The 265,652-nt window shown below is 33.9% G+C and overlaps 10 protein-coding genes and 1 long non-coding RNA gene across 59 annotated transcripts; 7 read left to right on the plus strand and 4 right to left on the minus strand.

Annotated features, from left to right (window-relative positions):
• The first annotated feature begins 875 nt into the window (after positions 1-875).
• Positions 876-19,949, plus strand: LOC129922662 (uncharacterized). Of its 2 annotated transcripts, XM_056009367.1 has the most exons (6): positions 876-1,003; positions 4,609-4,733; positions 6,862-7,031; positions 8,126-8,204; positions 11,268-11,414; positions 18,029-19,949. In XM_056009367.1, exons 2-6 carry the CDS (start codon positions 4,634-4,636, stop codon positions 18,091-18,093), a joined length of 561 nt encoding a protein of 186 aa, XP_055865342.1. In that variant the 5' UTR covers positions 876-1,003; positions 4,609-4,633; the 3' UTR covers positions 18,094-19,949. The 2 variants fall into 2 exon arrangements, with proteins under 2 accessions (XP_055865342.1, XP_055865343.1); XM_056009368.1 differs by lacking the exon at positions 4,609-4,733 and having other exon boundaries at positions 887-1,003.
• A 1,157-nt stretch (positions 19,950-21,106) lies between these two features.
• On the minus strand, positions 21,107-56,258 carry LOC106079936 (uncharacterized). 2 transcript variants are annotated; one of them, XM_056010790.1, is made up of 14 exons: positions 55,486-56,256; positions 55,204-55,329; positions 46,260-46,583; positions 41,950-42,071; positions 39,690-39,903; positions 39,539-39,595; positions 39,199-39,258; positions 28,634-28,729; positions 28,472-28,505; positions 27,152-27,180; positions 26,094-26,153; positions 25,048-25,131; positions 23,674-23,784; positions 21,522-22,577 (listed from the first exon to the last, which is right to left on the minus strand). In XM_056010790.1, the coding sequence occupies exons 2-14, from the start codon at positions 55,271-55,273 to the stop codon at positions 22,492-22,494; spliced, it is 1,347 nt and encodes a 448-aa protein (XP_055866765.1). In that variant the 5' UTR covers positions 55,274-55,329; positions 55,486-56,256; the 3' UTR covers positions 21,522-22,491. The 2 variants fall into 2 exon arrangements, with proteins under 2 accessions (XP_055866766.1, XP_055866765.1); XM_056010791.1 differs by lacking the exon at positions 39,199-39,258 and having other exon boundaries at positions 21,107-22,577; positions 55,204-56,258.
• Positions 56,259-57,037: 779 nt separating this feature from the next.
• On the plus strand, positions 57,038-86,745 carry LOC129922869 (uncharacterized). 3 transcript variants are annotated; one of them, XM_056010792.1, is made up of 10 exons: positions 57,038-57,176; positions 57,754-57,841; positions 69,097-69,278; positions 70,626-70,827; positions 70,933-71,226; positions 76,879-76,984; positions 79,287-79,331; positions 80,036-80,083; positions 83,244-83,286; positions 84,928-86,745. In XM_056010792.1, exons 2-10 carry the CDS (start codon positions 57,760-57,762, stop codon positions 84,943-84,945), a joined length of 1,020 nt encoding a protein of 339 aa, XP_055866767.1. In that variant the 5' UTR covers positions 57,038-57,176; positions 57,754-57,759; the 3' UTR covers positions 84,946-86,745. The 3 variants fall into 3 exon arrangements, with proteins under 3 accessions (XP_055866767.1, XP_055866770.1, XP_055866769.1); XM_056010794.1 differs by lacking the exon at positions 57,038-57,176 and adding an exon at positions 57,322-57,527; XM_056010795.1 differs by lacking the exons at positions 83,244-83,286; positions 84,928-86,745 and adding an exon at positions 82,991-83,177.
• A 2,960-nt stretch (positions 86,746-89,705) lies between these two features.
• On the plus strand, positions 89,706-136,736 carry LOC129922870 (uncharacterized). Of its 13 annotated transcripts, XR_008774821.1 has the most exons (9): positions 118,883-119,067; positions 124,275-124,334; positions 125,301-125,503; positions 126,490-126,691; positions 129,436-129,512; positions 129,770-130,066; positions 132,083-132,200; positions 133,279-133,330; positions 133,436-136,736. XR_008774821.1 is itself a non-coding variant. In XM_056010798.1 (8 exons), the coding sequence occupies exons 2-8, from the start codon at positions 124,301-124,303 to the stop codon at positions 133,502-133,504; spliced, it is 1,005 nt and encodes a 334-aa protein (XP_055866773.1). In that variant the 5' UTR covers positions 89,706-90,024; positions 124,275-124,300; the 3' UTR covers positions 133,505-136,736. The 13 variants fall into 13 exon arrangements, 12 of the variants coding, with proteins under 12 accessions (XP_055866773.1, XP_055866772.1, XP_055866775.1 ...); XM_056010798.1 differs by lacking the exons at positions 118,883-119,067; positions 129,436-129,512 and adding an exon at positions 89,706-90,024 and having other exon boundaries at positions 126,490-126,700; positions 133,415-136,736; XM_056010797.1 differs by lacking the exons at positions 118,883-119,067; positions 129,436-129,512 and adding an exon at positions 89,706-89,948 and having other exon boundaries at positions 126,490-126,700; positions 133,415-136,736.
• LOC106058223 (uncharacterized) lies at positions 93,699-123,576 on the minus strand. 10 transcript variants are annotated; one of them, XM_056010779.1, is made up of 12 exons: positions 123,418-123,566; positions 122,574-122,921; positions 117,567-117,682; positions 117,270-117,447; positions 115,169-115,225; positions 114,514-114,828; positions 113,032-113,121; positions 112,638-112,712; positions 109,690-109,735; positions 106,440-106,468; positions 95,905-95,967; positions 93,701-94,073 (listed from the first exon to the last, which is right to left on the minus strand). In XM_056010779.1, the coding sequence occupies exons 1-12, from the start codon at positions 123,464-123,466 to the stop codon at positions 94,012-94,014; spliced, it is 1,428 nt and encodes a 475-aa protein (XP_055866754.1). In that variant the 5' UTR covers positions 123,467-123,566; the 3' UTR covers positions 93,701-94,011. The 10 variants fall into 10 exon arrangements, with proteins under 10 accessions (XP_055866759.1, XP_055866760.1, XP_055866754.1 ...); XM_056010784.1 differs by lacking the exon at positions 114,514-114,828 and having other exon boundaries at positions 93,699-94,073; positions 123,418-123,576; XM_056010781.1 differs by lacking the exon at positions 106,440-106,468.
• LOC106064736 (uncharacterized) lies at positions 134,962-149,610 on the minus strand. 2 transcript variants are annotated; one of them, XM_056010809.1, is made up of 7 exons: positions 149,331-149,610; positions 148,666-148,998; positions 148,036-148,160; positions 147,630-147,840; positions 139,588-139,641; positions 137,257-137,427; positions 134,962-135,239 (listed from the first exon to the last, which is right to left on the minus strand). In XM_056010809.1, the coding sequence occupies exons 1-6, from the start codon at positions 149,395-149,397 to the stop codon at positions 137,279-137,281; spliced, it is 939 nt and encodes a 312-aa protein (XP_055866784.1). In that variant the 5' UTR covers positions 149,398-149,610; the 3' UTR covers positions 134,962-135,239; positions 137,257-137,278. The 2 variants fall into 2 exon arrangements, with proteins under 2 accessions (XP_055866784.1, XP_055866785.1); XM_056010810.1 differs by lacking the exon at positions 134,962-135,239 and having other exon boundaries at positions 136,866-137,499.
• A 2,183-nt stretch (positions 149,611-151,793) lies between these two features.
• On the plus strand, positions 151,794-181,416 carry LOC106051507 (uncharacterized). Of its 6 annotated transcripts, XR_008774807.1 has the most exons (10): positions 151,794-151,999; positions 153,093-153,148; positions 162,891-163,087; positions 165,472-165,553; positions 167,236-167,437; positions 168,087-168,380; positions 168,714-168,822; positions 172,063-172,105; positions 173,306-173,400; positions 179,562-181,416. XR_008774807.1 is itself a non-coding variant. In XM_056010665.1 (9 exons), exons 2-8 carry the CDS (start codon positions 153,100-153,102, stop codon positions 173,390-173,392), a joined length of 981 nt encoding a protein of 326 aa, XP_055866640.1. In that variant the 5' UTR covers positions 151,797-152,003; positions 153,093-153,099; the 3' UTR covers positions 173,393-173,400; positions 179,562-181,416. The 6 variants fall into 6 exon arrangements, 3 of the variants coding, with proteins under 3 accessions (XP_055866640.1, XP_055866639.1, XP_055866641.1); XM_056010665.1 differs by lacking the exon at positions 165,472-165,553 and having other exon boundaries at positions 151,797-152,003; XM_056010664.1 differs by lacking the exon at positions 165,472-165,553 and having other exon boundaries at positions 151,797-151,999.
• Positions 181,417-184,203: 2,787 nt separating this feature from the next.
• Positions 184,204-211,640, minus strand: LOC106051505 (uncharacterized). Of its 13 annotated transcripts, none has more exons than XM_056010055.1 (16): positions 211,554-211,590; positions 211,269-211,357; positions 210,513-210,702; positions 202,080-202,403; positions 196,968-197,089; positions 191,419-191,626; positions 191,217-191,273; positions 189,768-189,848; positions 189,582-189,674; positions 188,908-188,953; positions 188,757-188,785; positions 187,228-187,287; positions 187,066-187,131; positions 186,846-186,929; positions 184,839-184,952; positions 184,204-184,522 (listed from the first exon to the last, which is right to left on the minus strand). In XM_056010055.1, exons 4-16 carry the CDS (start codon positions 202,309-202,311, stop codon positions 184,443-184,445), a joined length of 1,272 nt encoding a protein of 423 aa, XP_055866030.1. In that variant the 5' UTR covers positions 202,312-202,403; positions 210,513-210,702; positions 211,269-211,357; positions 211,554-211,590; the 3' UTR covers positions 184,204-184,442. The 13 variants fall into 13 exon arrangements, 12 of the variants coding, with proteins under 12 accessions (XP_055866030.1, XP_055866029.1, XP_055866025.1 ...); XM_056010054.1 differs by having other exon boundaries at positions 210,513-210,826; positions 211,554-211,584; XM_056010050.1 differs by lacking the exons at positions 210,513-210,702; positions 211,554-211,590 and adding an exon at positions 211,623-211,640.
• A 1,352-nt stretch (positions 211,641-212,992) lies between these two features.
• LOC106064814 (uncharacterized) lies at positions 212,993-234,697 on the plus strand. Of its 6 annotated transcripts, none has more exons than XR_008774648.1 (9): positions 212,993-213,129; positions 214,681-214,753; positions 218,971-219,152; positions 221,426-221,627; positions 221,798-222,079; positions 223,531-228,948; positions 229,082-229,202; positions 229,618-229,654; positions 231,624-234,697. XR_008774648.1 is itself a non-coding variant. In XM_056010066.1 (9 exons), the coding sequence occupies exons 4-9, from the start codon at positions 219,150-219,152 to the stop codon at positions 231,711-231,713; spliced, it is 735 nt and encodes a 244-aa protein (XP_055866041.1). In that variant the 5' UTR covers positions 212,993-213,129; positions 214,681-214,753; positions 215,634-215,703; positions 218,971-219,149; the 3' UTR covers positions 231,714-234,697. The 6 variants fall into 6 exon arrangements, 5 of the variants coding, with proteins under 5 accessions (XP_055866041.1, XP_055866036.1, XP_055866038.1 ...); XM_056010066.1 differs by lacking the exon at positions 223,531-228,948 and adding an exon at positions 215,634-215,703; XM_056010061.1 differs by lacking the exon at positions 223,531-228,948.
• A 4,151-nt stretch (positions 234,698-238,848) lies between these two features.
• LOC106052913 (uncharacterized) lies at positions 238,849-249,941 on the plus strand. Its single transcript, XM_056011111.1, has 6 exons — positions 238,849-239,372; positions 240,613-240,945; positions 242,669-242,775; positions 244,521-244,763; positions 249,210-249,408; positions 249,880-249,941. Exons 1-6 carry the CDS (start codon positions 239,312-239,314, stop codon positions 249,939-249,941), a joined length of 1,005 nt encoding a protein of 334 aa, XP_055867086.1. The 5' UTR covers positions 238,849-239,311.
• A 345-nt stretch (positions 249,942-250,286) lies between these two features.
• On the plus strand, positions 250,287-258,047 carry LOC129922786 (uncharacterized). Its single transcript, XR_008774645.1, has 3 exons — positions 250,287-252,715; positions 255,229-255,537; positions 257,810-258,047. It is a non-coding gene; the product is annotated as an uncharacterized LOC129922786 (long non-coding RNA).
• The last annotated feature ends 7,605 nt before the right edge of the window (positions 258,048-265,652 follow it).

Genomic DNA, 265,652 nt, shown 5'->3' on the forward strand with positions numbered 1-265,652 from the left:
AGAACGGCAGACTTTGCCACAATTCGTACATGTGTATGCCTCTGATTTAGGGCTAGCAGACAGGGCAGCTTTCTTTTTTTCCCTCTTTATTAAAGCCGCTTCAATTCTTTTGTTCTCAGCAAGGGTTGTCCCAGCACGCACAGTCTGTCTCCATGCACTCCGGTCTTTGGCTATGTTTTCCCACATACTTTCACTGATGCCTGAGGCTCTCATGTCTCGCTTGCAGACATCTCTATATGTTAGTCTTGGGCGGCCCTTGGGTCTGACTCCTTCCACAAGCTCAGCATATAAGATATCTTTCGGGATTCTACCATCTGGCATGCGGGTGACATGTCCGAGCCAGCGTAATCTTCTTTGTGTCAGGAGAGAATACATGCTGTTCATATTGGCCAATCTCAAAACTTCCTGATTGGAGACATGGTCCCTCCAAGAGATGCCATTATGCGTCTCAGGCAGCGCAAGTGGAAACTATTCAATCTGTGCTCTTGGTACATGTTTGTTGACCAGCTTTCACTGCCATAAAGGAGAGTGCTCACAACACAGGCGTTGTAGACTAGGATTTTGGTCGCTGTGGTCAATTTACCATTTTCCCAGACGCGCTTGGAGAGTTTTGCCAATGCTGTGGTAGCTTTTCCTATCCTTTTTGTCAGCTCGATGTCTAAGTCTAGGTTTCTGACAATTGTTGAACCCAAGTAGGTAAATTCCTGCACCACTGACGGTAAGGAATACGTGCCACTTTTTACGAGTAGGCCTACCTTAGGAATGTTATGTTTTGTAAATCGAATGTATTAGTATTTTGGGGTTTTGTCACATCGACAAAATTTAGGCCATGTCGTATTAATCGAGCGCATAATCAATAAATCCAACACAGTAACCTTTAAGTCAAGATACACTTAAGCCGTTAAGGTTGACTTCAGTCAAAGAATGACTACAGGCTTGTATTCATTTAATCTTTATCTTTATTTCGGAAGTTAGGTCTACGACTGCAACACATTGAAAGGAGGTAGAATAAGTCTATTATTTTTAATGTTAATATTTAAAAAATATGTATACATTTTCACTGATATTTTAGATTCGTTTGTTGTGTTTGGTGTGCGTGTACGTGTTCAAATTTGTTTTTTTTTATTTTCTTAGCATTTTAATGACATTTGTTTTGTTTAACATGATTTGGGCCCTCTACATCTAATGATAATTACGTCCAATACAATCCTACAAGCAAAGAGACATGGTATGGGTGGTGTAGCCCTAACCTAACTTGTTCACTCTATGCTAGGTGAAGTGCGTGGTTCCACCTGAATTCGAGATTCCATAATCATATCTTAATACAAAATGAGTGACAAGTCTAACTGCTGCAACTATCGAGGAATTATACACAGTAGCAGGAAAGATCTTTGCTAGAGTGTTGTTCGACTGACTAACCCACTCATAGTGGATGAGGTTTTATCTGAGAGCCAATGTGGTTTCAGAACCGGAAGATTTAAAACTGACATATTTGTTCTGCGACAATTACAAGAAAAATGCAAAGAGCAGAACCTAAACCTATATGCTGCCTTTGTGGACCTCACCAAGGCTTTCGACATGGTCAGTTGCTATGGTCTGTGGAGGAGTTTGGCCAGGCTTGGATGCCCAACTACGTTCCTATCCATTCGCAAGCAGTTAAACGTGGGACAAAAATGCCAGTTCAGGCACAAAGTTGACCTGTCTAATCACTTCCCAATAGAAAATTGACTGAAGCAGAGCTGTGTACTTGCTCCTACTTTATTCACTATCTTCTTTGGATTAATACTGAACCAAATGAGGCAGTGATTGCGCGAAGACATCTACATCAGTTTTCGTTAGGACGTTAATGTGTTCAAAATTTGTGATCTACTATCCGATACAAAAATAAAGGAGATCATCATTACGGAACTTCTCTGTGCCGATGATTGCGCACTGCTAGCTTACAATGAACATAATCTACAGAAAGCGGTCACCGAATATGCATACGCTGCCGCCTCTTTCGGTTTATCTAAAAACCTCAGGAAATTAGAAGTCATATTTCATAATTCACCCAATAAAACCTACTTAGCCCCAAATATCATCATAAACGGGCAGCCCCTTAACGTGGTAGACCTCTTCACATATATAGTTAGTATAGTATCAAATGAAGCCTCGCTTTCAAGGGAAGTTGATAGCGCTTTTGGACGCCTTCAGACGAGAGTTTGGCGAATAAATCGCTCCGCTTTACTACAAAGAAGTGGTTGTCTCAACCCTTGTATATGGATCTGAGACATGCGTTCTATACATAAAAGAATTAATACTACTTGAGAGCTTTCACCAAAGATGCTTGCGCTCCATCATGGACATACGGTGGCAAGACCGCACTAAAAACTGCAATGTCCTTGCGAACGCCGGTATGGACAGTATAGAGGGACTTCTTATGGTCCGACAGTTACGCTGGGCAGGACTCGTATCCCGTATGAGAGGCAACCATATGCCAAAGGGAGTCTTTTTTGGTGAGCTAAAAGTGGTCTATGTAACATAGGTGCCCCACGGAAACGCTTAAAAGACCAGCTTAGGCGCCAACTTTCCTTAGCTGACACCTGGTTGCATGCGGCTTCAGAACTTGACAGCTGGAAATCCGTCATAAAAGCCGCGGGATACACATTTGAGACCAAAAGAAAATCCGCTACCGAAGACAGACGCAGAAAAATCTAAATCGAACTCCTGTGGACAATGGTTATGCTTACCCTTGATGTAGCAAAACATGTAGGTCACATCTACGGTAAATACTGAATTCCTCACTAATCTTCGGACTTGAAGACAAGCCTTATTATTATTATTTAAACTGAAATTTAGAGGTAAGCCTTGTCAGTTTGAGTGAGAGCAGGATTGTATTTTATATTTCAAATGATAAAATTTTACATGAAAGTGCGCAGCGACACTATATACAAACGGGTTAGCTTATCGATTAGAAGCATATATTTATCATATTTTATATTTATATTTATATATTCCATATGTAGACAAATTTTGTTCACAAATTGCTATATTTGCGCAAAAATTAAGCCATCCCGCACCACAGGGGTTAGAATATGGGATCGACGTCTTTAGATGCTAAAGCCTCCCCCCCCCCAACACAAAGAATCAACCAACATACCAGAATTGTTTGACATCATATAGAATTGTTAGAATATGAATAATTAGTATTACAAACAAGATAAGCAAATAATCTAGCACACAAAGTGTTTGATTTATCTATTTTATTAGCTCACCCTCTCCAATACGTGAATGGTGGGTGGTAGCGAGGGGGGGGGGGTGGCGATCGCTTCTATTATGTAATAGTCCGCCAGTAGGTACAACCGGACACTCTTTATAATATTAATTAATGTAATACAATTAAGACTTTGAATTGGAATATGTACGTAATACAATAAGAACATAAAAAGGCGTATCAAGACATCTCAGGTGCCCTGCAATTCTTTTTACTTGTTGAATATCTTTATAACGTTAACATTTGATAACAAACTTAAACGTAATCCATTAACACATGTTTTTGGTAATACGTTTCTTTTCTTTGAATAACTATATACCCTATTTTCGTGCATATAACCCGCGAGTTATACAAATTTTTGTAAACGAATGATACCATTGCGGGGTATATAAAGTGCAGGGTTTACAAAATAGATTTTACTCATAAATAAAACATAACGTAAACTATGGACATACTGGTAGATCTTTTTACGTTCGCTGTGTGGTTGTGAAATGTACAATGGAAACTTTATGAACATTTCATTCTAAACCTTAAAAAAAAAAAAAAGTACTTATGACAGTACTTAATGTGTAATAGTTTACGGCAAATCACGGGTCGCACATACATGGTATATATAAAGGTGCTTGTTATACGATTTGGGGGGGGTATTTTGCCTTTTGTGAGGGGTATGGGAGCATTTTCCAAGGCTGCAGCCTATCTAGACAAGACAAGCCATTAGACTTGAGACAAAAATACACGTTCTTAACATCCGAACAGCAGCGTATGCATGCGAGACATGGAAGTCTAAATTGAGAAAAGACTAAATGTGGCTGAGACAGATTTTGGGAGTCAGTTACACAGATTGGGTCTCAAACCCCCAAAAAATCATATTCCGAACTGGGAGGCGAACAATGTGACAGAGCGTCGCATGAGGTTTGCGGGACATGAACTACGCACACCAAGAGTTGCGATAACATTAAGGTCAAGAACAGGAAAGTGCAAACAGGGACGTGCTAGTATAACTTGGCGCCACACTTTCATGGAGGACATCAGAGCAGTGGACACCAGGTGGCAGGAGGATTCAGACATTGCCAGCGACAGATCTATGTGGAGACAGCTGGCCGCCCAATACGCAGAACGGCGCGAGAAGACTTAACTGTAAGTCTAAAAATTGGTATACAAATTTGATGGTTATAAGGGACGCGAGGTAAACGCGCGAAAATACGGTAATCAGCTTTTCTGTGGTATTTCGATAATTTAATTGCAAAAGTAAAAATCAGGAGCTCAAAAATCAAAATTTTGTATATTTATACTTTTTTTCAATTAACAATCAACATTTAATGTATGTTTAACTTGGTTTTTCTCTCTATCCTTAGAGTGAAATTAGTTGGAAACACTATAATGAAAACGTTTAATATCGTAAAATGCAACATAGGTTTCTGTCTGTCACTAAGATTGAAAATTATTCTAATAATAAGCTTCATAGCAGTGTTTTCTGTTTGTAAGTAACACTCGATTTTTCATCTTTATAGTAAGACTTGTTTGATTATTATAACATGATCTTTTCTAATTAAATAATGCCTATAAAGCAAATAATTTAAGAGAGAATAAATTAAAAAGATAACAAGTAATATAATTAACGTTTTTACTTTTTAAAAAAAAATCGGTTTAGATGAGTTGAATCCAATAGTGAGAATAGATATAATTTCAAATAAGCACGTTCCTTCTAACTACATACGGATAAAATAAGCTCAGACAACCAGTCCATCTCCTGGGCCTCATGCGCGACTCAGAGATCAGATACGATGAAACTCCTATCACTAAGAAAAGAAAGGTTAAAGGCGAGCACATGCCATCTAAACAAGTAAGTTTCGGACACGAGGGTCTTGTTAGCTTTGACTGGCTACTATCATGAAAAAAGGAATCTAAATTTTAACCTCTGATGCCTTGTAGCTATACCCAAACATGGGAAAGACAAAAGAGTCAACGAAGAGAAAAAATCAGAAACCGGCGACTCTTGGCAAGACTCCACGGTAGACCCTGTTGCGCTTCTTACGTCAAACTGTGTTGGCTTTAATATATTTCGTCCATCGTGGTTCGATGATGACAACTTGGTCATCCAGGGGGCTGTCATCCATTGGCTCTTAACCTTCTTTTGTTGTACATATAAGCGGTGTAGAGAAGTTATGATACTATATGACCGAAATCCTTCCTAATTGTGACGAGATGTTTAATTTGTTAATAATTGGCTAGTTTAGTTAAGTCTAGGGGAAATTTTATTAATTTTATCCCGCTCACATATAAGATTTTGTACAGGCACACCGCAACTAACAGTAAGAACAGACCAATATTATGCGTTTATAAATAAAGATAATTTAATAAATGAAAGTTTACAAAAGATAAATGATCAAATAAAATTATAATCGAGAAATTAAATGAAGGTGCTAATATCTAACATAACTGCTCATCATGGATTGTTAATTGGTGAGTGATTGGAAGAGAAGAGTGTTCCTATGTCTGCTACTTATTTTGTTAGCTGCTAGCCCGTGGTTCGTCTTTTGGTGGTCGTAGGACTGGCACTCAGAAGGATGAGTCATCCGGCTCTGTCTTAGGTCGTCGGCTCGGGATATTCTCTATGCTGTAGACAAGCTGGCTCTAGGGTGAGGCCGCTGCCTGTTTAGCAGTAGAGAGGGTTGGTGCTGCAGACTAAGTTGTAGTGGGACGATCTCTCAGCTGTGATCTCTAGCTGGTAGAGAGCTGTGCTAACTCAACACCAGTTTAGCTTCTGCAGCGAAGGTTGCTCTAATCAGTCGGCATTAGGCAGTAGCTATTGGGCAGTGGACAGTTTGGGCCGGGTACTGGGCAAATGATACTGGGCAGTATAAGGCACTGTGGACACTGGGCAATATTTTAAGGCCAAGGACAATGCCTTCTTGCTAACAGGTATGCAATTGGGGGGGGGATATCTGGTGTGGCCTGTCCGGTTACAGCTTTAAGTGGAGATATGGCCGTTACAGGATACAGTTACTGAAGCCTCAATCAGGTACAGCAATCAGTACAGCAATCGGGGGGTAGCAATCGTGTGTAGCAACCAGGCCGTTTGTCCCTAATGAAACCTCACTACTAAACTTCCTAACAGAGCAGACTGTATGAATCCTAGCGGGCCTAACTTATAATGCTCTGGTCTCTCTCTATATATAGTTGGGGCATTTTGTTTAACGGGTGGGGAAGAAAGCCAGCTGATTTTCTCACATGTATCGGTGTACTGGACATGTCAGGCGTCAGGTCAGATTTATGGCCTGTACCGTGAGAGTAGGGACTAAGGTGAATATGCATTTGTCCAGCCCTAGTGCAACGCTATTCTTAGAGCGATGTGTATCCTGCGGGGGGGGGGGGGGACAAATGTGAGAAGTTATTAAGCCGCTGCGTGTAGCGCTGGTGCCGCGACCCGTGTGTGCTAGTCACCTGTACAGCGGTCAAAACAAAAATTAAAAGTTAGCCCTAGAGAAGCTAGTTAATGTCCCACTAATACCCCGATATTCTTTTTCTATGAGGTGTTTATAGTCGCTATATAAATATAATAAATATAATATATAATATAAAGAATTAGCTGTATTTTATTTAATTAGGTTTTCTGCATCAATACAATGAAACCAATGAAGACTGTGAAATGTACATGCAAAACCCTGATATTTTTAAAGGAACCATCTGTGACTCATTATTCACAAGGATAAAGAGACGTTATCTATTTGGCTCTCTTGATGATATTGAGAATATAGATTTTGACACTAACGCATGCGTAAGTTATTACTTTAAGTTAATATTTTTTTACCCAAATTCACATAGTACAAATGGTATATTTTTTAAAATAAACCTTTAGTACCTTTTAAAGATGAACAGTAAACGAAGTGCCACTCTAAATGAATAGTACATTTTTTACACATGGACTTTCGAAGAAAAATTCATCTTACAATATTAAAGAAGCTAAAGTGATATTGATCAATATAAACTTAATTGTTATAACAAACGAAATTTGTGTCATTGTGGACGACTATTTAATCATTTTGATTATTAATCATCTTTAGCTTTATCACTTGTTGCTAGGTGGAAATTTTTAACCCACTGAATAAAATATTATATCAATTCCTTTTAAAGATCTATGTAATAAGTAATTCATTTTTTCTGTTCCTCCTTGAGTTGACGGTGGACTTTGCTTTCATTACCAAAAATTTGAGATAATAGAACTATATGCTAGGACAAATTTGTACAAGTGCTCCTTCTTCCCTTGTGCTATTAGAGCATGGAATGGGCTGCCTGAGGTCGCCAGAAAAAAAATGACTTGGCAGAATTTATTTGGTTAACAGGCATGAATAGATGCATGACGAGTAGGAAATAATCATCTTCCTTTTTGAAGTAACGTCTGTATTATATAATATACGATATTCCAACTTGCCTCATACAAGTTAAAACAGAAAACAAAATAGTGATATATTTTCTTGTCAATGATTTTTGGATTGTGAATTGTTGAAATTAAATTACGTTTTCTATTAAACCTCCAGGCTATCTTAATTGCTATTTATATTCCCACACTTTAAAAAGTCGAATATGTCATTAGCGTTAATACATCTTCTGGTTGACATTTGTAACTTTTAATCACATTTTTCACATAAACACCTCGGGACAGTCATGAAAATTCCTTCCTTGCATATGTTTTCTAATCATTAAGCGGTAGTAATGAAATATTTGTATTTTCTAAAAAAAGTTACTAAGATACTTTTATTTACATAGAGAAACTATTTATATCACAAAGAAAAGTCTTCATTTTATGTTAAGTGCAAATTAAAATGTATCATTGATGCTTTTTTTAATCTCTGTATGTAATTATGGATTTAGACAGCAAATGACTCTTTATACAAAGACAATTACAAAACAACATATACCTCAAAGCAAGATAACCTGAATATCAATAAAGGTGAGAGAATTGTGTCGTCTTCTGTTTTATCACATACATACTTTGAGACTTTGAGGAGTTCGTTATATATTATTACATTTTAAACAATCTCTCATCTCTAATCATGTTACGCAAGATAGAAAGATACAGGGATGAAAGTATAAATAAAAAACAGTCTTATAAGAATTATTTTCACCTTAATCATAAATAATTAGAAGACCCCAAGATTTATAACAGCAGTAACACTAAAAATTTTAGTAATATAAGAAATAAAATGGATTCACCCTAAGCATTAGATTCATATGTGTAACCTCCACAAAATAAATTATATAATTTTGTGTGAGATTTGTTGATGTCCAATTTTTAGACGCAGAAAATGAGAAATGTGTTATTATCTATAGTGTATATAATTATTCTAATAATATTTTTAGTATACTAGGGGTTATCTTTATAATGCTCATGGATTTTTTTAGAGTGGATTTCCTTCTAGAGTATGGTAATGCAAAATATAAAATATTAAAGGCTTGACAATATTGAAAACTAATCATTCCATTTAAGATCCTACATCATCATCTAATTATTTAAAGTCCTGTATTAGTTTTGCAGCATTTGTTAGTAATTATGGTTACCTTTTTTTTGAAAGAGGGTTAGATAATATTTTGACGTTAGAAGTTATAATATTGTAAGATGAATTTTATTACTACTGATTACACTTCATTACCCAACCACGAGATACCATCTGTTTACGTAAATAGCCAAAGGTTTACAAACCAAAGGAAGTAAATGACTTGTCAAGGTTGTTTTCTTCTCCAATATACGTATGTGTACTTTAATGCTGATTACTAAATGTAACCAAGTCCTGGGCAATACCGTAACAACACATATAACGAGAGAATAAAGATTGAGAATGCCAATTCACAGACATATAACATGTTTATTACATACGCTGTACTATATTACAGGCTCAGTTCTGACATTTGAAATATCCAGTATCAATTAAAATATAACAGCTCAATATCCCAGAGACTGAATAATGACTATACAGAAAATAATTAGAGTCTATACTTTAACTATATTTTTAACCAAAAGTGTAACTGTACTGGACTAGAAAAAAAAAACCACACTACTTTATTAAGAGCTACATTCCATTAAAAAAAAAACATCTCACAAAGTGAAACAAAGATGGCTGCATGGTCGTGCGGTTTGCACGCTGGACTGTCGTTCAGACTTATCGATGGTCCCGGGTTCAAACCCTGCCCGCTCCCATCCCCCGCCGTCCTGCGGGAGGTTTGGACTAGGAAGTAATTATCTTCAACTCTGAAGGAACATCCGAAATAAGTAAAACATTTTTTTTACAACAATCCAAAACAAAAACAGTTTTGAAGACAACAACCTGAATTGCCTCCCTTCTCTACAGTTGACCCAGGCTGACTAGAACTCAGTCCCGACTACTTTGATTGTGTCTAAATGTTTAGAAAACCTGGTTAAAATGTTTCTTTTTAATGACTTTTGTACTCAGACACTTTATAACATTTCGTTTACCAAAGAATAAAAGTGTTGACAATGACATCTCAAATATTTAAAATTGTATCTACAAACATCTAGACTTACCTAACACTGATATATGATTGTTCTTTTCTGATTGCTCGTCAGTTTTCATTACCATACAACATCATTTACTTTTTGAAAAAATGAAAGTGATGAAGATAACTAAGGGTTTATGAATTTTCGACACAGAAACCTAGGGTAAATATTTAATATCAAATGCACATATAATTAACGCAGGGGCGCACAAGGCGGCTGTGACATCGCCATTGTGGTTCATTTTGTATAGTAATTAATTTTCAATCAGGTTGTCCTTCTTTTGCATTCATAAAATTAGCTGATAATGCCGCTCCACTTGCCTTGGTCTCAGTGAGCTCAGACGTAAATGATATTATTTCAGAGATCTAAAACGCATTGAAAAATACTGTAATTATAATAGTGTAATATAAAATTTGAAATTAACAAATTATAATAGATAGTTTTCGAAAGGTAAAGTAGGAAAATAATATTGTTTCTGTAGCTGGAGAGAACATTAAAATAGTGTAATCTTATAAATTAGTACTATCTTAGGCAATTTATTAAATTTTACACAAATACTGATTATATCAGCAAAAAAGAGCAAAAAGATTACGATTACTTCAAAAATATCCTTTTTAGTGTTGGCGAAAAGCCCTTGCAAATTTCTATCATGCTTACATCTGCAGTATTTTAAGTTTCAATATCACTGACTGGTATGACCATCTGAACATTAAAAATAAAAATAAACTATATAAAATCCTAAATGTTGCTGGAAATGGCCATTGGTGAAAACCAAACTCCATTTTAGACAGCTTTTTTGAGAAAAACATTCAAAAGGAAAGATATAATGATATAAAAATCACCCTTTGGTTCAAGATGTGATTTTAACATCCCCAAGACACCCATAAAAAATAAACAGACAAAAACACTTTTTTTTTCCTATGGCAATCAGTAAATTAAATACATATTAATATTGATATAAACATTTCAGGTGTAAATGCATCTGGTGTGAATGCATAGTCTGTTTGCTATAATTAGATTCATTGCGGGAAAACTATAAATAGTAGCGTTTTGGTGTATCCGCTGTACAAATTAAATTGAAGCGTTCATAAGCTTTGCAACGTTAAGGTCAATTTAGCGCTCTTTTTTAGCTGAACTTGAAAATCTCAAATAATGCACAATCGTAAGACTAATTTCTTTAGGTATGATAGAGATTAGTATTATCTCTCTCTCTCTCTCTCTCTCTCTCTCTCTCTCTCTCTCGGTGAAAAAGTCATGGAAAGATAACTATTGTGTTTATGCAAGTCGGACGAGAGTTACCCCAAATTTTGCGATGACGTAGAGCGAGGCTCAGAAAAATAAAAGGGGGTGGAGGCGTATGCTACGCCGCGGATCGGCTCGTTATTATTAAAACTCAATATCTCATAAAGAAAAGTATTTAACTGAACAATGTTAAAACTGATAACTGATAGACATGTTTTAATTGTATTGTTCAGTACACCTTGTTTAACTATGTTTTAGAAACAGAAGAGGAACGCACAACGTACAATATTGTATATAAAGACAGTCCAGTCACCACGATTTTGCTAGTTATTATAACTGCATTGCTGGTTATGAAATTTTTCGGAAAAAAAATAATGCAACGTTGCAGCCATAATAAGAAAACAGGTAGGCTATTCACTTAGTAAAATTGTACCATTTCATGATAAATATACGTAAAGTAATCGAAAGTTTATAGTTGATATTTTTATTGGAATAGTACTTTTTTTTTATTGAGGAATTAATTTCTTCATGTACACCATTTATATAAAAAGTACTTATAATATACTGATCAATGTATAATGTAAGTACAGAACAACAATTAGATCATTAATGTGTAAGTTAAAATCAACTGTATGCTACACAGGAATTATTACGATTTTAACGAAATAATAGTTACTATTAATTTTAAAATGATTCAAATTTAGAAGAAAGTCCTTGTTTTAAAACTGAAGAGTATATATATATAAATATATATATATATATACACAATCAGAAGCAATTGCAATAATCTTAGAGTCCTTTTGTGATAGCATGATAGCTTTTCATTTATTAAAACAACTATGTATTGTGTTTTTTTTTAATCATTTAAAACAGAATTTTGAAATATCAGTATTTAGTTACCTTACCAAAATTACAAGCTACAATTTTAACATCACAGTTGAAGTCCACTTAGAGAACCAAGAAAGATCAGAAGTTGAGATAATGATACAAAAAAAAAACTTTTACCTAAAAATAAAATATCGAGCCGAACGGCGCTGGAGGGTCTAAGTCAGTAAGAATATCATATTAGGTCTTTGAAATAAAACTTTTTAATAGCAGGAAAATGCAATGTAGATACCCCAGGATATGGATTTTGTTGGCTTTCAATACCAGAAATAGTGCTTGGCGGGGGGGGGGGGGGGGGCTCCGCCCCGCGCTGGGGGAGCTCCTACCGCTCCCCCAGGCCCCTGCTGGCAGTAGGTGGGAGTCAACAATTTTTCCACTAACTCATGGCCCAGATTAGACTTTCTTTAGAATTTTTGCATAAATTGCATTGCCCCAACATGTCAATTATTTTGAATCTGTGGATCGAGTAAAGGCTTGTATTTTTGTTTTCTTAAGAATTTATGTACTTCTAAGACATTGTCGTTGTAACTTGTGTCACAACGACAATACACTAAATGAAAACTAAATGAAAGGTTATTGCATACAAAAGTTAAAACTAACATTCACTATGCAATGAATTACTTTCCGTCAGTAATTGTTTCAACTTCTTCAATGTACTCCTTGTTTACACCTTCAGTCTTTCATGTCTGTATGCCAAGCTTGTTGAAGTTAAGTAATTAGTAGGCCTATCATTTTTAACGGCCCCCGAAAGGGGAATAGACGCTATTATTTTTGTGTGGTCTGTCTGTCCGTTCGTCCCGTTTAGATCTCGTAAACTAGAAAAGATATTGAAAATCCGACATATGATATTTTAGACAATTAAAAGTTCTGATGCAACAGTTACTTTTTTCTTTTCTGATAGCAATAAATTTAATTTTGAAAATCAACTATGCAATCAATTTTGTCATAAAAATGCACCATACAACTATTCGCTAGTAATGGCAACAAACACGAGAGGCTACTTATTATGCGAGATAGCTATTTACCATATTTCTAACACATATATGCAAATGATTTTAGAATTCTTTTTTTTGTTTTTTAACAAATGTATAACGAAGTTAAGTAAGTTCTGTCATACTAACAACTGCATTTACAAAAAATGTTTCCTTTTATTTAATGAGAACAAAATCTATTTAATATGCATATTAGTGGAACATAATTTAAAGCAACAATTAATAAGTAGTTATTCACATTATTGTGTGAACTGCAGTGTAGACCATTAACTTATAACACATAACTAAAGAAATTTATTTTTTTCCTAAAAAAAAAAATAAATTTTACGGAGACTTTCTTTTTTTCTTGTGGCTTTGAATAAGAGATAGACTCTTTACAAAACAATTAAATTATTAGATAATCATTATATGACATCAGTTAAGGCTGGTTCACATTTAACTTCACTTTCAGTACACATACCAGACGACAAAGCAGCTATTTTAAGTGAAAGACACTATTCCATGATAAATGTAATTATCGCTCTATCTTAAAAACAAATGCATAACCTCCTCTCCCAACTGATTGACTTTAAGTAGCTAAAACGTCAACATCTTTAACGTTTCCGTAATTAATTAACAAACCGAACATGTTTCTTTTTCTTATTTAATATCTAATTTTAAATCTAAATCTAGAAGTCTGGTAATAGGAAAAGAAAAAAAAAACAACGATGCTTACTTAAAAAAAAAAGGATATCAACGGTTTAATAGTGAAAAAAAAAAAAGAAAGAATGGGAGTATGGGACCCAAAAGTCACCACTAACGCACAGTCACCACAGTACAATAAAACTGATGAAAGCAATTCCTTATAATAAATCTAGGTTAAAACACGGGTTAATGTTTTAAAGTGAATATAAAGTTTGATATGACGTGCAGGAACTTTAAGGAACTTTAAGGAAACTTTTAAATTTCTTAACCATATTTTAAAAAAAATTGCAGTGTAAGGCAGGCCACATTTGGTCATTATAGTCATGGGACCAGGCGCAATGAAGCTCCTACGTGCAATGCAATACCTAATTTAGGTCGAAAAGGCCTTAAGATATTTGATTTGGGGGCCCATATAAGTCCAGATATTGTATGTAATGTAACTACTAAATATTTCTTGGAGGACCTAAACTAGAGCTTATGTTGCATACAGGTAAATCCTCCTTTGGCCCCATGGTTGGTACACCATCGGGTGTGGGCCCCTAAATGGTCGTAAGCCCGGGTTCATTGAACCCGTTTGCGCCATAGATGCTACGCCACTGGTTGTTACACGTATGTATTCCAATTGTATTGAATCTGGATAGATGCCTTGTCTCAGAGGCAAATCATAAACTTTTAAGTGGAGGGTGTCAGGTGGGTTTATAGATTTTTTTAGGCAGTGATACCCAAAATACGTCCTGCGGGCCACATTCGGCCCGCGACCTGGTTTCATCCGGCCCGCCAAAGCGTCGGGGCAAAAAATTAAGTGGTTGAAAAGTTTATCTTTACGTACGCTAGGACTCAATTTTGTTTCTCTAATGGATTGGTACCATGGCTTTAAACTTTGTGCGTTTATGAGAAGGAACTCTGAATGTAGAATCTACAAAGAAAAGTGAACGGATCTTTACTTGCTTCCGGAACATTATTAAAAAAATTCAACAATTTGTTCCATAAAGAAAGTGTAGCTGTTAAAAAAAAATATATAATAGACATTCTTGGTTTGAGCCACGAATAAAAGATTGTTATACTACGGGTACTAGATCCACAGGTTTTTACTTTCCAAAAGTTTCAGATTAATTTCATTTTGTGTTTCTATTTTTTTTTTTGTTAATGTGGCCTCGACACGAGGCTCAGATATTAAAATGGCCCGCAGGATAAGCAAGAGGGGCATCACTGATTTAGGGTATGATCTAGTTTCCCGGGCGCCCCACCATACGCTGCTTATTAATTTCCTGCAGCGCTTGTAATTGGGCCGTGGCTCGTTTGCCCTAGTACCCCTGATAGTTTATTTCTTAATAGGTGGTTCATTATGCAGACAAACAAAAACGATAATTTAAGTTACATTAGATAACAACAAAAGTGTAAGTTCATCAATTTAATAAATAAATAAAGTATTATGACATGACTGATTAAAAGCATCAATTTTATTTACAACATCAAGTAAACATAATCAAGTTATTCTAAATAGATATAGCACACCTTAAGCTCAGTGCCACAATTCAATCAGGGCTCGTGAAGTCCACAACCCAATAACATGGATCTAAGGAGTACTAAGGACCATACCATAACATATCAGGCTTGACTCCAAAAGAGTCCCAAACCTGCTAAACAAGAAAAATACGCATTCCTTGAGACCGTCATTCAAAAGATTATAGTAATAACGACTTTAAAACTACAACGCGAAGAGTAAAGTAATATAAACTAATTACCCATCACTGGGTAAGTTCACTCTTTCCTATTCCTCTTATCAACTTCTAAATTCTTAATCGGTTTAAATAATAAACAAATAAAAACAAGGTAAAGACAGTTTGTGTGGAAAAAGCTTAAACTCAACCCCGATGTGGTCCACCCAGGCAGGTAAATAGGTATGTCTTTGAGATTTCAAAAAAGAATATCAGAATAAAATTATATCACAGTGAAATGACAGAAAAATGTGAAAGAATGTTGACATATATTGTGTGGTGCCCCAACGGGCCAGCAGACCAAGAATAGGTAAAATTAAATGTGAATTTTGATGTGAACCTGGCCTAACTGATGGCGTATAATGATTATCTAATTCCGTGATGCCCAAAATACGGCCAGTGGGCAAGATTCGGCCCGCGACGTCGTTCTATCAGGCACAAAGTGAAGAAAATACCTCTTCCAGAAAAAGGTTTAAAAATGTATTTATACCTACGGTAGAGAACTAACTAGTTCTCTGATCGATTGATTCCATGATATTTATAATTTGTGTCCTTATGAAATAGGACTCTGAATGCAAAAGCGAACGGATCTTTACTTTTTTTTTAATACGTCAGCATGTTTGTTTTACAAAGAAAGTCTGGCTGTTTACAAAAAAGCTAGAATATAAACGTATTATGAAACATCCATGACGGCAGTCTTGGTTTGAGACGGGAATAAAAAATGAGCTTTAGATCGCAGTATTGATGAGAATATTTGACAATATTTGAGATTACCAAAAAGAGACAAGAAAATGAGTAGGCAGTGAAGCTAGCTACAATGTCGCTTATATTTTAAAGTGTAGAAAAGAAGTCATTTTTTACGAATACAAAAAAAAAGATAGACTTCAAAGATTCCATTAATTAATGTAAATTCAAGACCCATGGGGTTCTAATAACAGTATTTTAAGGTCAATTTCCTTTTTGTATCTTTTCATTGATGTGGTCCGCGGCATGATTGTTGGAAATTAAAATGACCCGTAGGTTACATTAGGTTTGAGCATCACTTATGTAATTGATCTAATTGTTTTGTAATGGGTCAATCTATTATTCAAAACCTCAAGGAAAAAAAAAACAACACAATTTCTCTTAACAAAATATTTAAAAATATATTTAGCTCAGTGTTAAGTGTTCCATAATTATGATGCAGGGCTGCAGTTCACGAGATAATATGAAATACTACTTATTAATTGTTGTTTAAAATTATGTTCCTTTTACATGCCTATTATATAGTGTCACGGATGAATGTGTGTATGTATGTATAATCTATTTTTACAATCCGCGCGAATGACCGGAAGTGTGTTTTGTTGTCAGACAGACACCAGCGTGTGTGATATGCAGTAAAGCTGATTAAAAGTTTATGTGTTTGATCTAGTGGTTTCATTGTTTTATTTCGTTAACTAGAACTGAACCAGGGACACCTACACGTATCGAGACCTAAGGTAGATTCTATCGAGGTATAAGTAGATAGAGTTATATAATAGGAAAGTTGTGACATATAGATTATTTCTCCTTAAAAAAGTAAACATTGTTTTTTGTAAATGTAGTAGTTAGTATGACTTACATAACTTAGCAATACAATTGTAAAAAAAAAATAACAAAAAATCTAGAACGGTTTGCATAATTGTGTTAATTACTAAATAGCCTCCCGTATTCGTTACTATTAATAGTAAATAGTTGTATACTTGCAAAGTTGATTTAAAAAAATTGATTTTTGCTTTCAGAAAAGAAATAAGTAGCAATTGCATCAGAACTTTGAATGGTCTAAAATATTATGATGTCGGATTTTTACTATCTTTTCTAGTTTAAGAGATCTAAACAGGCGGACGGACGGACAGACAGACAGACCGCACAAAAGTAATATCGTCTATTCCCCTTTCGGGGACCGCTAAATGTCTATATAAAACACTGCTCTTTCCAACGTGTCAGACTCGGGAAGTACGGACTAGGATACATGGCCGAAGGTCGAATACACCGGGAATCCCGCCCTTTTCCTATAGTTCGCAAAGCTAACCGTGCAGGACTCGGCATTAATGTAACGCATCTATTGAGGAACGGCGCCTGGATTATCAACTGTGTCCTGTAAGCTCTTTTACAACTACGCACCGTGAAAGCTCTCGCGTTCTCTTAGACTTTAGAGACTAATGTGAAATGTCTTAACAAAAATAAAATAACTTGCCCTCCATACAAAGAAGTTGGCAAAGGACGATCCATTGATGCCCCCGACAGTGTTACGTTTACCTTTTTTTTTTTTATCACAGAGACGATCCCTCGGGAATTAATAAAAAATATATTAGTTAAAATGTTAAATTAATAATTTTCTTTACTAATAGTGTTAATATAATACAGAGAAATTCCCGAGCTTCTGTGGCGGAGAGACGCGATTGAAAAAAGGGGAGCAATCGCACCTACAACCAATCTTCTTGTTTCTTATTAGCCATTCTCCAACCAACGCCATGCTACGGGTGGTTCGGGCTAAGATGTATTAACGTATAATTCTGAAAGTATATCCTGAAGATATATAACCAAACTAAATAAAATAATGCATACACTAATTGTATTTATATACTTAACAGCTTTTGAAAGCTATATTCTGTACAGCTTTTGAAAGCTATTATAACATTAGTAACATAGTTATTAGCATTAACACCGTATTTATTGAATTTTTTTTTCTAATATGTAGATATTGAATTTTGTTGAACAGGTACTAACGTTGAGATGACTCAAAGTGACGAAGAAACTGCTGTAGGGACAAGACATGAAGTTTAGCAAGTTTGACCAGCAGAGAATTAAATTCAAAACTTAAGATTTTGTAATTGTTAGTTGTTGTTTTTTTTATTACATACGTTGAAACGAAAACTGTAGTGATAAATAATTCTAGTATATACACATGACTAATTTTCGTTAAAGTCTAATAATTTGTCTATTCTACTTTAAAAAAAATGGACTTCAATTCCAACCCGTTATACAATATAAACATATGTTCGTATTGTAGATATACTTAGATTATATTTTTTAAATGAGAATTGTGGCCAAAAAAATTAAAATAACTATCATTTTTGTTAAATATCATTATCTTTATAGTAAACTCTCTTTGGCACTTCAATTAACAAAACAAAAAAAATGTATTAGCTCGTTTGTTTATGGCGCAAAAATTATTTCAATTAATAGGAAACATTAGACGTCCACTCTATGACCTATACTTATTTAACAACTTAATAGCGTGTAATAAAGTAAGTTTTATACTGAGATCCACACATAGATTATTAGATATTTTTTATTCTTAAGATGAAAACAGTTGAAATTCTTGTCTTTGACATGGTTTATTTTTTCGTGAAAACTCCAGTAAAGAAATACTGCCTGAACAGTTCCGTACGTTCTTAGCAGTAGGCCTGCAGGGCCCCAAGATGCTATGAAATAGAAGTGGAAGATTATATTCTATTATTATCTATTAGAATCCCCGTCCAAATTCTATAGATATGCTAATGTTTTCATATCTGTTTGAAGTACAAAAATAAACTTAAAGTACGCATATGTATTGTGTACACATGTGTTGTTATTAAATATGTATACGCTTTTGCTATTATTGCTTTCTTTAAAATATATATATATATTGAATATTGGACACAGCCCGCAATGTAATGTGTAGTAAAATTTAAGTTTACAAAGGGAGGGGGGATTGAGGTCGCCTACCAAGTGAATATCATGTGTGTTGTAGATTAAAAGATAATACGGAGATCTTTTTATTTATAACAAAGATTATAGCAACTCTGTCTGTCTGTCTGGGTAAAACCTTAGTACACATTAATATTCCATCTCCCAATCAAGGATCAAGTTGAAACTTTGCACAATCATTTCTTATTACTGACACACACAAAAATAATCAAGTTAATTAACTCTAGTTAATTATTTATTTTGTCTGATATTTAAAAAAAAAAAAGAATAGAAATTGATATAATGTGGTATAATTTGAATTATCCCCCTTTATGCATTGTGCAGTGGGGTGTTTCAATCGAACAAAAGTTAACAATAAAACTTTTTTTTTTCAATAACACTTTCTTGGTTTAGTGGTTCATGTATTGGCTAAAGGAGGCTGATGAAGCTTTCGTCATCGATTTCGAATTCAGGCACCATTTTTATATAAATGATTTTAAAAGCGATTATCTAAATATCCCCATCTATCTTCCCTCACCCCTTTCCATCCTGGTCCAGACCTAGTATTGAGAAAGCTAAAACCTTGAAATTGCGCTAAACAAAAACAATGGGTAAAAATATTTCGAATATCACAGATATAGTATTGTTATTCTGGATCAGCAGTTCTCAATCTTTTAAGCTTTTACCGTCCGCCACACTGCGCAACACGCCCCGCACCCCCAAACAGCAATAAAAGAATAGACAAAAACAATCCATAATTTCGATGGTCTTAGGAGACCCCTGGCAAATAATCAATCGACCCGCCATGAGGGTTGAGAACCCCTATTCTAAATCTATGACAAATTTAATTACATGACTGATCCTAACTAAATAATAAATGTACGCTTAACAGGAACATCGTTTTTATGTTTTTTGTTTTTCTTGTTTTTATTACAGTTTAATGTGACTTTAAATATTGTTTTAAAAGTCTCACGTGGTTGTGTTTGATAGAAGAATTTTAATCAAACTTGCAATGCCTCTGTAGTTCTAGGATTTAGCATAAATGATAATGCATGTTCTATATCAATTTATCAAAGTGTACCCAATTATATCTATTTCGAAGAGATGCAAAATTTAATTATTAAAAAATGCTTTTACTAGGCAACAAGAATTCCTGTCGTTCCTGTAATTCCTTTCTCAGTTCCATTTTCTGTCATTACTGCGACCTCCAGAACTTTTGCTCCATTTTCTGAATTTCTGTTAGTCCAATCATCTCTGTGATTGACAGCTAAACCTGCGTATATAAACTATACGAAGGAAAACCCATCCTTAACGCCGTGGTTGGAGGAAGGAACTCTACTTTAGCAAACACTTTGCGATAAGTTCTATATCTGGAATCAATTCTCAGACCTCGAGCCTACCTCTTCGTTCAACATTGACCTGGCTACCTAAATTTCAATTAGAGCTCAGCTGAAGCTTGCACCTCCCAAACCTTATACGCACAGACTTTGACAGTCTACAGCACAAAGGCAGAGGGGTAAGAACTTGAGAAGACATTAAATTAAGACATTAGAGATAATTTTTATTGGTAATCGGGCACTCATATTAGAACCATTAGCAGTCAATTTGATAATTTCACTTATCTTTATTTCTAGACAAATTGGTTTAGAATTTATAACTATGCCCCTCACCATTATTATTTATTTCCCTTTCAGCCTTTTTTGAATTCAATAGTATTTCTAGTTTAAAATAGAGTAATTCTATTTGTATTCTACATTCCCTGTATGCTCTGGTTCCAAGCCCAGCCTGCAGTGCGCTCTGCTCCGTGGTGTTGATAGAAACCCCTAGACCTAACGATACTAAAAGTAAACCTCTCAATTAATCAAAATACTTTTAATTAAATTGCCCCAGGTGCGCTTGAGACCTCCACTTTTTTTTCACTACGATAAAACAACCCGCATTTCAAAAACCATCCATCTGGCAAATGAATTCTAAAATATGTTACTTTTAATCGGAACGGCCTGCTTTAAATTGACCTTCCGTACACACTCACCTCTAACCTATGAATTCTATATCATTTTTGTTCGCTTAGTGGCTTATAAAATAATTTTTAAACAAAGGTACAGCCTGACAGAGCCTGCTGCGCTACTGATCCCAAACTTTATCGGGTATTCCGTTCCTTTGGTCACATCACTTGCGCGGAGAGGGGGGAACTGCTGTGTGAGCGACATCGTTCCGACCATAGACAATAACCAGACTTTCATCTCCGTTCTACGACTGAAGGAGGCCAGTAAAAGTGCCTTAGGGGCCTATAGTTAACTTATCTGTCCTATTTCCTGTTCATGGTTTGTCTTTTTTGTTTCTTTTATAGCTGATGAAGGCTTCGTGACCCAAACTTCCTTTATTTTTTATTGGTCCAGTAGTGTTTCCTATATGTATTCCGATTGTATTTGCTTTACATTCGTTCACCCCTGCAGCAGTAAATCATTGTTACTGTCATTACGACAGGCTAAAACGTTCATATATCTAATTTAATCACAAAAATACACACCCATTATAGAACTGTGTAAAATTTGTATACAACATTTATTATCTAATGGAAAAAGATGCCATAGTAAACATTTACACATTGTTGTAGAACAGTGTGTTGCAATAAATAATTTGATTATGACTAAAGACTAAACAAATAAAAAAAATAATGTTTAAGTTTATTTTAAATAAATCGTGAGGGAAACCTACAATAAATTAAATGACGAATATCTAAAATATTAAAAGCGTCCAGTCAAATTAAACCTACAACCCATACTAATACTGAATCAGGTAGAATTGAAGCATTGGAAAAAATGTACTGAAAAAAATGTCACATACATCTGCCTATCAGCTTACTTCTGTAAACAGAATAGTGAGAACCAAGGTTATGTGCTGGCTTCAACAGGTTACAATGTTCTGTTTGGAAATGCTAAATAAAATGATAAAATCATAGCTACTGAGCTTATTTGTACGGATTATTGCACCTTTCTTACATACATCTAGAGCTTCAACCTGACCCAATAATTTAATGAGGTATTGATCTGTTTGGTCCGTAGGCCCCCATATCAACCTTTAAAAAGCAGGTCACGTTCCAGAAATCCTAATACGAAACCAAGTCAATTCCACAAATATAACAAAAATGACTTCCTCTTTGTGGTTGACTTCTTCGCGTACCTGGAATTGCAGTGTCTAGCGATGCGTCACTCTCTAGAGAAAGAGACAACCGTCTCGCCATGACAACATCGCTTTCGATGTCCAGTGATAGAAAAATATGGCTGAATGGGTCTCTTTGCTTACCGACAGACAACAATGTTTACAATACAGTGGTTCTAAATAATCTTTTGTATGACTCATTGATCTTGAGACTCCTCAAACTCTTTCGCTACATAATGTGCATACGCTAGCAAGACTATCTTATAAATATCCATGTTCTCCCGGAGAACGGTATAAACAGTATAGGAACACTACAAATAATAACTAAATAGAAACAAATTAATGCTAGAATCAGGCAATGCTTTCGTATATATTTCCATCTCTGTGACGTTTTGAAACAAGTTTTGTAGGCAAGTCATCTTTTGATCTGTCTTTAACTAAAAAAAAAAAATCTTTATTAGCATTCACGGCGTTAAGAAAGTTAAAAAAAAATATATAAAAACAATATAATAATTGCCGCTAAATATGAACATAAAGTTCCCCTTTCAGACTTGCTGTTTATAGGGCAGATGATGCAACAGTCATCTGTTTCTGTGGCCCACGGTTAACGAGAGTGTAGTGTGACAAGTGCAACGACCAATCGCCTTTACTAATATCAGAGACTCAGACTCAGAGACGCCCTAAAGATCCAGAATTCTAAAAATACCAGTCTTCAACAGGATTCGAAACCGGAAGCCAAGCGTGTTACCATTCAGCCACCGCGCATTCCCCGCTTAATATACGTAAGAAAAAAACAGTTTCTGACCTTGTAGTCTATAGGGAAGATGGTGTAAAGGTCACGTGTTTTTGTGTCCTACGGTTAACGAGGTAAAGTACTGTTATGACTCAGTAATCAGACGTGTAGAAGTTAAATTGCGTATTTCTTTAGTAAAGCAACGGAAATAGTTTAGAGACACATTAACGGACGAACAGAGACCTCTTGTAGTAGCTAATAGCTGTAAAAAACTTTTATGTTTTAAAAGACCAGCACATCAACCAACCGCCTTTACTTTAGACCTGGTTAGACACAGAGGCACCTAAAGATCCCGAAACTAAAAATTCCAGTCTTCACCGGGATTCGAACCCGAGACCTGGTTTGGAAGCCAATCGCCTTACCGCTCAGCCACCGCGCCTCCATATCACACATGTAATATCACACAAAATTTTACATTTAAATATTTATATATAAAGAACTCCATTAAAATTTAATTAAATATTTATATATAAAGAACTCCATTAAAATTTAAGTTAAGTAAGCTCTGATAGGCCTACGTTTGTTTGTTGTTTGCTTTTTTTAACATGTTTAGAGAGTTTGTCAATCAGGCTACATTTGTCAGAAAATCTGTAGGAATTTACTCATTTTTTATGATACTAACCTGGTATTCTAATAATAGATGTAATAGCATGCTTTTTTAACATGTTTAGATAGTTTTGCAATCAGGCTACATTTGTCAGAAAATCTGTGAGAATTTTCTCATTTTCTGTGATACTAACCTGGTGTTCTAATAATAGATGTAATAGTATTCTCGTGATTTCCATATTCATATGCAAGTAGAGTATCAATTTCCTTGTCAAGTAAACATTCCTCAATAGTTGAGTACGGATCTTAAACATACATACATACATCTTAAAAGTACATTCATATCTTAAATGTACTGAGAGATTTAATACACCTAAGTTAACACACATTTCTAGACGATTATTATTTCTGTTCTACATTTCGCTAATGGGATGATATTAGAAAGTATTTTCTACTGCATTTACTTCGTACATTAACTTGGGCCTATGCCTCAACACGTTTTGTATTATTTGTTACGTCGCGAGCATGCTCAATTTCACCTATTTCCTTAGTCCAGTGTTTCCCAAACTGTGCTCCGCGGAACTCTAGTGTCCAGCGAGGCATGACTATGTGCTCTACGAACTAGTGAAATAATTAACTAGTAGGCCACCGCGTGAGTTAATCTCTCAAAAAATGGGCAAAGCGTATGGCTAAATACTCAGGATTTGCGAAGGGTTCCTTTAAGAAAAAAGATGGGAAACACTGCCATAGACTGTTGAACCGTTGGTACACCACTGACGATCTGTCAAGCTCCTTTTTCCATGCATGTCTGAATTTTGCATTGGATAGAGTATGTTTTTAATATATTTACAAATTCGTGTTAATTTCTAGAATAAGGCTTCGATTTATTATATAGGAGTTTATTTATATTTATAAGAATTTATAATTTATAATAATTTATAAGAATGTTAACAAAAAAACAATTGACTGCTAAGAATTAGTACTGAAGTTAAAGTTTTAATGTTTTTTAAAATTATTTATTAGAGATGATTTGTGATTAACCTGACATCTTAAAATGTCTTATCTTATCTTATCTTAAGTAATACTGGCGTTTTTTTTTTCAAAAAAAGAAGATAATGTATTGTAATCAAAATATATTTCCAAGAAGAGTCAATCAAAAAGTCTTTGTATTTAAATACAATAAATTGAAGAAAACAATACTTTAAATTCTGGAAAAATAGGAACTGAGTCGTCCAACAACAAAAATGAAAACTATTTTTTTAACTTACTATATTTTTTAACTTAATATATAACTTATTAAAAATTATTTACATTGCTGGAGCATTATTATATTATATCTTTTATATAGCGCTACTTTCATGCGTATAGCATGCTCAGAGCACTTTTGGTCCAATCTCATTTGTGGACCAGTGGGGGGGGGGGGAGGGGGGGGTATCTAGGAGTTGGTTTTCCGTGCTGCTTTTAGGCGCTCAGTAAACACAACTCTGCCCGTGTTCAAGCGCACCTAGCCTCTCGACCACGCTCCCCACCATATATTTAAACTTAACAAAATAGAAATGCTACTCTACCAAAGTCTAATGCAGTTCTGGTTGATTGTTTCGATGCTGTTAAATTCTTGCAGTATGATAATCTGTCTATCGTGCAGTAATCATCTTATATAAATAAAGGAAAACAGATTTTCTTTTTCAATAAATATGGTTATGTTAAATTCAATTTTGGAAAGTTGCTAATGTCTTAACACATTCATAGATAGACTAAAATATTTTTAAAAAAATACAATTCATATCAAAATTGTTTCGTTTAACATAAATGGATCCTAATGTATCTCTATTAGTTTTGACATTTTTATGTTCACAATCAGTTTCACTTCTAGAATAAAGGGGAATGCCTACAAAAAGAAAAAAAAACAAAAACCTAAAAATACTTTTTAAAAAATAAAGTTTATATTAAGCGTACTAGTTTCAATTAGTTGGATCATTCATATATATAAATATATGAATATATATATATATATATCAATCTTTAATAGATTTACACTAACAGTAAATAATTCATAAAAATTTTAAAATAAATAAATAAAAAGCAAGAACGATCCGAATTCGGTAACCACTCTACTGGCGAAGGTCCACGAACAGGGAGGATTGTCTAGTTATGTGTTGTTTGTGTTCAGTAAAGTGGACTAATTCAGCTTATACCAACACTTCCGTCAAGTACTATTTCATTCCCTTGTTTGCGATAGCAAAAAAAAAATTATTTTCAAAATTAATTAACAGATATTTTTTGTAAATTATTCGTGTGTTGTCATGTGAAAGAAATAATTGTGCAACATTTTATCTCAATCCGATATTGTTTGTCGGCGAAATAACGTGTGCAAACCTTAGGCTAGTGAGACGGACACACAGAAAGACAGAGTAGGTTGATATAAGCATTGTAAAAAAAATAATAATTACATTTAACTCTTTCTCTTCTAACTGACGATAGCAGCGTTGATTCCACCAGAATAATGTAAATAATTACGGAGAGAAAGAGTGTAAAGGATTCTATTTTAAATGCTTCACATTATCGTTTCTTAACGAATATAACGAATTGTCTAAGTGATGACATGTAAACATACCTTTTGGTTTCCTATGTTGTAATATGTTGAATGAATAAATGTCACTGTTGTCAAGATCTTCTGGAAATAATAAACGATACGTAATGTTTCTGTGTTTATTAAAATAAAAAGAATAAAGATAAAGAATAAGTAAAGATCTCCTTCTCTCCTTGCGATCTATACGGGCGGGCGATGTAAAGCTCATCTGTTTCTGTGGCCCATGGTTAGCGATGGTGTCATGTAGCCAGCACAACGACCAACCGCCTTTACTTTTCACCAACTTATGTCATGTCATTAGAGCTGGGTGGGCTCAGAGGCACCTTAAAGATATCTGGGATCCACGGCTTTACCATTCAGCTACCGCACCTGCATTGATTGATTTATAAAAGATGATTCTAAAGAATCTTAAGCCATGAGAAAGGCTCTACTCGAATTGTCTTATCACTACAAACATAATAATTAGGATAATACTAAAATAATAATTTTGATAAATGCCATAGAAAGTTAAAAGCGATGTTATTTAAGTCATTTGATCTACGAGGAACTAAAATCTACATGAAAAGACGATTTTTTTTCAAATCAATTTTTTGAAAGACAAATATGATAAGCTCTCATTAAAAGTACATAGAAGACTAATTATAACATCAGATTACTTTAAAAACTTCTACACAGAATCAATTAATAATTCAGAACATTTAAAAGTGAAAAAGTAAAAAAAAAATACATCTACAAAATATATATATAAATATATATATATATATATATATATATATATATATATATATATATATATATATATATATATATATATGTATATATAAGTGTGTGTCTGTGTGTGTGTGTTTGTGTGTGTGTGTTTGTGTGTGTGTGTAGTTGTATGTGTAGGTGTGTAGGTATGTATTGTATTAACTTGTAATTCTAACTGCTTATATAACTCATAATAATGGGTAGGAGAAAATAAAAGTAAACACATGCTCAGATGTTCAAACTAAAAAAAAACAAACACTTTATATGTTCTCAGTTTGTGTCAAACCCCACATTAAGAATAGAAATATTATTCAAAATTTCAATTTCGTTACCTGTTTGTATAGTATGTTTTGAGCTAATTCTGAAATCAAAATCACAAACATGTAATTTTTAAGAAAAAACGTTACCATGTAACATACAATATTTTGTAAATAAAGACAAATATAGTTGTACTTCTATTTAAAAACATTTAAAAAGATGTGTCCAAAAAATGGTCTGAATATAAATAGCTGCCTCTATACGGCCATGGCAATCATTACTTAACTTCTTATATGTAGAAAAGAATTTAATGATACTGGTGTGTTGCAGGGCCAGCCTTACAAATTAAGAGAACAATTTATTGGATGCTCGAGAAACCCTCCTATACTTTCTTTTTATAATAACCACTTTATTATATAATTATATCCCCAATTAGTATACAACATGCATAGGAAGCAACTCAAACGCAATAGGCGCTAGTGGGTTAAATTAAGTAACGTCAATCGTACGATACACTAAATATGTTAATACTTTAAGTCTTGCACCTTTAAAAGCCTGTGACTAGAGCTATGATTGATAGCATTATTGTTAATATAAATTGCTGGACGCGGGGCCCCGATCTGTAACACCAGCTTATGACCGGCCCTCGGTGTGTATATAACGTTTTTAAATAACGCAACAATCAATAAAATGTTGTTTCGTGTAATCAAACAGGTGGCAACATTCAGCCATCATCTTTGTTCGCTCTTGGAAACGTTCATTTGAACGTTCATTTGAATGAAAACCGATACCTTATGAGAGAGCATCCAAAGTATCGTGTGGATTGCAAGTGTTAAGGAAGAAGGAATGGCCCACTAGTACATTTCATTTCCGCACGCGGTTTCTTTGGAGTATCGAACGCTGATGTGGAGGCATTATAAAGGTTAGTTAGAAAATAAAACGGTAGTATGAAGAAAAACTTTTGTTTTGTAAAATGTTTTAAATGTTTCAGAGTTTCCCTTAAACATGAAGAAAATTTACTGACTAGTCCTAACCTCCCGCAGGACGAGGGGTGAATTCAGCGAGCTGGGTATGAACCCGGGGCCGTCGAGACGACTGAACGGCAGTCCAGCGCGCATACCGCACGACCAGGCACTCACTATTTCCTCTGCACTTAGTCTTCGGTCAATCCACGGCCGGGGCCAATCGGAAAATAGTTTAAGGCCCGTGGGACACTTTGGGGCACTGGGTTTGGCATATCTAGGCTCTCAAAGAAATTGTAGCTTTTGTTCATATGTTTCCAGACGTTTCGCATGATTTTCTAAGAATGAAGACCCCTGCACAACTTATAAGCTAGAAATAGCACTAACCATAGATATACATTTAATTTATTTATTTTACAAATTATAACTTACAATTTATGTTTCAAATTTACTTGTGCTTGTAAATCTAAATAAAAACAATTTTTACCATTTTTAATAGAATCAAAATATAAACGTTTTAAGTAGGTTAATTTAACAAACTTTTCTTTACAATATATTAATGTAAAAACAACCATTTATTGCATTACAACATACTTCTCTTGAAACAATGAATAAATAAATATAAAGTCAGAAAACTGCTGACAATGGACAACACTATGATGGTTGTATAATGAATGCTATGGTCATCGTCTGTGTAAGAAACAAGAAATTAAATACTATTTAAGAATTATTATATACTGTTAGACACCTTATTTATATAGGTTAGTTATTTTAGTTATTTAGCGACGCACCATAGTAGACACATATTGAACGGGACTAGTGACGTTTGGGATATGTTGGGTTAGAGACCGGAAAATCAGTTAGCGATAGAACACTCCAGGGTAACGACGTGTTTAGTGACAGAGACTTCTACTGTGGCCTTTTATCAGAATAAATCCATATGTACAATTGTTCATCAGAGTCGACTACATCTCTTCACTAGTTAAAATAGATGTTTGTCTCGTTCTATCTGGATTGTTGTTCAACTATACGTAATACACCCGAACAATTACACCCAAACGCCTGCAGAGTAATTGGCTGAAATCCAACAGTTCCATAGTTGACTTCAAGACAGCCTGAATAAGCAACATCACAGTGGCGACCCCCGACGCCCGAAGTCTGAACATCGAACCGGACCTCGAAGCAGAACGTTTACTCAGGTGAGGGTCGTGCACTCGAAGATAAGATTTCATCGGAGTACGGCTGAACACAGCAGCATCGCAGAGTGACTTTGTTTTAGATCTACATGCAGTCGTCGCCTGTTTGATCGCACGTTCAACGAGCCGTTAACTCAGGGTGACCTTCGTCAGGACCGTAATCATCGCAACGCCTGATCTTCATATGCTGAATCGACCTACAACCAGAGAAACCGTTCATTCATAACGGGTGAGAGATCGTTAGTGAACCTGTTGGACATATTTTTTCTTCGTCATAGGAGCCACATCGAGTATCAAGTTTTACCTCGTCAGTTTCGAGAAGGACAGTTTGCCCGCTGTCAGAAGTATTGTGAGTACTACAAGTTTGGTAGCTAACTAAATCGAAATCGCTCTGTCGTCTTACCCTTGGAGAGATTCTTGTGGAGCAGTTTGCTCATTGAACCGGTTGCTTGCCACGTTTATAACGGTCACTGTGTTTAACCTTTGGAAGGTTAGTAAAGTAATCTTTATCAGTACTGAACATTGATATATCTAGTATTCGTCGGTCTAGACCATACCTAGACTTGTTAGCAGTGAAGTTGTGGAAACAGCTACATCCACTTAATTTCGTTGAAAACCGTTAATCGTATAACGGAACGTCGTCGGAGGTGACCTTGGTCTCACCTAGTCTACATTAGACAGTTTGGTCTATTGAAGCAGAGTACAACAGCAAACTTCGTCGTACTACCAGAGTAGCAGCAGAAGCAGTGAACTATTTTGGAGAACCGTTATTCGTCAGCCCAGATCAAGTCATCGTCAAGAAAGTCGTTATTCGTCAGCCCAGATCAAGTCATCGTCAAGAAAGCCGTTATTCGTCAGCCCAGATCAAGTCATCGTCAAGAAATTCGTTATTCGTTTATTCGTCAGTCGTCCAGATCAAGTTGCCGTCAAGAGACTGTTATTTGTCAGTAGTCATCTACACAAGTCAAGTCGTCGCCAGAAGAACCGTTAACCTATTCGTCAGTAACTGTGTACACAAAGTCGTCGGAACTACACATACGGTCATCAACAGTCGCCGAAAGAACTGAAACATTTTGCTGTGGCATATCAGGACATCTGTGGCATTACGTGGGATACTGGTAGCACCGGAGAACAGAGTCAGAACTGGAAGAGAGGCAGTGGAATTTGTTGTGATCTAGCATATTCGGGAGTCCGAACAAAGGGATCTTTCTTATCAAAAGCTAAGTGCCATTTTTCTTATTAGTATATGTTTAGATTGCCCTTAGAAATAGATTTTGTCTAAATTTGGTACGTTAGCCTGAGTAAAATCAGGTGGTGCGCCTTAAAACCCGTCGGGGTAGAAGACGTAATTTAGATGAAAAGCTATATTATACGTTTAGGATTGTAATTTGTTTTGTTTGTATAAACGTCATATCCGTTGTTGCCTGGTTACTTCGTGACGTCATCATTGTGTGCCATATTGTCATATCCCAACCCATAGCGATAGTCTCATTTTAATTATTTCATTTGTTTATATTATTTTAAATTATTTAATTTTATTAATTTAATTAGATCTGTATTTTTTTTTCACTTAATGATAGAAAGTGCGGGTAGGATTCTTTTACTGTGAATCAGACTAAAATAATTTTAGTTTGAGCGGTTAAAATCAAATATGATTTTGCCATGAGAATAATGCCGAAACTGGCTATGTAGTCAAACACTGTCGTCTGGCTAAATATAGATCTACAAATTTTGTACATCTCTTTGGTACATTTGATTATCTAGACTCGAATTTGGAATATTATCATTAATTGAAAAATGAATGAAGGTAGTACATTCTAGATATATATATCTTGTTGAAGATATATTTGACATTGTATACATATATTTGTTTCATATGGTTGAATAGAACCATAATCTACTCTAGATCTAGACTCTAGACAGTCTTTGAATTTACTCTACTCTCTAGTGTCTCTAGACACTTCAGTCACATCAAATTTTAAAATTAATCATAGTTATTCATACTAGATCTAAAAGTCATAGTGCTCTTGATAACTATAGATCTAAATAGTATTATTATACATACTATACTATACTAGATTTAAATTTGTGTGATACTAGATCTAATATACAGATCTGAATATAACTCAGACTAGACTTACTCATTTACTAAATCTATAGATAGAGACATAACACTTAAAACTGGTATAAAAGTGTGTAAAAACCTAAATATAAAATAAATTTAAAGTATAGCCATAACCAATATAGGCTAAGTAAAAATATATATAAAATATAAAATACAATGGCTACATCATCATATGTGGACCTTAAGGAGGTTAAGGAAACAGCTATGCAGGATGGAAAGGCCATGGAGTTAAAAGGAAAAGACTTAGCAGCTTATGTACAGCAAGTTGTGAGGGAAGAAACAGAACGTCAAAGACAGAAAGAAGAGATAGAAAGGCAAGACAAAGAAAGAGAAAAAATTAGAGAACATGAAGCTAAAATGGAGAAGATGAGATTGGATGCAGCACAAGCCAGAGCTCAAACTGAACAAGGAAATAACACAAATAACTCAAATAATTATACCACACAAAGAGACAACCATAATTCACAAACATGGCTAAAGAGAAAGATACAAAGTTTTGATGAACAGAAGGATGACATTGGTGATTTTTTGAAAAGATATGAGGCAAAAATGTCTACATTTAATATGCCTGAAGAAGAATGGTCTGAAATACTGATAGACTTTGTTCATGGTCAAGCTCTAACAATATGCCAAAATCATGACCATCATATTGATGATAGCTATCAGGTTTTAAAAAGAGAGTTATTGAATGCCTATGGTCATAATGCTACAACTTTTAGAAAGAAATACTTTGACAATATACCATCATTAGGAATAGAACCCCAAACTACCATTAATATGGAAAAGGATTTTTTCAATAAGTGGGTAAAATTAGAAAAAGTGACAAACTCTTATGAAGGATTAAAAAATTTTATTTTAGTGGACAACTTTGTAAATAAATGTGATCCTCAATTACAATCTTTTATTAGAGAAAGAAACCCAAAAACTATAGATGAAATAACAGAGATAATGAGAGTATACAAAAATGCCTATCCAAATAAACCATTTTCTGATAGGGATAAGAGCAAAGTAGATTTAATAGGATACACCAAAGAAAATGTTGATAGAAGTAGAAATAGAAACAGATCAAATAGTGGAAATAGAAAATATAGTGAAATAACCTGTTTTAAATGTCAAGGAAAAGGTCATATAGCAGCTAACTGTAGAAGAGGGAATAGTAGGTCTGGAAGTAGAAATAGATACAATGAACAAAATAACAGTAGATATAGGAGTAGAGATAGGAATGATAGGGGAAATTATAGAAATAGGAGTTACAGTAGGGAATACAAAAATAAAGGTACAGATAGGATATATTTCATGGAAGGAAATAGGAACAATTTTACAGTGTACCCAGGGTTTGTAGATAGAATTCCAGTAGAATTAATCAGGGATTCAGGTTGTAACACTTTGGCAGTAAAAACTAAATTTGTCAAACCTCATTGGTATAAAGGGTTTACTAAGAAAGTAGAATTAGCAGATGGCACTGTAAGGGAATTTAAAGCTATAAGAGTATACATTGAAACTCCATTTTTCACTGGTTATTGTGATGGCATTGCAATACCAGAAATGAGATATGATATGTTAGTAGGAAACATAAAAGGAGTTAAAGAATGTTCAAGAAAAGAATTAGAAGACTGGCAAAACAAATACAAAAACATAAGACAAAATCATGAAAACATAGAAACACAAAATATAACAAGTATGATAATAACAAGATCAATGGATAAACAAGATGAGAAACAGGAAAATACAATAAATGTAATAAGTAATGATAAAGAAAAAGAAACCAGTAATGTAATACAAATAGAAAATACAGATGTTAAGGAAAGAGAGATAGAAAATGAAACACAAAATAGTCTTGAAACACAAATATCTCAAAGTGAAAAAGAAACAACACCCACATTTGCATTAGAACAAATGAATGATAATATTATTGGGAAAATTTATTCAAGAATATCAGATAAAAACAATAATAATCCAATGGAGAAATTTTGTATAGAGAATAAAATATTGTTTAGACAAACAAGTAATGATAACAAGAAAATAAAACAACTTGTCTTACCACAAAAATATTGGAAAGATGTTTTAATCATGACACATGATAATAATTTAGCAGCACATAGGGGAGTAAAGAAATGTTATAGGAATTTGTCAAAACAAGTATTTTGGCCCAAAATGAAAGCAACAATCAACAAATACATAAACTCATGTGACATATGTCAAAAGAGATCTAACAAAAGCCTAGTGAATAAAGCACCTATTCAAGAAATGGATGAACCTACAGCACCATTTCAGAAAGTATCTATTGATTTAATAGGTCCTTTAATTCAAACAGAAAATAATAACAAATACATTCTAACAGTAATAGACATGTTTAGTAGATATCCAGAGGCAATTCCATTATCAAATACAAGTGCAGAGAATATCATTAATGCCATAACTCAAAAAGTAATTACAAGACATGGTATACCTAAAATTATATTGAGTGATCAGGGATCTCAGTTTAAGTCAGAACAATTTAAGAAATGGACTAAACAATACAATATACAACACATATACTCTTCGGTTTATCACCCGGAGAGTAATGGTTTATGTGAACGATATGGTGGTTCATTAAAAAGATCACTAACAAAGATAATTCAGAATAATCAGAACAAGTGGGATCATTACATTAACTATGTACTATTTGCTCATAGAAACAACATCCATGAAGCAACACAATTTTCACCATATGAAATAATACATGGAAGAAAACCTAGAGATGAATTAGATGTTTTCAAAGAAAATCTAATAGACAATGAGAATAAATTAAATAATGACAGTGAAACAACAATCACAACAGAATTGAAAGAAATATGGACTCAAGCATATAACAACAATAAGAAGTACAAACAAGGTGCTCATGAGAATCTAAATAAGAAAAGACAATTGAAAACACTAGAAGTAGGAAACAATGTATTAATATTAATAAATGACCTGAAAAATAAAATTGGTAAACAATGGAAAGGTCCATTTAAAGTGATAAAACAAATTAATGATGTGAATTATCAAATTGAAATAAATGGGAAAATTAAAACATATCACATAAATAATTTGAAACTATATCATGATAGAGAAGATGAGTTAATACAAAACATTCAGGAGAAAATAGAAAATAAATTTTCAGAAAGAGAAGAATGCTTGATGATAATAACAAATGAAAATCATAATGAAAATGATATTAAGGAAATACCTGTAATAGAAACAAAAGAGAATCAAACTTGGCAAAAGATTAATCTTAATAATTTAACTAAGGAAAAGTCAAAAGATATAACTAAAATAATACAGGAATACAAAGAAATTTTTTCCAGCATACCAGGAAAAACTAATATTATTAAACATGACATTAAAGTAACAGATCCAAAACCTATCAAGCTTAAGCCATATAGAATACCGCTACATTTACAAGACAAAGTAAAGAAAGAAATAGACAATTTACTAGAATCAGGTATAATTGAACCATCAACATCTCCTTATGCTTCACCAATTGTGATAGCCAAAAAGAAGAATGGAGATATAAGGTTATGTATTGATTATAGGAAACTTAACAACATCACAGAATTTGACCCATATCCAATGCCAAATATAGAGGATATTTTACATAAATTAAATGGAGCAAAATTTTTTACTAAATTAGATTTAACTAAAGGTTATTGGCAAATACCTTTAACAGAAAATGCAAAACCTTACACAGCATTTGTAACACCATATGGTATTTTTCAATGGAATTATATGAGTTTTGGATTAGTAAATGCACCTGCCACATTTAATAGAATGATGAACATGATAATTGGAAACAAAGAAAATGTTATTTGCTATTTGGATGACATATGTATTTTTAATAATAGTTGGGAGGAACATTTGGTAGATGTAAAAGAAGTATTCAAAATAATAAAAGAAAGTGGACTTACAATTCAAGCAGAAAAAGTAGAAATAGGATTGGAGGAAATAATTTTCTTAGGACATAAAGTAAATAACAACATGATTAGCCCTATTGAAGATAACATAAAGAAAGTACTTAATATTGAAATACCTACAACAAAAAGACAAATTAAAAGCATATTGGGAATAGTAAATTATTACAGAAAGTTTATAAAGAACTTAGCAGAAATAGTGAATCCATTAAATGACTTACTTAAAAAAGGAAAACCTCAAAAAGTAGTTTGTAATGAGGAATGTGTGAAAGCTATTGACAGAATTAAAGATGTTTTTAGTCATGAATTAATATTAAGACTACCTGATAAAGACAAAATATTTTATGTCACAACTGATGCATCTGGTAATGCTATTGGTGGTTGTTTAATGCAGAACTATGATAACTTACATCCTATATTATATGTAAGCAGAAAATTGTCAGAGGCAGAGAAAAAATATAGTGTCATTGAAAGAGAAGCCTTAGCTGTAATATGGGTAATTACTAAGCTAGAGAGCTATTTAATAGGAAGGAAATTCATATTATTAACTGATCATAAACCTATTCAGTATATACAGCAAAAGAGCATGAAAAACAGTCGTGTTTATAGATGGTTCTTAGCACTACAGGAGTATAAATTTGAAGTGAAAGCTATTAGTGGATCTGTGAATATTGTAGCTGATCTATTGTCTAGAATGACATTGAAATGAAATAATTTTGTAAATAAACTATGATTATATTGAGTATGTAATATATATTAATATATTGACACCATTTATATGTTATGGAAAAGGGAGATAAGTAAAGTTGATATTAAGCATTTAAAAGTAAGTATGGATATTTTTTTTTTGTGTGAATCATTTCATATATCATTGACGAAAGTTAGTTCTATGGAAAAGGGTGAGTATAAAAGAAAAATGGACAAAAGCGTATAAAAGGGTGGTAAGAAAAAATGTATTGAATGTGTAAATAAAGTCTATAATTGTTTTTTTGAAATATTGTATTTTATCAGATTACTGCCAGTGAAGAACATTTGTGATGTGTGACGTGCCCATAAGATGCCACATTTTCTTTTATGATGAACTGTGTACTAATGAAGATGATTTTGGAATGTTATGAACTGTTATGAACATTGACATGACTATGAGGAACTGTCAAGATGAAGATGTCAAGATGAAGAGATCAAGATTTTATGTTTGTGGTCTTCCCCTTAAATTGAAAATGCCCTTGTAAGACTTGACAGTAGTGGAAAAATATTGACATATTTTTTTTTCAAGGGGGGGAGGAATCTGTTAGACACCTTATTTATATAGGTTAGTTATTTTAGTTATTTAGCGACGCACCATAGTAGACACATATTGAACGGGACTAGTGACGTTTGGGATATGTTGGGTTAGAGACCGGAAAATCAGTTAGCGATAGAACACTCCAGGGTAACGACGTGTTTAGTGACAGAGACTTCTACTGTGGCCTTTTATCAGAATAAATCCATATGTACAATTGTTCATCAGAGTCGACTACATCTCTTCACTAGTTAAAATAGATGTTTGTCTCGTTCTATCTGGATTGTTGTTCAACTATACGTAATACACCCGAACAATTACACCCAAACGCCTGCAGAGTAATTGGCTGAAATCCAACAGTTCCATAGTTGACTTCAAGACAGCCTGAATAAGCAACATCACAATACGTAAAGCTACTATTTCTTACAATACTATTATTAAAATTGGTTTATGTTTATAACATGCATAAAACAAAATTGATTTAAATGTGAATAAATGTTTATGTAAAAAAAATATTTAAAAACAAGGTTACAAAGGACAGTTTGTGTGGAAACACAAACTCAAAATCGGCCCCCGAAGTGGTCCACCCAGGCAGGCTTCAATATTTTCAGAAAGAACATCCAAATGAAATTATTTCAAAGAGTGAGATAAGAATAGAGAAAGAAGGTTAACAGATCTTGTGTAGTGCCCCAACAGTCCCGCGGATCAAAGAATATGTGAAAGTGAATGTAAATTTAGATTTGAACCTGGCCTAACTAGTTCCCCTTTTAGACCTTGTGGCAGATGATGTAAAGTTCATCTGTTTTTGTGGCCTACGGTTAACGAGGGTGTCATGTAGCCAGCACAACGACCAACCGCATTTACTTTTCCCCAACTAATGTCAGGTACCCATTAGAGCTGAGTGGACTCAGAGGCTTCCAAAGTTGAAAATCCCAGTCTTCACCGGGATCCGAACCCAGGACCCCCGGCTCGGAAGCCAAGCGCTTTGCCGCTCAGCCACCGCGACTCCCCTGGCCTAACTGATGTCTTATAATTGATCTAATTGTTTACTTATTCGAATCCTCAAAATGTTATGTGCCAATATGCTGACGTAAAAAAAAAAAAAGAAAATTAATTTTACAAGATTACTATTCATTTTAAATTAGGTCTAACTTATAATGCATACTAATTATCTTTTTCTCTTTAAAAAACTGCTTACCTAACTGATTTTAAAAATTAGATTTTTCGTTTTCAGAAAAAAAAGTAGCGTTGCATCAGAACTTTGAATGGTCTAAAATATTGTGATGTCGGATTTCTAGTTTACGAGATCTAAACGGGACGGACGGACAGACGACAGATATTTCGCACAAAACCAATAGCGTCGTTTCCCCTTTCGGGGGAAGCTAAAAATATAAATAAAATATCACTCAGCCACCTCGCCTTCGAGAACATGGAAGGTTATGGAATTTTTAGCACACTCTGCTTCAACTTAAGTATACGACAGAAGTAAGAGACAAGAAAAACTGTAACTAGAACAATGGCTGGCAAAAAATGTCTCTACTTCAACTTTGGAAACTAGCGTGAGAATTCTATTCCTTACGTAGATAAATGACGAGGAGATCCTCGAAATCTGTAGCAGTTGTTATGAATGAAACTTAAGTCGTTTTTTTTTAAAATTCAGAATAGCATAATGAATTTCAAACCAAGATCGCGGTATAGTGTTTGTAGCTTGCACTTTGTTGAAAATTTTCCTGACAAGGCAATACCTGTTGCTGCAGCTCAGTCTATTGGAAGCGGTCAGGTTTTCTTAGATTTATATGCACACAAAAGTGATGAATTAACTAATGCTTTTGAGTTAAAAGGCAAATAAAATGAAATTCGAAATGTGTAGTAAATACCAGGATATGTCTTATTCATTTGTACTACTAGTATATAACTAATGTTTTTTTTGTTTCCTTTGATTTATAGATTTCCGTGAGCCTTCCACTGCATACACTTTGGTAAATGTATTAATCATTTTATTTTTGCTTCTTTTAAACTTTAAACTTTGGTTTTAAAATAAATAAACAAATCGATTTGTAGTCTACAGATATTTAGTTTGTCAATCATAGAACGGTTTTGACCAATTTTAATATCCAGGAATCTGAGAGCTTTGCACTGCGGTTTTGTGCCTCTTTATTTGGCTGGTGAGACCTAGACCTATGTGAGCCCAGAACGTTCGACTTCACACTGGGCAGGTTATTCTAGCTAGAGATTGGGTCATTGGCCTTGCTTTTTTTCTGTGACACTTTTTTCTGCAGTGCTCTTGTCCTTTGCAATTTAGGAGAGACTTTTCACAGTGCTACGCCATAATCCTCAATCATGTGCTTCCTTCTCCCAATTAATATTTGTAAAATAACTTGAATAACTTCTTTTGTGATCTAATTTTAACAAAACTTTTATTACAAAAAAGAGACGGTGACCAAGAAAGCTACGAACAGCGAGAAAACATGAACACCTAGAAGGCTAGAAACAAATTCTAATACATATTGTATGTGTATCTTTTCAAAATTTAAATTTCATAGAATTAAGAAAATTAATTAATTAATTACAAAAATAAAAAAAAATACTCTCTATTAAGTGTTACAAGGAAAATTTATACTAACGTATCTTAGAGGGCGGTACGTCTCTGGTTGTAATATTATTTGTATTAGTTGTTGTTAAAACTGAAGATTGAAAAAGGAAACAAAACATATAATCTAAATGCATTAATACTATATACTAGTAACTTCCATTAGGAATTATAATGTGCAATTTGTATTGGGAATTATACATTAAAAAATCAAATCTTTGATATTTAAATTTTTCTATTCATTTTTCTATTCTTTTATCGGAATTTTTACTACTTTTTAAATTATGCTATTATCTTTGAATACGCTTAAATTTGGCGTCGCTAAACCTAATTGCTTTTATCTATATAATGTATATCTTTATTATGCTCTACACCTTTATTTGTTGATAATAGTATTTCCTTCTGAGTCAGTCCATATTGGCAAAGTGTATCTGTAAAGATAGAAGACAATTAAAGTTGCATCGATCTATTTCCAACTCTGTAACAAGTGTCGTATTTAAAGATAATTTTGTTTCTATAACAAACCAGACATGTTGACGGGAACCGTATTTTCAGCATTTATTTGTGTATTGTTATCCTTAGAATCACTGATGTTTGGAGATACAGCTACTTTAAGTGAGCACTTCGTGTGGTCATTTGGAATGTCGGTCCTTTTAATGTTAATGAAACAATCGGTGCTGTAATAAGGAACTTCTCCATCTAGAAGTGTATGATTATACGTAACATTTGTCTGTGGCATCTGTAAATGAAAATTAGATGTATTTAAAGTGCAACATAAAAATCCCAGACCTATGTATATTATAACTAGGCTGGACAACGGAAACAAATGCTTATTTGATAATGATCCGATCGTTATGTACGTAGTTCTTGTTCAAGCTGTAAGGAAAGTCACCTTGAATCTTGGAACGTAGTACTTTTCTGTCTTAATAAATGTAAGGATCTAGCTTTCAAAGTTTAAAAATCATGCAATACCATTTTGTCGATTTTAAATAGAAGGGTTATTAAGCACATAGCAATATATATACATAAATCTATGATATAAAGCCATTTTCTATTAGTTTTCATTGATTTAGAAAATGTAACGAAAAACGTAGATGAAATAATTCATGTTTTTTTGTTGTTTTTTTTTATTTAAATCATCATTTAATTAGATTGATTATATATATTTTTCTAGATCTAGATTATGTCTCTAAGAATTTCAAAATAATAATTATAAGACGAAAGTGCTTTTTTTTTAGATGTTCAACGACTCGAACCTCTAGGTCTAGATCTTGATCTAAAAATTAAATTATATGTTACATAGATTAATTTTAAAAAATACTTCTTATAGCTATTTTACGAAAAAACGTCTTGTTTCAGTTTTTTGAAATTTCTCACATTTTGTGCAGTGTTAATCGATCTTCGTGTCCAGTCTATGTATACTATATGTAGGTCTGTGATAAAACGTAACTCTTTTCGTTAATATAATCATCGAAACCAAATTTTCGCTGCGACAGAGAACAAGTAATATTTCTCTTTATACATTCTAAATAGCGGCGTATACTACGCCGCGGATCGACTACTTTCAACTTTGTAGTAAATGTACAGCATATATTTAGGTGTTTTTTTTCCTATATTTTAAAAAATCAAACACTATTTTCGAAACGAAATACACACACACATAAATTATTATTATTATTTTTATTTTTATACCTTTTATGCTATTTATTTACACGTAAGTTATTTTCTGAATCGTATCGTCTTTCTATTATTTCAATAATATTTACTCAGTAAACTGAATATAGGAATAATAGATAGAAAATACCGCACCGATTAAGCCGTTTTTATTACTGCTAGTAAACTATAAAGAATGTTGTGTAACAGATACTAGGAAAAGAAGACAAATTAGTTTGGACTTTCACAAATCTACATCAAAAAGGGAGGAACTCCTCAATACTGTAAAGAGACGAAAGCTGTGCTGGTTTGGCCACATTGTAAAACACAACTCACTGTCAAAAGTCATTATTCAAGGTACAGTAGAGGGAGCACCAAGAAAGAGTTGTCAAAAAGGCTTAACTGTCCGATTCTGTTTTCTATCGAGGCAGAAAATTAATAAGCTGCACTGGTGTAGAAGCGCGGGAAATTGGGAGGGGGCAGTGATGTCTGACAAAGATATATGCGGAAAGTGTAGATTGTTAGCTCCCATTTTTTTTGAGAAAATTTTGTTAGTTGTTGATCTCCTGGAGGGGGGAGGGCCCCTGACAATATTTTTTTTTTATTTAGGATTTCTTTCCACCGATGAAACATCCGGTCTCAGTGTAAAACATAAATTTGTTCCTCTTTAACCATAGCACAACAATTACCAAGTTATGCAAAATACAAACCGATTTTTTTTCGATAATTTATGTTCAGATACAACTTTACTGGTTCTATTAGCGAAACACAGATCTAGACGACGAACTCGAAGCTCTATTAAAAGACATTTTTAAACAAAAACTCTAATTGGACTGCCCCCCGTCCCAAAATCTAAATCCTCTCAATTCTTGGATCTTTATATAAAAAATACAGTGCACATGAACCATTTAACATCCTCCACTAAAGCAATTAAACATAACCAGCTCTGAAAGACGAGCACTCTATCAACTCCGTAAACTTGTTTTTGAAGGATTTTCTGTAGTTTATGGGTTAAAATAACAAATGTTTCTGTATCTTTAATTTTTTTCTAAAATTTAGACATGTAAGAAAAACTAAATATTTTTACTAAAACTGCGTACTATTATATTTCAATACAATTCGCTTTATTTACCTCTTCTTTTGAAATCCAAAACCTACAAACTGCTTCCGGGTATATTTTCTCAATATTGCAAGCTACTGAAATACTTGAACAGTGCCCTTCTTGTACAGTACAATTGATATATTTATCTTTAGCTGTTCAGAAATAATCATGTAAAGTATTAAAATCATTTCAGAGTGCGATATAGCGTTAGAAAGTTGTATTTAGTGAGAAAAAGACATATGAACAATAGTAAAAGTTGTATTTTGAGAGACTAAACAAGACATATGGCAAAAAGAAAGACACAGAAGGAAAAATCGACGAACTATATATATATATATATATATATCATAGATCGATAGAGATAAGTGATTTTAAGAGTTCTTGTGTCCAATGTTCATTTTGAAAAAAAAATTGTATATAGTTTGTTGTCTACTTAATAATTGGCCATAGAATATATCATCAATAAAGGAATGGCCCGTCTGGAAAAAGCCCTAACTACTACTGCTTCAGATATCTGCTTTTTGCAAAGTATTCTAAAAAAACAAACAAAAAAAACCTTCACCTTCTTTGCAAAGGCTCTAAAAAATGTTTGTCTCAGCATCAATTAAAAAAAAAAAGACAGAAGTGCTACATTACCTTCATCTGAATTTTTAAAAATGTAACGAAACTAGACATTCTCATATATAATTAAAAACTATAAAATGTATAAAAAAAATGTTTGTGAATTTATTGAGTACCATGTTAATAAATATCAACCTAGATCATGAAGTAGACGGTCTTTTTGCACTTAATAATGTCACATCAGACAGAATTCAACAACATGTATGGTCACGGCAATATTGAAAATCTACATTTCAGTAACTGAATTTAATCATGTGCTGAAAAGCGCTCTGAGGAAGGTCAACACACGCGATATATAAACACCATTAAGATCTACCTTACAAATGTAAGATTGTGGGAAAAGATAGCACATGATCGCTCCTTATTGTCGAGCTTCAAGATACGAGGCAAGGAGACCAGCCAATAGTACAGAGCGCAGATCACAAAAAAAAGGAGAGAAAAGAAGCAGGCATATCTGTAACAGACCCAACCCACCCACGCGCTATATGCGTCGGATTTTTCAAAGAGTAAGCCTTGAGTTCTGAGGAAATGAGAAATGTTCTTTTTGTCTGTATAATTGATATTGCCCATGCAAGCTCTATTAATGGTAAATTTATTTTATTATTTTATGTTGTATATGTAATACCAACAAGAACAAGTGGTGACTTAAAACTTTAAATATTAAATAACATTGAAAAGAAATAGTCCAGTGTCTCTAAGTCAACGGAAAAAAAAGAGTATCCTCAATGTAGTGTCAAGCATCTATTATCCGTTAGTTCTATCTCCTAGCTATCCAGTGTAATGTTTTACTACTTTCACGTCTATACAGAAAATCCCGAATGTGCTAAATTCTAAGCGTCATACTTTTATCATTATAGGATTTGACATCTAAATTTAACAATGGAATGGTGTAATTACAGGATACTAGCTGTCAACAATGAAACAAAAACAAACAAAAAAAAAAACAACATTTTCCTACCGTATACAACTTAAAATATAATAAAATATATAGAAAAAAAAATTGGTTTAAACAGGGCATCAATCCCGTGATTTTGACATATTTGTAAACGTATGTATTTATCACTTCAGCCACCGAAAATGTTACTTTTCGAGGTTATTTATCAATATTATAATTATATGTACATTTGCGTACAATACTAGACCTAGACTTCTGATATAAAATCTAGATGTAATATATAGTAGAATTACGTAAAAAAATAGTAAAGCTTAGATATTCCTTTAATAAGAATTACATATGGCAATAAAAAAAATCCTCTTTCAGACCTTGTGATGTAAAGGTCATCTTTTTCTGTGGCCTCCTATGGTTAACAAAAGTGTCTTTCGCCATTAAACGACCTACCGCCTTTACGTTTCCCCTAATGTATTTAGAAATAGGTGGACTCAGAGGCACCAGAAGATCCCGAAATTATAAATCCCATACTTCACCAGGAATTGAACCCGGGACTCCGGTTCGGAAGCCAAGCGTTCTACCGCTCAGCCACCGCGATAAATTTACCCTGTTATCGAATAATTTCGGAACACGTCTAGTCTAGTCAAGTCAAATTTACATTTATTAATTTTTTACTTTGAAAAAAAATTATAATGGTCTAACTAGTGTTTTCCCCATGTGACCAACGAGCTAGTAATTCTTTTCTCAGCGATATACATCAACTGTTACATTTGTAAGGAAGTCGTTAGAGTCGTCTTTTGAGATCAGCTGTCCAAGTTCCTGGTTCCAGGATTAATGATTCCATGTTCCATGATGGAGTGACTTGAACAGAGGTATTGCAATATAAGGACAATGCAACGATAGAATGAAGCCTTATGACAAGAACATTTAGTACAGCGTTGTTCTGAACTCGCTGCAAAGTAGTTTAATGTTACACAAAAAACACATTAAATCAGTATTTTTTTAAAGCGAATTAATTAGCTCTTTCTCGCCGTAGTTATTTACCACATTCTGGTGGAATCAACGCTGATATTGTCAGTTAGTAGAGAAAGAGTAAACAAACTGCTCAAAAATATCATAAAAATATTTAAACATTTTATCTTGGTAAAATAATCAGGATGTTTTACTGACTGATTCCTGAAATCCATCTAAACCATTTTTTGTTGAGCCACATTTAGTATTTTCTAGATTTTGACAGATGACTTCCAGGTCTCACATGCATAAGTCGCTGTTGGGATGACTATGAACTATAAACAAATTTGGGCCAATATTATTTTCGTTAAACAACACACATATATCAGTATGTATGCAGATCTAGAAAGCCTAAAATATAGAACCATGGATAGAGAAATATAAAAGAAAGTATATTTTCTACAAAGGCTCGAAAACGTAGTTAATATGAACGTATTGTTATAAACCTGGTGGTGGCACAAATGGGGGTAGTGGTGTCTGTGTAGTCAGCCGAAGCAAGTTGCCCCAGGCCAGCGCTAGACAAGCGGTCAACTGTGACGAGTTACGACGGTCGGCCGAGACGAGTGTCAACATGATGGTTCGGGAAGGATCGACGTCGTGAACAGAGCTCAGGAGCGTCACGAGGTTTGTAGTCATCTGACCACCCAGAATGGTCGGGCGACGTTCTGCCCGGTTCTAAAAGGCCAGTAGGGACCCTATATAAAGAGTGGAGGTGACACAGTCAAAAAGGTTCACGACAAAGGTTTACGGCAGGGGTTCAGAACACGGTCGACTACAGCACAGTTCAGCGGTGTGGTTCTGTACGGAGCATTACGACGGTTCAGTGCGGAGTACTGTAAAGTACAGTTGAGACGACTGGCGTCTTGATCTTGGTCTGTGATCGAGTCCGACACAACAAGCCTAGTGTGTGAAGTCAGTCCTGAACTGTTGAACCCAGTGCAAGCCCGGACCGAGACGGAGAGGCCAGTGCAAGAGTTGATACGGCGGTACGGTGTTATCGGAGAGATATTTGTACAGTGTACGTGTTGCCAATTGTACAGTATTGGCTGTTATTTATTCAACTATTAAAGTGTTTGGAGCTCTGAGTTGTCAAGCTCTTTACGTTGGTGGTGTATGGTGTAGTTTGCAGAGAGCCTGCATAGTGAGATTCGTAACAGTATGAAAAAGTCAAGTTAAAGATAGCGCTGAAAAAATGATTTTGACAACATTGATAGCAAAAGAATTATTAATAATTCTAATAAGTTATACAATTCACACAGAGATATATTTTAGACTAACAGTTTAAAGTAAAGGACATAGATCAAGCATACAATATATAACTCACCTAAATATGTCTGCACTGCTAAATTGCATTAAAGTACCCATTTTAGACGTATGGGCAGATGATGTAAAGGTCTTCAGTTTCCTTGGCCCACGTTTAACGATGTTGTCATGTGGCCAGCTCAACGACCTACCAATTATACTTTTTCCCCAACTAATTTCAGGTACCCATTAGAACTGGATAGTATCAGAGGCGTCCATAAAATCCTAAACTTCAAAATCCGAGTCTTCATCAGATTTCAATATCGTACACTCAGGCCCGCGCATATAAAACTTTAAAATATTTAAAAAAAAAATGACTCAAAAGTAGTCATAGATGCATAAATAAAATAAATAAAAGTTTTTTTAAGAAATAAAAATGTATTGAAAAAGTTTTTTCAGTTTAATGTATGTATTGGTGAATAAAAAATACCTTTTGTGTAATTTCAACCCTTTGTAAACCTAATCTTCTATTTGTATTATTATTATTACTAAACAAGCAACAATAAAAACTCTTTACCGTACATATATAAATAGCAATGACTTTCTTTCAAGAAGACTCTGTTTTTATCTGCGACTTCCAGTTCCCATTTTCCAAATGGTGTAAAATATGTATTTCTTTGTAAAATTGTAATACTTATTTCATATTTGTTTCTTGCCAAATCACAATCACTCCGAGTGATGTTTTTATAATCCGCAGGAAAGCTACAATTGTTTCCTTCGTAACTCACAATTACTTGCTTATCTTTTTTAATAACATAGGCAAATCCCGTGTAGTTTACAATTAATTTCACAGTTTTTGTTTCAACATTTATCTCACAAGTAATTGAATTTGTTAAAGAATCTGAAATGAAATGTTATTTCAAGTAATACAAATTTAAAAAAATAAATTTTTGTGAGTCAATCGAATGTTTATTTTAGATATACTGTAGTAAATTTCTAGGTTTGCACCCAGGGCCGGTCCTAGCCGGATTGCGCGGGGCCTATTCTGGGTAGGGATAAGGATAATAAGTGAAAATTAAGATTTTGTATTAAAAAATAAATTCGTCTTTGCATTTTATACATTTCTAACTAAGTACAAAATCACGATCAAATTAACTTTACCTTACGAGCCTTGTGAGTAGCGAAGTCATACAGTAGATTATCAAAATTCTGTTTCCTACATAGATCACGCTCAATAGCAAGAATTGCCACATTGTTCAATCTCTCTTCGTGAATTGTTGACCTGAAGTAATTCTTGATTAGTTTAAGACGCGAGAAACTTCTTTCACAAGATGCCACAGTTACAGTTCAAATCTCAGCTGGAAGGAGTAAATTGCAGTGTTCACAATTCAGTCGAAGCATTTTATCCTGTAGCCATCTTCAGCTTTTCGATGTGTGAAGTTTTCCACAGATGTATCATATTGCCTTTTCCTTTGACTTTTGGCTGGAAAGATTGCAACAACATCCATGTTTCCAGCCAACTTCTTTTCGCTGTCACAAGAAGAAACAACAGGAAGAAACTTAAAACGTTCATACACAACCACAAGCTCTTTCACATTAACACTTATCGTTGTGACTTAAGTCTGGAGTACAATCCAATATCACTGCATTCTTGATGTCTCGAATGATAGTATTCACAAAAGCATCAGCTACTACAATAATAAGTTCGTTTTGAATCTTCTTACCCAGGTAACGATCATGAATTTCTGCATTGGTAACACGTCGAAGTTGTTCCCCCATTACTGGATCAAACTTTGAGAGTAATTCTACTAGACCAGGAAATTCCCATTACTTGCCTCTTTTGGTCTTTCAATGGTCCCTCTGAAAGCTAAATTGCGCTTCGCTAGAAATCGTACAATTGCAACTAGTCCAACGTTTTGTTTCAGAATAAAGCATCTCCTGGTGAACTTTGTCAATGCCTGTTTTTTTTTTTTACTTAGTCTTGCTCCAGCTTCACAGCAGCTGGTCATGGCGTCTAAATGCTATTGTGATTTTTCATGCTCTGCTAGCCTTGTAGTACAGCTTTGCCACTGGTCAAATCCTTTATTTAAAAAGGAACTTTTTTGTTTTTCCAGTAGACGACAGTAGAAACAATAAATCTTGTCTGCTGACACAGAATATATCAGCAAAAAACTTTCACCATTACTCAGGTTTGGTTTGCAATGCACTTAAGAGAAATGTCTACCATTCTTATTTTTCGGAAAATTCTCCAAAGTAATCTCAGGTGGACCTTTTTGTAATAAAGTCAATACGAGACCTTTCCATTTTTTCTAGACACTTGGCAGGATAAACCAGATTTCTCAATGAATCGACCACATTTAGCTCATTATCTATAACTACACGTTGATCAGTTATTACATTATTGCCTTCATTTCTTACGACATGTTGATCAGTTGTTAGTGTTACATCATTTTCTTCTTCCCTTACGACATTCACCACTGCAGTTTTTGCATTCTTCATAGAATCTGTTTCAGCTGTCTCACTAGAAGTGATTATGTTCTCATTTTCGGGTTTTGATCGTTTTAAAAACGTATTCTAGTTCTATTGGAACTTTTGTTTCGGTTAAAATTCGCACTATTATTATATTTTTAATTAAATATGAAAGCTGACAATGCTTTTTTTATTCGCCTAAGATTTGTGTTTTCTATATAATAATTTTGTCTAATTTTCAGGAGATTTTAAAAATAATTTCCATGACTTTTTCTTATATTTATCATCATTATGCAATTACAGATATACTTAGCGCGGGGCCTATGAAAGCGCGGGGCCCACTGCGGCCGCATAGGTTGCAATGGCTTAAGACCGGCCCTGTTTGCACCATAGAATTATATATTATACTAGACTAGAAATCACGGGAAACAAATACCTATCAGCGATTGATCGATTCACAGACATATATATATATATATAGAGAGATAGATAGATAGATAGATAGATAGATAGATAGATAGATAGATAGATAGATAGATAGATAGATAGATAGATAGATAGATAGATAGATAGATAGATAGATAGATAGATAGATAGATAGATATGAATGTTTTTTGTACGTAAACTCTTTTTAAAGCTCTAAGGGAAGTCCATGAAGTCGCCTCAATCTTTTCTGTCTTAGAAAAGTAACGATCTTTATTTTTAAAAGTTTAGAAATAATACAAAATCATTTCTCGGATTTTTCTTTAGAATGGGCTAATAATCACAGAACTATATATACACGCTAAAATATGAAACAAAGCTATTTACAGTTAGTTTTCGTTAAGATAATGTTTCAAAATCGTAGATAGAAATAATTTATGTCTGTTGATTTTAATCATCGTATGTACATTTAAATAGATTGATTACCTAGATCTTTCTAGATTATGTATCTAAAATTGAAAAATAATAATTATGAGACGAGAGTACTCTTATTTTCGATGTTCAATTACTAGATCTAGATCTAAAAATTAAATTATATGTTACATAGGTTAGGGTTGAAAACACAACAACTTTACTTTTTATAACTACTTTACAAAACAACGCCTTGTTTCAACTTTTCACGACCTTTTTTGTTGTGTTAAAAATCTCCATGCCTAGTCTAGATACAGTATATATAAGTATATGGGTTGCACAAGATACTATTTTGTAATATCTTGTTTGAGCAGGATATGACCGGATAGTAAAATATATTTCTAAATAGCTAATGTTACAGAACATTTTGCTTAGCTTCTACATACCATACCTATATTCAAATATATTTTTAAAAATATTTTCTAAACCCTATTGTTTTATCTTTATTACTAATCAATGAATTTAAGTTGAGTAGCATTTTTTTTTTACAAATTAAACTATAGCAGTGATGCCCAAACTAATTCAAACTGCGGGCCAAATTAAATTCCGACACTCGTGTCACGGGCCACAAGACTGGAAAGGTACAAAAACCAAAAAAAATGGACCTAAAACAATGTTAATAGAAATCATTTGATCTAGTAGTTACTACTTACTGTGCTTACATTAAGTAATAAGATATCTGAAAGATAATCATTTTTCTTTTTGTGCGTTGGAAACTGGTTTCATTTCTCTACTTAAAATGCGAGCAAAATTATAGCTAGCTAGCCAACGATTCATTAAAAATCTTTTTATTCGCGCACAAACTTAGAATGGTTTAATATTTTATATGTTTTATAATGCCGTTTATCTGTTGTTAAAAAAAAAAATATAACGGCTACACTTTCTATACAAATCAAATATGTTGGCTTATTATCGTTTCAAAAAAAAATTAGATTCTAAATTCCACTTGAACTCTCCCATTTCATCAACGTATAAATGTTAAAGGTCATGGTGCCAATCCATCAGAGGGCCCTAACGTTATAGGTAAAATACATTTCTTTCGGAAAAGAGGGGGATTTTTTACTCTTTGTGCCGACATTTCGGCGGGCCGGATGGAACCAAGTCTCGGGCCGGATCTGGCTCGCGGGCCGTATTTTGGGCATCACTGAACTATAGCAATCAAATCTTTGTAAAGCATGAGGGTGTGTGTATGTACGAGGCCATAAACTGTAAGGGGATATTCTATTAGCGGCAGGAACATCAAGTACATCTATATATAGCTTCAACTTAGAATGGTGCCATAGCATATATTAAATTTTAGTCTGTAGGCCTGTCATTGAGATGAATCTACAGTTCTATAGATCTAAGAGTATTAGGAAAACAAATCTAGAAACAAAAAAATAATAAAAAAAACGATAGTCCTTTCTAAGTCTAGTTCTCAAGCAAAATTTATAATTCTCAATTTTTTACTTTAAAAAATTATAGCAGTCATACTAGAGTTTTGTCCAATGGAGACAACGAGCTAATAATTCTTTTCTCAGTGTTATAAATCAGCTGTTAAATTTCTAGGGAAAATCGTTAATCGTTAAATCAGCGTCCATGCAAGTTTCAGCTTTTCGGTTTTAGGTTCCATGTCGTTTTGACTTAAAGGTTTATTTTTAGATCAGTAAAAAATATTTTTTTTTAAAGGACAAAACCTCCATTTAACAACTTAAAAAAAGAATATTTAAAAAATATTTTATTTTAAATGTTTGCTCATAGCGGATGTTGACCTGTGATTTTGACACCGTCAGCTGTGTGACGTAGTTCGGACAAGTGTCCTTGCTTTCTCCCAATTCTTGTTTTTTTTTTCCTCTACTCGTATTACTTGTACGGGGCGAGAGTGCCTTGTATATTTGTTTTGAATTGTTTTTGCTACGTCACAAAGTCCGGTGATGTGTATTGGTCATGCGTTGTCCTGACCCAGTTTACCCTCTGAATTGGTTGAAACGGACGGTGTGGTAGTCCGTAAAAGATGTTAGTATGTACTAGTTTTTTTGGACTTATATTATTCAGTAGGATTTTTGGGGACCCTGTTTTAGGGTGAGTTACTTCGTTGTGATATCTCTTATTTTATGGTATATATAAGGTTGTTGCTGTTTCTAGTTTTGAAATACAGGTTGAATTTTGTGTTATTTTGTTGATAGGGTGCCAGTGTTGGAGTTGTATGTACTTATCTCGATTCTATGCCAGTGTGGACGTCGCTTGTCGTCTCAGAAATATCTAGTACAGTCTTTAGTGTCATTGTCAGATTGGCGATCATCGACGGCGTTGAGTGTCAGGGCCGTTACACATCAGTTGGTACCAGTTGGGATCAGCTGAGGTCTAACTTTATTATTGCCGATGTTGGCAGTATTGTGATGTCTTTCGGTCAGCGTCTGGTTGACTACGAAATCATGGTGACAAGTGTTAGCAGTAGCAATATGCTTATGTGAATTAGTGAATAATATCTATCTATATATTGTTACAAATGACAGTGATAGGTAGAGGTCAACGTATGACCCCGGCGAGATAACACAGCATCGGGTGTTCTCTGGAATGTACATGTATCAACAAAGACAGGATGTGACGTGTCCTTACGTGTTATTCCAGAAGGTACTAGCAATGTCCAGTGACAGATAGAGGTCACAACTTGTGACCCCGGCAAGATGACACTGCAGCCGATGTTTTCTGGAATCTACATGTATAAACAAAGACAGGATGTGACGTTTCCTCACGTGTTATTCCAGAGGATACTAGCCGTGTTTGTGCAACTTTGGACAAGCGATTAGGGACTCTATATAAGCCAGAGAGTTAATGTGAAAGTCAGTCGTATGGAGTCGTGAGTGAGCCGTTACAGTCGATACAGACGATGTAAGACGTGTGCGGCCCTAGTGGAAGAGAAATGTGTACGACTCGATGCAAGTTAACTAGGGTAGAGTTAACTGGAGTGGACTACTGTCGTTAAAGTCTATACAGCAACTACAGTGGACTTGAGCCGTCGATGTAAGACGTGTGCGGCTCTGATTCGGTAAACTTGAGGACGACTTGGTTCAGCTTCGGGAGACCTGGAGCGACACTGGGAAGTGTGTCGTTGGTCTGTTCTGTGGAATACGACTCGGTGCAAGTTGAGAAGAGATGAATTGCAACGAAGTGAAGAGATGAATTGCAACGAATTATAGCTAACTGTAAACTGACAGATATTGTACTGTCTTCTACGCTACATGTTACAGTAACAAATTGTTAGAGTTAATAGTCAATAAAGTTATATGAAACTGAAAGTTTAGTCGTCAAGTTCTTTGCAGTGTTTTTATTTGTGTGCCAACTAATACATCTAGCCAGAAGATACAGAAATACGTAACAATATGTTATATATATTATCTATTCATCATCCTATCATTCTCATTGTACATATACATATTATATAAGTATTATACAATTAAATTCTTTATTTTTTTGTTATTTAAACCATCCACATAGTTGGTTACTCTATGTAAGACTGTGTGTGAATGATGTTCTTATTAGGTTGAACCTCGGGACCTTAATTGTGTAGAACTATTTAACAACACAAATAATTTCGAAACCTGACAAGCTGCGTGCAGAAATTTTTTCTTCTTCTTTCTCGTTCTCATTTTTATGTTGGAACCTTCAAATGACTAGACCAATACATGAGATGAACTGCGCAGTTGTTTCGAAATCAGGGAGCTCTTCATATAGTTTTCTTTCTATTCGGGTGTATTGGGGCCAGTGTCTTGTTCGGGCCTCTTCATAAAAAATGCTATTTTGAAGGACGTCGTCTGCATTCTCTAGTGACACTTCACGTGGTCAGATTTCGCAAGCTACAATTTTGAGCTTCCGGAACATATGTTGTCTAATACTGTTGTTTCTAGTTCTGAGTCGAAAGATTAGACAGTGATCTTGTCTGGAAAGCTTTTGAAAGGCATCGTCTTTCTTGTGATTTGGATGAGAACTTGTCCATTTCTCGATTATTGTATTCACTATTAGCCTCTTCTCTTCAACTAGATATAGTGCAGGAGTTCTCAACCTGTGAGTCGCGACCCCCTTGGGGGTCAATTGACCATTTACCAGGGGTCGCCTAAGACCATCGAAAATATGGATTGTTATTGTCTATTCTTCTATTGCTGTATGTGTGTGTGTGTGGGGGGGGGGGGGGTCGCGGCAGAGTGGGGGATTGTAAAAAGGGGTCGCCGAACTTAAAAGGTTGAGAACCGCTGATATAGTGCAATGTTGAAATGTTTTTGTTCTCCCACACTTGGAACTTGCGTCAGCCTTACTCTTGATCTACTACACTTTTAATTACAAGACTAATCCAAACTAATTGATACAACTACTCATAATATGAGCTTTTTTTATTATTATTATTTTATGTTTTCCTTGAGCTATTTTTTGCGCATTATGAAAATCTTTTAGAGTGTAAAATTTTTTTAGTTTAACTATTTTTTTTTTGTTATTGGTGATTAACTCCTAGTTCAACCACTTTATTTTAGTTAAAAATTATTCATGGCCAATTGTTAAGAAATTTGGTCCAGTTACCATATCACTAATTAAATATAGTTATATACTTGAAGTATCTGTAACAAATCGTCTAATTGTGATTTATCTCTAATTGAGCAAAATCAGTTTGAAGACAGACGTTGTGGCGCAGCCTTTTTTGCACAAGTAACGTGTTGGCGTGGAATATTTTTTTTAATTTACATTTATTGCATTATTTCTTGAAAAAGAATGAGACATATCTATGGTGTTGTTTTTTTATAATTGTTTGTATTCGAACGAATTTTTCATATTAGGACAAGAGATAGTTTTACTTTTTTTGTATTTAAGTTTGTTATTTAGTTAATGTTAAATCAGTAACATTATAACGAGACCAGGCAGCCACCTATAGTTCACAGTAAGCGTGTATGAAATTGTCTAATTTATTAAGACTTTTATTCTTATTCGTGTTCTATGTTAGATATGTATGCAAAACATTTTGGTATAAGGTTGTGAAAAAAAAAACATCAATGTTTATTATTATTTTTAAGAAAAAAAAAGTATTTTTTATCCATTATAGTTAAAATAAGCTATTATTAATTATGTCAGCCTAACATAATTTTATGTGAATTGTAACAATGTCCATTAATTAATGTGACTTATCATTTATTGCATGTTTATGTGTGTTTGTGTTCCTCATCATTTTCTTAAATAAACACATATGCTTGTAAATTTTTTATTAAGAGGCACATTTTTTTTTTTTTTTTATTATTTGTTGAAGGCAGAGTTTCCTAAACTTTTAAAATAACAAAACACTTCGCACATTCTGAGTATTTAGCGGGAAATGTCCTTTTTAAGAGAGATTAAGTAACGTGTGTAGACCAGCTAGTTTATTATTCAAGTAATTCGTTGAACACACATTCAGGCCTCGCGAAACTCAAGGTTTGGGGTACACTACTGGTTTAAGATTGCAAACAAAAACAAAGTGAAACAATATTATAAAATAATCGATGAAAAATTGTATTATGTAATGTATGATTTTAGATAGATATTAAAATATGCTATTAATATAAACTTGAGGGTTTTTTTTCCTAAGTAGTTGGAATTAAAGGGGGAGAGGAGAAGTCTAAGGTAAAAAATTCGACTTATTATTTATTCATAAAATAACAAAATCATTTATCAAAAAAACTATTCGGTAGATGGGAGTAGAATTCATACTATACATACAATAAATATATTTTAGTGAAAAACAATTTATTATAAGTACTATATTTTTCCTTATTTGAAGTCACAATATATCGCGTCAAATATCTCGAAGCAAAACGGCTTGCGCCAAAACGGCAGCGACTAAACGCGACTTACTCTGGTCCCCATTAGATGTGACCTCTTTGCTATGTCAATAAGTTGTCTTAAAGTTGTTTTATGTCTACCTATAAACTTAATGTAATGGACTAAACAAATAAGGGATTCTACAATGAACTGTTTACGTCAGTGATATCCGACCGAGGCCGAAAAAGGCAAAAATGTTTAAAATAACTGGTATTTAATGTAATCCAGAGTTAAAGTTACTATTTTGTCCATCCCTAGTAAGTAATAGCATTCGTAAAAAAAAACTTAAAAAAAATAACATTTTTGTGTGTTATTCTTGAAACTAGAGGTAAAAGACTTACTCGTGAAATCCATAATCAACATTTGCATGAGGACTAAATGTAGAAAAATCACAGTAAGTCGTAGAAACATTCTAAAAAGCAGTCTAAAGGTGTTTCAGATTTTTAAAATCAGTTTGCTAATGTTCACTTTATATTAAATAACAAATAATAAAGTATTAAGCTTCATCAAAACAATCCACAGGAGAGCTCATTAAACTGGAGGTTAAGCTATTTGTTTTAGTATAAAATAATAGCGTGTACATTTTATAGTAGTGTATAATCAAATTGATTATATATCATTACGTGGCAACAGCGATCTTTCAAATAAATCTTCCTTTTGTCTATTTATCTCAGAATCACTCCCAAGTTTCTTTGTTTTGTTTTTTTTTATAATTTAGTTTGTTTTACATTTCTTGTATATCGTCACTAGACATTTTTTTGGTCTTCTTTTTGTCATTTATTTTATTTCTAAGAGAATGTACACCGGATTCTAAAAAGTCAGAAGGTAACCAAACAGCAGATTTTCTATGTAATATCTAGTATGAAAATCCTTAATATGTAATCCAAATGCTAGGTATGAACTTTCGTATATCATTATTTTTCGATTACTTTTACTAGAAATGATGCATTTAATAACATAACCAACAGCCTGTACGGCAGTGCTTAACAACTAAAGAAAACAGCACACTTTTTTTCCTTGGCACAGTCTGCAAAAGAGCTCACAGCTCAGCAGCAATAAAGCTGGCTAGAAGAAGAAGAAGAATGCATTTAATAAAAAAGATTAAAAGCATACATCCCTAATTTTTTAAATGAACAGAATGAACTACACTTTAGAATCATCGGTCACGTTGTAATTAATAAATAGCGTTGTAAGCTGTTTTAAAAAGTAAGGGAAGTTAAATGATATAATTCTTTTTGTCTAGATATTATCAGTGTTGTGTGAGACAATGAAGAGCTCTTACATGATGAATCACCTCAATTGACTAACTGAGAAATTATTTCAAACTTTGGTAAATTCACTTGGTAGTTTCAGAAAGCCTTTCTGTCAAAAGCAACTATCTGAATTTTAGTTTTGGTTTTAAGATTAAAATAAAATTAAAAAAAAAACAAGGAACTTTTTAATTACCTATTGTAGAGATAAGTTTCCATTTTTTGTTTTACAAAACAGATTGTAAAACATATAACATATTTAAGACAGCTTGTGTATAAGAGAGTAATCTTGAATATAACATAAGCGGATTTTTAAGAGGGCGGTTAACCTATTTTTGGTGTAAGAATAAACCAATATACTTTAAAAATACTAATCTAAAATGTATGATATATATTGATAACCCATTATAATATTATAAACACTCCCATCCAAGGTTTTATGTAAAATTTAGTCATTATGGTTAGGGACGATGTGCCTTTTATGCATATGCCTTCATTGCAATTAATTTCAAGACTAAAAAATGGTGGGTAGCGACGCTGGTAGTTTAAGTTTCGTTAACTAATTATTTGTTGAATTACAGATGACACTATATTATTAAGTCTAGATGGTTGTGGACCTACGAGCGATCATGGTTGGGAAACATACACACATATAACATACAATTAGGGTGTGTTCCAGAATCCAGTTTGTCATCTCAAAAAAGGGACCTTCTATGAAGGTGGCCTATAGGCTGGCCTAGATTAGATTTAGGGCATCAATGGACACTGCCTTATGCTATACTTTGGCTATCAACGGCGTTTGCCAATGTTTCTTAGCTGATTAGTTTAATCTTATAATTATAAGTTATAAAAACTAAATTATGTAAAGCTCAAACACATTTTAATACATTATTATTATTATTATTATTATTATTATTATTATTATTATTATTTTGCAGGAATAACAAGTTAAAGGAAATACGATTTTAGAAATCGGGATTTTCCGAAATTATTTGTTGGAAAAAATGAAAAACAAATTGAACATTAACCTTAATACTCTAGATTAAAGATTTGACAAAATAAAGGTAACTATTATTTTCTTTCTTTTATTTTATACATATTAAATTATTATTTGTCATCTTTTAGTGTCATTAATTTATTATTTCTTCCTCGCTTTCTTTCAGCTTGTTTAGTTTCCTTAAAATAAAGGTTTGCATTTTCAAGATTATTTGTTAGCTTTTAATATTAAAATGTAACGATTGTCTTTTCTTATTCTTCGGTCAGATCTTTTATTTATTAGATCTACATGTATTTTTTATCACCTTAATGTCATACTATCTACTAACTAAAGTATTTTAGTTAATTACAAAGTTAGAGAAGTAGCAGCTGTTGTGTTTTAACAAGTGAAGCGATTATGAGATCCATATGTCCTGCATGTATGTGTAGTAATTAACTATACTAATGGTTTACACGTTGGACTTTGATATTTATTTTTATTTAATTCAAACATATTTTTATATACGTCGTGTGAATGAAAATTCATGTAAATCAACTAAGTAATAGAAACTATGATTTGGCGAAGAATATGTCAAATGCTCATTTTTAATTAAAAAAAACAACAAACAATTACATCGTTGTATTTGCAATGTTATTCTAATACAGAGAATCATGAAGGAAAAATGGATCCAACACTGTATAGAGCGATGGACAACTGAATGGGGTATTTTCATACTATTATTAATAGTTCTAGGTAAGAAACATGTTTCAATATTGACATTTATTGGCTTTAGTATACTAAGATTTTTTTTTGATTTTTTTTTGGGGGGGGGGGGGGGGGGTTTCGGTTAAACACACAAAAAAACAACAACTTTTTTCCATTTAGAATGATGAAACATATTATTTAATGACAGTTCTCTTAGAAAGAGAAACTCGACACTTAAATAACCCTTTTTAGTGTTGCTTTTGTTTTTATTTTTTTTTTTAACTAGTTCTTCTCACGTGTACAAACACGTGCTGAGAAAAATCCAACTCAGGTAGAGCGTTTAGATATAATGTTAGCCTGTCATTAGAGTCAAGACTCTTAGCTTCTTGAGACGAGAGCATAGCTGGCTGGTCGTGTACTATACACTTTAATTGTCATCACGATGATAAAGTTCGAATCCATCCCGCTGCCATCCCTTACCGGAAGTTTGAGCTAGGGTGTTATAATAATCTTAAGTGAAATAACATCTTCAACGTGTAAAACAATAACAACATTAATACCTTTGCTCCTCCCCCCTTCCTTTTTGTTTCCTTCACAGCCCATGATAAAAATAATGTGTCTCACGAAGAAAGCTCCAAGCAGGGACTTTTTTTCCCCCCAAAGCTGTTAACCTTTTGAACCCGCCAGCCCGACATATCGGTCTCGCGCACCTTACTTTAAACCTAATGTCCGTAATTTCAACACTAGGAGCTAGAGGGCGAGGTAGATGGCCAAGCACTCCCTGACAATTCTCCAATTTTCATTCGCTTAACCACTTGGATGAGTTGTAAAGTGCTCGGCTTCCGAAGCGAGCGGGTAAAAATTCTACCTTTAACGCAATGAGGGCGTCCGCCTATGAGAAAACGGCGCCCTTGAAAAACGTGTTTTGAACGTGACAAATTGCTAAGGCTCTTTAATCCATTAAGTACATTAATCTTTGTTCTATATCATACTCCCTACCGCGTGTTAATTATTATCATTATTTACCTACTCACTTCGTTTTATGAACTTACAAATCTTTGTGTCGTTAATACAGAAGTTTGTTGTTCGTGGTCAATCTGACTATTGGTATTGAAGGGGATTATTAAATATATGAAATACTTATTCCATTATTATCTAATGTAGTAGAACTCAATGTGATTGATTAGTTTTCTTATGTGAAGGCGTGACTGGTGCTGACTTCTATCTATTTTTATAATATGAACAAGTTTAAAATAGTTTGAATAGTCGCCCACTCTGGCCACTAGCGGATCCAGAACTTTGGAGTGGGGGGGGGGGCGATTTTTTTCCAAACCCTAACCCTAACGCCCAGTAAACCCTAACCCTACGCATAAACGTGCATACTGCGCGCGCGCGCACGCACACACACATACACACGCACGCACACACACACACACATATATATGTATATATATATATATATATATATATATATAAATGAGAATAAAAAAAGCAGCATTTCTACACCTTCGGCGAAAAACAAAACAACTGGGGCAGCGCTATAAGGTTCTCTGTTGAAGTTCGGGGCGAAGCCCCGACGCCATAAGCGTTTTCATGCTTTTTTCACTGCAGAAACGCATTCTCCTGACAAGTACAGCTCATTATTCATCAATGGAGTTCGGGGCGAAGCCCCGACGCCATAAGCGTTTTCTTGCTTTTTTGACTGCAGATACGCATTCTCCTGACAAGTACAGCTCATTCTTCACAATGTAGTTCGGGGCGAAGCCCCGACGCCAAAAGCGTTTCCTTGCTTTTTTTCACTGCAGAAACGCATTCTCCTAACAAGTACAGCTCATTATTCATCAATGGAGTTCGGGGCGAAGCCCCGACGCCAAAAGCGTTTTCTTGCATTCTTCTCTGCAGAAACGCATTCTCCTGACATCTACAACTCATTACTCATAAATGGAGTTCGGGGCGAAGCCCCGACGCCAAACGCGTTTTCTTGCATTCTTCACTGCTGAAACGCATTCTCCTGACCTGAAGCTCATTATTCATACTATTAAAAAACGACCTTTCGAATAATGTTGTACTTGAAAAATATTCTAATTTGAATTTATAGGCCCATAATACATTGCAAATAAAACTGATTTGTTCCTTGAAAAGATAGGATACCCCACGTATTTAGATTTTTGCTTTGAGGATCGCTGCCGAAGAAAAACTTATTCGATAAATAGTATTCAAGAAAACTCTAGTATAAATTGTGAGTAATAGTCCCAAATTTATTTAGCTAGAAAAATATCAGATTGAGTAAAGGTTGGGAAAAGGCGACTATGAAAATGTTATTTGAGTTTAGAACTCATCTCAATCATGACTCTTATACTGAAAAATTTCGTTTGAATTCTAACTTTTCCAATGCAAAGTCTTTCTTAAAATAATTATGATAACTTCATGTGAAATTACAAAAACTCTGTCTGGAAATGGGAATGGCGGTAGAGTGAAAACGATTAATCCTCGCTCCTTTACTAATTTCTGCTAAAGATTGCATTTGTCATTAAAGAATAGGTATGGGGCGACTCGATATAAGAATTTAATTTATAGTATATATAAATTATATTAGTGACAGATTTTTTTTATTTTGTAATTTCTTAACTATAATACAAAAAGAAAAAGTATTGATTTGTCCGATGGGGGAAATGCGATTGCATGTATCGCCCCTCCCACCTGGTACAACCCTTTTTCATTTAAATTTACTAATGATACAATTTGAGTGTGGTACGACATATTTACAATGGGTCACATATCAATACGTAGTTTATATTATATAGATATTCAACTAATTTTATTCACAAACTATGATTCTCCACAAAAATAGGACCGCCCCCCCCAGCACTCAGAGGGCGAGAGTGGGGAGGGCAGTACATGCAATCGCCCCCCCCTCACCTCACCGAATCGGCCAAAATACCAGAAAGGGAGCGACATAATATAAAATGTATATATTAATTCAACTAATTTTGTTCACAAACTATGATTTCTCCATAAAAACGGACCGCCCCCCCCACTCAAAGGGTTTAGGTGGGAAGGTGGGAAGGGCAGAAGAGGTATTCGTCCCCCCCCCCCCCACCAATCGGCAAACAGGGAACGACATAATATAAAGATCGGTTAAAATATCAATAACAAATTACAAGGATATAGATATTTAATTGATTTTGTTAGCAGGCTGTGATTTCTACCAATAAATTGGACAGCCCCCCCCCACTCGAAAGTGTAGGGAGAGGGCGGGATTGATACCATAGCCCCCTCCCGACCCCACCAAATCGGCCAACATACTAGAGGGGGGGGGCGAAATAATCTAAAAATAGGTTGAAATATAAATAATTAGTATATATTTTTAACATAAGTAATAAATTCGTATACAAATTGTGTGAATCCTATATTAAAGTTCGTCCGCTCCCCCCCCCCCCGAAAGGGGGGGGTGGGGTCGGCCGAGTGGGGGGGGGGTGATCGCCCCTACCGCCCCCCCCCTGGATCCGCCAGTGACTCTGGCTAAGAGGAAAGTAGCTGTCAGCAGATGGCCTCTGAAAGAGACAGTTGGAAAGCTCTAGTGAAGGCCGCAGGGCACACATTTGAGGCTCAGAGGAATGCCCTTATTGAGAACAGGAGCACGAGACGTAAGGAAAACTTAACTTCACGAAAAGTTTATCCGATCGCATAAATATAATAATAATCATCTAGCCCATAACTAATGTTTCATATGTCTATTACGTACTATTCTATGACCACCTATATCTAAGATTTGATGGCATGTTATATTTAGATATTCCTAACTGGGTATTCAACTCTTTTGCGAGTGGACAGATGAGCTAGATTTTTATCACTGATGAGTTCATACTAATACACGAACAGCTTTTCGAAACCTCCTCAAACAAGGAACTTTGAACCAATAATAGATTAAGGATAACACCAATTCATGTTTTAAAAAAAGATTACAATTTGATGACAATATTTGTCATTGGACAGAAGTTACTTCCTGTCGTCCTAATTTCTACATCGTTTATTCATTGAGGCGAGGTAACTGAGTGCTTGACGTCTGAACCGGGTCCCCTGATTCGAATCCTGGTAAAGACTGGGGCTTTTTTATTTTCGGGATATTTGGGCGCCTCTGACTCCATAAAGCTCTAATGAGTACCTGGCATTAGTTGCGGAAAGCGTAAAGGCGATTGGTCGTTGTGCTGGCCACATAACATCCTCGTAAATCATGGGCCACAGAAACAGATGGCCATCATCAGCTTTTTAGATCAAAATAAAAAGAAAATCCAATTTCTGCTCATATAGATTTTCAATTACTATTTACAAGCAAGAGTCGGTCGTAAATTAACTTTAATTTTTAAAATTGTATTTTAAACACAAACTTATGATCTCAATGGAAAACCCTTTTTTGTTTCGCATTTAAAAAACCTAATTGCTATGCATTAATGAAGTTATTTCCCTTCAGGGATCTTGTTTTCACTATAGGAAGAGGCACGCCAGGTAAAATAAATGTGTGATCCACCGATGTAAAAATATGATCATATTTAAGCTTTAAATATTTATTTATTGTAACTAACAAAACATGAACCAGTTTTAAAAATTAATCAATTTGCTATTAATTAGTATGTTCGATATCGAAAAATAGAAATAACTATGCTAATTATTTTCAAATAAGTATAGCATAGGCGCACAATGTAATACCGCAGATTAAACTTTTACTTCTTGCTTGCATTTCTAAAGTTTAGCTGGCAAAATTAAGCGTTCCACTCATTTCCTTATGTTTTTTATTCGGTGCCAATATATCGTCCTTTTTCTTTTTTTCCTATATTTTATTACTTAAAATTAAATAAATAATTATTAAATTAAGACAGAGATCATTTTCATTTTCAAATTTCTAAAAAGACTAGTAATCTAACTCTCTTAAAATAACAAGATGAAAAAACAGATGAAGCAGAAATATTTAAAAAAAAAAATAAAAATTTTCAAATAGCATACTACTGAAGCCAGAACTGTTTTTCAATTCCCCAAATTCTATTTACCCTGAAAATAAAAGTGCAGCTCTATAAATACTCTTTGTTTAAGAAAGGTAAATGCTTTATTACTTTTTTTTATATTTGAATTTTTGTAAAATGATAAATAAGTCCAAAAAGAGATTAGGAACTTCTCGTATCAAAGATTTATTCTGGAATGATTGCAGCTAAAGGATGTCATTGCCTTTAAAGAATAAACATCTGGTACAAACACATTTTTTTATAAGCTGACATAAATGATATTACCTTTATCTCCTAATATTCTAACCTTACACTTAAGTCACTTAAAGTGCTTGACTTTATCTTCTAAGCGTGTTATTTCAATTGGAAACTTCCGGTCTTTCTTCCCATGACCTCATTAGTTGTCTATTCAATTTTGTTTAGTGACTATATGTCTCTTCATTCAATTTCCTAAACTGTTCAAAGTAAATATTTCTGTATCTTTAATCAAACTATAAAGTACTATAAAGGAAACATTTATTATTATTATTATTATTATTATTTATATTATTATTTTAATATTACTATTATAATTATTATTTTATTAAATCTATGCCAAGAAAACTATGAAGTTCAAATGTGTCTTGAAATGAAGGGAAAAAAAGAAAACAAAGCTTATGCGAAGTGTAATTGTATCAATTTGTTTAGATCAGTCATGTAATTAGATTTGTAATAGATCTAGATCAGCGGTTCTCAACCTTTTCAGCTCCGCTACCCCGCAATACAATTTTCCACTAGGCGTCTACCCCCAACCATACATTTTTTTTCGTTGATAGGCCTAGGTAAATATGATTTAGCTAATGTTGTATTATAGTTATCAAAATGTATATATCTGATCAGGTATCTATGATGTTGTTAAAAACTAAATATATACATATTTATTTAGAATGAATTAAATTTGCGCTTAAATTTAAAAAAAAAATGTATCTTTAAGACTTTCATTTATTTACTTTGTTATTACGTAATTATAATATTCATGTTGCATACACAACTGGCAATTTTTAAAATATCGCTAAGCTTGGAAAACATATAGTGTTTGATACAGTAAACTACATTGCTTCAAAATTGTTCCAACAGTATTTTGTAACACACCAAAGTTATTGAGAAAGTTGAAGGTGTTTTTATTTATTTAGATTGGGAAGTCACAGGCTGAAAAAAAAAACAGGTTTTGGAAAGGTATGTTGTTGGAAAATGGTGACGTTAAAAAAAAGTGTGAAATAGAACGACTGCAAACAATTGATCTGAAATGTGTGTAATTAACATTGAAGAGAAATATTTTGTATCTGCATTGTTATTGGTGTAATGCTTGTGGCAGTGTCTTAGTTGCTAATATGACTATGAATTATACAGTGAGTTACGAAGAAATCTTATGGTGACTCATTTTGTTAAAATTATATATGGAAATGGCCATAAATTTATGAATGAATTTGGCTCCAATTAAAACTTCAACAATGTCTTTGACAATAACTCTTTGATAATGTTGAGAGGTTTCATAGCAGTGGCAATTCTGAGAGCCCCCCAAAAAGAAGCTTCAATTTTAATTATAGTACTTGAACTGTACTTGCCACCTGAGTGAAGTATGAATCTCTTGACTCTATCAGACTTCAAAACTAAAATACTTGATGTCATTATCAACAAAGCCCGGACGTTAGTACGGCTTCAAACGTTCGGCAGACAAAAGTTCAGCCTAGTACAGGGGTCGGCAACCTTTTGAGTCGGAAGAGCCAAAAATTAAGATTTACAAAATCTTAAAGTTTTTAAAGAGCCACAACATTTTTTTCTTGCCAACAATAGAGTACTCACACAATTTTTTTAATGAAAAAAAACAACAAACAAATCTATTTATTCATATATAAATAGTGTTTTTCACAACAAATTAGATAATATGGCATTATTACATAATTATTATTTTTATTTTTGTAACAATTAAAGCTAAACATTTACTTACAACACTAACCTGTATTTCAATAACTAACTATTGGGCAAACAAATTCAGTGGGAGCATTGGTTTGCATGGTTGTAGAAAGTTTTGATAAATTTGGCTCATAATTTATTGTTATTAGTTTCAAATAAGAATCTTAATTTTCATTTGTTAGTTGACTTCTTGCTTTACTTTTAATTATATTCATGCAAGCGAACGCTTGCTCGCACGAATATGTCAATTTAAAGATACGCAGCACTGCAAAGGCCAACTTTGTCACCTAACTGTAGCAATCTGGAAGACTATTCCATGGGCCGAATTAACTCGAGGCATTTCTTTAAAAGCTGTCCACTTTTGTTGCGTTACATACATTTCTGGACCTTCAACTCTTTTAACTTGCTTTTCAACTCAGTAAATTTTCCACTTTACAAAGCTTTACTTTTTAAATCGATCAATTGCATTTCTAGAGATCCAGTATCAATTCAAAATGGATCAATGTGGATTTCGTTACTATTTGTGTTGAAAGAATTTACTAGGAATGCTAGAATGGTTTTGTTGGTTTTGAACAGCTCAAATCTATCTAGAAATTCATCTTTGATTTTACTTTTTATAATTGTGCTGAAGTAATTCGTGTCAAAAGTTTCACTGATTTTATTCAGGCAACCCATTCCATTCTATACTAGCACTAGGTAAGGAGCACATGTACGAATTTGTTCTAAATTACAAGTAATGCAATGTGGCGCAGTGACTTTACAGTTAAGCACTTGGCTTTTAAACAAGGTTTCCTGGTTCCAATCCTAGTGAAGACTGGGATTTTTTAGTTATATCTCACTTTATTGGGAAGAAGGAGCTCGGAATACTGAGTCTCCATTTCGTTTAAAGTTCAAACTTATGATGGAAGAGTGCTTTTGACAAGATGCTGTTAACAATCTTATTATGAAATTTATGACCTCAACTATTTCGGTTGGAAACGTTTTGGATACAAACCACTTCTTGGTGTATTATTCAACGAAACGTAAGAATTTCGTGGTTTATTTTGTTCCGAACAAGCGTAGTTGCCTCCCTTATTTTCCCTGTCATATTTCTAGCTCCAAACGATCCTCAAGGCGTTTTTTGCACTGAGTGTGGCTCTATTTTCACCTCTAGTTTGTCAGGAGAGCGGTAGCAATTCTAGAAGTTCTTCTTTTAAACCTTAGGAAGACTTATACATAACAACCTGTGCCGTGTCTTTATGTCACAAGACTCATCTATAGTTTATCCACTAAATCCGAGAAGAACAATAAACGTCTTCTGAAAGAATGAAGGGTCAAAGAGTCAGAATGTGATAAGACAGAAGAAAGTTCAATATCTTCCACCTGCAAATATATTACATTTGAAGACATTTTGGCTATTCTATCGTGTATTGTTTTAGCGGATAGTTTTGTTTTGTTTTTTTCCAAGATTTCTGGTTTGTTTTTTAAATGAATAAAAAGTTCTTCAGATGCATGTAGGAAGCAGTAATTGACATGTAAATGATTTGCCTTTTTGTGCAATTTTTAGTAGTACCGCAAAGCTTGCCAGATTAGCATTACTTGTAGTTTGAGAAGATAATCGCTTTTAACTCATTTACTTGAAACGACAAACTAAACGTCACAGCCAAAGCTCTGTGGTGAAGATGCCAATTTGTCTTGCGTCAAAAGCGAATTAAAACCTACATAGAAACACCCGACGAACTGACAACAGTGACGAGGCGTGTAATGGGGGAGGGGTATGGTGAAAAGCGAGTACAAGTGGCTGAGAGATAGACTCGGTGCCGAATCCTCGTCAAACGATTCATAACTATATTTTAAAATGTTTCGATAAAATAAATAATATTTACCTATGGAACTAAAGAGCCGCAGTTTCACATCCAAAGAGCCGCATGTGGCTCGCGATCTGCAGGTTGCCGACCCCGGGCCTAGTATCCTCTGGCAATGTGTCCGTGTTCTTGAATCTATATTTGACACCCCCACACACACATTTTTTAATTTATTTAATTGATACTTGACAATGATTTCATATGTATTTGATAGTAATGTAATCTTAGTAATAGGCATTTTATTTACCATTCCAAATTTAAATGTCTATCAAATCTGGTACAAATATGCTTGTTACAGCACGTTAGAACAAAAAAAAATGAAAATAATAATTTTCATATGATGTTAGACGACCCATGGCAAATGATCATTCGACGCCAAAAGAGGTCGCGATATACAGGCTAAGAACCCCTGATCTAGATAAAAAAAACAATAACTCTAGCTACTTTCTTCTTCTTCTTAAACTGTCAGGTAGAGTTGAGCCTTCGGCTCTTGGAACTCTAGGCCAGCAAAAGTGAACAAGAGCTCCCTCTCACCGGCCTGAATGAGAACAGTGTACACTGTTCTGTCTGACGGGTGGGTCAGATTCGCTAAAGACTACAAGTCTCTTTTTCTACTCCTGGACTCGTACAGCTACATTTTCGAGGACTCACTTTCTACAGCACAGTCCTTACTGCCTTTCAGTCCTAGACTACTCAACTGCCCTTTCTCGTTCGTGAAGGCTTTCGATCACATGGCCGTAACACGGGTCATGTTTGCGTGTACTAGCAGTACTGTCCCTTGTCTATCGAGAGCCGTCACCTGTGTGATTGGCCTGGGTCGCGTGTGTCAGTAGGCCGCACACACATTAATCCTATCAGTCCGCCACTGGAGTTACAATAATATTAATCACTCTGCTAGTGGAGGTCATATACAAATAAAAGAGTCTATAGTTATGTATTATTTGTTTCTAACTTACTTTAGAGTGGCGACCAAAAAAAGGGAATAATTCAGCTTATACCACTTCTTTAGTCAATTAAAATTTTTCCCCTTCGGAGATACCCAAAAATAAAAATTAATTCCTATTAGTTAATTAACTAATTGTTTATTTTTAAATTGATTCTTATTTTGTCAGGTAAAGGAATAAGTGTTCAAATTTTCTGCTTGTTCTGATATTGGGTGTCGGAAAAAAAAACGTGTACAATCTTTTAACCTGTCAGACAGACAGTGAGGAGCTGATTACATGAATGCCTTAGACTTTAACAATCAATAACATCACACACTAAATATATTATCCATTATGAACGTAAAACATACCAATGATTTATGTATCAATCAGCAGATCTCTTAAGCTAGCTAAAGGATTCGTATAAAATTGTATAAATAGGTTCTTTTACCACATAGTTGTTGGTAAGATGCCATTTCGAGAGACTCATAACGTGAACACCTTTAATTAGGAAATATCGCAAATTTCCTTTTTTTTAAATTGTGTTATTTGTTATATATATCTATCTATATCTATCTATATCTATCTATATCTATCTATATCTATCTATATCTATCTATATCTATCTATATCTATCTATATCTATCTATATCTATATCTATATCTATATCAATATATATATATATATATATCAAGGACAAGTGTGGCAACGGAGAGGACTCAGCATATCCACAAAACTGAAAGTCTACAGTATTGAAGTTCTCCCGTCACTTTTATATGCGTCAGAGTCCTGGACGCTATATTCCCGTCACACCAAAAACGTTTAACTCCTTCCACCTACGTTGTCTAAGGAGTATCCATAAGGTGCGTTGGTCCGACCACATACCAAACACATAACTCTTTAACCTATCCAACATGATGAACAGTATAAACGCGATAGTTAAAAGCTCCCAACTTCAATGGGTGGGACATGTAGCCCGCATGCCAGGCAAATCCCCTTCCCAAACTACTTCTGTACGGGAAGATGTGTGCAGCAAAGTGCTCCGGGGGGAGGGGGGATTAATACAAGCGCTATAAAGATACTCTCAAGAGTTTCTTCAAGGAATGTGATATTGATATTCACGGCTGGTAAGTACTAGCTCTCGATCACTCCTCATGGGGTAAAGCTGTGAGTCTCGGAGTCTCAAAATTTGAAGCAAGAAGAGTGGCCAGGGCGAAAGAGCACCGAACCAACAAAAAGCTGAGAGAAGAAGCAGCCCTATCTGCAACTGAACTAACCCTCTCATGCCACGTATGCGGCCGGCTTTTTAAAGTGAGCATTGGACTTTAAAGTCATCTTCGAAATGAGAAATGAGCTCATCTTCGATCACGAAGTAGGAACTATATATAGCAAGTTGATACTTTTAACAATTATTTATTGAACTAACAAAACATGTACCAATTAATAAAACACAAAAAAAAAACTTCGTCAATTAATTATTAGTTTTTTGTTTGTTTTTTGTTTTGTATGATATTGAATAATGGAATTAAATTGTATATTATTGATAGATATAGTTTTAATGCGGAGTGTTTTGTTTTATTTCCAGGGTTTAACTGTGAAAAGTCAATTACTTTGACAAGAGTGAATCTTTACGACGTCAATCAAACACTTTTGGACAATGAACATTATTTTGTTTTTCAAATTCGTGTAAATGTCACAGAAGACATTACCTCTTTAAGTGAAATACGTTTTGAAATAAAATCAAAGAGCTACCTCGACTTTAAAGTGGTAATATTATGCATTGTTTGCTTGTCATTCCTAAATATTTTTTTTTTTGTAATTTCTATTTTTTAAAAGCAATTGTAGAATTGTCTAAGGTCATTGTAACGATGGAGGTTTTACTTATTTCATGATCCCGATCTCGTCATTGTACATTCCATTCGACCAGTGTTTCCCAAACTTTTGACCTTTGCGTACCACTTCTAGAATTTTCATAGCGCTGAGTACACCTCGTCCCCCCCCCCTTTTCCCCCAAAAAGATTTATTTAAATAACAACATAATTTATTTAATCTTTCTTTTGTAGACCTACATACACAAAATAATAATGACTCAATCACACTTAATTATGTGTTTAGTGAGTTTATTTGTGTATGCTTCAGAGATACATCAAATACATTCAAAAAAAATAAATAAATAAAATAATGGAAACATAAATATTACATTGAAAAAAAAGTGGGAGTGTCGATGGAAGTTGTAATATCCTTATCCATTTCCAGATCTATGTAAAAAGTCGTCTTAAAATATAAAACATCACCGTATCTGAGTTTGTAAAAACTTAAGTAAATAATAAAAAGAATTTAAAACAAATGAAATTTTATCCTAATGTATAAGCTAAATGGGTATTTTTAAAAAATCAGCATATTTAACTATGTGCAACGCGTAGTGGCGTACCCACTTCAAACTCTTCCCGTTCACCTGAGGTGCATGTACCCCACTTTGGAAAACACTGCGTCAGACGAATTAAGTCTTAGCTAGTAAGAAATGAGTATTTTTAAAAATGAATAACAGTCAAAAACGTACTTTTGATTGTACCTTCAATTATGCACCTAAATAGTCCACAGTCTGTCTCGTCCTTCCTATTGTAAGTGAAAAGAAATAAGTTACTGGATGGGAGGGGGAGGGGGTAAATGGTAATAGTAAAACATATACACATATTTCATAACTTCATATTTTTGTTGTAAAAGGTTAAAGATAGTTGTTGTTGTTTTTTAATGAAAAACATCTAGTGGCAATGAACAGGAGATTAAGTCTGTTTATTTAACCTCTCTAGGTAACACCTACTCTATCAGTTGTTATTGGAATAGTTAAGATATATCAAATCACGACTTGGTAAATTAAGAACTATACTTTCCAACATAAAATGTGTATGCTACTGTAGTTTTATAAGCTATTCAAAACCATATGTTTATAGCTTTTTTCCTTTTTGTTGATATTATTTTATGCTTTTTAAAAAATAAAATACTCATGTAAACATGTAAAAGGCCTTAATTAAATGTGTGTGTGTGTGTGTGTTTCTACAAAATCAGCGTTAGATAACATATACAATAAATTTACCTTTTTTTTATAATTTACAGATATGCTACATCCTCGTTGAAGCTTGTCAGCGCAAAATTGATGAAACTTGCCGTTGTCAATACAATAACAAAGATAATATATATTTGGTCACTATTAACATAACAGCTAAAGTAGCATTTAGTTCAGGAACTGTGCGAGGAGTGCTGATTTTTAAAAAATACCCCGTCTATAGCAACGAGCTAGGACTGCCAATGATCTTCGGTAAGATAATAATTCGTTTTTCTTTTTTTTTCTTTCTTATAGTAAATTTCGCTTAGATAATTTTATTGTTTCAGAAAAGTTTGAATTTTCATTTTTTTTCCTAAGAGAATCCAGAGACGGTTTGTCTTTTTATAAATGACACAAAAATAGCGAACCTGGAGGAATGCAATGTGACGACAGACAAAGACTTTGCCGTGATTATTTTCTTCTGTTCCTCGGCATCATCTTATAAATTGGAGATTGAAGACGGTTCCAAGATAATTTCCAACACTTCTAACGTTCTGGTACACACAGTGAACACGACAACTCAAAAAGATATAAGACTTTACCAGAGAGACCTAAAATCAAACGTAGTGCTTAGACATTATCAATGTCGCCTCCAATGTCGCCTCCAAGCAGGTAACTAAATGTGCTATTTGCTACAAGGATATGGGAAGACCAATGCTAAGGAAACCACAGAGTAATTTTTTTTTCTTTAATAAGCCCCCCCCCCCCGAAAAAAAAATGGCGATGGGTATTCCAGAAAATATATTGCGAGGGGACGTCCCTTTAATCCTAACCTTTAAAATATGGATGGCTGTCTTTATGTGGTATTTGCGGTTTTGTCTGGTGGTGTTGGATTCAAACACTGATCACTGCCACCCTTTTGTCCTGCGGGAGGCTTGGGATCTAATGCGATAATCCACATCCAACATAAAAAAAAAGGAATACAAGCCGTATAAAACCAATTTCTTTGTATATCACTTATGAAAATGCCTTTTACTTTTTATTACATTATTGAGTGTTTCGTTTTCCGATAGTCAGCTCTTTCATAGTAATGAAAACAAGAACTCACAAATCAAAAAATCAAAATCCATATATTTATTTTGTCAGGTTTTGTTGATCCTATCTTACAGAAACTTATAAAACTTACAGAAAGATCACTTTGTTTATTACGAACCAAATAACAACCAAAATCTTAAAATTGTTTACTTATGTTGATCGATTAAAAAAAAATGACAGTCATGTTATTTTTGACTAAATCTTAATTTTATGTACATTTCTTTCGATCTATATAGTGAAGCGCATGTAAGGGAGACAACTCATCGAGGAATTAAGGTGAAGAGAGGATTGATGTTTTATCAATTTAATAACAGATATAAAACACTGACAACAGACAAAAGTACTTCTATCTATCTATCAGGTCCTCTAGCTCTGGTAAATAGATTTTACTTTCGCCGCCACTGTCTTCACTTTAATGCAAGTTTACTGTAGCCATACACTCGATTGCCTTAGTAACATCAATGATCGAAAATGATTTTAAAGTCGAAGACTAAATAACGCATACTGGCGTACCATAGCACAGAATAAATTAACATAAAATAAAACAATGCGTGTTTTAAAAATCAAGAAAAGCTAGAAAATAAAACAAGAAAATTAAAAAAAAAATGTGAATGTCATATTTAAAAAACTTTTGTTAAATTTTACTTACATTTTGCTTATTTTAATCCCTTTCATCTGAATTTAGTTTTTAGTCTACTTCTGAAACGTAAGTAATAGTGGATAGAACGGGAAACTTTGAAAAACAATATCTACTAACTTCTTTTTTTTCTTTATTTATCAAACAGTCTATTCTTAATGATGTAGATGTTGATTCACATGTTATATTGCAGTTTTTAGCTATTTATTTTTTTTTCTCATAGTCGATTTAATGAATTTTTTTTAATTAAAAATTTTTAAAATTAATTTTTATTTATAAAATTTAAAAATTATATGTGAACTGAAAGAAAGAATACTTCAAAGATTAATATTTTATATCAGTTGGTAACTGTATTAAAGTTCTAAGGAACTAATAGAGAGTATCAATATTAACAAATATTTATTAATATTTTTTGTTGCATATATCATATTCCACAGCATTCTAAATACACTGCTTTTAAAAATATACATGCATGCATTATGATGAGTGTTATATAAACTACTAAAGTTAACAACAACAACAACAAAAGATGCTCTTATCCAAATCATTAACCTGATCATTTAAGTAAATATATGCTTGAGAAAGGTATGAGAGGTAATTTTATGGTTATTGATAGCTAGTAGCCTCTAATATTCGTGCGGACCTGTGGGCAATCTGTTTGTGTGCTCTTTTGTGATGACAAACTCTTGATGGGAAGCGTGGTCGAGAGGCTAAGTGCGCTTGAACTTGGCTTGACTTGGCTACCTATGCAGGGGGCTCGAGGTTCAACATCCGACTCAGGCAGAGTTGTGTTTACTGAGCGCCTAAAGTCTGCACGGAAAAACCTTCTCCTAGATACCCTCACCCCTTACTGGTCCACAACTGAGATTGGACCAAAGCGCTCTGAGCATGCATGAAAGTAGCGCTATATAAAAGCCATAATAATAATTATACACGGATGATCTAAAGCTATATGCAGAAACCGAGCAAAAATTACACACCTTAATCAAAACGGTAAAATGCTTTAGTGACGATATGTCTTTTAGCCTGGATAAGTGTGGCATCATAAGCATTAAAAAGGGCAAGGCAACAAACACCAACATTACATTTGAAGACATCGAGGAATTGAACTCTGCCTCTATTTATAAATATCTTGGAATAAACCAGAATGCCAAGATAAACCATAAGAAATTAAAAGAGGACTTTCTTGGCAAATATAAGCAAAGAGTTAATAAAATCCTCAATACCAAACTGTCTGGCAGTAATCTCATCACTGCAATAAACAGCTGGGCCGTCCCAGTGTTCCTTTACACGTTCGGTGTGATCAAATGGACTGACACCGACCTACATTACATTGATATACTCACTAGAAAATTACTAAGCAAATTTCGATGCCTACACCCCAAGTCCTCCATAAGGTTATACCTGCCCAGGAAGGATGGGGGTCGTAGATTGCAGAACATCTTCAAATTGTGTAAGATGCAAGTTTTAAAAATACGATCAAAACTGCTCGCCTCCAGCAATCAATTTGTTTCCTTTCTACGCAAATATGACTCCGAAGCAACCCCTCTGAACCTACACAATGCTGATGTCAATGTCGGTTTGGACGACGTAGGGCATGAGATTCGCTTATGGGAAGAAAAAACACTCCACGGAAAATTTCTGGCTTCATTACATGGGGACAACATTGACAAGGCTGCTTCCTTAACATGGCTCAAAGCAGTTCATCTCTACCCTGAAACAGAAGGCTTTGTTACAGCAATACAGGCAGGGCCGGTCTTAGGCCACTGCAATCTATGCGGTCGCAGTGGGCCCCGCGCTTTCATAGGCCCCGCGCTAATTCTATGTGTAAGTACTAAATTGCAAAATATATATGAAAAATTCCTGGAAATGTACTGCATTTATTAAAATCTCCTGAAAAATTGACAAAATGTCATTTGTGGGTGTCATTTATTACGGGAAACGCCAATTCTAAGTGTGATAAAAAAGGGAATCGTCAGTTTACATGTAATAATCGGAAGAGTTTTCACCTAAACCGAAAGTTCCAATACCTTATTTACTTTTATAGTCACTGACACATAAATATGCCATAGGTTGCAAGGTTAGTAATGTAAACTTAATTTGATCGCAATTTTGTACTTAGTAAAGAATGAATAAAATGCAAAGTCGAATTTTTTTTTCTAATACAAAATCTTAATTTTCACTTAATTATCCTTATTTCCACCCAGACTAGGCCCCGCGCAATCAGTTTCGCATAGAGCCCCGCAATTGTTAGGACCGGCCCTGAATACAGGACAGAGTAATCAGGGCCAAAAATTACGAGAAGCATATCCTGAAACTCAATGTTGTCAACAAATGCCGATTATAAACATTATGGCAGGATGTCCAGCCCTATCAGAATCAGCCTACCTAGGTCGCCATAACCAAGTTGCAAAGTTAATACACCAACACCTGGCTTTGACGTACAAATTGATCGGTAAAGACATTCCTCCATATTATAATTCCTCGCCACAAGAGGTTCTCGAGTGTACTGAAAATTTGCTTTACTGGGATAGGCCTATTTTGACCGACAAAACGGTAGATTTCAATCGCCCGGATCTGAAAAAAACGCTACCATTATCGATATCGCCGTACCACTGTCTCATAATTTAAGAAAAACTGAGATAGAAAAACAAAGAAAATATGGGAACCTAGGCTCGGAGATTAATCGTCTATGGAAATTGTCCAAAATAACAATATATCCCATTGTTATATCAACCGAGGGGATAATAACAACTGACCTCACAGATACTTTCAAGGCCCTTAACATTCCTAGGAACATCCTCGTTGCCTGTCAGAGGGCGGTACTTCTGCAGACCTGCCACATCACCAGAAAATTCCTCAGTGGAAACTGTTAAAGGGACTAAGATGAATTTTGTTTCCCTTTAGTGAAACTCGACCCTGGCAGCGCCAGAGAATGACTACTCGTATCATTTCTAACATAATAATAATAAAAGCCATAATAATAATTATGATTGTTGTTGCCGGTCGTTGACTTGTAGCACCAAACAACTGCAGACAGCTAAGCAGCTGAAGGCGTAATATCTGAAGTAATTAAACTTGAAATCAATTGAGTAACTTCTTTGTGAACAAAACCAAATGTAACCTTTATTGCAATATAGACAGAATCAAGTTGACAGGAGAAAAAATACCAGACTATAGTAATAATATTTTTTTAAAACAAAATTTAACTCACTACAATGACACAACCTTTCAGTCTCACGTTCTGGAGTCGTCTCCCCTGACTAAGACCCAATGACGACGGTACCACACACCTTATGCTGCATCACTCACAACCAATCCCTAAACCTCATCCCACCATCACCGACGCACAAACACACGCACACTCAATAACTGATGATATTGTTTATTTAAAGGGGAAAAAAAAGGCTGATTGGAACACCATGAGATACATTCTGTAGATAGGCCTACATAACAATGACCTTTATGCTTTAAAGATGTTGAGATACTATGGTACTTAGAGCTAACACGTTTCAGACATGGGGTAGCAATAGATTGTCTACTCTTGTCGCGAAGCGTCAATATATCACCTCATTTAAATAAGATGAAGGGCTTGGCATTGGCAGAAACAATGTCACCATACAAGGTAGTTCCCCTACTGTATGCTCGAAACTGCCTAAAAATCTCTGGCTCCTGATTTTTCATTTGGTATTGAATCCCCAAGCAGCTGTATGGCAGCAGACATTTAAATTCAGAGTCGTTCTTCTACTAGATGGGTAGTTAGCCATGGCTAGCGAGCCCCTATTGCTCGAAGCTTACTGGTTTAGGCGCCAGTTACTCGCCTTTGACCCTTCTTCCGATAGCGAAAACATCTTCGCAGGACTCAATATATGTGCCACACGCGAAGGCCAGGAGTTGGACTGGTTCTCAGAGGCAATTTGAGACGCATTTTATATTGTAATAACTTAAGGGAGGCAACTCAACGAGGCATATATGTTTATTTACAGGACATCACAAATACATTATAACAACAACTGCCTTGATCACGACATCTTCATCTTGGCTCTTGACTTGGGTGGAAATCGTTACTCTTTTCCAAATGTTGACATTCTTTTCAGTCTATTCTATAACATGCGCAACTTCTGCACTAGCCTGGATGGCGGTGCGCATGGCAGAGTCATAACAATATGGCACCATTGTGCTTATATAAGTCATCACTTCCGGCAATGACAACTTTACGGAAACGGAATTAAATACAAGAAACTTAACGTTAGGGAGGATAAAAAAAAGCGTAACATATGGTACGGTTTTGATAGAGATTGATTCTCTTGATTACATAAACAACTTTTTTTTTTTTTTTTGGGGGGGGGGGGCAATAAGCAGGTATATCTTACGCAATTACATTTCACTTCAACATCACTTCTCAATTTTCTAAATTTACAGATTGATGTTTTTTAAAGATTCCTTTTCAAAAGAATAATTATTTGCAAAGTGAATGGAAATCTAACTATTCATTTTTTTTTTTTTTTATTGTGATGAATCATTTCTATTTTCTAGTCGTTTTTATATTTTAAATTTCCAATCTATTCATGCTCTTTGTTTTATTATTAAAGAAAGCTCAATACAGGACTGTCGACAGCTTAATGAAAACTGTTATGCGGAACAAGTTGCACTTGGATGTATATCTTTAGTTACTGTAGTCCTGATAGTGTTTAACTGGTAGGTAGACTTTCTTGTCTCTTTTATTATTATTTTTTTTATTATTATTTATTCTTTTTTTTTTGTTTAAAAAAATGCAAAAAAAAAAAACAAAAAAAAAAAAAAAAAACGTCAATATCACTGGCACTGATTTATTAATATCAGTAATTAACTCGTTTTAAAATGTACGACCAAAAAAAAAAACAATATTGAAATAATATTATAAAATAAATTTTTTGCTTGACCAATATAGTATTCATTCCTGGGAATGAAAAAAATAATTAGATGTAGAATTTAAGTAGTGAGACACACATTGGGTATATGAAGCGCATGAAGAAATTATGTATGTATAAAGAAATGTTACAGCTATTTAAGCCCAGCATTCAGTGGGCCAGACGTCCTGATTTAGGTGTAACAGTCCCGCTTTGAACGTCTGTCACGCTTTTCATAGAATGTTAGGGAGGGACACCCAACGCTTTTATTTTTTTTAAAGTTGATAAATGTATATCTTTTATTCTAAAATGTTTCTAAATCTTTTTGATTAATTATTGAAAACTACCCCCTTTGAGGCGCTTTTAACTTGATCCTTATTTAATGTTCGCTGCTTAGCAGGATCCTGTGTTACAGGCATGCTAAGTGTCTATATGTTCCAGCATCCTGACTTCTCAGAAACTGACGCAAGCACGTTTTCTTTTTACTTTTATCATGTTGTTGTTCCGCATGTTTCTCACTGATTCTAATCAATATGACGTTAGGGTAAGAAAAATTGGAGAAAAAAACGAGCATTGCAGTTCATAGTGACCTACAGAGTTCAAGCAAATTCAACAACCATAGTGAACGGCGAGGCTAGAAATGTCGATAAAAGTTTTCTGTCTCACATATGGATTAAATCAGAAAGCAGATATTAATTTTCTATTGGAAGCTCCCAGTAAAACTCCATTAAGGTACTTTTCCAACATCGAAATAAAATACTTTTACGATACATATATTCGCAGCGCTAAAGCTACTACAGCTTTCTATAACAAGATGGCTGCCTGGTCGTGCGGTTTGCGCGCTGGATTGTCGTTCAGATTTATCGATGGTCCCGGGTTCAAACCCTGCCCGCTCCCATCCCCCGTTGTCCTGCGGGAGGTTTGGACTAGGAATTAATTAAATTAAACTTTGAAGGAACAGCCGAAACATGTAAAACGTTTTACAAACATTTTTACAAGTTTTCAATCATTGGACTATTGAGTGAATAAACCATGTTGCAGTTCGACTTAATGTCGGGTAGAATATTAGTGCTCAGGAAGTATATTTTGCTCCTCAAAGAGGTACGCATGCGACTCACTTTTTGGATGACTAGAGTTGGTTAGAAAAAGTGATGTAGCAGTGACGATCGTAAACTTTTACGATAATTGTGAAATTTGTTCCGATTGTATTTAAGGGGACTGGCCTATTTGACAAATTAACTTTTTCAGATGGATCGCACAGAAAAAATATGACATAGAAAACCTTTAAGAGAGTTTGCAATTGTTTAAATTATTGTGTGGGTAGGCCTACATTGTGTGTAGATGCTGTGTAAGTACATCGCGTGTGTAAAATCTGTGTGTACATTGCGAGGTATTGTTGTTTAAAGCAATATTATACGAAGAAATTCTAAACCTGTTCTTTTTCACACCCATGTGTCTCATTTTCACTCCCAAAATATCTGGTCACCTTACCTAGCATATCAAAGTATCAGGAATACACAAATTCACGGGCTAATAGTTTATGTAAGGAGTATTATCTATTAATATGCTTTAATTTTGTTAATATTACTAGCGCCCGTTTATAAATAAAAAGCCTAAATAACTCCTGCGAGATGTTCCGTGAAACAAAAAAGTAATCAGAACACAGGAGAGATTGGCACATGTAAGAAACTTAAAGCATCGATAAGGAAGCATCTAGAAATTTTTGACGCAGTGGCATGAATTTTTTTGTGATTAACAAATATTTTTAAAAGCCAGTTTGTATTTATATATGTGAGAGTGTTTAAATGCAATCGAGTGCTGTTATTATTGTGAAACTTTTTTCAACCTTTGTAAGAGACAATAAAGCCGGACATTTGTATTTTATTTTTCTTTAAACTTCAATCAATATTTTAAAACAAATTAATATTATTTAAATTTGCTCTTATATATTTTGTATTTGATGTACATTTTTATAGAACTAATATTGATATAGCTAATTATAATATTATATAAAATTATTCAACCATGAAAGTTATTTTCCTAATTACAACTTTAGGTTTTTAAATACAGAAAAAATATTCTAATATTTATCCATGTTTTCTACACATTAGTTACTCAAGACATCTAATGAAAAAACGCTGTAGAACAAAAAAAAGGTACATTTTTATATTATATTATATTATATTATATTATATTATATTATATTATATTATATTATATTATATTATATTATATTATATTATATTATATTATATTATAAACTATATGACTAGCTATATTTATTACAATTATATATTATCTTATGATTATTACGATATTGTGATCTACATAGCCTTTGTAGTGTGCACTCTTCTTTATGGAAATATATTTAAACAAATCGATATTATTTAAATTCGGTTTAATGTTATGTATATTTTGTATTTGATGTTAATTTTTCAAACAATATTGATATAGCTAGGGGACGCGGTGGCTGAGGGGTTTAAGGGGTTGGATTTCAACCCGGTGTCTCGAATCTCGTTTAAAACTATGATTTTAAATTTCTGTATTTTTTTGTCGCCCCTGAGTCCACCAACTCTAATGGGTACCTGACTTTACTTTGGGAAAATAAAGGCTGTTGGTCGTTATGCTGGTCACATGACACCCTGCTCGTTAACAGTTGGCCAAAGAAACAGATGGCTTGAACATCATCTGCCCAAAAAGATCGCGATGTCTGAATGGGAAACTTTAACTTTTTTTTTGATATACCTTCTAATATTATAACAAAAATTCCAACCATTAAAGTTTCTTTTACTAATTGCAGCTTTAGGTTTTTAAATATAGAAATGGTATCCTAATATTTATACAATGTTTCATACATTAGTTACTCAAGAGGAAATCAAGAGAAAAATGGCTGTAGTCCAGAAGAACGGTAAATTTATATTATACAATCTATTATACTAGATGGGAAGCGTGGCTTGGCTACCTAGAAGGGGGCTCGAAGTTCGACACCCGACTCGCGCAGAGTTGTGTTTACTGAGCGCCCAAAGGCAGCACGGAAAACCAACTCCTAGATACCCCCTCCCCCCAATGGTCCACAAATGAGATTGGACCAAAGCGCTCTGAGCATACTATAAGCATGAAAGTATAAAAGCTATAATACATATATAGATTGTTTAAGCCTCCGCGCGGTGTTGCTTCTTGATAATCTGTCTAGTGTAGATCTGACTGTAGGTCACGCTGAACTCAACACTTCAGTAACACCGGCGAAAGGCCGAAACAATCAAATAGGTAGTCGACGCTGATATGTTGTTCTACAAATATGTTTAATACTCAAAAGGGAATCGTCCGATGTCAATAATGTCGTACTCAAGTCTACTACTCTACAATAAGCGTCCTCCTTCTAGCGTCGTTTAGAGCGTTCTTCTTTTTAAAAGATCTGTCACGTCACTTGTCGCTAATTAAAACTTTACCCTATTCCCGAAACAAATAACTAATTCCTAACTACTTCCTAATCATGTCATAACAAGATACATTTATTACAATTATACATTATCTTATCATTATTAAGATCTTGTGATCTACACATCTGTGAAGTGTGCATTCTTCTTTATGGCAGTGAGAATTGGTCAACATACATGTACCAAGATCAACATACATGTACCAAGAGCAAAGATTAAATAGTTTCTTATTGCACTGCATTAGACGCTTAATGTGCATCTGGAGGGATTATGTCTACAATATAAAAGTTTTGTAATCGGCCAATATGCACAGCATCTAGGCTCTCCTTACACAGAGAAGACTACGCTGACATGTCAGTCACATGCCAGATGGTAAAATCCCGAAAGGTATCCTATATGCTGAGCTCGTGAAGGGAGTCTGACCTAAGGACCGCTCAAGACTAGCCTACAGAGATGTCTGCAAGTGAGACATGAGAACTACATCAACAAAAGTGTGTGGGAGGAAATAGCCCAATGCTGCAGTGCATGGAGACAGGCTGTGCGTGCTGGTAAGATCTTCACTGAGAGCAGAAGAAACAAAGCTGTAACAGCCTTAGTCAAGACAACAAAAGCTTTCTTATCATCTAGCCCCTCAAAAGAGGCATGCACATGCAAAAACTGTGGCAAAATCTAGAATAGCCACACCAGATTCTGTCCCGATTTAAGACGAAATCAAAACCGGTACATATATATATATATATATATATATATATATATATATATATATATATATATATATATATATATATATATATATAAATATATATATTAAGATCTTGTTGATCTAATGGTTAGTTTGCCTTAAATTACTTGCTGCTTTTTTTTTTGCTGCAAGTTCCGCAAAGTTGTCACTGCCGGAAGTGGTAATGGATGTAAGCACTCCACTACCTATAAAATGCTTCCTATTAGCATGCGTCTTTAATAGTCTCTGACAACCAGTCCAACTCCTGGCCTTCACGTGTGGCTCAGATATTGAGTCCGGCGGAACTGTTCTCAGTAACAAGAAAAGGGGAAAAGGCGAGTAACTGGCGCCTTAACCAGTAAGCTTCGAGCAGCAGGGGCTCGGTAGCCATGGCTCGCTACCCACCTAGGAAAAGGAAAACTCTTGAATTCAAACCTCTGTTGCCTTGCAAGTATACTCAATCATGGGAAAGGCTTCGGGAGTCAACCCTGAGGAAAAATCAGGAGCTGGCGACCCTAAGGCAGTTTGCAGCAACCAGTGCTACACTCTGGCAGAACCTGCGACGCCGCTGACACCGAACTGTATCGGCACTGCCGTTCCTTTGGATACATCAGCTGCGTGGAGTTGGGGGAACTGATGTGCATCGTTCCGACCACAACTTGTGCCCAGGCATTCATGAGATGATCCATAGTTGCTTCGCGACTGAAGGAGGCCATATATATATACTTGCTGTTAGTTGGAGTTGTCAAATTACACTGTTAAAAAAAATCATTTTTTTAAAAACATATACAAATAACTTACAGAATAATGCAAAGCCACATTATATATCATGTTTATTGGGTTTGAGAAATGAAATTAATAAGCATGGTTTAATCTAAAATATCTAGAAATAATCTTATAGAATTTAGTTACCGACTGAAGAATGACTAGAATTTAAATCGTTATCTAATTTAAATCCAGTGGCGTTTCACATATTGTTGGAAGGGATTCAATGAAACCCACGACCATTAGGCGCCCATAACCTGTTGCGTAGCAACCATGGCGCAAAGAGATTCCCAGCGTTTAAGCCCACGACTAACGACCGATTGGAGCCCACATGAATCCACGGTAATGACACCAAAGAAGAAAAAAATGTGTTTCTTTTCTGGGACACTTAAAACAATGGGGCCCTATTATGTGGTCATCAAGATATGAAGCTCCAACAGCGATGAGATTCAGATATTTTGGTGCTATATTCCCCGAAGGAAGACTGGAAGTTGCAGCTACTAAGGGTAAAAGTAAAATAATTAAATACTATCGTTGTGAATACAGTCAAATACAAAATTGTACATACAATCGACGCTGTGTGAAAAAATGTTGAAAAATGGATGGACATATTTCTAGTGAAGTTATTTTGTTATCAGCATTGTTCAGACTTTCAAAACGGAGAACATTTCTTAATGCCAAGTTTGATTATGTATAGTGTGTTTCTTCTAGCTTAGTTTTTTTATTTCAAGTATTAAATGTGTTGTCTACTGACTCAAATGTTTTAGTTTATGTTGTGATCTTAAGTATGATTGTAGCGTCAATTAGTTGTAAGAGCATAAAACTATACTTATTAAGAACTCAAGCTACATAAAAAAATACTTAATAACATAATAATAATATAATGTTACAGTGCTCCCTCCAATGTACTTGGAAGAAAGACTTTTAATTGTGAGTCTTGATTAACAAAAAGATGAAAGCACTTTTAGTCTCTTCATAGTATCTTATAAGACGTGCCCATGCCAGAGTGTTTGACTTGTAAAAGTAAGCACTCATTTGTCTTCTTATCCTGGTATCTGATACCCAGCAATATCTGTATAATAATTTTAATTATTTAAGTGATAATTAGATATTTTTATGGTGCTGATACTATGCATTTATTTCAGGCTACCGGCTGGAGTAGATCTAAACTTACGATTTATTAATGAGGTAAAACCGTTGATTTTATTTGTTTCATCAGTGTACGAAACATAGATTTTAAAATTTTCATATAGGGGAAGAATGTTACTGTAATGCATATATATTAATTTGTAACTCCAAACGGGCAACTAAATATTTTTTTCCCTATGAAAAAAAGCTCACATCACGGAATGGGTCTCACCGGGAAAACTCGTAAAATTAAATTTGGCTACATATTTTTTCATTCAATGCTTATGAGAATTACAAAAAAAAAAAAAAAGAAAAAAAAAGAAAAACTGCAATGTTTAAGTCTTTAAGAGAATTTCTACAAGTCTTTGAGAATTTGCCCTCCAAAGAATGTCTTTCAAATAAATAATGAAGTACTATATCCAGGTAAATACTGCAATGTGAAACTTCTTTAACTGAGCAACATGTTTTCTACACTAAAGGGACTTCAAATTGCGTAGTAGAAATAACAACTTAAGGACACATAAAAAAAAAATAAGCTAAAAGCAAATGTTTTAATTGGTAGTCGTTTATTAGTTGCAAGACTCATCATTACAAAAAAGTTTCCATAATGAGCTCAGGAAAATATCTTACGATTCCTAACAAATCAATCATTAAAATGAGGCTCGGTCACATGGTACATTAAGATATATTGGATATAATAAGCGCTGTTCACTTTTTTTTTGGCCCACACTAATATAGATAATAGCTATTTAACGTTCACCAATCCTTTAACACGCTAGAACAAATTGATTTCAAACATCCAAATGTGTGTCTACGTGACGCAAAAAAACAACAACAGAAAATCTACAAAATCTATTGCTTTAGAATACTGTAATGCACAAATTGTAAGACAAATTTCCTTATGGATAATAAGGATTATTATTAATATTATTATTATTATTATTATTATTATTATTCATTTGATATAAGCTTTGTAAAATAAAATGCGAAAAAAACTTGACATTTTGATATTTATTAACAGGCACTTTTGTAGAATATTAACCTTATTCGTCTATATACCATTATGGAGTGATAAATAAAACTATGTACATTTTGTTTTGTCTAAGACATAAGCACGGTGCTAATCAGCTGTGCAAAAATGACCATGGTTAAAAAAAAACACCAAAATGAAATTCCGCACCAAAACATTCAGAATCGTGAATAAATGACGGCAAATATACAAAAGTAACCGATTCTATATGTATAATTCTCAACCACAATATAAAAAGCATGGATTGATATATCTTTATTTTTTCTGCACCTTAGTGGGAAACTTGGTCGAGAGGCTAAGTACGCTTGAACTTGTCTACCTATGTAGGAGCCTCGAGGTTCGACATCCAACTTATGAAGAGTTGTGTTTACTGAGCAAACTTGTAAAACCTTCTCTCAACTCCCTCCTCCCCTCCACTGGTCCACAAATGAGATTGGACCATAGCTCTCTGAGCATGCCTTAAGCATGAAAGTAGCGCTACATAAAATCTATATTTATTTTTTAATTTTATTTAAAACAATAGTTTTATAAAATAAAAGAATATTTTTATAAGTAGATTTATGTTATCCCAAGCTCATCTGTACATATACACGAAAGAAAGGAACCGATCTTATTTACATTCTTTACATGCTTACCTATTAACATCATTTTTTTTTTAATATCTTGTTCAGAATGTTGAAGAGGAGTAAAGTGATACAGACTAGTTCCAGCTTGCTTGATATGAAACTATAAACTTAATCCTGGACATTATGGTAGCCATTGCAAACGATACTATCTACAATGTTGTTATTTGAAACGTTTATTTTGAAGATTAATATTTGATTTCGCTAAAACTTTGTTGAACATTTGAAACAAATGCAATAGTTTTGATTTGTTTGATGTGCAACGTGGTGGTTCCCACTCTTAATGTTCTTGTTGCTTTGTATCACAACAAATGTTGTTTTTTAATAGCTGTTTAACCCTAAGAATTTCTCGACCATTTTTACCAAATGTTATTTTTTTATAATTAATTAAATTCAAATGTTTTCTTTTTTTAAATTTTGTTCTATAAACCTTATTGGTGTTTACATAATTAATATAATTGGGTCCAAAATGTGTTTATTATTTTGGCATTCGGCATTTTTTTTCATGCCATAATTTCTTATGTGGTCTCCTGTAAGGCATGTCATTACGACTACTAGCTTTACCTATTAGCTACGCCCATTGGTTAGTTTTCCCGATTTATTAAAATATTCTCTTGTTTAAAAATTCCAAGATGTTCCCAGACCAACCGTTTTCAATAATGGGAGTTTAATCCGTCTCTCCTCTTTTGCATGCACTCTCAAAGAGACAACAAAGGTTGTTCTAATTAATTATTGCTATTATGTCTACATTTCTCCATATATATACTCTTGAATATTATTAACGTTAAACCCCATCTACCTTTTTGTCGAAGTAGTGGAAAGGTTAAACTTTTGTTTTCATTAATTCTTGTGTTGTCAGGTAAAAGAAATAATTGTGTACATTTTCAACTTCATCACAGATTGATTGTCTGGGAAATAACGTGTACCAACTTTTAAGTAGACAGACATAGTTAGTTGATATAAGCTTTGTAAAGGAAAAAAATCATGTTGTAGTAATTGAAAATGAATTAAATGATACATCATAGCCAACTAAAAGATACTTGTTTAGCCTCTCTACTGCCGCTACATGTAGCAAGAATTTTTTTTATTGTAAATAAGTTCCGAAAACATCGACATAACATTTTCTGTTAAAAGCAAGATAAAAGTTACAAAACACCTTTAAAAAAATGCATTAATCCCTTTCACAACACATAGAGCGAATATTAATCTAGTAATTACTAAAGAATTTTGGACTTAAAACAAAAAGACAATATTTTAATCCGGCCCCATCCCACTTCGCTAGAGAAAAAAATCCTTTGGTAAGTGTATATATAAATCAACTAGACTATAACATTCTAATGATAGCAGTTTAAAATAAGATGCGCACAATTTACCATAAAAAATAAATTTATGAAACTTTTGAAAAAATAATACATTTGTAAATACCCGAAGAGTTATAGTCCGTTTAAGGTACATATTTTCTAATTATCTGGCCAATTATGATATTTCTTTTAATATGAATATTATTTCCAGTTTGTTTAACGAGATACTATTTTTTTTCAAAACAGTATTTAGCAACTGTCAAAGCTCTAGGAAAATCGTTAAAGCCGTTTTCGAGATCCATGTGCACTCATCCACCCAGTTTAGTTAGTTCACATACCCTCCCAGTTTCCAATAGGGTACGAGTTAATTGGAGATAACGAGCATTTATAATTTATTGCAAATCATTTTATTTGAGAATTTGTTTTAAATTTCTAAAATGTGTACACTGATTTGTGTTCAAAATAAATAACAATATTTATGTTTATAAAATACTAGCCATATTAACCGCGACCTGCTGGTCTTAATTTGCGTATCACTGTCGATATATTCACTGAAATTTTTTTTTTAAATAATTAAGCGAAAAAATAATGTCATATAAATGGAGCTATCAAAATAACTAATCGACCTAAATCCATTTTTTTAAATGAAAACATTTGCTTGTAGGTCTACATATATTTAGATCTAGATCTAGAGTCTAGATACTATTATAATAGATGTAGACCTACTATTACAAGAGTGAATTTAATGGCTTAACACGCTTATTAATTATTGTATTAAATATATTTAATATCCTCCTCATAGAGCCTCATGTAGCCTGTCCAATCATAGTGAAGAGGAAGGTCAGAGAGTCAGCGTTCTTGCGTGGTGTCCCGCATTGTTGGGCGATGTAGAGAATTATATATACAGATATAAATAGAACTATTAATCTTATCTTATCTTATATAATACAGACGTTACTTCAAAAAAGAAGATGATTACGTCCTACGCGTCATGCATTTAGTCATGCATATTAACCAATGACTTAAATTCTGCCAAGTTACTGGTTTTCCTGGCTAGCTCAGGCAACCCATTCCATGCTCTAATAGCACTAGGGAAGAAGGAGTATTTAATGAATTAAATAGCTTGCGTTTTACAAAAAATATTTCCTTAGAAATACTATTCTTGTTGCATTTAATTTCTACTATTATTTTATTTGTTGGTGTCAAACTTTTGATTGGCTTTTCGTTGAGTTTTAATGTTTACATTTTGCGATCTTTATATTGCACATTATTTCTGTTATTTTAATGTTATATTGATAATAGAGGAACTTTGTATTTTGTCAACGTGTATACATTTAGGAAGTCTTTAGACTTAAAATTCGTCCGAAAACATGTACATAATATAAAGTGTTGTTTATTTAAGACTATTTAAGAAAGTCATAAAAAAAAAATTAGCATTTACTATGTATAAGTTTTATTTCAGTATTTTGTTTTTATTTTTCCAAAAGTAACCGCTTAATTGTGTTCAGAAAATGAAAAACCTATTTATATAGATATATCTAGAACTATATATGCATAAAATACTAAGCTTTTATATATGTTCAAAATAAAAATTCGTTTAAAATTACTTTTTTTTGTCAAATTTCACACTATTTTTCTTTTGTCATTGTCATGTTTTTCTTTTGTCATTGTCATGTTTTTCTTTTGCTTTTTGTTTAGTTTTAATGTTTGAATCTTTCGATAATTGTCAGGTTTAAAAATTATTTAGGTTGTTCAATTGCTTAAGGTCTCCAAGGTTCAACCTGACAAGAACATCATTCACACACAGTCGTAGAAATAGTAACAAACTATGTGGGTGATTCAAGTAACAAAACTATGAATTTAATTTCACGATACTTAGTGTATTTGTACAATGAGAGTGATAGTAATGATGAATACATATATACATATAAAAAAAAATTAGGTGCCGGTACTCAGTGATGGATTTTAACTACTAATAAACTAAAAACAAACGTTCAAACGTTAAAATACATGAAAAGTAATACATTTTCCTCACATTGAAAAAGGTGCCATACGCCGTACCTGTGAGTACCGTCACAAGAAAAGCACTGCATATATGTATTTATAATCAAATATAAGCAACTTGCTACTGCTAAAAACTTGTCAACATGGTTTCATGGTAAACCAGACGCTGACCGATGATGCCCTTATACTGAAAACATCGGCATCGCTAAAGTTAGAATTCAACAGATTCCCAACTGGCACCAACCTTCTGTAACAGCCACAGACACGTCATTAATGATCGCCAATCTAACATTTACACTAACACTAAGATGGATACTTCTGAGAGGATAATGTGAAGCCAACACTGGCAAAGAATCGAGTTCATAAATACAACTCCAACATTGGCACCCTATAAAAAAGAAACACAGATCTAAATTTCTAATTAAAAATAGTGACAACCTCATAGCACAAACAATGAGAGATCGACGAAGTAACTCACCCTTAACAAGGGTCCAAAAATCCTAGCGAATAATGGGTCCAAGGAAATATTTTAGAGCAAATCTTCTACGGACCAACACACAGTCCGTTTCAACCAACTTCAGAGGGTGAACTGCCTCATCACAAATAATGACCACCAAATGTCACAAGACTTTATAAAGTAGCAAACAATTCAAAACAAAAATAGAAGGCTCCATCCTCCCGTACATGATTTATGAATAGAGAAAATTAATTTAAGCTATTAGGGAGAAAGAATAAAAATAAACTACTCGTGACAGGTGTCACCAACCCTAGTGACGCCACTGTTTATGTTTATTGTATTTTCTATACCTTCTTTTAGAGTTATCTTAATGTATTAGACCAGTGATGCCCAACCTAGTTCGACCCGCGGGCCATTATAATTTCCAAAACTCATCTCGCGGCCACATAAACGAAAAGTTATAAAATGAAATGAAATTGTTCTGAAGCTATTTTGGTAGAAACCTATGGATTTGATACTTAATAGGTTACTTGTCAATTATATTTTTTTTGTACACGTCAGACGATATCCACATTACTTAACTTAAATGTGAGCAACACCAAGTCATTTTGTGGTCTCTTTTTAATAAATATTTCCATGGATTCTCCAATATCCAGGCGCAGTTTAACTATCTTTTATTCGCGACTTAAATCAAGAATGCCACCAATTTATTTTATAATTTATTAGCAGTCACATTTTCTTTATAAAATAAATATGTTGGCTTCTTATCATGTTTCACACAAAGAAAAGTAAAAATCTGCTAACTTTTCCTGGAAGATTCTACATTCAGAGTCCCATTTCATAAACACACAAATGTTAAAGATCATCACAGAAAAAGTAAGGGCCCAAACGTATGTTAATATAAATTATTTTAACTTTTTTCACTTAGTGCCGACGTTTCGGCGGGCCGAATGGTACCACGTCGCGGGCCGGATATGGCCCGCGGGCCGTAGTTTGGGAATCACTGTATTAGACCATTAAATATTTGCTCCCAAGTGTTGCCTTAATACGTGTAACTTGTATATAAGCTCATTATAGATGGAACGTACGTGTTCATCAACAACGTGTATATTGTGTTTCTGATATTTAAAAAAAAATGTTCAATCGTTATTCAAGCTATTTGCCTGAATACATTTACTGAGCTGGATGACTGGCCTCACAGGAGTCTATTGATCCATCATCTAAAAATAGAAACACGCCATCATTGAGAAAAATACAATACTTTGAACAGAAGGCTGTGTCTGTACAGGTATATTCCAATAAAAAAGGTATTGAGTTGCATGTCATGACTTAATTTTTATGGTCATCTAAAAGACATCGAACTGTTAGTTAAAGTCATTATAGGTAACGCATATATATTCAATAAGTATATCTAAGACTTTTCTTTACTAGTTCATGCTCAAGCATGTTGTTGTCATCCAATGACAATTGCTTTAAAATGCATTGTTTTCTAATGTTTCGGTAATTCCTATGATAACCTTGGCCGATGGCCATTATTATTATTATTGTTATGATTATTTAATTAATTTATTAATTTATCCTTTGTGTACACACATGCCTGTTTTACACACATGTACTTTTTTTTTTTATAAAGCATAACCTCATTTTTTTTTAAGTCCGATCTTTTGTTTGTCTTACCTCTTATCACACCAAAAATTTATTTCGAATTATTGATAGTTTGCTGATTATTTTAAATCCAAATAGCTTTTAACTATTACATTTACATAAAAAAAAAGTTCTGTACTTTAGTGCTATTTATAGTCAGGTTTTAGCCTGGCCTTGGCCTCATTTGTGTGTTTTTACACATGCCGAGGTTTGTTTACAACAGTGATTACCAAAGTGGTATATAGACTCCCAGCAGGGGCGGACTGGCAATTTGGGCATTTGGGCAAATGCCCGGTGGGCCGGTACCCAATTAGGCCGGTAGGGCAAGTGAAAGGGCCCCTTGTTACCCCTAAGACTTGTATTAAATTGTAAAAATATTGTTTAATATTCTTTTTTAAAAGGAGCACTCAGAGCGTCATGATTTACAGACTCTACAGTGAATCAAAGCTACTAATAATCTAACGCATTTTAAGAAATAATCTAATAGCCTACATCCGTATAAAGTTCTTCTTATAGACTTCATCCCTTATATGGACCTACACACTAAGCGATTAAAAAGCTATATAAGGCTTATATTTCTTATACAGATATAAAGTTTATAACGTTGGTGTGAATACGTTCGGATGAATCTATAAAGGGGCCGATCACAACGCTCCTAGTCTTATAGATAGAATGTCCAGGAATTGTTATAGGCAGTGCTTTACTTTTGTAAAACAAATAGGTGCCGGTACTCAGTGATGGATTGCGTAACTTTTAACTACTAATAAATTAATAATAAACGTTAAAATACAAGAAAAGTAATCTTTTTTTTTTTCACATTGAAAAAGGTGCCGGTAAGTCGTACCGGTGAGACAGTCACATAAGAAAAGCACCGCTTATTGGTATGATTTAGTTATTGCATGATCTTGTACACTTCACAATTACACAATTATTATCTTGAGCGGTGTAACAAAGTGACCAAAAACTATTTGGTGTCAATGTGCATCATGCTGTCATGCTGACAGCGTCTATGAATGAACAAAACAGAATGTCATTTATTCCTAGAGATCAAGCCACGTCATCCAAGGAAGAAACACTAATGTTAAGACAATGAAGATGAAGACTTAAACCAAAATACAAAGAGACTTTGCTAAATATGAAACAATCTTGACAGTATTAAATGATATTAAATGATCTTTCAACAAATCAACATGATGCTATGAGATGTACAGGTGATTAAGAAAGCTGCAGAGGACCATGTGAGGTGTGCAAACCAAGGAATGGAGGTTGACGCTGTTATTCTGTACATTCAATTCCCCGAGAACATGGCTAGGAGTGAAACCGAATCCGAAAAGAAGATGCAGATGATGCGATAGTTGCTGTTATTAAACACAATTTAAAGATGTAAAATTTATTTACACGGGTGTATCCTGTAGTTAGGCTGTCTTGTTGTAAGCAAGCCAAGGAGTTTGCGAACGTAGTCACTGCATATTGAAGATGTGTAAAGAACAGGCTGAGAAGCATCATGACAAAAAGCAGAAAACAGTCCTGGTGATGGCTGTTGATACAGACGTCCTACGAGTAATCCTTTGGACACAGCCTTAAATGATGTGTCAGCAGTTAGTTGATAGGGGAATTTAACGAACCTTGTATGTGAATATCAAGTACATAGTTATGTTAATATAGGCATATATTAAGTGAATATCAAGTACATAGTTATTTTTATAGAGGCCAATATAGTAACATGTGTTCACGTTATAAAAGATCCAATTTCAAATGTCATTTAGTAATTCCAACTACGAAGAAGATTGTTCTTATAGCTCACCATGCAGTCTACGTACTAGTAGAAAGGCATTATATTACGCAAATCCAGTTTTCGATACTCTATCAAACATAGCACAATGATTTTGATATGTATAATACGCCCCTCATATGGCATCTTATTTGTGGGCCGAATTGCATAGAAATGCCCGGTCCGATTTTGACGCCCAGTCCGCCCTTGACTCCCAGAGATCAACGAAGACTTTCTAGGGGTTTACAGAAATGAAAAAAATTAAAAGGGGGTCAATGAGGTGCCTTTGGGCGTCTACGGTAATACCATTCGTTTTTCTATTTTTCACATCCCATTAATATAATTATTTTATACACTAATATATGATTTGTGCATTAGTTTGGCTTAGTGCCTTTAAATATTTATCCTGCTACTTATACGAAAAACAAAATTTTTTATTCAATTTCAACATCTATTCAAATAGCTTAATTTCGTTTACAATAACTAATTATTTAGCAAAAAGATATGTAAATTGTGCAGCGTTGATTACTTAAAACTGGAATTTATTCCTTCCTTGTCAAACAGCGGTTGCCCGCCTTTTTATGACAATATGAAACTAATTAAGCTGGAGAATCATTCGAGACGATGACACCTTGATACAAAAAAAAAAAAAAGATAACAGTTTGGATAACTTTCGAACACTCAAAGATAAAGTTCAGAATAGACCAACAAAATCTCTTTACGACATCTTGTAGAGAAGATGATGGTTTGTGAGGGTCTTGCAATATCTCTTTACAAACAGCCAAATACAGCCAAACACTATAAATACAACATTAATTTTACCAGGCCTTTAAGTAATTTTAAAAGCTATTTCACACAAGCCTACATAATTAATTTATAATATTTGAAGGACTACTTCATATAATTACAAATTCTTATATGAACATAATATACGTAGCAAAGGATGATCTGGAAAAAAAAGCCTTTCCAGTGTGTTTGTTGGTTCTAGAATTACAGTGCTATCGTACTTTAAGGCCGTTGTAAATAGAAAAGATCTGCATAACTTAAAATGTAGCTTTAAATTACTTTTTCACTCTTTGACTCAATACGGTAAGAAATTAGTTTTTAAAAAATAGAGTTCATGATTTTGCTAACAGAAATGCTCAGAGCGCTTTGGTCTAATCTCAGTGGTGGACCAGTAAGGGATGAGAGTATCTAGGAGAAGGTTTTTCAGACTTTAGGCGCTCAGTAAACACAACTCTGCCTGAGTCGGATGTCGAACCTCGAGCCCCCTGCATAGGTAGCCAAGTCAAGCCAAGTTCAAGCGCAATTAATATTGATACTCTCTATACGTTCCTTAGAACTTTAATACAGTTACCGAAAAAAAAAAAACGTTTGGAAATCACTGGTTCAAAGTCTTTCTACTGCAGAACGCAGTATTTTTTACATTTCCCTCCCCTTACTAAGCAGTCTATAATAATAAAAAAAAAACAGTATTAAGAACGTTAGGTGGAGGTGTACGAGGGAGTTAAAGTACTTTATCTACCTAGCAAAATAGGCGAACCCACCATTATGAGTTTAACGCTAAAGATGCATTTAACTATAATGCAACATTTTTGTGGAGTAAATAAAACATAAGAATACAAAAAAAAAAACAACAACAAAAAAACCCTGTAAGTTTAGTGTGTTTCCAAACTTTTTATTTCTATTTCTCTAAGCATAACTCTATACAACCATTTTTTAAACATACATTTTATTCTCTTCATTTAAAATCTTGTTAAAACAGTAGTCCGTATCTGTTTTCCAAGCGTAAAATTATGTATACACAATTTAAGATTGCACTAACAATGATTATATATAATTGTATATTTTACATTTTTAAAATTATAGCTAGATAAACTGAACCAAGTTAAAATAATTGTATTTCACAATATTATACATATATTGACACAATAATGTAGTATATAGGAAGATGTTTATTCGTAACAAGTTAGATTCGTAGTTATGTGTTGCATATCCTGTATGGTACAGTAGACATCTGTGCAAGTAGAAACATATATATATATATACTTTTTTATATTAATACAATTCAAAGATTAGACATATACAAACATAGAATTAATATTACGCCTTTTCTTTCTATACGACAATAATATAACTATATATTTCTCTACCTATTTTTCCTAGTACATCCATCATCCATATCTTCCACTTTCTTTGTTTTCTTTATATATATATATATATATATATATATATATATATATACTAGATAGACATTATCCGCGGCCTGCGGGCCTTAGTTTGTGTTTACTAATCAAGTGGATTGGATTTAGATGTATGTTAAACTTAGATAATGACCCTTTCAAATTTTTCTCTTTCGCCATTGTAAACATGGCCTAGATCCATGAAATAGTAATACTTTCATATAGTTGGGCAACTTTTATTTTCTTGAGTGTCTTATGTTTGTTTTAGGGCTACTATACATACGCCACGGTTCCAGTTAGCACCCAAGGAACATTTATGCCAAGTTTAATCAAGATTTGTCATACAGATTTGTTTACTATTCGGGACATACATACGTCTTACTTTCTACTTAACAAGTAAACAAGTACCTTCATTGACACTTCTTCCACTTAGCGTGGACGAGGACGCAAATAAAATGAAACAGTTAATATTTTCCTTGTGCCGAGGACAAGTAAACGCCTTTCACGAATAAATCCACGGCAATTAAATTTACCAAAAACACTATTCTTTTTTTATTCGCAATTTCGATCCAATGTTTTTGGAAGACGATAATAATACAAAATGAACTATTTTATTTAATCCTAACCTTTTTTAAAACTATGTAGATCAGATCTTTGGTATCTGAAGTACTATTTCATTACAACTATCTTCTTTTAAGAGTGATGACTGTAATTTATAATAAGAAGTTAAATCTAGGTGGGCATTTTGTGTAGATCTTAAACCGAAAATCCCTTTAATTCTCACTGTAAAAATTAGACATATTAGATCTAAACTTTGTTATTAATACTTTAATTTTTAAGCACTTTACTTGGTTTCTACTTGTTTTACTTTACTTCTTAATTTCTTATAAAAATTCATCACACTCGATTAGCTCAGTCGGTATGTAATGATCTTTAACACTCGATTAAACAACTGATGGTGTTTGAAAGCATTAGAAAGCCTTTTAAATATTTCCACAAAAAAGCGAGCAGTTGAAGAGAAAACTCCAAAATAAAAGGGGTGGGGGAAAATGAGAAATGTGTTACAGAGCTTAATAGGCCAGACACGAGTGTGTTTGGTAGGCCGATTTTAAGCAGGCTGATCCAATAAAGCCTAAAATGCACTAATATTTACTAGAAAACTGGAACAGGGTCATGGGGTGGGTAGTTAAAAAGTAAGCGATTTTATTGACATTGCGAAAGAATTACTTTGTGTGTGCAGCCAAAAGTATAATGTGGGGCTATGCAGAATCACCAGAAAGTAAAAAGAAAAAAGGACCTAGGCCGGAATAATCATATAGAGTCTATCAAATACTTCGAATTAGAATTGAAAAGCACAAGACTAGTCAAATATTGTAACTAAGAATAGGGGGGGTGGGGTGTTGAGAGAAAAGTGATAGTTCAATTTACGAATAGGTCCAATTCAGATTTGTGGATGATAGAATTAGCTGGCCAAAGGAATGTATAGGGAAATTTACAACATTATAGTGTTTAAAGTAAGAAAAACGTGGAATGGGCTAATGAAAAAATGAACAATACACAGCCTTGGAACAAATCAGCGGGCGAAGCCCGCTGGTTAACACTAGTATATATATATATATATATATATATATATATTTTATATATATTCAAATTTAATTTCATTACCTTCTTTCGTGCTGCTCCGACGCTTTTTAAGTCTGTATATGTCAGTATTATCTATGTTTATAACTGACAAAGAAATAAGTGAAAGATTATAGTGATTATTAAATAAAATTAAATCTAAGCACTAAAATAATATAACTAAATCAGTTTAAAAAAGGAAATTACAAAAATACTTTAAAAAAAATCAAAGCCTATATTAAGTGTAATAGTATCAATAATTTTGAATCAATGATATAATTAATTTTAAACAAAAAAGGAGATTCTAGATCAGTGGTTCCCAGACTTTTTTGTCTCGTAGACCCCTTGCCATGTTTTCTGATTTTCGGTAGACCCCCTGCTTAACTTATATTGCATTTTTGCACATTCACAAACTAATTTTTTGAACTAATTTCTAAATGCAGTGAGTCAAAGATTGAAAAGTAGTGTAAAGCTACATCATAAGTTAGAGAAATCTATCTTTTTTTTACAGATATAATTCAAATTTAAACCAATTAAAATAACAATTAATGTGTATTGCTGGAATCACCATGCACATTGGAAATTTTTTTTTTGTATTTTCATCATCCGTTTCTACGGATATTGTTTCATATAGGAATTTGTTGTTCTATGAAGTAGTCCTTCAAACATTAAATATTAATTTATTAATTTGCCTTATGTATTATTGTAAAAGTATTCGCAAAGAGTTTCTCGTGTATTTCTTGATCTTTCACGTTTGGCTCAAATATTGCGCCTGCGGAGATGTTTTCACTAACAGGAGAAGGGGCAAAGGTGAGTTACTGGCGCCTAAACCAGTAAGCTTCTGGCAGGAGGGATTCATTAGCCTTGGCTTGCAGCCTACCTAGCCGAAGGAAAATAGAATTCAAACCTCTGCTGCTTTGCAGCTATACACCCAAACATGGGAAAGGTTTCGTGGGTCAGCCCTGGGGAAAAATATGGAGCTGAAGACCATTAGGCAGTTAGCAGCTTTACTGCTCATCCCACCGATGTGCCCTTGAACTGTAGTGTTACTAAAAGAAATTCGTTTCATAATATCAGATGAAGGTTTGTGTAAAACAGTTTTTAAAACTACTTCAAGGGCTGGTAAAATCAATGTTTTATCTACAGTATCTATAGGTAAAGAGATCTTGTAAAATGCTCACAAACCACCATCTTTTCTATATGATGTTGAAGAAAGATTTTGTGAGTCTATTCTGAACTTTTTCTCACTTTTCTCTTTTTATCAGGGTGACATCGTCTCAAATAATATTCGAGTGTAATTGGTTTCATATGGTCATAAAAAGGCTCTTATTATAGACAATCGCTTATTTAGCAAGGAAATAAATAATCAACGCTTTAAAATCTAGATTTCTTTTTGTTAAACATTACTGACATGTAGACAAAATTAACTATTTAAATAAGTATTGAAATAAAATACAACTATTTTACTTTTGAATTAAGTAATATACATTTACAACTAAGGTACAAATCATTTATAAGTGTTGGAAATAGTTACTTTAATGGGGTATTAACATTAAAGTCATAGACCCCCATGGACATCTCATAGACCCCCAATTTACTTTTTCACTTTCGTAGACCCTTTGGAAGTAGTCATAGACCCCTGGGGGTCTATATAGACCACTTTGGGAATCACTGTTCTAGACTAACTAACTAAATCTTGCACCAATTGTTTACATTTAGTACTACTACATGTTTTTGTCAAGGTCAATGCACAATGATCCCGTTACTTTGCGAGGATCAATAGGGGGGGGGTGAAGGAGGGGCCATTTAAGATCATTTCTTTTTTAAGTTTTTGACTTGATTTCAGATCCAATTTTAGATACATAGGCTCAAGCTGACGCATATTTCCTCTTTATATATATATATATATATATATCTTTTCTTTGTTTTTCTATTGCTAGTTTCAAATTTTTAGGCGAAGAGTTAATTCTCTACATAAGGTCAGTATTGTCTCTAAATCTTATCTTATCTTATATAATACAGACGTTACTTCAAAAAAGAAGATGATTACGTCCTATGCGTCATGCATTTAGTCATGCATATTAACCAATGACTTAAATTCAGCCAAGTCACTGGTTTTCCTGGCTAGTTCAGGCAACCCATTCCATGCTCTAATAGCACTAGGGAAGAAGGAGTGTTTGTACAAATGTGTCCTAGCATATGGTACGAGGAATGTGTCTTTATCTTTGTGTCTTTCAGAGTATTTTATTAAATTTTGTTTTTGTATTTGAAGATTTTGGTTCAGTGTTTTAAGTATGATTGCTACTTTACGTTTGATTTTAATAAAGGTGTTACTCTAGTCAAATGTGAATATTCGTTTGTTATGAATCGCACTGCTCTATTTTGTGTCTGTTCCAGTTTCTTAATGTTGAGGGGTCCCAAACGGAGGATGCATATTCTATTATTGGCCTAACCAAGGTTAAATAACATTTTAATTATTTTAATAAATCCTATTGCTTTGTTGGATTTTTTTGTAGTTTCATCAATATGTGGATTCCATGACAGTTTTTCATTTATTATAAAACCTAGGTATTTTGCGTTTTTAGTCTGTGTTACTGGTTTGCCATGAATAAGATAAGTGGAATTAATTTTAGTTTGTTTGTTACTCTTAACAACTGACATTTTTCTGGGTGGAAAGACATGCACCAATTTGATTCCCATTTCTGTAATTCATCTAATTCTCTTTGTAAAATATATGTGTCTTGTGTTGTTTTTATTGTTCTATATATTATGCAATCGTCTGCAAATAATGTGACTTTTGTTCCTGAAGTAATGCAATTTGGTAAATCATTTATGTAAATTAAAAATAGTAGTGGACCCAAGACTGTTTATTGAGGTACACCTGAGTTTAATGTTATCGGTGTTGATTTAGAGTCATTTATTATTACAGTTTGTTCTCTCCCTATCAGAAAATCTTTAATCCACTGATGCAGTTGAGCATTAATGCCGAAATATTTTAATAATTTTTTAAGCAAATTATGGTGGTGAACTTTGTCAAAAGCCTTAGAAAAATCTAGTAATATAGCATCTATTTGTTCACTATTATCTAAACCTTTTGAAAAATCATCAATTAGTCCTATTAGTTGTGTTTCACATGATCTATATTTCCTAAAGCCATGTTGGTATGGTGTGAGGACATTATGTTTGTCTAAGTGGTTTATGATGTTGCTACATATTATGTGTTCTAGTATTTTACATGTGATGCTGGTAAGTGATACTGGTCTGTAGTTTCCTGGGTCAGATTTTTCTCCTTTTTTAAATAGGGGGGGTGACATTAGCTTCTTTCCAGTCCTTTGGTACTCTGCCCTGGTTAAGTGAAGCCTGAAAGAGTATTTTGAACACTGGGGCTAGCTAATTGCTTAGTTCTTTGAGTAATCTAGCTGGAATACCATCAGGTCCAGAAGCTTTATTTGGTTTGGTTTTGGCTAATAGTTTTTGAATTCCATTTTCTTGTACTACTATATCTTCTATGTTGTCTACTTGGTTCAAATTCAGTAATATGCCTTTGTCTCCTGGGGCTGAAAATGCTGATGCAAAGTATTTGTTTAGGATGTTTGCTTTAGTTTCATTATCATTATGTATTATGTTATGTTCATCTTTTAATGGCGATATGCCTGTTGTTTCCATTTTCTTAGACTTAATGTATGACCATAGGTTTTTGTTGGTATCTTTAGATATTACATTGTTTATGTATTCACTCTGCAGCTGTCTGCTTACTTTTTGGGTTAAGTGTTTAATTTTTATATACTTTTTGTAAACTCTTTCTGCATTAGTCTCTTTAAATTTTCTATATAGGTTTTCCTTCTGTTTACAAAGCTTCTTTAGTCTATTATTAAACCAGCATTTATTTATTTTGTTTGATGTGTATTTAGTTGGTATATGATTTTCTATAATGCTTTTAAGATGGTTTTTAATGAAATTCCAGAGGTCATCGACTGGTTGGTTAATGTCTGTTTCTAATAAGAATGTTTGTTGAAAGTTTAATGCAACTTGGTGTAGTTGTGTTAGGTTACATTTATTCCAGAGTATGATTTTTCTTTTGGGTTTTGTATTGGCTACTGCTTTTATCTGACTGTGTATTTTTATGATCTCATGGTCTGATAGACCAGGGATAATTTCATAATCAACTACTAATCCAGGTTTGTTGGTTAAGAAGAGATCTAATGTGTTGTTTAATCTAGTTGGCTTTTTAATGATTTGATCTAAAACTTAGGTTGTGTAAAGTTTCTATGAAAAGCTCATTTATGTCCTTAAGGTTTTGGTGTCTATCTATGGTTATTGTTCTCCAATTTATATCAGGTAGGTTGAAATCACCCATAATCCAAAAAACTGCATTTTTATTTATCTTTTTAAGTGTAGTAATCTGATTACATAGTTCCTGCATGTATTCTAAACTAGAATTTGGTGGTCTGTAAATGCTGCCTATTATTAGGGATGTTGAGGTGGTATTCATTTTACAAAATGTTGATTCTATATTTTTTGAGTTAGGTAAGGTAATTTCTTCTGCTATAAGAGTATTTTTTATTGCTAAAAGAACTCCTCCATGGTTATCAGCCCTATCTTTTCTAAAAAATTCATAATTACTATTGAAAATTTCTGCATTATAAATTTCAGGATGTAGCCAAGTTTCTGTTCCTGCAATTATGTCTGGTTTCTCACATTCTAATAAAATTTCTAAGTCTGCTGTTTTGTTCCTAATGCTTTGAAAATTTATTACTAAGGTTTTAAGGTATTTTGGTATAACTTCTAAATCGAAATAAAGTAATTATTACTAACTGTTAAGATGTTTTGTCAATTGATTTGACAATCGATTAGTTGTTTGATAGGTAAGAAGATTGCTTAATTGATTTTGTCAATCGATTAGTTATTTGATAAGGCAATTAATTATTGTTTTAATTTGATTCGAGAATCGGAAATGGGAGAAATAACGTATACAACGTTACACTCAAACAGACACAGGCTGTGTGAATTTTATCTTTCAGTGCGCTGTTACTCTCAACGAGTAAGAGTAGGGCCTACAATATTTGCTTCGCTATCTTTTTAATGTTTAACTCATTATTTTTTTTTGCGTGTGAGAGTGATTGTTCTTTAATTTGGTTGTAAATTGGATGCAGGACATAGACGTTTTTTTTTATTTTTTGTTTTTTTTTTACAAATCACATTGTGTCTATGGTTCCGCTTTTTTGGATTATATCACGGACCCAAAATATTTAAATATTTTATATGCTTAGTGAATTTTCCCATTTTTTTAAAATTATCTTAAAAGTGAAAAAATAGTGTACAAATTAGCGATTCGTCAAAATTTATAGATAAAACGTAGAATCCTAAGGTTAAATCTTTCAGTAATTCAGCTCTGCAAGGGTCCCTATGTGTATCCGACCATAGTCAATAACGCAGTCATAAAAAAAAAAGCTATCATTGCCATTCATTCATACTGTCCCGTCTTAGCTGCTGCATTACAATGCTAGCTACTATATCCAATGACCTACCCTTCATGCCAGTGTACCATTAATTAACATTCGCTATGCCACAGTAATACTCTTCCTGTTTTGATCTAGGTCCACACGCAAGCAGGCCCTAATCAACTGGAAAGAATGACATTTTTCTTTTTTTTTTTTTTTACAGGAACCACGCACACTTATTTCCCTTTTTATTCTTTTTTTTTTGTTGGGCGAAAATAAAAACCGTTTTTTTTTCACGTTTGCAATGGTGTGCTATGCCATGCAGGACGTAGGCCAGAGTCAGTGGCCTAGCTACCAATGTGCGGGTGGTGCGGGCCGCACAGGGCACCAAGTGGAGAGGGGCACCAAAATTATCCCAGCGTGTATTAAATTCCTATTTCCTTTTCAGTAAAAATGACTAATTGTATGGATACGAACAAACATAAACTACTGTATTGTAAACATGAACTAACGATTTATAAACTAGTCATGTCGCTATTTTGTTTCATCTCCATGACTATTTCTTCAATACAATGTAAGCTATAGAACAGTTTGAATCTAATTTACTAGATTTATTTCGGACACACGGTACATGTTGTTACTACACTGATCGATGCTCTGTAATATAAAGAAGAAGAAGAAGATAGGCCAACTTTTTTTTACTTCATTGTTTAGTCCATTGGTTTAATCTAGATATTGAGTTTACAAATATATTACTTAACACTTGCTCTAAACAATTGTCTTAGTTTATTCATTTCTTTATGATTCTTAATAGTTTAATTTTTGAAATAATTCTATTGTAATGTCAATTTTTTAAATAAGCTAACCTTTGTTTTCTACGAGTTTTTTTTTTAAATTAACTAGTTAATTGTAATACTGTAACGTAAACAAAATGATGAACAGTGCTCAAGACTGACTAGTCTGGCTGGCGCCTCAAAACCCTTTTAAGCTCAGACGGAGAAATCGGCATCACTGGTTCTGTCCAGTCTGTGTAGTCTATAAGGGCCCCATATCCAGATCTATCGGGGTCCCTCATTACCGACCCATAGGTTTAGCAGAAAATGGCATCTTATGGGTAGGACTTTAGTGTAGCTGATGCCAAGTTTTGGAGTATGGCAGGTGTTAATCGCCTCTTGGTGGCTCCCTCTTGCCCTATTAGGGACATGTTTATTTGTGGGGCTGACAATCTCCTCCACGAAGGGCAAGTATTAATTCTTCTAATAGGAATTCTTTCAGTGGACAGCCCAAATGATTTTGACAATTGGTCGCAATGTGGAGGAAATAGAAAAACATGAGACCAGCAGAGCTCACATTCAGTCATCGCTTTCTTGGACGGAACTTGAAGTTCGCCTGAGAGTAGGAAACAATATGGACAACAAGGGTTAGGGTTAGATTTGATTATACAAGAGACGAAAACCTGGAGAGTTAGTAAATTTACTATCAAAGTACGATCCACTCTTGAGGGAGCATGTGCTTCGAACTAACCTTTGTTCCAGACCGAATACATACATGTCTCCACAAATACAAAATGAATTTATTACAATATTGGGGGATCACGCTAAAAAACAAATCATACAACACGTAAAACAAGCCAAATATTTCTCTATTATTTCTGACAGTACACCTGACATCTCAAAGCTGGATCAAACTTCCGAAATAAATTTTACGGTACGTTGTCATGGATAATGACTGGGTGCAGGTTCGTGAGTCTTTTATTGACTTCATCGACACAAAGGACAAGTATGCTGCTGGAATCGCTGAGATGATTCTAGAGAAACTGCGTTCGGATGGCTTAGACATAATGGACTGCAGCGGTCAAGGCTATGATAATGCTGCGGTCATGAAAGGTCAAAACTACGGTGTCCAAAAACGTATTCTAGAAATCACTATTTATTGCCTGCTCAAACTCTGGCGACATTAACTAACAGAGATGAAAATTCATCGACTAGATCTGAAGCAGGTGGATTATTGGTTGCTGTTCAGTCTTTTAATTTTCTCACCTATCTTGGATTTTGGGCTCCTGTATTAACTGAAACTAATGATGCGCAATTCTACCTTCAAAAACAAGGATTGTCTATTCGAGACTGCTAACTCAAACTAAAAACATTAGAGGCATTTTTAAGTAGTAATCGAGAGGACGTCGCTGAAGCCAGCATTACCTTTGCCGAAAGCGTGTGTTCAGATCTGAGAATCAGTACAGAACCTCAAAAACGTATTGGCCATAAGAAAAACATGCCTGGTGAGAAAAGTGACTACTCTGTACTTACACACAAAGAAGAGCTACGAAGGGAAATTTATTCTACCTTGGACAGGATTGTTCAAGAAATAATCACCCGATTCGAGCAACTTCATGATGTAGCAGATAGATATGAATTTTAGCCGCCTTTCCAGATATTAAATCCTCAGGTCGAAATCAATCTCGATAGTACTCCTAGCGACATTGATAAAAACGAATTTCTGCTGGAGCAAAAGAGGCTTCAACGGTTTGTCACAGTTTCACCAGAAGCCTCCAAACTTCCAAAACAAAGACCTGTTGAGCTCTTGAATTTTATAAATATCAGCTAGATGATTCAGTCCCGAATATCGTCATCATGATTCGCATATTTTTGACTATTGCGGTAAGCGTCGCTACATGCGAAGTTTTTCCAAACTTAAACTGATCAAGAATTATTTGCGATCAAAGATGACTCACTAATTTGGCCATTTTGTCCATTGAACAAGAGCTGGTGGAAAAAATGGATTTCGATAAAATTATTGATACTTTTGCCAGTAAAAAAGTCCGTAAAATTCATTTGTAGTATGTTTATGTCAAAGTGATTTTTTTTGAATTAACAATATTTGATTTATGAATATATATTATTTTGAACAGGTTTTGCAATGTTATTAATTATTTTTTTTTGTTTTTGTTTTTTTTTTTGGTGGGTGGGGGGGGGGCATCAAGATGAGGTACCGCACAAGGCATCAAATACTCTAGATACGCTACTGGCCAGAATTACTACAGAAGGAATACTGATACGTATGACATTTTCTGAGTTCGAATGAGCGAGCATGTATCTTGCGACTATTTATATTATAAAACACGTAGAAGATCTTTGAACTAATATATATATATATAAATATAAGTATTCCTTTCAATATATATATACAATGGTTACCGATAACTTATTTCAATAACTTTACACATGAATAAATGTAATGTTCATTACTAATCCAACGCACGTAAATGTATGCGACATGTCCATTCTATAAATAATTATGATGACATGATTAAAATTTATACAGCATGAAGTAACTGAAGTGTGACCAACTGTGCAGTACAACTGAAAACAATGCGTGAGTAGACAAACTTAGAACCTACGCAAATTGTATATTTAACATTGTCGCTTAAGTGTACCAGAGTATATAATGTGTTATACAGTGGCGTAGCAAGATACCCGTGGGCCCGGGTTCAAGAATATATTGGTGGGCCCCTCTCCCTCAATAAGACGACTGTAATGTGCGACAAAACAATTGAATAATCTGAATGTATCGGCTTATTTACCCAAAGACATTACAATGCAAATTAGAGTAGCTGTTTAATAACCTTATTCCGTTTTAAGAGGAACTTCAACACGAATAAAAAGTCAATGTTTGTATATTTTTTTTTAACATAATCAAACGAGTTAAGAGAGTTTGAAATATATAAAGAAAAATTTTATGAGCTTTAGCTCCCATTCTACACATTGACATTTCTAAAACACTTCTAGATGTAAAACTTTGAAACATTAATACAAACTAGTATCTAATTCTACGTCTATTATTTAACAGTAAATAGTTGGAATATTTATTTACTAACATTACTCTGTCCTTGTATGTAGCAAGGTGAGAAACCAGTGCATTTATTTCTAATTTCAACATGCATACGTCTTGAGAGCAGCCACTAATGAAAGAGACAAATGATGCTGAATGAATGTCCTAAAGTACCGGTATTTTTGCCAGCACTGCATTGCCCAACAGGCCTATAATCTTGTTTTGAATCTGTGGGGCTTTTATTTTATTGTCAAATTTCAATATTCTTAGCAATTTTCTGAGGTTTTTGTGTACATATAAAGGTATTAACTTTGTTTAAGAGCTATGAACCAAATTTCAAGCAAATACTAAGCATTGGTTAGAGAAAGGCACTATTTCCTGATCCATGTAGTCATCTTACTTTCTTCGAGATCTTGTTCTAAACATGCTCCCTAAGTCTGTTTCCTCTTTTTTCTTCTTCTGATAGGAAACCTCAATTTTAGCTTTATCATCATGGGAATCCTTGGGCCTTAGGCGTCTTTTCTTTGCCTCTTTTTTTGGGGCCCTCTTGCCTCTTTGTGGGCTTTTTTTATTTATAAGTTCTCATAATTTACAAGTATTAAATCATAAACTGCAATAGCTCAAACCAATTTGAAATGCTGTAATGCACATTGATATTATATTTTACATAATTTAAATACAGAATAGAAATTTAAAACGATTAAGCTTTAAGAAAATTAAATATTTCACAGCTGTATCGAAATAGACTATAGACATAATTGTTGTTGTCACCCCTCACCCTTTTTTCTATGCTTTCCCCCTGTACAACACATTAATATTTTCTTAATCAAAATCACCCCATCCCCTCCCCCTATTCCTGTAATACTATCAATGGTTTTATAAACAAACTGGGGGGGGGGGGAAGGGAGATGGGACGATATGGAAATGATTGTCACCTTAAACGCACGCTTAGGACTAGGTTCCCGGTCATTTCATCTTTGGTCATTACATCCCCGGTCACTTCATCTCATGTGGGCCCTAACTGGGCAATGAGCCCCTTTGCGCCATTGTTGTTATGGCCACAGGCTGTCGTGGGCCCGGTCGTGGGCCCGGGTTCATTGAACCCCTTCGCGCCATGGATGCTACGCCACTGATGTAATAGACACCGAGTAAACAAATACATTTATTAATCAACTAGGTTACGTACTGTCACTTTGCTATAGAATCTCTTTATTTAACTAAACAACCAATCCCAAATTCTCTAAATCGAAAATGAAAACCACAAAAGCAAAACAATAACACAAACATGATTTTGAGAAAGTAAAATGTCACCTTCAAACTCTATATCAATAGATGTTTTCCTGAAGAAAAAAAAATTATAACAAAACCGACTTGCATTATTGTGTAATGTAATATAAAAATACTAAGTTTCTTTCTGTAAGCTATGAATGACCTAATTTTTTTTTAAATTTACAAATACTACTAGTATTTTTTTTTAACCTTTCGGACCTATCCATATGACTGATAATGTAAAGGTCATTGTTTCTGTGGCCCAGGGAAAACGAGAGTGTCATGTGGCCAGCACAACGACCAACCGCCATTTCCACAACCAATGCCAGGTACCCATTAGAGCTGGGTGAACTCAGAGGCGCCCTAAAAATCCCGATTTTAAAATCCTAGTCTTCACCAGGTTGCGAACCCGGGACCCCTCGGTTCGGAAAGCCAAGCGCTTTACCAATCAGTTACCGCGCCTCCAGTAGCACTAGGGGATTTACGTAATCCAGGCTGAAGATAACCGTTCAGTGACGTGGTGTAACTATACTGACTTAAAATGGCTGTTTCATAGTTTAGATCAGAGCATTGGGTCATTGTTAAAGTTTTTTTTGTTGTTTTTTTCATTTTATTTTCTAGACCTTCTGTCTATATCCTTTTAAAGTTCTTGTTGATGGTTTGTGCTCCACCTATCTGTCAAGTTCTCTACAAACGCTGCACATCACGACACAACCGACCTAGGAAGTATGCGATTTGGGATACAAATAACGTATTTCTTTAACACTGAAATCAACAGTTAATACTTTACAATTGGCAACAAGAAACTATGACTGTACGAATGCTTTATAGCAGTTAACCATACAGCAGTACGAATTTCTTCTGGTCTCACTCTTATCCAGGACTTTAACTGATTCACTCTGGACTTATGGTAAGGTCCGCCTTGCTGTGCCGAACTTCCCTGGACCGATTTGAATAGTACCACAATCGCTCTTTACATTCTACGTCTTGTCTCTCTAAATCACAGAAAACGCCAGTCATTTCTACATGATCTGATGACAATGTCGGAAGTGATATTCTTTTGAGTTCATGCAAGCACATCCTGTACAGCCGTCCCTGGATGCAGTTGACACTCAAAGCAACCTGGCTTGTGTCTGATGTGTCAGCAGTTAGTATACACACTGCTATCCTATACGAGTCACTACCACAGATATACCAATTTTACTACATGTCATGCTTTTTTATCATGTATCAGTAGTAAAGCAGAAATATCCATTTATCGCTGACTCTCAAATATTTATTAATATTACATAGATCTATTATTTTGTTTCTATTATGCTTCAGAAGTCAATCCTGAGGAAAACTCAGGAGCCGGCGACCATTTGGCAGTTTACAGCACAGCTACATCCTGGCACAGCTGTGTGAGTCTCTTCGCACTAAGGTACCGTGTTGAGAAATCTATTCTCTGATAACACGGACAAGGAAAGCGGCAGTTCGTTACAGAGTTTCCCTGTCTCCGTATCGGGGCCAACTCACCATGCGTTCCAGTTTCGTTTTGTGGTGTAGTGTTGTGCACTCGTAAAGGATGTGGTTAACCGTTTCAACGTCATCCTGGCAGTGTCTGCAGCGTGAATCGAAGTTTGGTTTAAATTTAACAAAATAGGCTCCGATTGGACAATGTCCCGTTCTGTACCTAGCGATTGTCACCTGGTCTTCCCTGTTCAACCGCCACCACTCGTCCAATTTTGAGAGCCCTTTTAGGTTTTGCCAGACCTCCCTACCCGTGGTACCGTTTTCCCAAATTTTTACGCCATTTTTCTCTCGTCCACTCGTCCACAATCGACGCGCCTGCTCAAATGTCTGTGGCTCGTCCACAGGGTCCAGTTTTGTACCGAGCTTGGCTAGTAAGTCAGCCTTCGTATCCTGGCAGACACAAACGATACAGTTTTGAATCAGCGGCATCGCAGGCCTGGCTTGCGATGCCGCTGATTCAAAACTGTATCGGCACTTGTCGTTTCTTTGGACGAGGACGGGGGGGGGGGGGGAAACAAGGTGTGGGCGACAAAGGCTAATGCCAGGCATTCATCTTTTTTTCTATGAGTTGAATCCATACTCGTTTCATGACTGAATGAGGCCATTTCTATGTTTCTAAAATTCAGGCAAGTTTTAAAGTTATATGTATTTTAATATCCTATACATTCTGTTAGCTACACTTCACAAAAATATATTAAGTGTCTTAATTTCTCTCATGTATGAATCAAAGTTTGATTGTTAAAATATTGATTACATAAAAAGGTATAACTCTTTTTCTGTTGTAATCGCTAATTTTAGAAGAAGGAAGGGAATTCTTTTATATTGAAGTTTGAGTGAGTGTGTCCTAGGTCAGTGGTCACCCGAAACAGACATATTTTACAAATTACAGAATTAAAATTGAGTCAAAGAGCCGTTAAATAAATATTCTTTGCTATAATTGATTTTATAGAATCAATTAGAATTAGAAGTAGAAACTCGAGCTTACCTTTACCAGAATGTCCTAGTTAAACTTATGGTACATTAAATAAAACCCACCATTTCGGTAATATAAAAAGTACAGTTAGTCTCTTATTCTTCAGTAATTCTCTCTTTCAGTCTTTTCTCTTCATTTAGTCTCTTTCTCTTCAGTTACTCTCTCTCTCTCTCTCTTCAGTTTGTCTCTCTCCCTCTCTCTCTTCAGTGAGTCTTTTTCTCTTCAGTGAGTCTCTTTCTCTTAAGTAAGTCTCTTTCTCTTTAGTTAATCTCGCGCGCTCTCTCTCTCTCTCTCTTCAGTGAGTCTCTCTCTCTTTAGTTAATCTCGCTCTCTCTCTCTCTCTCTCTCTCTTCAGTGAGTCTCTTTCTCTTTAGTTAATCTCGCTCTCTCTCTCTCTCTCTCTTCAGTGAGTCTCTTTCTCTTCAGTGAGTGTCTTTCTCTTCAGTTAGTCTCTTTCTCTTTAGTTAATCTCGCTCTCTCTCTCTTCAGTGAGTCTCTTTCTCTCTCTCTCTTCAGTTAGTCTCTATATCTTTAGTTACTCTATTTCTTTTCAGTTACTCTCTTTCTCTTAAGTTAGTCTCTTTCTCTTTATTTTCGGTGGTCGATTAAGATTTTCTTTTCGCCTTCTACGTCTGTCCTCGACAGCAGATTTTCTTTAGCTCTCAAATGTGTATCTCGCGGACTTTTTGATTGACCTCCAGCTGTCTTGTTTATGCGGCTTTTTTTTTTATAACAATGAACATAAATAATCACTATGTTGATACAATGTTTAGTTAAATTGATGTACTAGAAAATAATCGAGTTTACCTTAATCTTCTGTAACTGATACCCTTTTCACAAAGTACAATATAATCTGTGAAAGAAAAAAAAAAAACGCATCATTTATGTCTGAGGATTTAAATAAAATAATTCGTATTGATAATATTGACAAAGCGATGCAAAAATGAGGTTTGCTTTGCTTTTATATGCAATGAGAAATCCTAAATATAGTGACAGAGGGAACAACAGGCATCTGTATAATAATAATAATAATAATAATCTTTATTATCCGTAAGGAAATTTGTCTTACAATTTGAGCATTACACCAAACAAAAAACATTATAACTATAAGAAACCAAAGTGTACATTCACACCAGACTCACTCATAATTTACATGTGACAAAGTTGATTACTTTATTTTAAAGTGTAAAAAATAAGTTATAGATCTAATGTGGAACGAAATCCAGAAGAGGCGTTGCCTATTTGTTGATTGCTGGAACTAATGTGGCATTGACAGACAAGTATCACATATTCTTTCAAGATTTATTAAATAGTTTTTATTATAATGCTATTGAGGTTTCAAAGTTACAGCTACTTTACATTATCATTATTTGACTAAACGGTTAGTAGATTCAAAGCAACGAATCAAATTAGCATTTTAAAATAATGTCATTTAACTGTTTTTTTAGCGGCCACCGAAAGGGGAATAGCCGCTATTAGTTTTGTGTGGTCTCTGTCTGTCCGGCCGTCCGGCCCGATTAGACCTCGTAAACTAATAAGCATATTAAAAATCAGACATCATGATATTTTAGACCTTTCAAGGTCTGATGCAACGGCTTTTTTTTATTTTTACATTTTCAAAATCAACTTTGAAGTAGTTTTTTTTCTTAAAAATACACCATTTTTACAACTATTAAGTAAGGAATGCGACTTCCAACCATTTTTTTTTACACATTTATGCAAACAGAGTTAAATTTTTGTCAATTTTGTGTTTCAAAATTGTATTGTAAATCAAAGTAATTTCTGTAATACTAACTACCTACATATATTAAAAAAAATGTTGTTGTTTTTTTTATCAAAGAGAAAAAAATCTATTTAGTATGCATATAAATGGAAGATAATTAAAAAGAATAATTTATAAGCAGTGTTTCATATTATGCAGTATTGTGGTGCCATGAACCGATATACACACGGCTAACGGGACAAGGTTTTGGTTTTTATTAACCCTTAAAACACGTATGGTAGTTTAGCCTCTAAACATCAGAATTGTAATTCCATTTTGTATGCACTCATTGTAAAACAGCTCAGCACTTTAAGGGTTAAGAGAAGAGTTATATTTATTGAGGTTTTGAAAGAGAGATTGGCCTTTTACAAATTAAGATCCATTAGATCCATTAGATAACCATCAATTAACATCAGTTAGGCCAGGTTCACTTTTTACTTCATCTTTACCTTTCACTTAGTCTTTTGGATCGTTGGGTGACCAAACAAGGTCTTTCAACTGTCTTTCTCTATTCCTTTCTTCCCTTTGCCTTTGTTAAAATTGTATTCATTGACAGGTCTAACCCTCTTATTTATCTTAGTCTTATATAATACAGACGTTACTTACGCGTCTTGCATATAGTCATGCATATTAACCAATGAATTAAATTCTGCCAAGTCACTGGTTTTCCTGGCTAGCTCAGGCAATCCCATTCCATGCTCTAATAGCGCTAGGGAAGAAGTAGCATTTCTACACATTTGTCCTATCAGATTGGACGAGGAATGTGCCTTTATCTTTTTGTCTTTCTGTGTATTTTATTAGATTTTGTTTTTGTATTTGAAGATTATGGTTCTGTGTTTTATGTATGATTGCTACTTTACTTTTGAATATTCTTTTCTGAAGGCTTTCTAAATTTATTGATTTAACTTAAGGTGTTACTCTAGTCAAATGTGAATATTCGTTTGTTATGAATCTCACTGCTCTATTTTGTGTCTGTTCCAGTTTCTTAATGCTTTCTTGAGTTGAATGGTACCAAACGGAGGATGCATATTCTATTATTGTCTTGTCTTCCCATCACTTTCTTTGTATTCCTCTTCATCTTATGCCTGGTACTGTTCCACAAGGAATGTTATTGCTAGCCCCGAGGACCTTGTGATCTAGCCATTTAGTTTGAGTTTACTTTTTTTTTTGACAGATGTTAGCATGTCATCGTGTGGTCCAATAGCTGTATTAATTATGTTTCTGCTCTATTCATTCATGATGCGTTTTTTTGTGATTCCTAAATGTAACTATATTTTCGTAACTCTCGGTTCATTTAATACATATAAATTATTATTATAGCTTTTATATAGCGCTACTTTCATGCTTATAGCATGCTCAGAGCGCTTTTGGTCCAATCTCATTTGTGGACCAGTGGGGGGAGGGGGTATCTAGGAGTTGGTTTCCCTTGTAGGAAGCCAAGCCAAGTTCAAGCGCACTTGGCCTCTCGACCACGCTAACAATGTAATAATTATAGCATTAATAAATCTCGGTATCCAGTGGTATAGTATTAGGTCGCTAGTCGAACTAATAATACAACAGTATCAGCAACACTTTCGACACAAGCACTCCACTTCTTTTTGTATTGATGGAGGTACAGTTGTAGTTGTTGATAGTGTGTTAATCAAAGTTTCTAATATTATTTCCAAAAATATTGAAACCTGCCTATATTTACCTATCATAGCGAACCACTTCGGGGGGGGGGGGTCGATTTTGAGTTTGTGTTTTCCATACAAACTGTCATTGTTACCTTGTTTTTTTTTCGCGCTTTATTGCGCTGGCCTTTTATCATAAGAGGCCACTTAAGTTTTAAGAACATTTATGTATACAATTTCTGTCTGGCCTTCATTCATTAAAAAAATATAACTCAGCATGATATAGATTCGTTTCTGAAGGCTGTGAATGTTTTGGAGAACAGTATGTTGTACGATTGCGCATACGTCTCGAGTGTTATTTACCACCTGCCACCTGTCACCTGATGTCTGATGTGTGTCTGTGACCAGGCAAAGTCGTACAAGTGTTGCTTTTTTTAAACTGGCCTCTGGGCCTTCTGCAATAGATCATTAAAGGTGTGTCACGTTGGTAAGGCACCTCTAATTTTCTACGAAATATGTATGTATGTATGTATGTATGTATGTATGTATGTATGTATGTATGTATGTGTGTATGTATGTATGTATGTATGTATGTACGTATGTGTGTATGTATGTACGTATGTGTGTGTGTTTATGTATGTATATTATATTAGTATTGCCAACAAATCATAATGATCAAATCATAAATACAAATGTGTCAACTTTAAACTGATGACGTAGTTCAGGCCTACCAGGTTTTTTAAAACAACTTATAAACGAATATAAAAAAAATACCTTTATATTTTCTCAATGCGTACGTTGTAAGTGAAGCTGACACCAATACTAAAGTTGATGAGACAATCAAAAGTAGCATAAAAGCTCTTGCTAAGAATAGATAGAAAAAAAATTATTGCATTGCAAGATAATTGAATTGACCAAGTAAAACCATAACTTTGAAAGAAAACAACATACGTATGAGTTTAGTTTTAAATGTACATGTAAGTGTGTATAATGTATATTAATATATGTATATATTTTATATAAAATTTTGCTTATTTAAAAAAATAAAGCAATTAAAAAAATACTTTTGAGACGAGTGGGCTCTTGTTTACGATGTTTACTTACTCAGAATAAACACTATAATGATTAGGCATATATATTACATATGTTACATTTAAAGAAGAAAACACACACACACACAAAACTTTACTACTTATAACTAGTTAACGAAAAAACATCATGTTTATGCTTTTTAAAATGTGTTCACTACATCTATATTTAAAGATCGGAGCGTCCAGTCTAGGTAATATATATATATATATATATACAGGGCCGGTCCTAACAATTGCGGGGCCCTATGCGAAACTAATTGCGCGGGGCCTAGTCTGGGTGGAAATAAGGATAATATGTGAAAATTAAGATTTTGTATTAGAAAAAAAATTCGATTTTGCATTTTTATTGATTCTTTACTAAGTACAAAATTGCGATCAAATTAACTTTAATTTACTAACCTTGCAACCTATGGCATAGTTATATCCCATTGACTATAAAAGTAAATAAGGTATTGGAACTTTCGGTTATCACGTCTTATTACTTGAAAACTGACGATTCCCTTTTTTTTATCGCACGTAGGATTGGCGTTTTTGGAAAATAAATGACAAACACAAATGACAATTTTGTCAATTTTTCAGGAGATTTTAATAAATGCAGGACATTTCCAGGAATTTTTCGTATATATTTTGCAATTTAATAATTACACATAGAATCATTATTTTGGCTTTTATATAGTGCTACTTTCATGCTTATAGCATGCTCAGAGCGCTTTGGTCCAATCTCATTTGTGTGTGGACCAGTGTGGGGGGGGGGAGGGTATCTAAGAATTGATTTTCCGTACTGCCTTTAGGCGCTCAGTAAACGCAACTCTGCCCGAGTCGGGTGTCGAACCTCGAGCCCCCTTCTAGGTAGCCAAGACAAGCCAAGTTCAAGCGCACTTGGCCTCTCGACCACGCTTCCCACCAATTAGCGCGGGGTCCATGAAAGCGAGGGGCCCACTGCGATCGCATAAGTTACAGTGGCTTAAGACCGGCCTTGTATATATATATATATATATATTGGTTTGTGGAGAACGTTATCATCATTATAATTTCTTTATTTATTTAGTTAATTTTAATGCATGGTTTACTATTGCGAAATGCAATTAGTGCTTTCAATGCGCACATTGTAAGACAAATTTCCTTATAGACAATAAAGATTTTTTTTTTTGTTATGTTGTCCTACCTCTACTTCTTTTATCGTTCTTAAAGCACACTATTTTAATAGTTCCATTCACATAGCAGTAGATAAAAACATTGTCCTCATCCGTTAGACACACAAAACTCCTTGGTGCACTTAAACTTGAAGTGTTTACACAGAGTGTGACATTTTGAAAACTTAAGTTTGAAACATTACATTCTTGAGATGTAAGGTTCCGTAACGGAAATGAAAGTGATTCATACAAATCTTTTGGCATAAAACTGTAAGTGGTAACACTTATTTCTTCTTCTATTTCATTACACAAAAACTGTTTCTCTATTGTTGTAGGCCTACTGAAATCTAGAAAATAATTTTCAAATGATATTAGGACTAACATTTATAAATAATTAAAAGCAATAGCGTAAAAAAGAATAAGGGCTGTAAAGAATAACATATTTTAACATCAAACATTTCATTTTTTAAATAATTGTAGATAGTCGATTTCCTATATTCATACATTTTTTTCAGAAATCCACTGATACCAAATATTAATTATCAAAATCAGAGTAATATAACAATACAGTAAAATATATTGATCTAAGCTAGCCTATATGACGTTAATGACGTTAATCCTACATACATATATACATTTATGCACATATATAATATATATATATATATTGATTTAAATAATACTTACTAGGTGAGAACATACTATTATTCATTGTTGTATATGCAGTAATTTGTTGCCCATCATCTGATAATTTAAAAGCAAGTGTATTAACTTTTTAAGAAACGATATAATCTATAATCTATAAACATGTAAAAATTAATGAAAAAAATTTTTTTATGGATATATAAGTGAAACAATTTGCAATTGTAAGTTAATTTAACATTTTGTGGCTAATTAAGCTGGCTTTTCATAATTCAGAGTCAATATCAGCTTTTAGCATATTTCATATTGTTTTTTTCTGTTCATTCACTCATTTAGGCTCTTCCCTCCTCCTGCACACACTTACAGCAAAATAAAATTTCCTTGGACCTAAAGTGGGGGGGGGGGGATGAGTGTCAAAATCGGCCCTGGCATGACCATACCATCTTGCCCACAAATCGATAGTGATGGGCAAAAGTTAACTATAAAGTTAGAAACTTTAAGTTTAACTAAAACAGTAATTAAGGCCACTGTTTAACTAGAAAAAAAAAGTTTAGTTAAAATCGTAGTTTAATTTAATTTTTTTAGTAACAAACTAAAAAGTTTAATTAAAATGTATACGACTTTTCAACATGTGGTCAGGGTTGAAACTCACATCCTTGGTCATGTGATATCAACTATTTAGTCAGTCTGCATTTGAAGAGGGTAAAGTAAGATACTGGTAGAAGTTATGGGAGTAAATATTTGCAATTGAAAAAAAACAGTATTATAAAATGTTAAACATTTTTGACAAAAAGCATCACTTTCTAAGTCATTCTTCAAGGTACAGTGAAGGAAGCACGAAAAAGGGTCGTCCAAAGAAAATCTGACTGGATAACATAAAAGAATGGACGATCTCACATTTTGATATCCTGCTCAGAACAGCTGCTGACCGAGAAAAGTGGAGGGATTTTGTCACGCGAACTGTCACAGTAACTCTACGTTTAAAATCAAGGGACGGATGATGATCTCCCAATTATTTGTCTACACCACAGTTTTTGTAAAATTGTGAAAACCAACACAATAATGTGTAATATAATTTACATTTGACTGGACATATTCGAGTTTAGTGTGTTAACAGTGGATCTCTAAATTACTGTATACAATACTACAAGTCCACCCTATTGTAATATCTGCCTGACTTTAGTTGGGGAACTTAAGGACGGTTGGTTGTTATATTGTCGACATGACACCCTACTTAACCGACCTTCACATCATCTTATAGATCGCAAGGTCTGAAAGGGTGAAAAAAAATGGGTTGTATGAATAATGCATATAACTTTCAAACAGCTATCTTAGGAAGACTTGAAATCATTTGTTCATTCATCTTTCTAAATGTTTCTGCCATAGTTGCACTTATCTTATACATGCCCAATCCATAGCGTGGACATTGTGTACAATTCACCTAGTTCAGCGGTTCTCAACCTTTTAAGCTCGGTGACCCCTTTCTACAACCCCCCACTCTTCCGCGACCCCCACCCACCCATACTTACACAGCAATAGAATTGACAAAAACAATCCATTTATCGACAGTCTTAGGCGACCCCTGGCAAATCGTCAATCGTCCACAAAGGGGGTCGCGAACCCCAGGTTGAGAACCCCTGACCTAGATCTATGATTTTAAAATGAGATTTTTGGGTAAAAAATTAGAATTGATCTCAATGTAGATAATAAGTGCGGTTCACAGTGAGAAAGCATAGATTTTGATCAAAAATATCGATTTTTAACAATTGTTTTGCTTTTAATTGTTTAAAATGTGTAGAATACGAATTGCCTATCAGAATAAGATGAAAAAAACCTGTAATGTATACATCAATTTTGTATTTTAAAAGCACATGTAAATATAAAATTTAGAAAAAAAATCAACATTTTGTAAATCATGTACGGGCTCAATCCGTGTAAATGATATCAATACAATGTTCTACTGTTCTAGTTACCATGTTGTACATGTCTCAATCTATGAATATACGAACAATAAATAAACTTCTTACTTCCTCTATTTGTTACTTTGTCTTGATATAAATAATCAGGCTTGTCCGAAGATTAGTGAGGAATACAGTTATCGTAATATACACACCACTAGAAGCCATTACATATAATGAAAAACAACCTGTAAATGTTTTGCTAGATCCAAACTGTATATCCGTATCATTTCCTGTTACATTTGGGTATATTGTAACCGTTATGTTGTACTCTGTTCCAACATCTACAGATTGTAAGTGTAGACTACACCTTGGTTTTCCATCTTTGTTGCCATAGCTTATATTTGTTTGTTCATAATGATCACTCTAAAAATAAACATAAACATGAGCATGAAATCAATGTATATATACAGATATTCGGAAAGAAAAGAAAAAAAAATGAGATAGAATTTAAGATATAAGAAACAAAAAGAAACAAAAATTACATTGTTAAGGGTAACGTAAAATGTACACTTGGAATTGTTAAACATTCCGACTGCCGTACAAACAAGGTTGAGCGTAGGGCTATATTGAGGGTCACATTCAACATTGCTTGGCCTCTCTGACGAGACAAAAAAAAAGTTAAGTGAAATTTATATAGAAAATACTTAACTTGCAAGTTGCTTTGCATGCTGAAGTGAAATGATAATGCAGTTTAATAGTTCTAGCAATGCTATCTTTTTATATCAACATTGTTCCCAAACTGCGTGTTACTATGATTCTATAAAATGTCAGTATAAAAATCAGCATACTTACGTATTGGGTTATTAGGATTCAATGAATGAATGAATGAATGAATGAATGAATCTATCTATCTATCTATCTATCTATCTATCTATCTATCTATCTATCTATCTATCTATCTATCTACGTTAGCAATTTTGACTCTTGTGAAGCATAGGTACGCAACAGCACGTCGCCATCGGACTTTGTTCTTGGCGATTCCACTCGGGTCCATGTTTATCCTGTATTTTTTCCTTCTAGTACACCTATCTTCTCTATTTCCGCTTTGGTCTTCCTGCCTATCACTTCCCCTGTGGGTTCCGGTCTAGGGCCTGTTGTTTTCGAGAATGTATGACCTATCCATCCGAGACACATCGTTTAAGAAGGCCTGAACACTGACCTCCGTCGTTACAACCTGTTGGCAGTTTAGACCAATAGCTCGTTACCACGTTGCAGATCTGAGCAATTGGTCTAAATTAACCACAGTTTGTGACGTTGCAGGCTAGTGTTCAGGCCTACATACTATAACGATTGGCCCCGATCCGACCCAAGTTGCGTTGTTTAACTACAAAACAAAACAAAACAAAAAAAAACATCGCTTCATCGATTGCACTTCTTCTCTGCCTGAGCCCGCCCTGTTCAGGCGCAAAGACGTTGCAAGTTGCAATATGAAATCATCTTTGATTACCTTAAGCCCTCAAGCGCTACCGCGTCAATCAGGCATATAGATTGTTTGTTTAAGTTGAACAAAATGTCGACTAGTCATCTCATATTTATGACGATGCCCAGATTCTCAAAGTGCGAACCTGCCAGTACAGTGTGGCTATAGCTAGGAGAATATGGAATGGAAAAAAGGAGAGAAACTAATGAGGGGTAGTAGTTTGGATACTATCGACAATACAACACACACATCTGTTACCTCGTTTTACACAGCAAGAAAATCCAACGGAAAGTTTTGTTATTTCATGAAGGTAGATTTTTTGGCTCAGCTGGCCAGTTTTAAATATAGCACGTCCAATCATAAATGGAATTTCCGTTTTTATATGTTATGTCACGGGTGAGGGTAAAAGTATTTTAGAGAAAACAATGTTGAGACATCATGATCATCGATCTGCACTTCCAATACAACCTATACAGCTCATACGTGTATACATATAGCTCAGTGATTCTAAAAGTTGTCTACGCGAACCTTGAGGGGTCTATGATAACATTCAAGGAATCCTTGTAAGTGATCAATGAATAAAATGAGTATAGAAAGGGGGTGCAAGATTTGGTTTGATAAATCTATATTTCTATCAAAAAAAAAATCAACAACAACAGTGAAATTGTCATATGCTAAATATAGTACAGTTATACATTTTTAATTCAAATAATAATGCAAGATAACTGCTTTAAATAATAATAATGAGGAATTCAAATTGCATCTTTAAAGAACAACAGGATATGTTTTTTTTTTTAATTTATCGCTACCTTCTTACTTAATGATTTCCCAGAGCGCTTTGGTTGTGTACCAGTGTGGGGGGGGGGAGGTGGTATCTAGGAGAATGTTTATTCGTGCTGCCTTTAGGTACTCAGTAAACACAACTCTGCCTGAGTCGGGTGTCGAACCTCTAGCCACTTCATAGGTAGCCAAGCCAAGCCAAGTTCAAGCGCACTTAGCCTCTCGACCACGCTGTTCTAGCTTCTAAATATAGATCTATATCCTAATATCTATTCAATATTATGAAATATTGGAAACATTTTTTTCTCTTTTCTTTTCTAATTTCTTACCTAGTGAAAAAATGTTTCAGCAACGTTGCCAATTTTCTGTAAAAAAAGTCACCTGGTCCTCACAAATTGAAAAGACTGAAGATTAATTAAACTTAACTAAATTGAAGCACATTTTTTAAATTTATCAGCACGGATCCTTTAATTCTCATCTCTACCCCTAAAAACGTGTATTTTGTTTATGTAATTCCATGTAATGCATATTACATTTTATTATTTTTGTTACGTTGAGATTCTAATTCCATTCATCAATAATAATAATAATAATAATAATAAAATAATCTTTATTATCCGTAAGGAAATTTGTCTTACAATTTGTGCATTACACCAAACAAAAAACATTATTTATAACTATAAGAAACCAAAGTGTACATTCACACCAGACTCACTCATAATTTACATGTGACAAAATTTATACCAGATTGTTCTTATTTAATGATTTGATTGCCAGGGGAACAAAAGAGTGTTTGTGTCTGTTTGTCTTTGCTACCGGTGTCTTGTATCTCTTTTGTGATGGTAAAATCACGAAATCCTGACACAAAGGGTGATTCTTTATTTCGAGGATCTTGTTAGCTTTTTTTATAGATGTTTGTCTCAAACAACTGCCCAAATGGGGTTTGTTTTTTGCCAATGATTTTGCCAGCGGCATTGAGGATTCTATTAAGTTTATTCCTATTTTTAATGCTCAGATTGCCATACCAGGCAGTGATATTGAAACTGAAAATATTGCAGATGTGAGCGTGATAAATACATTCTTTAATATACATTAAAATATTTTAAAAAATAGAAACAAAAGATAACTATACAATCTTCCATATATATAGACTCTACGTTAGCACCACCACGTTGGCTTGAGAAGCCATCACCAAGATACCCCATTCTTTCTCCGCCTTTCCAACTGGTCCAGGTAAATGAAAAGATTATAGGGTACTAGTCGACCGGCGGCGTAGCATACGCCGCTATTTTTGCATAGCCGGTCTTAGGCCACTGCAAGCCTCATAGGACTTGCGCTAATTCAAGGTGTATAAATTATTAAATTAAACAATTTTTTAACTTAAAACAGATTTCCCGCGCCCTCATGTCGATTTACAAGTAGGTCAACAATTCTCAAAAAAAGATTAAAACATTTAGTAATTCTTGCTATTGAACGGGATCTATGTAGGCAACAGAATTATTATGATATACTGTATGACTTGGTTATACGCAAGGCTCGTAAAGTAATTCTGTACATAGTAAAGAATGAATAAAATGAAAAGAAGAAGTTATTTTCTTATACAAACTCTTAACTTTCACTTATTGTTCTCTTCCCTACCCAAACTTGTCCCCTCGAAATCCGTTTCGAGTAGGGCCTCACAATGCCTTTTTATTTAGAGTTTGTAAAAAGTTTGTTTGTAAAATGTTTTACATGTTTCGGATGTTCCTTCAGAGTTGAAGATAGTTTACTTCCTAGTCCAAACCTCCCGCAGGACGACGGGGGTGGGAGCGGGCAGGGTTTGACAGTCCAGCGCGCAGCCATCCGTAGCGACGCATGAATACCCACGTGTTCTTCCTCCCCCTCTTGTTATTTCGTGGGGTGATTCACAGAAATAAGAGAGTGATCTTTCCTTTACTTTTTGTTTAAATTGTTGAGGGAAGAAGAGAATTATATATATAGATTTAGAATGCTAAAAGCATACTGTTGCGCTAAACAAAAACAATTGGTAAAATATTTCTAATCGCACAGATTTAATATTGTTAGTCCAGATCTATTACAAGTTTAATTACAAGACTGATCCAAACTAATTGATACACTTGATATAAGCTTTGTTTGATCCAAACTAATTGACACACTTGATATAAGCTTTGTTTGATCCAAACTAATTGACACACTTGATATAAGCTTTGTTTGATCCAAACTAATTGACACACTTGATATAAGCTTTGTTTGATCCAAACTAATTGATACACTTGATATAAGCTTTGTTTGTTTTTTAAAGTCTTTTTTTGTGTATTTTGCTTTTTTTCTCGTTCTTCTGAAACTGATCATATATTCGAGACATGCTCATTGACCAGAACATTTTAGAAGAAAATTATTCGTAATATAACTTACAAAAACAATTTTAAAGAACTATATATATATATTAATTTACATTAAAAAAAACTCGCAACCACATAATATCGATAATGAGAAAATTGAATACAATATACACTGAAATGGAGCGATTTTACCAAATTATTTGTCGCTCTTTTATTGCACTTAAAAACAAAATTACCTACTGGATTTGTGGTAAAAACAAAATAATTGTAATATGAGACAAATTGTGAATTGTTTTACATAAAATCAAACTGAACAGCCTATTTTTAATAATAAGACTTCTCAACCTTATATCTGTCATACTTTATAAGTACTACAATAACTAATAGATTAAAAACTGCTTTTCGCCGTTTCGGAACGTAAAATGAAGACAAAAAATAGCGTAATTTAAAAAAAAATGAATAAAACATTGAAAATAGATCTAAAGAAAGCGAGAAAAAGAAAAGCATTACATCTATTTTTGAAAAGTTTGAAAGTAAGACACACAAACTCCAGCAACTACACTCACACAAATGCATGATCTGATGTTAAAGACAATGCATACGTTTTAATCTCACAAAATGTAATAGACTTATGTAGCTTTTTGACCGAAATGTTTTGTTTTTATTCTTAAAACGCAGCTTATAAGGCTCTTGTAAACTGATATATAAATTTCAATATCCATTACCTCTATACTCTAAAAAAATTACAATACTCGCTCTCTACAATAGCAATATTATAGGATTTATGTTCATTGTGATATTGTGTTTGATGTTTGGTTTTGGATCTAGACTCGATTACTATATAGATATAATTGTCTCAAAAGTTTGCTTAAAATAATAAGAACTTCGTACATAATGCTACTAATACTTTTTGAAGGCATATTCAAAATGTAAAGATTCAAACTTACCGAATATTTTCAAGTTGCACGAATCAGTATACACAGCTTTAGAACTTAAAACGTTGCATTTAAAAGTCCATTTAGTAGCATGATTATTGGACACGTTACTAAATGTAACATTAGCAGAAAAGCTGTTGTAATGTTTTTGTAACAATTTCACACACATATTCCATTTACTTTCGCTATCAAAACTGTTGTATTCATCATAGCGATCAAAGTGTAATACTGTCTTTTCATGTACTCCATCATCTTTTGTAAGGATACAATAAGTGATATCTTTTGACCAATACGACAGTTCTAAAAATATATCACCTTTACCTCGTATTTCACCTATGCCACACCTTATTTTTATAGAAGCTGAAACGAAGTCAAATTAGTATTTAAAAGGTGTTTAATTTAAAATCTATCTATCTATCTATCTATCTATCTATCTATCTATCTATCTATCTATCTATCTATCTATCTATCTATCTATCTATCTATCTATCTATCTATCTATCAGATCTATCAGATCTATGTATCTAACTATCTGCATCCATCTATTGATATTTTATTTATTTATCACTTTAAATTTCTCTGGTATTGATTTTAAGATTTAGCTTGGCGTTTGAGTGGAAACTCACGTTATGAGACGCTTGGGTGAATATTGTCACAGGGTCAGCCTTTTGTGTTTCTGTAGGGATTAAATCTGGTCCGAAATATTTATCATATTATTAGATGACTAACCACCCGTATAGATAAACTAAATCCAAACATTTGCTAAATTTGGAGTCTTTGGAACTCAACCGAGATGAGAATTGAAAAAAAAAAGAAACATTGTGATTTAAAGTGAAAGTATTTTTAAAAATCTTACCCTTTATACGAAATATACATAAAACGTATAGCAAAAAACATGCACGCATTTTAAAATATATTTTAATCTGCTTTTCTTGTTTAAAAACATACGTTTTTTTTTTACTACATGTGTAAAAAAAAGATAAACCATCAAGGAATTACAATTGAATGACACGTGACTCTAACTTTCATTATCCTATTTAGAGCTTAGAGAGTTACATACACTGTAAAAATTTTATTCGTGTTTAAGCTCAAGTGGTTTTTGGTTTCTCAAGAAGTAATTATCTGTTTAATTTCCTGTTTGGCACAGGAGTCATTTGAACAGATGTGACAAGTTGAATTGAGAAAGATTCTTTTTTTTTTAAATTTAATAGTGGATTTAATTAAAGTTTTAAAAGTTTAATGATATGATACTTATATGATATTTATGTATATATGTACACATTGTACAATATATTACATTATTAAATGGATCATTTTATTTTGTATCTTTTCAATGTTTCGCATGATCCTTTAGATTTTAAAATAATTACGTTCAAGGACAGTCATTACTTTTGCAGTTATGCAATTCTTGTATTCAACGCTTTGTTCCTATAATCAAAGAAAGTTTGAATATATAACTAGCTTTATTTGTTTTTTAGAAATATGTCTGAGATTTGGGGCCTATATCTACTTTGCCAGGTTTTTCTGTTAATAATATACTTTAGAGACAGTTTCTACAAGAATTTGTTGATTAGCAATGACTATTGTCATTAAACAGTTTATCCAATAATAATATAAGCAAAGAGGCAATATTGAGCACATGCAATGTTTAACTTTAAATAATAATTTCCATAATGCAATAATCCATCAATTTTTTTTTCTTCTTCAAAATAGGAAATATAAAATAGAAAGTAGGCCAGATGTTTATTTTGTTTACCTTACTACTATTTGTAGGTAAGTAATTTTTTTAAAAATATTTTTTTGAAAGCTTATATTAATTCATTCTGTCCGTCTGTCTGGTAAAAAAGTTATTTCTCCGACATCAAATCACAGTTGAAGCCAAAAATTTGTACAATTATTTCTTGTACCTGACAACACAAAAATCAATTTTAAAAAATCAATTAGTTAATTAACTATTGAAAATTAATTATGTGTTTGTATCTCGAACTATGGAAAGAAATTGTACTTGACTGAAGAAGTGGTGTTAGCTAAATTAGTACCCTTTATAGGTGTCCGCTTTAAAGTAAGTTTGAAACATACAATAAATAGTGTGTTTTATTTGTATAAGTTGTTCACTAGCAGAGTGGTTAGAACGTCGGCTTAAGTCACGTGTTCAAATTCAGGTTGTTCCACTTTTTTCTTGTATAAATGCATTTTAAAAGCATTATGGTAAAAATAAAAAAAGTCGCCCAGATATCCCCCCCCCGATATTTCCAACTGGTTCAGATATAAATGAAAGTGTATTGAGAAAGCTAAAAGCAGGAATAGCGCTAAGCAGAAAACAATTGCTAAAAGTATTTATAATCGCAAAGATTTATTGGGTTTGGTGTAAGTCTATAAAATATGTAATTACCTGACAAATTGATACAATAACACTTAATATAAACTTTTTTTTTTAAAGTATTTTTTGTTTTTGTTTTTTTTTTAATTGTAAAGTAACATTAAGAAAGATATTATGTATTTATATAAGCCTTGTTTACAATTTAATTTTACATTCTAAATGCAATAAATACCAGAAAAGAGGGAAAGCTAGATAAACTTTGAATTCTAAGAAATAACCAAGGTAACAAAAAATAAATGCAATAACCTTTTTTTAAATGATGGCAAAAACGTTTTATTAAAATATCAATGTTGATCCTTATAAAAAACTTCATATAGTTATTCAAACGTTTTCAGAAACATATTTCTTTTCTTTGTTAGAAAATACACAACTTCAAAAGATAATTTTATATAAATACCAAGAAAACTTCAAAACGAACTGTACTTCAAGCTTTGTACATAAAAAGGACCAGATCATATTTTCTAGTCAAATCAAGACATCGGCTGATAATTCACCGGGTGACTCTATACTCGTGGAGAATATTCAATATGACCTTAAGCGAAAGAACTCAGTATATGAACCGGTAAATATACACATTATTTTTATGCATTGCTTAATTGCAAACAACACCTTAGTCTTTTCTTTAAATATATATATGTATTATTTTTTTTATTGTTTTAAATATTGAATAATTCAATTCTTCTTCTAGCTAGTTTTTCACTGCGTAGTGAAGATTGTCATGGAAAAGAAACTTGTAGCTGCTCTCAAGTACTCCGCATTCTAAGAAAGGTTCTAATGACTGAAGATGCCTGGGATGAAGGTTCGGATAAGGTCACACTATCCAAGAAATGGCCATAAGGCTTTCGATCTGATACCATTCACATGGTCAACTCTGGCTCTTAACCTTCACGTCTTACTTTTCATATATCAAGTTGAATCATTTTTCTTTATATCTAACAGGAGAATGAATAAAAGGCGATTAACTAGAGCCTAAAAAAACAAGTTTGATTTGGGCGTCTGCATTAGTATGGCAACTTTTTTTTGTGGCAATATTTCTCCATGTTGGTATCAGGGTTCAGATCTTCGAAACAGAATCAACCAAACGTTTAAATAGCCCTACTATCTGACACTCGATAGTACTTCGTATTATGCAAATAAATAAGCCCCCTTTCCCTTTCTTATTTTAACTTTCAACATAGCTGATCTCTCCACTTTATTTTAAAAAAAAAAGAAAATATCTACTGCACGAATATATAATCACGAAGATTTCGGAAGCTTGGAAGGGTCATGGATCAAGAATGACCAAGGATGTTACGATTTACAAAGCATGCTTAGGGCAGATACCACCTAAAACTTTCTCACCTAAAATAACTTACGAAGAGCTCTTTGAATGGCGAAGAATAGTCCCTTGACTCAACAATACATTATTTCCTTCAAGTCTACTTCCCTATGTCCTTTTCTTTTCTGACATAAAAATCTTCTGAAAGGCGGGAACATTACTGAAAGCCTAAGAAACTAATCAGAAAAACAAAATAACAGCCCCTACATGTATGATTTTTGTATTTTTAGTTTTGTTACGTATTCTTCAACGGATGCCTACAATCTTCAGACAAAATTTGCTATTGCTTATCTACGGAGCATCCTGACGTATTTGATATAATAATCAATGTTACAGCTTTTTCTCACTTCAGTGAGGCGAAGTTGAGGGGCCAAATGAAATATTTGGAAAAAATTGTATACAGTGAAGAAATATCCTTTCCTACAATATATGGTAAGAAAAGTGAGTGTTCTGTCAAAATTTTAACTATTTTGCAAATACATTTCTTTTTTTTTTAGAAACTTTTTTCATCTTTACCTTTACCGGGGGTCCCGGGTTCGAATCCTGGTGAAGACTTGGAGTTTTAATTTTGGTCTCTTAAGGTAACTGGTTCCACCCGGTTGTAATGAGTGCCTGACTTTAGTTAGGGGAAAGTAAAAGCGATTGGTCGTTGTGCTGGCCACATGACTCCATCGTTAACTGTAGGTCACAGAAACAGATGAACCGTTCATTCTTTTACATTGTCTTACCATAGATTTCTCTGTTTTTATTCTCTATTTCTTGGTAGTGTTTTCTAAAGAAATGTCTTTACGAGTCGTTTGTCATATGAAATATGGCCATAGATTTTTATTTGTTTTTTACCTATCAGCTCATCTAGGGTCCAATCGCTGTAATAATCCTGTCTGTGATCTCTTTGTTTGTGATTCGGTTTTATATGTGATACCAACGATCCATCTGCAGCATCTCAATTCCATTGCTAGGATACGCATCTCCATTTCTACAGTTGGAGCACAAGTTTTGCTAAGAGAAACGAATTTGGCCTTCACCTAGGACCGGAGTCGGCAATCTGCGGCTCGCGAGCCACATGCGGCTCTTTGGATGTGAAGTTGCGGCTCTTTAGTTCCATACACAAATATTATTTATTTTATCGAAACATTTTTTAAAGACGTTCTGTATTTTTTAACGAAGATTAGGCGCCGATTCTATCTCTCTTTGCACTTGCTTTTCACCACACCCCTCCCCCATTACAAGCGTCGTCACTGTTGTCAGTCCGTCGAAAAATCTCGGCCGTCATCGGATGTTTCTATGTAGGTTTTAATTTGCTTTCGACGCAAGACGGATTGGCATCTTCACCGCGTGCTTTGGCTGTGACGTATAGCTTGTTGTTTAAAGTAAATGAGTTGGAAGCGAATTATCTTCTCAAAATTAGAAGCAATCAACAAGTAATGCAAATCTGGCAAGCTTTGTGGTACCACAAGAAATTGCGCAAAAAGGCAAACCATTTACAGATGGTATGTCTAAGACTGCTTCCTATGTGCATCTGAAGAACTGTTTCGTGATTTCAAAAACAAAAAAGAAATCATGAAAACAACAACAACAAATAAGATTTGCCACTATCCGCTGAAACAGTACAAAATAGAATAGCTAAAATATCTTCAAATGTAACATATTTACAGGTGGAAGATATTCAACTTTATTTTGCCGTATCACTTGCTATAGATAAGTCTTGCGGCATAAATACAAGGCACAAGTTGCCTTTTTGTCAGTTATATGTCGTTCCTAGGATTGCTACCGCTCTCGTCACAAACTAGAGGGGACGATAGAGCGAATGCTATGCAAAAATACCTTGAAGAAAATGAAATAAAATCATTTAAATAGCAACTGATAGAGCCAGAAGTATGACAGACAAAACTAAAAGAGCAACAACGATTCGTCGGAGCAAAATAAACCAAGAAAATCTTACGTTTCACTGAATAATGCACCAAGAAGCGCTTTGTGCCCAAAACGATTCTGACCGAAATAGATGAGGTCATGAATTTGGTAATCAGCATCTTGTGAAAAGCACTCTACCACTTAAACGAAATGAAGACTTAGTATTCCGACCTCCTTCTTTCCAAAAAAGTCTTATGACTTTCCAAAGGTAAGGTGTTGAAACGTTTTGCTTTGTGCTTGAACGAAATAAATACATTTCTACATGAAAAGGAATTTATCACACCGAATTAGAGAACGACAAATAGTTGCAAACATTTAATTTTATGATCGATATAACAGAGAAATTAAATGAGCTGAATCTAAAACTGCAAGGAAAGGGAAACCCAGCCTATGTTTTGGTAGAGGAATTGGTTTGTTTTGAAGAAAAATTAATTCTTTTTGCCGAAGATATTTAGAGCGGTCAATTACTTCATTTTGAATGTCTAAAGCAGTATTGCGATAAAATCAGTGCAACTTTTTTCACGAATTACTTCATCACAGTTACAAAAAAAATCAATGATGAATTTCTTGACAGATTTAAGCAGTTTAAAACCAACAAAATCATTCTAGCATTCCGAGTACACCATATCAATACAAATAGTAACGAAATCCACCTTCGTTTATTTGCAATTGATACTGGATTACAAAGTTGAAAAGCAAGTTGGAAGAGTTGAAGTTTCAGAAATGTATGTACGTAACGCAACAAAAGTGGACAACTTTAAAAGAAATGCCGCGAGTTGATTCGGTGCATGGAATAATCTCCCAGATTGCTACAGTGAGGTGAAGTTGAGGTTCGAATTGCTGACTATCTTTGGATCGACATAGTCGTGCGAGCAATCGTTCTCTTGCATGAATAGAATTAAAAGTAAAATAAGAAGCCAACTAACAAATGAAAACTTAGAGGCGTGTTTAAAACTAAAAACAAGTTATGAGCCAAATGTATCCAAACTTTCTAAAACCATACAAAGCCAAGACTCCCACTGAATTTGTTTGCTCGATTGTTTGTTAGTAAAGTACAAGTATATGTTTAATTTCTTTAGTTGTTACCAAATTAAAAACCAAATTATATATCTATATTAACTAATTTGTTGTGAAAAACATTACCCGTGTATAAGTATTTTCCATTGTTTGAGAACTATTTATAGTTGGCAAGAAAAAAACTATGTGGCTCTTTAAAAACTAAAAAAAATTGTAAATTGTAATTTTTGGCTCTTTCTACTCAAAAGGTTGCCGACCCCTGACCTAGGATCGCATCAGTCTGCGTTAGGGCTAGGCCCTTGTCTTACCAGATTTGTTTGAAATTGTAAGTAATGCTATGGACTATGCCATTCTGGCCAATAGTTTCAGATGTCTCCTATATATAGAAGACTTCAGGCACTCGTCAGCTTTTCCCTCTAATACTGATGTGCTTTTTGATGGCCTGTTGGCTATTGGTAAAATCATAATTATTTATTAAACCATTGCGGATTTAACTACGTCTGGTGAGTCGTTGATATCCTTTTCTTTACTTAAATGAAACAACTATTTTTCTCATATTGTTTTCTTTTTTTTAAATTATAGATCCCAACAAAACAGAAGTTGTTTTAAACATAAATAGCAAACCAGTGGACACAGACAAATGTGCAGTGATAGTCAACGCCACTGATCAAGTTGTTATTTTCTTTAACTTAAAACATGTATTTGATATACCATTTACTCTCCGAGTGTATGACGTTCTTAAAGAGGAACACTATGAAAGCGATTCTATATTTTTGATACATGTAACTGAAATTGAAACAAGACAAGTATATACATTCAAATATACAGTATGTAATCTACAGGAGTACAGTAAGAACTTCACTTGTTACATTGACACAGGTGCGGCATCATTTTTTTTTACGCATAACAAGATTTTATTTCAAAGAATAAGTGATTTTAAACTACCTTATATTTATTGGCATGTGTTTACAATGCCCTAGTAAATTTGACAAGGTAAAAAGATACTTGGAATAAAAAAGACCAGTAGCTCCTGAAAATGACTTTGAGTTTTTGATTTTAGGCACATCGGCACAATTTAGGCCATGTCGTGCTCGTAATCCTTCAAGGAGCACTCTCCCTCCACACAACAGCCTGCCAAAATTGTCTAATCAGATGAAAGAAGCGTCTTGCCCCTCAAACAAATGAAGAATTACTTGAGGTCAACAATTCTCAAAGATAGATTGAAACATTTGATAATTCTTGCTATTGAGCGGGATATATGTAGGAAACAGAATTATTATGATATACTGTATGGCTTTGCTGCACGCAAGGATCGTAAAGCAATTCTGTGCGTAGAATAGAATGAATAAAATGCATAAACGAGTTCATTTTCTAATTCAAACTCTTAAATTTCACTTATCGTCCGCTTCCCTACCCAAACATGGCCCTGCGAAATCTGCTTAAGTCCGGCGCTGCTATTTAGTGTTTGTAAAATGTTTTTACATGTTTCAGATGTTCCTTCAGAGTTGAAGATAGTTTAATTTTTAGTCCAAACCTCCCGCAAGACGAAGGGGGATGGGAGCGAGCAGGGTTTGATAATCCAGCGCCAGGCATCCGTAGCTACATAGTATACCTCTTATTATTTCGTGGGGGGACTGAGAGTGATCTTTCCTTTACTTCTTACTTCTCATCCAAACTCTTGATGGAATAATTATATATATATATATAGTTATTTAGAAAAAATTATTTCTAAACAACTTCTAGAATTTAATTTAAAAAAAAAACAAACAACAAAAATAAAAAGTAAAAAACGGTTTGCTTTTATGAGATTAAAAGTGGCTTTTGCGACTAAATGCTAAAAGTCTTAAAGTGTGTCACGAGATTTAATCAACAAAAATTAAGTTTTGTTTTCAAATTATTGCACAAAGAAAAGACAACTAACGAATTAACGGCAAATTATAAGCAAAAGTGCTACTCACTCCGTGATTCGTTGATTACGAAATCTCTTAAACTGTGTAACATCTGCATGGAATTTCATACACAAGTTCCTTTTACCTCTTAGACGCTCACTAAAAACGGTTTTTGAGGAAATCACACATTGAAACTGCCCTTTGCGAAAAACCGCAAGCTTTTTATCAAACTTATATTATTTTATTTCTGATATTTCCCCAAAAGCCGCAGACTACATAAGGAGCAGTTTTAAAAATCACAAATCCCGTATTCTTAAAGAGTTTTTTTTTTTAAAGTCCACTAATTTTAAATAAGTCTTACGTCATTTCCAACTTCCCTTCAAAATAGATTCAAATACACTGCATTGAATTTTTAAATCTAGATTTAGATGACATTAAAGAAACTTTTTATTTGCCAATATCTCTTTTTTGTTGTGATTTCATTAAAAAAAAAACCTCAGAGTTTGTTATGGGTATATGTTTTAAGTCTTTTTCTTTTTTTCGCGAGAGAGAAAGGGGTAGAGCAGGAATGACACTTTGTCTTAAATAGCATTCTATGTTGTAATGAGACAACAAATACTAGTCTACCAATACCATGGCTTTATTCGACAAAATGAGACCACAGTAAACAGTGAATGAAACCAGCGCGTCTCGCATAACACCTATGCAGTACTATATACAAACACACTCTGAACATGAAACACACACACTGGGCATGACATTCTGACACCCTGAACGAAGGCAGAAAATCAACTCAGTTACACTACATATGTCTTAATCAAAATCATGGTACTCTTATGCTGTTTTATAGTTTACAGCTCTGAAATCTTTAAAAAATGATACGACTGCTGATTAAGTTTCGAGAAATTAGTGTCCTTTGAATGAATTGGGAAGAGAGTTAATTTACATAGAAAGAAATAGATCCATAAACCTAAATATTTTTTTTTTAATTTTATATCCTATCCAGGTAGAGAAAATAAACTTCATAAAGTACATACACAAACGCCTGATTATGCTTTGGCGACGTCAGGATTGATAATCTCCACCATAACCTTGCTGATTTTGTTAATGCAATTCCTAATGAGGTTTGCTATAACATTTCTAATCAAAATAGTATTATTTCTATAATCATTGAGTTTTTTGAAAACTATAAGATTAACACAACGTTTAACGTTCATTTTAATTAAAAAAAAAACATAATTAAATCATTAAAAAAAAACATTATTTTAAAAACTTTCTTAGAATCTAAAGATAACAAAAATATTGAATAAGATTTTTACATCATCCAAAATAGTAAGCAATATATAAAAAAAAAACCACTCAAATATTGGCTTAACTGTGCAATGCAACTGAATCAAAAGATTAATTGTTTGTGAGGAAAGACATACTGTAAAGGTATAGTAATTAGCATGAAAAAGATGTTGCTGCAATGTTGCATCTGATTTTTAAATGAACTTATATAGTAATAAGTTAAATATAACTATAACTTGTTTGTTTTGTTTTTTTAATTTTGCTCGCTAATTTACTCGACGTTATTCTTTTGCTAGCGAAAATGTAAAAAAGAAAAAGATTGCACTATTTGAGGAGAAATAAGAGAGTCGTAATTGATGTCGCTTTAAAAGTTAGGAAAAGCAAAAATAAACCTTTCAGATTTTTCTTCTTTTCATATTTAATAAATATAAATTTTTTAATACTGCTAATTTTTTCCGCAAGTTTTGAAAATGTGGTAAAAGAAAGAAGGAATCGGATATACTTGAAAACAATCTTTGACTTGTCAAAATAATGTTCTACTTTTCGATCTATTTTTTTTTTTTGGTTAACACGGTAATTGACGGCAATAAAGTCATAATAATTCAAAAAAGCTACCTTAGTTGTAGATTAGTTTTTGTTATTTTTTTTTTCAAGACCATACATTTTTATATAGATTATAACATCTTAGTTCCATTATGCGTTTAAAAGTTGCTGGCATCTTAAAAAAATAAATACATCTTACGACCATCTGCATTTTATCACTCCCTTATGCGTATGCGTGGTCAGCAAGTGAATCAAAATGACAAATCCATTTGATGATGTTATCAGATTTTTTTAAACTTACATTAGTAATTTGAACTTTAAGATCTCCTCAATATAACGTTATAAACTCTGACTTGTTTTTATTTACAGAAGCTTTCAGAAAAGATTGCAAAAGATTGAAAAAGATATGAATCGAAGAAAAGTAAATATTAATTGTTATGTTCATCTTTATAACTCTTTAAATGTTAGGTTATTAAAATTGTATTTCATTTTTGCTTAAAATAAGTTCTTTTCTTCTATTCATAAGATCGACGATGAATCTCCAATGGAAGGAGAGAGAAAAGTATATGAACAAATACCACTGAATGGGATATAGCATAAACGATGCACTTGAAATAAATTTTTAAATGAAAGGATGAAAATATTTTACATATATTGTGTCTTTATTTCAGATTTTAATGCGTTTTTAAAGTATTTTATATTTTCAGGAGATATACAGGCCTTTTTCGTATATTTTGCCATTTCAGGAGATTTTTAAGAGATCCTGGTAAATCAGGAGGCCGCGGAAAATCAGTTATAAGCTATAAAATTGTTTAATTTAATAATTTACAACTAGGATTAGCGTGTGGTCTATGACAGTGTGGGGGCCCTAAGCGGTTGCAGTGGCCTATGGCCGGCCCTGCAAAATAGCGGCTTATGCTAGTATATATATATATATATATATATATATAAAGATAGATAGATAGATACATACATACATACATACATAAGTACATAGATAGATAGATAGATAGATAGATAGATAGATAGATAGATAGATAGATAGATAGATAGATAGATAGATAGATAGATAGATAGATAGATAGATAGATAGATAGATAGATAGATAGATAGATAGATAGATAGATAGATAGATAGATAGATAGATAGATAGATAGATAGAAAGATAGATAGATAGAATGTTATCTTATATATTACAGACGTAACTTGAAAAAAGAAGATAGTTACGTCCTAAGCATATTATGTATCCATCTTGTCAAGCATGTTAATGGCATGGACTGAATTCAGTGGACATATTGGAGATATAAAACTTTATAGTACAGTGATTACTATTTATTAATTTTTTAAAGTGTTTTTTGTCAAATTTTAATTAAAAAATTGAACTTCAGTTTAAAAAAAAAATGTCAAAGCTTAAAAAACGCTTTTCTGCTGTCATACTTTGTCAACTTTGACTTAGATAAGATGCACCCGAACCATAAGGCGAATTAGGCGGCAAGCAGCCCTCATATAGAGCTGTCACTGGCAATGTCCCACCAAGTGTCCACTCTTCTAATCGTCAACACAGATACGAAACGTTGAAGGATAAAACCAAATGAAATAAAAAAAAATCATTGAATTCATTTTTATTAGCGCCCCCGTAAGAGGAAAAAGCCGCTATTAGGTATCACTAAGTCAAATATATTTATAAAATGTACAAGAAATGTTTACAACAAATATAAATACTAGTTAATGGTGTTTTTTTAGTTAACTAGCTGCTAAAATTAAAAGAAAACATTTATGTTTGTTTATAAAGGCCAATAATGCACTTTGTATGTAAATATCACGCTCATTTTTTAAAATGGACCTTTTACTCAGCGATTTTCGTGCAGTAGCGTAACGTCGCAACATGACACGGTGATAAACCAATTCCTTAAAAATTTCTAAATATACAGTTGTTTTTTTTTATTAGTACCCCATCATGATTAAAGCCTCTTATTATTGTGCATTTTGTCTGTCGGTAAGTCTGTCCGTCACGTTTAGATTAAAAAAAACAACAACAACAACACAAAAAGCTATTGAAAATCTGATTTAACCTTTAATGTTCCTTTAGAAACATCTCTATAGTTTTAACTATCTATAATACATTGTTCCAGGTGGTTTTGTAAAAACAAATCAATGTCAACGAATGTCTGTTTGCTCTTCTAATTTATATTATATTTAATTTCCATGCTTAAAGGTTGCAAAACACTTGATCAATCGTATGTTGTTCCAGTTTCTTGATGTAAATAGCATATAAATGCTGAATGAAAATCTCCATACGGGCTTACATTTCATTAACTGTAAAGTTGTTCCTGAAATTGTTTAAAAAAAATTATGTGAAATGATTGTTTGAAATTGCATTATTAACTTACATTACACTTATATTCTTTGACAATTAATTACAATAGTTTAATTATCAATATCAAATCGTTCCGTATTTTCAACTTAATACAAATGTATGTCAAATGCCTTTTTTTTAAATATCGACAATATGTTGTTCAGGATTTTAAAAAAGAAAGTAATTTACTAGAAACGATTATTTAAAATCACTTTTAGTGGCCCCCGTAAGGGGAAAAGCCGCTATTAGGTTTGTTAAACTTATTATTCATTTAATTTTCTTGCTGAAACATACAAAAAGTTTTTAATCGGTAAAGAATGTTCCGGATTTAGTTTTGAAAAAGAAATCGACCTACATAACATTACAAATCTTCGCCAAAATTGTTCAGAACTGTATTAGAAGAATCCACTAACGTTAAATAACTGTTTGAAATCCCTCTTCTAACAAATAAAAAAATAATCTTCTTCTCATTTACAGACATTGGTTATTCCGGATTTTGAAAAGCATTTTAACTCTATTTATTTTAAATCGCACTTCTATTTTATACTACAATTAATTTTCTTGCTTAAACGTTACAAAATTTAATTTTATCTTAATAGTATGTTCCGTATATATATAATTATATATATCTTAAGAGTTCTAAATCAGAAGTTTATGTAGATCCACATCCCTACAAATCAATGTTAAAAGATTATCTAAAATCGTAAGGCTATTAGTTTGTAACCAGTTTGTTATTAAGTTAAGAGCAATGTCTGGTCGTGCGGTTAGCGTTCTAAACTACTTATTTCGACCGTCCCTGTTGTTTGTTTGTTTTACATGTTTCGGTAAATCCTTCAGAGTTAAAGATAGTTTATTTCCTAATCCAAACCTCTCGCAGGACGACGGGGGATGGGAACGGGCAGTGTTAGAACCAGGAACCATCGATAAATCCGAACGACAGTCTAGTACACAAACATCGCGACCAGACAGGTTTCATACACTGCTCGCTGCCATCCTCCGTCGTCCAGCGAGAAGTTAATTTTTTCAACTTAGAATAACATCAGAAACATGCAAAACATTAAAAAAAAAACATTTTTTTTTTTACAACGGCAAATGAATCTTTGAAACATTATTACTTTTGACTATTAAAATTAAATCATGTCGTGACTATTCCTTGCGAATAGGCAGATCCGACAGGGAACCGACTCTTACGAAGGCCGCCTCTGAATTTGTGTGATTACGCAAACTCTCTTTGTAAACTTGTTAAAACTTCAAAATGTATTAAAATCAAAACACAGGATACAACTGTAGTATCTAGTGTTAAATATTTATTCTATCCAAGTTGCAAGAAAGCAAGGTAATTAAGTTATATACATCCAAAATAACAAGTTTGTTTGTAAGGGGGAGGGCAATATAAATTGTACGCCACACACTTGTTCATCAGACAATATAACTTTAGATCAATATAACTCTACTATTATTACCGTTTTTTTTTTTAAATTATTATCAATGACTTTTGTATTCTGAATCTCACTTATTATGTATTTAGTAGTCCAGGTCGGTTGCTGAACAAAAAATAAATAAAAACGATATTGCAAGTACAAAAGGAGTAAATGTCTCAGTTCCAGATAGAAATATAATACGAATTAGATACAGAATATAATGTTTTTTCACGATCGAGTAATTGTTCTGGCAATACATGGATATTTTATTGGGTCTTTGTCTAATTACTGATAAATCGTAGGAAGAAATTTGAGACATTGTGAATTTATTATAGAAAAAAAGTTAAAACTGAAATTAGAAGATCTAAAAGAGCGATTATGAAAGAAAAAATGGTATGATCTAAAGTTGATTTTAAACTGAAAGGTGACTGCCACTATCTTATTCAGAGCTGGTGACCCATAACCCTGACTATTAATTCTATAATTTGTTGTTTACTTATCACATTTTGTATCATATAAATGATATGACAGTTTATTAGTTCTGTTTTTTAACAACGTTATTATCGTTACCATTTATCCCTTGAAATACATCCTAAGGGTGCTTTGACATTTCGAGTAACCAAGCCTCTCCACTTTTCCGAGTCAGCTGAAATTCTTCGTATAATACCAAAGACGAGCCTACACGGTCTCTTGTTGACGTTGTCCATCCAGCTATCTTGGAACGACTCTTTTCTTTGTGCTCTATGCAATGATACTTGATGAATAACTTTTGACAATGGGTCATGTTTTACAATGTGATTAAAAAGCTCAACCCTGAGAACATAACATTACAGTAGGTAAAAAAGGAAAAGAAAAAAAATAAGTCATTGGCTTCATGCTATCTTATGTATCATCTCATTCTCTTAAATGGCAGTTCATAATTATTTTTGTATATATTATGCATTCCTTTATAGCTTGACTTCAATAATTTCGTTACATTTGCTGTCATGCCTCATATCTTAAAATATTCTGAAAAAGGTAAATACAACTTTTATTTTTCCATTTTCAATCATCATTCTACCAATTCTTTAAATAAGAAATGTATTATTTGATATTAAAAAAAACTAGCTTTAATATACTTAACATGATGTAGTTTTGTTTTTAGTTTTTGTACAACGTACATTATAAAGAAATCGACTGTTTAGAAGTTAGGAATTCTGAGTTGCTGGCGTTGTGACACTCGATGTTGTGAATGTGATATCAATATTAGCGTGTTTCTGTAAGGTCTGATTCTAACCTTAATGTCATGCTTGTATTTACAATCCGGTGGCCAGCGTTAAAGAAGAGGGTGGGGTAGAGAACGAGGAGACAGCGGAGAGTAAGGTACACTAGATCTTAAAAGATTGTTGTATATTTTGTCATAGAATGTAAGTCATTTGATTGAATGGACCTCATTCATCAACCGTAAACAAACAACATTTAGCCACATGGTGCTCTATCTCTTGTATATAATTTACGATCTCATGTTTAATTCATGATGGTTGTCACGTGACCGTTTTTTTTTCCATTGTTTTATCAATAAGAGCACGTGACTAAATGTTGTTTGTTTACGATTGGTAAATGAGGTCCATTGCATCTATTTGTAACTGTAATATGTTAGACATTATTTTTCTCCAAAAGTGAACATGGGATAGAGAAACTGAAGGGAACAAGTCAGAGAGAGAAAGAGAGATAGAGCGAGAGAACGATAAAGTGAGAGGGATAAAGAAAGCAAGAGAGAGAAACTGCAAATCAGAGAGAGAGAGATTGAGAAGAGTTACAGTGCCAGAGAGAGAGGAAAGACAGAGAGCTTGAGAAAGAGCAATAGATCTAGCGAGAGAAAAAAGACCGAGCGAGAGAGAAAAAGTGAAAATGAGAGAGAAATGGAGCGAGAAAAAAGCCACAGAGGACGTAAAGATTCTAGTGTAAGAAACTAAAAAAACTGTAGGTTAAAAAAAATACTTACCGAAATCTGTATTCAATTTACTTTTAATGTTTGTTTTTTAAATGGAATATCAATCGCATTCATGAATATTAATTAAAGTAAAACTCTAAAATCCTGTCACGCAGTGAATTTTAAATAAAATTGTGTTTTAAAAATAATTATAGAATCAACACAAAATTATTAGTTTTTGTATGTGTAAATGTACATATTGAAAAGTATTACAAAATGTTATTATTGATGCTATATTATAAAATGTATGTGTAAATGTACATATTGAAATGTATTACAAAGTGTTATTATTAATGCAATATTATAATTTACCAGAAATAACCAATTAATATATTAACTTTGTTCCAGTTTTCTCTTATTTCAGGACCGGCCGTAGTCATAGGCAAAGAGGCAGAGAGACTTTCAATATGGTGGGGGGGGGGCCTCCATATGGGACTAAATAAAATAGAGAAAAAAAAGTGCGAAACTTGGATCAGATGTCAAACACAGAAGAGCTCTTTGACTTTATGTTTACCAATCCAACTCTGTCTCTACTATGGACATTGCGGTATATATATATATATATATATTTCATTTATTTGTGGAGTTAGATATAGAATGGTTGGTTTTTAAGAAATACGTCCATTTTTTTTCCCTTTTTTTTTTTTTTTATTTCATAAAGAGCCACAAAATTGCTTTCGCCCAGGGCCGGCCCTGCTTACGCAAGTACTTATTGAGCAGTATTTGGGAGAAACACGTTTAAGAATTTATATTTTTTATTAAGTGAAACGTTTTAAAAATTACACACAGATTGTCTCCAAACATTTTATTTTTATATATATGCTCAATATTTTGTTTTGCATATTTAACAAGTTTATTAACGCATATGATCATAAAACTAATTACGTTTAATGTCAATTACTTAAATCGGACATATTCATACCACCTACCAGTGCTAGATTCTGTATTTATGTCTCTGCCTAAGTATTTTTCATCTTCATTATCTGTAATATATAGACATGAATTAAAAACCTTTTTCATTTAATTTTAATAGTGGATTTTTTTAACCATATTGTTACGAATCTACCTATCCAGGCTCGCTGCAAATGGCACCAAACGACACCACCAACTGTAAGAACTTGACAACTCAGGGCTTGAAAATAACGTAATAGTTTAATGTCAATAAATAACAGCCAATACTGTACAATTGGCAGCACGTAACACAAGACTGTACAAATATCTCTCCGCTGTATCAACTCTTGCACTGGTCTCTCTGTCTCGTCTCGGACTTGTACTGAGCCGTTGTAACGAACTGTAGATCGGAATGTTGTCACCACCGGTCTCTGATACCTTCGCTCTTTATATAGGGTCCCTGCTGGCCTTCTAGAACCGGACAGAACGTCGCTCGACCATTCTGGGTGGTCAGATGACTACATCCCTCGTGACACTCCTGAGCTCGGTTCACGATGTCGATCCTTCCCGAACCATCATGTTGATACTCGTCTCGGCCGATCGTCGTAACTCGTCACGGTTGACCGCTCATCTAGCGCTGGCCTGGGGCGATTTGCGTCGGCTGACTACACACACACACCACCACCCCCATCTGTGCCACCACCAGGTTTATAACACTGCCCCCTCCTTAGATCTGTCCGTCCCGGGCAGATTCAGCTTCACCATAGTACTTGTTGAGTCTGTCGATGTGGACGACCTTCAGTTTGGACCTTGGGCTCTTCTGTATTCGATACACAACATCGTTTATTCTTTTTATCACTCGGTAGGGTCCTTCCCAGTCTTTTTGAAGCTTTGGGGACTTGCCTTTTCGTCTTTGTGGATTGTAAAGCCACACCAGATCGTTCTCCTGAAACCCAGCGGCATTGGCCCGTTTGTCGTACCTTGTCTTCACCTGGTCACTGTTGATCTTGATGTTCCTGCGGGCAAGAGCGTGAGCTTTCTCCATCCGTTTTCGGAGATTTGCGACATAGTCTGTCGAAGAGGCTGGCACATCTCCCGGAATCCCGAATAGCAAATCACATGGTAGTTGCAGCTCTCGGCCGAACAACATCTTTGCTGGAGTGTAACCAGTGGTGCTGTGAATCGATCCTCTATATGCCATAAGGAACATTGGTATATATGTGTCCCAGTCATCTTGACGATCGTCGACGACTTTCGACAGGTGTTGTTCCAGTGTTCGGTTAAATCGTTCTACCATCCCGTCTGACTGGGGGTGAAGAGGGGTTGTGCGTGTCTTCTCGATGCCGAGTACCTGGCACATCTCTTGGAAGATCTTGGATTCGAAGTTTCGGCCCTGGTCGGAGTGTAACTCTATGGGAGCACCGAATCGGCTAATCCAATTTTCTACAAGTGTTTCCGCTATGGTGGTGGCTTCTTGGTTTGGTATCGCATACGCCTCAGGCCACTTAGTAAAATAGTCGATCGCCACTAGAACGTACTTGTTTCCTCTCTGGGACTCAGGAAACGGTCCGGCTACATCGATAGCTATTCTTTCGAAGGGATTACCGACGTTGTATTGCTGCATACGTCCCCTCGTTCTCCTGTGCGGGCCCTTTGCTGCTGCACACGCATCGCACCTTCGGCACCATTCTTCTACATCATCCCGGTAGCCGAACCAGTAAAACCGCTGGCGTACTTTTTCAAAGGTCTTGTTGACACCTAAATGTGACCCACTAGAATTATTATGGATTTCTTGCAACACCTCGGCAACTCTTACTTTAGGCAGCAACAGCTGCAAGCGATTGCTTTCTCCATCTGCGGTTTCCCAGACCCTCTTGAGAACTCCATTGTCAATTGTCAGTGAGTCCCATTGCGCCCAATATGCCTTGGTAGCAGCCCCTTTATCAGAAAGGTGATGCCATTCCGGTCTTTGTCCGTCTTCCTTCATAAGCAGAATGGGAGCCAGATCTTCATCTTTTAACTGGTCTTCTCGGATTCTTTTGTCGGACCATGATCCACAAGCTTGTACTCCAAGACGTTGGCAATCAATGATACCCCTCTTTTCTTCAACCTTGCTGCAGTGTTTGCATTCCATTCTGCAAGGCCGTCGAGACAGCGCGTCAGCATTCTGGTGAGTTTGGCCTTTTCGGTGCTGTGTCTCGAAGTCATAGGTTTGCAAACGTTCAATCCACCTTGCGACTTGTCCTTCAGGATTTTTAAATGACAACAGCCATTGAAGAGCAGCGTGATCTGTCCTAAGGGTGAATTTTTGCCCATATAAGTATTTGTGGAAATGTTGTATGGCATCCACAACTGCCAGTAGCTCACGTCTTGTGACACAGTAGTTTCTCTCGGCTTTCGACAATCTCCGACTAAAGTAAGCTATGACTCTCTCAGTTCCATCTATCTTTTGGGATAAGACAGCGCCTATTCCAGTATTGCTCGCATCGGTGTCAAGTATGAACGTCTCGCCTGGTATCGGGTAGGCCAGAATGGGTGATGAAACAAGAGCCTTTTTAAGTCGCTCAAAGGCCTCCTGGCATTCCGTTGTCCAAATAACAGGCCGCTTCGGTTCTGTCAGTTGATGAAGGGCGCTACAGAGGCTAGAGAAGTTTGGTACGAAACGTCTGTAGTACGTGCAGAGTCCAAGAAAGCTTCTTAACTCCTGGATATTAGCGGGGATCGGCCATTCATTTACGGCTTCAACTTTATCCGGGTCTGTGCTGATTCCTTCCTTCGACACGATGTGCCCAAGGTACTTGACGCTCCTTCTGAACAAGGAGCACTTCTTTGGATTCAATTTCATGCCAGCGTTTCTGATTCGTTCGAATACTTCCTTCAGGTTTGCGATATGTTCCTCGAAGGTTCTGCCTATGACAATAATGTCATCTAAGTAGACAAGACACGTGGTCCAGTTGAGTCCTCTTAACACATGCTCCATTAGTCTTTCAAAGGTGGCTGGGGCGTTGCAGAGTCCAAAAGGCATTACGGTAAATTGCCAGAGACCATTACCAGCAGAGAAGGCCGTTTTATCTCTGTCCTCGGGGTGTAGTCCCACTTGCCAGTAGCCGCTCTTCAGGTCAAGGGTGGAAAAGATCTGTGACCCAGCAAGTGTATCCAATGTGTCGTCAATCCTAGGAAGCGGGTAGCTGTCCTTGTGTGTGGCGTCATTTAATAATCTATAGTCGACACAAAATCTCGTGGATCCATCTTTCTTCTTTACCAAGACGATTGGTGAACACCATGGACTATTGGATGGTTCAACAACCCCTTGCTGCCTCATCCGTTCTATGATGTCCATAGCTTCTTGGTGTTTTGCTAGCGGCAGGCGACGTGGTTGCTGTCGTATAGGCCTAGTGTTTCCTGTGTCTATTCGATGCTGGATTAGATTTGTCCGCCCAAAGTCCATTTCATCAGATGGCAATATGTCAGAAAACTCTTTGAGGAATTGTTCTGCTTTGGTGTACTGTTCTTTCGACAATATCGTTTTGACTTCTGTCAGAAATTTAGTAACCTGCGGTTCACTGGACTCGAGTCTTTCGACGGGGTTTTCACTGCTACAGTTTCTTATCATCTCAAGAGCATGGCAACCAGCGATAGCGCTACCTTTCCGAAAGTGTTTCTCTACTGTACCGAGGTTCATAATTCTTACGGGTACCATTAGGTCTTTCCCAATCGTGACTAGTGCCTTTCCTACTGCTATCCCGTTGTGGTTGGTGTCCAAGCTTTCTACCAGCGCTGTTCCTGTCGTGGGATAGCCGTCCTCAATTTTCCCCCAAATGATCATTTCAGACTTGGCAGGCAAGGTTGTATTTTCTACCAACTTAATCCTTCTGACTCGGCCATCTTCTTCATTCTCGTCGCCAAGCAAGGGTACTTCGAGGTCTCCACATTGTAAAGTGCCTCCGCCGATATTTAAGGAAAAGCCATATTTCAGCATGAAGTCGAGCCCTATTATGCAGTCATCTGTGACGTCAGCAATCAGGAATTCGTGTTCGAATGACTGATTCCCGATCTCGACTGTTATGTCGATCAGGCCTTTAATGGGCATCAGTTCTCCACTGGCTGTTTTCAACGAGTAGGCTCTAACTGGCGTTTTCTTGCTACTGTCCACTTTATCTGACCGGATGACTGATCGTGAGGCACCAGTGTCTAGGAGGAAGTGATAATTTTGACATCCAATTTTTCCGATGATTTTCAGACTCTTACTCTGTCCTAGCACGGCGACCGGGATGATGGTTGTAGGGGCTCTCATTCTCTGTGTCGCCGGGTTCCGCCCCTTGAAGCCGGCGCGTGCTAGTTTCCCTGGTAGCCCCGGGAACTTGGTCGTGCATACCTTTCTGATCTGTAATGGGTTCCAGTTTGTGGGAATCTTCTAGTGCAGCTTCTTTGTATATGACCGAGTTCACCACAATTCCAGCATCGTACAGGAGCCCTAGGTTGATTTTCTGGTATCTGGTTTGTTCGTCGTTCATCTAGTGCCTCTGTCACCCTTCTCACAAGTTGTTCAAATTCTTCCTCTTTGACTTCCAACTTTCGGCCTTGATGAACGCTCCCAGATGAGTTTTTAGCGGCTTCATATGAGAGAGCGTATACGAGGGCTTCACTGGCCTTACGTCTACCACTAACTCTGGTGGCTTTCTTTAACTCGGGGTCTCGAAGCGCATCAATGAAGGCGTCTGTGGTAATGACTTCCAGAAAATCTTGTGCGGCGGTTGGGTATGCCAGATGTGCGAGTCGTTCGATGTCTGTCTCTAGCTCCTGTAGTGTTTCATCGGGGCGCTGTTGTCTGGTCTTTAGTTGCACACGATATACTTCTTGTAGATGTTCATCCCCGTATCGAAGTTCCATAGCCTGGACAAGGGCGGCGAAGTCTTGCTGGTTCGGTAGAGACTGTAGCAATTCGGAGGCTTTTCCTCTTAGGGATAACACAAGGGCTGTTGCTTTCTCCTCCTCACTGTTCCATTTGTTAACTTTGGCTGCTGCGTCAAATTGCTTCTTGTATACTGACCAGGACACGGAACCATCAAATACGGGGGGCTTCATTTTCCCGGAGACTTCAGGTACAAATGACGTCATATTTGCTTCTGGTACATTTGTGTGCTTGCGTTGGACTTGTATCTTCATTTCGTCGATGGCCTTCTCCACTGCGTCGACCCTCTGATTCATCTGCTCGTCAATGTTGGTGATTCTCTCCTCCACAGCATGTATGCGTTGGTTCATTGCCAATAACTCCGTTTTGATTCCCGAGTTCATTTTGTCTATCTTGTAATTGGTGTTTTCTTGCCCCGAGTTCAGCTGTTCTCGCATAGCTGCCATCTGCTCCTGTATGCTACTGGCGATCTGTCCCTGCATAGCTGCCATATGTCCTTGCATAGCTGCCATTTGTCCCTGCATAGCTGCCATCTGTTCCTGCAAGTCCGGTTCGACTTCAAAAAGATACGTGTCCGGATCTTCTTTTTCCTTCACCAGTTCTTCCCGAAGGCGTGCTTGTAAGGTTTCTTTGTTTCCGCTCATCTTCGGATCTCGATTACGGAGCTCTCGCCTCAGTTCCTTCAAAAGGAGTTGGTCTAGCGTTTTCGTAGTAGCCATTGCAGATCCCACTTCTGACACCAGTTGTTACGAATCTACCTATCCAGGCTCGCTGCAAATGGCACCAAACGACACCACCAACTGTAAGAACTTGACAACTCAGGGCTTGAAAATAACGTAATAGTTTAATGTCAATAAATAACAGCCAATACTGTACAATTGGCAGCACGTAACACAAGACTGTACAAATATCTCTCCGCTGTATCAACTCTTGCACTGGTCTCTCTGTCTCGTCTCGGACTTGTACTGAGCCGTTGTAACGAACCGTAGATCGGAATGTTGTCACCACCGGTCTCTGATACCTTCGCTCTTTATATAGGGTCCCTGCTGGCCTTCTAGAACCGGACAGAACGTCGCTCGACCATTCTGGGTGGTCAGATGACTACATCCCTCGTGACACTCCTGAGCTCGGTTCACGATGTCGATCCTTCCCGAACCATCATGTTGATACTCGTCTCGGCCGATCGTCGTAACTCGTCACGGTTGACCGCTCATCTAGCGCTGGCCTGGGGCGATTTGCGTCGGCTGACTACACACACACACCACCACCCCCATCTGTGCCACCACCAGGTTTATAACAATATCAACAATTTCGTCTGTTTGTTTTGATGAGAACAACATCGTCTGGAAACATTAGCATGCATTTCATTATTTTTAGTTTTGAAAAACGGAAAATAAATGGATGATCAGTACATTCACAATCAAGACATTTAAACGACAAAGTTTAATTTAACCGAACGTTTAGATAATAATGTGAACAATAAAATGCTAATTATTTTATAATTTTTTTTTATTACAAAAGAATGCAAAAGCATCCGCCAAATTACTTTATTTTAGACCAAGTTCTATGATTGGTTGATGCAACAATATGAACACACTACTTTTTAAACTACACATCAATTTTTTTTTTTTTAATTTTACATTGACTTGTTGTGCACCTGGTAGTTTAATCGCATCGGGTGTAGTATTGGCCGCTGTGATTGTAGAGACGTGACATCAAGAAATATCTATAAACAATTTTTTATCACTTTGGTATTGTCGTATAATTGTGTTATCCTTAAACAAAAGTTGTCTTGACATTTTGATAATTACAGTATGAGCTATTTTCTAATAGAGAAGGTAGTGAAGACCCCGTTTAGCGAAGGTCGAACAAGACGTTTAGTAATTACGAAGGAAACCGTCGAAGGTCTTTAAGCAAAAAGTCCATAAAAACTGCCTGTCTAAGCAGTAAAAAGTATAGTGTTTACAGTTTACATTTCGCTATTCTTTCTCAAATCTTAGTCTTTTTTTTTTAATTCGTTGCGTCATTGTCTCAAAGTCAGAATTTTCACATTTTATTAAAAAAAAAACAGTAATTTTCCCCGCCAAATTCTTCATCGTGCACTAACAGTACTAAAAGTTTAGAGGAGCCTTTTTAGTGCGGATTGTTTTGGCGCTGACGAAAATTAATATAATGAAAAGAATTTTTTTTAAAAAGGGAAAAAAAACTAATTAATGTGTTTGATAAATAGAGGATGCGAACGATAAATTAGTTATTTTATTTTATCTAGTTGGAGAAACTACGAATTAAACATATCAAAATTAGTGTAAAATTATATTGATTTTTGTTTATGTCACTGTTTCTTTTTTGTTTAAAAAAAGCAACAAAAGAAAAAAACTGTGAATTATCGTCACATCGAGGCTAATTGTTATGACTCAGTAATCTACAGCTTAATGGACTGTCAAGCATAAGCACATCGGATATTGGCAAGGAATTTCCCGGATTTTGATTAAAATATGAAATGAATGGACTATGTTCATGTGTTTAATTATAAAACTATATTTGTGAAGTGAAGAGAAGCTCTACCATCTTAGACTTGAATTAGAGTTTTAGACCTAGAAATAGAGAGATGTCTAACATTTTGCCTAATTTCTAATGAAAGAATGTACGTCAGGAATTCTAAATTCGCAGATATAAGGAAAGAAAATTAATTTATGTAAAAATGCTTTTGAAACAAAAATTTGAAGGTTAATTTTATTAAATAATGAAATCAATAGACTATATTTTGTATTTTCATGTGTCAAAGTAAAAAACTATCTGTGCTTAGTGTAGTTTTAAAACTTAGATCTAGATCTGGATCCTTTCGATTTATACATGGTAAAAATGACCTAGATCGATGAAATTATATTGGATTTCATAGAGTTGGTCAACTTTTTTTTTTTGAGGATCTTTATTTTTTTTAGGGCTACAATACATACACTAAGGTCCGAGTTAGCACCCAAGGAACATTTATGCCAAGTTTTGTCAAGATTGGTCAAACGGTTTTGATTTCTATTTGGCACATACATACATACATACGCTTACTTTCTACTTTATAATATAGATATTGATATTAACTTAAGTTTAATGGACTCCAAGGTATCCTGGCAAAACTATATAAATATTTATATTGAAATGTGCCAAACATACCTTTTAGAAGTGTTAGACTTTTATTTTTACCAAGACGTTGATCATTTTCAGTCATTGTTACGTCAGGATACATAGTCACTGTAAAATTATACTCTGGCATTGGGAAGGAAGAGTAGTCAAAATAGAGCGTACAAGTTGATGTATAGTAGACTGGCTCTCCTTCATGTTTCACATGTATATAGGATATTCTCTGTAACTCCAAACTATCGTTCTAGAATGTGTGAAAGAAATTTTCCTGTTACTAATTAATTAACCAAATGGAATTTCAATAAATTTTAAAATATAAATATATTTTAATTATACCTCATTGTTTAGCCAGTTTAAACAAAGAATTTCTTAAGTTAATTTGTACACAGTAGTAACGTTAACGAATTGCAAAATGAATTATAGATGACAGTGTACTTACACCTATAGTATAGTGATAAATTGCACATCTGTGCTTTGGGTAAATTCTAACAGCTGAGCATGTAACTTTAGTTAAGTTGTCGGTCTTATGAGACTCAAATGTGCAGCGAACATCGTCAGGTCTTGCTGTCAAAAAGTTTAGCTTATATAGTGTGTCAATAAGAATTCAACATATTTATGTTATACGATAAGAAACCCGCGCTGGGCGCATGTACAAACATTGTATTTTACATCCCCGAAAATACACACACACATGCACGCTCTTTTTTTAGGCCCTTAGATTTAACGTTGCAATTGTTAAGATTTGAAATTGTCGATTTAGAATAGAGGCATACTTGTAGTTCTAGATCAAATCGTTTTAAATTTGTTTAAAACAATATCATTAACTACAGTCTTCACTTTTCAAAATGTAGTAGTTTTCTCTACACAAACACACACTTGCATATCTTTGTAAAAACACATTTGAAATCGCACTTATTTCACCCTTACATTTGCTCTAAAAATTATTGAAATTTATATTTGTGTGTTGCACGTTAAAGAAATAATTGTAGATATTTTTTTTTTACCAGACCGACATACATAGTGGGCTGATATAAGCTTTGTAAAAGGAAATAAAAAGAAATCTACTTACCGAAAGTTGTAAAATGACATGAATCATTTAACGTCATCTTTGTTAAGCTTTTTAATTTGACTCTCCATTCACCTTCATGCTCTCTAGAAACTATATTAAACGTTACTACAACTGTGTCAATAGTGTGAAAATGTGCACTTACAGAACCAAATTGATTACTTAAAGTGCCACATAAGTCAATCAAATCACAGTGTACAGTTTCTATCTCGTGGTTGAATTTATTAACCTTATAAAGAACGAAAAAGTCTCTTTGAGATTGGGTTTGGTTCCATTGTATTAAAATGCTGGCGTTTTTTCTTTCTTCTCCAATTTGACACTGAATGTTAATAGTTTCTGTAACATAGATGTCAATGCTTGAAAATGTAATGGTAAAAAGTGCGTCCTAGCTTTGAGTGCACAAGTACTCAAGCCTGCTTTGTAAGATTTATTATTACAGGCTTAAGATGCAGCACTACTTTGTATTTTTATACAAATTATTGGTAATTTTCAATTTAAATGTACCTTATAAATATTTATGCTGTATTACTTTATCAAATTAATTAGTTAAACAATTTTTAAATCCTTTAAAAAATCATTGAATGCTTATTTAGAAATAATAATTGGAAATAAATAAAAATTAAATTACAAATGTTAATGTTAAGATAAATTAAAAATAATATACCTACCCAAATATTTAAAATACTTTAGAATTATGAGAAAAATGTGTATCCTGAGATTCATGTTTATATACATAATGTTGAGTGATTTCTTCACTTTCTCAAGAATATTAATATTAGTTTTACTACAGTCAAATGTTTTAAGTTAACCTCATTTTTTTCCAGGGTGTGTTTGGAAGCTACTTTCTTACCACATACATTATTTTTTAACTAAATAAAGTCAGTATGAAGTGGTTCGATTAATTCTACAACGACTTATTTCCTGTAAACACTTTATTACTCATTAATAGAAAAAAAAAACAACTGTAACGCCTTTTGAGAGGGCAAAGTTATTGTTACAGGTATATGTATACTATGTCTTAGTGAGGATGTCTGGTTTGGTAAAACAAGAGAGCTGTATATTGAATTACATGTAACAGTGCATGAACGTTTATATTTAAATACGTAATGCATTATAATGACTTAACTTGTCAATAAAATTAGCGGTTATTGTTTAATATTGAGTTAGGCTTTCTTCGTTTGAGTTGGGTGTTAATTAAAAAAACAACAACATGGAAACATTTTTTCAGCTTCACGCTGAATGCGCGGTGGCTAAGTGGTAAAGCACTTGTCTACCGACCAGAAGTCATCGTGTTCGAATACTAATGAAGACTGGGATATTCTAGTGAACACTGTTTTGTTTTTTTATTATTATTATTTGGGGATCTTTAAGGCGCCTCTTAGTGAGTACCTGACGTAAATTGGGGAAAAGTAAAGGCTGTTGGTCGTTGTGCTGGCCGTAGATACCCTTGATAACCGTACGCCACAGAAACAAATGATCTTATAGATTACAAGGTCTGAAAGTGGGAATTAGGTCCACGCTATTCGTCAAGATCACAAAATGATTTTAACAATAACTTGCATGTATTTATCAAAATACCTCATAAAGAAGAGATAATAAAATATTTTATTTTAGGATGATTGTATATCTAAAAAAATAGAGTGGTATACAGTCCAACGGAGGCTTCTGAACCCGAGGTCCTGGGTTCGTATCCTGGTGAGGGCTGGGATTTATATTATCGGGATTCTTGGACGCTTCTGAGTTCACCCAGCTTTAATTGGTACCTGACAGTAGTTGGGAAAGGCGGTTGGTCGTTGTGCCGGCCACATGATACCCTCGTTAACCGTTGGCCACAAAATTAGATTAACTTTTTCTTTATCTGAGCTATACACCAGAAAGTATGAAACAGGAACTTTTACTTTTTACTATACAGTCCACTCAAAATTAATCGAAGTCTAAAAAACAACAACAACATAAAACATTAGGTATAGTCAAGATTCCGAAATACATAGATGCAGATCTCTAGCAAAGACAACAGTAACTTACTATTCAGACCCAACAAAATGATAGTCAAATAGTACTGAAACCGATAATTACCCCCCTCCCTTTTCTTCAAATTTCACACAAAAGAAAGATTTATCTGCGTTGAATGTGACCAAATATTGCGAACTACGATTTGTGTCGTCTCCATCGTCCCAGGTTTAAATACTGCTCGACACTATCCCAAGCCATCCTACAAACCCATACACACACAAGACTGCACTAGAGGCATACTAATTATACAACAAAGTGAAATATGAAGAAAAATATATAAAAAATTCTTTACGTAAATATACGTTTAAACAGACAGACAGACACACACACACACATACCTAATTATGCTTAATCTTTTTTAAGGTCATTTAAGCCCTTTATTTTCCACACCTAAACGGCTGCTCCAAAACGCCCTGCTATGATTGTTTCAAAAGTTTCACTGCGAAGACCTTCTTCTAAACCGATAATATACCGATACTTTCTAATTAAAATAGCAAATGGATAACGATTAACAAGTTGTTTTTTTCTAAAATAGAATTGTACTCTAGGGACTTTGTGTTAAAAATCACCATGCATGATGGCATTCAGAACTTCAGAAACATAACAGAAATTCTTCGTATTGAAATTTATTTTATTGCTCATGTTAGTCATAAACGTTTCTTAAAGGAGATCATAAAGATATCATCTCTCATGCTTTTTAAAAAATATTACATAAATAGAGGCTCGGTCACCCAGAAGACACTACTTGATAATTTATAAAAACAATACGTCTACGTTTCATTAATTTTGTTTACTGTCGTTGTCTTTTTAGCGCAACATCTAACTAGTTTTGTGGGAAATCTTTTCTCATAAAAAATCAAATTTTACGTATGCATACTAGCTTTATTAATCTACCCTACTCTCTCTCTCTCTCTCTCTCCAGTCATAATGCATTGTATAAAATATAAGATTTTAAAAAAAATTAACATATTAAGCTTTACAAACACATTGGTGCAATAGACTGCAAGTTTCTATCATAATTACCCATGTTATTTAGCACATTCACTTATCTAGGTAACATATATGGCAATCGAAATATCGGGACTTTCCAGTGTTACGTTGAACATCGACAAGTCTGGACTAGTAAGAGACGTAACTATAAATATATCATCTAAAAGATTTTAGAATAGAATATTTTATATTGTGTTGGTGTATATAGTTGCTGGTTCTTAATATAGTATTCATTTTATGTATACTCCATTATCAGTGATGTATTGCTACTATGAAAGGACGCCTTTATTATTGCGCAATAACACATACATTTAAAGAAGAGGCTCTACGTACAGTAGGTTATTATATCTACTACATTATTATCTATTACATTATTATCTTTATAATATAACAATGCTAATTTAGGACAAACCCCACAAAATTGGGGTTTTTCCAGTTATTATAGATGCCTTGAGTAAATGATACAGTCAAAATAGTTTTCCCACTGTACCTTAATGTGCTTTAGTTATTTTTGTAAATACAGAGAGTAAAATGTAAACAGTGAAGTGAAGCTTATTGGCCTGCATAAACAGTTATACAATATATTATTGACATTAAATATTTATATCATATAAACCCATATGGTAAAATAAATAACCATATAATCTTAAAAAAGGAAGCTTGTTTCATAGTTGGTACACTACAAATAACACGTATTTTGCTAAAATACAAGAAATCAATACCATATATAAATATTAACTAATTATTTTTTTTTTACTATATCTGTCAAGAATGTTAATTGGCTCATATATGCAACAAAGAATAATATTAAGGCTCCCGGGGTATTATAACTGAAGAGCATCAATTAATAGGCAAAAAAATCGTTTAAAAAGTATGATTAATGTTTAGGAAATGGGTATGAGGATAACATTAAATTTACAAGAATTCTATTGTGTTTATAATTGATATGATGTCTGAGTTATAGTTATTAAGTGCATATTTCATAAAACATAAATAAGGTTATTGGTGTACACACACACACACAAATCTGCCCACTTAGTAAATCCCAACCTTAATGTCAAGCATAGCAATTTTAAAAAGTCTATAGCTTTCAAAACCTTTTATACACACATGCCTTTCTTTGAAATCAAAATAAATGTATTTAAGTGGAAAAAATGCTATTTTATTATAAATTATTATATAGGTGTTTTACACATTATATTTATGATCAAATAATCGGGGACATCTAGTTTAAGATGTTTAGATCATAATAAACTAAATAAGTATTGATTAGCCTGCAGCTCATTTGCGCACCTATGCCATATTAAGTGATACAGGTTTCTAAATTAACTTTAAAAAAGAATTCTAACATTATTGTTTGAGTTGTATTAATCTTATGTATACATAAATACATTTAATACAATATTTTAATAACTTTTACTTTTCAGCTCAACAATGAAAGAAACCTTTTCTTTATTATATTTTCTATTTTTTGGTTACAAAGGTTTGTACATATATATATATTATATTTCATATATTTATTTTTATTTACGTGACAAAGTGTTATTACCGGTCGTTGACTTGTAGCACCAAATTGCTGATAAAACTGTTGCGACATCTAGACAACATTAAAAAAAGGGCTTCAAAAATTACGCTTACAACTTTAACACATTTAAAGGAACTTTTTAAACAAAAGTGTCTAAGGAAAATCGAAAAACTACGTCAGGTCGTCGCGAAGTGGGCGACTGCTGTCAATCAAAACAAGAACAGAGCGGTACAAAAACTCGTTCGTACCTCACTCGGTCAGACTATATCAACGCCACTCGTTGATCAGGAAACATGAAAAGGACCAAGATGCCTGTTTGTAGTCGCTGAATGAACTTTTTATGTTGTGTCTGTTGTATTTATGTGTATGTTTCTGTTGTAATGTTTTTATATGAGAAAAAAGTCTTTGTAATCACAAAACATTTCCGTAAGGATCAATAAAGCAGTGTTAGTCTTATTCTTAGTCTTATAGACAGCTAAAACATTGTAGTCGTAATATATTATATTATATTATATTATATTATATAATATATAACTAAAAAAAATAATTTAAATTAATTAACATCATTTTGTAAAAAAAAAAAAGAAAACAAGAAAAAAGAAAACACATTATTTATAATATTGTTATAACAGCCAAATAACCCCAACGAAAGGATTATAAAATAGCACGTTTAATCATCAATACGAATCTAGAGCCAAACTAGTAACAGCTAAAGCGTCCTTGATTTCATTCTCTTATCTGTTTCTGCATTGTGTCCCCATGGTGCACAATATCGCACCTAATGACAGTGTGCAATGCAGGGTTATCCACTGTCCCCTTCCTAGTCATGTTCGTCCCTAACATAACCAGATTTACGACAGGGCAGTAGGGTTGTCAGTTAAGATATAGTTCTGGAAAGAAGGTTATAGTCCCACTGGAGGCCAGGATGTATTACACACTGTCATTTTCAGCCATCTCAAGAAGGTATGCCTTTCTACACATGTTCATTTACCACATTATCTGTTTCCAGGTTCCGCTGAAATTGATTCACATTAGTTCTTTTTTACTTTTTTTGCTTTGTGAAGGCAGACGTACACACGTTTGTCAAGTCCAGATCTGTTGATGGTTTTTTAGGCATTCGCATTGTTAAATCGAGTTGCCTCCAGCACAGTTCTTACTAATTTTCTCTCAGCAGTTATCAGGCTCAAACATTTCCCATGTAAGTAATGGTAGCTTGACGGAAGTATTGTACGCAGACCTAATGTATGGTTTTGTCAAGCCCATTGAAGCACTTATATCAAGTACATCGACAACAATAGTTTCACTCTGGTTATAAGTCTCTCCTCTAGTTTCTTTATCTAGTTCTTTCTTTTCCGGTCTGCACTATCGTTGAGAAATTTGGCGCTTTCCTTATCTTGAAAGCGAGACTAATACGACTTGTCATTACGATCACCGACAGTGGTGCCACCAACAACACATTCATTGTAACTACCCGTAAAGCCACAGCAATGATTGTTTGATGTTTAATTCTCCACTTTTCTAGGATGTAGCTGGCCTTCCAGTATGTCCCTTTGATAATAACTGTTTACTGACAGATCAGACCATTTTGGTATGATCGATTGTTTGACCGATAAGATTCTTTTCACCTGAACGCCTTCCACACAACCATCAAGAAATGGGAACTCTAGTTTCCAAATTGTACAATTCCTATGATTAGAGATAGCCCGAATTCCATAAAATCAAGACCAACGTCGACAACAATGGCGGTCAGAAAATCATGACTAAATGGTTGACTTCCTATTTTAAATTTAAGCTGTATCAGGCTTAATATAGGTAACAGTTCGCACCTGCCATTTTAAGAATGTAGCTGTTCACTCGTATTATTTCATGATCTCCGATCAGACTGGGTTTAACTTTTGACCGCGTAGCCCTAATGTCAAAGAGGAACCTATAAGAACCAACGCCAATCTTTCTTTGCACTCTTAAGGTTCTGCTTTGTTCTAACACTTTGAAAGGGGTGGTTATTCTAGGAGTTCCAATATTCTAGACTGCCAGTCTTTGCTCTCTAAACCCAATGGACCGTAGCAGTGGACGTTCTGATGCACAACCTTGGCCTTGAGTTGAGATATCATGTTACAATTTCTCAGTACATGACCTGGAGTGTTACAATGCAAGCAACGAAGAGTCCTTTTATTACGTCTTGCAATCTGATGAGGTTGACTTTCATTTAAAGACTTCTCGACCATTCTTTGAATCAGCCCGGGAGATTATTCTCTTCCGACAGATTTAACGTTAGACAATAGTGTATGGTCCTCGCTGAAATTCCTGCCGCCTTGAGGAACATGGCATAGATAAGGGCTTCGTTGATTTTTCGTTTTCCGCTTATTTGGTTGACCTTCTTAAGTTCCGAATCTCGCACTCCAACTATGAAAGCATCTGTGACCAGGACATCATGTGATGCCGAAAAGTAAGCAAGACAGGAAATCCTTTCTATGTCTGCTGCTAATTCCTGCAATGTCTCTCACCTCTACTGTTGTCGATTCTTTAATTGCATCCTAAAGAATTCCTGCAGGTATTCATCGTCGTATTGTAGTTCCATTGCTTTGACAATTTCATCGTAGTCGCCTGATCCGTCATGGTCTGTAACAATTCGGCTTCCTTGCCTCTCAGTGCCAACATTAGACCAGTTACTTTCTCTGCCTTAGTATCCGATCTGTTGATTTTGGCCGCATCTTCGAACTGTAATCGATACACCTATCAAGACACAGAGCCGTCAAACACCGGTGGTATAATATTTTCTGTCGTTTTAATCACTGTGGTCCACGCACCTTGTTTTCTGTCCAGCTCAGCTTTTTTTAAACTACGTAATAGTTGGATTTTAGATTTGACGTCCTCTTCTAATTGGAACTTAAGTTCTGTTACCTCATTCCTTAATTGTTGTTTGAAATTGTCTATGTCTTTTTCTCATCCTATGGCAGTCTGTCAAAAAAACGTCTGGAACAGATGTGATATCACCATAAATACATAGCTAGAGATCTATCGCTACATTGCTCTATGCCTCAGAAACGTGAACAGTGCACAGAAAACATGCAACGAAACTGAACCACTTCCACATGACATGTCTAAGAAAAATACTAAATGTCAAATGGCAAGACAAATTCCAGATACTGAACTCCTTAAAAAGCAGGTCTGCAAAGCATCCACACAATCCTGAAGCAGTCCCAGCTGTGATGGGAAGGACACGTCTGCAGAATGGAAGACCGCCGCATCCCTAAACGACTCTTGTATGGCCAACTAAGCGACGGAAAGCGCTCGCAATGTGGTCAAAGAAAGCGCTTCAGGAACACCTCAAAGCTTCTCTGAAGGCGTTCAGCATAGACCCAGGCACCTGGGAGACAGAGGCACATGACACAGCATCATGGCGTCGCGCTGTGAAAACTGGCGCACAGGTTGCTGAGGAAAAGAGAACAAAGCTGGCAGAAGAAAAACACCAATGACACTAACTCCAGCTGGAATAATCTGCCCAGTGTGTAGCCTAACATTCCGGGATCACATATGTCTCACCAGCCACATGAGGAGGCACAAAACCCCAGTGCAAAGCCCTTAGCCCCCTGGATGACAAAGTGGTCATCATAGATTCACGATGGACGAACTATATGTCTTTTTTTCAATTTCAACACAAACGTTTTTATCGAGACCTGTTCATTACCTGATTCTTTTAAGTTCATCCTTTAATGATTTTAGGTCTTTTTTCATTGAATTTCCTATAACAGTATTTATCTCGCCGTGTTCTTCTATTGTACATATCTGTTCTTGCATCGTTTCCCAAAGCTCTCTCATATCCGATTTTTTTTTTGAACACATAGTGTCTGGATCATGTTCTTCCTTTATGATGCTATAACTAATACGTTCTATGAGTGCCTCGTTGTTGCGGCTCACCTTCATCTCCCTTCCTCTATATTCCTGTAATAACAGATGACCAAATGTTTTCTTAGACGCCATGCAGTAATAAAACATTGATCAACTAAAACCAAAAGTTATGGTGATTTACCGAATCGTTGAATGTTTTGTACATAGACCTTCTTCGATCCTTTCGTTGACGATCCCACTTCCCGACACCAATTTATACAACTTAGCCAAATAACCCAAACGAAAGGATTATACAATATTACGTATAATCGTCAATAAGAAACTAGAGCCAAACTAATATCAGCTCAACTAAAGCGTCCTTGTTTTCATTCTCTTTCTTCTCTGTTTCTCCATTGTCTCCCATGGTGCACAATATCGCACCTAATGACAGTGTGCAATGCAGGATAACAATATAAACAAAATCAACTTGTGATCAAATGAAATGGTAGTATCCTTTCCATTAAGACTAAAACAGAAACATTTAAAAAACTACTTTATCCCGATTTCGGTCAGAGTGTTACAAGGTCATTTGTCGTCATTGAGAAATACATAGAAGTCCAATTCATAAAGCGCTGTTTATGAGTATTTCGTGTGTATATGTGTATATATATTTGCATTTATATTGTTATTGTTACAGTACTTGTGCTGAAAGTGGTCACTTGTAGGGTTTTCTTTCGACCAATAAAAATGATCTTATTTTGTCTTATCTTATCTAAATAATTGTTGTAGACCGAAGTAGCAATATATTTTTTAAATTTCTAACTCACCACAATAACACAACCTTTCATTCTTACGTTCTGGAGCCGTCTGTCTCGACTGTCTCTTTTACCAACAGAGCTATTCTCATTTTCATTTAAGTGAAACAAGAATAAGGATGTAGATCTATCAAAACTAAACTTCTGATTTAGCACTCTTGGCTTTTATATCTATAAGATCTAGATCTTGAATATAAATTTGGAATAATTTAGATGTAATTTAGATTAGCAACATTAAAATTAAAAATAGCAGATTAGTTTTAATATTTTGTAATATAGCAATATAGATCTACAAATTTGGAAATCATAATATACAATTTAAGTCCAGATTTGTTTTCTTATTAAATATAGATATAGCTTCAAAAATTGCGTCCTACGCGTCATGTATTTAGTAACGCATATTAACCAATGGTTTTAATTCTGACAATTCACTGATTTTCCTGGCTGGCTCAAGCAACCCATTCCATGCTTTAATAGCTCCTGGGAAGAAGGAGCATTTGTACAAAATTTGTCCTAGCATATGGAATGAGGAATGTGCCATTATCTTTGTGTCTAAGTATTTCATAAGATTTTAATATTGTAGGCTATTTAAAAATTATGGTTTAGTGTTGTGTTTATAATTGTTACTTTACTTTTGAGTGTTCTCTCCTGAAGGCTTTCTAAATATTATGATTTACTAAAGGTTTTACTCTAGTCAGATGTGAATATTTGTTTGTTATAAATTTCACTGCTCTATTTTATGTTGGTTCCAGTTTCATAATGTTTTCTTGAGTAGAAGATTACCAAACAGAGAATGCATATTCTATTATTGGCCTAACCAAGGTTAAATAACATTTTAGTTTTATGTTCTTATTTGATTTACATAATTTTTTTTTAATAAACCCTAAAGCTTTATTTGATTTTTGATGGTTTCATCAAGATGGGGATTTCATGACAGTTTTTCATTTATTATAAAACCCAAGTATTTTGCGTTTTTAGTCTGTGTTAATGGTTTATCATGAATAAGATAAGTGGAATTTTTTTTGTTACTCTTATTAATAACTGACATTTTTCTGGGTGGAAAGACATGCTCCAGATTAATATTTCTGTAATTTATCTAATTGTCTTTGTAAAATGTCTGTATCTTGTATTATTTCTATTGTTCTATATATTATGTATATATCCAAATCAAGGGGCATACTACTAGTAGTTCCTTCTAGTATCATTCCTATACCTTCCTTGGTTATTCTGGTACATTCCATTTCCATAGTTGTTTCTGTTGTTAACTTGGTTGCTAAATGTGTAATGTGGCCTATTCCATCGCCCTCTTGCTCTGTTGTAAGAATTGCTATAGCGGGGTCTGACGAAATTTCTTCTGGGCTCATGGTATTCAATGTTTGGCCTGATATAGTTTGCGCTGCTAGGGTTGGTTTGGTAGCGGTAATTTTGCCTATTCAAATTTCTTCTGTCACTCACTGCGTTGGCCTGATAAATTCTCGATTTCTTGAAAATGCTTTTACTGGCGAAGATTATCTTTCTGTTCTCCAACAAATCAACTAGCTTTTTCAACGACTCAGGTTCTTTATCTAGGATCTCTTCTCTTACCTCCTCGTTTAGGGCACTGAGTATAGAGTATTTCAATATTAACTCCTCCAGCTGTTCAAAGTTCCGTTCTATTTTCGCCGCCTCGCACCACTGTCGGAAGTTCTTTTGTAATGCCACAAAAAATTATCTTGGGCCATCTTCAATTGGGACAGTCTCATGCCATCTTTTCCTGCAGGCTTCCTCCGTCATTCCCACATAGTCTAGGAGTTCTTTTTTTATCTTCTCGCAGTCAGTGCAGTCCACTAATCTTCTCTGTGTCAGGAATTGCCTTAGTTTAGGTGTTATTTTCTCCTGCAGCTGTGCCACCCAGTCTTCTTCTAAAACCTTGTCTCTCCTAGCTGCCATCTCGAACATGTCGAGGTAACAGGGTAGATCTTCGGTTGTCATGGCAGGGAAACCTTTACTCAGTCTTGGTCTCTGGGCCGTGACTCCGGTTGTCGCGCTTGATTGTGTTTTATTTTTTTCCTGGGCAATTAGTAAGTCAAGTTTCTTCATTTCTCTTTCGTGTTCCCTTTCTTTCTCTTTCTCCTGTCTTTCTTTCTCTTTTTCCTCCAATTCCAGTTACTTTAATTTTATCATCTGTTGCAGCTTGGACATTTCTCTTTCTTCCGCCCTCTCCAACCTTTCTCTTCTTTGTTTCTCTGCCTCACTTTCTTTTTCCATGTTTTACTTTCTAATCCTTATAATACACAGCACTCAGTACGTTTGCTACACTAAGTTTACAGAAAATTTTAAAATAACAGTCCTACTATTTCTTTTACCTTAAATTACTACCTTAAGAATAATTATAGTGCTATAATATACATACAATAAGAAAATAAAATCAATCCTAATTTTGCAGAATATTTTTAGTTATACAATAGATTAGAAAGACTAACTAGGCAAGTAAATGATCAAGACAGAAAAATACAAATTGAAATAATGATCAGATTATTAGATTCAGATAGGAAGTTAGAATACTTTGATTTAAAGACTCTTGCTTTTATAGCAAAAATTGGCAACGATAAAATCAGAATGAAATGACTGAAGCCTTAAATTGAGAGGCTAGTATGACAGCAAAGAAAAAAAAAAGCAGGAAAATATATGATAGTCAAATTGAAACAAATTATAATAGAGGCAAGAAAATAGAGGCTAGAAAGTTGAGGGTTCAGCTACACGAGAGGTAACACAAATCACTTAACTTCCACTCCCTGCACGTGATCCAACCTGTCCTCGTGATGCAACTTCGGGCTGTCGCTGTCCTCTCTGTACTGGTACTTCAAACCACCGCCGTTCCTCAGGCCAAATCAAGGGGCATAACAATTTATGCGACGAGAGGTCCTGGTTTTCTTTCACAAGAGCCCCCAACTGTAAGGGAACTCGGGTGAGTTCTTTACCACTTACATATGGCTCGATAATCTAGGGTATGATTCTCAATTACACTTGTCAATACTTGCTTAACTCAAATACGAACACTTAGTATACATCAACTCTAACTCCTTATATTCATGAATATCGATAATACTTTAATACTTAATAAAGCACACAATTATATCACTCTTATGAAATACACAAAACACCAGCACCCTACTCAGACCAGGTCAGCTCTCCAACTGTTTGACTGACCGCTAGAAACCTAATTGTCCCCCCTTGAAAATCCCGTGATAAAAACAATTCACACACCAACTAATAAAATAAACAAACACACACACAATCTCACATCTTACACACCCACGCTCTTGACATTCTATATATTATGTAATTGTCTGCAAATAATCTGAACTAATGCAATTTGGTAAATCATTTATTTGGACATATGACTTTTTCCTGGAGGTACACCGCCATACACCTGAGTTTACTGTTATCAGTGCTGATTTAGAGCCATTTATTATTATAGTTTGTTCTCTCCCTATCAGAAAATATTTAATCCACTGATGCATTAATGCCAAAATATTTTAATTTCTTAAGTAAACTAAGGTGGTGTAATTTGTCAAAATTCTTTATAAAAATCTAATATGATATTATCTATTTGCTCACTAATATCTAAACAACAAGGTTACAAAAGACAGTTTGTGTGGAAACACAAACTCAAAATCGGCCCCCGAAAAGGTCCATCCAGGCAGGCTTCAATATTTTCAGAAAGACCATGCAAATGAAATTATATCAAAGACAAATAAGAGATAAGAATGGAGAAAGAAGGTTAACAGATCTTGTGTAGTGCCCCAACGGTCCCGCAGATCAAAGGATAGGTGAAAGTGAATGTAAAGTTAGATGTGAACCTGGCCTAACTAGTTCCCCTTTTAGACCTTGTGGTCTATAGGACAGATGATCTGTTTTTGTGGCCTACGATTAGCGAGGGTGTCATGTAGCCAGCACAACGACCAACCGCCTATACTTTTCCCCAACTAATGTCAGGTACCCATTAGAGCTGAGTGGACTCAGAGGCCCAAAGATTACAAAGTTGAAAATCCCAGTCTTAACCAGGATTTGAACCCGGACCCCAAGTTCGGAAGCCAAGCGCTTTACCGCTCAGCCACCGCGCCTCCCTTGGCCTAACTGATGTCTTATAATTGATCCAATTGTTTTGAAAAGGCTCAATCTCTTATTCTAATCCTAAAAAAAAAAAAAAAAAAAAAAATTTCCGCAATATAAAAAAATGTTCATAAAAATGAAGTTTATAAGATTACTATTTATTTTAAATTAGGTCTAACTTATAATGCATACTAATTAGCTTTTTCTCTTTAAAAAACTGCTTGGTTAACTGATTTTAAAAATTAGATTTTTCGCTTTCAGAAAAAAAAAAGGTAGCCGTTGCATCAGAACTTCGAATGGTCTAAAATATTGTGATGTCGGATTTTCAATATCTTTTCTAGTTTACGAGATCTAAACGGGACGGTCAGACAGACGGACAGACGGACAGACATTTCGCACAAAACTAATAGCGTCTTTTCCCCTTTCGGGGGCCGCTAAAAATGCTTTTTATTTTTCTTCTAGTTTTTGAGATCTGATTGTAAAAGACGGACATGCGGAGGTTTTTCATAACCATAATAGCGACTTATCCCCTTTATGTAAGGGGGGGGGGGCTTATGGGGGCCGCTAAAAATGGCCGTCAGGAGATAAGCTATCAGTGACATGATCATAACTTTTCTAATCGTACTTCTCTCTCTCTCTCTCTCTCTCCAGCCACGCCTTGGTATTTGATCATTACATCATGCAATAAGCGCAGGATAGTACTGACATCCCCTATATATAATGATAACAAAACATGGGCGTAGCAAGAATTTTTTTTTGTAGGAGTTTTTGCGGCGATTTTTTGAAATGACCACTTCGTTTTTAATCATAACAAAGCCTGATTTTTTATACGATAATTAATAACATGTTAAAATTTGATATGCTTTTGTAAATTTCGGTTAAATTGGCGATAAAAAATATTAGAAATTGTATAAAGTATATATTTCATTTCATGATTTATAACCTAATTTATTGTCAACCAGTTTTAGGAAATTTTACCCAAAACCAGCGAAAAATACAAATACTGGATATGCCAGGAGAATACTATAAAATATGTTATCTTGAAAACAAAGAGGAATTTGAAATTGAAAGTGAAATTAGCACCTTGATAGGTGATAATTCTTCTACCCACAATATAAAGTATCAAGTACTAAAGTTAAAGGAACAAGAGTATATAGAGGTAAAATTTAATTTATTTTTTGTTTTTGTTTCCTTTCTAAATGCAAGATAATCTGTAGTAATCAAGAAATAAGCATCTCTCTACAATCCTTGTATAAAGATATTGTGAAGCTGTAATGTTATTCACCATACAGTACAGGTTGTGAAGGTTGTTTTTATGCGTAAAACAAATTATATTCCTAAATACCATTTAATGTGGATTTGTGCGCTGGCAGGTGCTCTCATTGGCTCTATTTAGGAATGCATTACATAAATGATATAACAATACTCTTAAAAAAAAATATGAAACTAATATCCATAACATGGGAAATGCCCTTAATGAGTTAATGGTAAATGACAATGGGCTTTTTCCCACCACCCACACACACAAACACACACACATACACACACAGACATACACATACATATATATATATACATATATATATACATATATATATATATATATATATATATATATATATATATATATATATATATATATATATATATATATATATATATATATATATATATATATATATATATATATATATATATATATATATATATATATATATCAATGACACTCACTACCCAGGCTTACCGCAAACTGCACTACATACTACTTCCAACTCAAAGAACTTGACAACTCAGTGCTCCAAAATAACGTAACACTTAAATGTACACAAAAATACCGCCGATTCTGAACAACTGGCAACATTTAACACTGATTGTACCAATGTTTCAACGTTAACAACCGTATCGCCTATCAACTCTTGTACTGGCCTCTCCGTCTCGTCCAGGGCTTGCTCTGGGGTCAACAGTTCATAACTGACTTCACATTCTGTGCTCTCTGTGTCCGACAGATTTGTACAACTGTCCACAGATTGTGACGTTACCGGTCAGTTCTCAGGCCTTCTATAATGAATGGTCTCGGACGGACTTGGTCGTAGATTAAAATTAAGTCTTCGTCACCTTCTCTCCAGGTGTCTAGACTCAGAACCGATGTGATGCGCCATATGTGATAGTAAGTGAATGTGTTTTTCGTGGCTGGTAGTGCAGTGTGTGTGCCTGTGTATGAAATGACCAGTGGACCTTGAGTGTACATGCTTGAGTGAACAGCAGTGTGTCAGGACTGTGTGTAAAAGGAAGTCAGTTTAGAGAACAAGTGGCTGGAGTAAAGAGCATAAATAAGAACGAATAAAATCATTGTGTTTATTGAAGCTCGTGTTGTTTTAGTCTATTATGTCTATTACCTAGTCAAGCTGTCTGGACAATGCTCCAATTTGATTCCATTTTCTGCAATAGATCTATGATTTCTTTCATGGTATAGTTGTTTAAAAAATGATAGATGTTTTTGAGTAATATATTGTGCTTTTCAAGTATACAATATATTAAAATGTTTGTGCCATTAAATAATTACCATAATAGTACGGGAATGCAACCACGAAACCAAAAGCCACATTAAGCTAAAATGTATATGGACGGGAGTGACTTTTCAAATATGGCGACATAGTTTATATAATTGCACACGAATTTATCATAATTATTTTAAGAAAGACTTTGTTTTGGAAAATTTACAATTCACACGAAAATTTCCGGTACAAGAGTAACTATTTAGATGAGTTCGGAACTCAAATATTTTTTTTTCCTAGTCGCCTTTTTCCAACCTTTACTAAATCTGATATTTTTCTATTTATCAATAAATTTGGGACTATAACTCCAACGACAATCCTTCTCTGTACCATATCACCTTCGCAGCTGTCCACCATACAGTGAAACAAACATAAAACGGATAGCTATAATTTTAATAATTTGTCATGTGGTGCCATTCTATAGACAAATTTAAAAGGTGCTATTAATTTTTCCTCCCACTTCCAATTAGTTTGTTTAGAGCTTTGAATCAAAGTTAGAAGCATTGCCTATTGAACAAAATGTATCAATTACTAATGAGGTAGAGTGGGGAGGGCAGTAGAAGCAATCGCTGTGATTTTTCCATAAAAGTAGGACCAGCCACCCTCACACTCAAAGAGCTTATGTGGGAAGGGCAGTAGATGTATTCCCCCCCCCCCCCCATTCCACGCAACAGGGAAACGACATAACATAAAGTTCGTTTAAAATATCAATAACAAGTTGTTTTAATCATATAGATCAGGGCAAATTAAGGCCTGCGGGCCAAATGCGGCCCGTTAGAGTGTTTTATGCGGCCCGGAACACGTACAGAATTCAGGTGTGCCCTCAAATTAAACATATAATAAAGGGAGAAAAATAAAATTAAATAATTTAAATATCTTCTTATCTCGTATGATGAAGAGGCTAAAGAAACATTGTCTCTGCATGTCATGCTAAAAATTTTAAAGCAAATGAAGATTATGCTTGTTTGCAATATTTCCATCTATTTAGTCAAAGACATAAAATCAGGCAGTATTTATTCAATGCTATGAAGAACTGTGTTAAAAGTGTTGGGTTGGCTTGGAACAAGATGGTAAGTGTAACAACTGATGGAGTTCATGCTTTAACTGAGTAAAACAGTTTGTTTGTTTTTTTTACTTAAGGAACAATATCTCAACTAAAAACTCTACACGAGAACGTTTGCATAAAACTGCATTGAATATCTAACATGTTATTGACCACATTATCAGCAATCACACTTATCAGAGCTAGGGGACTTAACCACAGACAGTTTATAAATTTACTTGAAGATGTGAAAACAAAACATTCCGATGTTAAGTAACACAGTAGTGTCCGCTGTGTTAGCAAGAACAAAGTGTTGAGAAGAATATGGGATCTCAAGTAAGAAATTGTAATGTTCCTTGAAGGACATCGACTGTGATTTTGTTACTAATATTTCTAAAGAAGAGTTAAGACAGATTTCATTTTGTTCATCGTAAACAATTCAGTGGGTGTTTGCACATGAAATGTAAACATCTTTCCAAACAAAACTTTTTCATTTCTCCAGTCAATAAGTGAAAACAGGTTTAATCATTTTCCTTTGATGAAAGGTTTCTAGTAAAATGGTTGAAAAGTACAAAAATTGTTAAATTTAAAATGCAAACTTTAAGACACCAAGATCTTGAAACCAGTTTTCAATATCCTTACTTCACCAATACAGAAGTACAGAAGCTGAGTCAGCTCCTATCGAAATACCTCCAAGCTAATTACGACCTTCCACGGGAGTTTTATGGGTGCCAGAAGCTGTTATTTCCACACTTAAAAAAAACTTGATGCTAAATTTGTACATTGTTTGGGTTCACATAAATCGTGAACAAGCCTTTTTTATTGGTTTGAGCAACAACAAGTGGAACAACAACTCGATGCTGACAGACTAATTTGACAGCTGTCACAAGGATAACAACTAGTTAGCTAGTTCCACCACAGTTCCAGAACATCATGCACGAGTGTATAATTAAATATTTACATAAAGTAGAACACCACAATGGAATTGTTGTGATGAATTGTTGTGATGTAAAAAGGCAATAACAAAATAAAATTAAAAAAAAAAAATTTAATTAGTTTCAAAAATCGCTAAATCTTGTAACTCCTCATTTGGTAGTGTAAAAAAGATGTAAATGTTTAATACAGTATACATGTATATTTTCTAAGTTGTAAATACATATATATATATATATATATATATAAGCGCCCCCCCCCCCACTCCTAAAAATTTTTTAAGCGGCCCTCGATTGAAAAAGGTTGTTAACAAGATGGGATTTCTGCGAATAAATTGGACCGCCCCCCCCACTCGAAAGTTTATGGGAGGGGGCGGAATAGATACTATCGCCCCACCCCCACCTCACCAAATAGGCCAGCATATTAAAGATGGGGGAGAAATAATCTGAAAATAGGTTGAAATAAAAAAAAAATTTGTATAAATTATTTACATAGCTAACAAATTCGAATACAAATTTTGCGATTTCTTGAGTTAGTTATATCGTTCTGTCAAGTGTTTTTAGAGAAACGAAGCGATGTGATTAAAACTGTCTAATTTAAATATAAAAATCAAAATAATTTGTATTGTTATAGGTTAGTATTTAAAAACAAATTACTATTGTAGATGTTTTTTTTTTTCGCCTGTCATACCATTAGCTAAAAACAAAGAAAGATAACTCTGGTATTTATTTTAAATTTCATAGTTTTTTATTTTTGTTTTCTTTTTCCACTACATAGCTCTGCTATATACATTTGCATATATGCCAAGGTAGGACAAGACCATCATGCTTTTGTCACAACACTACTATAGGTAATGTTTATTCTATTGTCATTAACTTCATGGCTTCAAAAGAATTAAGTAATGCTCGTCTGCGGGGAGCATGGACTTTGGATAGAGGAGTACTTTATAGTGAGGTGCGAATATTGCCTACAATTTTAGGTAATATTAATACAATATTTCATTATTTGTATCTGTAATATTTTATTTCAATTTTGATTAAAATGTATAAATATGGTACCAAACCTAGCTAAACTAGAGTTGCATTAATATATACCAGAACAGAATGGGCAATTAAATGAAACAAAGAATTTAAATTAAATTATTGATTTGATGAGCATTTATAAAAAAAAATAGTTCAGATATTGCATTTTTCTTCTTCTTTTTCATAGTAGAAAAATATAAGACTCTAGGTGATTTAGGACCATGAGAGCTCGTTTCAAACAGGCTGTCTGGAACAAAAACTTCAGTCGGGAAAGGGTGCAACAAAATATAGATTTTTACATCCCTTTTTTCCAACGACTTGTATCTAACACTCTGATTAGAAGCGAGGCCACCGAGAAACTCCTCGATATTTATTCTCAATCTAAAAACTGTCTCTTGTGGAACGGTCTGTGTGTAGTGATACATTGAATCTTGGGTTTTCCAGGATATAAATATGAATTATTTCAAAAGATAGTTGGTTTTAAAAATATACAAAAATAACGCACTTTCACATGAAAGTTTAACAGTTTCTATTATTCGTTATAATATCATCATGTAAAATAATATGCCTTATTCGCTTAAGCATTTACTTATTTTGTTTATTTAGATCTAAATGAACCTGAAATGTTAGTGTTCCTGAATGGCAATCTGATAAACCAATCTGAATGTCAAGAAACTGTAGACGTCTCGAATGTTGACATTTATTTTATCGTACAGAAAGTTCTACCACAGTTTTGCTTTTTAAAAATAAAAGACTTGCATTCAAATCAAACTGTTGAAAAAGAATGTAGTGTTTTGCACTATTCAACTAGTATAAATGAGACAAGAGAAATGGAGTTTACTCTTTACCTGTGTAATAATACAGAATACACTAGGTCATTTACGTGCACTATTAGTTTGAGTAAGTACACATTAATTCCTAGCTATAAGTCAAATTAAATACGTTAGCAATTTTTAATTTGGAGGTTCATTTTTTTTTTTTTGGGGGGGTCTATTTTTTTAAAATAAAAAACGGGGCAGACCGACAACCACATTACACAAAACTAATAGCTTTTAATCTTATAAAAGTTCGTTAAAAACATATTATCTAAGACATTTTAGTTTTCAAGGAAAGCACGCCCCTACTTACAACAATGTAAAAATATTGTACCTTATAAAATATTTATGTCTACTTCTACTAGATTTAGTTGTTCAAATGTGTTTTTTTTTTGTATATGTATGTATATATATATAGGTAATCCATCAATCGGAAAATTGCAAAACTGCAGCCTCAACGTAATCAATAACGTACTATTAGCTTTCTGTGTTGTCTTCTTTTGTGCAAGCATGGTAATGGCACCTATGTAAGTCTGAAACTATTCTATGTTTTAAATCATTTTGTATTCATATAAAAATTTACGGATATGCCTACTAATTGTTAAATCTACTGTTGACTCTTGATAGATTTCATTCCTACATACACTCAGACGCGGCGACGATATAATTTATATTTAGTTCGAAATTCGTGTTAGTCTTATTTTTATCCGACGAAATGTCAAGCTTTAGCATAAAACATTTTGTTTTTTTAAAAATGGTAAATTTGTGAGATGTATGACCACGTTGGAGGATTGGTGGCTGAGTGTTGAAGCGATTGGCTCTGAGTCTACCCAGCTCTAATGGGTACCTGACATTAGTTTGGGAAAAGTAAAGGCGGTTGGTCGTTCTGGTGGCCACATGACACCCTTGTTAACCGTGGGCCTTTACATTTCTACCCTGTAGATTACAAGGTCTGAAAGATAATTTTTTTTTATGACCGCGGTGAAAATAGCAAGGAAAATATAGAACCTTTTGTAAAATGTATTTAAGACACGAATTAAAAACCGTAAAATTTAACCTAACAATTATCGCTGAGGGAGTTTTTATACTCTATTACACCAGAGATATTGTTGAGATATTTGAAAGACCAAAAAAAGAACGTCTCTAGATAAAACGACTTAATAATGCAACATCAGTGAGCCTCGGACTTTCATAGGCCCGCGCTAATTGTAGGTGTAAATTATAAATTAAAACATTACAATTGAAATTATAAATATCTCCTGAAAAAAAGGACAAAATATTCATTTTATTGTGCGAAAACAAAAAAAAAAAAGGTATTGTCTGCTTTTCATTAATAAAAATATATTGCAAAAAAAAAAAGAATGTATTTTCTAATACTTACAAAATCTTAAATTTCAAATAAAACTTATCCCTACCCAGACTGGGAGGCGCAAATTATTTCGCATAGGACCCCGCAATCGTTAGGACCGGCCTTGCACACACACATTGCATAACAATTATACAATGAATATAAAAGTGGGTAAGAAATCTCCAATTATTTTACTGCTTTCTATTACATAGAGCCGGAAAAATATATATAGTATAATATACGATTTAAGGGTCAGTAATAGTTTATCATAATATTAATAAAAAATACTTTTGTCTTCGATTCTGATTATTAAGAATGAATGCAGTATTTTTTCAGTTAGCCATACAAACCTAATGGTGAACTGAATCATTTGCCATATCTATAGCTGCCAGAGCCTTTGTTTGCCGGGGTTGTATTTAATTTTTTTTTGGTCGTTTTAGCGTATCAAGGGTAAAAGATTTTATTTTGGCCTCAAGTGTGTGTTCCGCTGTCTTTACGAGAGCTCTCTAACGCTTTTCTTCTTCTTCTTCTAGCCAGCTTTATTGCTGCTGAGCTGTGAGCTCTTTTGCTTTTTTATCAGTTGTTCAGCACTGCCGTACAAGGTGTTGGTTATGTTGGGCTGTAGTGGAAGTAGGGTCTGACTAAGGTGGATAGGAAGGGGCATTTAAAGAGGATATGGCTAACGGTTTGATAAGGGTGGGCGCAGTGTCTGTAAAGGGGGAGTTGTGTAGAGTTTATTTTGTTCAGGTGGTAATTTAATAGAGGTGTGGGTCCTGTTCTTGGAAAATTGTAGGTTGTTCTTTGCGGGGAAGAAACTTAATACTGTCCAGTTTGTTACGCATGTTCATTTCTTTGTACATGGCTCTGCCTGTGTTTCCTTTTGCCCATTGGTTGAACGACTCCTCTTTATGATTGTTGACTTACATTGACCTTAAAAGAGGTAGCTTACATGTCTGTCTGGTTGTTCCTGCCTTTGATAGCTTATCTGCCTTTTCATTTCCCATGATGCCAATGTATCCAGAGATCCAACGTTCATTTGAGGTCATCTGCTGCCAGCTTCTTTACTTATACCAGTTCCATCCCCCGTCGTCCCGTGGGAGGCTTGGACTAGAAAGTAAATTATCTTCAACTCTAAAGGAACATCCACAACATGTAAAACATTTTACAAACAAACATATATATATATATATATAATTTTGGAAACGCCCAATGGTAAAGGAATAAATAAAACAAAAATTACCTCTGCTGCTTTGTTTATTGAATTGATTGAAAAAGTATTCAAGCATGTAGCTATTAAACAAGAATAAAGAAAGACATGTTTGCGAGCGACTATCTGTGTTCTTCAGATCTCTGTATGTTTGCGTTTCAAACGCGTTTATTCGCCACTTACTAGGCATACACAAAACTTTTTTTTTTGTGTAAGAGCTGCAGTCAAGTTGTCAAAGATCCGCATGCGGCGCGAGAGCCGCAATTTGCGATTGTCAGGTTCTTTTCCTACTTGACTCATTAGGAGTTACTCGAGAAAAATTAATTAAGACAAAATTAACTCTACAAAGAAACACCAGCTTTCCAGGCCAATAATAATAATTTTAATATTCAATAAAATACTTAATGACAGCAACACTCTCAGAAAAAATTAACTGCACAAGCATCAGCCCAGGAAACAACTGAATACTTCTTTCTCTCTCTCATACAAGGAAAACTCACATTCAAAAACATCACGTGTATACTGTTCACATTCATACCTGGGGAAAATAAACAAAGGGATATAACATTTACATATTACAATTTCAACAAAGAAATAACACATTCACTCTCACTATACTAGCCCCTGACAGGGACCACTGCTTTAGACAGTAAGCCATGTCTTACAATATGACCGAACCAGTTTAGCTCTTGTTTCTTGAAAGTACTGACGAGTAGTGAGAAGTGTAAAATTAAAAACTCATTTGTCTTCTTTTTCTTATATCTGATAGCCAGTTTCTTTTTATGTAGCATTTGCTGTCAAAGGCTTGGATTCTTTTGTTAACCTTAGGGTTCAGTCTCTAACTTTTTTATTTATAAACCTATGTACTCTACAAACTACGAACACAGTTTATATTTTAGTTGGAAAGTGATGTTACTTTCGAAGTTTGCAGGATACCTGGTCATACAAAACTTAAAGCTTTTTTTTTTCGCTTTTTATTAATCCTCAATTTCTTGTTAGGTTTGACCATAGGTACTTAAATGAGACATCTTCATTGATTTTTTTTAATCATTATAAGAGGTATATTCAATAGGAGACGACCAGAAGTATCATTATCTTTAGCGAGACGGTTTTACAAATGTATATAATTCTAACAATTTAAAAAGGTTTAATTAATAATGATATACTTATTATTCGTGTTTTAACCCAATATTAAAATATTTTTTGTAATAGCTTAATCAAACAGAATGTTAAAAAATGGAGAAAAGCTAAAATGGTAAGTATCATTTACCCTAATTCTAGAATAGCAGCAAATTAAGACGCCAATTATTTACGTAAAAATCCAAGAATACAAACACAAACACACACACAAACATATATATATATATATCCTTAGCTTCCGTTAGTCGTAGAAGGACTATTGTTCATCTCAGAGCACACTTCCTCTTGTGGCTGTGGAGCCCTATTTTGGAGAGACACTCTCGTCCACAGATATCGCAGGTCATTAAATATATATATATATATATATATATATATATATATATATATATATATATATATATATATATATATATATATAGTTCGCCCATCGTGATTTGATGTCATCCAGGGGGCTGAGGGCTTTGTACTGAGGTTTTGTGCCTTCTCATCTAGCTGGTGAGACCTATGTGAGCACGCAATGTTCGGCTGTACACTGGGCAGGTTATTCTAGCTGGAGCTAGTGTCATTGGCCTTGTTTTTCTTTTGCCAGCGTTGTTCTCTTTTCCTCAGAAATGTGTGCGCCAGTTTTCACAGCGTGACTCCATGATGCTCTATCATGTGCTTCTGTCTCCCATGTGGCTGGGTCTATGCTGAACGCCTTCAGCAAAGCTTTGAGGGTTTCTGAAGCGTAAAGATGCTCAGCTTTATCAAAATCTACTTATCACAGTAGACACATATAGTAGCAAATTCCTGTTAGATAAAGTGTCAGTTGCCTAGATTTTTTTTTCTCTGACGCCTTTCTTCTGCTAGCGCTAATCACTTGCCCTCTGCAATTTGTGCGCCATTTTTCACTGCACGACATGTTGTTGTATCATGCTCTTTCATCTCCCAGGAGGCTGGGTCAATGCTGAAGGCTGTCAGATACACTTTGAAGGTATTCCTATGGCGTTTCAATGTGTCCGCCTTGTGATCACTTCCCTTTTTTTTAATTGATTATTTTTTAGGTATATAATTTAAGTCAACCAGTCAGTGATGAACATCTATAAATCCCACACATTTTTTAAAATGTTTCCTTTTGGTAAGGTGGCACCTTAAGCATTCTTATAACTTGTGACTCCATTTCACAGCGTTGACTCATACCATTATTAATTACTGAGCATGTTCTTCTTACTGTTCCTATTAATAGTAAGATCTTACTAAAATAAAGTGACACTATTTACATCTTCCTGTTAAGATGTAATGATAATTGATTGTTTAAATTATTTGTTATTTAAAGAAGAAAAAGAGAGATCAAGTAGATGCACAAAGAAGAAACAACAACGAAGAAGAAAAAGTAGAGCTTACAATACAGAAGGAAATTTAGAATCACCTGTAAGTAGAGTATTTCAGTATTATCATTTCTAGTAGTACACGCCATGCTTTCTATTGCTTACTATGGCTGGATCACCCGCTTCTTGTATTTATATATATTATTTTTTATTATTATTTAAAAAATAACGGGCTACATTTGAACGATTACCATAACATACTTTATTTAGCCAGTCAATTAGTATATTTGTTACGATAACATTTTACGGCCCTCTCTTTTTTTTTCTCAGCATCTCTCTCTCTCTCTCTCTTTCTCTCTCTCTTTCTCTCTCTCTCTTTCTCTCTCTCTCTCTCTTTTGACTTGATTTGGAAAGACTCGCTTCATAATGCGCCCACTACACATACACGTTCTCATACTTTGAGCCCGTTAATGTAGTAGCACTTGAACTTACCCCTTGCCAAAAAAAGAAAAAGGGTGGTCCTTCGTATGACTTCGGCTTCTTAACCCTTAAGGTGCTGAGCTGCTTTACAGTGAGTGTATACACAATGGAATTACAATGCTGATGTTTAGAGGCTAAAGTACCACACGCCTTTTAAGGGTTAATTCAATCTATATATTTCAATCGTGAACCTTTTCCCAACCCCTTTTTTATTTGTTAGTTGTTTTTTTTTTTTATGTTTTCTTTTTGTTTTCCAAACGTTCCAATCAAATACTTCCTTTTCATTCCCCCATTCTACTTTTATTTTGGCATTTTTTTCCCTAACTAAAAATAACTTTTAATTAGTTTTTATTTATTTAAGTATTGTAATAGCTGACGGTGTTACAAAGTACAGTATTACTTTCTCTCTCTCTCTCTCTCTCTCTCTCTCTCTCTTTGTCTCTCTATCTCTATCTAAAAAGACAAAGACTTGGATCTATCATATTGATGCTATAAGAATCGTTTTTTTCTTAAAGGAAAATGACCTACTAAAAGACATTAAAAAATATGAACAGTCTTTGAAAATTAGAAATTTGTGACATTTTGCTATATTTTTATATGTAGACTGCTGGCTTTCTGGGGGGAATACCAAAAATAAAATACAAATGCCTGATAGAATGCTTGCGGTTTTCACAAATTGCATTCGTTAGGTTCTAGTCAATTTCTTAAGAGAGCGTACGGGGGGTAAAAGGAACATGTGTACGAAATTTCATTCGGATACCTGCTACATTTGTTAGAGATTTCATTATTAATAAGTAAGTCAGTTGTATTTTACAAATATATAATATAAAAAGAAAAGATACCTAAATGCAAGTTTTCTTTGGTAAGATAGTAACAGTGTGTATCTGTTTTTAAACACTCATGAGATAATAATTACTTAAAAATCGATGGAGTTTTATAGTGCTTTTGTGTAAAATGTATTTTTCGTTACAATATTTATATACATAGAGAGATTAGTTCGTTAGCATTGTCTCTATACTAAAGGAGAAAATGTTTATTGCGTTATGGATTTCAGTGCAAAGCTACGCTTTGGCAGACCCAGTGACACTACAAGTATTAAGAAATAACTGTCTCTATAATCACCCTAAGGATAAAATCTGTATGTTGAGAAGGAAAAAATACCTGTTAACCATTGCATTGATCTCTGAACCTCAGAGAACTTCAATTGTTGTAAGACTGAAAAGGCTAATTCTCCCGTAGAGCCTTGGCGAGAAACTCTGCTGTTTGGCCTAGTGTCTCATAGCTCCCATACAGGTCAAGTTACTCTACAGACACATTCCTCCGCAGCTCACAGAGCTACGGACACACTTGCATGATCTCAACCTGGGCCGGCCCTAAAATTGCGATACCCTGATTAATGGATTCTTCCTCTTGTATTTCTTTTTTTACATTAGCAACTATTTCTATTAATTAGATCAATATATCAACATTTGTGGTGAGTTAAAAGGTGGTACACGTATCAAAGGTGCCCCACGGAAACGCTATAAAGACCAGCTTAGGCGCCAACTTGCTTTAGCAGTGTTATGGCTCTTCCGCCGTGTCAAATACAAACAATGAAATAAACAGGAGATAACCTTCAAACACCGGCGAAATGCCAAACACAATCAAGATATGTAGTCGACGCTGATGTTGGTCAACAAATATGTTTAATACTTAAGAAGGGAATCGTCCGATGTCAACTATGTCCGTAAACTACTTCTTATTCTTGCTGTAATAGGAAAAGCGTCTTGTCTCTATCAAATCCTAGAGCGTTCTTACTTTTTAACAAACTTTACGTCATCGTCGCTAAGTAAAACTTTCCCCCTATTCCCAAAACTAATAACTAAATCCTAATCATGTCATTACAGCAGACATAGAAGAGAGCACCTTGTTGCATGCGGCCTCAGAACGAGACAGCTAAAGGCCACTCACAAAGGCGGCGGCATACACATTGGAGACCAAAAGAAAATCCAATGCCGATAACAGACGCAGACTGCGAAAAGAAAATCTTAATCGACCACCGGCGAATTAGCAAATTTTCTCAAACTTTTACCGTTTGCAAATCTCTTATTTTAAGTCTTTTTCTTTTGAGAAATTGTGTTTTGTAGATAATTTTAAAAAAGAGTTTTGCATAACCGAAGAAGCTATTTATTCAATGATTCCGAAGTCATTTGAAAATAGTTTTTTGCAATGACGAGATTGAACGATCGGGTAAAGAGTACCTATCGGAAGAGCCGCTTTTTACAATGCATCTTTTAAATACAACTATTGGCTTGGAAAAAAAGTATTTGCAGTGTAACTTTTCAAATGTTTAAGTTCAGACATTCAAAACTGCAATTAGTATATTTATTATAGCTTTAGTACGAAGCATCAAGTGATGCAAAATCTCAACTTTATTGGGTAAAATATGCATTTTGTAATAAAGAAAAAAATATGGCGCATTTTTTCCTAAGAGACTTTAACACAAGGCGTTAGTATTCTAAAGAAGCGTTATCGTGGGCATTACTGTTAAGCCAACCTCTAAATTCGTTGACCGCGATCTAGATGGCATGTCCTGAATGAGCATATAAGGCGTAGAGAACTATGTTATGACAATTTTCTTAGTTTGGTATAGGACAGTAGACTTCAAAGCTTACACATATTGCAATAATTCACCAGCAAAATAAAAAAAAAAGAAGTAGAAGCTACCCACGGCTGTGCACAATTAAAGTGCTAAATAATGATAATGCAATTAAAATACAATAACTGATCTTATATGGGAAAATTTAATTTCATTATTTTTCTTCCAAAGTTTCTTAAAAAATCAATCTACAATAAGATTGAGCGTACATGTTGATTCATTAAAACTTGTTCATGTTTGCAAAGAAATGTTTTAATAGACTGCTCTAAGCCAGTCACGTAAGCGGTGTAAAGTTTTTTTTCCCTTTGACGTCATAATTTTCATTCACAAAACATTCTAGCAAAATTTAATTCTTCGATAGTGAAACATTTTTAAACCGATATAAGGGTTGACCTCAAGTTTTCCCCTTCTGGTCAATGAGTTGAGATTTTTTTTTTCTCAATTATATACACATACTCAAATTTTGAAGAAAAAAGTTACAGTTGTTTAAAAAAAAAAAGAATATATATATATATATATTACTCTTGGTGTAGCTGACACAATTAGTATGATTACAACAACACCGCATAAGAAATATGATTCAATATCCAAAAATAATCAGTAATAATCCAGAAGGGATAAGAGGCACAAGCAGCTGCAAGCAGAAATGACACAAAACCCTCCATCGTATTGTCCGAGATCTCACTGGAGCAAAGAGTGGACATGGGGCACCAATAAAAGACAAGCAAGGCAAAACTTTGTTAACGAAAGAAGAACAGGATGCAAGATGGGTAGAGCACGTTAAAGAGACCCTTAACCAACTGTCGCCAGACTTAACTTACATATTCATGGACCCCTCTCCAGACAATGATCTCAAGGTCAAGACAGACCCAATAACTGCTGAGGATGTTACCATGGCCATTGCAGTGCTAAAGAATAACAAAGCACCAGGACTAGACATGATATCAGCAGAAATGCTAAAATATGGGGGACAGTGCATTGTTAACAGAATGACTGATCTCTTAAATCTCTGTTGGCGAACTTCAAAAGTCCCAGAGGACTGGCAAAAGGGAGTGATTGTAGAGCTTCCAAAAAAGGGCAACTTGGCAGACTGCAACAACTGGTGGGGCATTACTCTCCTCTCTGTCCCAGGCAAAGTTTTCAGCACTGTTTTGTTGAGACGGCTTCAACAGTCTGTAGATGAAAGGCTCAGAGAAGAACAAGCAGGTTTCCGAAGAGGCAGATCATGTACAGAGCAGATTTTCGTTTTACGAAATATCATAGAACAAAGTCTTGAGTACCAACAACGGCTAACGATCAGTTTCGTGGACTTCAAAAAAGCGTTTGATAGTGTCCACCGAGAATCACTATGGAAAATAGTTAGAGAATACGGTATCCCAGAAAAATTCGTCCAGATCCTACGACACCTTTACAGTCATTTTAGTTGCTGCAATAAAACAGAAGAGGGAACAACAGAGTTTTTTTTACAATCGAGACCGGTGTAAGACAGGGGTGCATCTTATCTCCCTTCCTTTTCCTCCTAGCCATCGACTACATAATGAGGAGAGCAATGAACCAGACTGCCTTTGGTATTCCATGGCATGAACAACTCCGATTGACGGACTTGGACTTTGCTGATGATGTTGCACTACTCGGGGCTACAAATAAATGCATTCAAGAAATGACGGAGAGCCTAGACAGAGAGGCACCCAAAATTGGCCTCCGCATAAACTTGGATAAGACTAAAATTATGCGAGTGGGATATAAGGCAAAGGGTATCCCCGTCAGACTTGGCGAGTCAAAGCTTGAAGAGCTGGACAATATCACGTACCTTGGCAGCTTCATAACAAATGATGGAGATGCTTACCATGATGTAGCGTGCCGAATAGGAAAGGCATTTTCCAAAGGCTGCAGCCTATTTGGACTAGCCAAGCTATTGGACTCGAGACAAAAATACACCTTCTCAACATAATCGTCATTCCAACTGCTACATATGCATGTGAGACGTGGAAGTCATCTGTCAAAATTGAGAAAAGACTAAATGTGGCTCAACAGAGATGGCTGAGACGGATTTTGGGAGTCAGTTACACAGACCGGATCTCAAACAAGGAAATCCTATGCCGAACTGGGAGTCGAACACTTAGTGAGGTTGTGACTGAGCGTCGCATGAGGTTTGCGGGACATGTTCTACGTCAAAATGAATTACGCACACCAAGAGTTGCGATAACATGGAAGCCAAAACGAGGAAAGCGCAAACAGGGACGTCCCCGTATTACCTGGCGACACACCTTCATGGTGGACCTCAGAACAGTGGACACCAGGTGGGAGGAGGCTTCAGACATTGCCAGTGACAGATCATTATGGAGACAGCTTGCCGCCCAATGCGCCGAACGGTGCGGGAGGACCTAAGTCTAAGTAATCCTTTATAGAAATACTTGGCAAATGTAATAGTAAATTATTACAAATCTCAGCTTATTATAACTCCATAGTGACTGATAACAATAACATTTATTTTTAAAATTGAGGCAGGCTCTAGAACTAGATTTAGTCTCTAGCCTAATTTACATTTATTTATTTCTACTTTTAAAAAAGTATAACGGTCAAACTAGAGTTTGCCCCATATAGCCAACGAGCTACTAATTCTTTTCTTAGCGATATACATAAACTTAAATTTCTAGGAAAATCGTTATAACTGTTTTTGAGATCAGCTATCCAGGTTCCTGAAGGATCCAAGTACCTTGATCCAGTTTCCATAAGGTTCTGACTTGAACAGAGGTATTATAAAAATGCTTGGGTAATTGGACTTGGATCTCAAGAACATCTCTAACGATGTTTCTAAAAATTTAACAGTTTATGTATATTTTTGGGAAAAAAAAAATTACAAGCTTATTGGTCACTCGGTAAAACTCTGGTTTTACCGTTATAATAAAAAAAAAAAAAATCATTTTAAATGAAATTTGGCTAACGTTTTTTTTTCTGAAAACCAGTGCATTCAATAAGAATTAAAATAATAATATAATCGTTAAAAATAATTATGGCACCGTATTATGAATGCATCAGACCAAAAGGAAATTAAAAGCCTGATTTTTAGTTAGTCACATTGACTATTCCAGAAAGCATTATTTGAAATTAAAATTTACTAGTTGTTATATTTTTCTCTGTTGCAGAATGGTGATAATGGATTGCTTTCTACAGCGTCATTTGATTGAGTCCAATTTTTACTTCGTGAAAGTTTTTGAGTTTGAACATTTCTATTGCCAAATATGTAAAATAATTATGTAAATAATTTTGTGAATTGAGCATTGTACTTAATAGTAGCATATCCTTGTTCTTTTTTTTTTTCCGCATAATTATTTATTTATGCATTTAATGATATTTAATAATTTATAATAAACAGCGTAGTTTTTGAGTCCAGTTAACACGTTGCAAAGGTTGTGATGGCAATATTATTTTATTACAGTATCGAATCAGGAATAAGTTATTATTTAATTGCTAATGTTCTGAAGGAATCGTTTTTACGTTTGCTACACTTGACGACTAGACGTAATGAAACGATTTCTACGTGCCTTTCTAACATTTCCCATCCTCACCATTTCAATTTAAGGACAACTATTTGTTTCAAATAAGTAGCCATCAATATTTGAATATCAATTTCTCCGTATGGGCCTTTTCCCAAGGCAGTAAGCATTAGGTGGGGGACTGAGCTACATAGTGTGCTAAAAATCGTTCTAGTACGCCATATAATGAAATAGAGAACTTTTATAATAAATACAGGATAATTTTTTTATTTATTTTATATCCTGTAAAATAACACGAGTTGCGTTTTTAAATAAGCTTTTTTATCATACCTAAGATTTAAAAGTATTATAATGTTTATTGGATGGTAATCGAAAATATGCCAATGTACGTTGTCTACCTTGCTACCTGACTGTCACCTATTTGAATACATGTTATTTATGTCTTTCACAACACGTTTTTATATAACAATGATATTATTTACAATGAGGTTTGGTTCCACCGCCTGCAGTGTTTTTTTATATTGAGCCTACAAAGATTTATACATTTTCAAATGTAAAAAATTTTGTCCATATTTACATTGAATTAATGATGTTCACATATCATCGTGTGTGGACTAGAAAATTTAATTTAAAAACAAGAGTTTCAGAAAAATGTACGTGATATTTGAATGATATGTAAATAATTACATACAACTTGTCTTTCATTTACCTCAATGTGTTTTTAAATTATACTAGCTAACGCGAGAGGATCTTGTCATTATTTAGCCTTTTAGGTAAAATATTGCAAAGAGTTGGTGACAGTAGTCAACTTTGTGTTACTTCAACTATGGCTTTAAACGAGTCCCCATTGTTACTTTTGAAGTACATAGCACTAGTGGCCTGCTCGTAGAGATTCTGAATTACTTTTAGTATGTTTTTTATTGACAATGTAATTTTTCCATTGTCAGCAAAAGTGCTTTATTTTCTACCATACAGAAATTTTTTTTATTTTAAATCAATAAAAACATGAACAAAATGATTTTACCTTTCTGAGTATCCTGGAATCTCAAATTCATTCACTTAATCTGAGACCTTGTATTAAAAACACACTTGTTCTTTTGATTTAGTTTTGTCTGCTAATTGTTAAACCAATTTAATATAATATCTTACAAGACATTGCTGGGATATTCCCAAACTGTGTTTTATGGAGCCTTAGTGTTTAGCGAGACCTGAAAATGTTTTCCACGAACTACTGGAATAATGAACTAGTAAGCCACCACATGAATTATTCTCTGAAAAAAAAAGTGTTCCGCTCAATACTCAGAATGTTCTAAGTGTTCCTATAAGGAAAACGTTTAGGAAACATTGAATTAATGGATACCTTCATCGTTTTACCTTTATTGTGATGATTTTTGAATGTTTTCAGTTACTAAAATGACCAGTGTTTATTTTTTCATTTTTACCGTTTGACCAGTCTTCAAAGCTTAATGCATTTGAAATAGTAGTTCAGTATTTTTTTTTTCAACTATTCTTGGTATAAATTTGAATTGTTTGTTTTTACTGTTAGTGATCCAGTGCATGTGTGGCTATGCACGATGGTTATTAAATGTATATGTTATTTTTGTTATTTATCAAGATAAAATATGCATGTATCTAGCCTTTTATCACAACAACGGGTAAGTCTGTATAAGTATTTGAATACCTAAAGAATCTACAAGGCTAGACTATATCTTCTTGAATGACTACTTTTAGACGATTCCTTGGGATACATTCTAGTAATTATTCTATTTTTGTGAATTATATTTTAAATAAATAAACCTTTTATTTTTTTATATATAGAGAAAAACTTCTAGACTTGAGTTTTTTATTATAAATAGCTTTACGTTGCTGGCATTTCTAACGATCGTTCTGCAAGGAACAGTATCAGAAAAATAAAGACTTATAGTTAGCTATCAGTAGAGAAGTTTCTGAACTTTTGGTTTTTGATTAAAATTTAGACCAAATATAAATCTGACTAGCTAATTAACAGAAAGACAATGAATTATCACCATTGTCATTTGTAAATTATAAAAATATGAACTTTGAGAAGAAGAAAAGGCTTTAAAAATATAAAAGATGATATTGACGTCTAGATCTACTTGTTTATTTTTGTTTTGTTTAAAATATTTCCATAACGATAGTTTTCTTATCTTTAGTCTTTTCTTAATCACAAAAAACTGAATCGATGTTGTTACAGACATTTCACACGAAAAAAATTTAAAGGTCCTTTTTTGAAGCTAAAACAATCTTTCCTACGTCAATATTATACTTGGTTTAGATTAAGATCTTCTTTTATAACTAAAATGAAAATATGAATAAGTTCATTGAAAAGTCAATTAACCGACTTCGCTTTAAAAAAAAGGCAAGAACATATATTAAGTGTAGTTTTATAAATTAGTTTTGATCAGTCATGTAATTAAATTTATAATTAATGTAACAATAATGAGACTCTGAGATTAAGTAAATAGTTACCGATTGTTTTTGTTTAGCGCATTTTCATGTTCTTAGCTTTCCCAAAGCGCTATGATCCTATCACTTGTCTGTACCAGCTGAGAAATGAAAAAGGGAGAAAAAAAAGGGACAACCGGATGAAGGTTACAGTTATCACTTTTTCAATGAAATAAAAAATATTTTACGATTTGAATTCGAGCTTGAAGGCTCAAGCTACCACATACCATTGTATACCACTATATCTGTCAAATACGATTTCTTTCCCTTGTTAGATACCAAACAAATTATTTAATTACCAATAGGTAATTAACTAAATGATTAATTTTTTTTCAGGTACAAGTAATGATTTTGCAAAATTTCAATTTGATCTGAAATTTGGTGTGGAAAAATATAGTTTACAATTTTTTTTTCCAGACAGACAGACGACAGACAGCGTGAGTTGTTATACGCTTTGTCGATAACTAATTTGGAAATTCGCAATACACAGTTCTGAGACTAAACAGTATTGCTCTTTACAATTCCAATGAAAATATCATCTGCGTAGAGAACAAGCCACTGTTGTGTGAGCTAGGGCTTTAGAACAATTCACATATTTTTTTCGTTTTTATTACCTTTTTATCTTAATTTTGTTCGATAGTAAATTTATTGTCTTTATTTTGTTTTTCTAAATTATATAGATTTATTATATAAGTGCACTCTAACGCTTTTCTTTTATACGAATCATTGCAATATAAGTGCTATTGTAATACCATCTAACTCTTGTAATGGTGTAGAAAGAACTGAAAACAAGAAAAATATAAAACTATAAAAAATATCATTTTTATACAACTTTTAGAGTGATTTGTTTTAATAACTAATAATTGTTATATCAAAAAAACAATGAAACATTGTTTTACCCCGCCTTATCCCCCCACCGAAAAAAGAATCTTCGTCCTGCGAGAGGTTTCGTATATTTCTCGATTTCGGGAGATTTCCTGGAGCTCCTGGTAAATCGACTGGAGGGCGCGGGAAATCTGTTTTAAGTTATAAAATCGTTTAATTCAATAATTTATACACCTTGGATTATAGCGGGTCCTATTAAAGTGCGGGGCCCACTGCGGTCGCATAGGTTGCAGTGGCCTACGCCGCCGGTCGACTAGTATTTTAATAATTGGGCATTAGATCTAAACTAAACGATACACTAATTTTCATGAATAGTAATTTATTAAACTTTTGAACAAAACATTTCTTACTTTCAAGAACGCGATAGCCGTCTCAAAACCAATATTGGATCTAGACCTAGATTTCAAGCCAAATTTACATTTATTTCTGATACCGACTCTGATAGCAACCCGTACGAATGTGGCTCCCACAAAAAAAAAAAAAAAGCTTCAGCGAGACAGATCAAGACAACTTCGCTTAAAAACATCTGTCTATAGATCACTGTTAATCTGCCGTTTATAACAAGGGGAACTCCACCCATGCGACAACAATAACCAACACATTTTACGCCCAACAGACGCTTGTAAAGCTTCTGAGAGAATTAGAGAACCCCTGTTGATGATCAGGAAAACCCAATAAAATATAATGCAGCTGTCGATAGACAATAAAACTTTGAATGAACCAACAAGGTTTGGTCCCAATGGACGTTTTATTCTGCTGCGAGTTAAAGAAAGGGAGCCCAAGTAATCCAAAGCCAATGAAATCTAGTCCTGTGTATCTGTTTCCAACATCTTTATTTCGCTCTGGTCTATATTTTTTGCTCTTAGACACTCCTAGACCAAATTTTTTATAAGATGATTAAACTATATAACACCTATATTACACCAGCTAAACAACACTAGACTTTTTACCAGTTTATTACTTCTATTTTCTATATGTACTACCAATTACACTAAACATGCTATACTGATACTATAGGAAGGAATTTTACACAAAATCAAGTAATTACACAAACTATTTAATAATATTTCATTTATACAATGGCATGATAATATTTGAAATACAAGCCATTATTTTTATATCTATCCATAATACATTTTCCTGCCTTTTATATAATAAATAAAAATAATAGTAGTAGTATCAAGCAATGCTTTCATAAATGTTACCATCTAGTAGACGTTTTGAAACACGTTCTATAGGTACATCATCCTTTGATTTGTCTACAAAGGAAAAAAGTCAACAAATAGATTGTTAAAAACAAACAGTTGATTCATGTTTAAGACCTAGATGACTAGCACAATTCTAATTCGCTCTGGTCTATATTTTTGATCTTAGACACTCCTAGACCAAATTTGTTATAAGATGATTAAACTATATAACACCTATATTACATATTGAAGAATTACAATGGTGAACAGATAATGCAAACGTTTTCAGTTAACTTAAGCGTAGATTAAACTATATGAACATGTTTAGAATAATAGTCTTAGATATATATATATATATAAGTATTACATATGTTTTGCTAATACCAACCGGATATTATAATAACAGAAGATGTAATTATGTTCTCCGTGATTCCAAATTGAGAGCTGATTAATTTGTTGCATTTCATGTCAACTAAGCATTCCTCAATAGTGGAGTAAGGGTCTGAAAAAAATGTTCAATTTAGAAATATTCTATATTCAGTATTCTATATCTAGTTTAGATCTATAAACTTGATCTTGATCTAGATTTCTAAGTCTAAACCAAGTCAGCAAATCTACCTATTATGGTCCGAGCTGAGTTAGGGGCCCGCGTGGGAAATCGGTTAGTTTTCCGCGCTGGTTTTTTTCCTGGCCCGTCTACTCGAAATGTATTAGAGAGCAGTTGCGTCACAATTGGTACGAGGGTAAGGTCCTCGCAGAGTGTCACCCCCAAAAGTTGGAAAAAATTATATAAAAGCAGACACATTGGAAAAGATAATTATATTAAAATCTCTAGATATATGCTCAAACATGCCTAGACACGTCTAGATGGTAGTCTAAGTTTAAATGACAAAGCACAACGTTATACCATTTCTGTCTCAAAGTGAAACAAATGAAACCATTTCAGGCTATGTTAAGTATGTTTTAATTTTAATTAAATTTCATTGTAAACATTGCAATAACAATTGAATAAATGTATTAAACACTGGGAGTTTATAATTAAATTGATTCTCATTTTACATTTGAGTAACGATCAATAAAAGTAGGTTATTAGTGCACTCTATTAGCTCAACAAAAAGAACTAACAATAGTGTTTATTTGAACATATATGAAGAAAGGTTGAAGGGATGACACCCTGAGCTAACCAGACCATGTGAAATACATCTCTATTTTTTGGATACTTTTTTATTCGTAAGCTATAATAATGAAAATGGGACATAAAAGAAAACGATCGAATGTTAAGCATTGGGTCTAAAGTTATAAGTGAGATTTTGGATTCATTTATATTAATATTTATTTTGTCAGACTTAGTCGTGGACTTTCATATATATAAAAAAAAGATAAGATAGAGAATGGAACGAATAACAAATTAGGCTTTTATTTACTTTTAAAATTTAAAAGGATTCGGAAATTAAATATTTAGTTCCTTTAGCACTTTATCTTATATCAGTCGTATTAAAATGTTCGTAAAAAATAGTTCTTTATCCAATGGTAACAAAAGTATAGAACAGCATGGACCTTCAGCAGTCCATTATAAAGCAACCAGAGGAACTGAAGAATGTCCTCTTTCAGACACTGCAATGTGATGAACAGATGATGTAAAGTTCATCTGTTTTTGCGGCCACAGTTTACGAAGGTGTCATGTGGCCAGCACGACGACCAACTGCCATTTTTTCCCTTCTAATGTCAGAGCTGAGAGAACTCAGAGGCGTCCTAAAAATTTCAAAATTAAAAATCCCTGTCCTTACTGGATTTGATCCCGGACCCCTCTATTTACCACTCAGTTTCCGCGCCTCCAAATGCAGAAAAATTGTATTCCTATTGAACCAGCTTTTAAAGCATCTTGTTACACCCAAAGTTTATGCCCGAAAAGTTTTCGAAGATTTCTCCTCAGCTTTCGACAGCATAAAACCTCTTCTACAAAACTTTGCATCCCGAACAAACAAGCATGGGATCTAAATTTCGTTAATTCGTAATGCTTTAGATGTAACAACATAAACACGTTAAGTAGCTTAGTATGTACAAGGTTCTGTACTTTCTTCGATACTGCACACTCTTAACTCTTTCTCTCCTAACTGACGATACCGACGTTGATTCCACCAGAATTTGGTAAATAATTACGGAGGGAAAGAGTTAATACTAATGATCTAAAAAGCCTGTATAGCTTAGGTAAATGTATTAAATTCGCTTGTGATTCTGTCATCAGTATCAAAGTTCGATTAAAGATTTTACAAACTGGTGCATCGGAAATGTTTGACTTAATTTCATAAAAACTAGAGAACGTATTACATTGTCTCCTTCAATCGTGAAACGATAATGGAGCATGGAGACATAATGCAGAAAAATGTTACACTACCGAAGTCTAGAGTGTCTCTAGATGACTGTTTCACTGTTGTCGCTTTCCTACTGTATGATGTTCTGTCTATGGTACAGTAATGATCTAATAGGAAAAAGAAAAAAAAAAAGATGTGAATGTACGTACGTAAAAAAAAATCAAATGAATTATCTTTTTATAAGCTAGAATATTTATATAATTTAACACTAAAAAAAAATAATGAAAAACAGATTTAGCTTACCTGGAAGTGATCCTAAAGTTTCTCTGTTGGCGTTCATCTTCATAGGCTTACCTTCGATAGGGATGTCTGTCAAAAACATAAGATATGTGTAATTTTAGGAATTAATTAGTTTTACACTTTTGAACTAAATTAAATGATTTCGTTTATAATTGATGTACATACCTTTTAGCTTAGTACGATTTAATTTGTTTAATAAATAAATGTCACTATTGTCCACCTGTTCTGTAAAGAAAACAAATTAGTCTAGTGTTCATTAAATTCATGGATTCATCAAATGTCATCTGACATATTTTTAACGTATTTCAAGCTACGATAATAGACTCTGCAAAGTTGTCTGTTTTCTTTGTTTTATAGTTTGATACATATTCCTTGCTCTTTGTAGTCCATATAGTGCAAACAATGTGCACTAGTTTTCGCAATGTTCAAGACTGAACTTAAACAAAATGTATACATTATTGAAAAATAATTTTTAGCAAGTATAAAGGCTAAAAAACATTAGTGTTGAAGAAAGACTATTTAATGTTGTTATTTTTTAATGTCTTCTAAACAAGCATATCTCATCCTTTCAGATATCTTCTTGTTGGGTCGACTTCCCAAAGTTAGCATACATTTTTTTCCCCAAATCTTCCTTAAAAATCAAAAAGTAAAGTTCCCCTTTCAGACCTTGTGGTCTATAGGGCAGATGATGTAAATGGTAATCTGATTCTGTTGCCTACTGTTAAAGTCGACCCCCGAACCCCGGTTCGGAAGTCAAGTACTTCAACGCTCAGCCACCGCGCCACCATTAAAAAAAACAACTTTGAATACATTTTCGGGCGTAGCCGGTGTGCAATAGTAGTTATATATGTATGTATTTATATCATTTAAAAATTTGTCTTTGCTTGCCTCGGTCGCAGCCTTCGTGTTGGAAAATATTGTCACAGCTGGGGCTATGTAGCCACGGGAAATATTGCAATCCCCATTAATCTTCGGCCTCGAATACAAGCCTTATTGTGTAATTTGACTAGATATGTCTCTCTCATGTTTTTATATATATTAAAATTTGTATTTAATGACTTCGGAGGCGCGGTGGCCGAGCGGTAAAACGCTTGGCTTCCGAACCGAGGACCGGGGATCGAATCCTAGTGAAGTCTGGGATTTTTTATTTCGGAATCTTGGGCGCCTCCTGAGTCCACCCAGCTCTAATGGGTACCTGACATTAGTTAGGGAAAAGTAAAGGCGGTTGGTCGTTGTGCTGGCCACATGACACCCTTGTTAACCGTTGGCCACAGAAACAGATGGCCTTTACATCATCTGCCCTATAGACCACAAGGTCTGAAGGGGAAACTTAACTTTACTTACTTTATTAAATGACTTCAAGGGCAGCCTTTAAATTCAAATATCTCAAAAGTTTATATATATGTATATATATGTATATATATATATATACAACAAAAATTCTCAATTAACACATTGATTTTTATTTGTCTTCTATTCGTCTCCTTTACTCCAGCATTTTGTTGTGAATCTGGCCCACATTTACACACAGTCCTGACCTTGCATACTTTCTTTGCTCTTCACACAATTATGTACACTGGAGGTCAACTGGTCAATTCTTACACAGGCACACACACTTCACTCCTAGCAACTCAAAACACACACACTAATTTTCACGGATACTAATACATTTCAATTAGAAAAAGCATTCCTACCTGCATGTTTGCAACAGTTTGACATTTTTCTGAAAATAAAAATTAATATAAAGGAATAATTCATTTCTAAAAATGTAGATAGACTTAAATAAATATGTAAAGATTATAAAAAACATTTTGTATTATTCTTTTCTTATTTTATCTGACATACTTATCTGTATTAAATGTAAATTTCAATCTGTAGTAAACACGAAAACCTTTGGAAAAAAAAAAAAAGAAGTGCTAGACTTTTCGATGGGTAAAACAAGGCGCATAATAAATACATATTACAACGTTTAGATAAACACTCATTTTAATTTATATTTAATTTTAACAAAATTGCATATATTTTAACGCCCATACTGTGGCCTTGGTCGAGTGATAGGATCGTCGGACTGTCGTCAAAAAGGTCTCGAGACGAAATCTACCCACTGCCATCCAATGCTGATTTGTGCTAGGGCATAGTAGTTATCTTTTTAAAGAAACATCTGATGAACGTCATCTTTTTTTTTTAAGTAACGTCTGTATTTTTATAAGATAAGATAACATAATTGATAAATGATAAAAACGCGTCTGTTGATTACAATCACCTAACGAGTAATTGTGGATGTGTTATAAGTTTTGACCTCTTTAGTCACATGACAAATTGCAAAAATCCCATAAGACGTAAAATGCCACAGTTTAGCTCAACTGTATTTATTCATTAAAACGCTAGAAAAAATACAATGAACATAAAGATGTCTCTTATTTTTTTCTATGTCTATTTGTTATCAAAGTGCTATGCGTATATTTACCAATTCAAATAACTTTACACACTTTATTTCGGTAATTTACTATAAAACTTACATAAATTATAAATAAGACACATCAGTAAAGTTAGCGCCACACAACTTCCCACAATACCAAATGCAATGATCTTCAAAATATTGTCGCTTTGAGCTGTGATAAAAAACGCATGATATAAATGACATTAGATCTTTTAATTTGCAGACGACATTCATCACAATGCCATGACTGGTAAATTATACTTACTCTTTGTAAAACTGGTGCTGAGATCTGTAGTATTAAATATTTCAGTAAAACCATTGGGCGAAAAAGTTTCCGAACTATAGTCTGAGGGAACAAAAACATATACTTAGAAGGAATGAGATACTTAATTTTGGATTAAAAGGATAACAAATAGTATATAAATAGCGATATAGCTCATGTATTGAAACTTTTATGTAACGGCAAGTATATAATAAATGCAAAATAGAAATCACCAAACTGTGATAGTGGGTGGACATAGAAATATAGAGATGTTGATGTTAGAGAGAAAGTGGAGATGGATTGGTCATGCCCTTAGAAAGGATACCAACAAAAAAGCTAGTCATGCCTAAGAGTAGGACCTCATGTCATAAGACGCAAAGAAAGAACAAAAAGAATGTGGCAACGCAGTGTATTAAATGAAGCCAAGAGGACTAGCAAGAAACCATGGAGATTGGCCTGCTTTTACTGAAGCCCTATGTTCCATGAGGAACGCAAAGGATAGAATATGATATAATATATGTAACGTCTTAGAATTACTATACAAAAAAAAAAGATCTTTTCAAAAGTTGAAAAATTAAAATATTGCTTAGGATACTATTTTTAGTTGTTAATCGTTTGGCTTTCAAAACTTGTTTCGGATCTCAGTGACAATTTGGATTTTGAATTGTGGATACCTGACTTAAGTTAGGAAAAGTAACTGTGGTTGGTCATTGTGCTTGATACATGACAACCTATTCCTTAAACATTTGCCAAAGAAACAAATGACTATAACATCATCTACCCTATCGATCTTAAGAACTGAAAGGGAAACATTTTATTACTATTATTATTTTTACTTTATAAAAAGCATTAATACCGTTAAAAAGCTGACAAAAATGTTAAGTGTTTTTATTAATATAATCCACAGACTAAATTTTATTGGTGTACCTAGCAAAATGCGGGTGTTGTAAATCACATGGAAAACAACTTTATCACTGTAAATACTGAGAGATTTAAAAAAGTATGCGCCGAAATCATCACCTATTTTTTCATTTATAAAGCATTGTAATGGACTGAATCACTGGTCATTTGATACAGACGTAATACCACCATAAGTGGGTGATATTTTCAACTCGTCAATTTTTTTTTTTTTTTGGTAAGAAAATACTTATTGAGCTCCCTCAAAATAGCGACTCCTGAGAAGAAAACATTTTGTGTTCAATTTGCACTTGGCCTGCCTAGTCCCCGACTTAACTCTGGGAGGGAGAGAAAGAAACTAAGAGAGAAAGAGAGAGAGAGAAACTAAAAAAAAAGAGAAAAAAGAGTGAAGTAGAGAGGATTAACGAGAGAATATAATAATTTTTTTTTAGTCACAGCTTGTTCACTCTAACCACAAAATAACATAATTTTATTTATTTTTTTTATAATTTTCGAATTCGGAAACCCTGAAATAGAATTTCGTACAATACCTACTTGTTAATTTCTCATTATCTTGAAAGTCTAGTGTTGTAATTTCTTGACACTCAGAGCCTGAATGAATAAATAAATATTTTCATTTCATTACATGTTTTGTTTAACTGTTTAAAAATAAGCAAAACATTAAAATAGACAAAATTATGATAATCATAATTACGACAATATATTATGATTATTACGACTATATAACAAAACTTACCCTTTATAATGTTGACCACAAAAGTTTTTATGTTTATTATTGTCTCGTCTTCCTTTGAATTAGAGGCATTTGGAAATACTTCTACATTTAAATCTCTTAGGTAATTAAACCCTATTTGTTTCTTTATTTCAATTTTACACAATGTATGATAATAAGTAACAGTTTTATTAATAGCAGTATGATTATGGAATACTTCATTATTCAGTTTCTGAAATGTTCATAAAACAATAAGGTAAGATTTAATTACAACATGTTAATACATTTTGTAAGCACTATCAATAATTTAACACATACAAACACAGACACACACACACACACACACACACACACACATATATATATATATATATATATATATATATATATATATATATATATATATATATATATATATATATATATATATATATATATATATATATATATTGGGTACCGTCTGTAGTATGGAAAGACAACGGATGAGCACAGATAAATCACTTTTAAAATTTTGTTTTGATACAGAACGGAATATAATGGGATAATCGTTTGATTTAGATTTAGATGTTTCTTCCAGTTCCATTTTGCCCTCTTTGTTGCACTAGAAATTCCTCTTTGGGGGTGCATATATATATTATATATATATATATATATATTAGTGGTGCACGGATAGTACTTTTTGATATTCGGCCTGAGCCGGATATGACCGGATAGTAAAATTAGATTTTCGGCCGGAGCCGAATACCTATATCACTCAAACAGGTCATTTTACTGAACTTTTTGCAAATCTTCTAAATAACATACCTATATTCTTATTTTTTTAAATTTACTTTCTTGCTTTAAACTCTATTACTGGTTGATTAATTAAAAATAACAGCATTGTTTAACAGATATGCTTATCATAAACTAATCTTTGTAAAATGAGATGGTGTGTGTGTGTGTAAAGTAGCATGTGGGATAACTCATGTAGAATATATAAACTTATATGTAAAGTTAAAGGTAAAGTTCAATCTTGGTTTTATAGTGTAAATCTCTCTTAAGTACAATCTAAGTTGCATAGTAGGTATATGTTTGTGCTCGTGTTTTTCACACCATCAACTTGTCATTAGGCTCGTGTTTTAAAGGCCACAAACCGCTTCTGGGTTGTACCTAATAAACATAGTGGCTAAGTATATATCTTAAGTAATACCAGTAATATCGAGGAGTTACGTGACACTCTTAAATTATTATTAGGAATATTGTGATTCAATCAAGACACAGAACACAAGAGTGGGATTTTAAGTCATCATGTTACAAAAAGTAATTCAACAGTAATTTTTATTTTAAAAAATAATACATAATGCTAATTTAATATAATATAATAATAATAATGTAAACATCCGTTAAAAGTTAAAACATTAAAGCACAGCAAACAAAAATGAATGCATATGACAAGAACTAGGTTTCAACAGAATTCATTAGTTGTTTGATACATTAAAGATGAGTTATATTTCAGAAAAATACGTTTTTCAGCATTGTCTGGTATACGTTTTGTACGATAGTCATTGATAATTCGTCCAGCGACGCTCCGATGACACACTGGTTGGAGGTGATGCTAGATATATTTGAGCAACCTTTGCTAATCCTGGAAATCTACTGGCATTAACCTATTCGATGAATCAGTTGCTCACTCAGGTATTTCGACAGCTCTTCATTAATAATATGTAGCTTGCTTTGCACTTTGACGACCGTTGGTACACTAGCTTCTTCTTGTGCCACCAATTCATCGAAACAGTCCACAAACTGGATTCAGCTAACCTGGCCTTTTTTGTTTGCGGTTCAACTGCTTCTGAGAAGACGTGCGATTGTGTTAAAGTTTCTGTGACAGAATTTTGGTGACGTATTTCACAAATTAGGACTCCTGCCTTTGTTTCAGTGCATGCATTATCATTTAGTACAAGAGATTTAAAACGTGGGTCAAGCAATGTTGCTATGCTGTACAGACGGTTGTTGTCTAAGTCTTCAAACCTGCAGTTCAAGCATTCGAGTAATGTACTTTTCATATTTGTAATTTCTTTATCATTACCCTCACGCTGCAGGAATGTCTTTAGAACATGTACTAATGGAATCACAATGGAAATAAAAGATGCCGCTGCACTTACTTCACGGGTAACTTCCTCGAAAGGTTGTAGAAGAACAGCCACTTTCTCACCAACATACCACTGGCTTGGAGATAAATTGCTTAATGTTTCATTTTCTTCACAGTACAGTGTTATGGCTCCAACAGCCTCTTTAACATAAGGAAGGTTCGAGTTCCAGCGGGTAGTAACGTCATATGAGCGATGCCTTTTTATCAGCCATTATTATTGCTGTTCAATTTACTAAAGGTCCTTACAATCCACTTTTGTACCAGTAACTTGTGTAACAAATTGCCCTAATTGACATTTCTCTCCAAGTAAACAAATTTAGTGTCATCATCTAGTGACCTCTAGACACTGTCAATATGTCTTAACAATTGGCGTTGATCCATTCTGGCTTAAGAATGGTCAATGTCTATCAATACATTGTCATGTATTAAACAAATAAGAAGTGGGGGTGTTGAGTCTCTTGAGCCCTCCCTTTAAAAATACCCCTGGTCAGAGTCTGTTTGGCTTGTAGTCCAGCCCCCTCATTGAGACTTAACTCAAAGTACCCGGCCTACCCGGCCAATAGTATAAAATGTGTGGCTTGTAATCCAGACCCTTGATTAATAAACAAACTGATTCCAGATTAACTTTATAGATATATGGCTTGTAGATTAACACGCCTTGTCTTTGTACTAAAAAAATATTTGGTGCATAGTCATAGTTTAAAAACAAATTATTTTATTTGAAACAAAAACGTTAATGTATTTCAGAACTGACATTATTGAATCATGTCCACTTTATAAGTATTGGTATATTTTTATTGACAACTTCTTGTTAGACATTGTTTAACAGCGTTGACTACCTTTATATTGTTTGCCTTTCGCCTGTGTTGTTTCGATATTTAAGTGTTACCTCCGTTTGACGTATCTGGAAAAGACTTACGCGGAGGCGCCTAACAATATTAATAGAAATATAGGTACTAAGCTGTAGTTTTTACTATCCCGTAGCGATATTCGACCGGAGACGGATATTGCCGAATAGTGAAAAAGTGCCGAACATTCGTCAGAAGCCGAAGCGACTATCCGGTGCACCCCATATCTCTCTATATATATTCTTTCTTACCGATTTTAGAAAAAACGGTAAACTCCATAATAATACTAAAAGTTAAAACGTTAAAGAAATATGATATATGTTTAGTGATGAAATAAAACAGTAAGAAAAAAAAAAACAATTACAACATAAGGACTATAAGACAACAACAAAAAAAAAATGAAAATATAGTAAATTAAAACAAAAGAATAGGGTACAAAAAAAGCTCCAGAAGGTTCTTGAGATACTGGGGCAAGAGAATCTCGATAGGCAGAACCTGCAAAATTGTTGGAGATATTGGAGCAGGTAATTCAGGAGAGGCAGCATAGGTAGAGGGTACTAGAACACAATCTATTTTAGATGGAAGGATTTTTCTATTTTGTCTCTTTTATCCTACAAACTAAGGGCCCAGAAACCACAACTATAGTGTATGCAGAAACATTTCTGAGGCCCATCAGTTGTAGCCTTTTTATCTACCTACATTATAATGGTTACAATGACAAACACACTGTGACAAACTTTATTTTTTAATTAAACGTTCCACCTTTGCAATACACTTTTTGGCCCTAGCCTATTCAGTGGAATATCAAATATTACAATATTATCTCTATTCACGACATACTTCATTTTTCTTCTGTTTTATCTTGTCAGTCATAGATCTAGATCTTGTGAGACACCTTATTATCAGAAAAGCTTCACAAACCGTATTATATCTCTCCAAACATTCACACAGACACACTTCTAATAGGGCCAATATATTTACTGTGTACTTAATTTAAACTTACAATAGAGGCATACCTGTAGATGTAGATCTAGTCGTTTTAAAATTGTTCTACACATTATCAATAACTACAGTCTTTACATTTCAAATTAATACAAACTTTCTTTATACACACATACACATACTTTTATAAAGATATGCAAACACTTTTAATATTAATAAATCACACTAATCTAATGATATACCCACAATTATTAATTAGCTTAGAAAAGACATGAATCATTGAAAACATTAACCAAAGGGTCTACTAATTAATAGTAATTAATATTATTTTGTTCGATACCAACAAGGGAGATTAATTTTTAAGTATTCACAGACATAACTAAATTAGGAGGGTTCAGTCCCCTTAAATAATTGTTAACTCTATTTCCCCCCCCCCCCACTCGCATTCTCCCAAAAAGTGGATACTTGAAACTATAATGTATTGTACATAACAAAACTTAAATGAATAAACAAAAAAGAACTAATTATTGAATTAACTCTTGCGTTCGATATCGAATAAGAGAAACTGATTCTACAATATTGATAGATATAGATGTAATGGAAGAGTATTTTTTAACGTGGATTTTATTAAATTATTATTTAATTTTTGTAGGTTTGGTCAATTTAACCGCTTCGGTTTCCATCTTAAAATGTGTAGTTGTCCTAGGCTTAAGCTTATAAGGAATAAGTTAAATTTTCACGGCAAGTGGGAGAATTAGTGATTATGACTGAGTGAATGAGTGGTCAGGACCAAGACTTTTATAGTGTAGATTTGGGAGGTGCATTGTTACCAAGAAACATCGTAACCAGGGACTGACATAACCAGTGGACCTACTATGGACCTTATTATATATATACATATATTGGCCTCTTTCAGTCGTAGAAAGACTATGGTTCATCTCGAACACTTTTTTCATGTGGCTGCGGAGCCCCGTTTGGAGTATACTCTCGTCCACATATATTGTAGGTTTAAGGTTGTTTTATCTTTGGTGATAATGTATCGTATGGCACGTTTTTCTTTAAGAGCTGAGGCTCATCTTTTTTTCAATGTTTATAGCTTTCTTGGTCACCGTCTCTAACTAGTGCGATCTAGGACTAGGTCTTCCCAATGGTCAGTACAGCTGAATACAAAGTTAGATTGAGTTATCAATGTCTCCTTTCAGAAAATTAAATATTAGATTTAGCTACTCATAACTAATTTGACATTTATATTTCTTTATAACTAACACAAAGCAAATAATTGCTTGGAGTCGATATGAATGGCAATATGTTAAGATATTCATTCTTAGATAAATACATTGCAGCAATTTTTTTTCAAACGTTGCTGGAGGTTGTGAGACTGCTAATGATTCAGTACAGTTCCATCCTAGGTAATATTTCTTATTAAATTCTGTACAGACCCAGCTCAAAGCTTTTCTGTCAAAAAAGCACCATCGGTCGGTATTGGAGTTTGTGAAACATGAGTGTAAAATTAATATTCCCTGTAGTGATAAGAGGTTTGGGCACCGTGCCTCTGCAGAATGAACTTTAGTCTTTTCACGACTGAACATGGCCAACAAAATGTAATATAGGAAATATTTGTAGTATAGAAATACAATGTGAAACAAAGTACATACCTGCTGGCTAGATACGTAAAATTTACATATTGCTTGTGGAAATATTTTCTCAATACTACAAATTACAAATGAGTTTATTTCGCATGTTTCAATATAAGTACAGTTGACTTTCTGTGGTTTAGCTGTAGAATGGACATGATTTTTTTTTTTAAATTTCACCAATGAAAACTAGCATATCTATTTTAGCTTTGGATATTTATGTATCTTAAAGAATACACCATGCTCACCCTCTCAGAAGTCAGATGGACAGGTTGTGGTGAAGAGGATCACACTATTTGGTACAACGGCGATGCAAAGCCCTCAGACATGGCATGGGGTGAAGAGCTCTCGGTCCACGCCTGGTAGTTGGATTAAATCCTTTCTAACGGTCAAGGTGTAAAGTCTCCACCGTTGCCGAATATTTATTGGACTTTTTTAAAGGTAAAGTGCAGAGAAAGTAACCATTCACATGGTCTTGGTTTTATTGTCCTTAAAAGTAAGCTAACTACAGCATAGCTCGAGAACCAGTTAACATCAGGATAATTTTAAATTGGGGTTGGTTTTAGACTTCATTAAATAACAATTATTCAAGTGAAGTGTATGCTCGGACAAGGTAGTATATAATTTTCCGATTATGAATTCGAGGTAGTTGGGAAATTGTGCAGTGGTCTCCGCAAAAAAAGTTCCTAACAGGAATATTATATTATTATGGGTTACTTGAAGGCAAAAAAAAGAAAGGATGAATTTTAAATGATGGTCTGAAACCACTTAACGCCTAGCATTAGGAATAATAATTGATAAAGCTTTTACAATATTTCCTCGATGTGCCAGCATTTATAAACCCACTGTATCTGAAACCTTTTTGCCACAAACATCCATAATAGTTACTTTGCACTCGCCAGATCTACATCGTTTCTAAGAAGTTCATGTCTAGAACCAGCAACCATAGCTTTCAATGAAGCAGACCAACGCAGCTACAATGACAAGTCTTCATGAATGTTTAGATGAAATTACACAAAAAATCTCAAGCCTAGAAAATGACACATAAAAGAAATTTCAACTACCAGAACTGAACTTTTGGATGCAAATGTGGAAGAGAAATAGGCAGATGTTTACAAAGTACACAAAGGAATTGACTTACAGATACTATTAAAACAGCATTAGTCAAGTAAGCCAATGATGAGTTAGGGGGTGTGAAGGAAAATTAAGCCATGGGTAACAAACTGCATCTTTGGTGTGAACTGAAAAAAAATGTTGATGTCATGCAGGCAGACTTTATTTCAATCAGGAAAGAAGAGACAAAATGAAGTTGGCAAATGAAAAATGGACCTGAGATCATCGCACTATAACTTAAAAGAATCGGAGAGATGGTAAAAGCGAAAAAAAAACATTTTAAACATTCAAAGCTATGACCAACAGAAGACAAGGTATAAGTGATTGAAAAACAACATTGATGTCGTCTGTGTGCTTTAAAGAAGGATTGATTGTTGCATAAGTCTATAAAACAAAGAGACGTATATATAAGCTACAATTTCATAAAGCAACTGTGATTTGCGGGCTCCAACATAGAAGTAGAAGAAGCAATAAGAAACATTAAAGTTGTCCATTCGCCTATAATTGATGACACATCAGAACTTTTAAAATACAGCGATTCACTTATATAAAATGACATATGCCAGAAAACATGTGACCAAACAACAACAAAAAGAATAGAGCTAAACTTTAAATATTTTACAACCGTAGCAAGCAAGTCCTACAGATTGTACGGAGCCCACTGCGGCCACATAGGTTGCAGTGACTTAAGACTGACCCTGCTAGCAACGAAACATGAAACAATGTCCAAACTAGCAAGATAGTGATAAAAACAATTATCAACACACTTAAAATGAAAGCCGATATGGTCCTAGTTAAAAATAAAAGAAAAACAAGCTGGCTTCTTAGCAGGCAGAGACACTGTTGAACGAATATTTAACATCTGATTAATGAATGAAAAAAGCCACGGACAAAAAATAGTCGCATGTATGCTTTATCGACATTGTGAAAGTTGGACTGTGAATTCTAAGGCTTAAAGATAAATATAAGCTCTTAAGAAAAAATACTACAGAAAACTGCTGAGTAATGGGTGATAAGAAAAAAAAATATATAAGTTCAACACTATGTTTGACAAAACATGTGGCACTGTGAAAGGATAAGCTGAGTTGGTGCGGTCATATTTTAAAAAGTGACTCATTATCGAAATTCACCCTCAAAGGAAAAAGGATAGACCAATGAAAGATGGCTGGACATGAAATAATGTACATGCCCCTCTCTTGAGTTTATACTAGGAACAGATGCTGACTGGGAAAGATTGAGGAATATCATTATCATTATCATATCAATATCATTAAGCAAACCTCAACAGCACCTTTACGGATCAATTCAAGGACACGTATAATGATCATGACGATACAAATTATTGAGACCCAGTCAGAACCGTCGACACCTCTGATCCCAAATATTATTAGGTACCTGCAGCTCCTTTGGACACATCAACTATGGAAGGGGGAACTGGTGGGTGTTCCGGCATTTATCTTAGTTGATATTATTTCCGACGCAGACTAAATCTTAATCTTCAATATAAATACATCAATAATATTAGTAAATCTAAAAATCTTGTCATATTTGTCAGTAAAAAATATTTCTTTTTATTTTGTTCTGCTTTTCAGAGCATATTTATTTGTAATATATATTTTAAGTGTTGCTCTCGGTGTACAGACCAGTAAAAATAACGTATTTGTGCTCAGAACAGATTAATCGGTTTATTTGAATTCATGATAAAATATATTTAAGTTGTTTAACTGATCTGATGCAGCACTGACAATGTAACTTGTAAAAGTAATTTGCGTTAAAAAAAGTTTTAAAAGAAATGTATAGTAATTTCTAGAATCAAAATTTTTAGTTCATGAAAAAAGCAATAGTATTGAAGGTATTGAAAGGTAAGCATAATCAGTATTCATTTCAAAGTACCTGGGGGCAATGACCAATACTGAAGTATGTCTTACAATCGAGAAACAAGTAGTGTAAGTATATCTTTATTACGAGTATTTATCGTATTATTATCTTTATGTTAAGCGAGACCTTTTATAGAATAAGACGCCAACAGAACGAAGGGTTATTATTATTTATAGCTTTTACATAGTGCTACTTTCATGCTTATAGCATGCTCAGAGCGCTTTTGGTCCAATCTCATTTGTAGGTTAACGCTCTTTAAATATCAAACTGTTTTGAGACGCTCAAAATGTCTAATTTTGAAGAACCCTTTAAATTTTTATATTTTTTTTTTACTTTTAAAAATTATAATGTAAATTTATAGGGCCTAAGTACATTGCAAATACAACAGATATTCCTTGAAAAGAAACGATACTCCACAGATTTAGATAAAGGCTTTGAGGGCTGCCGCCGACAAAAAAATGCCTTTGAAAAAACAAAATATAAAAAAAAATCAAATAGCCTACAAGTTAATAATTGTGTTCAATACGCTTGTTTGTAACTTCGTTTTGTTAAAGCTCTGAACCAAAAAAAATAAATCAATAAAAAATTCGGAACTTGAAAAAGAAATCAGGTAGATCAATTAGATTCCAATTTATTTTTCTTTCAATTTTAATATCTCGGTTTGAGATTGTGAGCTACATTCCCATGGTTATTTACACAGTAGGGACTGTATGTAATTGATTAAAGGTTGGGAAAAGGCGACTAAAACAAATATTTGGTTACAGAAATCACAGTTTGTTAACATAATTAGTTACATATCTATATGATAAAAGCACTTGGAATTAGGTGACTGTATTTTGCTTTAGATTTTATATCAAAAAGGGAAGTTTTAGCGTCAAATTCATTAGGGGGGGGGGGTAAACTTAAAAAATTAAAACCCCATTAGCTACGGTAATCGAATTTGTTGACTGGAGTTTGCTTTAGATTAACATTGAAGAGAGAGCGGTTTTCAACCTCAAAACTCTCTTTATGGGGGTATTTAAACACAAAATCTTCAAGAGGGGTTTTAAACTTTAAAAAGCCCTCTGGAGAAGGGGGTCTAAACTCTAAACCCCCGCTTGACTTGTCGACGTTTATAGAATTTTGAGAGTGTAATTTGATTTTTTTTTTATATTGAAGAGGTATTTTTTTAGCTTCAAACGCCGCTGAAGAGGGGTTTAAACTCAAACCCCCTTATGGCTACGATCATAGCATTTTGAGTGTATAATTTTCTTTTTTTGTTTTATTCTAGAGGTAATTTTTTAGATTCAAATTGTACTGAAGAGGAGTTTAAACTCAAACCCCTTTGGCTACGCTCATAGATTTTTTAGTATGCAATTCGCATTTTTATAATGAAAGATTTTCGTTTTAGCTTCAAATCCCTCAACAGAGGGGTTTAAACTCAAAACCATTTGGCTACAATCATAGAGTTTTGAGTATGTAATTTGCTTTTCTATATTGAAGAGTTGATTTTTAGCTATAAACCCAGCTGAATGGGGGTTTAAAACACAAACCACTCTTGGCTATGCTCATAGAATCTGGCGATTGTTGTATGGATAGTCTTATATTGAAGAGGGGGTTTTATCGCAAATTTCCCGAGGGTGTTTTGAAATCATAATTTTCCGTAGCTGTGCTTTTTTCCTTTTTTATTTAATAGAAGAGGGTGATTTGACTGCTAACCCCTCAGGTAGGGTTTTTTAAGTTCAAAACCCATTGGCTGCGGTGGGGCAAGTGATGGTTTTGTATTAAAATCACACCTAAAATAAATAGAATCAAAGCAAAAAATCAGTCACTTAATTCCTATCCCCCCTGCGGGGCGATTTAATTTCCGGGAAGGGGGGTAAACTCCACCCCCCTGGCTACGCCCATGGTAAATATTGTTAACATATAGATAAAATTCGTATACAAATTGTTTGATTTCTCTACGGCCTCCCCCCCCCCCCCCCTGGATCAGCTAGTTTATTCACTAATTTTGTAATTTCATATTTACTATATCTTTTTTAATCACCATATGGCACTATAAAGTACTAATGGTTGGCTTGTAACATTAACAAAATGTAAACAAATTTAAAGAATTACGACAAAATATACCAATAGAAATAATTTAAAAAAAAAAAGTATTACCGTATAAATACAAGTTGCATCTTCCACTTTCTATAAAAATCATATCGTTATTTTTGACGAGTAATGACCACAGTCCAACTGGAGTCCAATCTGCATTTCGTTGTAAACATTTCAGCTTTAGCTGATAGTTAATTTTGTCCAATGTAATGTTACATTCAACTATTTCTCTGAAATCTTTAGTGAAATTGCAACTGTCTATCGTGCAATGAACTATCTTTCGCGAATCTTTCATAATAACTATTGGAAGTTTCGTGTACTTCACAGTCACTTCAGAAACATTTCTTTCATCATACGTCCCACACGTTATTGTATCATTAAACGAATCTGAAATAATTTATATATTTAATTTTTAAAATTCTAATATAATAAATATTGTAATAAGTGAAATCTAATAATAATCTTTGATACGGATATGACCCGCGGTTAGTGGGCCTTTTAAAAAAAATAAAAGTTCTAGATGAATGTAAAATGGTTTAAGAAAGCTTATGTTAGCTCGCACTTTCTGTCTATCTGGTAAAAATTTTGTGCACGTTATTTCTCCGACACACAATCTCGCATTAAATTGAAATTTAGCACAATTTTTTCTTTTACCTGACAACACAAAATAATCAATAAAAATATGAACCAATTAGTTAATTATTTTGTTTGGTATATCGATCAAGGAAAGAAATTGTACTTGACTGAAGTGTTGGTATGAGCTAAATTGATCTCATTTGTAGGTAGCCGCTCTAAACTGAAACAAACACTATATTAAAATACATTTTTTTCGAATCATAAGTAAATCACTAGCAGAGCGGTTAACACGTCGCCCTTAGAAGACGCGAGCTACGAGTTTAAATTTAAGTCGTTACCCTTTTATTTTTTAAAATGCTTTTAAAAACCAATTTTGGTAAAATCCACCCAGATACCCTTTCTTTCTTCACATTTTCCTCTTCTTCCCAAATAGTCCAGCTAAGTGATAGGGTTATAGCACAGATTTATTGCATTTGGTCTAGATGTATTACAAATTACATGGCTAATTCAAACTAATTAATACAATCAGTGGCGTAGCATCCATGGCGCGAAAGGGGTTCAAGGAACCCGGGCCCACGACCATTTAGGGGCCCACACTGCACAACCGATGCTATGTATGTTGCACGATGTTATGTATGTTGCACGATGTTATGTATGTGCACGATGTTATGTATGTGCACGATGTTATGTATGTGCACGATGTTATGTATGTGCACGATGTTATGTATGTGCACGATGTTATGTATGTTCACGATGTTATGTATGTGCACGATGTTATGTATGTGCACGATGTTATGTATGTGCACGATGTTATGTATGTGCACGATGTTATGTATGTGCACGATGTTATGTATGTGCACGATGTTATGTATGTGCACGATGTTATGTATGTGCACGATGTTATGTATGTGCACGATGTTATGTATGTGCACGATGTTATGTATGTTCACGATGTTATGTATGTGCACGATGTTATGTATGTGCACGATGTTATGTATGTGCACGATGTTATGTATGGAGACATAGTTGTATACAGGGAAGATATATGTGTCCATGTATTTCAGGCCATCAAATGGTTATCAGACTCGTGTATTAAGTGACATCAAACACTTATTTACTTTTTCAAAATGTGTCTTAGAATGTTACACTAATCCATTTTGGATTAAAGATGGTAGATGTGTATTAATGAATTCAGTTTCATGGAATAAATAAATAAAAAGTACGAGATATTAAGCTCTACCTTTAAAGTTAGTGTTACGTTCCTTTCTAGCATGAGACTCTTTAAACAGTACATTAACACTAAAACAACGTCATCGCTTAGAACTCATTTTAATTCTCATGAACACTAGAACACTATTTCGTTTCTATTTTCTCCATTTTCTTTTCCTCTCTCCGTTCAACACGCATTCGCACCATTTCACATTTACATTAACATGCGCACGTAACACCCCCCCTGTTTAACAAGTTCGATGTACATCGAACGTCCAAAATATAAATTGTCACATATCTTATCAGCCTATTCCAAGTTAAAACTACTTTAAATTCTCTGTAACATAGAGAACCATAATGTACTACAAAACAAAATCATACACAATGACATATTAATACCAATACAATTCTAACATTAGATTTAACATATAGCATTTATATTCACCCATTGTGACAGTAACAATCACAATACTAATTGTTATTATGAACAATTGACACATATATATATCTATGCATATCTCTATGTAATCATGCAGATTTCGTTAATACCACTCCCCGCCTATAATTCAATTTAAATCTATATCTGTTCACTAATCATTGTTGTGTATACTCCCAATTGGACAATCCTCTGTGGAATATCTACTACACTCCGTGCCAGAATTTACAATTGTAAACAATAAAATAGATTAATTCTTAACAGCATGTAAGTAATCATTATATACCCTACACAATCTCACCAACCTAAGTACATCGTGATAATGTATCTGCCACAACATTTTCTTTCCCTGGTATTGTCTTGATCTCAAATTTATAGTCCATCAGTTGTAATGCCCACCTAGCAATTCTATTATTACCACATTTATTTAAATTAATAAATGACAACGGAGCATGATCAGTCCATAATTGGAATTTAGCCCCCATCAGATAAAAACTTAGCTTTGTTATGCACCACACAATTGCCAGCCCCTCTTTTTCAATAGTTGCATAGTTTAACTCTGCAAGGGTTAGTTTCCTGCTTACATAAAAAACAGGGTGTGCAATTCCACTATACTCTTGCATCAAACAGCCCCCTATAGCTATGGATGAAGCATCCGTTGCCAAAATAAATTCTCTAGTACTATCGGGCAATTTTAATATTGGGTTTTCAGAAAACACCCTCTTAATCTTGTCTAGCGATCTTTGACATTGTTCAGACCAAACTATAATGTTAGATTTCCCTTTCTTGGTAAGATTTGTAAGAGGTTCAATCATTTCTGCAAATTTTGGAACAAATTTTCTATAAAAATTGCATAGACCTAAAAGGCTTCTAATTTGTTTTTTTGTTTTTGGTACACTAATATCCATTATTTTTGCAACTGTTTCTTCCAGTGGTGTAATTGATTCATTTTTTATCTTGTATCCCAAAAAAGGAATTTCACTAAGTCCAATTTTTATTTTTGTTGGTTTCAATGTCAGATTGTTTTCCTTGATAATAGCAAATATCTCTCTTAGACTCTGTAAGTGTTCGTTCCAGTCCTCACTGAAGATGCAGATGTCATCCAAATAGCAAATAGTGTCTCTTCTGTGGCCCAGTATCTTTGCCATCATCCTGTTAAAAGTGGCTGGGGCATTTACTAAGCCAAAACTCATCACATTCCACTGATAGACTCCGAATGGTGTCTTAAATGCGGATAGTGGTTTAGCTTCTTCCTTTAGAGGTACTTGCCAGTATCCTCTAGAAAGGTCCAACGTGGTGAAAATTTTCGCTTTTTTCAATTTAGTAAACATTTCCTCTGCCTGTGGCATTGGGAATGGGTCAAATTCTGTAACTTTATTTAGTTGGCGGTAATCTACACACAGTCTAATGTTACCACATTTTTTTTAACCAGTACAACTGGTGCAGCACATGACGAATTAGATGGTTCTATCACTCCCAATTGAAGTAGTTCATCTATTTCTTTCTGTAATGCTTCTCTGTGATGCAATGGTACAGCATATTGAGGTAGTTTATTTGGAACTCTGCCTGTTAATTTGATATCATGTTCTATGATATTCGTTTTTCCTGGTAAATCTGTAAAAATATTCTTAAAATCTTCCAATAATGTTGTTACTTCCTTAGCTCTGTCTGACGAGATTCCCTTCACTTCCACATCTTTCCATGTTTGACTGGCATCAGTTGAAATTGTTTCTATGTGTCCCAATCTTTCTTCTGTCTCAATGTCTACACTCACGGATGTACCTATGACCAATGGATCTTCTTTACTGCTTTTTTCACTTATTTGTTTCGACCTAAATTCTTTTAGCATATCCACATGAAATATTTTCAGCCTTGAATCAATATTAATTTCATAATCCACATCACTAATTTTCCTTGTTACCTAATAAGGACCCAACCATTTCGTGAATAGTACATTCTCCTTATCCTTTAGTAATACCAAAACATCTTGACCTACTTCTAGTTTGGTCAATTTCCTGTGTTCATTCACCCTAGACTGTGTTAGTTCATTTTTATCAAGCACATGTTTGCTCGCTTCCTCACAAGCCTTTATTACTTTATTTCTAGTTTCTGTCACTATATCGTAACTTTCTTTATTTCCAACATGTTCTTGTGGGAGTATTAGTTCTTTTAGGATTGCCATTGGGCCTCTTGGATTTCCTCCATAAATCATCTGAAATGGCGAATACCCCGTGGTTTCGTTACGGCTCTCTCTGTATGCGAAAAGGATTGAGGGTAATGCCACATCCCATTCTTTGGGATTGTCATCTGCTACTTTCGACAACGCTTTCTTTAACGTACAGTTAAAACGTTCACAAATACCGTTGCTCTGCGGGTGGTACGGGGCTGTAAACCGTTGCCGAATTCCAAACATTTTCAAAAATGTTGTCGTTAGTTGGCAGTGGAACTGTGTGCCCCTATCTGACAGTACCTCTTCAGGAAATCCAAACCGTGTAAATAATGTATATAACGCTTGAACTATATCACTGGCTTCAATTCTTTTTAGTGGGATCGCTTCTGGCCATCTTGAGCAAACGTCTATTACAGTTAGAATATATCGATGACCCCTATTTGATATCACCGGCATGGGTCCAATCAAATCAATCGCAATCTTCCTAAATGGCCTTTCTGGTATATCTACCTTTTGTAATGGAGCTCTGATTTTTTTAGTGCCTTTCATTTGACAAACTTTGCACGACAACACATAATTTTTGATGTCTTTGCTAATAGATGGCCAATAAAAGTCCCTAAATATTCTTTGTTTTGTTTTGTGAATTCCCATGTGGCCTGCATATGCTTCATCATGCCCATTCTTCAATATAACATTTCTAAATTCAGCTGGTACAAACAACCTGTATAATTTTTCTTCCTTGTGACTCAATTTCTCTTACCAAAATTCCTCTTTCTATATAAAATCTTCCTCCTCTACCTCCTTTCTGGGCCAACTGACGCATCTCTGGGTCATTTTTTTGTTCTGTAATAAACCTTTCCTTGTTGAATACTACATCATTAAGTTCTAATGTTTCTGAGTTTCCTATTAATCCTTCTTTTTTTTTTCTTATCTGGTAACTGAAATAATTTTTCCAGATCTCCTGCATCCAGGTCCTTACATTTGGATCGAGTAATACTCATTCCGAAACACTTCTTCCAATTTCCCATATCCTTTTCATTGCAATTCTTTATACCTGGAATATTTCCAATAATCAAATCAATATGAGCATGGTCTATTACACATGCATCCACAATTCCAGTAAAATATGGTGTATCAATTTTAATTCTAGCAACTGGTAATTGTACAGTCTTCCCATCAAACATCACACAATTCCTGGTTTTGCCGGTATATTCTTGTTCTTCTACTAATTTCTTATTAACACCCACAATTGTACTGCCTGAATCTCGTATCGTCCTTGCTATTTTGTTTCCCACGAAAGTCTCAAAATACTCAAGGCTTCCTGCACATGTTAACATTGAAAGGCTTTGATCTCTTCTATCTCTCACTCCGACGTATCTTCCCTGTACATTTCTTTGGTATCGCCCTCGGTTACTATAAAAATGTCCTTGTCTACTACCCATTTGGTTCCTTCCTTGTCCTCTAAATCTATTTTGTTCATCATATCTAAATCGTCTTCCATTGTTGATGTAGTTGTCTCGTGTATCTCTTGTTCTGTTAAATGCAACTATTTCTTCTATGTCACTGCCTCTGGATAGTTTCTTATCGGGATGTGCCACTTTATAAGCCCTTATCAGTCTCACTATGTCTTCTATGGCTTTTGGTTTCCTCTCCAACAAAAATATTTTTAATTCCTCCTGACACTCATAAATTGCTCTGTCTATCATTAGAAATATCTTTAAACCGTCAAAGGTCTTTTCTATTTTAGCGGTTTCAGTCCAATTTTCAAAACTACTGGTCATTCTGTCCAGGAATGTCTGTGGGTCATCATTTGTTTCTATCGCACAGTTAACAAATTGTTCACGGTAATACGCCTCTGTTTTTCCGTACGTTCGTAGTAATTGTTCTTTCACTACGCTATAGCTGCTCTGGTTCATGCATATCTTCGATGGAACCTCTGCTACGAATGACTTCGATAATAAGAATGACCATTTGTCTTCGGGGTATTCCAGTTCCCTCATTTCAATTTCAAATTTCTTCAAAAAAATGTCTATGTCCATTTTAGCTTCTTCGAATATTGCACCTTTATACTTTGCTAGTTTGTTCCCTGTAGTTTCCCCTTTTCTTTTATCACTCTCTTTTTCTTGGGTTGTTTTTAACTTTTTCTCGGCCGTCTCTTTTTCGAACGCCAATCTCTCTCTTTCAATGGCAACTAATTCGTTTTTCTTTTCCCTTTCAATGACTATCTTTTCTCTTTCTCTTTTGTCCTCCTTGTCTAATCTTTCCTTTTCTTTTTCTCTTTCCATTGCTAATCTCTCCTTTTCTTTTTCTCTTTCCATTGCTAATCTCTCCCTCTCCATCAACCTTTCTTGTACGTATTTTCTTAGTTCTGCCCCTTCAAGCTCTAACAACCTTCCCTCTTCTTTCAACGCTGCTACCTCAGCCTTGTCCGCCATTTTCTATTACTATTAATCAAATTGAATAGTATCCTATCACTAGATCTAGACTATATAATATGATATCTCTACTATCTGTTGACAGGAGATCAACTGTGTATAAAGGACTACGTAGGTTTTACCTTTACGTTGGGCGCCACTTGTTACGTTCCTTTCTAGCATGAGACTCTTTAAACAGTACATTAACACTAAAACAACGTCATCGCTTAGAACTCATTTTAATTCTCATGAACACTAGAACACTATTTCGTTTCTATTTTCTCCATTTTCTTTTCCTCTCTCCGTTCAACACGCATTCGCACCATTTCACATTTACATTAACATGCGCACGTAACAGTTAGCCCTTGTCAATGTCTTTTATGAAAATAGACAATAATCAAATCTGATCTTTTTCAACATTAGTTATAAGCTTACCACACTATATGATACTGTTATGACCCTATTGGCGGCGCAAAAGTGTTAACTAAAGGCTCAGCTGACACACAGTGAGTAACTCAGGTCAGCGGAGCTATGGACAAGGGACAGTACTACGATTACACCAATGTTATGGATGTGATCGAAAGCCTGCGTGTACGAGGACACAGTGTGTAGGAAAGCGGCAGTTCAAGACCGGAGAGCGTTGAGACCGTGACTGTTAGTCTGCCATGAAGTCGGTCCTGGTGGAGTCTTGAAGTTAATGTACGAGTCCAGGAAGAAATAGAGACAGTAGAGTTGTGTACGGCGATGTACAATGTAACATTTTAGTTGTTGATGTGTTGCCAATAGTCTAGTATTGGCTGTCTTCTACTTATTCACTCATTATTAAAGTACCAGATTAACCAGAGCTCTAGTTGTCAAGTTCTTGATGTGTTAAATGTGCTGTGTTGTGTTTAGCAGTGTTTACAGAAGGCCTGAGTAGGAGAGAGAATCGTAACAATACGTTAATTTACTTATGATTTGTGTAGCAAAGGGTCACTCGTTTTTATGTGTCTTTTAGTCCAGCAGACTCATTACCCAGGTTCAGTGTAGAAATATGACTTGAAGTCCAGATCCTAATTGAGATTTTTAAATCAAGTAAACAAACCAAGTTCCCTTTTAAGGTATGACCTCTAGACAGTCCCAACAAGTTGACAGTATCCTATCAAACGTAATATGGTTAGCTGTCCATCTATCAACCCACTGAGATGGACTAAATAAAAAAGGGAGGGAGCTGTTCATCTCTACAGCTGAAGATATACTCGCAAAGCTAGACAGACATCTGGTCAGCGTGACGTACTTAAGTCATAATACATGTTAACTAAGCCACTCATATTGGAGGATATACTATACAAGCATAATAATTTTGGTGTCTGCGTTGTCTATGCATTGGATGCGTATTTCTATTGTATAGTTTTGTTTCTATTTGTATTAACACGCCTAGTCTTTGTAACCCCGAACCTAGAGTCCTAATTAAACTTTGTTACATGAAGACGTGACATAATGTAAATGGTATAACCAAAACAGAAAAAAAGGAAAGATAATAACTTCTAAGAAGTCTTTAGAAAATAGAGCCATTCATTATTTCCCCTTTCTGCAATCGCCGCTAACGTTAAAATATCACCAGTATCCGCAATCACAAATATATTTTTATTTTCCCTTCATTATATCTCATTTTCTCAAATTAATAAATAAGTCAATTCCAGACACCTTACCTGTTTACCCCCTTCCATTCTCATGAACGGATGAGACACTCGTCAAACTGAACTTTGCCACAAAACAGTAGTAGTGGACATATCTTGATGAAGACTAGGGTTTTGATTTAAGCGGTTGCAAGTTGTCAGTGAGTAGCCTCATGTACTTTGCATAAGTTGTTAAATCATTGGCGGTTGGTCGTTGTCCTAGCTAAAGACACACTTGTTAACCATCAGCCATACAAACATATTACCTTCTTCTTCCATATAAATATCAAGTTCTCAAAGATAAAACAATTTTCGTTTTGCAAGACTTTACTTTGAAGACCTCTTACCTGAACGAATTTCTAACTCTTAATAAGCTAGTAGATAAGTGTAGATGAAATTGAAATACATTTTTATATCACTTTTAAAGACCTAGTGCCGAAATTTCTTAAGTTGATATCCTGGGCAAGATATTTGTGGAGGATCTTATCATTTTCAATTTTAAATAAGTATGCACTGAATAATAGTAAATGTAGAACCTTGACATGTTAACAAAGAGGGAAATTTGAAGTTTGTTAATTGTATGTGATAAAATTTATATTCTGTTAAAAAACTATTTTTCAAATGCTACGGCATCAATAAGTGTGAGGCCTGGACAGTCGGGCAATTATGCAATGTTGTAATCATAGATGTACGAATATCATAGCAATGCATTCCGTTTTGTAGCTAATTTAATGTAATGCTTTAGTAATGTTTCTGTAGATGGCACATTCGTAAGAGAAAAGTACTTACAGATAAAATCCATGATAAACAGTGGCATCAAGATTAATTGTAGCGAATTGATAACAAAACGTAGTAACATTTTTTTTTATTATATCGATCTGAAAATAATTCACAAATTTATTGTAATTTGCAAGTTTCGTTTATCTAAAATAATTATAATTGATTCTGAATTATTTTATCCTATACCCTTTATTTAATTACGTTAAATACAAAACATGAATAATGATTATGATTGATAAATATAAAAGAAGTATTAGCCAATTTCGTAAGAAGGTGTAATAATTTTACAATAACCGTCTAAATGTATGATAGAAAATTTAAAATAAAAAAGAAGCAGCAACAACACATTAGGAAACTAAGTACTTTTTTAAAGTGGAATTTTTTTTCAATATCTGTTCAGTAAAATTGAGGAAACGTAATATGATCTAATTTTCTGTTTTGTCACTATTGGTATTATCAATGTGGAAATGGAAAAACTTAAGTGTTTTATTTGGTGAATCATCTCTTTTGAGCACATAAGAATTCATTTTAAACTATGGACTGAAAGATACTTCACTTAATGATTTCACTAAGCGAGATGGACCTGTTTCAATTCCACTTCACATGAAAAATTATTAAAAAAGTAAAAGGTTGCTTTAAAATATAGCATATTTTAACACTTATATTTAGCTAATTTAAATATGTATTTATTAATTTATTTTTATTACATATTAAGAGAGAGAGAATAAGACAGACAGAGACAAAGGGGACTCTAAAAATTATTTATGTGGGAGATAAAATTAAAATTTTTATGAACTATTATAAGACAATATATTACATGTTTTATTTTAGTAGATTAAGATGGCGTTAGAATGTGTGGAGACAACCACTCCTGCAAATAAAATGTAAGTCTTTGCCATGAAAAATTAAAAGACAAACTGTGTTAATACACGTCTTGTTTGTTAAAAATGAGTTTGTAGCTCTTCGCCCAAAATTATCTTTAAGTTTTTAATGTACATTTCAGTTTTTTATGTACATTATTTACACTCATTTTATTTTTAAGCGTCCCCCCCCCCCCCATGAAAGGTTTTGTGGGAAATGTCCGTCTCCGTGTAATACTCTTAGATTTCAATAGCTAGAACAGAAATTTAAAAAGTAGAAAATATTGCTAAAAGATTATTTAAAATAACTCTTCTGTGATATACACTTAAGGTAGTTATCTTGCGATTAGACTAAAACTATATTTATCGATAATAGGTTATTAGCTCGTTATTAAGTTAAAAACAAGGCCTAATGAATCTTTATTTTATTTTTATTTTTAAATTTAGACAATCAAAAAAAAAATCATATCTTGAATATTTATTGCAAATAGAGAGATCCGATGGGCGCCTCCTGTGAGTTTTATGTGATAACACAAACTCTCTTTGTAAACGTGTTTTTTTTTTATGATTTTTAGATTAATCGTTAAAAAACATCTACATTTTAGTCGAAATTTTTATAGGAAAATGATCTATGCGTGCTTTCATACGTTCATTGTCAAGTGTCTGGAAGTAAACACTGATAAAAGAGAACTTTTTTGGTTTAATCAAAGAAAACAATAGCTTAATGTCTTTGTTTCAATTCAATTATCTGGATCAAGAAAAAAAAAATTCATGTAAAAGCTATATCTAAAACAAAAAAACACACAAAAAACATAACTATGTGTGTGTGTGTATTTTTGTCTCTCTCCCTCTCTCTCTCTCACACACTCAATTTATCTATTCATGTCAAGTGTGTGTTTACTTAAAAAAAAAAGGGATTTCCCGTTATTATTTTCTCTTCTTCGAATCTACCGCCTTTTTTATAATTTTATAATCATCTGTTTAATAATCAATATTTAAGCCAAAAAAAGGTATTTTTTTTTAAATTTATTAATGACTTAAATACATTATCTACATTATTTTATTGTATTTTTTTTAAATTAAAGCTTTGTTATATTGGTTATTTACTGATGTTACAATTACATATTTAAAATTGTGTTTAGATATTCAAGGTTTGTATGTGCTTCAAACAAAATTTTATATATAAACTTTATTTTAAAAAAAATAAAACTGATGCACATATTAAAATCTGGGCCACATTTATTTAGATGAGCACTCAAAGGAACTCTTTTAATTTTTTTTTTTTTTTTTGCCAAGTCTCTATGTCTGGTGTCTGGGTGGAACCAGAGCTTTCAAATATGGCGTTTTTATTATAATTCATATAAAATACAGACTTTAAATTAAAAAAGAAGATGATTACGTCCTACGCGTCATGCATCTAGTCATGCATGTTAACCAATGACTTAAATTCTTCTAAGTCACTGTTTTTCCCTAGGCAACCCATTCCATGCTCTAATAGCACTAGGTAAGAAAAAGTATTTGTACAAATTTATCCTAGCATATGGGACGAGGAATGTGCCTTGATCTTTGTCTTAATTAGGTTTTGTTTATCAAAGTGGTTGCTAAGTTGTAGAGTCTTTGACATGTTGCCTCTAAATTGCTATTATGTATAGCAATTATTGAGAGATATAGTAGTAAGTTCTTACACTTGGATAAGTTGCTTTAAAAAGAATATATATATATAAATATATATGCATTTTCTAATTATTACAGCAGTGGCATACCAAGCAAAATATTTTTTTAAAATCCTTTAAAAGAGAAAAAACGTTTAAAATAATCAATATTTAACATTTAATTAGTTAGTACTAAAGGATTAATTATAAATTATAAATAACTAGTAATAAACTATTTTTTTAAATTGATTTATGTGTTGTTTATGCAATGAATAATTGTGCACAGTTTCAACTTGATTTAAAAGAGAATGTTAGCGAAATAACGTGTACAAACTTTCTTTTCCAGACAGACAAATAAACATACAGAGTTAGTTAATGTAAGCTTTGTATAAAAAAAGGTCAATTTAAAAAAAAAGAAAATAAGCATGTCGTCTGCTTGAAATTGGCTTTTGTGCAAAAAGGAAAGTAGCAGGACAGTTTTCTTAACGCCAAGTAACGACTAAAACGTTTTTAGGTCTATTGGGAGAATACTGATCTTACTGAAGTAAATAATGCGGGTATAGAATCGCACTGGTGAAAACGTATTACAATATTTTCTTATACAGAAATATTTGAATCCATCTTGTTTCGGACGCCACTTGCAATGACGGTGCGAGACAAAAAACATGTTCACTTTAATTACGCATTTAAAAAAAAATATTGGTAATATTGGCTCTTGATAAAGATTTATAACTAAACTATATTTTATCTCTTTAAAAAACCCGTGAAAGGGGTAGATGCAACTTTATCTGTAAGAGAAACGCTATCTACCCTCTGCCCTGTAGAGTCGAGTGTAAATAGCCGTTTCTTCTTTTTTGACACATTGTTTGTCCACAGAGAACATATAAATCTACACATTTTTTTTAACAGAGCCATGATTAGGAAATGGAACCCTTATGGATATCAAAATATAAACTCGTTTTTATCATGTTTATAATATCCGGTAAGATCATCATTTTGTATTTTCTTTTTTAAAAACTCTCTTAGCATTTTGCTATATTTGTTGCTTCAAGTTTGTTTTTTTTTTTTTGTTTGTTTTTTTTTTTGCTTTCTGGCTTTCTGTTATCTTATAATTAGTTTTGACAATCACAGTACTATTTAACTATTAAATATCTAATGCTTATAAAACAATTTGAAACTAAAATAGAAATAATAAATTTTTAAGTAAGTTGTGGCTTTGTTAATACATTGAGGAGCATTGTATGATGCTAGAATTTAGTATTAAAGGTATTAGTCAGGATTATTACTAAGTTGAATTGTTTTGATACTGATGTCCATACTTCCGAAATAATTGCTTATAAAAAAAATTATAAACGATAACCCTAAACTTACCATGACGATTTTATACAATATGTTTCTAAATCGTGTTAATGTTGTCATGTTTATATATGGTAGAGATGCAGAATAATGTTTACTTGCATCTAGTGCATAGAGGTATGTATTTTGAGGTGGTTCTCTCAACTCTCAGGAATGATTCTGAGCAATGGCAATTTAACAGAAAGTAACTACAATTTCATTAACGCTTCCACAAAAGATGGCTGCGCTCCATCATCGGAATACTATAGCGAGAATGTTCTACAAATTGCGATGTTGTTGCAAACACTAATAGACCGACAGCTAAGCTAAGCAGGGCATAAATGCCTTTATCTTTGTGTCTTTCTGATTATTTTTTATTCGAAGATTATGGTGAAGTGTTTTATGTATAATTGCTACTTTACTTTTAAGTCTTCTATCCTGAAGGCTTTCTAAATTTAGTGATTTTATTATAGGTGTTACTCTTGTCGAATGTGAATATTCACTGCTCTATTTTGTGTCTGTTCCAGTTTCTTAATGTTTTCTTGAATTGAGGGATCCCAAACAGAGGATGCATATTCCATTATTGGCCTAACCAAGGTTAAATAACATTTTAGTTTTATATTCTTATTTGATTTATATTCTTTTTCATAAACCCAAAAGTCTTTTTTGATTTATTGATAGTTTAATCAATATGGGGATTCCATGACAGTTTTTCATTTTTTAAACACCTATATATTTTACGTTTTTAGTCTGCGTCATTGGCTTACCATGAATAAGATTAGTGGAATTTATTTGTTTTAGTTTTGTTGTTACTCTTAATAACTGACATTTTACCGGGTGGAAAGACATGCTCCAATTTGAATCTAAGTTCTGTTATTCGTCTCATTCTCTTTGTAAAATTTCTGTATCTTGTTCTATTTGTATTGTTCTATATATTACGCAATCATCTGCAAATAATAATTTAATAATAATTTTGCCTGCGTTTGTATGTAGGTGGCAACTGGGAATGTTTAGCTGAGTGAAATACTGTAGTCCTCTTCCATCTTTGAACCTTAAGCAAAGAATTATGATTATTTTAAGAGTATTAGCTAGGAAACAGCTCCATCATTAAGTGACCAATCTTTCTATCGACAATTTAATAATATATTTAAGTAAAGTGAGATCTATTTTATATACCTTTTTATCTATGAGACAGATTATATTAATCTCAACTGTTTCTATAGCCAAACGTTAACTAACTAGTGTGTCATGTGGGCATCACAAAGCCCTACAACCTTTTTTTACCTTTCCTTTGTATGTGAAAGCTGTGGACAGAGTGGCTAAACGCTCAGCTTCTGAACCAGGGGTCCTTTGTTTAAATCTCGGTGAAGACTGGAATTTTATTTATTCAATTTTGGGATTTTTAGGGTGCCCAACTCTAATGGATACCTGACTTTAGCCGGGAAAGCTGTTGGTCGTTGTACTGATCACATGAAACCCTGCTCGTTAAACGTTTTGTCAAAGAAGCAGATGGTAATTATTAATCGCAATATTCTCATGGAATGATTAATAGCGTTTGATTAATGTTAACATGAAACCAAAAAAAAGCGAATTCACAGATAAATAGGTTTGTATTTAGCAAACCTGAACTACTGGCCCAACTTGCACAGTCTACTGTAGCACTTGCAAAATTCGATTTCGAAAGACAACGGCATAACCCTCGACACCGAAATCAGAGGGATGTGCTCCCTTCTCACATTCATTTATATGCTTGTGAGTCTTGGACGCTGACTGCAGAGCTAGAGATGAGTATGAAGTTGAGATGCTACAGAAGGATCCTAGGTATGACATTTAAAGACCACATCACAAACAAAGATGGCTTTTACAGCAATAGGACCCAACGATGACCTACTAACTACTGTAAACAAAAACACAAGCTAAAACTCTATAACGATATTAAAAGGTCTTCAGGGCTCCCAAAGACATTCCTTCGGTGAACAGTACCAGGACAAGAAGAAAAGGCAGATAGAGAAATTAAGATAAATTAAATCTGAACGGCCTGCCATTGAAAGAGGTTCTATCCATGACAAAAGACAGAGAGAGATGTAGAAAGACGGCCAACAGAACGTGTGCGTTGTCCCAGCTGTTTCTACAGACTAAGGGATACGTAAATTTGAAGTAACCTTCGTTTCCAATATTAGACAAATTCTTGTTTCTTGTTTCTATTATTCTCATGACAATTTTGCCAGGGTTAAATAACGGTATCTCAGATCACGCATATGAAAAACGTTAAATCTCAATATTTAACTCTAATGTGTCACATAAGACACATAATATAGTATCCGTATACGTGCGTAGGCTATATTTTTGTTCACTTGCGTATTAATTTTGGGTAGTGCTGCCACCATCTTTATTAGATTCAATTTGACATGCGCATTAGCCCATCTCAACCCTTTTAAATACAATTCCTTTTTTTTTTTTTCAATGAACTCTTCTAAGTATCATTAAAATGACAAAAAAAAAAAAAGAAAATGCCTTGTACACTACTGGAGGATAAATGTTTGAACCTCAGAACACAGTAAAACGCTTTAGGTCGAGCTCAGCTTCTTACCTGCTTACAGTGCTCCCCAGATTCCATAGTGAAACATACTACCTGTCCAATACTATCTTCAGAAAATAACATACTACTATACAAATCACTTACAATTACCTACGCAACAATATTTCATCACCCCCCCCAACCAAAAAAGAACAACACGATAGTAAAGTTCTAATAAACATTTAATTTTAAATTAAGAATCTAAATATATCTTTAAACATTATGCAAAATAAAATAAAGCTTGTCTTCGAGTCTGATTAATGAGTATTTCCCGTGGCTATGCAACCCCAGCTGTGGCCAACATAGTTAGCCACATCCAGCGCATGCTTATCCATTGTCCGCCGGTGATTGATTTAGATTTTCTTTTCGCCGTCTACGTTTGTCCTCGGTAGCACATTTTCTATTGGTCTCAAACGTATCCCGTATCTTTGTAAGTGACCTCGAACTGTCTCGATCTGAAGCCGCATGCAATCATGCAAGTAAGAGCATTTGCTGGTCTTAAAAGCGTTTCCGTGGGACATCTCTGTTTCATTGACCACCTTTTTGCTCCCCTTCCCCACCCCCCCACCCCCCCCCCCAAAAAAAAAAAAAAAAAAAAGACTGCTTTTGGCATACGTTCTACCCTGCCCAGCGTAACTGTCGGACCATAAGAAGTCCTCTATACTGTCCATAATGTCGTTCGTAAGGACATCGCTGTTTGTATTGCGATCTAGCCATGGCAATAACGAAATTTTTCTTGTTGGGTCCCATTGGGCTAAAATTGAAAAACACAGGTTTAAAGGCTGATTACATATTGTATGTCGATAAGCGTTTTTGAAACTGTGGGGCGCTCCTTGAAAAGATGAAAGGAGTTGCAGGACCCAACTTACTGAAAATGATGTTGGAAAGCGGTGTTATTTTATGGATAAATAATCTACATTGAAGATAATTAAGTATACATTTAGTAAAACATTATCAATTTTTTAAGTTCCGCATTTAGTCTCTGCGCTCTTAGGGCAGATGTTGTAAAGCTCAACTGTTTCTCTGGACGACATTTTATAAAGATACAATGTGGCTAGCACAACGATCAACCGCCATTACTTTCCACAAGTAATGTCACTTCCCATTAGAGTTTTGTGTGCTCCTGGACGTCCTAAAACACCTGCAGCTTAAAATCAGAGTTGATCCCCAAGCAGTATTTTCTATTAAAGTTAACATCAAAGATGTATTATGACTTTTACTCATTTTTTTCATAATTTTTAGTAACAATAGATTTTTTTTACAATACATTTATTTATTTGTTCCAGAATTGAGTTGTGAAAAGACAATTACTTTGACACAGGAGAACCCTTACAACCAGAATCAGACGTTTTTCAACAACGAACACAATTTTGTTTTCCATAGTCAAGTGACTGTCACAGAAGACATAGAATCGTTTAGTGAGATAAACTTCCAAATCAAATCCAAAACCTATAAGGACTTTCAAATGGTAATAACAAATAATAGTGTGTGGCATTTTAAACACTGTTATTACTTTTCTAGGTTATAAAATAATTTGTAGCTTAGTTTTCGTATCTTTGATCTAACCCTACAAAAACTACACTAGTTTTATTTATTTACCAGGAACTGCCTTCAAATAGAAAAAGAGAAATAGAATGCAAAAAAAGAATAATTAATCAGCAATGGTAGATAAAAAATAGCAATTTTTTATTCCGCCCTAACTTATGGCCGACCCGTAGACTATATAATACTGGATCTAGATATTTGAAATAGATATAACAATCTAGATGGGTGATAATCCTGGAGAATTTAGATGGTACTCAAAATACTCCTGAACGTCTATTTGTTAATTTATGTATAAACAATTCAATGAATATATGTAGCAAAATATGTGACGTAGCTGTGTTCAGGATATAGATTTGTCTAGACCAGGGGTTCTCAAACATTTTGAACCGGTTACCTCTTTATATAGTCAATACTTCCCCACGAGCCCTAATGAGGAAAAGTACATAAATACATATTATTTAAGTAACTAATGTACACAAATAAAACACATTTTGTTGCAAGGGTGGGAAGCGTGGTCGAGAGGCCAAGTACGCTTGAACTTGGCTTGGCTTGGCTACCTAGAAGGGGGCTCGAGGTTCGACACCCGATTCGGGCAGAGTTGTGTTTACTGAGCGCCTAAAGGCAGCACGGAAAACCAACTCCAAGATACCCCCTCCCCACCACCGGTCCACAAATGAGATTGGACCAAAAGCGCTCTGAGCATGCTATAAGCATGAAAGTAGCGCTATATAATAATAATTTAAAAAAAAAGGTGTTTATTGATATTATAATTTTTTATTTAAATAAAAGTACGAAGTACGTTGTATAAAGATGGGCAAGCTGTCGGAAACAATGACCCATAGCTCTTTCTGTAAATTTGGAATATATTTGTGTAACCAGAATTTGTAGTATTTATGTTCAAAGATTGGTTTACGCTTCTTGTTTGTGAATACTTTAATAAGATGCTTCTGCATTATTATTGATTCATCTGTAATTGGGTTGACCTACGCAAAGCAAGAGAAAGAAAATTAAACTCATGACATTTGCGTTGTCTACGAAGGATCTTGAAAATCACATAGAAAGAAAAAGTGTGTAATACTGAAATCCTTGTGAGAACGAGCCTTCCCAGAATCTTTCAGTCCTCAGGCAACGCCGCCTGCGCTGGCTCGGACATGTTCGCCGGATGGAGGACAATCGCATCCCGAAAATCATTCTGTACGGTCAGCTTGCGTCTGGCTCAAGAAAAACTGGTCGCCCCCACTTCCGTTACGTGGATATGATAAATCGGGATTTAAAAATCAGTGAACATTGATACTGACAATAGGGAAGACACAACACTAGACCACACTAATCGGAAAGAGACGGTGACCAAGAAAGCTATGGAAAACGAGAAAACATGGGCCTTAGCTGTTGTGAAAAATGGCCAGCTCCTCTGCCACCAAAGCGAAATCACCTTGAAATGTATATGTGGACGAGAGTGTTTTTCCAAAATAGTGCTTCATAGCCATATGAAAAAGTTTTCGAGATGAACAACAGTCGTTCTACGACTGAATGAGGCCAATATAAGACACTTTTAATTAGAAATAAAAAGTTTTCATGTTTTTCCTACTACGAGAGCTTTACTTTCGTTAAAAAAGACAGTAGATATGCTATGGGACCACTTGCTACAACATTACCATCCACTATCATTGACGATAAGAAGCTAGATGCCGCAAATGAATTCTTCAATCTTGGATTAACAATTCCAGATGACCTGTCTCTAAAAAAGGAGATCAGGCTGCATCGATGTTTACAAGACTCCGACAAAGAGTTTGGAAAAAATCGTGTTTACTTGTGTACTATTCTGAATTTTCTTAAAGTGTGTACAAAACATAGAAAGAGAGAGAAAGAGGGAGGGGGAAAGAGAAAGAGGAATGAAAGAAAAAGATCGAGAGAGAGATATATAAAGAGAGTGAGAAACAGGAAAAAGAGAAAGAGGAGAGAACGAGAAAGTGGAGAGAGAGAGAGAGAGGAAAGAGAGAGAGAGACAAAAGAGAGAAAGAGAAAAAAGGATAAGAAAGAAATAAAAAAGAAAAGAGAGAAAGAGGAAATAGAAAGATAGATAAAAAAAGAGAGAGAAGAGCAGAAAGAGTAGAGAAAGAGAGAGAGATTTACCAAATAATCACTATGTATTTAAGCAATAATTTTACCTTTCTTCTTATCGTCGATAACTGACAGATCTGCTACATTGATGTGGAACTTTGCGAACGCCAAAAGGAAGAAAATTGTCACTGCCAGTACAACAGCACAGACAACATTTATTTGATCACCATCAACATCACAGCTAAAGTATCATTCAGCTTAGGAACTGTACGCGGCGTGCTGATTTTTAAGGATTACAGCGTCTATAGCAATGAGATGAAGCTGCCAATGATCTTCGGTAAGATGTAAGGATAAGCGTAAGGATAAGTGGCTGGGCGGTGTAAAGCAATTATTGATCGAACCGACTGGAACTTGATGGTTTGTGACTTTGTGTCCATTATTTAGAGTTTTTAGACTCACATTGGGACACTAAATACTTCAATATATAAAAGCATGTATTTGTTTCAGCCTATCCAGAGTCTGTTTGTCTGTTTGTAAACGACACAAAAATACCTGACTTGGAGCGGTGCAATGTGACGACAGACAAAGACTTTGCCGTGATTATTTTCTTCTGTTCCTCGGCATCATCTTATAAATTGGAGATTGAAGACGGTATCAGGAGAATGTCCAACGATTCTAACGTCTTAGTACACACAGTGAACACGACAACTCAAAAAGATATAAGACTTTACCAGAGAGACCTAGAATCAAACGTAGTGCTTAGACATTATCAATGTCGCCTCCAAGCAGGTAACAAAATGTGATGTTCACTCTTGTCAGTTTTTATTCTTAGTATACAAATACACTAAGGGAGGGGCTGGTTTAGCCATGGCTGGCTACCCGCCTAGGAGAAGAAAAACTCTGAATTCAAACCTCTTTTGCTGTGAAGCTTTACCAATGATTAGGCTAATTGTAACAGATACACAAAATCAAGGGCTAAAACTGTATGCTAGGTAGATCAATAAAATGTGAACTGTTAATTAGAATATAAAAGGCATTGTTATCTATCTTATATAATACAGACGTTACTTCAAAAAAGAAGATGATTACGTCCTACGCTTCATGCATTTAGTCATGCATATTAACCAATGACTTAAAATCTGCCAAGTCACTGGTTTTCCTGGCTAGCTCAGGCTACCCATTCCATGCTCTAATAGCACTAGGGAAGAAGGAGTATTTGTACAAATTTGTCCTAGCATATGGGACGAGGAATGTGCCTTTATCTTTGTGTCTTTCAGAGTATTTTATTAAATTTTGTTTTTGTATTTGAAGATTATGGTTCAGTGTTTTATGTATGATTGATACTTTACTTTTGAGCCTTCTGTCCTGAAGGCTTTCTAAATTTAGTGATTTTACTAAAGGTGTTACTCTAGTCAAATGTGAATATTCGTTTGTTATGAATCGCACTGCTCTATTTTGTGTCTGTTCTAGTTTCTTAATGTTTTCTTGAGTTGAGGGGTCCCAAACAGAGGATGCATATTCTATTATTGGCCTAACCAAGGTTAAATAATATTTTAGTTTTATGTTCTTATTTGATGTATAGAAATTTCTTTTAATAAATCCTAATGCTTTGTTTGATTTTTTTGTAGTTTCATCAATATGTGGATTCCATGACAGTTTTTCATTTATTATAACACCTAGGTATTTTGCGTTTTTAGTCTGTGTTACTGACTCTGGTTACTGGTTACTTGTTCTGGACATAATATCAAAATAAAGCCTAGTAATAAATCCGGTCATAATAAACAATAAAAAGACTAGAAGCAAATCAACAAGCGCAGCCGGTGCATACTGCTAGTAGTCACATATATATGATTTTGAAAAAAAAAGTATGTTAATTTTATAATCATTAGTGTGTAACTTATATTTTTATTTTATATAAGGCTTTTCAAAGTCCTTCATTTTGACTACAACCCACACAAAAAAAAACTACATAGAATACTTTTTTATTTTTTGTTTATTTTTGCTTAATTTTGTATTGTCTCATTGTTTATCCTAGCTGATACAATCAACGCATGTCAAGCTCTAATGTTCTTCTTACCTTAAAAATTAATGACACTATTTTAAAAAAGAAAAAAAAATGAACAATAATGTTCGCTCTAAGCCAGTGTTTTTAAAGTGTGACAGGATGTTGTAGGTAGTGTTTGAGAATTTTTTTTTCTTCTTAAAAATTTAAATTTGGGAATTAAATTGGTCTATCCCAGTATAATAGGTTATCCATTTGTTACTCGAGAACCTCATGAGGTAAGTACTAGAGGCGTATTTTTATAAAGCTTATATTGACTTACTCTGTCTATCTATTAAAAAGTTCGCACACGCTATTTCTCCTACACCCAGACTAGGATTGTGCTGAATTTTTTTTTGTACAATTATTTCTTTTACTTAACAATACAAGACAGTACAAAATAATTAATTAGTTGAATTACTATTGGTAATTAATGGTTATATTTTTGGTATATTGAAAAATGAAAAATAATCGTACTTGACAGAAGTGGTGGTATAAGTTGAATCAGTCCCCTTGAAAACTCTTGAGCCCTGGGAGAACATTTTTATGCTTAAAAAATATTATGCAAACAAGATTGAAGCAGAGACTGAAGAGTTTGTGTTTTATCTTGCTGTTGAAATGTGTTTTTACCAAGATTAAATGAACTCACTCTGTCTGTAGGGTACTCATTTGTACACGTTATTTCTCCCACTTTTCATTCTCATATAAAAATGAGCTTTGCACAAAAATTCATGGTCCCTACCAACACAAGAATCAATTGTAAAAAGTTGACCAATTATTTCATGAATTAGTCAAAATAAGTCTTTTTATTTTAATAAAGAGACAGTACCAGCTAAATTTGAAACTAACAGCAGATAACTATGTAACCTTTCATTTTTTTAGCACTTGTCTAGCTCGGCGGCTAGCGTGTCGGCCTTCCATCAATCAGGCTTGAGTTCAAGACTTTGAAATTAAGTTGTGCAGCTGTAAAGAAAAAACTTTCGAAAGCCATCAGGATAAGTTTCTCTTGAAACCTACTCCATTCCCTTCCCTCCCCATCTGGTCCACACGAATGGTTACACTTTAGCGCTTTGAGCATGTTAACATTATGAAATCGTGTTAAACCAAAGCCATCATTTAAAATATTTTCTATTTCACACATTTAGTACTGTTATTCTAGGTCTGTTCTGAATAAATTATTAAACAAAGAAAAGTTCTATTCTCAGACGATCTATAATGCAGATGATATAAAGCTCAACTGTTTCTATGGCCCACGGCTAACGAGGGTGTCATGTAGCCAGCACAACAACCAACCGTCTTCAAAGAAATAAATAAATATCCCAAAATTGAAAATCCCTGTCTTCAAAGTAATTGATAAATTTACAATTAATATACGCTTTCTTTTTTTAAGTTTTGTTTTCTTGCTGGCTAATTATTGTTTTTGTGTTTTGTTATGCTGCTTAGGGCGCAAGTGAGAATTGTTTATTGCTGTACTGTCACAGTCTTAGTTGACATTGCATGATCTTAAGTTCACGTCATGTTAATAGTTTAAAAGACACGTGGAATTCCTGATGTAGAAAACAGGAAGTAGAATGAAAAGTTGACTTTGAGTTCAGTCAAAATCAAGTAAGTAAGGTCTTGCTCCCGGTACAGGAAGGTTGGACGTTTCCTCCTGGACTGGTGGATATGTATGCATATAGCATGAGAGTCGAAGGACTAGTCATTGTTGATTAATAATATTTGAGAGTTGACTTCATTATGTGCTTATTGAATATTAAGGTATTATTCGTATTTCAATGGATATCTATAGTTGAAGCTCCAGTGTCACTAGTAGTAATTGTTCTTATTGTTACCCGCTGAGATGCGGACGTGATTTGTTGTTAACGTATTGGATACTTTTGATACTGCTGTTATGCGGATATGATTATTATTTCTTGACTTGTAGCACTAACAAGGAGTGCAGTATACTATTATTCTGTTGTAAATAAAATCTTCATGTTGTCTGCTGAACGGACTTGAGTCAGTCGTATAGTGTTTGTCTCGTCACGTGTCTAGAGCACTTCAGGAAGTAAGAACCCAGTATTACACCATTCAATCAGTCTCTGGTATTCGTCATGTCATTCATTGACATTTTTGGTGGACAGTATGTTGTGTGCTAGACACGCACGGACTCAACTCAAACACCACTCAAGCGAAACCAGTCACAAGTATTCAAGTAGATCATCATTGAACTAACCTGAACTAACCTGAGCCTGCACTTTTTCACCTGTTGACCTGACCCGTATGTACTAGAGTCCACTTTATCATTGACCAATTCGAACTTAACATCAATAGCTTGTATATTTTAAACCTGGTCAATGCTTATTGCTTATTGAGATTGAGCACGGCGTGACATCACCATCGGCAGAAACCGAAGACAGCTGACATTTGTGTGGGTGAAAAACTCAAGGCGTCGCTCGAAGACAGCTGATACATTTGTGCGGGTGAAAAACTCAAGGCGTCGCTCGAAGACAGCTGATACATTTGTGTGGGTGAAAAATTCAAGGCGTCGCCTGAAGACAGATGATACATCGTTTCCACGTGAGCGCTCGTCACCAACTTTTGACACGCTCTTGCATTGTCGAGGTTTCACCTTACATTGCTATACAGAAGGTCCTCCATTTAGACCTCTGTTCACTTATGGTCATTCTGTTTTTTCAGAGACGTTACATATTTGGATTATCTAAGCTGAAGTCTTCCACTTAAGTACTGTTGGATTTATTGGATTATTTATACGAATGTTCAAGTACTTTTGGATTATTGATCTTTGACGTTGAAGTTGGACTAACTTGTACCTATTGGCGCTCTCCTAGTCATCGTTGTACACCGAAGAAACACGTGCCTGCATTACTACACTTAACTCTTGGATTATCTTATTGGATTATTTGGATTACCTGTTGGACTTGTGTTAATTGTAAAGGTCAAGAGAAAATATTTTTTGACATTACTTGAGCATTTGAGCCCTCTTATGGCATATGACTGGATTATTTTACTACTACTTTGATGCTCACATTGATGTGTATTCTCAATCGGATTACTTAGTTACCTTACCCATGGATTATTATGGAACTACTCAAGCTGTATTTGTATTTGACAAGCTACAAAAGAAAGAATCTGTAAGTAATAATTAAGAATTGGATATATGATTAATAAAGTACATTGATTTTGCTGTGGTATAGCAGTAATTGAAGTTGATTATATAGAGAGTTAGTGATAGATAACTCTTGGAACCATATTAATCTGATTTTCATTTTTTATATTTGTTACCTTAAAGGGCGGTCGGCGTGGGTCTGTCTTATGTTTTGAGACTGAAGCGGCACAATTTATTTGTTCCGTTCCATTTCACTTCATCTGATAGGGATCTTTAGGGATTTTCTTTTTGTTCTCCTAGTCCTAATAAGGTCCGAGTAGACCAGCCTTGTTCGGTAGGGACTTCTAGATCATTCAGAAATTTTTTGTTTAGTCGTATTTAGTTTTGTTTGTACAATCGTAGTGTGATTTCTCTTCGTGTTCATATTGTTTGTTCGTGTAAGTCTTGTATTTACACATCTGTGATTCTCCTGTCAAAGTCTTCTATTTATTGATTTCTTTTAAAGCAGACTGTATTGTTATCTATATTGCTTTTGTGTTCGTCACTTATCCTTTAATTTATCTCTTTATTCTCTTATTAATTTATTTTTTGCATTTCATTTTTTCACTGCACGTATAACATCTTACAAGAATATATTTGATGTGTGTCGTCGACACTGATTTTTTTGAGGAGAAGATTGTATTTAATGAGAAACTATTGGAGCATTATTGATGGCTCGTGAAGTAATATATTTGATATGTGTCGTAGACACTGATTTTTGAGAAGATTGTATTGATATGAGAAAATTATTGGAGCATTATTGATGGCTCGTGAAGTAGTATATTTGATGATGTGTGATGTAGACACAGATTTTTTGAGAAGATTGTATTTAATGAGAAACTATTGGAGCATTATTTATGGCTCGTGAAGTAATATACTTGATTTTTGAAAGAACATTGTACTTGATTCATGAAGACTATTGGAGCAATATTGATGACTCAAAGTAATATACTTGATATTATGTAATGTAAACTAATTTTTTGAGAGAAGATTGTAACTTATACATTTGTTAAAGCAACTTGAGTTCACAGTAAGACATATGAGCCAAATGAATATCATGATAACGACCTTCACGCTTTAATATGCTTATGACTTTGATGATTTAGACGTTCCCCATAAATCATCATTGAAGAATATATTTTCTTGACTTTCATGATTTAGTTGCATTGTCAAAACATTGTCATTATTTTTGTACATAAACCATTGAGACAACATACATATTTATTATAGAGATATTTCACTTGCATTGATTTATTTTAAAGAACATTGTCAATATTTTTTCATTTGACCATGTAACCATTGTCAATATTTTTCATTTGATTATGTAACCTGATTGGATAAACTAAGTATATTAGTATACGATCATTTTTCACGGCTGCTCTCACTCTGTTGTAAAATTAATATTGAAAGCATTCTATTGATGAATTGAGAATTTACTTTGAAATTTTGTGTAAAAAAAACATAAACAAGACAACTTGCTTTTTTCAAATAATGTTGACAACTATAGTATAGTCTACACAGACAAATATTTTTTTTCAAATATTGTAAAGCCAAATGAGACCACAAATAGTCTCATCAAAATTTTTGATAGCATGATAAGACATGTGCAAGAGATTATAGCACATATTGTACATTTGTATATATTATTTTTTCTCTCAAAAGATGTGACTATACATTTAATAGTATTATTACTTAAATTTTTTAAAAGATTTTTACAAAATCTTTTTTGAGGGAAAGGGCGTAATGTCACAGTCTTAGTTGACATTGCATGATCTTAAGTTCACGTCATGTTAATAGTTTAAAAGACACGTGGAATTCCTGATGTAGAAAACAGGAAGTAGAATGAAAAGTTGACTTTGAGTTCAGTCAAAATCAAGTAAGTAAGGTCTTGCTCCCGGTACAGGAAGGTTGGACGTTCCCTCCTGGACTGGTGGATATGTATGCATATAGCATGAGAGTCGAAGGACTAGTCATTGTTGATTAATAATATTTGAGAGTTGACTTCATTATGTGCTTATTGAATATTAAGGTATTATTCGTATTTCAATGGATATCTATAGTTGAAGCTCCAGTGTCACTAGTAGTAATTGTTCTTATTGTTACCCGCTGAGATGCGGACGTGATTTGTTGTTAACGTATTGGATACTTTTGATACCGCTGTTATGCGGATATGATTATTATTTCTTGACTTGTAGCACTAACAAGGAGTGCAGTATATTATTATTATGTTGTAAATAAAATCTTCATGTTGTCTGCTGAACGGACTTGAGTCAGTCGTATAGTGTTTGTCTCGTCACGTGTCTAGAGCACTTCAGGAAGTAAGAACCCAGTATTACACCATTCAATCAGTCTCTGGTATTCGTCATGTCATTCATTGACATGTACACAAAATAAACCTTGTGTGTCTGTAAACTGGAGTTATTAAGTTTATTTTCTGAAAGTTTTGAGAAAGCTTGAACAAAAAACAAAGTACTTGACAATTTTATTTTTTAATTTGTTTGATTTATCTTGGCATTTTAGTTAATACCAAGATATTTAAGAATATTCAGTATCTTCAAATATATTGTTAGCAAATATTAATTTTCTATTATCTGTTTATCAGTTACCCAATTCCAGATATATAGCCATCAAAGTGACTGCTTTTTACAAAATGTCATAGTTTCGTCTTTATGTGCAGCGTTGCTGATTATTTTCCTGAGTCTTGGATTTATTATGTATTACAAGTAGGTTTTATTGTAATGTAGTGACTATACATTATGACTTTTTTGTGTGCTTTATTTAAAATAGGAAATTCAATATTCCATTTTAGATTTACGTATAGGGATTTCCTAGGTGATCGCTACTTAAATGTATGTATATATATATATATATATATATATATATATATATATGTGTGTCTGTGTGTGTGTGTGTACACTGCTTCTTTTTTTGTGACGGTACGCACAGATACGGCTTACATTTGGTGCCTTTTGCTATGTGGGGAAAAAGTATTACTTTTCTTGTATTTCAATTTGTTAGTAGTTAAAAGTTTAAAAATATCAAATGCCACAATGTATATATAGTATTTAGAATTATAGCCTAGTAAAATATATAAGTGATAACCATAATATGATCATATTATTCTAACATTATCTCTAGATACAAGTTTAACGAAGAAAAAAGGAAAAACATTAATGTAAGTGCCTGGTAACAAATAGCATAACTATAAAGGCTACATCTTTTTTTATACTATATATTATTAACGTCACTTATGTTAATTTTTGTAATCTGCACTTAATTTCTATCTTCTTTATACACCTGCATTTTTATACCCGTTATTTTCGTCATTCTTTCAATTATCTCAAGATTATTTTTGCATTATGTTGCCAGTTGTTAATAGACTTCCTCTATATTTCTTTTCACCAAACCTTCTTAATTATTTTACCAATCTTCCCATTAGAAAGCAGACTGGCCATGTGGCATGTGGGAGTTTCAGCAAACACCAATATGTCCCAAAAGGCCAGTCGGTCGTCATGGAACGGAGCGAATTAAATGGCAGAGACAAAAATAAATTAAGTACCTCTTTCAGACCGCGATTTAAAGTGCAGACGATGTGAAGTTATACTGTTCATTTGTCAACTGCACATGACACCCTATTTTTACTTTCAACACCTAGTGGCAGGTAGAGAAGACCATCCCTCTTGTTAAATCTTAAATTAAAGAAATATACGAAGGTTATCTGAATCCATATCCTAGCCGCCTAAAGAACTATAGAAATATAAGAAAAAAGGAATAAAAGGTTAAATAAGAAATAGAGGACTATAGAAAAGAGGTCTAAGACATATGTTACACTGAAAAATATTGGCAGTATGGAATAATCATGTTTGGGTAACGAACCCAATGGAGACGAATCTAGAGCTTCCAAGTCGCTGAACTCCTACCCCCAAGTTTATACATTGAAAATCATTTACTCATTAATTTAAAAAATTCATTTGTAATAGGTACAAGAGTGTATCATTAAGTCATTAATGTGATTCGAAATTTACAGACACTTGTTTTTGACCACAATTTTTGAAGATAGACATATTTTCCTGATCATAAAAAATAGAGCAGTGATATTCATAACAAACGAATATTCACACTTAACCAGAGTAACACCTTTAGTAAAATCACTAAATTCAGGACAGAGGACTCAAAAGTAAAGTAGCAATTATACATAAAACACTGAATCATAATCTTAAAATGCAAAAACAAAATTTAATAAAATACTCTGAAAGACACAAAGATAAAGGCACATTCCTCGTCCCATATGCTAGGACAAATTTGTACAAAATACTTCTTCTTCCCTAGTGCTATTAGAGTACGGGATGGATAAAATGTTTATGTTTTACATGTTTCGGATGTTCCTTCAGAGTTGAAGATAATTACTTCCTAGTCCAAACCTCCCGCAGGACGACGGGGGATGGGAGCGGGCAAGGTTTGAACCCTAGACCATCGATAAATCTGAACGACAGTCCAGCGTGCAAACCGCACGACCAGGCAGCCTGAGGGTTGCCTGAGCTAGCCAGGAAAACCAGTGACTTGGCGGAATTTAAGTCATTGGTTAATATACATGACTAAATGCATGACGCATAGGACGTAATCATCTTCTTTTTTGAAGTAACGTCTTTATTATATAAGATAAGATCATAAAAGCTGTGATGCTTAACCAACGACCTGCGAATCATATGCGGCCCGAGACGGGATGTTATCGAAACGTATATCCACAGTGTAGATTATATTTGTGGAGATTCGGTTTCGATTGGCTTGAAGACTTTATGTTGCACGTGTCGTAAATGTGTTTTGGTTTAGACGTTACAAGATTTAATAGCTCTAATATAATTTATTGGTTTACATAAATCCGTTTCCGCTTAAACAAAAAAACAAATACCCCTTTTCATATGAGTAAATAAATTAGTTGAATTGCTTGGAATTTCAGAAATATAATATAAATTTCAAAAGTATATTGAACATCAAAATAACTTTCTTAAAAAATAATTTCATAATGGTGATTTTAATTGCTTTACGCATTTAATAGTTACGTAGTATTTTCCAATTTGACAAGACAAATTGAAATAAATGATAATTTTTTACATTTTTATAAAACACATTTAATGCATTTACAGGGAAAAGATGTTGATACGAATCCTCGCACTAAACGTCAAACATTGAAGTTCAATTTGGAAAGGTTCTCGCCAGGCAATTCCTCTTGTTAGGTTTGAATTTGATTTATAACAACCTTAAATCTGGAGGTCTGTAAGTAAACGTAAGACTTACATATTTTCAAGACCATTTTATTGTAATGTTGCTGTTTTTTATTTTATAAATATATCCATCTCTTAAGCTTCCACTTGACCAGATTACTTAAGCTATTTTAATGGAAAGCATTTTTTTCCCTGGTGGATCAAACTATTATATTTTTTTCTCAGTTCGTAAACGCAATGTTTTGGCAACATTATTGTAATAATATTCGTCATTTTATAAGTATTTTATAAAACAATCAATATTACAAAAGAACAAAATATTTTTAAATCATATTAAGAGCACAAGCATTCCTTTGCCGTAGCATTTTTTGTGCACATTAATGCATGCATTGCATTATTTGCTAAGCAATTAGCGTTATGTATGCTATGTGACTTTGTTTTATTTCTTTAAGAGATGCGTTTTAATATAAAGTACTTTGTTTTTTTTTAATGAACTATATTTCGTTTTTCTTTCGGAAATATGTTTAGTTTGTTGTATGAAATATATAATTTTTTTTTACATGAAATTTGTATGTGACGATTACTGTTTTTTGTGCCTCATTGTGACAATTTTATAGGCCTAATTAGGGTGGCGTTTACAATACAATGTTTATATTTCTTTTATGTATACATAATGACAAAAACTAATTCAGAATACAGCACTACTTGAGATATATTCTTACAGAACCAATGAAATAATACATTGATAATTTAATAGCAATTAAATATACTAAAAATGAACAATTGAGCTTTTCTATCTTCTGAACTTAAATTTTACTTTTACTAGTAATTGACTTTAAAGATATAAAGTACACAAACAAATATTATGAATTGAGACTCGCTAAATACTCAACCTTTCAGACTAACTAGTTTTTCCCAAATTTAAGATTTTTTTTTAAATCATCTTTTCTATAATCCCAGAAACTTCTATTCTTAATATTGCTATTGGCTATGGCCTTCTAGAAACTGATTTTACGACTTGTTTCCCGACATTTTTCTCTAGTTGGTTAATTATAAATAACACTTGCTAACCATGAGAACTTTTATGGACCTGACATTTTCTAGAAGAAAAAAAAAGGATGTGGTCATAGTATTGATTCGTAACAATGTATGGTATTTAATTTAGATTACTATAGTACTTCCATTTCTTATATGGTCTCTTTATTTCAGTTTTTTTGTAATGAAATATATTTAGTATAGATATAAAATAAGTCTAACTTTTTAATGATATATGTTTATTTTTTTATATGAAACGTCTTCCTCCTATGTAGTAGAGATTAATCTCTTTTTTTGTTTACTGATTGTCGTTTTCTATCTTTTTTTAATATTTTTTTTTTTGAAGTTTATGTTGTTTTACGATTTTGATACAACGCTTTAAACATGTTCAGACAATGAATATTATTCCCTTTGATCTCTTAGCGTTTACAACTATTTTATTAAATGTATTGACAATATACATAAGAACTTCTTAAATGCAAGTTGAAATTACAAATAATGTTGTCAGGTACAGTTAGTCTCTAGTGCTATTAGAGCATGGAATGGGTTTCCTGATTCAGCCAGGAATACCAATGACTTGATATGAATGAGAACATTATATGCGCGATGTTTTTTTTTTATATGTCTCTAGTGTTCCTTGTATTAGAGAGAGAATTTAGTTAGTCACTTGTTTATGAGCGTAAAGGAGAGATGGTGTTTTTGTGCTGTCACAGAGTTGTTATTTTTTCAATAGTTAGTAAACTTATTTTTTCTGGTTAGTAAGAGTCTTCTGGTTTATTTATTGCATATTCGCATGTTAACCTGTATGTATAGTTGATTTTCAGTAATTTTAGTTGTTAGTGTTGAAGTCGCAGCGTCAAGTAACCTCGTTTTCGCTCACAATGTTGTTATGTATATATTTTTTTATTAACGTAACTTACATTACGTGATTGCACCTATGTCATCGATTAAATTACTGCCACAAACTTCAAACCTAAAATGTCCATATTCATCTTCATAATTCTGCAAATTTTTCTTTAATAGATGGAATTTTAACATTTTTACTATAAAAATATTAGGCATTTTATTGTTAAAAATGAATAATATATTTATACTGACTATCGTTTTTACATCAAATATATAACCATCAAATTGTGTTCAAAATTAAGGCATTTAACGTATATATATATTTACTAAACAATCTGTATATAAATATAAGGTATTTTGTATGTATATATATAGTTGTAAACTCAAAATGAATGTGCTATTTTTAAAAAATCGTATTGTAATATAGTTAATTTTGAATTGATTTTGATATCATCTTTTGCTTATTTTGTGTAATAGTAATATCTACATGCTGTTTTCTTTCTTCGAGTTACTGACCACACAATAACTAAATGAAAAAAAAAATATTTCTTAGCAGCTAACAGCAACTAGCTGGATTATTAAACTACAAGCATTTAAATAGTTCCTAAGTCCATTAGCTGCTAATACATCTGTTTATAAAATATAAGAAAACATGCCATAAAAAGCGATTGGTCGTTGTGCTGGCCACATGACACCTTCGTTAACAGTAGAACACAGAAACAGATGACCTTTACATCGTCTGCCCCATAGATCTCAAGGTCTGAAAGGGGAAGTGTACTATTTTATATCATTGAATTTTGGAGTGGAGGAGAAGTTTAGCGTCTGCTCAAATTTTGCTCAAATCAGGCATGAACATGCCTACACAAAATATTTCTCTCGCCTTTTATTGGTCAATGAAAGAAATGTTCTAATTATCGATATAATTATTTTCTTTACTCAAAATTGACCTGTTTGATACGAACAATTTATTTTAGATAAGTTTTATGTTTATTATTTTTTCATGAAGTTTAATTAAGTTAATTATATAATTGTTATCGAAACATATTTGTTTGTTAAACAGTACTTTAAATTGTTACAAATACTGACGCTGCGAGAATAAAAGTTTGGAGTTATTCTGATTCAGTTGTTTACATTTATTCTCAAATGACAAATTAAACAAATGTAGCTACCCATGAAAAGTTTTGCACAATGTCAAGTTTTGTTAGACACAAAATCTATTTTTTCCGATGGCCTTAGGCGAACCCTGGAAAATCGTCGCGAACCACAGGTTGAGAACCCCCTGCATTAGAGAGAGAACGATTTCCGCCCAAGTCTAGAGCCAATATGGAGATGCTGTACTCAAGGCAGATGCCCCTTTGTGTTTGTCATGTCTCCATGTAAATAAACACCCATATCTCGTTCAGAATAATGGTATATCTAGTAATTCAGTGATCACTATTATAATACAATTGAAAAAATAAATTTCATTTCACACAAATATTTGTATTCCAATATTGATTACGATATAGAATCATACAAAATGAACACTTAGCTACTTCTGGACTCTTGGCAACGTGGTTACTTTGACAGTATGAGCCTCCAATAACAACAACTTCAGCAATGGAGTCTTGAGTCTAGTAATACGACGCCAGCACTATAACCCTTAAACAGGGGTCCAAACGTCTTACAGAATCATAAGTCCAAGGAAATGAAACCAAGGTTGTCCATTAGTTAAAACAACAAAGACTATTTTTTTAGTGGCAAACACACGGTTCCAGCTCATCTTCAGAGGGTTAACTACCTCTTGAACAAAGAGTAACCAATGAACGTCACAGGACTTTAAGACGTAGCAAATAGACAGGAAAGGAATAAAATACAATACGCTCACCTCCCCACCCCCTACTTGGTTTAAAAGTATAGAAAGAAAAACTTATCAGAGTGTGATGGAATGAAAATAAATACACAAACCAATCTACTCCTGACATTTTTAAAGAGGTTTTACTTGTTTAAGCTTTTGTTTTTAAATTTAATACACTCTTTTTTTTTTCGTTTATTGTTTTTTTCCCTTACAATGTTTTAAATTTAAATATTTATGTTATTTTTTCTGTAATGTGCGTATTTAAATACTTTATGTAGATCACAGCTAGGACTGCGTGGACACATAATTAGTATTACCGTACTCCTCATCTATTTTCAACCTCATTAAATGCGTGTCTCTTACATTGTCCTGTTCGTGCTCAATCGTACGTATTTAAATCCAGTTTATAATACTCGTCGTAAACAGAGGAATTTAAATTTCATATAAAGAAACTTATACAGATGAATGAATATGTCTGAGAGTTATTTTGCAATAATTAATAATAATAAAAATGTCAATAGTGCGGAAACTTCGGGGATAAAAGCAGGATCTCCAGCTTTGTCAGCATCTGCCTATCTAGGTCACTAGAACAAAATTTAGAAAGTAATTCATTAGGACTTAGACTTGACTTATGACAAGAACAAAACTTTTAAAAATTTCTTTAAAAAAAAAGAGGTTTTATTAAGGGGGAGAATATCCAACTTTATCTAACAATAATGTACTAGTTATTTCTCTTATTCGATATCAAACACAATAATCAATTACCATGTGCTATCATTGGCATTGAGTAATGGTTTAGAGAGGGGGAAACGGATGTTTTGGAGACATCGTTCTGACAACAGCTTAGATCCAGGCATTAATATGACTTCCATCAGATGATTCATAGTCACTTCGCGAATGAAGGAGGTCAAAGAATGTATATTAAAGGATTTTTTTGTCCCGAAAAGCGATTTAAATTTTTTAAAGTGAATGCTATGAATCATTTCTGGCAGGATACAAAAATGAGCTTCAACCTTAATTATAAATAAGTTGTCCCCAGTGATAGAGTTTTGTTTTAAAATCATTTATCACAATGCATACAGTACCTTCATAGGCTTCAAAAGCTTCCTCGTTTAATAGTATACATTAAATGTATATATGTATATATAAATATACATTTAATGCTTAGCTTACATTGAAAGCTACAATTATATTTGAAATGCAATTAAAAGAAAAATGTCTCCATTACCTTAACAAAAAGATTTCTACTTATGTAAACATTTTGTAAAAATTAAAATAATTTCTATTCCCTCTGCTGTTAACCCAACAATACTAAATTCAAGGTTTACGTGTTTCAAACTCAAACAAAAGTCTCCCATTTCACTCCTAAAAACAAGATGGGACCTAGAGCTGGAGGCAATAAGATCATTAACCCTTATAGATAACATCTTGGCATTTAAGAAAATTACTGTTATGTAAGCGTACTTAATCAGACTTTGGTCCAATGTTTAATTTTACAACGTTTATAAATGGTGCCACGAATTTTAGGTCTTCTGGATATCTTTATAAATCTTTATACATTTTTTAAACAAAGCTTTTTATTATAAATGCTATTTTATTGTGTTTCTGGTTGGCCGACTGTAGTCGCAGAATGGAAATCGTTACCATTCATAAACATTTTAAAATGTAATTAATTTTATTTTTGAGGTCGACTTTATAATAATGCAAAAAATTATCGTTTATAGTCTACTTTCACTTTTAATTCTCATAGATTTAACGAGTTCTCAAAGTGAGTTTTAGATTTCACTAAATAATATGCTTATGTAATAATTTACTAGATTTTTTTTTCCAATTTCAAGATGCTTCTGTTAAAACCTCTCTACTATATTCCACCAATACAGTTAATATAATAATAGACCATCGGAATGTCCAAATAAACATTATTCTGGTCTAGAGTCATTTTGCTCGAATGCAAATCACAACCTAATGGTCAATGGTCACATGCCCTAGCTAGCCCCTCCCCCCAACTCGCCACATCCGTTCACCAACAACTTCGATAGAGTCGACACAGAGAGCCGTTATGCATGTATTAGACAAACAATGACTCTATTTAATTGTGTATCTCTCATAATGACAAGTAGACAACATAAACACATTACATATAGAAGCTTCAGTTGGTAGGAGCAATTAAGCTGTGAACGTAAACTTAAGAGTTGAAGCTAGGTGCTGAAACAAATGTGATACATACATATATTAGACATAAATAGATAGCAGCACCAGGAACCAAGTTTTTAAGATGAAAGTAGTGAATTAAATGATACGAAACTAAGGGAATGCCCAGACCAAGGCTCGAACCAGTGAACTTGGTCCCTGGTGCTACTATCCATTTATGCTTAACATATGTATGTATGACGTTAAATATGCTAAACTATTTCTGCACCAGCATTTTGTCTGTTACGTTTTCTAGCATTATTTTTTTAAACCATATTGTTTTGCTTGCTCACTCTGAGCATGTGTCGTCGCCACTGTAGAATAGAATGTTGTTTAAAATTAACATGGGTTAATTGGAAAATGTAATCATTTAGTGTCTTTGTCAAGAAACGTTCAAAAAGCAACAAATAATAATAATAATAATAATAATAATAGTTTTTTTGTTTTTTTACCTTTACCTATGCCTTAGTCTGTTGGACCGTTGGGGCACCAGTCAAGACTTGTCGACCGTCTTTCTCCATTCCTCCTTTAATTTTGCCTTGTTTAGAACCTCTCTTAATGGTAGGCCCGTCCATTCTTTAATGTTGCTCTCCCATCGCTTTTTCTTTCTGCCTCTTCTTCTTTTGCCTGGCACTGTTCACTGAAGGAAGGTCTTTGCGAGCCCCGTAGATCTTGTAATGTGGTAATAGGTTTTAAGCTTTCGTCTAGAATTAGCGCGAGGCCTATGAAAGTACGGGACCCACTGCGAAGGCATAGGTTGCAGTGGCCTAAGTCCGGCCGAGACCGTACTTATTTCGTCACTAGCAGTGGCAGTTTTTTAAGCATGTCACAGTGAATATCGACAAAATAAATGTATATCTCATAAGATTAAAAAGAAACGTAAATGTCTTGACAACGAAATACGAAGAGGTTATATTAGGCATATAATATGATGATTAACTGTTATATAGCGGTACTTCTGTAATATCACAAGAAAATTTTTTATTGGACACTCTTAAGGGGCTTTAAACCATACGTGCATCTCTATTTCGATTCAGTTGTGCAACTACATTATATAATAAAGAAGAAGATTGTTGCATATGAAAATATCAAAGAAGAAATTAGTGTGATTATAAAGAGTTGGTAGAGTAAACGTGATTTAACAAAAAGGTTGATTCTGTCTTCTTGATTCTGTCTTCTAAAGTTGGGCTGGATTGATAACTTTGTTATTAGGAAATCTGTATGTTTTTATACCTAGTAAAAAGACATTGACTTAATAAACTAATTTAAAAAGCATCGTATATCACTTAAATACAGGTACCATCTCTTGAAGAGCTTTTTCAAGAAAGATGCATTTCCAAAACACTCAAGATTCTTAAAGACAACCTGCACCCAATTAAACCACTGTTACATAAGATCTGAACGAAGTCGTCGTCTCCTTTCTATTAAGACTAAAACAGATTTAAAAACTCCTTTATTACACTATCGGTCAGAGTGTTACAAGATCAGCTCTCGTCATCGATAAGTACATAAAATTCAAATTCATAAAGCGCTGGTTGTGAATGTGTATGTGTTTTGTGTGTGAATGTTGTTCGAATTTTTTATTTATATTGTGTTTGTACAGTAGTTACGCTGTGGTTGTCAATTGTAGTCAAACTGAATTTCCATAAGATTTGATCAATAAAATTATCATATCTTAAATTACACTTTAGATGGTATAAACATGAAGGTCAAGAAGTTAAACAAATATTTATTCCTGATTGCATCTGTCACCAGCTTGTCGGGTATGCTAGTTGTTTAATATGTTAATATAAAATTCGTGCAGCTATTTTCATTTTTAATTTACATTCTTAGATAATTAATGAAACTTATGTAATAGCTATTTAAAGAGAAGTTATTTAAGATTTTAAATTACACAATTTTCTAATTCAGACCCTTCGATGTGGCCAGGACATCGGTCTACCGCAGGGGTTCTCAACATGTGGGTCGCGACCCCCTTGGTGGTCGATTGACGATTAGCCAGGTGTCGCCTAAGACCATCAAAAATATGGGTTGTTGTTGTCTGTTCTTCTATTGCTGTATGTGTGTGTGTAAGGGGGGGGGGTTCGCGGCAGAGTTGGGGATTGTAAAAAGGGGTCGCCGAGCATAAAAGGTTGAGAACCGCTGGTCTACTGTCTTTAATTTTCCCCAACTTATCTCAGGTACACATTAGAGCTGAGTGGACTCAGTGGCGTCCTAAATATTCAGAAATTAAAAAAATCACAGTTTTCACCAGGATTCGAATCCGGGATCAAGGTTCAGAAGCTAAGCGCTTTATTACTTAGCCACTGCACTTTCAAGATTATTCTTATTTTTATTATTCCTCCTATACGCTTGCAAACTCTTAATAGGCCTATATTCATTAGGACTTTTTTTTATCATGCCTTTAGCGGAAATAATTGCTCTCGACTGAGACGTTATTCTACATTCAGGATTAGACGTACAAGAATATTTCTGTACTTTCCTAGTTAGAAATCATTATGTGGACTGTTAATATAAAGCATGGAACATATCGGATTAGAGATAAAATATTACCATTAGCTTTGTAAAAGGAGGAGAAGGAATTGATTTTAAAACTCTTTATGTTACTTTTTAGTTAGGAAGTCCCAAAGAAAGTACTTGATGACGTTGAAATCAATGTTTACATATAAATAATGTTTATCCCTTTCAATTCATTAGAAAACGCACTACCTATATAATATGTCACTAGAAGAACTTGATTATCCTAAAGCGTTCTGAAAATACTTTTTTATACTATAATTTATATGGATTATTAGTTAAAGTATTTTTGAAGGTATTAATAGCAGGGTTGCACAATGTTTTATACTATTAATCGATAGGAAATAACACAATTGTAGATAAAAATCTAACTGGGGGTAGGAACAAAATATGTAAACAAAAGATTAACTTATTAAATAAAAATTAAATTTGTTGAAATAAAGTAAGAGAAACAAAATTCGTGATACTCTATTTTGTATATTTCAGACCTGTTTATTTTACATTGTCCGCCAGTGCAAGAACGTTCGACAGCTTTTATATCAATAATAACCACTGCAGTTAATAAATATTTACAATTAGATTTTGTAAAGAACAATCAACAAGTCATGTCATGTTCATATACAATATGTTTTGTCAACACTCGTATGAATGATACAAATATTAGTTGTAAGATAGAAGCATCGTTAGACAAGATTATCTTCACAATGGAACTATCAACACACTTAAACTGGAGAGAGAAACAAGAGTCAGCTGTTGGAGAGTGGAAGGCTTATTCAGTACCGAAGAAACATCAAACGACTTGCGACTTGAGAGCATATGGTATGTACTAATATTATTCAGGACACAGTTGTTGTTTTTTTTATCTATCATGTATTTATTTTATTTACTAATTTCTTCTTTAAATTGCTATTGTTAACTCTTTCTGTCCGTAATTATTTACCAAATTCTGGTGGAATCAACGTTGGTATCGTCAGTTAGGAGAGAAAGAGTTAATACGTTATTATGATCGTGCTTTATCTTATAAAAAATTATTCACTTGTTCATTTTAACTCTTTCTCTCCTAATTGACGATGCCAAAGTTGATTTGACACCATTAAACTAAATTGATTTTTGTATTTAAAACCTTATATGTGTCGTGTAAAAAGAGCAGGCATTTTCTGATAAATCGATACTAAATATAACATTTTCTGATAGGCAAACAAAAAAGTTATGGAAGTTTAATCATAACAGGATAGTTAAATACAAATGAGCAAATTGAATATCGGAACGAGGAAAATATTTACGGAGATATAAAAAAAAAATTACTGCTTTATAATTTGTATAATTTCACTACTTCTCAGACCTACTAGTGATATGCAATGTTATATACATATGTATATTAATATATGCCATGCCGATATTTTAAAAAATCCTTGTTATCTGTCTCAGACATAAGACATGTGTAACTATTGCATAGGTAATATACAGTGCATTAATATAATGAAATAATTAATCAAACTTTATTTAAAAAGGAACTTTAAAAAATAATTTTAAAAAAAGTGTTTAATTTATGAAGCTGCTGTCTAATTGTTAGGGCAATTAATTTAATATCAATAACTAATGTATATTTATAAAGAAAATTTCCCCACTCCCCACTAAAAAAAAACAACATTCTATTTGCACACATTATATGTATATATAGTTCGTCCATCGTGGTTCGATGATGACCACTTTGTCATCCATGGGGCTGAGGGCCTTGTACTGGGGTTTTATGTCTCCTCATAGGGCTGGTGAGACCTATGTGAGCCCGGAATGTTCGGGCGCACACTGGGCAGGTTATTCCAGCTGGAGCTAGTGTCGTTTGTCTTGCTTTTCTTCTCTGGCGTTTTTCTTCTGCCAGCGTTGTTCTTTTTTCATCAGCAACCTGTGCGCCAGTTTTCGCAGCCCGACGCCATGATGCTCTGTCATGTGCCTCTGTCTCCCAGGTGCCTGGGTCTATGCTGAACGCCTTTAGAGAAGCTTTGAGGGTGTCCCTTAAGCGCTTTTTTGACCACCTTGCGAGCGCTTTCCTTCGCTTAGTTGGCCATACAAGAGTCGTTTAGTGATGCGGTGGTCTTCCATTCTTTAGACGTGACCTGCCCATCGCAGCTGGGACTGCATCAGGATTGTGTGGATGCTTTGCAGACCCGCTCTTCGAAGGACTTCAGTATCTTGTATTTTGTCTTGCCATTTGACATTTAGTATTTTTCTCAGACATGTGGAAGTGGTTTAGTTTCTTTGCATGTTTACTGTAACACGTCTGTTCCAGACATTTTTAGACACTCTGCCATAGGATGCACACATTAGAGTAAGATATTCTTAACGTCGGCATACAATACGGAACTACAATCTTCATAGATGAAAACCCAAGACCCACTTCTTTTCGAAAGTCAAGCGCTCTAGCACTTAACCACCTCGCCATGCTGTCTTTGTTCACAGTAACGTATTTTTCTTTTTTTTTTTAAATATAAACAGCTATGTATTCAAAGAGATAAAATTGTTTTAAAAATCTATATTTGTACAGCAATCTATGGAGAACCAGAATGTTTGTGGGACGATGTCAAAGTAACATGTTTTATACACAAAGTTTATCCCAAGGCAATATGTAAATTTAATTTTACAAATATTGACGTAAGGTTTTATTTTATATCTATCTTTATTATCAAGCTTGTTAAAACTATAGTAACTATTTTAACACAATGGTCTCAAATGAGGGAACCAATTTCAAACTACAGGACCGATTTGCGCAGTCCTAAGCAGCACTTACAAAACTCAAAATAATATAGAAAGACATTATCACAGCCCTCGACACCAAAATCAGACTGATGCGCTCCCTAAAAAAAAGTAAAGTAAAGTTCCCCTTTTAGACCTTGTGGTCTATAGGGCAGATGTGGTAAAGGTCGTCTGTTTCTGTGGCCTACGGTTAACAATGGTGTCATGTGGCCAGCAAAACGACCAACCGCCTTTACTTTCCCTAACTAATGTCAGGTACCCATTAGATCTGGCTGGACTCGAATCCCGAAATTAAAAGACCCAGTCCTCACCAGGATTCGATGCGCTCCCTGGTCAAGACTATATTTTCATATGCTTAATAGTCTTGGGCGCTAAGTGCATAGCAAGAGGAGAGGATCCTAGTAATGGAATTGAGATGCTACAGAAGGATCCTAGGTATCACATTTAAAGACCGCATGTGAAACCGAGAGATTGGAGACAGGGTTACTTCAATGATTGGACCCCATGATTACCTGCTAACTATAGTAAAAAAAAAAGGCAAAAAAAAAAACTTAAAGGCCATATTACAAGATCTTTAGGGATCGTAAAGACCTTCCTTAGGGGAGGGAAGAATACCAGGAAAAAGAAAAAAAGAAAGCGATTGGAAGACAACGGTCCTCTTATTGAAATAGATTATATTCCAGCTATAGGCAGAGAGGAATGGAGACAGATTGTGTGCTGGTGTCCCAACAGTCCAGCAAACTAAACGAAAAGTCAAGGAAAGTGAACACAAATACAACACGTTCGGATTAAAATAATGTTGGTAATGATTACTTACATGATACGATGCTAGTTTCGTTTATAAAGTAGTGCGAATAGTTGGTTGATAGAATCACTATTGCGAGATAGTACGAATTTCATGATGATTACAAACATCTATTAACTAACTCACTTTGTCTGGGAGGATTCTTTTAAACGTTTTTTCCCATTACCCACTCTTGGACGAAGTTGAAAATTTGCACAATTATTCATAGTAGATGGTGCTACATAAATCAACGATATAGGAGTTAAACCTTGCAGTATTTAGCGATATGGCAGTGATCTTTCCTATTGGCCTAATTGTCAGAGTCATATTTACACTAGTTAAGGCGAGAAAACTTTAACACAATAGCAAGCTTCTAAGTAGACTTTTTTGTTGAACATAGCTTTCTCTTACTCAATGTTGTCTAAGAACCTTTGTGAGGAGCTGTGGCTCAGTGGTTAAGCGCTTGGCTTCCAAACATGGGGTCCTAGGTTCAAAATATCTAGCTTTAGAATGGTATTTTGAATTTATGATTTGAGGACGCCTCTTGAGTCTACAAAACTGTAATGGGCACCTAATTTTAATTTGGAAAAGTTAAGGCAATTGGTCTTTGTGCGGGCCACATGATACTCTGCTCGTTAATTATTGACTATAGAAAAAGAAGACCTGAACATCATCAGCCAAATAGATCGCTAGGATCGATGTGATATGTTGTATGGACTTTAAAAAAATTAAATGCAAAGTATATGATCAATCGTGTTGAAAGCAAAGGAGGAAATCGTTCTTACACGTTAAGATTATAAATTTAACTAAAAAGATTTCTTTTACCAATACGTACATGAATATATGTTCTCTTTCTCAGGCTGGTGATTTGGATGGAGATGTATTGTATCAACATGTAGACATTGAGAATGGAATGTATTACAACACTACGTGTACATATTGGACTAGTCCATTTAATGAAAATCATATTGTAACTGTAACAATCTACCCAAATGGTACTGGTATAAAACATGGGAAGACAACAACTTCATATTTTTTTGGTAATTTTTACACTTTTAGAGGTCACACGAGTATAAAAGACGCTATTAGATTTGCATGGTCTGTCTGTCCGGACTTCCGTCTGTCACGTTAGGCTCTCAAAATCAAACTAAAAGAGATCTTGCTAAAATTATATTTCATATAGAATGATATAGTGGAGCTTGCACAACATAAGTTCCAGTGCTCCTCTTATCCTCTGAAAAGAAACTTTTTTGTTTTTAAACCGAACTATGCAAACATATATATTATATATATATATATATGTTTGTTTGTATGTGTGTGTGTTTGTTTGTATGTGTGTGTGTAAGGTGTATGTATATATGTATGTTCCGACTGTTTAACCAATCTTGATAAATAGGCATAAAAGTTCTCTAAATTTTGATGGAGACTGTAGTATATATTTAACAAACAGAGGGCCGTAAAAAATGGACAAAAAGTACCTTATTTTATCTCTATAACAAAACGTTTTCAACAAATCCGGTAAACCCTTTTTCATTTTCAAAAAGGCCCCCTCATACACGTCAAAAAAATATTTAAGAGACATTGATATGAGATTGGACATGCACGAAATATCAATAAGATGATTTTTTAATCATATCCTATAAGTTCATTGTCACTCACACTAAACCATACGATTATCAAAGTTAATTGGATACTTATTATTATTATTAAAATTTTAGCCTCTAAATTAATACAAACACACCGGCAATAATTTAACCCGAACACGTCTATTTTTAGGAATTGAAATACAATTTTAGTTTTTTACATTTGCTACTTCCAAGGTTTTAATATTCGATAATAATTGAAACATGCTGGGATGACCTGTACAATCTTAAATCTTGTAGTATTAGAAACACAAATCTTCTTATAAAAATTATAAAAGTAATTTCAAAAGAGAAGATGATACCTTTATCTATGTGTTAATTTAGACTAGCATTAGAGAGTGAACAATGCAATCCCCTTATTTTACATGGCAGGTTCAGCAAAATGTTCCATGCTTTTAGCTTAATGGGACTATGGAGAGAGAAAAACTTACACGAATGTATCCTAGCTATAATGTATCCTAATAAGAGGTGGCTGAATGGTTAAGCATTTTACTTCCGAAACAAATTCCTGGATCGAATCCTTGTGAATTTCGAAATCCTTAAGGTGCCTCTGAGTCCACTCATTCCACCCGACATAAGTGCGAAAAAGTAAAGGTGTTGGTCGTTGTGCTGGCCACATGACACCGTCGTTAACCGTAGTCGACAGAAACAGATGACCTTTACATCATCTGCCCTATAGATCACAAGGTGTTTAGAGGAGACTTTAGGCTAAAAAAACTTATATTAACTCACAATGTCTATCTTTCTGTCTGACAAAAAGTGTGTACACTTTATTTCTCCCACACCATTTCTATGAAAAATTGCACAATTAGACATTACACGAATCAAAACAAGAAATAGACCAATTCATTAGCTATTTGATTAGTAATTATAAATTATTAAGTTTAATAAAATAAGGGAAATCAATCCTTAGACATTCAGGACATACTAAATATGAAGGTTTCGTCCCCTTAGATAATTGTGCCCGTAATTTCTCACACACACATTCTCGTATCATGGTGAAACATTTAGCTATTATTCCCTTTACCCAGCAAAACAGGAATTAATTTTAAAATAAACCAATTAGTGAATTATTTCATTCTGCCCTATACATAACAGGGTCTGAAAGTGGAACGTCCGTTTTCTTAAGTTAATGTGCCTAAAACCATTGTAAGCTGTTTTATTTCGCTACTATGTGCCGTGATTAAAGCTCTTCAAATTACTTTTGTTTTCTTAGTACACTGGCTAATCAAGTGATTCTCAAACTTTTACCGGTGGCGCCTCCCTAAATACAAAACAAGTTTAGCTGTCGGAACGTTTTAGAATGTAATGAAAAGAAATATATACGACTCATAATTAATTCAATTGTTCTCTCTTTTAATACTATATATATAAAACTGTTTGGAATCAATATGTAGGTAGTTTTTATATAGATTTTACATGGTTTATGTAATAGCGAGCTACACTGTGGAGATTGTATTGAAAAGGTGGCAAGCTCTCATTCTATTTACAAAGGTTTCCTGATCAGAGCTCATTCGCCAAGCGTTTTCCTTCATTATGAGATACACGATTTTTTTTTTACTTTTTTCTTGTAGTAAAAAGAGAGCGTCAAACTGATATTAAAGTGTTGTTTTTTTTTCGCAATCAAAATGGATAAATTTAATTTTTCTCATTTAAAGAGCGCACTGTTACCTAGTAAAAGAAACACGTTGGTCAAATCAAATATATAAAGAAAACTTAGAAAACTATTATATAAGGGGCATTCACAGTGCTTTGTAGCATATGTACGACTGTAACAAGCGTAAACGTCATAAGTTCATCTTAGCGTTAGGTGGCTATTCAAGTCATGGCGGCCCAAAGCAAAAACTAAAATAACCAACAATCAGGGACCTGCTGTTTGCTGATGACTTTGCCCTAATTGCCTTCTTAAAAATCGATCTGCAGAGCATCGTCAATGACTTTTCAATAACATGTTCAGACTTCGGCTAGACACAAAATGAATGAAGTCCTGCTCCTAGTAAAACGCACTTGAAACCGAGCATTAAGATAAATGGACAGGAAATAAATACTGTGGACAGATTTGAAAGCACACTCGCCTAAAATGGAAACATCAATAATGAAATCGACTTGAGAATCGCGAGAGCCAGTGCATCCTATGGTAGGCAGCAAAAAAATGTGTAGGCATTACTAGAAGAACAAAGCTAGGAATCTATCGAGCTGTCATCCTCACCACATTGCTCTACGCCTCATAAATGTGGACAGTATGCAGAAGATATGCACAAAAACTGAACCACTTTCATATGATAAATCTCAGAAAAATTCTAAATGTTAAAGGACAAGAAAAAATACCTGATACTGAAGTCATTCGAAGAGCGGGCCTACAAAGCATCCAGGGCCGGTCTTAGGCCACTGCAACCTATGCGGCCGCAGTGGGCCCAGCACTTTCATAGACCCCGCGCGCTGCGAATTCTAGGCGTAATTTATTCAATTAAACCATTTAACTTATTATTATAAGGTTCCAGGAATTCTCCTAAAATTAAAAAAAATATAAGAGAAAGTCATGAAAATCTCCTGAGATTATTAAAATCTTCTGAAAACTCATACAAATCTCCTTAAAACAGACAAAATTATCATTTCGGGGTGTCATTCAATATGGAAAACGCCAATCCTTTTCGTTAGTCGATTTTAAATCTAAAATGCTAATCTGAATGTTTATCTTTTTTTTTGTTGAAAAACTACTATCTACTGTAGATGGCTCGTAAAGTTAATTTGACAGTGATTTTGTACTTAGTAAAGTATGAATGAAATGCAAAGACGAATTTATTTTCTACAACAAAATCTTTTTTTCCGTTATTATCCTTATCAGAATGGACCCCACGTAATCCGTTTCGCATAGGTTCCCGCAACCTGTAGGACCGGCCCTGAAAGCATCCATACAATTATGATACCGTGTGATTTGTGATGGACTGCCCAAGTCTGTAGAATGGAAGACTTCCGCAATCTTTATGGTCAATAAAAGAAAGTAAATGTTACAAAGAAAAACACGTTTCCAATACACCCTTAAAGCTTCTCTGAAAACCTTTATCATTTACTTGCAATCTGGAAGAGGGAAGCACCTGATAAAGCATCATGGTGTCGCGCTTTGAAAACTGGTGCACAAATTGCAGAGGACAAAAGAACAGCGCTGGCAGAAGAAAGCGTCAGAGAAAAAGAAGCAAGGCCAATAACACTAGCTCCAGCTGGAAAAACCTACCCAGTGTGCAACCGAACATTCTGGGCTCACATAGGTCTCACCAGCCACATGAGGAGGCACAAAACCCCAGAGCAAAGTCCTCAGTCCCTTTCATGACAAAAAAAGGATCAACATTGAACAACGATGGACAAACTATAAACTCTCATAGAAAAGACGTTCTTACTTTTTTGTCGACCCAACTAAAATGGCCAACAATAGCGTTGTTTCCACAATTAATAAAATTTCGACGATTCTGTCCAAAGGAAGTCGAGAAAAAGATTTGGTTCTATGTGGTGCATACACCTTTCGCAAAAACAGTATATACCTTAAAAGTTTCTAATTAGTTGATTGAAAAAACGACTCTTGACTGTTACATTAAAGAGTTTTTTTTTTAATAATGTTAACATTACCATTAAAATTTGTTACCATTCAAGCATTGATAACTACAATATAATACACTTTTTTTTCCGCTAACGTTTGGCTAAGGTTTTAGATACTGTTAGAAAATATTACACAATTTAGACATAGTACGTTCGACTTTAACATTAATGTGTTAGTGGTAATTAATTAAATTTCTTTTAAGTAGAAACGAAATCAGTTAAACCTTGCAGTATTGTGATATAGAAGTCATTTTGTAGTTCCTCCCTTTGGTTGAGATTCGTTTTCTGCTTGCTGCCAACAAATTTGAATATTATTTCAGCCAGGTCATGTTTATGAATATGTTACATATCAACATGTGGGACCACCAAATGGAACATACTACAAAACATCCTGCACATACTGGAGTATACCAGTCAAGGAAAAACATTCTGTCACTGTGACAGTCTACCCAAACGTTACTGGCAACTTAACTGACATGCAAGTTGGGAAGACGAAAACTTTAGTCTTATTTGGTAATTTTCTTGATCCATTTGTATTAAGAATAATTATCATTAACCAGAAACAAAGAGAGATAACCTTTTCTTTCAGAGTAAAAAAAAACATATTTTGTATTTCATAATCTCCCCTTATACTTTCACAACACACGCTTTAGTAGTATTTATGTGTGATCTAAACTAAGGAAACCTGTGAACATAGATCCTGTTAGTGTTTGGAAAATAATGTGGTCACAAAAATTCCCAACACCCCTGTTATAACAACAAAATACTCCATCACCAAGCTACGTTTCAGTTACGGTTATTTTTCGTTCGGATATTATTGACGTCGTATTTTTCTGTATTCTTTGTTGACAGCGTAAGAAGTTGTTTATATACAAAATAAACAGTTATCTTATAAAGGTAAAGAGAATATATACATTTCGCTTATAATTTTTTTTATTTTTTTTATTCTTGAAAATCTTTTATGTAACTCAATTTTTTTTATAGCATGCTTAGTTTGCTTTGACGACCTCCATTTTGAGGCTTTGTCTGGGAGGTGGTATCTGTGAAAAGATTTGAAGCAGGAAGAGTGGCCAGGGTGAAAGAGCGCCGAACCAACAAAAAGCTGATAGAAGAAGCAGGCCTATCTGCATCTGACCTAACCCACCCATGCCACGTATGCGGTCGGCTTTTTAAAGCAATGATTGGACTTTACAGTCAAGTTCGACTCCAATGAAAATAAGAAATATGCTCATCTTGGATCACAAAAATGAAGTTATATATATATATATATATGTGTGTGTGTGAAAATGTTTTCCATGCTGATTTTAATTTTGTTTTATGGCCTCACCAAATACAAATGTGCGCTTGTCTGGTTTCGAGCTTCAGCACCCTTGAGAATTAACCAAATCTAAGCCAACCGGGATCGTGTGTGTGTGTGTGTGCGTTTCTATGGTGACGGTTAGAGGAAGTTGACGATTATTTGGTGGCTTTGCAGTGTGAATGATGCAAGATAAGCTGCATTGTTTGTGAGCTGTCTTGAGTAGGCGAGATTAATAAAATGTGAATATTTTTTTAGTGTTTTCTATATTTTTTTAAATACCATTGTATATTTTTACTAAAGTCTATTACATTTATTTGATCTCAATTGGAGTTGTTCTACATTGTAATAAAAGATTTGTTTCGTTTTATTCATAAAAAGGTACTCAAGTTATTTTAATTTTCATTGCACATTTCCTTATTGGGATCCATACGGGTGGTGATGCCCCTCTCCATGGAACGCAATGGTACACTATAGGAATATGAAGTTTCCCCTCGTTGCCTCGACCTCGGGCCTAGCATAGGAACCCATTGCATTGGATCAAAGTACCGTGACCTTAGAACAAATAAGTCTAGGGCCTTTTTGTTACGGGGGAGAGTGAGGAGGGGGGGGGGGGAAATAAACGATACTCGAATTTACAGAATTAGCTGATCAAAGGATGGTATTGAAAAGCGTTTATATAGTAAAATTTTAAGAAAGTTAGAATAAAGTTAAGCCAGTTTCGTAAAGTCTTAAAAAAAAAAATTCTCAGTTGAAGTCTGTTTCTATTTTTTTTTTATATTATAGAACTATTGATAAATGTCCAAAACAAAGAGATTTTAAAATATAAACAACACTCATTTTACAGTAGTGTAACTTTGAATGTATATTTTTATGTATGTTTTTTTTTTTTTTGAATAAATTAAAAGTACGATGTGGTATCGTTTGGTGACACCAAAGTTAATGACGCCACTGTCTTTATAAATATATAAATATATTTTTTTTTTACATGAAAAATAAATAATTATTTCAAATGAATTTAAGTTCCTTGTTTGACTCACAAGCACAGGAAATTCTGACATAGTAAGACGACTTCTATCGATCACTTTTTGTTCAGATCGCAAAATATTTCAGGTCGGCTTATCTGTGCCTGCTTACACATTGTTATATTGCTATATGCATACGAAATTATATTTACAAAATAAGAGAAAGCCTTGCAACGCAGATACAAACAAAACCCTAACTCATGCGAATTAGTTTCCTATTCAAACCTCATTTCTCTCTTCTTATTTACCTTTTTTTTATATTTTGTTTTCGAATTTGAGCAAACATAGCTAAAATTTCTCCATTGAGGTCGATTACAACATATCTGTCATCCAGAACTTAGAAAGCTTTGCTATGCACTAATGCACATTGGTCTGTTTTAAAGACTATCGAATTTATAAATTGTTGCTATTTGAAAGAGTAATTGAATTCTGAGGATATCTGCAACTTTCCACTGCCTTGGTTCTTTCGTATGGAGGATGATTGCATTCCAAAGGCGATCGTGTTTTTCTTTTTCAAAATAAACAGGTAAGCGTAATAAAATGTCCATATATTTTTTTCTCCCTAACATAGAGAAAAGTAGCTAGGAGATGATTTTTTCTCAGAAAGGTCGAAAAACACAAATTTTAGACTCTACGAATCGTTGCGTGAAATACTGCAAACATTATTAGTTTTCTTCTTGACCAGAAGTGACACAGTATTTACATACTCACGAAGTAGATTAGGCTGACGATCTATTTTAAGTGCTTTGAATCTGTACGATAAGATAGTGTTCATTTGATCTAAATCTAAAATACATACATAAACATATGAAATCATACTGATAAGTATGAACATTTCTACTATTAAAGTGGTGAAGAATTGTACATGGTTATATAGATATTATATGTAGTGTTAGTGAGCAAATCTACTCTATAATTTATAAATTAAATGGCTAAAATATAATTTAAAGCATCTCACTTCTCAGCTTCTACATCCTGCGACATTATTTTTCTTCTTTACAAAGGTTATTTATTTTTCAGATATCTGAAGTTAACATTTAAGAGATCGTTTTTAAAATTAAGAAATACAATGTTTGATGTCTTCCTATTTTTGAAATTTATGTATTCAACAAAGTATATCGCATAAGTCATCTATTTAGATAACGAACCATTTTCCAGTGTGCTCGATAAAGATTTTGTTAGTGTCAGACCCTTCAGAATTTGACATCAATCTAATTTATATGAAAAGTAAAATTTTAATTTAAAAAAAAATGAAAATAATGTATTTTTTTTAATCAATGGTGAACTAAAATTACTGTGAAAAATAAAGCTGAATCTGTTTGGAGCAAGATGTGTGTTAACAAAAGCTCTAGTCATGATCAATACTGTAATTTTTTGTTTTAATTTCAGTTGTGGCTAGCTATGTCTTTGTACGAAAAGAAAATAGCGATGATGTGTGGTGAAGTGAAACGATATATCCTCATTTGGATCATGTTTTCATCTATTCAATATCAATGTGGTAAGTTGATGTTATATTTGTTTGTCCACATTATTTTTAAATTACAAAATGCAAAATCACTTTTTTGCAAACTATTTCTTAACTATTAAAACGTTAAATGAAAATGAAATTAATAATAATGAAATTGTAACAATAATTAAGAGTTCTAAAGAAGAAAGGTATAACTTGAATCGTTTCTTGAAAGTGCAGGTGGTAACTGAGGATTTGAACCATCTGATAAGCTGGGCACAATGCATTTTCTTGTCTATTATTTTTAATATATGATAGGACTTTGTAGTTTGCCTTTAAGTCAACGTGTTTATCATCTGTGGATTTAGGACTCTGGGAGTGACTAGGCTTTCTTAGGCATGATATCCTCTCTACGACTAATGCAGGAGAAATCCAGAGAGAAAGAAAGAGAGACATACAGACAGACAGACCCCTTTACATCGTTTTTGTTGATCTGACTAAAACTTTTGTCATGTTCAGCAGAAGTAACCTTTTCAAAATCCTGAGGGAGATAGGTTGCTCTCTCAAACTACTTTTTAAGTTTATTGAGTGTTTTAAATTGGAAACAAATGTAGTGTCAAATTCAATGAAACCCAATCAGAACCTTTTGAGGTAGGCAGTAGTGGCAAGCAAGGAATCTGTGCTCGCACCTACTCTATTTGGTAAAGTCTTCTCCTATCTACTGCATTATGCATACAACTACATCAACGAATGTGTATTTCTCCATGCAAGATCGTCTGCCAAAACTATTTAATGTATCAGGCTGCGGGCAAAAACCAAGGTTTGGAAGATGCTTATCAGGGAATTCTTGCATGCTGATGATGCATCTACTGTGGCTGACTCTGATACTCAGCTCATTCCCTTGTTGACAAACTATATGCAGCTAGTCAGAAGTTCTGCTTAAATATTAGTCAAAGCAAGACTAAGACACTAGTTCAGAACACAAATCCTACACCTCGCGTAACCATTAATTTGCTAACCACTAGAAATCATTGACCATTTCTGCTATCTTGGCTCCATCATATCCAACGGTGGATAAAAACATTAAAAACACGATAGCCAAAGCAATGGCCACCATGTCACGGTTGCAGAAAAGAGTCTGGGACAACATATTGCTGACTAATAATACTTAAGTCTTAGTCTACCGGACCTGTGTGATGAGCACTTTGAAGTTAAACATGTTCAACCTACTCATGGCAGTAAAAAAAAAAGTTAAATTTCTTCTACCTCCGATGCCTAAGGCGGATCTTTAAAGTAAGGTGTCAAAATAAAATAACCTATGAGAAAGTGCTACGAAGAGGGAGGGTGCCAGGACATCTGATGTGTTATCAGCAGCCATGGGCGTCCGCAGGGTGGTGCAACGTGATGCACTTGCACCCCCTGGATTCTGAGTATCTTTTTTTTTTCATTACATAGATGTAGATTTAGTCACAAATCAAGATTGGCGGCCTTGCAAGTGCACTACTATGTACCCCCCCTGCAGGCGCCCAATCTTTATTGTTTAATAAAATTATGATAAGGAAAATTTTGCTCATCGTCTTCTAAGTCTAACTCTATCATTGGGATATTATAAATTGTAGTAACTTCACAAGAAGTACTTCCACTGAAGTACAGTTCTAAAGATATTCTATTATTGTAACTAGAATAGTCAAATCTGTAGTTCATGTCCGACCATGTACGATTTATTATAAAGGGTGTCAAATATTCTATAGCACGTTAGTCGTGACAATGTGTTTTCATTTGAACATAACTATTGTTATTATGAATCGCACAAGCTCTACAAAATCGACACTAGTACCTTGGAAAGCTTGGCACTCAATAGATCCACATGGAGAGAGAGCATAAAGGAAGGGTCCCGGATTGCACAATCATACATAAAAGCAGCAGAAAGAATGGTAAAATGAACGGCGCCTGGTGATTACATATGCCCTACCTGTAACCGCAGCTGTGTATTAAGAATTGGCCTCTTTAGTCACACAAGAAGTTGCAAAGGGAAAAGATTGTCTCTCGAGACGTAAAATGCCACAGAACTACCATCTGTTGTTTTTATTTTTATAAGCTAACCTTTTTTATTTAGAGTGTTCATCTTAATGTTATAATAATATGATATAAAATATTTTTAATCAAATATTTTATCTTAGTATTTAACCCATTAATTTCTGTAAGCCCTTAGGTTATATCCAAGGAACCAGTGTAAAATCAACACTTTAGATTTGATTTCGAGCTTCAGACTGCCAAAGCAACAAAAGCTTAGTAGAAATACTCTAACTTGAAAGTGAATCAAAGATTTATTTAGATTTTTACGCTTCTGGCTTTTAGTAATAAACTTTACTATTTTCGCTGATGCTTGTGATTAATTAATTATAATTATAACCATTAATTTTCTGTATAATCTCATTTAATAATTAATGTAGAAAAACTAGAGTTTTAAAGAATATAAAAGTTTAACATCAAATTACTAAAACTTAAATTTAGGTAAATGTTATTGATATTTTTATATTTTTTTAAAATCTAATTTTTCACAGATATGCTTAATTGCGATTCAGTCGAAGAAGGATCACCGGCGATATTACAAATTCCAACAAATGTTTCTACAATCAACAGCATTACTCATATTTATATGAATAATAGACTCAAATGCATATGCTATAGTGATAGTAGGCAATGCTATTTTATTCAGGATTCTAGTTTTACATGCAACTGGGACAACGTTACTAACAATATAACAGCAACAGAAACAAATATCACGAGATCTACGAAAAGCAATACAAAAAAATGTTGGTCTGTTTGGTATACCCCACCAAGGACTGACCAGTGTTGTTTTCAAATATTTAGTAAGTTTCAATCTGGATTAAAGTATAAGTTACATTATGATTCTATTTTGTAACTACATTTATATTGCGACGGGGGAAATTAAGTTTAAAGTGTCGTTTTCAAATTAATAGTATATAAACATATATATATATATATATATATATATATATATATATATATATATATATATATATATATATATATATATCAATATAACAGTAACAGAAACAAATATCACGAGATCTACGAAAAGCAATACAAAAGAATGTTGGTCTGTTAGGTATATCCCACCAAGGACTGACCAGTGTTGTTTTATAAACTTTTGTAAGATTCAATCTAGATTAAATTAAAGTATAAGTTACATTATGATTTTTTTTAAACTACATTTATATTGGTACGAGGAAAATTAAGTTTTAAGTGTCGTTTTTAAAATAAAAGTATATAAACATATATACAATAATTGCTCGCTTACAATATTGTACTTAGTGACATAATCTCTCTGTCACTGTAACGACTCTACATATATTAGCTTACAGTCTAGCGTGTTGTTAGTTCGTATATACTGAATTGACAAATCCAAATTGAGATTATTAAAGTAAAATGCAAATGTTGTATTCATTGTCTTAACTGTATCTTCCTTTTATTATAGTCAGGTCTAAATATCCTATACTCTAAAGCGAGCAATTCTTATATATATGTATATATATATATATATATATATATATATATATATATATATATATATATATATATATATATATATATATATATATACTATAAAGTAGAAAGTAAAGTGTATGTATGTATGTATGTTCCGCATAGAAATCCAAAACCGTTTGACCAATCTTGATAAAACATGGCATAAATGTTCCTTGTGAACTAGAGCCGTAACGTATTTATTATAACCCTAAAACAAACTTAAGAGCCCCCAAAAATTTGCCTAACTCTATGAAAGTGTTATTATTTCATGGATCTATGCCATGTTTACCATGTTTAGATGGAAAGGATCTAGATCTAATTTTTCAAACTACACTTTGCACATAGTTTTTTACTTTGACATATGAAAATACAAAATATAGTCCATTGATTTCATTATTCAATAAAAATAACCTTCAAATTTGTGTTTCAAAAGCATTTTTACATAAATTCTTTCCTTATATCTGCGAATTTAGGTCTTCGGATAATAAACATGACTAAATGCATGACGTGTAGGACTTAATCATATTTATTTTTAAAGTAGTGTCTTTATTATATAAGATAAGATAAGATAATTTTTATTGATCCAATTGAATGAAAATTCAGTTTGACTACATTTGACAACCTCAGCATAAATGAAAATTTTGAACAAAATTCACACACGAAACACATACACATTCACAACCAGCGCTTTATGATTTGACTTCTATGTACTTCTCGTGACGACAGCTGATCTTGTAACACTCTGACCGAAAGTGGGATAAAGAAGTTTTTAAATCTTTCTGTTTTATTCCTAATGGAAAGGAGACGACCACTTTGTTTAGATCTTAAGTATCATTGGTTTAATGGGTGCAGGTTATACTTAAGAATCGAGAGTGTTTTGAAAAGACATCTTTTATGAAAAAGCTCTTCAAGAGATGGTATCTGTATTCCAGTGATATGTGATGCTTTTTAAATTAGTCTATTTAGTCTGTCTATAAGATAAGATAAAGATATCCTGCCCATTAATGCAATTTAATTTTAAACTATATCATTTTTTAAAAGTACTGAGGTAATATCAAAGTTGTTTTTTTTTCCCGGGAGGCCGTTTGAATTTCAAACACTTTAGTCAGGGATCGATCAAATACTATTTCGTCTCTTTTTTTGCTGTAATATGGCACTTTCCATCACTATGAGAAGATATTTCGAAGGGTTGATTAGTACAACGTCTAGAGTCAGATATGACTGTGATAATAAATACAATTAATATATAACAACTCCTGACACAGGAATTATCCTACATTTTCCGATAATAAACCAGAATTGCACTTAGTTTCATTGATCCCGCTTAACGTAATTTCAATATCACATTAAAAGTCTAAATTCACATATAAACAACAGTGGCGTAGCTTAGGTTGGGGGTCCTCCAATGAGTGTCCGAAATTTGTTTTTACTCTAAATATTACTCCATTATCTCAGGTCATGATCTCGAATTTAAAAAATGCAATGGCCCTTAAAAAGGTAAACCCCGTCCCCCCCCCCCCCCCGATTTAGCTACGCCACTTTACAAACATTACAATTTTTAAAAAATATTTACATCAAATAAAAAACTAACAGGTAAAGCTAAAAACCTGACTTGTGTATCAACATCTAAAGAGAGCGTTGATGTTTCTTGCACAGCAACGAATATATTCCCGGAGGCAAGTTGTTTGTTTACTCTAAACCAAAATTCTCATCAGGTAATAATCATTTTTCTTTAATAAGCTTATTGCTAATGTTTATATAATGCGTTCTCATGTAATCCTCTAAACGTTAAGATGTAAGTCCATTGACACTCTGTGTCACGCTTGGTCGAGCGGTATGCGCTCTGGACTGTCGTTCGGTCGTCTATATGGTCCTGGGTTCATACCCTTTTAGATGCCAAACTTCGGGTGGGGGGAAGGTTAGGACTAGGAAGTAGGTTGTCTTTAGCTGAAGGAACATCCGAAACGTGTAAAACATTTTACAAACAGAATAACAAATACTCTGTAGGCTGGACAAAAGGTCAAGGCTAGTCGCAAGAACGTGTCGTGACATTGTAAGATGATCATGGATGCAAGGTCAATGAACATGAGTTATGTAAGGAAACAAAAAGGCGGGAAAATAATGATGAAGATAGCTTGGACCTGAAGAAGATTCTAGAGGTTTTGGGGAGGAGATTATTTAAATAACAAAAGTTTGTTTTTCCATTTTAGCTAGAGTTAGAGTCTGAGTTAAGGCTTAGGGAGTGAAAGAAAATAAGATTATAATAATTACAATTGCATCATTTATTTGTGTGTGTGTGTTGTTGTTTTATCTGGTAAAATGTTTTAATGCTGCCCTTTAAAAAAATAAAAACAAAATGATTGAGTCTAAAATTTCACTCAAGGGGTTGAGCCTCCATGATATAAGGCCTACGCGTTTAGCGAACGATCTCTCTACACAAGTTGAGTTCCCCTTGCTTAGTAAATGTTCTTTATAATAATCTACATAACACCAAAAAAATTATTTATGACTTATTTATTAAGTTATTGGTTTTTTTTTTATTTGTTGTTATCAACAATGAATAATTCTGAAAAGTTTCAACTTGATCCGAGAAAAAGAAGTGGGAGAAATAGCGTGTTAAAGACTTCACCCGGACAGACAGTCAGACAAGCCGATAGAGGAATAGCGTTAATATAAGATTTATAATAATAAAAAAAACTTTTTTAGAAGTCCAATAAAGCTTCAAGTGGTTAAGATTTATACCATTCTTACAGCCTAATCGGCGATTTTATTTTTGACGCCTAAATAATTAACTGTTTGTTTTCTTTCTTTCCAAGTGTCTTTCATTTCTTATACTTTAACTTTGAATAGTTTCGCTTTGGAGAAAATACGGATATTTTTCATTTTCAATGTGTTTTTAAAAGATGTCTTTCAAGAGTGGAGGCTGAAAAAAACTATGTTTTCTTCTATATTAATTTACGATATGGTATATCAATAAGATAGTGACTGCAAGACAATAAATTTAGCATACATCCTCCCCCATTCTTTTTTTCCGAGACATGCTCTCTGTTACCTTACAAGATACGTGGGGTAACTCTAGTCCGACTTGCAGAAATAAAAGGGTTATCCTGTATGGTTGGGCCGCAAAGAAAATTATAAATATACAATGTATTATAAAATTAAACATATATTTATATTGTTACGTATTTCTTGATCTTCTGGCTAAATGTACTAGTAGACACATAAATAAAAACACTGCAAAGAACTTGACGACTCAACTTTCAGCTTCATATAACTTTAATGACTATTAACTCTAACATTACTGTAACATGTAGCGTAGAAGACTGTACAATATCTGTCAGTTTACAGTTAGCTATACTTCGTTGCAATTCATCTCTTCACTTCGTTGTAATTCATCTCTTCTCAACTTGCCTCGAGCCGTATTCCACAGAACAGACCAACGACACTCTTCCCAGTGTCGCTCCAGGTCTCCCAAAGCTGAACCAAGTCGTACTCAAGTCTACCGAATCAGAAAAGACGCTATTAGTTTTGTGTGGCTTGTCTGTTCGTCTGTCCGTCCGTCTGTCTGTCCATTTATTAACTAACTCATCGAATAGAATACTAATTCAAATGTTGCTTTTAAAAGAATTTACGAACTTCGTTTCAATTATAAGTTAAAAAAAAAACAACTTTTATACCGCGCAGTTTTCCCACATTCTCATTAGTCTATAACACTTGTAAACAATCTAAATAGCAATAAATAGAGGCCAGATCTACATAGATCTATATTTATAATACGAGTTCTAGTCTATAGTAGATTCTATATCAAGATTCTATATCTAGATCTAGACTTAGATATAGACTTAGATCTAACTCTATATCTAGACTTTGATATAGACTTAAATCTAACTCTAGATTTAGACATAGAGACTGAGATCTATTTCTAGATCTACACTTAGACACTTAGATCTATTTCTAGATCTGGGTTAGACTTAGATCTTGAATCTAGAATTAGATCTAAATCTAAGTCAATATCTAGCTAGATGTATGACAAATGACAATGGAGGGAAAAGTCTTGTCATCTATACACAATTGTAGCTTAAAGAAGCTCAAGAATTTTTTTTTCGTGGTGCCAATTTATCTAATTTTGTGAAAAGACTAAATCTTTTTTAGTTTCTCTTTATTACAATATAACATGTTATTAATTTTGAATGTATGGATAAGGTTAATAATTATTATTTTTACAAAATATAAGTGTACGCTAAATGAATATATGGAAATGCTGTGGCTGAGGGGTAAAGCACTTGGAACTGGAAGTCCCGTGTTCGAATCCTGCTGAAGACTCTAGGTAGACCACTTCGGGGGACGATTTTAAGTTTGTGTGTCCACACAAACTGTCTTTGAAACCTTTTTTTTTTTAATTAGGTGAAAAAAACGATTAAGTATGCATCGAACTCCAAATACTGGCCAACTAATTCATCAGATGACTTATTTTACTACAAGGCTACTTGTGAGTTTTATCAAAATATTACAATGGAAACAGTTGGCAGTTATACAGTAATGGTGTCAATGTATCCAAACATTAAAAATGAAACCAACGGAGATAAAATACTTGGAGTCAACAAAACGTTATACATTCAATTTGGTAAGTCTATTGTGCTGCCAAATAATAAAATAATTGATTAACCATTACAGTCTTTCATACTCTATGTTTTAATCAAGGTTGAATTAGGTGATATAATTGAGTATTAAAAATTAGAAATTACGAATGAAATAAATCTTTTATTTTATTTATCTACTATTTAGCTACTAATTGAAGCAGTAGCATAACTCACACACACACACACACACACGCACACACACACACACACACACACACACACGCGCGCGGCAGATGTTTTATTATGTAAACAGTAGGATTACATAAAAAATCTGATGCGAACATTATAGTGCATTATTACCCGATAGAAGATCTACTAATCCTGATCATAATATTGGCTTATGTTAGAGGAGGGGGGGGGGCGGAATTGATGCAATCGTCCCATCCTCACGCCATTAAATTGGCCAACAAACTAGAGGGAGGGGGCGATATAATCCAAAAATAGGTTAGTGCAACAGGGGATTGCAGAGTTAATTGTTTTTTTCCATCCATTCCAAAATGTTTTTAATTGCTTATACTGTGCAGATATCAGGTTACACACTTAGCGTGCAACAATAAATTATGGGAAAACAAAATATTTAAAATTATAGGAAAACAAAACATTTAGAATGCATAACATGTTTACAATTAATGTTTATTAATTATAGCCAAGCAAAATCTATTCATTGCAACATGTTTTAAATTATTTGAAAACATATATATTACTTTTCTCCCATTCAACATTAAAATTGATGGTTTACAACGCACTATTTCTCCTAGTAAGAAGAGCGTAGGGTTGAGACTTAAGCTTTGCTTAGTGACCTAAAAATCCCCCCCCAAAAATTGCGTGCGAACCCTTCCTACTTAGCCAACTTAGCCTATCGAAGTTTGAACGAAGTCTCAGACTCAAACGATTTCCTACATTATAAGTTTCTAAGTTCATCATCATTAGTTCTCCTAGTTTGAAAAGGATAGATCAAATACTTTTATTACTTTACGGGCTTATGAAGCAGGATGTTTTGTTGAGGGACTTTTTTGAGGGAATTTATTTCTATCAAATCATATATGCTCATTTTTTTCTTAAATAGAAAAAAAAATCTATATTTTGTAAATTTGTTTGTGTTTTAAAATATTTATAACAGTATGATGCTTATTGACATTACGTTACTAACATAACAGCTTATATATGTATCATTCTTTTTAAGGTAAAAAAAAAATCTAAAACGTTAACCGCCGAAATGACCATGTCACCATAACGTCCTGATTCAGAATTTCTGATATGATATATGGATAAGCTATAACTCATATTCAAACATAGTCACACACATATACATACTCGTAAAAATACATCTTAATGACTAAAGAATTTCACAAACTCAGATTCTACCACTCTCTGTAAGAAACACTTTATCCCCCTCCCACATTTACTGTTCGGTTGGAGAGACATCAAAACATTTGGCGTGAGTTGTGCTGGACACCAAAGCTAAGATTATTTCAAATACCTCCAACTCACAATCCGTGTCCATGTTCGACGAAAACCTGCGAAACCGGAACATTTTTGGTCCAAAATTCAACTCTTTTTGTGTAATGTTTAAAGTTCATTAAACCAAGCTTGTGTAAATACATTTCAAAGGAGTCGAAACGGGTGAGTTTGAAATCTTTCGAACAATAAAAAAAGATTTTATTGTTATATATATTTTAATCTAGTTAATATTCATGTGCATTGTTTCGTAATGCGTTTTTTGTACTTATATTGTCTTTTAAAATTATTTGAATAATATAATATCATTATATCCTAAGACAATATATTTACTATGTATATGTAAAAAAAAGTGCATTCTCAAACTATAAAATTTTTTGAGCAGTGTTTTCTTTAATGCACCTTTAAAAATCATAACAAAGAGAATTCATATTATTATTATTATTATTATTATTATTATTGATTTGCAAACAGGTCAACAAAATCATTTCTGTGGTACTTTAAATGTCGCCATTAATGTAGCGTTGCATTTATCAGATGATTATATCGCAAAAGACGAGATATTGGTAAAGTCCTTTCTTTAAAAATTCCACGGACTTTCTTTGCGTTCAAGTTTTACACTATTTATAATTATCTATTACCCCTGTACCTTAGTAGAATGCTAACTGTCTATGTGCCAAAGAGAGCTCATGGACTGAACTCATCTTGTGCATTTCTTTCAAAACTCAAGGCATGTGGGCCTTTTCAATATAATTACAAAAGAAAATATATGCTTCAAAAAGTCAAAGAAAAATATTAAGTTCTATCTTTTAAAAAAAAATATACTAATTTAGTTGCATTTTCAAACTTTTTATTCGATACACTACCCGAGCACCTAAGTATACTTTGTGTATGTAATTTTTACATTAATCGATTTCTTTTAGTGACCATAGAATACTGTTATAAACTAAACGTTCTCGTCCATATGGAGGTAAATGTGCATTTGCTTTGGTGTCAAAGTAATCATGCTTTTTTTTTTCTTTCTACGACTCGCTTGTCCCCATCTCTCTCCACAAAGTGTGCTTCAGGGCTCTTGTCCGCTGCTTGGTGAACCCGCTTGATTACATCTTCATATCGGATTTTGGGGGCCACCAGTTTTTCTTGTTCCACTCTCACGTTTCCCATAGAACAGTAATTGAAGGATTCGTTCAACCTCCATATGTAGCCTGCGTTGGTTTCGTCATGTCTGCAGCATGCGTATGTTGACGACTTAATATACATAACATTCTTTTTTATAATAATATACCTATATGCACATACAATATAAAAAAATATATAGACATATTTAAATTATAAAACAATTAAGCTGATGCTTTATAATAATAAATAAGCATTCTTTATCAACTCAGAGTGGAAATATGTTTGGATAACAAAGGCTTCAATACAATATTGAAACAAATAGTGCACAACCAAGGATAAAGTAAGCAATATCATTGCATCCAAGTTATCTTCTAGAGACTACAAAACATAGTGTACAAGCCTTTCAAACAAGAAAAATCCATCTATGCAGTCTTGTACAAATGCATTTTAATAAAGTTAATAACAATTTAAAAAAAAAAAACAACTTTAATTATTAGTTTCGAAATTTCAGACAACATTTCAGAAGCTTAATTTTGATTACTAATAAGATTGCAGGATAATACAAACTTCTAGATATAACAACAGATGTAACTGTTAATCATAATGTTATAGAAATATCAAATCTTAAAAAACATGTATCTAGTATAAGTAATTTTAAGCCATATTAAAATGAACATTAGCACTATTGTCTATGAAAAGCTTCTTGTTTCTTGTTTACGTGTGTGTATCTCTGGTTCTAAGATACTCTGATAAAGTGCCTATTTGTAAGAACGTATATGACAAACATGTTATAAAATGTAATATTTACGCTTTTTTTTAAAGAGAATGTACATTTTTCTATACATTCTTGATCATGTAGAGATTACAACTGTTCTGTAGACTTAGAAAACATTCATTTCCCATTAATTAACAATCCGCTAAGCAGCAACTTAATCTTTCTAATAGTGATAATAATAAAAAAAAAAACAGAAGAAAAAAAAGGCTTGTCTTCGAGTCCGAAGATTAATGAGAAATGCAGTATTTTCCTTGGCTATGCAGCCCCAGCTGCGACCTATTATTTTGCCACACCCAGAAAATTTTTTAAAAGGAAAAAAAAATCTTTTACTTTAACAATCCTACAAAAAAAAATGGCTGCATTTTGTTTAGTAAGAAATTTCATGATGAGGACAGTTAAGAGAAATATGATTTATTAAACATATGTTGTTGTTTGTTTTTAGAATATAAAGTTGTTATGTAATTGTATTTTGCGTGTTTCCAATGTAACGACAATTTAAAGTAAATTTTTTTGCTTCTTAAGGCTGAAGAGATTCTGATGAATCTACGGGTTGCCTGTTTGTTTGGTGTAATGCACACACTGTATGAAAAAAATATTTACGAACAATAAAGATTACTATTTATATTATATTATTATGATTATGATTATTATTACTATCATTATTATTATTTCAGCTTATAATAGGGTTATAGTAGTTGAAGAGGTAAAAAGAAACTTTATGTGTTGACGTTGAAAGCTGTCTATCATTATAAGAAAACGTTATATTTAGTATTTTCAAAAGAATCGTATTAAATTTATTAAAAAGTACAATATAAAATAAAATACGATTCTAAGATCAATCATAAGCAGACTTAAATAATTCTTCAAAACCAAAAATCTTTTTTTTTTCCAAACTATGTTCTATATATACTTTTAATCGGAGCATATGATCCAGTGGCGCAGCTAGGTTATATGGTGCCAAGTGCGGCAGCTCCTAACAATGTTCTTCCTTCTCCACCACCCCACCCCAAAAAAAAAAAAGCGTCTTTTTCCGAACTAACGTGTATACACTGTTAAAATACTGTTCATTGGCGACACAGAGTTAATTTTAGCCGATATCTCTTTTTTTTTTTAAACTTAAGATCTCAAACAAGTCGAGGTTTTAGAAATTCAAATGCTTTTGAAGAAACTGAGACAGACCATTCAATCCTCTTTCGCTCCAGATAAAATCCATTTTTGTCATCGTCGCTATGAGCACTATCGAGATAGATTTCCATCTGGAATGACGAAAACAATTCATATTTCCACCACCCCACCCCAAAAAAAAAAAAGCGTCTTTTTCCGAACTAACGTGTATACACTGTTAAAATACTGTTCATTGGCGACACAGAGTTAATTTTAGCCGATATCTCTTTTTTTTTTTAAACTTAAGATCTCAAACAAGTCGAGGTTTTAGAAATTCAAA

Source organism: Biomphalaria glabrata, chromosome 14, assembly GCF_947242115.1.
Source record: "Biomphalaria glabrata chromosome 14, xgBioGlab47.1, whole genome shotgun sequence".
Taxonomy (NCBI): Eukaryota; Metazoa; Mollusca; class Gastropoda; family Planorbidae; genus Biomphalaria; species Biomphalaria glabrata.

Coding starts and splice junctions, on each gene's coding strand:
- LOC129922870 (XM_056010798.1), top strand. CDS start 124,301: ATGTTTATTTTGTTTACCTTACTACTATTTGTAG. Junction 124,335..125,300: donor TACCTTACTACTATTTGTAG/GTAAGTAATTTT, acceptor TTTCTTTGTTAG/AAAATACACAACTTCAAAAG. Junction 133,331..133,414: donor AAGATATGAATCGAAGAAAA/GTAAATATTAAT, acceptor GCTTAAAATAAG/TTCTTTTCTTCTATTCATAA.
- LOC106052913 (XM_056011111.1), top strand. CDS start 239,312: ATGAAGGTCAAGAAGTTAAACAAATATTTATTCCTGATTGCATCTGTC. Junction 244,764..249,209: donor CTATTAGATTTGCATGGTCT/GTCTGTCCGGAC, acceptor ATTTGAATATTA/TTTCAGCCAGGTCATGTTTA. Junction 249,409..249,879: donor GAAAACTTTAGTCTTATTTG/GTAATTTTCTTG, acceptor TTTTTTTTATAG/CATGCTTAGTTTGCTTTGAC.
- LOC129922869 (XM_056010792.1), top strand. CDS start 57,760: ATGAAGGAAAAATGGATCCAACACTGTATAGAGCGATGGACAACTGAA. Junction 69,279..70,625: donor GCTACCTCGACTTTAAAGTG/GTAATATTATGC, acceptor TATAATTTACAG/ATATGCTACATCCTCGTTGA. Junction 80,084..83,243: donor GGCTGTAGTCCAGAAGAACG/GTAAATTTATAT, acceptor CATTTATTTCAG/GCTACCGGCTGGAGTAGATC.
- LOC106079936 (XM_056010790.1), bottom strand. CDS start 55,273: ATGTTTCTACGACTTACTGTGATTTTTCTACATTTAGTCCTCATGCAA. Junction 39,259..39,538: donor ACTATTATCAACAAATAAAG/GTGTAGAGCATA, acceptor TTCAATCTTCAG/TTTTAACAACAACTAATACA. Junction 23,785..25,047: donor CAGAACTGCATTAGACTTTG/GTAGAGTAGCAT, acceptor TGTATGTTTAAG/ATCCGTACTCAACTATTGAG.
- LOC106051505 (XM_056010050.1), bottom strand. CDS start 211,338: ATGTTACTACGTTTTGTTATCAATTCGCTACAATTAATCTTGATGCCA. Junction 191,274..191,418: donor TGTGGTCAACATTATAAAGG/GTAAGTTTTGTT, acceptor TTATTCATTCAG/GCTCTGAGTGTCAAGAAATT. Junction 186,930..187,065: donor AACTTTAGGATCACTTCCAG/GTAAGCTAAATC, acceptor TTTTCCTATTAG/ATCATTACTGTACCATAGAC.
- LOC106064736 (XM_056010809.1), bottom strand. CDS start 149,397: ATGTATATAAACATGAATCTCAGGATACACATTTTTCTCATAATTCTA. Junction 148,999..149,330: donor AAAGTATTTTAAATATTTGG/GTAGGTATATTA, acceptor TCTATGTTACAG/AAACTATTAACATTCAGTGT. Junction 139,642..147,629: donor AAGTCTAACACTTCTAAAAG/GTATGTTTGGCA, acceptor TATATATTACAG/ATAATGAAGATGAAAAATAC.
- LOC106051507 (XM_056010665.1), top strand. CDS start 153,100: ATGAAAGAAACCTTTTCTTTATTATATTTTCTATTTTTTGGTTACAAA. Junction 163,088..167,235: donor AGGAACAAGAGTATATAGAG/GTAAAATTTAAT, acceptor TCCACTACATAG/CTCTGCTATATACATTTGCA. Junction 168,823..172,062: donor AGCATGGTAATGGCACCTAT/GTAAGTCTGAAA, acceptor TTTTTGTAATAG/CTTAATCAAACAGAATGTTA.
- LOC106058223 (XM_056010779.1), bottom strand. CDS start 123,466: ATGCGTGCATGTTTTTTGCTATACGTTTTATGTATATTTCGTATAAAG. Junction 122,922..123,417: donor ATGTATATTTCGTATAAAGG/GTAAGATTTTTA, acceptor ACTTCGTTTCAG/CTTCTATAAAAATAAGGTGT. Junction 115,226..117,269: donor ATCTAGCAAAACATTTACAG/GTTGTTTTTCAT, acceptor TTAAATTATCAG/ATGATGGGCAACAAATTACT.
- LOC106064814 (XM_056010061.1), top strand. CDS start 214,696: ATGGAACCCTTATGGATATCAAAATATAAACTCGTTTTTATCATGTTT. Junction 222,080..229,081: donor TCAATGTCGCCTCCAAGCAG/GTAACAAAATGT, acceptor TCTGTTTATCAG/TTACCCAATTCCAGATATAT. Junction 229,203..229,617: donor GGATTTATTATGTATTACAA/GTAGGTTTTATT, acceptor CATTATCTCTAG/ATACAAGTTTAACGAAGAAA.
- LOC129922662 (XM_056009367.1), top strand. CDS start 4,634: ATGAAAACGTTTAATATCGTAAAATGCAACATAGGTTTCTGTCTGTCA. Junction 7,032..8,125: donor ATTTTGACACTAACGCATGC/GTAAGTTATTAC, acceptor TTATGGATTTAG/ACAGCAAATGACTCTTTATA. Junction 8,205..11,267: donor TAACCTGAATATCAATAAAG/GTGAGAGAATTG, acceptor ACTATGTTTTAG/AAACAGAAGAGGAACGCACA.